At 39.1% G+C, this 288,358-nt stretch overlaps 7 protein-coding genes, 2 long non-coding RNA genes and 1 pseudogene across 25 annotated transcripts; 7 read left to right on the top strand and 3 right to left on the bottom strand.

Annotated features, from left to right (window-relative positions):
* Window positions 1-42,167: 42,167 nt before the first annotated feature.
* Window positions 42,168-42,565, top strand: LOC119876898 (annotated as a pseudogene).
* Window positions 42,566-62,039: 19,474 nt separating this feature from the next.
* On the bottom strand, window positions 62,040-69,697 carry PRDM13 (PR/SET domain 13). The gene is made up of 4 exons (XM_038555053.1): window positions 69,554-69,697; window positions 67,909-68,040; window positions 67,491-67,611; window positions 62,040-63,790 (listed from the first exon to the last, which is right to left on the bottom strand). Exons 1-4 carry the CDS (start codon window positions 69,695-69,697, stop codon window positions 62,040-62,042), a joined length of 2,148 nt encoding a protein of 715 aa, XP_038410981.1.
* Window positions 69,698-110,040: 40,343 nt separating this feature from the next.
* CCNC (cyclin C) lies at window positions 110,041-136,740 on the top strand. 2 transcript variants are annotated; one of them, XM_038554801.1, is made up of 12 exons: window positions 110,041-110,336; window positions 115,664-115,770; window positions 116,874-116,958; window positions 117,126-117,195; window positions 120,369-120,420; window positions 128,078-128,133; window positions 129,028-129,063; window positions 129,738-129,829; window positions 130,474-130,541; window positions 132,682-132,761; window positions 133,936-134,054; window positions 134,854-135,315. In XM_038554801.1, exons 1-12 carry the CDS (start codon window positions 110,305-110,307, stop codon window positions 134,903-134,905), a joined length of 849 nt encoding a protein of 282 aa, XP_038410729.1. In that variant the 5' UTR covers window positions 110,041-110,304; the 3' UTR covers window positions 134,906-135,315. The 2 variants fall into 2 exon arrangements, with proteins under 2 accessions (XP_038410729.1, XP_038410728.1); XM_038554800.1 differs by lacking the exon at window positions 134,854-135,315 and adding an exon at window positions 135,488-136,740 and having other exon boundaries at window positions 110,047-110,336.
* Window positions 136,741-143,302: 6,562 nt separating this feature from the next.
* TSTD3 (thiosulfate sulfurtransferase like domain containing 3) lies at window positions 143,303-156,652 on the bottom strand. The gene is made up of 4 exons (XM_038554799.1): window positions 156,503-156,652; window positions 144,555-144,728; window positions 144,294-144,453; window positions 143,303-144,020 (listed from the first exon to the last, which is right to left on the bottom strand). The coding sequence occupies exons 1-4, from the start codon at window positions 156,573-156,575 to the stop codon at window positions 143,948-143,950; spliced, it is 480 nt and encodes a 159-aa protein (XP_038410727.1). The 5' UTR covers window positions 156,576-156,652; the 3' UTR covers window positions 143,303-143,947.
* On the top strand, window positions 148,833-156,620 carry LOC102153435. The gene is made up of 3 exons (XR_005368058.1): window positions 148,833-148,883; window positions 154,025-154,086; window positions 155,761-156,620. It is a non-coding gene; the product is annotated as an uncharacterized LOC102153435 (long non-coding RNA).
* A 5,609-nt stretch (window positions 156,653-162,261) lies between the features above and the next one.
* LOC119876897 (basic proline-rich protein-like) lies at window positions 162,262-164,649 on the top strand. Its single transcript, XM_038555052.1, has 2 exons — window positions 162,262-164,345; window positions 164,409-164,649. The coding sequence occupies exons 1-2, from the start codon at window positions 162,262-162,264 to the stop codon at window positions 164,647-164,649; spliced, it is 2,325 nt and encodes a 774-aa protein (XP_038410980.1).
* On the top strand, window positions 164,206-238,111 carry USP45 (ubiquitin specific peptidase 45). 6 transcript variants are annotated; one of them, XR_005368054.1, is made up of 18 exons: window positions 164,206-164,345; window positions 169,304-169,413; window positions 173,616-173,788; window positions 175,118-175,221; window positions 179,618-179,718; window positions 192,333-192,472; window positions 193,503-193,598; window positions 196,912-197,042; window positions 203,096-203,183; window positions 218,676-218,757; window positions 220,625-220,716; window positions 221,981-222,037; window positions 222,560-222,697; window positions 225,145-225,709; window positions 227,555-227,652; window positions 229,289-229,375; window positions 233,399-233,616; window positions 234,366-234,498. XR_005368054.1 is itself a non-coding variant. In XM_038554794.1 (18 exons), the coding sequence occupies exons 2-18, from the start codon at window positions 169,314-169,316 to the stop codon at window positions 234,494-234,496; spliced, it is 2,334 nt and encodes a 777-aa protein (XP_038410722.1). In that variant the 5' UTR covers window positions 164,206-164,345; window positions 169,304-169,313; the 3' UTR covers window positions 234,497-238,111. The 6 variants fall into 6 exon arrangements, 5 of the variants coding, with proteins under 5 accessions (XP_038410722.1, XP_038410721.1, XP_038410725.1 ...); XM_038554794.1 differs by having other exon boundaries at window positions 173,619-173,788; window positions 233,399-233,552; window positions 234,366-238,111; XM_038554793.1 differs by having other exon boundaries at window positions 233,399-233,552; window positions 234,366-238,111.
* Window positions 238,112-240,818: 2,707 nt separating this feature from the next.
* On the bottom strand, window positions 240,819-242,644 carry LOC106559554. 3 transcript variants are annotated; one of them, XR_005368056.1, is made up of 3 exons: window positions 242,008-242,644; window positions 241,572-241,917; window positions 240,819-241,408 (listed from the first exon to the last, which is right to left on the bottom strand). It is a non-coding gene; the product is annotated as an uncharacterized LOC106559554 (long non-coding RNA). The 3 variants fall into 3 exon arrangements; XR_005368057.1 differs by having other exon boundaries at window positions 241,572-241,908; XR_005368055.1 differs by having other exon boundaries at window positions 241,572-242,627.
* PNISR (PNN interacting serine and arginine rich protein) lies at window positions 242,215-268,905 on the top strand. Of its 9 annotated transcripts, XR_005368053.1 has the most exons (15): window positions 242,228-242,368; window positions 250,060-250,139; window positions 252,168-252,286; window positions 253,899-254,087; window positions 255,475-255,698; window positions 257,156-257,327; window positions 258,700-258,890; window positions 259,920-260,057; window positions 260,562-260,661; window positions 261,406-261,459; window positions 262,501-262,671; window positions 263,708-264,794; window positions 265,037-265,154; window positions 265,909-265,952; window positions 268,602-268,905. XR_005368053.1 is itself a non-coding variant. In XM_038554787.1 (13 exons), exons 3-13 carry the CDS (start codon window positions 252,199-252,201, stop codon window positions 265,065-265,067), a joined length of 2,445 nt encoding a protein of 814 aa, XP_038410715.1. In that variant the 5' UTR covers window positions 242,228-242,368; window positions 250,060-250,139; window positions 252,168-252,198; the 3' UTR covers window positions 265,068-267,307. The 9 variants fall into 9 exon arrangements, 6 of the variants coding, with proteins under 6 accessions (XP_038410716.1, XP_038410715.1, XP_038410718.1 ...); XR_005368052.1 differs by lacking the exon at window positions 265,909-265,952; XR_005368051.1 differs by lacking the exon at window positions 268,602-268,905 and having other exon boundaries at window positions 265,909-267,697.
* A 495-nt stretch (window positions 268,906-269,400) lies between these two features.
* COQ3 (coenzyme Q3, methyltransferase) lies at window positions 269,401-285,417 on the top strand. The gene is made up of 7 exons (XM_038554798.1): window positions 269,401-269,558; window positions 271,673-271,790; window positions 274,570-274,722; window positions 275,279-275,378; window positions 276,276-276,518; window positions 283,215-283,374; window positions 284,548-285,417. Exons 1-7 carry the CDS (start codon window positions 269,450-269,452, stop codon window positions 284,766-284,768), a joined length of 1,104 nt encoding a protein of 367 aa, XP_038410726.1. The 5' UTR covers window positions 269,401-269,449; the 3' UTR covers window positions 284,769-285,417.
* The last annotated feature ends 2,941 nt before the right edge of the window (window positions 285,418-288,358 follow it).

Here is a 288,358-nt window from a genome sequence, read left to right as displayed (position 1 = left end):
GGAGTTTGCGACCACTAAACCAGACCTACAGGAAATGTCAAAGGGGATTCTTTGAGTGGAAAGGAAAGATCATAAGTAAGAGTAAACAGTATGAAGCACAAAAGCAGTAAAAATAAGTATATCATAAAAATCAGTTAAGGGATTCACAAAATAAAAGGATGTAAAGTATAGCACCATATACCAGAAATGTAGAGGGGACAGGTGTAAAGAATGAACTCAAACTTAAGCAACTATCAATTTAATATAAGCTGCTATATGCAGCAGATATTATATACAAACCTAATGATAACCACAAGATCAAAAACCAGTAATAGATATGCAAAGAAATAAAGAGAAAAGAATCTAAGTATATCACTACAAAAGGCCAGCAAACCATAAAAGAGAATAAGAGAAGAGTCAGAGAAGAACTACAAATATCACAAAACAAGTAACAAAATGGCAATAAATACATACTTATCAATAATTACTTTTGAATGTAAATGGACTTAACACTCCAATCCAAAGACATAGGGTGATGGAGTAGATAAAAAGACAAGACCCATCTCTATATGCTGCCTACAAGAGACTCATTTCAGACCTAAAGATATACAGACTGAAAGTGCAGGGATGGGGGAGCACCAGGGTGGCTCAAACAGCAACTCCTCCTGATTTCAGCTCAGGTCATGATCTCAGGGTCCTAGGAATCAAACCCCACATTGGGCTTCAAGCTCAGCAGGGGAATCTGCTTGGGAATCCTCTCCTCTCTGTCTGCCCCTCTCACCACTTGTATGCTCTCCCTCTCTCTCAAATAAATAAATAAATCTTTTTTTAAAAAGTGAGGAGATGGAGAAACATTTATCATGCAAGTGTATGTCAACAGAAAGTCAGGGTAGCAATACTTATATTGCACAAAATAGACTTTAAACAAAGACTGGAATGAGAGACAAAAAGGACACCACATAACTGGAGCATTATTTACGATAACTAAACTATGGAAGCAGCCAAAATATTCATCCACAGATAAATGGATAAAAAAGATGTGAGATACACACACACGCGCGTGCACATGTGCTTATGCACATAATGGAATATTACTCAGCCATAAAAAAGAATGAAATCTTTTCATTTACAACAATATGGATGGAGCTAGAGAGTATAATGCTAAGCAAAATAAATCAGTCAGAGAAAGACAAATATCATATGTCACCTATATGTGGAATTTAAGAAACAAAACAGTGAATAAATGGGGGATTAAAGAGAAAGAGACAAATCAAAAAACAGACTCTTAACGATAGACAACAAATAGGTGGTAACCAGAGGGAAATGGGTGGGAGAATGTGTGAAATAAGTAAAGGAGATTAAGAGTACATTTACCTTAATAAGTATTGAGTAAGGGACCCTGGGTGGCTCAGCAGTTCAGCATCTGCCTTTGGCCCAGGGTGTTATCCTGGAGTTCTGGGATCAAGTCCTGCATCGGGCTGCCTGCATGGAGCCTGCTTCTCTCTCTGCCTGTGTCTCTACCTCTCTCTCTCTGTATCTCTCATGAATAAATAAATAAATAAAATCTTTTAAAAAAATAAGTAATGAGTAATACGTGGAACTGTTGAATCACTATGTTATGCACCTGAAACTAATATAACAATGTATGTTAATTACACTGGAAGTTTAAAAAATATAGACCAGCAAAAAAAAAAAAAAAAAAAGAAAGAAAGAAAGAAAGAAAAAAGAGTATGGTACTTGCACAAAAATAGACATATAGATTAATAGAATAGAAAGCTCAGAAATAAACCGACAATTATATGATCAATTAATCTATGACAAAGGAGGCAAGGATATACAATGTGAAAAAGTCTCTTCAACAAATGATGTGGGGAAAATTGGACAGGAACCACAAAAGAATGAAACTGAACCACTTTCTTACATCATACACAAAAATAAACTTAAAATAGATTAAAGACCTAAATGGGAAATGGGAAACCATAAAAATCCTAGAAGAGAGCACAGGCAATAATTTCTGACATTGGCCATAACATTTTTCTAGATATGTCTACCAAGGCAAAGGAAACAAAAGCAAAAATAAACTATTGGGACTACATAAAAATTAAAAGCTTCTGTGCAGCAAAGCAAACAACCAACAAAACTAAAAGACAACCTACTAAATGGGAGAAGATTTTCGCAAATGACATATCTGATAAAGGATTAATATCTAAAATATGTAAAGAACGCATACAACTCAAAACACAAATAATAGTAATCCAATTTAAAATGGGCAGAAGATATGAACATTTCTCCAAAGAAGACATCCAGATGGCCAACAGACAGAGGAAAAGATGCTCAACATCACTCATCATCAGGGAAATGCAAATCAAAACCACAGTGCAGTATCCCCTCACACCTGTCAGAATGGCTAAAGTCAAAAACTCAAGAAACAAGTGATGGAGAGGATGGAGAGAAAAAGGAACCAAAAAAAAAAAAAAAAGGAACCATTGAGCACTGTTGGTAGGAATGTAAACTGGTACAACCATGGTGGAAAAAAGGATGGAGTTTCCCCAAAATCTTAAAAATAGAACTATCCTGTGATCTAGTAATTACACTACTTTGGACTTACCCAAAGAATATAAAAACACTAATTCAAAAAGATATATGCACCCTTATGCTATTTCAGCATTATTTGCAATAGCTAAATTATGAAAGTAGCCCAAGTGTCTATCCATAGATGGATAATCATATACATATGATCATATATATTATATATTAAGATTATATATTATATATATTATATATTCTATTATATCTGTATTGTATTATATATAATGAAATACTACTCAGCCATAAAAAAACAAAATCTTGCCATTTGCAACAAAATAGGTATAGATCTAGAAAATATAATGCTAAATAAAATAAGTCAGAGAAAGACAAATACCATATGATTTCACTGATACATAGAATTTAAGAAACAAAGAAAAAAGAAAGGCAAACCGGAAACAGACACTTAACTATAGAGACCAAACTGATGGTTACCAGAAGGGAGGGGAATGGGAGGGTGGAGGAAATAATTGAAAGGGATTAAGAGTACACTTACCATGATGAACATTGAGTAATACGTGGAATTGTTGAATCACTATGTTATACACCTGAAACTAATATAACACCGTATGTTAACTATACTAAAATTAAAATTTAAGAAATTAAAAATAAAAAATAAAAACAAAAGAATAAAATCGTAAATATATGCCTATACCAAAAGGTGCCCACTTCCTTGAAGACATATGTAGTATCATAATTTTACCTTAGTGTAAAAATCACATAACTCTCAGCATAAACAAAATCATACCCTTTTATAATTTTATTGAGCTGTCGCAGGGTTACCAAGGCCATCACATACAGCTATGTCAGCTGTGTCCTGTTCAACAAAAGCATGCAGCCTAGGGGGTGCGGATGTGCTTTGAAATCTAGCCCTTACTCTGTAAAGCCTTGTGTCATCACTGATGGAGTAGGGGCATCTTTTTTCTGATGATCCTTCTAAATATAGGAACCTTATATAATTTGTGAGCTCAGAATGTGCACCTTTCAAACACATGTGAAAACACTGGGAACACTAAAAATGGCCCTAAGGACCATTAACCACTCTGAAAAACAAAAGAATCTCAGAATAACTACCCCTATTAGGAATGAAACACTCCAAGTTTTTCTTCATTCTTTCAAAATATCGTATATAGACTATCTCTGACAAATATAAGTAGAAGAGAACAATTTTGTATAAGAAATGATGGACTTGATCTTTAAATTTCCACCTTAATCTATATTATCCCATCATTAGCTGACAAACAAAAACCCCTCTACCTACATACAAAATTCACTCCTGCAGGGAAGCCTGATACAAGATTTTCCCATCTTCCCTTAAGTATGGCCAAATTTTCACTGCTCTCTCTGAGCTATGAAAAGCTGATCATCGGGCAGCCCCCGGAGCGCAGCGGTTTAGCACCGCCTGCGGCCCAGGGCGTGATCCTGGAGACCCTGGATGGAGTCCCACGTCAGGATCCCTGCAAGGAGCCTGCTTCTCCCTCTGCCTGTGTCTCTGCCTCTCTCTCTCTCTCTGTCTCTATGAATAAATAAATAAAATCTTAAAAAAAAAAAAAAGAAAAGCTGATCATCATGTATATATAGCAAAGAAATGTCTGAAAATTGTAGCAAAACAAGACTGTATAGAGAATTTGCAGTAGATTATAATTGACGGTAGATGGTAATTGGCAGTACATTTGACTTAGGGATATCAGATAAAAGTATTATCAGTGTATGCCACCACTCTCATCCTGCCTTCAGCAATCATAACAATAACTTCTAAAATCTTTTCTTCCTGATGCATCTACAAACAATTAGCACCTCTTTGTTAAACTCTAATTGCTCTTCTTTCACAGCTGTGCCACTGTACTGCTCAAGAAAGAGAGCCCAAGTATTAAGACAGTTAATAATAATGCCATAACGAACTGAAAGGGCCTGGGGAGTTCAAGACAAACAGGTCTCCCCCCACATCTTTTCAGAAAACCAAACCATAGACTATATGTTAAATCCTGAGTTTCCCCATCCTTTTCTCTTAAATACAAACCCTTTTCTCCTAAATATAAATCTTGACACTCAGTATTACATGACTTGATGCCTATAAAGCTCTAAGAAAAGTGCCTTGCATGTATTAAACCCTGTATTAGATTCACAACGTGTATTGTTTTTACTTACTGTTGTCTACCTTCCCTTTACCAGTTTGTTTGTTTTGGTTTGGTTTCCAAATTTTTACTTGCAATCTACCCACACCCTTCAGTGACTAGCAAAGCTGAGGAGTAGGGGACGCCTGGGTAGCTCAGCAGTTGAGCATCTGCCTTTGGCTCAGGGCGTGATCCCAGGGTCTGGGATCAAGTCCCACATCAGGTTCCTGCAGAGGGCCTGCTTCTCTCTCTGTCTCTGCGCCTCTCTTTCTCTCTCTCTCTCTCTCCAATAAATAAATAAATAAATAAATAAACAAACAGATAAATAAATAAATAAAATCTTTAAAAAAAAACAACTGAGGAGTAGTATTCAAGTCCACACGAACTACCCTATAGTAGCCATCAACATTACAATGGCTAAGGCAAAAGAAAAGTGTGTGGTTGGTTTTTCTTTTTTTCTGGGAAATAGTTGCAAAGTGCTGGCAATATTCACTGAAAATCCTAAGTCAGTTCTAAACTTTAGAGTTTTTTCACCCTTCAAAGTGATACAATATAGGGTGACAACATTCCTGTCCCTTTCTACTTGAGAAGCTCCAAAACTGTTTTTCCCAGAAATATCTTGACATATTGGAAGTTTTCAGCTTCAGGAAATGAAATGTTCTATAGTAGAGGATTGAGATATCTACAAATTTGACATAAAATCACTTGACTTAGTATAGAAGAGAAGTAATCTTCAAGAAGAAAAGCCTGAGATGAAATAGCCCCTATATAATTTTAGCAGTTTCTATCTGTATGTCCCACAATTATACAATTTATTTGACAAATCCAGAGACCAGCAATATAATTTCTACATTGAATCAGTTAAGCTACCTCTGTGTGCTAGTAACTGAATCCCTGATCAACAGTGGATTAACAATAAACATATTTCATTTTTCACACACAAAAATGCCGTAAGTAGGTGGCTCACTCCTTCCTCAGTTAAGGCCACATCCTCAGCAAACATTTCCACCCTCAGGCTTGTAGCCTCATGGCCACAAGATGGCTGCCTCAGCTCCAGATTGTGAACTCACATAGACTATTCCAAAGAAGGGAAGGGAAGGACCCTCTTTGGGCATTTCTCCATCTGTCTTTTCTAAAAAGCATCACTCACCATAGCCCAGTGAACTTGATCTTACATCTCATCAGCCAGAACTGGAACATGTGGCCACTCTTAGATGCAAGGAAATATGGGAAGGTAAGTATCTGATGTTCCCAGCCTTTTTCACAGGGGAAAGGAAGATGGGGAATGGTTATTGTGCAGACAACAGCAGCATCTGATCACACATGCTTATAACATCCTTTCCCTGACTTTCTTTCTGGAAAACTCTTAGTCATCCTGTAAGACACAAAGTATCTGTTACCCCCTTGGCAAATCTCCCTCCACCCAGTCCTAGGCAGCGTTGGGTATTCATTCCTTAGCAATCTGAGTTTCATGTACCTGTATATAGCAGTGTTTACTTTGCATTGTAATTGTCATTAATATTTGTTCCCCCATTACAGAGTGAACTTCTGGAATGGAAAGCATTTGTCTTAACCACTGTATTGCAAATGTCTATGGCAGTACGGTTGAAAAATAATTCGACCCAATTATTTAAGCCATTATGATGAAATTACTCCCAATAATCACACATATATTGTGCTACATAGGCAGCATACAAAATGACCAAATAATTATCTAAAAGAAATGAAAGAAATTTAAACATGAGGGTAAATTGATTATGTTGATGATCACCCAGATAACTAGCATCACTTTTTCTTTTTTTTTAAATATATTTTATTTATTTATTCATGAGAGAGAGAGAAAGAGAGAGAGGCAGAGGGAGAAGCAGGCTCCATGCAGGAAGCCCAGTGTGGGATTCGATCCTGAGACTCCAGGATCATACCCTGGGCCAAAGGCAGGCACTAAACTGCTGAGCCACCCAGGTATCCCTAGCATCATTTTTTCAATGGGATTTTGTCTAAAACAACAGACAAAAGAGAGAGTGCATCCATCAACCCAGGCTTTACCCGAAGAGCAGGGCTTTCAGAGCTTCAGAATATAGACTGCATGACCCGCATAATGCCTAGGTTCAAATACAGCTTCTGTTTCTGATGTCTTGGAGATGGAATATTAACCACTCTTAGAGCCTTAAGAATGATGGCCAACCCAGTACCACAAAGAATCCAAGACTCCTTCCAGGTCTAGGGCAGGAAATAAGATAAGCATGGAATCTCTAGTCCTCCCAGATAGAACAGAAGCTATTAGACTAATAGGGTCAGATGAATGGATAAAGAAGATGCAATACAAACACACACACACACACACACACACACACACACACACAGGAATATTACTCAGCCATCAAAAAGAATGAAATCTTGCCATTTGCAATGACATGGATGGAATTTGAAGGTATTATGCTCAGCGAAATAGCAGCCATCATGCCATATGATTTCTCTCATATGTGGAATTTAAGAAGTAAAAGAGATGAATATAGGAGAAGAGAGGAAAAATAAAATAAAATCAAAACAGAAAGGGAGACAAGCCATAAGAGACTCTTAACTCTAGGAAACAAACTAAGGCTTGCTGGAGGGCAGGTTGGTAGGGGGTAATTAAGTGATGGGCATTAAGGAGGGTGCTTGATGTCATGAGCACTGGGCATTATATGCAACTGATAAATCACTAAATTCTATCCCCTGAAACTAATAATACAGTATATATTCACTAAATTTAATTTAAACTAAAAAAACTTTTTAAAATATTAATAGAGTCATGTTAAGAGAACTCAGAACCCAACCTGAAATGACTCATTGGCCAAAAATAGGACAATTTGAACATCAATAAGGATAATGACTAATGGATTAAAACATATCAAATGTGTTTAGAATCACAAATTCCTAATGATGGTTTAAATCAGTCATCTTTAGAGGATATTAGGGATATCACTTTACTACTGGGAAAACTGATTGGAAAAAAATCAAACATTTACCCTGCCTTTCTTACACCAACTCCTTTACCACTGAGTACCAAATAGTAGATGAGGGGAAGTTCCTCTTTATAGAAACGTTCCAGTTAATTCATTAAAAAGGACTCATAGGATTAGAATGTCACCACTTTGCAATTCCAAATGAATTAATGTTCTAGGCATTAATCATCCACAGCTGTTAACATTACTAAAATACAGATAACCAAACATGTACATCCTAACAGAGGACAACTTCTATGAAGTAGTCTCGTCAAAAAGAAAAAGAATTGAAATGAAATCTGATCAAGTTACTAGGTTTCACTACAAAATTTACAAGAAACGCTGACGGAAAATAGCATCCTATTACACTTTAGAGACACAATCAGCAAAATATAGACCATGGGAAATTGTGCAGGACAAATATCCCAGATTCTTTAACCAATAAAGTACAGGAAGGAAACATGTAGATTAAAAATGACATAAGACAATATCCACTAATTGCAGTGTGCAAATCTTATTTGTATTCTGATTCAAAGAAATAAACTCTTCAAAAATGTTGTTATATTCATGAGACAATTGAAATACATTTTAAATACAAACTAGACGGTTATAATATTAACAAATTATTGGTTTAAAATTTAGATGTGGGTAGCCCGGGTGGCTCAGCAGTTTAGCACTGCCTTCAGCCCAGGGCGTGATCCTGGGGACCCAGGATCAAGTCCCACGTCAGCCTCCCTGCATGGAGCCTGCTTCTCCCTCTGCCTGTGTCTCTGCCTCTCTCTGTCTCTCATGAATAAATAAATAAAATCTTTTAAAAAATAAAAATAATTAAAAAAATAAAATTTAGATGCTAATAATGATATCAGGGTTTTTTTTTAAGTTCTTGTCTTTTGCAGATACATACTGAATATCTGCAGAAGAGGCCATGTTTGGGATATGCTTTAGTGTAAATCTGAGAAGGAAGAATGTGGTGGTGGAGGGAGCAGATTGGCTATGATTTGTCGTTTGTTGCGTCCGTGTAGGGAGTATATGGGAATTAATTATAATGTTCTATCTATTTCTGTATATGGAATTTTCTACAATAAAACTTTTTTTAATATTGTATTTAAAAAAAATTGTATTTATTTATTCATGAGAGACAGAGAGAGAGAGAGAGAGAGAGGCAGAGACACAGGCAGAGGGAGAAGCAGCCTCCATGCAGGGAGCCCGACGTGGGACTTGATCCTGGGTTTCTAGGATCACGCCCTGGACTGAAGGCGGCGCTAAACCTCTGAGCCACCCAGGCTGCCCAATAAAACCTTTTTAAATGCTTTCCTAATTCAAAATATTAGTAAACTAGAAAACAAATTAGCTGCTCTAGTTCACTGAGGTAATAGAAACAAGACAAGATTAGGTAACCCAAGTTATTAAATGGAATTTGGCCAGCAGCCTACGAGGATATGACTCCTTTTCAAAGGTGGGTAGAAATCAACATAGGCTGTTATAGTCCTTTGTTATGTCTGCCATAACAAAATACTACAGACTGGATGGCTTAAACAACAGAAATGTATTTCATTACAGTTCTAGAGGCAAGAAGACCAAGATCAAGGCATTGGTCAGTTTGGTTTCTCCTTAGGCCTCTCTCCCTGGCTTGCAGATGGCTGACTTCTGACTGTGCCTTCACATGGTCTTACCTCTGTGCATGGTGTATCCCTGGTGTCTCTTCCTGTGTCCAGATTTTCTCTTCTTATAATGACACCAGTCAGATTGGATTACAGCTCACCCTAGTGACCTCATTTTTAACTTAATCACCTCTTGAAAGGCCTTATCTCCAAACACTGTCACGTTCTGAAATACTGGGTGTTAGGGCTTCAACATATGGATTTGAAGGGGATACAATTCAGTTCATAAGAGCTGTCATACTTAGTAACCCTACATCATGAGCTAACATCCTGGGATTTTGACAAATCAAGCTTCCTCCACAGACCTGAAGAAAACCCAGGAATTAGGTCAAGGTTGGTGGAGTGCTTCGCTTCAATTAGCTCCCAACAGATTCTTCCCTCCAAGAAGTCAAATCGAGCCTAAAATTTATTCTGCCTAGAAGAAAATAAGGGTTTTCTATGGAGAAAGATTAAAAAGTAAAGTCTCACAAATTAGGGTGTATAGTTTCCCATCCAAACCCAATGAACTTGTCAAAGCTTGGATAACCAATGTCTTTCTGACTTTGCTTGAGGCACCTTATCCCATGCAGGGCAGAGATGTGTACAGAGAAAACATGTTTTTGCTTGCATACAAGGCTGCAAATAGACAACACAAACCCCTCTGTGTACCATCTGCATTAACAGGGAGAGAGATAGGAGACTTCTTGCCATGAGCAACAACAGAGCTTACCCTCTGGCGTCCCACAATCCCCCAAATGGCCCCCACACATGTTCTCTCTACCTGGATTCCCTGCCAACATCTTGTTCAAGGGTTTGGCCAGAACAAGCAGGGCATTCTGGTCACAGGTGGTTTGGTTTGTCCTGTTCCAAATATTCTAGGCACCTGAACAAATCACAGCACTCTTTCCTCCCTTTCTCACTTCCATCAGTTTGCCAAATAGATACAAAATTGTGGTGGTTTAATTGGGCATTGTTTTGCCACCTTAAATGAGGTTACATTTCCAGGGACATATACACACACCCCACACCTCCCCCCTTCCTTATCCTTTATGAAAGCTTACTTTACTCCAAGGTCTTATCTAATGAAATATATTGGCTAAGCTAGCCCCATCACCAGCTCTGAACCAACCACTGAAGTCTGTCAGGCCCACCTGCATTGTGCTTTACCTTCTTACATCAGCTGAAATACAGAAACTTTTTTTCCAAAACAGTTCTGCACAAATGTGTACATTTATATAAGGACGTGTGCAAGCTTGTACCACCTCTGCTTTCAGATACACAAATTCCTTGATTTCTCTTTATTATCATTTACTGATACAAAGGGGTCCTTGGTCCTTAATTCATCAGACTGACATAATAAATTACACGAGTTACATATTCTCCTTTCATAAGACCACTGGCATTCTTGCAGCCAACAAACACCCAAGCATTCTGTATTCACCATGTTGCCCCAAACTCCTAGCCCAAAATAATCCCACTAAGTAATATTTTGGAAAAGAATATATGTGATGGAAATACGCAAAATGCACTGGTTAAGGGATAAGGCAGGGCATAGCTGACAAAGCCACGGGTAAAGGGAAAAGACCTGAAGATTGCAGTATTGGAGAGAGCCATACCCCAGTAACATCGATGGAGGAAGCAGAGAAATGGTGTGCAGGAGAGAACCAGGGTGATGAGCCTGAGGATCCCCAACAGAGGCGTGGCAGCAGGTAACCTTGTCCCCAGTTTCCCCAGCCAGTCTCTGCTAGAGACTTTTTCTCCTTGTGCTGTCCAGATTGTGAGCCCACAGTCATGGAAATCAGGAATCTGGGCTTTGACTGGGGCACCCGCCAGCTTTGAGTAAAGGACACAGAATAACTGTTACCAAACTGCCTCCCAGGTCAACCTTTATTTTGGAGTCAAGCAAGCTTGGTTTCCAATCCAGACTCTTCTACCAGCAGTCTTTCTAGATTTGAGTGAATTACTTAGCTTCCCTGAACCTCCATGTTCTTATATGTAAAATAGGAATAATGCTACAAAAAGGTTATTTAGAAGGATTAAATAAGGTTCTACAGGTAAAGTGCTTCCCATGTTATATGGCTTAATAAATGTTTTCCCTTCCAGAAAAATTTCTGAGAGCCAAGACAAAAAGGAAATCATAATTGTGACATCACTGTCATCTTCTAATTAGAGGAACACAACAACACCTCAGGAAAAAAACAAACATTTCTTTAGTATTAAAACAATGTGTATTTGAAAGTTACTAAGAGAGGGAATCTTAAAAGTTCTCATCACAAGAAAGGTTTGGGGGAAATATAGCTATTTACCTTTTGCAGGCTTCATTAGGTTCTAAGTATCAACACCATCAGGGTATGTAATGCACAGGAGCTAAGATACAGCCTACTGTCCGATTTCTTGCAGTAAGGCCCTGTGTGACTCTCACAATAATCAACCACAGTTCTGAACTATGGCTGCACAGGCCACACCCCAGATCAAATAAATCAGAATCTCTGGGGGTGAGACCTAAGCATCAGTCTATTTTAAATCTCCGTAGATAATTCTAACACGCTGGTAGATCTGAGACCCTCTGGTCTACAATACCAGCAGGAAGGACCATGGAGGTCCCTGGGAGGCAAAGAAAAACATGCCATCTGACACTGGAACTGCCAGTTAAATGGGCTCTAAAACTGAAACCAAGTTCACAACAGAAAAAGTCTCAGAAGGACTTGAACGAAAGGAGAGATTTACTGAGAAGTTAACGAACTAATCTGCAAAAACACCTTTCTTTCTTTTTTTTTTTTTTTCAAAAACACCTTTCTAATGTAATAACATTCTGCTTACGGCTTTAAGAAAAGGCAAGATAATGTAGCTAATGACAAAATAGGAATAACCTAAATGCCTTTCAATAAAAAAACAGATAAATAAATTACAGTGCTTTATAGCAGTTAAAAAGCATGAATTAGGGACACCTGGGTGGCTCAGTTAGTTAAGCAACTGCCTTCCCCCGCCCCGTAAATAAAATCTTAAAAAAAAAAGAATGAATTAGACCTACATGTGTTAACATGGATAGATCTTGAAAACATATGTTGAGTTAAAAGAAAACTGCTGAATGATACATATGGTACAATACTTCTTAAGTAAAATTTTAAACACAAAGTAATATATTTTATTTTAAATCTATAACATACATAGCAAAAGTATGAAAATATAGACCTGACAGGTTAGAAAGGATCATGGTTACTTCTGGGGTGGAAAGGGACTGAAAAGATAAAACAATTAACTATAATGCATGCATTTTATTGGGATCCTTGTTCGGGGTGGAAGGCAGCAGGAATGGCCCTAAAAGTCATTCTTGGAATAACGGGTAATTTTAACATAGACTCGATACTATAATTTCATCAAATTACTGTTAATTTTTTTTAGAGATAATGTTATGATTTATGTTGAAAGTAAACCTTATTCTTAGGAGACATATAAAAGTCTAATAGTATCTACAACTTACTTTCAAATGGTATAGCAAAATATGTGTTGCATACACACACACACACACACACACACACACACACACACACCCTAAACAGATAAAATCACCATAGGGCTGGGTAAAGAGCAAGAGTTCCTAAGAGGCCACGTGAGATACTACCACAATGGTTGTTTCTGGGAGAATTGCTGATGAAGGTTGATGTTTCCAGGCCCAAAATCCCCAGTAGGAGAGTGAAGGCCAGAAACCACAGGCTTGTTTCTCTAGTCTAGCCTACGCATGGATGATTTCTACTACCTGCAGGACCAATCTGTCCTCTCAGCACACTCTGCTCTCTGCCATCATAACTCCAATTAACACACAAAGCAATTTTCTGTTTATTTGTCTCTATCTCCCACCAGCTTCATGAGGACAGGGACCATGTCTGTCTTTTTTGTCTTGTCCTCCCACCACTTAATACAATGCCTGGCACAAACTAAAGCACTTAATAAATATTTCCTTAATTAGAAATTACGGCTATCTTCCAGGAAGAGGATGGCCTATTTCCTCCCTCCATCTACCCATCCATGCCTCAAGACATAACAGACCCTATAAACACACCCCTTTGAGTTGTTTTCTGATCCGCAAACACTTGTTAAAGCACTGTGTACACTGGAGTCACAGTGGAAGCTAGCTACAATGATCCCTATGCCTGTCCAACAGTTACTTTAAGAAGTATCTATTTGCACCCATAGAAAATGTTTGAATGGTGTGAGTTGAATAATCGAAATATTCTTTACTTTCCTTCTCATCTAGAAGCATTTACACTCTCTCTGAAGCCCTAGAAACAGTGCTAAGCCAATTTTTTTAAAAAGCCCCTGCTCATTTACACATGTGAGATAACTAGATTCAGGAACTCTTCATTCCGTAAGTCTGTTAAAGTTTCAGTAACTAGAAGTCTCCCCTACGCTATGACATAATGCTTAGTGCTTGCATCCTCATTAAGTTTTCATACACTAAGCATAGACAAAATATAGACTTACTATATTTACACACAACTTAAATGCACGTATTTCATCTAAAACATTACCTGAAAGACTCACAGTTGCACAGTATTCTCATTCTCTGAACATGATTGAGAGAATGGCCAGAAAGATCAGTCTGGCTGCCCAGGAAGGTGTTAACTAGAGAAGAAATGGTGGCATGAGGTGAAATCTGAAAGAGGTTAATGAAATAGGTCAATAATGAAATTACCCTAAAAAACTAACAGGTGAAGAAACATAAAAGGTATTTGCAGCAATATGATTCTCAAGAAATACAGAAAGACAAAAGACAAAGAAAAGAAGCAAAAGAAAAAAGTAAAGAATAAAGAAGCAATAATAAGGTGCCTTAGTGGTTGAGCATCTGCCTTTGGCTCAGGGTGTGATCCCAGAATCTGGATGGCTGCTTCTCCCTCTGCCTGTTTCTGTCTCTCCTAAATAAATAAAAATAAAATATTTTTTTAAAAAAGAAGTAATAATAAATTCTGTGAAAGATATGTCAACAGGTACGGGTGGTTGATAGCCAGGTCTTCCTACCTCACTCAGACTTTCCTCCTAAACACAATCAATGTGTAAAAAGAATTCCTATTAATTGGGAAGAAGCAGGAAGCCTGCTTCTCCCTCTTCCACTCCTCCTGCTTGTGTACTCTTTCTCTCTCTCTCCCTCTCTCTTGCTCTCTGTCAAATAAATAAATAAAATCTCTTTAAAAAAAGAATTTCTATTAATTATTTTTGAATGTATGAGAGGGATTTACCACTTAAAGTAATCCTTTGGGTAAACTGTAGCTTTTTAAATGAAAAATCACTCAGTAATTTATCTTTTGTGCTAACACAGATTTTCATCAACTCATTTTGTTGGAAATCTGGGACACCTGTAATTTTACTATTCTTTCTAAATTTGTAACCAAAACTTCAAAATTCTTTTCCCAGAAATCTGAAAATGTCCTAAATTTTATTTTGGTCATTTAGCATAAGGAAACTGACACTATCTAATCCATTTCTTATACCACTAAATGGCAAACAAATCCTCTTAAAAGAAAGATGTAATGTTCTCATTTAAAAAATATAAATACTCTCTAGTTAATATAATACTGGATACAACCCATGATTTCCAATAAGTCTTCATGGAAATACTTCTCTAGTATATTTACTAGAAATACTTTAAATCTTTCATTTCAAATGTTTTTAATTGATATTATGTTCTCAGGCCCTTAGGAAATAATGTATGAAATAGAAAATTAATTACGTCACCTAGATTAAAACAAGAAAGCATTTATTTATTTTAAAAACAGGCTTTTGAATATAAGCTACAGCTGCAGTAATTTTTTGCACCCACCCCCCCCCAAAAAAACCTCCTCACAGATATCAGCCTTCAGGAAAGTTCCTCTGTAGCAACCTGTGGCCTGCCCACAAACCTTAATTAGTTTGAGAGATCATGACATAGACCCTCTTCAAACTGGGTAGGAGTGGTAGCTCTCTGTGGAGGAATAGAGCTAGCTTTTGTACCAGGTAATTTAAGGAGCAGCAACAGGCTAATATGTCGACAAGAGAGGGTGGAGCATGTGGTGTGGTTCTCAGCAGAGTGGCAGGCCTCTAATGAGGCCCGGTAGTGGATAGCAGCTGGTAAATTTGGGACTCAAAATAGGAGGCTCTGAAGGCCTTTATTTGCTAACAAAAGACTGCAAATTGCTCAAAGGCCTGAGTAGGCAATGAGAACATGTTCATATGGTGAGCCAGTATATAAAATTTTTCAAAACAAATATTACAATGTATGAATTTACATTGCAATAAGAATCAGAAGGGTTCCACGATTGTAGACATTTCGGTAAGAATAGGTACAAAAGTTGACAATTAAATTCTGTGTAAGAAAATCACCACCTGCTCTTGTCCATTCTGGAATACCCAGACTGAAATGCATGCAGTGCGTGTGATAACCATTTGTACAGCCATTCCATGCGCTCTGTCTGCAACCCCAAACGGCAGTGAAAGCATGATATGTTTTATAGAGTATTACAAATTAATGGAATTCAAGCATGATGGAATTAACTCCTAGATACCCAATAATAAATTAATAATATAACAGTTGTATAAAACAGAAGAAAAAGCTCAGGTCCCTTCTGAGCTAGGGACCAAGACTAAGCCAGATCTTAGGGATTGATCCTAAATAGGTTCTTATAGATCTTTTGCACTGTTTTTGAACAGCAAGCCTTAATTTCAGTAATTCTACTGGCTAGGAGGCACAACCAGGGGTTCCCAAAGGACAACCATCCATATGAATACTAAATATACTACTTGGTTAAATATTGAACTTGTTCATTTGTCGTTTCCTAGCACCACTCTGAAAAATCTCAGAGGTTTGTTTCTACAGTTCTGTGTCTCTTAAGGAAAAAAATTTCAATCATTAAAAAAAAAAAGCACTAGTTTAAGTAGTAATCATCCTGTGTGTGCTCTTATAAGTTAAAAAAGAGGTTCTTCGGGCAGCCCTGGTGGCTCGGCGGTTTAGTGCCACCTTCAGCCCAGGGCGTGATCCCAGGGACGCAAAATCGAGTCCCACATCGGGCTCCCTGCATGGAGCCTGCTTCTCCATCTACCTGTGTCTCTGCCTCTCTCTCTCTGCATCTCTCTGTGTCTCTATGAATAAATACATAAAATCTTTAAAAAAAAAAAAGAGAGAGAGAGAGAGAGAGAGATTCTTCTTGCATCCATCACAGATCCAATGTAAAAAAAAAAAAAGACTCAGACTTAAAAACATATATCACAGGCCATGCCTCTTCCATTCTCTTATGATATTCTGAGCCACTCATTAACTGCAGAGAAACCCCTTTAGCAATTCCTAACACAGGTCATAATTATAGGGCTTTGTTATTCTGTTGATTTTTATTTGGATCATTCCAACCGCAACTCCATGGTTTATAACTGGAGGTTATTTTTGACTCACAGTTTTCCCATCTGCCCCATACCTTCATCACCACATTCTTCTTATCCTTCATCTAAAACATGTCTCACTTTGTAGTCATACTTCAGTGCAGACCACACTATCTCAGCTCTGGATCATTGCTGAGAGGACAAGCTACAAACCTACCTGGAGTCCCTAACTTGTCAATGCTGTTCAGCCCTTGAATGCCTCAAACTCTATACTCTCTTGACCAAGAGCCTACAGTAGCTCCTTATTTCCTAAAGATCTGTCTACTGTTGAAAGCCATCCACCAATCATTCTCAAGTCCGCACTTGGTATTTCTTAGCAAGTGCTACTCCCCCCCAGCAATCCTCCACTTCCTTGTGGCAGCGCCTCATCCCTGCTCCATCTATCTCCATACCTTGACTCATGCCATCTCCCATGCTACTGTTTCCTCACTGTTGCACATGCATCTTGGTACTCAGACTAGACTGTAAGCAGGAAATTAATTTTCTGTTGGCACTCACATAATTTAACAAACACATATTGAGGGCACTGAATGAATTAAGTATGATGTTTTTAATCCCTGGCAATCCAGATATGCACCTTGGAAATGCAGGTTACAGCCCATGTCATATATCAGATATAATTTTTAAAGTTTTGTCCTCCATTTGAGGTGATTCATGCCACAGCCTCTGTCCATTACAGAAGATAACTATGTTATCCAAACAATGACAAATTCTCTCACCTCACCCAATACATATACATTCACTTAACCGTTCTCTCTCTCCCTTCCCCATCAACCATGCAATCCATTAAACCGTGTTCATTGTTCACAACATTGCCTGTAACAGCCTCACTAGAAATTATCTCATCAGCCACTGGTGAATACGGTAAATATTCAAACAGCAGAAAATGTGAGCAATAATTACCTTAGGGGAAGAGGGCAAAGACATGTAGGTTCACTTTTTCCTGTTCATACTCCTTACATACTGTGTACTCCCTACACCTCCTTACGCAGGCAGAGACTGACCTCCTTCCTGTTAAATCTTGGTGTCCATGACAAAGAGGAAGAATCCTGAGATCTAAAGAGATTTCACTTCTATAAAAAATACTTTTTTACACAAGCTGATCTTTCCAACTAGGATTTTTACACAGCAAGCTGATCTTTCCAACTAGGATTTTTTTCCCCCATTTTCATTCATCATTATTACTACAAACACAAATTTTTGTTTATAATTCATGCCACAGAAAACTGCTAAGACCCTTTGTTTCTACCTTGCTTCACCAAATGGCTGCAGAAGCAGAGCATACAAGCCAGCAAGTGTGTCCCTTGGCTGCCATTTCAAACCCAGCCCCCCACTACTCACTCTTCCTCTACACAGCCCTCTTCAAATCCTGATGAGCTGAGCCCATCAAAAGTCTCCAGTGTACAATGCTCATTCAATTACAAAGTCCATTCGATGTTATTATGGATTATAATGAAAATACCCGCCTCAGGCTAGAGGAGTGGTCTGGTCAGAAGTGAGAGAATAGGAGCCACTCGGCAGGGGCCAACCAGAGCACCAGGCAGCCAGGGTTGGTGGCCCTAGGGGTCAGTCATTTGTCATAACCTGCAGTCAGTGAGCTTCTGGCAACATTACCTAACCACCTACATGCCACACTACAGTTCCCCTACTGACAGATGGAGCCCTTGGTTAAAATATTCCTGGGCCTTTGGTAAAAAGAGTTATGCTTGGCTTTTATATTAGCAACTTGCTTTAACCCATAAAAATGATCATTTCTAAGATTGATTTTGCTCAGTGATAGTCTTCCTTTACATGCCAAATTTCACTAAGAAATCCTAAAACTAATGAGTATGACCACAGAGTTATTAGCTTTTACTTCAGTGATAAGGATAGCACTTTTTGCAGACATCTTCTCTTATGTGTATGAGTGCTCAGATGACCACTTATATTTGGAAATAAGATTGCTAAGCATACTTTTTTTTAGAATTTACTTATGTATTTGGGGGGCAGAGGGAGAAGAAGAAAGAGAATCTCAAGCGGACTCCCTGCTGAGTGTGGAGCCTGACATGAGGCTCTATCTCACAATCCTGAGAACCAGAGAACCATGAATGAGCCAAAATTGAGTCAGGCACTTAACCAACTCAGCCACCCAGGTACCCCTCTTAAACATACTCTTATTCACATGCTAGTTAGAATCCCCCATTGTGCATAACACAATTTTAGTTACTTTTTCAATTTCTTTCTTCCCAACTGGATAAGAAACTATGAAGAAGGGGACAAGAATCACCTCTGTTTTGTTCATCAATATATACCAGCCCCTAAGACAATGCCTGCCTCTGAAAAAGAATATTTGTTTAATAAATAGTTAGACTATGTAGGTGACATATTAACTTCGATCCTTATCACTTATCATCAAGACCATCTATATCCAGCACTTGGATATAAGACAATGACTTTCAGCTGCTGCTTAGCTTGGTATCTAGTAGGACCAATCATCACCAAAAACTATACCTTCTCCAAATATAGAGCAGATAAAAAAAAAAAAAAAAAAAAAAACAGGAAAATCCCAAGGGAATAAAGAAGCTCACCCATACCATTTTAGCATTCTGTACTGTGATCTTTCTAAATGATGGGATTGTTCTCCTCCTTGCAGCCTTTGGGTCTTAGCAAAGATAAATTGTTCCTACCATCCTTTAGGAAGCTATCCAGCCTGAGTTGAGTGTATGTATGAAAAGGATACAAAGATGTATCTCCGGCCTTCTTTGGCCTCAAAGTCTACACATAACAGCAATACGAAAGTATTTGTAGCTTATACCTTCACACCTTTGTCCATAATCTTTCCTCTGCCTGAAAAATCCATCATTAATACCATGCCCTTGCTCATTTGTTACTTTACTCTTGTCTTTCAAAGTCTCAGTTCAAGTCACGTCTTCCAGGAAGCCTTCCCTGACTGCCCTATGCTGGATATGGCAACCTCCCTTGTACCTCCCAAAGAACACTGTGCTACCTTTATCATCACATACCACATTATACTGAAATTACCCATTTATTTGCCTATGTCCCCCTAGATTATTAACTCTGAAAGTGCAAAGATTGTGTCTTATTCTTCTTTCCTCAGTTCCTAACAAAGAGTAAGTGCTCGATAAATGTGTAGTGAACTAATCAGACCAATAGCCCTTGCTCAGGAAGGGCAAAGATGGTAAACGGGCACATCCATGGACAGTACACTCACCTGGAGAAGCAGCTGGGCATGAGTAACAGTGAAACTGGTAAATCAGGGCAGGGCCAAGAAGGTTCTGAAGGCCCCCTAGGGGCCATGAGATTCTGACGTGAGCAAGGAAGAGGAATAGAAGACAATGGTCCTAACCCATTAATCCACTGAAGAGATGAGTTCAGTCCAGCACATTAAGAAATTAAACAGGCTAAAAATATAACCAATTCAGAAAAATTCATGAATAGTAATAAAAGGTTAGCATGGGACAAAATGGTCACTCAGATTACATAAATAAGTTGTCAAAAAGAATATATGTTCTTGCCAAGGAAGATCCCTGAGCTGGGTAGACAGTGATAAAGCACTGTGAGGCCTGAATCTTGAGGCACATTTTGCTGGCAACAGCACTTTCTGTTACTAACTGGGTGACTTTCCATTTGAAAGGTCTGGTTTATCAGGAGAGGTAAATTGTATCTCATTTTCAGCTTATCTACTACTACTTTACTAACTGCCAAAGTCACATTCTTGCTTCTGTATTAAAAGGGCACAATTAAGTTTCCAAAGTTCAAAGAACTGAGTATCAAGATCTCCATTAAGACAACCTAAATCAGAAATAACATAAAATTTACATTTCCCTAAACCTGCATGATCCTGAAGAACTTTTGCTGATTAATTAGTCTCCAGTAGAAGGACAAACATTATATGGTCTCATTCATTTGGGGAATATAAATAATAGTGAAAGGGAATAAAGGGGAAAGGAGAAAAAATAAGTGGGAAATATCAGAAAGGGAGACAGAACATGGAAGACTCCTAACTCTGGGAAACGAACTAGGGGTGATGGAAGGGTGGGGGGTGGGGGTGACTGGGTGGCGGGCACTGAGGTGGACACTTGACGGGATGAGCACTGGGTGTTATTCTGTATGTTGGCAAATTGAACACCAATAAAAAATAAATTTATTATTAAAAATAAATAAATAAATAAATAAATAAATAAATAAATAAATGCCACAATCCCTTTCAAGGTGAAAAAAAATAATAATATTAGTCTCTAGTACATGAGGCTCATCATAAAACAGAAAATCTGTTTCACAAAATATGTTTTAAATAAAGTTATTTTTATTTTTTAAAGATTTTACTTATTTATTTATTTGAGAGGGTGGGCAGGCACCCCTAAAGTCATTTTTAAATGTGATGAAAAGAAACAGCCTAAGCCAGAATTCCCAAAAAAGTATTCTTTTAAATACCAATTCCAGAAAATGTTAATAGATAAGGAGACTTTTAAGGTTCTGAGGCCAAATAACTTTCAGAAACACTGAATTAAATACAGAAAAACAGCCTTCTCTACTGTGGGACTTCTTGGGATCTTTAAGTTAATATGCATTATAAATCTCTAAGACAATAATGCCTTAGGCAGATTTTTATCAGCATATTTGAAAACCCTTTTTCATGGGACATACTTTGGGATGCCTACACTAAATCTCTTGAAAGGTGACTGGATATTCCTGAACCAGTTAGTCAGTAGCTACTGGTCCATGATAGAAATAGATACTAGTTCCTAAAGCTAGAAGCTAGCTTCACAGCTATCTGTCACCATACAATACATAATAACCCTGGGCAAAGTCTGCTCCCAGCTTCCCAGAAACCCCACAAAGAAGTAGCAGATGCCAAGATGAATCAGCTGTACTCAAGCAACCTGCATCCTTGGGCAGGAGGAACGGGAAATTTAGTAATGCAAGTCAAACACACTGGCGTGTCAAAAAGTCCCAAGGAAATCTTAGCAAATATCTATCATCTGGCCACCCATCTTTTGACCAGATTGAAATATCAAAGGAAAGCAAAACTCTACTAGAATTTAAAGTAATTTACCTAGTTTGTTCCAAATGGAATTAAATTGGAATTGTGTGTCAAAAGTGCCCTATGGGAAATTGAAAATTATGGGCATATGGATCAATTTGGAAGAAAAGAAGAACTAGGAAAAGCAGCAGCACTGGAAAAATCACAGCAAAATTGCACTGCAGTCTGGAAAGCTGGCCACCAGGAGCTGGAGGTAAACCCGGGAGACACGAATTGCAGTGGACAATCTGAGGTTTTCCGAGTCCTGCCTCAGAAAGAACCCCCTTATAAGAAAAGCAGCCACTGGTGACTGCACACAAACTGCCTCACATTATAGGGCACATGACACTACACACAGGCTACAGCTAATGGACTGGGATGGAGCTAACCCCAGAGATGCTCGTCTATAGGCCAGACACAGAGAAGGGAGGCTAGGGAAGAAAAGGCCTCCTCTCCTTTGCCTTCTCATCCTTCAGATGGGAAAGCCCATCTTCAAAGTATAGAAATTCTTGATCACATTTATTTCCTCCATTCAAAGTGTTGGTAAAACTCAGTTAATGCCATTTTCATAACTAAATTCCCAGTTTTCTCATTTTCCCTAATATAGGGTTGGTATCGTATCTTAAAAATGGGGGCTTTGTGGAAAGAGATATATTTAACAACTATTATCCAGAGGGGTGGAGGACAGTCTTGTATCATATGGTATCTCCTTTATTCTAAAACCAGATAAAATTTTTAAACTCGGTTTCCCAAAAGTTTCTGACTCAACCATTGATTTCAATCATCTATTCTTTATCCAAGTTTGAAAATGGAAAGATGCTCTGCATATTCCGTATTCGGGTAGAAGATAGATAGCCAAAAGAGACAGAAGCCATGGATAACCCAAAGCCATATATACGTTTCATTTTTCCTAAAACTTCAATTGTCCATAAAATTATTCTCCAGGGCCAATCTGGCCACTGATACACGAAGTAAAATTGTTACAACATCAGTGGAAGCCAAAACTCGATTCAGCAGAACTTAAAATGTGCTTTGTAAGACAATGTGTTGTTTTTCACATTCTATAAGGACCATGATAACGTGCAGCCTAATACTCACCTTTTAAGTACTTCCTCCAAATTTATTAGAACTATTCATCAATTTTCAAATCACATTACATTTTATACAGGCTCACATAAAAAAAGTCATTTTTTCCAATGAGGCTCTTGTTTAATGCCAATTCATTTCAAAAGACTATATAAAAATACCTATATTACTCAAAAAGTTACAAAACGTTGCCAATCTTCAGACAAGTGAAAGCACACACTTGTAGTTGTAATATGCCTTCTCCTATTCTGGCCATGAACCAGTTTCTACTGTTGGAAGTCAGTTCAGAGCAGCCTTTTGTTTGTTTGTTTGTATCTGCCAGAGGCAAGGCCAGAGGGCCCGGATGTATAAAAGTATCTCACATTCAGAAGGAAGCCCTCGGGCCTTTGTGCCAGTAGATGTGCAAAGAAGCTTAAGTAAGTGTGGGAAAACAGCAACTGTGGATCAGAATTTGCCATAAGGCAAGACCTAACACGGTTTTTTTCTGGTTTGCCACAGACAGATGGAATAACAGCATAATAGACTTGGGCAAAGGGTCTCCTGAGCTATTCTCTCCATTGTACATGTACAAGAGACAGTAAAGACACAAAGGGACTGTACTTAGGAAGGAAGTGTCTCCTTCACAGCAAAGCCCTCTACCATTCATTATTTTCATCAAAAAGTCTGAAAAGAGGACTGATGCAAAATGCTCCTATGCTTCATCCTTGAAGGTCAGTTCATTTGTTTCTGAGGGTCAAATGTGCCATATAGGTACCAGTCTTCACTCTCATTGCAGCTGGCAGCAGGGGAAAGAACAGCCAAGATTTTTATAAGGCTGTATCTTAGCTCAGCACCACCTTAGGACTTAAATATGCCCCTTGAAAAACCAGCTGGATTTCAGCTCCTGGATATCACCAGGCAAAAAACAACCAAAAAAGCCTCAGGAACTGAGAGGCAACCACACCCATCCAGCTGAACCATATCTTCACAAGGCATAAAATTGAAATGTCACTCAAAACAAATGGGAACAACAAGGGCAGAAAAATTCCTAAATGTCTTCTATCATTGTCTCACCAAAGACTTTATTTAATCAGTTAAATTGTGACTGTTGAACAACTGAAGAAAGAAAGGATAGCAGGAAAAAAAAAAAAAGGATAGCAGAAAAGAGATACTTTTCTCAAAATCACTTACACAGATGGAATAAGGTTGGCCATGAATTTATCATTGTTGAGAGGCTTAAGGGTGGTTGCCTAGGGCTTCATATTACAATTTTGTCTATTTTTTATATGTTTGAAATTTTCTATAAGAAAAGGTTTTTAATTAATTTGTATAATTTTTCAGGCTTTCAAATGAAACATGCATTGCTATAAAAAGTGTGAGCTCATTTCAAAGATTTTTTGTCTGAAGTTAAAAAAATATCCTGATGAAAATAAGAATCTGCTCCCAAACACGGATTATTTCATTATTCCCATAAAATAGTTGCCTGCAGACATCTAAGAGGGAATAATGTAAATATGTAATACTTTTAGAGAGGTTTGAAAGTGATTTGGGGACTTTTTCCAAGATTTTCTAAGTTTTTCTAAGAAATATGACCTTGAGTCAATATTCGGGATATGGAAAGAAACTAAAAATCACTATATTCCTACCCATAAGCTCTGTTCAAAACCAAGTGTCTCTAAGAAAGGCATCTTGCTGGGATGCCCAGGTGGCTCAGCAGTAGAGTGTCTGCCTTCAGCTCAGGGAGTGATCCCAGATCCCAGGATCAAGTCTCGCATCGGGCTCCCTGCAGGGAGCCTGCTTCTGCCTGTGCCTATGTCTCTCCCTTTCTGTGTATCTCTCTTGAATAAATAAATAAAATCTTAAAAAAAAAAAAAAAAAGGAAAGAAAGAGAAAGAAAGAAAGAAAGAAAAAGAAAGAAAGAAAGAAAGAAAGAAAGAAAGAAAGAAAGAAAGAAAGTCATCCTGCTCTCCAGTGTCCACTAAATTGACTGATATACACCAAACAATTTCAGCATAATTTCAGTCTGTTCTCAGCATATGTTTAAATTCAAAGAGCAGGGACACCTGGGTGGCTCAGTGGTTGAGCATCTGCCTTTGGCTCAGGTCATGATCTTGGGGTCCTGGGATCAAGTCCTGCATTGGGCTCCCCATAGGGAGTCTGCTTCTCCCTCTGCCTGTGTCCCTGCCTCCGTCTGTGTGTGTCTTTCATGAATAAATAAATAAAAAATCTTAAAAATAAATAAATAAATAAATAAATAAATAAATAAATAAATAAAGCAAAGCCTTCTCTTTTTTACCTACCTTGATATGTATGTACATACTGTGATTGTAATCACATATTAAATTGGGCTTTTTCCAGGGCACCTGGATGGGTCAGTAGGTTAAGCAACTGGTTCTAGGTTTTGGCTTGGGTCATGCTCTCAGGGTCCTGAGATGGAACTCCTGGGGAGGAGGGGAATCCCTGTTCAGTGGGGAGTCTAATTGGAATTCTCAAAAAAATAAAAATAAATAAATAAATAAATAAATAAATAAATAAATAAAAGGAATTCTCCTCCTTCTCTCTCTGCTCCTCCCCTACTCATGCATGCACACAATCTCTCTAAATAAAATAAATAAGTAAAATCTAAATAAATAAATTAGGCTTTTTCCCATCTTTATTGAGGTAAAACTAACAAAAATTGCAGGTATTTAAGGGGTACAACTTGATGTTTTGGTATACGTGTACATTGTAAAATAATCATCACAGTCAAAAGTAATTTTGAAGGTTATCCAGCAGTAATATTCATACACAAAAGATTTATTTTTTAAAGATTTTATTTTTATTCATTCATGAGAGACACAGAAAGAGGCAGAGACATAGGCAGAGGGAGAAGCAGGCTCCCTCTGGGGAGCCTGATATGGGCCTCAATCCCAGGACCTCAGGATCATGACCTGGGCCAAAGGCAGACACTCAATCACTGTGCCACCCAGGTGTCCCACAAAAGGTTTATTTTAAAGCCTTTGAATATTTTTTCAAGCAGGTCCCACTTATTTCATTCAGTTGAAGAAAACTTTTATGATTTAATGCTGCCAATATATAGTCTAACATCTTAGGAACAAGAATCAAAATAGCGTAGCTTTAAATAAAACTAATAAGACACGATTTCCAGTTAAGCCTAAAAGTGATATTTGGAAAGAAGTACATCATAGTTCAGAAAAATGGCTGGATTGGTTTAGCCTATGTAATTGCAAATAATGAAATAAATGAAATCTTTTCAAGAACAGGCTGTGGCAATTTCAATACATCAACTTAAAGCATAACAAAGAGAACAAAACCTAAACTTACACCTAATGGAACTTGAAAAAGAACAGCAGATAAAGCCCAAATCCAGCAGGAGAAGAGAAATAATAGAGTGGAGCAGAAATCAATGGTATAACAATCAAAAAAACAGGAGAACAGATCAACAAAACTAGGAGCTAGTTCTTTGAAACAATTAACAAGGTTGATAAACCTCTAGCCAGACTTATCGAAAAGAAAAGGACCCAAATAAATAAAATCATGAATCAAAAAGGAGAGATCACAATCAACACCAAAGAAATACAGTCAGTTGGGATCCCTGGGTGGCTCAGCGGTTTAGCACCTACCTTTGGCCCAGGGCGTGATCCTGGAGTCCTGTGATCGAGTCCCACGTCGGGCTCCTGGCATGGAGCCTACTTCTACCTCCTCCTGTGTCTCTGCCTCTCTCTCTCTTTCTCTCTATGTCTATCATAAATTAATTAATTAATTAATTAATATAAAAAAAGAAATACAGTCAATTCTAAGAGAACATTATGAGTGATTATATGCTAACAAATTAGGCAATCTGGAAGAAATGGATAAATTCCTAGAAACACATAAACTACCAAAGCTGAACCAAGAAAAGATAGAAAATCTGAAATAGAATTACCAGCAAAGAGACTGAATCAGTAATCAAAAATCTCCCAACAAACAAGAGTCCAGGATTGGATGGCTTCCCAGGGGAATTCTCCCAAACATTTAAAGAAGAATTAACACTATTCTTCTGAAACTTTTCCAAAAAATAGAAATGGGAGGAAAATTTCCAAAATCATTCTATGAGGCCATCATTATCTTGATCCCAAAATCAGACAAAGACAAAACTTATTAGTGTGCTTAAAAGGAGAATTACAGACTAATACCCCTGATGAACATGGATGCAAACATTTCAGCAAGATACTAGCTAACAGGATCCAGCAGTACATTAAAAAGATTATTCACCATGACCAAGTGGGATTTATTCCTGGGCTGCAGGGTTGGCTCAACATCCACAAACCAATCAACGTGATACATCACATTAATAAAAGAAAGGAAAAGTACCATATGATCCTCTCAATAAATACAGAAAAAGCATCTGACAAACTACAGCATCCCTTCTTGTTAAGAACCTTCCACACTGCAGGGATAGAAGGAACATACCTCACATTATAAAAGCCATAAACGAAAGACCCACAGTGAATATCAACCTCAATGGGCAAAAACTGAGAACTTTACCCTAAGGTCAGGAACATGACAGGGATGTCTACTCTCATCACTGTTGTTCAACATAGCACTGGAAGTCAGTCCTAGCCTCAGCAATCAGACAGCAAAAAGAAATAAAAGGCAACTAAATCAGCAGAGAAGAAGTCAAACTTTCTCTCTTCACAGATGACATAATATTCTATGTAGAAAATTTTAGAGACTCCACCAAAAAATTGCTAGAACTGATATAGGAATTCAGCCAAGTTGCAGGATATAAAATCAATACACAGAAGCCTGTTGCTTTCCTATATACTAACAATGAAGCAAAAGAAAGAGAAATCAAGGAATCAATCCCACTTATAATTGCACCAAAAACCATAAGACACCTAGGAATAAACCTAATCAAAGAGGTAAAGGATCTCTGGAAACTATAGAGAGCTTAGGAAAGAAACTGAAGAAGACACTAAGAAATGGAAAACATTCCATGCTCATGTATTGGAAGAACAAATACTGTTAAAATGCTTATGCTTGCCCAAAGCAATCTACACATTCAACGCAGTTTCTATCAAAATATTACCAGATTTTGTAACAGAGCTGGGACAAACAATTCTAAAATTTGTCTGGAACCTGAAAAGTTCCCAAATAACCAAAGGAATGTTGAAAAAGAAAACCAAAGCTAGAGGCATCATAATTCCAGACTTCAAGTTCCATTACAAAGCTGTAATCACAGGGGTGCCTGGGTGGCTCAGTCGGTTAAGTGTCTGCCTTTGGCTCGGGTCATGATCCCAGGGTCCTGGGATTGAGCCCCACATAGGGCTCCCTGCTCAGCAAGGAGGGAGCACCCTCCCCCATGCTCTCTCTCAAGATGAATAAATAAAATCTTTTTTAAAAAGCTATAATCATCAGGACAGTATGGTACTGGCACAAACAGAGACACATAGATCAATGGAACAGAATAGAGAACACAGAAATGGACCCTCAACTCTATGGTTAACTAATCTTCGACAAAGCAGGAAAGAATATTCAATGGGAAAAAGACAGTCTCTTTAACAAACGGTGTTGGGAAAATTAGACAGCCACATGCATAAGAATGAAACTGGACTACTCTCTTATTTCATATACAGAAATAAACTCAAAATGGATGAAAGACCTAGATGTGAGACAAGATTCCATCAAAATCCTGGAGAAGAGCACAGGCAGCTACCTTTTTGACCTTGGCCACAGCAACTTCTTGCTTAGATATGTCTCTAGAGGCAAGAGAAACAAAAGCAAAAAATTAACTACTGGGACTTCACCAAAATAAAAACCTTTTGTACACAAATGAAACAATCAACAAAACTAAAGGCAATCTATGGAATGGGAGGAGGTATTTGCAAATGTCTTATCAGATGAAGGGCTAATCTCCAAAATCTATAAAGAACTTACCAAACTCGACACCCAAGAAAACCAAAAAATGCAGTCAAGAAATGGACAGAAGACATGAACAGACATTTCTCCAAAGAAGACATGTAAGTGGCAAACAGACATGAAAAATAGTCAACATCACTCCACATCAGGGAAATCCAAATCGAAACCACAAATGAGATACCACCTCATGCCAGTCAGAATGGCTAAAATGAACAACTCAGGAAACAACAGATGTTGGGAAGGTTGTGGAGAAAGGGGAACCCTCTTACACCGTTGATAGAATTGCAAACTGGTGCAGCCACTCTGGAAAATAGTATGGAGGTTCTTCAAAAAGTTAAAAATAGAGCTACCCTACAACCCAGCAATTGTACTGGTAGGTATTTATCCAAAGGATACAAGCATAATGATTCAAAGGGGAATATACACCCCAGGGTTTATAATAGCAATGTCCGCGAGAGCCAAAATATGGAAAGAACCCAGATGTCCATCTATAGATGAATGGATAAAGAAGATGTATGGGATCCCTGGGTGGCGCAGCGGTTTGGCGCCTGCCTTTGGCCCAGGGCGCGATCCTGGAGACCCGGGATCGAATCCCACATCCTGGTGCATGGAGCCTGCTTCTCCATCTGCCTATGTCTCTGCCTCTCTGTGTGTGTGTGACTATCATGGAATAAATAAATCAAATCTTTAAAAAAAAAAAAACAATGAAATATTACTCAGCCATCGAAAAAATGAAATTTTGACATTTGCAAGGACATGGATGGAACAAGAGGGTATTATGCATGCTAAGTGAAATAAGTCAGTCAGAGAAAGATACCGTAAGATTTTGCTCATATGTGGAATTTAAGAAACAAAACAGAGCATCAAAGGGAAGGGAGAGAAAAATAAAATAAGATGAAATCAGTTAGGGAGACAAATCATAAGAGACTCTTAACTATAGAAAACAAACAGGGGGGCATCCCTGGTGGCGCAGCGGTTTAGCGCCGCCTACAGCCCAGGGCGTGATCCTGGAGACCTGGGATCGAGTCCCATGTCAGGCTCCCTGCATGGAGCCTGCTTCTCCCTCTGCCTGTGTCTCTGCCTCTCTCTCTAGCTGTGTCCCTATGAATAAATAAATAAAATATTTTTTAAAAATAAAAATAAAAAAATAAAACAAACAGGGTTACTTGGAGGGGAGGGGTGATAATTGGGCGATGGGCATTAAGGAGGGCACTTGATGTAATGAGCACTGGGTGTTATATGCAAATTCTACCCCTGAAACTAATAATATAGTATATGTTCACTAAACTGAATTTAAATTAAAATTTTTTAAATAAATGTTTAAAATAAAAACTAATCTTTGAAGAAAAAAATAACAGAGAATATCTTCTACTCTGTTAAGAGGAGATTTAAAAAAATTACCATTTGAAATCTTACCAGAAACATTACAAAAATCTTTGCTACAATGAACACATTGTGTCCAGGGCACTAGGTGCCAAGTGTACAGAAATCACAGAGATAAAAGCCATGTTTTCTAAGCAAGTGCATTTGGCAGTAAGACATCTGCCAAACTATTCATTAAAAATAAATTTTCATTAAAAATAAAAAATTGAAATGTAGTTTCCTTGATAAGCTCCTCATTTATTAATATGAAAATTTCTATTTTAAGGTTCTTATGCCAGAGTTCTATGATTAGTATCTAAATTCTAAGAGCTAATAGAATTTTAATAAGTGATAACATTTCTTATCTATTAATAACAATTCAAAATATATCATCTATTTTATTTCTTGATGTATTACCTATATTTTCTCATAAAACAAAACTGAAAAGTATACACATCTGTTTTCATTATAATCGACATCCCTTATTCATATTATACTGAAAACATCTACACCTGAGTATCATTCTCACTCTTCTTACATCCTGCAAAGAAGAAAGGAAGAAGAAGTGGTCAGTCTAGTAGCTCCCTGCAAACAACAATAACTCCCCTTGGATCCAGGGGGGGGTTTAGGGGAAACAGTAATAGATGTACCACTTAGCCACACAGCATTACAAAAGTGGTAATTACCTACAAAACCTGCTGCTTCCCTCTCTTTTCTCTGTTTTCCTCTCCTGACATTCCAAGTGGTGTGGATGGTGAAATAAATAAGCCTCATGTGAGACTCAGGGAGATTGAAACAGAGTTATATACTGCCATTTAAAAAAAAAAGAGAAGGGGATCCCTGGGTGGCGCAGCGGTTTGGCGCCTGCCTTTGGCCCAGGGCGCGATCCTGGAGACCCGGGATCGAATCCCACATCGGGCTCTCGGTGCATGGAGCCTGCTTCTCCCTCTGCCTGTGTCTCTGCCTCTCTCTCTCTCTCTCTGTGTGACTATCATAAATAAATAAAAAAAAATTAAAAAAAAAATAAAAAATAAAAAAAAAAAAATAATAAAAAAAAAAGAGAAAAACAAAGTAACCTGAGGGGAAGTATTTCTATTATTGTTATGGGAAATATAAAAATAGATATAAATAAGTATATGTTATTATTTAAGTTGAACATTAACTTCCGTTGGTATATAGTGTGTGCTTCACTATGTTGGCCATGCTTACCAGGTTACCTGCCACAGTCCCTCATCTAATGTAGTAGTCATTTATTGCCTGCCTGCTATGACCTCAGCACTATAAAAGGCACCAAAGGGGAATCAAAGCAAATGTATAGTTCCAGAAAGCTTAGAGTTCAATTAAAGGGGTGAATGTCTATGAAAGACAATTTATAGCCAAGCGCTAAATAGTCTCATCGTCATAAATTACGAAGAGGTGAAAACCTCATACATAAAAAGTAAACATAGAAGCCACAGATAGGTAGATATCTACTTATCTTCTGCTGATATGTCTAGTTTTATGGAAAAAATTAATATATTTCCCCCATATTCTATAACCCAGATTACAGGAATAGGAGAAATAAGAAAGAGGAACCAGTTTCTTTTAGTTTAGACTACAATTATTAGCTTAGCTAATATGTGAGCTAAGCCTTAGAGGAAGAACAGAAAACATTCCAGAGCATGGTATGCGTGAGAGACAGAGATGATATTCACAGCAGTTCCATTTGAAGGATTATAGAGACAGCAATAAATGAGACCAAATTAGGAAGAAGTGTTCATAGAAGAGTGGGGAGTTGGGAGTTGAGAGGCTGCACGATTATAAATTCTTAAAGATAAACTCACAGAATCTTTCAATCAGAGGACCACAAGGTTATAAAGGATCTCAGAAATCATCTAACACAATTTTCAACTCAGTGCAATAAGAATATCCACATGTGATCTATGGCCACTGCCAGAAAATCTGCAGTGAGGGAAAGAAAATTCACCACCTCTCGAGAGAAAGAGCTCAAAGTGTTAGCAATGTCTCCTTTATGAAGTTACCATTGTTTGCTGAAATTCACCAATATATTGAGATATATAAATGTTTTTAAATATGTCATCCCATTTCACATGCCGGGATGTAAGTGCCAAGAATAAGTTTGTGTTTGTAGGACTGCACAACAAAATATATGAGAAATGATAGTGCCTGTAAGTTCTGAGATCCCTGTCCACAACTCCAGACATCCACCTCAGTTCGAGATACTCCTAGAAATGTTCTATTCAAACAAACTCCTTACTTTCATAAAATATATTCACATCTGAACCTCTCTCCAACTTATTCTGAGTTAGACTGGGTTTGGAGTCATACAAGATTACACCATTAGGAGTTTCCCCAAATGGAGTCTAATCTCAGGAAGTGAAAAATACAAGAAAATACAATGACCAAAATATATGTGATTGTATTCGTGATTCCACCTAATTTCTCCCTGCTGGTGAAAGAATGTGGTTCTATTGGGGAATTTGTTGGTGACTCTGAAGTATGTCAGTTTAGCATATTGCCTCCATTACATTTCTGCAAAAGTAGAAAATAAACAAATTTCTACTTTAATTATAAGAGAGTGGGTTTTTTTCCATTTTTATTCTGTAGTTCTTATCCATAAGGAGTCCTCATGGCAGGCCATGGGAAATTCACTCTTTTTGCAATTCCAATTTTTCTACTGAATGAACTATTCCCCTAACCATATAAATAATCGGCTGTTGAGGAGGGAGAGGATCAAATATGCCACAGGGTTTCTCAATCTTGGCACTATTGACATTTTGAGCCAGACAATTCCTTATTGTGGAAGACTGTTCAACGCATTGTAGGATGTTTAACAGCACCCCTGACCTTGCCGATTAGATGCTAGTAGCATCTCCCTTCTGAAAGGGAGATCTGATCATGAAAATCACAAATGTCACCAGACATTGCCAAATATCCCCTAGAAGTCAAACCTGTCCTTTGTTGAGAACCACTAATATACAGATATGGTCTTGGTTAAAAGCTACTCTGGGCTCTGCATTCCAGGCACATTTTTAAAGTGATGGTGGCTGCCATTTCTGGCTTACATCCACGTAAAATCTGCTGTTTATTCCAATCTCTTCAGAGAAAAGTGTGAACACACTGTTTCTTGACAAATGAGTTTGATTATTAGATTGTACCACAATGTGCATCAAAGTACAAGGATAGAGCTTTAGCTCTGCTGTCAAGACAACCGCTGCCTCTTCAAGCAAAAGGAAAATCAAAGACTTGTAGGATGCCAGTTGAGTCAGAACCTGAAGCCAAAGGCAAATGCTGTGGCCACGAATGAGCACCTGGCACTTCCCTATGAGAGCTGAATACTCAAGAGAATTGAGACTTCAAATGCGCTTCCACCTAACAAGCTGCAATTTTGTTTCATTGGGGGGAGAGTAGGAGATGAGTTATGAGAAGAAACCAGAGGAAAATTCAACATGACAGTCCATTTGCTAATTCAGCGAGGAGGATTTCAGGACAATCTTCAGAATGCAGCAAGACAAAAGCATCATTATCCATAATTACTGCTTACCGGTAGCACGGATTGATAACAAGCTTCCTCCGCTAATCTTACCCCACCATTATGAGAAGAGGCGATTAAACTAATTAACAAATCAACTTTTCTGGGCAACATTGGATTCAGTAGCAAAAAATAATGAGAAAAAGCTAGTTTCTCGATGAAATAACTAGGGATGAAATGAGATAGAAATCTGAAGTTAACAACAATATGAATGGTGAGCTTGAATAATTGACAAATGCATACATTTGACATTAGAAAATCTAATGACACATTGGCAAATATTGGGCTATTTGTTTAAAGCCACAGTTTAAATGGAAAATATACAAATATAAAATATATACAAATATAAAAATATTTTATATTTATGCAAATATAAAATAATGCCTCACTATTGAGAAGTCAGACTCAATAGTCATCTTGGTCATGGATACTAACTCAAAAGGAAGTTTTAAAAACTCCTTTCAGCTGGGGTGCCTGGGTAGCAAAGTCAGTTAAGTGTCTGTCTTTGGCTCAGGTCATGATCCTAGGGTTCTGGGATCTTGCCCCAAGTCAGACTCCCTGCTGAGCTTCTCCTTCTTGCCCTGCCCCACCTCCCTGCCCATGTTCTCTCATGCACTCTCAAACAAATAAATAATACCTTTAAAAAACAAAAAGTTCTTTCAACCATTAAGTCACGTTACTCTATAGGAATAAGCAAAGAACTACTCTCAGATCATTACTGAATTTTGTACTCCTCTCAACTTCCCTACTCTTGAGGATGGGAAAGGGCACCACCATGTCTTGTAATCTGTCTCTAGCCTAAGGCCTTCATATACATCATAGGTGCTCAGTAAGCATCTTTAGCTATATTGACCAATGTGGTGGTCACAACCGCATGTGTCTACTGAACTCCTGAAATGTGACTAGTGCAATGGAGGAACAGAATTTTCAATTTTATTTAATTTTAATTTATTTTAATTTAAAATGGATACTCAGTTTGTTCACTGAGAAACTTTTAAATATATTTGGAACAACTTGGACATGTGAATCTACATTTTCAACTGTAGACTTTAAAATATCTAAGAATAAGTATCTAATAAAAATTTAGCACTAGAATTGAGATGTGCTGCAAGAGTAAGCTATATACCAGATTTCAAAGATTTAGTATGAAAAAAAAATGAGTGTAAAATACATTTGTACATTGATTACATTTTTGGAATGGTATCTTTATATATTGGGTTAAATAAAAGAAATCATTAAAGATCATTATACCAGACTCTTTATCTTGCTTGATGTGACTATTAGAAAAATTTAAATTATATATTTGGCTAACAGATAGGACAAGTCTTTAAAGTCAATGAATTATATGCAACATAGAGCAGCATATTGGAAGCAGCAAGAGAAAACTGACTGCAGCCAAAAATGATGTCTACAACCAGAAGGAGACCAAACCAAAAAAATCAACAAAGCATAATTATCTGGAGCCATTTAAAGTATAAGTATACATTCTTACCTATTTCAGAGATGCTTAAGACCATCGGGGTGATTTATGCATTATAACTCTTAACCACAAAAGAAGGGGAAAAACTTTTTTCTGCCTACTGCATTTAAAAAGATGTGACAATGAATCTCATAAATGTTTTAATGTTTAGCAACAACTTCCATTTGTCTCAATATTTCACTAATATTTAGCAACTCATTAATTCCCACAACTTTATGAGGTGGATAATATCATCATCTTTCCCATTTTGTAGGTAAGGAAACTGGGGCTGAGAGAGGTTCAGTAATTGGTCAAGGTTAGGTATATTTACTAGAGTACTCTAGTATCTCTCTCAAAATTATTTTCCAATATCCACATTTATATGTGCTTGACCAAAGTGCTGTTCTCTCTGTCTTTGAATACTGTCCTCTTTAATGGAGTCTTTGACCTGGAGAAGTTTAGCTAAATCCCACCCTGGGGATGAAAGGTCTGCCAGATGTCACATATAGACCTCCATAATTTGAGAAAATTACGAACATTTAAGAAACAGGCTGATAAAGTCTTCCTCTTCATTTCTGGCTAAGAGTAGCTATAATTTCTAAAATTCTCTGTGGTTCTTCTACATGGTGTACAATACCCTAGCAAGGACTTAACAGTAATACATGAAACCATGAACATGACAATACTTGCATTTCATTACTCATGATGATATACGAAAAGAAAATACAAATATTGTGATTTTTTTTTTTTTTTAGGTAAGTAGAAAGTATCCTTAATCTCTGTGGCTTCTTTCAATGTATAAAAGGTTTCACAAGATAAAAGGTTAGTGAGAAAAGTAAGATGTAAAAAAAAAAAAAAGAAAGAAAGAAAGAATAAAAAGAAAAGTAAGATGTGCTAGGACACCTAAAAAGATGAAAGGTTGATTGAGAGTAGAGGTAGAGGCTGAGAATTAAGAAGGTTAAATAATTAAGAAAACAGGTTGAATGAAGAGAATCAAGGGATCAAAAGGCAAAATGCTACGAAAAGATCAAAAGATTTAAACCCCATATGAAATAGAAGGGAAGTGAAACTGAGCAGCTTAATAGGGCATTTGTTTAGAGGAGGAATAGCAGCATACATCTGAGAAAATGGAGCACTTTTTAAGTGTAAGCATTAACTAACATAATAGCACAGAATACTTGATATGCTATGTGTTCAGCAGCTTAGTTTCTCCATTTTCCATCCATTGCCTTATTTTTTCCTCTATGATGGTTGTTTAAACAAAAACAAATTAATCCACTCTAAACCAAGGGATTATAATGTCAAGACTTGGAAAATTAAGCATATAGAATCAGATTCTTAGTTTTCTTAAAAGGAAAATCAGAGCATCTTCTCTTATTAAACCATTACCTCCCTTTAAACTATTTGGTTATGGGCAGCTCTGGTGGCACAGCGGTTTAGTGCCACCTGCAGCCCTGGGTGTGATGCTGGGGACCCGGGATGGAGACGCACGTTGGGCTCCCTGCATGGAGCCTGCTTCTCCCTCTGCCTGTGTCTCTGCCTCTGTGTGTGTGTGTGTGTGTGTGTCTATGAATAAATAAATAAAATCTTTTAAAAAGATAAACTATTTGGTTAATATGAGGAGTGAGAACACCTATTAAGAAAGCTGTGAACAGGGACACCTGGGTAGCTCAGTGGATGAGCGTCTGCCTTTGGCCCAGGGTGTGATCCTGGAGACCCAGGATCGAGTCCCACATCGGGCTCCCTGCATGGATCCTGCTTCTCCCTCTGCCTGTGTCTCTGCCTCTCTCTCTCTCTCTCTCTCTCTCTGTGTCTTCATGAATAAATAAATAAAATCTTTAAAAAAAAAAAAAAAGAAAGCTGTGAACAACAGAATGTCCAGGAGTTCGTAAATGGTGGCCACTGTTCTGCCTTTTTCTGTGAGTGCCTTGGAAAACATCAACCTATATACCTTTAATTTTCTTCTGGTACCTTCAGGATAACCTGCTCCTTGTCAGAATCCAGAAATCAAGTTTTTCTTTAATTTCATTAGGTCCCCAAAGTGCAGGCCAACTTTACCAGAAGCTGTTCAGTTATTTTTATTTGCTGCATTTTTTCCAAACAGGAAATGAAAAAGGAAGGAGCAGTGATGACCTGTCAATTCCAGACACTTTGCAAAAAGGTCTGGCTGTCATCACAAGGATTTACCCAGTTTGCTTTGCAGGGCACCTAACCTGACCAGAATCACTAGAGAACCAATACCTGAGAGCCTACCAAACAGTGGAGCAAGATTGAGCAAGATATGACCAACGGTGTGTGCTGTTACCAGAGACTTTGACACAAAAGGCTGGAGTCAAGAAAGAATGACTTCATGGAAACTTTAATACAGAGTCTTATCTTGAATGGTAACTTTCTCCAGGTTCTTTTTAATACATAACTTTTACAGATCTCCTTATGCTTTTTGTCCTTTAGAAAGCAACAAGATGTATCTTTAATATTACATCATTTTTTCAAATTAATTATGTTTAAATCCTAGCAAGTTATTAACGAGTCATGATAGCAATTGCAATTCCAAACAACCTCAACAAACAAAATCCACATGTAGAGATGTGTTTGCATATGACTTATTATTTTAGTGCTTATAAATATTCTAACTCTTTTTCATCTTGCTTCTTTTAAATAAGCCTTTGGACCTTCAAAAAGAATATACTTTTTTTTTTTTGCATTCATTTGAACATCTTTTCTGGTTTAGAACTTGTCTCAAGGGGAAACCTTGAAAGAAAATTAAAACTTCTTTTTTAAAGCCCACAGCAATTTATTAATATTTTACAGCTTTTCAATATAGTTGCATTCACAAATTGGATTTGCACTGTTTGATATAAAACAATTGTTTTATTCCCACTTCAAGTGCTCCACTGTTTTCAAGCTTGTTAATTAAATGTTTTATTTTTTTTAAATACCGCACAAGTTTCTCAAAACTTCATCTGCACCTGCTCCAGAAATGAAAAGATGTCCTTGGAACAACTCCAGTTTATTAAGTAGAAAGCCATTATTTTCACACAAGAATTCAGTCTTTTACCTGTAAGCTTTAACATGAGTTACTATGCATTGTATTCTCTCACTTTTTATCTGCTGTCAATTAATACAAGCATTTTTAGTCTGTAGAGGGGGGAAAAAAAGACATGTCGTTTGGAATGTCACTTCCATTGCCTGATGTTCCCATGTGCGTGCTCAACTGACATCTCTGTAAAGCTATTTGGTGGTTTTGTCTTTCAGCCTGGACCTTTTGGTCTTTCCCTATCATCCTTTTTCCTAACAAGATTGTGTAGTGTGATCTGATGAGATATACGGATTATATGGAGCAGTAAAACTACAACTTCTCAGAAATATCCATAGCAGGGCCCAAATTAGTAAAATGCTTCCTAGCATAGAAAAGAAATGAGGACACTGAATCCTATATGACCACAAAGACCATATTCATTCCTGCCAGAAATGTTTGAAATTTTTAAGATTACACACCACTAAAAACAAGATTTCAGTGAAAGAATTTGATCACAGATCAATTTAAGATGTCTGAATGGCACAATTACAGGGTCTATCTACTCTTGCTTAGGAAAGGAAGCTCAGGGTTCCTGCTAAAAGAACTGCCAGGACTCAAAAATAGCAATGATATTTTGTCAAGTGGAAAAAAAAAAAAAGGTAGTTTACAAAATCATGTAAGGTAAAGTTTCATTTATATGAAAACCACATATGTCCCTATATGTGACAGGGCAAAGTCTGGGAGGTAATAGGCCAAAGCTCTGATGTTGGTTTTCACCAGGTAAGTAATGTTATGGGCATTTTTAAAGTGTCTTCTTTTTGCTAATTTGAACTTTCTGATTTTTCTGCGATAAAGAAGTACTACAGGCAGCCCTGGTGGCTCAGCGGTTTAGCACTACCTTCAGCCCCAGGTGTGATCCTGGGGACCCGGGATGGAGTCCCACATCAGGCTCCCTGCAAGGAGCCTGCTTCTTCCTAGGCCTGTGTCTCTGCCTCTCTCTCTCTCTCTCTGTCTCTCATGAATAAATAAATAAAATATTTTTTTTAAAAAAGTACTTCTTTTCTGACTTAAAAGAGTAAACTTTTAAAAAATATTTCTAAAAGTTGTGTTGGATTGGATTATATCAAATATAAGGAGTGAACTGCAGAAAAACAGCTCTTTAATCAACTGAATGAAGAAATCAAGAAAATTCATTTTTGGAAGATATGCATATTATTTAGTAAATAGCTTTAAAGTTTTTTTAACAAATAAGAAATTATGTTACAAAGTTTTTAAGAATATGGGGCACCTGGGTGGCTCAGTGGGTTAAGCGTCTGACTTTGGCTCAGGTCATGATCTCAGGGTCCTAGGATCAGAGCCCCTGTGTCTCCTCAAGCAGGAATCACTGCTCAGTGGGGAGTCTGCTTTTCCTTTTCTCTGTCCCCCTACCTCTCCCCTATAACCCCCCTCATGCTCACATGCTTCCTTTCCTGTGCTCTCTCTCAAATAAATAAAATCTTTAAAAAAATAAAGGCTTTAAGAGTATGAAAATATCTATGTCCATATATTTTCTTTCTTGATGTCATAAACAACTAATGTTGCTTTACAACTGGCTTTTTTTTAACTTGCTAATCCAGACATCTGAACCCAGAATGGACTCCCTAATATTTCTCATTTCCTCTACTCCCATATAATTTAAAGAAAATTGGGTCTTACTTCTTTTTCAGTATTCTATCTCAAAGACAGATGCATCTTAAAAAAAAAATAAAAAGATGCATGTTTTCCATCGGTAAAGGGAGAAAAGATTTTTCTTAAAATTAAGAAAAACTAGGATGCTTAGGGGGCTCAGCAGTTGAGCCTCTGCCCTCGACTCAGGGCCTGATCCCAGATCAGGGATCAAGTCCCTCATCTAGTCTGCATTGGGGTCCTGTGGGGAGCCTGCTCCTCCCTCTGCCTATGTCTCTGCCTCTCTCTCTGTGTCTCTCGTGAATAAATAAAGAAAGCCTTAAAAAAAAAAAAAAAAACTACATGTGGTCCCCTTGAACTACAACTGATAATATAGTACACAAGGTGGTACTCTAAGTATAAGGTGGGTCCATGTCCCAAGAACATACTGCCTACAGAGAGACAGAGGTTTGTTCAGTTTTGTTTTCACATTTTAAAAATTTTTTATTGAAAAAAAGTTTTAAATAAAATCTGCTATATAACCAGTTTTTACTGAACTGTTCAGTAGGGTAAGTATTGCATCACTGGTATGCAATAGATCTTCCAGAACCTTTCCATCTTGCAAAGCAGAAATTGATACCCTTTAAACCACAGCTCTCTATTTTCCCTCCAGCCACTGGAAACCACCACTTGTTTTTCTATGAATTTGACTACTTTACATACCACATATGTAAAGAAAATACCTTTACATACCTCATTTCTTAATAATTTTATTTGGTTCTGTTATTATAATAATTCTTCATATATTCTGGATATCAACAGAGATATGTAATATCATCAGACATGTGATTTGCAACTATTTTCTCCCATTCTAGAGGTTATCTTTTCACGCTGCTAATTGCGTCCTCTGATGTCTAGCAGTTTTTACTTTTTTTTAAGATTTTATTTATTCATGAGAGACACAGAGAGAGAGAGAGAGGGACAGAGGCAGAGACACAGGCAGAGGGAGAAGCAGGCTCCATGCAGGGAGCCTGATGCAGGACTCGATCCCGGGACTCCAGCATCACGCTCTGGGCTGAAGGCAGGGGTTAAACCCCTGAGCCACCCAGGGATCCCCCAGTTTTTATGTTTGATGTAGTCTGACAGGTCTATTTTTGTTTTTGTTGCCTGTACTTTTTGTGTCACATCCAAGAAATCATTGCCAAATCCAAAGTCAAGATAATTTTCACCTATGTTTTCCTCTAGTTTTATAGTTTTGTGTCTTAAATGTAGGTCTTTAATACATTTTGGGTTAATTTTTTATATGCGGGCAGCCCTGTGGCTCAGCGGTTTAGTGCCGCCTTCAGCCCAGGGTGTGATCCTGGAGACCAGGGATCAAGTCCCAGGTCGGGCTCCCTGCTTGGAGCCTGCTTCTCCCTCTGCCTGTGTCTCTGCCTCTCTCTCTCTCTCTCTCTCTCTCTCTGTGTCTCATGAATAAATAAATAAAATCTTTAAAAAAAATTTGTATATGGTATAACATAAATGTCAAAGTTCTTTCTTTTATATATAGATATTCAATTGGCCCAACACTATCTACTGAAAGACATTTAAGCATTTAACACTGCTTGTTGAAGAGACAGTCCTTTCACCATTGAGAGGTCTTGGGTCCCTTGTTGAAAATCATTTGATCACATACACAATGGTTTATTTCTGGGCTCTCTATTCTTCTCCATTGATCTATATTTCTGTCTTCATGCCAGTATCACACTATTTTGATTAGTATAGCAATTTTTTGTATTAAGTTTGAAACCAGGAAGTCTAAAACCTCAAAGTTTATTTCTTTTCAAGATTGTTTTGAGAGTATTAAGGGTTTCCCTGAAATTCCTTATGAATTTTAGGATGCATTTTTCTATTTCTACAAAAAATGTCATTGGGATTTTGATATGGATTTAATTGAATCTGTACATAGCTTTGGGTAATATTGACATCTTAACAATATTAAGTCCTCCAATCCATGAATACAGTCTTCTTTAATGTTTTTCATTAATATTATCTAGTCTTTAGTGCACAGGTCTTTCACTCTTTTTTTTTTTTTTTATGATAGTCACAGAGAGAGAGAGAGAGAGAGGCAGAGACACAGGCAGAGGGAGGCAGGCTCCATGCACCGGGAGCCCGACATGGGATTCAATCCCGGGTCTCCAGGATCGCGCCCTGGGCCAAAGGCAGGCGCTAAACCGCTGCGCCACCCAGGGATCCCAGGTCTTTCACTTCTTTGGTTAAGTTTCATTCTCAGTATTTGGGGGTTTTGATGGTATTGTAAATGGAATTATTTTCTTAATCTCCTTAACAACTTGTTCATTTAACCTGAATTTTTCTTTAAAAAGGCTCATTCTTGGTTCTGACATCTGCCTATGCCCCAAACCCGGGATGCGGCCCCTGAAGCAGTGTAGAGAGCAGCCCCAGTAGCAAGCACTCCATGGCCAGGTGGAAATGCTGTATCAACAACCTCATGGGGCCTGTCAGGACAGCCATCATGAGCTATAAGGACTTCTTCTCTGTCTGGGGCACTGTCCTGGAGAAACATTTGTCAACATCATGTCAGCTGAGGCTGGTCTCCTCGTTGGCAAAGATGGGTCCAGGTTTTTCATGAGTGGGCTGACACCCAAGGGCCAGAAATGTTCTGTTATCCAGGACTCACCACTGCAGGACGAGAAATTCATCATGGATCTTCCTACCAGGAGCACCAGCAGTTCCCACTTTCAACATCATTGTCACCATGACCGCCAAGTCCTGCTGATGGGCAAAGGTGTCCACGGTGGTATTATCAACAAGAAATATTATGAAATGGGCACCCACCTGCAGCATTCCCAGTGACCTTGTCTCTCCCTTTCCTCCACCACTCCCCACTGCTTTTGCACCCCTCTCCTTTCCATACACACACATATATCATTTTTATTTGAAGAAGGGGGCATTATCCCACACCTCTCATTGCTGCCAAACTACATGGGCTAGGGCTAGGGCTGGATTTTTGTTTGGTTGTTTTTTTTTTTTTTTTCTAAATAAAAAAGATTCTACTAACAAAAAATACAATAAAATAAAAAATAAAATGCTTAATTATTTCATTAATTCATTTATTTTGGGGGGTGCACACTTTTTTATTTTTTAATTTAAATTCAATTAGCCTACACACAGTACATCATTAGTTTTAGATGTAGTTTTCAATAATTCATTAGTTACATCTACCATCCAGTGCTCATCCCATCATATGCCTGCCTTAATGCCCATCATAAAATGCATCCAGATTTCAGATCCTCCTATTTCGTAGATAGTTCTGGAGACTAGGAAGTCCTTGATCATGGCACCAGTATATTTGGTGTTTGAAAGGGCCCACTTCCTCATTCATAGATGATGCCATCTCACATGGTGGAAGAAGAGAGGTTTTGAGACACCTGTTTATAGCACTCCCACCTCCACTTTCTCCTTAGCCACAGCTTACAGCAGCTGCCTCTGGAACTGTCTCTCTTGAAGAGAAGAAACAAAGCATACATTTTGTGAATTAGTGATTGTTCCACTTTGCAAAGCTGGCAGAAAGTCCAGAGCCAGAATAATACATTCTATGGCCTTAATTCCACCATATTGTCTGTGGACTCCGACCCCAGAAATTCCATGCATGATAGAGATCTATGAAAGAAAAGAAAAAGGTCCATCTAAAGTTCTCTTTTTCCTCCTCAATGAAGGAAGCGCACAATTGATACTGATTTGAATAAATAATAAGGTATATGCTCCTCTATCTACACAACAGAGTCTATTTGGATGACTTCTCAGACGTAAAATAAGGCACATTATGTTATTAAGTGAATCATGATGATTGTTAATGATCTGGCAATAGACTTGCAATATCATACATTGATAATGCTTTATGATTTTAATATAATTCTTAAAATAGTTCTTATTTAAATGTCATTGATAATTTAATAATTATTTTTGTTTATTGTAATGTTGAAATATTTTTCACTTTGATCACATCTTAAAATACAGTCTGCAAATTTAAAGCATATGCTTTACCTGTCAGTTTAGATATTTACTTTCTGTCTCACTAAACATAAACAGATTTTAATATAGAGAAATAAAAAAATACAGGTATTACAGATATATAACCATTGCTGAATTATTTGAGAGTCAAAGGCATATGTAACAACAGACTATAACATGCATCTCCTAAGGGAAGGGACATTCTCCTTTATAACTTTAATACAATTAAAACATTTGGATAATTATTAATTCAACACTATTGTCTTATATATAACCCATATTCATATTTCTCTAGTCCTTTCAGAGTGAGCTTTGGGAATTTCTGCAGCATATATGTTTGTTTCCGATCCAGTATCCAATCAAGGATCATGCACTGCATTTAATTGTTATCTTTTTAATGTCCCTTAATTAAAACAGCTCAGTTTTTTACTCTTTTTTAGTCTTTCATGATACTGACATTGGGAAGAATCTAAGCCAATTATTTTGAAGAAAAGCCCCTCAGTTTAAATTGCCCTATTCAGGGTGCCTGTGTGGCTCATTGGTTAAGTGTCTGCCTTCAGGTCCCAGAGTCCTGGGATTAAATAAATAAATAAACAAACAAACAAACAAATAAATAAATAAAATTGACCTATTATTCATAACCTGATTTAGATTAAACATTTTGGGCAGGAGTACTATGAGGTTGCTGTTGGGTCATTCTAAGTGCATTTCATCAAGGGACACAAGTCAGTTTGTCCCATTACTGGAATGTTAAATTGGATATATCAGTTACAATGCCCCTGATAGATTGAAAAGTTACCTAACAAGCAATCTGTGGTGTGGAATTAGGATCTTAATACCACCAAGTTGTAACAAAGAAATTTGCCCCAAAATTTTATAGTTTCATGCAGAAATTGTATAGCTCTTATTACTACCCTCATTGCAAGTCTCTCTGGTAATCTATCTTTTCCCCATCTTGTTCTGAGCTCTTCCCCACTGCAGTCCTCTTCCCAGTCCCTCTACCCTTTAGCCCACAGCTTATTTTGCAACCCTCCTAAATCTCCTTTTTTTCTATTTTTCCCTTTGAGCCCTCATTCCTTCATCAGCAAGTCCTCCTGCACCCTGAACCTTTCAGAGTCACTCCTGTGCCTCCAGAGTTAACTAAAACCTAGACTTCCGACCTTACTAGGACCCAGCAGCCCTGTGGGCTCTCTCTAGTGAAGAACTCTCCCTTTCCTTTCCCAAGAAATCCATAGGGAACATTCTCCTATCTTGTTTTGCATCCAGACAACTCCATTTCTACACAAGTCTTTAAAAGCCATGCTATGCTTCTGTACACCTATCTGTCTCTTCATGAGTGTCATCTGCCAACCTCCAGATCTCTCCTCCCATGATCCTAGCACCTGATTACTTTTCTTTTTTTCTCTGTCTTGGTTATTTTCATCCTTCCTTGGGACTTCAATATCCTTTTTTTTTTTAATTTTTTTTTAATTTTTTTATTTATTTATGATAGTTACAGAGAGAGAGAGAGAGGCAGAGACACAGGCAGAGGGAGAAGCAGGCTCCATGCACCGGGAGCCCGACGTGGGACTCGATCCCGGGTCTCCAGGATCGCGCCCTGGGCCAAAGGCAGGCGCCAAACCGCTGCGCCACCCAGGGATCCCCTTTTTTTTTTTAAGTTTTCCAACAGTACCACATTTCTTTAACATTTTAAACCCCAAAAATTTTATCTCCATTCTTGACTTACCCACATCTATGATCACATCTTGGATCTTAACATCACCCAGAAAGATTTCACATCTAAAATCTCAAACTCCGGGATGCCTGGGTGGCTCAGCACCCAGTGTTTGAGCACCTACCTTTGGCTCAGGTTGTGACCCCGGGGTCCTGGGATCGAGAGCCGCATCAGGCTATCTGCAGGGAGCCTACTTCTCCCTTTGTCTATGTCTCTGCCTCTCCTGTGTCTCATAAAATCTTTAAAAAAAATAAAAATAAAATCTCAAATTCCAGTATCCCTTCATCCTTCAAGCTTCACCCCACCTGACATGCAATCTTTGACTGCATCATGCTGAGGCACCTCAAGTCTTTCTTCTTCTTCAAGTATGCAATCTAACAAACTCCTTCCCTGTGCAATTGCAAGGTTGTCACCTCCTTAACTCCCTTTATAATGACTAAACTAGCATGACCCACTCACATCCTCTTACTTGTACTGTTGCTAAACCCTTCAGGAAAAAGCATAATCGTGAAGTACTCCCGCTTCCCCATTTTCCCAGCTGCTCTTCCCTGAGCCCCATCTCAGCCACAGTATGACCAGACACACACAGTTTGCACATCTTAAATCTAAAAGTTAACAGTGATTCATCTCTTTCTTTAACCTCCAACATGAAACCCATCTGCAAGTGCTTTAGGCCCTGTCTCCAAAACATATGTCAGCATCCAATCACTTGTCATCACATTTGCTGGTAACACTGGAGTGAAGCCACCACCATCTCTCTCTCTTGAAGTGTTCCCATCACTACCCAGAGAACCTTTTTGATTTTACCCTTGCCTTACTCCACAACACCTCCCCCACCAGCAGCTAACATATTCTTTAAACATCACTGCCCTGCCTAAAACCTAATTTTTATGGATTCCTACTACAGTTAGAACTAAAGTCGCCTGACTGTCCTGGCTCCCAAGACCATCTACACAAGCACGCTGGATCTTTAGGATCCATTTGCCCTGCCATCTCATACAAATGAAACAAATGAAGGCCTCCCCCATCTAACCTAAGTGAACATCACCACTGAGTTGTTAATTGGTTAGTCACTCCTTTTGCACTCTGATGGGATATTTCAGAAATTCCTGGGTCCTCTCTGTATACTCTTTAATAGCTCCCAGATAACCACCCTTTCCTCATTCTACAATACCTTCTCTACTCAGCAGCTCATGTGATCTTTTGACCATTCGCCTTTATAGCTTTTACAATTGCACAGTGCCTGGCATTAACCAGACATTCAACAAACGTTTCAGGAATGAGTGAGTGACTAAATGAACAAAACAACCACAAAGGAATGAATGTAAGACTTTATATGTACACATACCGTTTATAATTATAAGTAATATTGTATACAGATATGCAAAATATTGTCATCTATATACTACACTACATATCAATATTATTTCATGTGAAATGTTTAAAAATATTAGAATTTAATAAAGATACTATGGTATATGATATCTGAATATACTAAATACAAAAATAAAATGTTAGCTAGCCATAGACAGATAATAAATCTATGAAAGGAGAACAAACTAAATGTTTATTTTTAAATAAAAGGAAAATTATTATTCTACTATTGCTCTTGTGACATATAGACAGTACACCTATAACCACTCAATGCTATCACTAAATGGGAAAGGAAGCTCTGTTTTATTTTGTTCTCTTCAATTTCCTGCCTTGTTTTTCAAAGGATGTTTCATAAAGGAGTAAATAACCACTAAAGCCAAAATTAATGGGGGAAAAATCATGCGTGTTTATGCATCATGTGTTATTATCTACCAATCAGAAGAGTTGCAGGTAATTAGAAATTGTTGGCTTAAAGTGACCACGTTTTTTGATCAAGGGCCACTTCTCCCTATACTGGCAGATTTCCACTTGTTTGCCTAAATTCTGTTTGCTTGCACTGGGTCTGACAGGCAAAGGACATGGCCAGCTGGTTTCCAGAGCAATTCACTCCCTGGTCTGAGGAAGGCCTGTGAGACATGTCATAAAACAGCTGCCTCTATCTCCCCAACCAGCCAGAAATAAGCTGAGCAGAACAAAACCTTGAATTAAAAAAAAAAAAAAAAAAAAAAAAAAAACCTCGACTTTTCATGCAAGGACAAAAGGTGGTTATTAGGCATACCAGGGAGGTTCTTTTATAGATGATAATTACATATAAATTCAGGACATATAATAAGAAAAAATCATTTCCCTCTTCATTTACTTAAAAATGTGATTTCTGCCATCATTATATAATTACTGGTATTTTTCAATAACATTATTAGGAATAAATGGGCTACTGTTTCTGAAATTACCATAAAGATAAAAAATACTGAACTTCCTTGTTAGAACTGGTTGTTGAGTAGGTGGAAAAGGGGAAATGATTTGTTTCTCTAAAATGCCAAACTGAACTCCCTGTATGGCAAAGGGATCAATCTGCCATGTTTCTTTCTTTTTTTTTTTTTAATCTGCCATATTTCACCTTTAAGAAAGTGATTCCTCTCACATGGTCCATGATGCCTTTCATCTTACTTGAATTCTGGCTTCAAACTTCTTTATTACTGCTGACCTGTAAGGAAAACTCTCCTAGAACCTAGAATCCCACTGTTTTTCATGCTTCCTGGCCAACACAGCGGTAAAGAAAAGAAGAGGAAGTAAACAGAGTCCTGTTTTTACTTTCTAAACTACTTTTAAGGCTTAAGCAGAGTCATCCTCAATAGAAGTCTAAAGTAGTAATTTCTCACATCTTTCAACATTTTTCTTCTTCTGCCTTCTATAGCCTCAACAGTCTTCATTCTTCAAACCCCACATAAAAGCCTGAACCAAGTCCCAAGTATGCACCTTCCCTGTACCAATGGAACCAAGTATGCACCCTACCTGTACCAATGAAACCAAGTATTCACCTTACCTGCACCAATGGAAACTTCCTTACCTCGGACAAGCTAAAAAGTTCCATTCCCAGCTACATGTTCCAGATCCTACTATGGACACAAGAGGTGGTAGCAGCTAACAACAAGGTAAACAAATTCCTACTAATATGATCATTCATGCGCTGGTCCTTGCTTCTCCCATTCTCATTCCCAGATAACGGCATACCCTAATCTGGTTACAATTCACAAGCCTGCACAAGGTCCTTAAGGGAGAACACCACTGTTGGGGGTGTCACACATGATAGCCAGGAAAGAGGAAAATATTTTTATCGGGCCAACCTTTCAGCTATTCTCAAATCATACCACACAAACATCAAAACTATGCCAGGGCATAAAACTGACACTGTTTATAGTTGTCATTACCTCAAAAGTTTACAGCTGAGGAAGGGACAAATCTCCCTCTGAAATCCTGGTTCCAGGCTATTTCTCAAAGCAGTGTCAGAATTAGAGCAGGCGAATCATACCTATGCCAAGAACTTAGCCATAGCCAGCTCCTAGGGAAAGTGTGGCAAACTGACTAATGCAACCAGCTACAGAGACCTAAAGTTTAAGAGGTAACAGAAGAAATAACAAAAGCAGAAGGAATGATAGAATTAGAAAACCACCATTTTGCACCCCTAATAAAAGGATGAATCTAAGCAAGTTTCGTCAATGGCTGCCCAAAGTCTTCATTGAAGAGATGATGACTATACCTGAATCCAATAACTAATTTTAGTATCACTAAAAATGGGACATGCACACCTTACACACCACCTAATGTGATCAATAAGATGTATGTAGTTTCATCTACGAAGTACTCTTGCCCCCTCCCCACACACACATACACAAAAACACTGAACCCTATTCTAATCAATCCTCTAGCTGTAACTACCAGTTTACAGAAAATAGAGGGGGTGGGGGAGTAGAGGAATGTGTTAAATAACACTATGGGGAAACAGTCAGGCAGAAGGCAGAGTCAGAATGTTGGAAATTATAAAGGACAAATGACCTAGTTTCTTCAACAAATAAAAGTGGTGGTGGGTAGAGATGGTGAAAGCAAGAGAACCATTATAAATGTGAAAGGACTTTAGAAACGTAAATCAATGCAATCAGTGGACCTTGTTTAGATCCCAATTCAAACAAATTCAACTATAAAAAGACATTTTTAACACAACTGGAGAAATTTCAACAGGGACTAGGTATTAGATGATATTAAGGAGTAGCTGTCAATTCTGTTACGTATTAAGAGAAGAACTGACAAAATGCTCGGAATTTAAAATACTTAAGCAAAAGCAAATGAAACAAGATTGGTTAAACATCAGGAGGTTCGTTTTAATATCCTCTCTACTTTGGTGAATTTTAGAAAAGTTCCATAGTAAAATGCTTTTGCTTGTTTTTCTTTGTTCATTTGTTTGGGGGGGTTTTGTTTAGTTTTATAAAAGTTGTGGGACAGCCTTGTTAACTTTATTAGGTAGTTATATCCTTCATCATCAAATTTTTTAAGGCCTGATTTAATTCAGAAGATCCAGATAATCAAAAGAAGAGGCAGTTCTTCACACAAACCATAAAGGAGGTAAATCGACATCTCGGCCAGGTGTCTGGAAGCTGGCAGCAACAAGCAGAGTAGGGGAGGCTTGTGTGAAATCTTGGGACCTTCCACAACTGGCTTGACAATGACAACGATCCAAAGTTCCTCACCCGAAGCACAGACCTGCTGGCTGCTTTCCCACTCCTCCTTGCCAGCTGGCTCCAAGGGTCTAAAAGCCTCTGCCCTCAGCTCCCAGGAGCAGAGGGCAGGAAAAAAAGAAACAGCTCTACTTGCAGATGGAGCTGACCTTCTCTGAGCCAGCTGTCCTCCCTCTAGGGCTCCATGCCGAGACACCCAGAGGGCTGAGACTGACTTACCACCATGACACCAGGAGCCTGGGATCCAGTCACTCTCAGCAGTGAACAATCCCCCTGCACTGGGCAGACTTACTGAGTTATTTCAGTTTCGAAAAGAAAATGGAAATTGGGAAATTTTGACTGTGGACAGGGTACTAGATATTAAGGATTGTTGACTTTGCTTGATTATATTATGGTTCTGGAAGACAGTGATGTTCTTGATGCATACGACTAATGTGTTGTGATAACTATAATGTGCTTTAAAATACGTAAGCAGTGAAAAATAACAAAATGTTAACTGGTACTAAAGAATATCACGAACTACACTTGCTCTTGTAAAATCAAAGACAACGTAGTGCACATGAAAATAGGTGTAAGCAACTGTACCACTACTTTCGTGTTCTGCATATTACTTTCCAGTCTTTAAACAAATAAATATTCTTCAGTAACTATAATGATGATGGGCATCACTTCTTTTTAGCTTCTCTCACTGAGTATTTTCACAAAGACTTTCCCACTGTTTTGTCTTAGTCATTATTTTTAACATTGCTTCATAATATTGATGTTCCCTAAATAACCATGCCTTAACTGTGAGTACTTAGGCTGCTCTCTTTTAATTTTCCTTTCTTTCTTTGCTATAAGGCTTAATGCTGCAGTGAAAAATCATGTGCATATAGCTTTATGCTTTTGTTAAATTGCTAATTTTTTTCTCTAGAAAAAATCCTCAGAAGTGTGAGCTCTGAGCACATTTGTATATCTATATAGCCCTGGCAAATTTTTTCCACATTGCTGGGCAAATGGTTTTAGTGACATCAGCAAAATGCACAAGCACCAATTTCAGCATATTACTGGCATCTATCTAAATTTTTATCTAATTTTTATATTTAAGGATATCTTAATGTGCCTATCTTTGATTTCTGTGAGAAAGAACATCTTTGCACCCCTGAACACTGTGTAACTATCCTGTCAGGAATACACTTGACTCCTTACTCCTTACACATTCCCCCACTCAGTTACAAAATCCTATGGACAATACCTGATATTTAACTCTATCCTCTCCTCTCCATCCCTACTACCACTGTCCCTCGCCATCTATCAACTAAAATGCTAAATAGGACTGCCTCGTAACTGGTCTCCAGGACTCCAAAACAGTCCTCTTACACTACAACTGCCTGTCAGCACCAGCTTAAACTTTCCAGGGGCTCTCTCTTTATGGCCCCTACACAACTGCCCAGTCTCTCAAAAGCAATTAGCTAACATGCTTTGAATGTTTATCCAGTGCTATGCACTTTGCAAACATAACTTCAATCCACCCTCACAAGAACCCTTTAAATATAATGCCCATTTTACAGATGAGTACATTGATGCATGTAGAGGTTAAGTAATTCAGCCAAGTTCCCATGGCTAGGAGGATGCAGAGCCAGGATGCAAACTTGGCTCTGCCTAATTCCCAAGCCCTTATAGTCTCTTAATCACTGCACCACACTTCCTCACAGATGTATCCTCGACTCTCAGCAATACTTTCTGCCTGCCACTCTTTCCTCCAGCAACACTGTACTGCCTAGAATTTCTCTCACATTCATGCTGCTTCTCTACCCAGTTTCTTCATTCATGCTACTCTGTCTCCTGGAAATGTCCTCCCATCTCCCTTTACCCTTGACCTAGATGATATCTACTCATCTTATAAAACAGTGCAGGTGTCGGGAATCCCTGGGTGGCTCAGTGGCTTAGTGCTGCCTTCGGCCCAGGGCGTGATCCTGGAGACGCGGAATCAAGTCCCACATTGGGCTCCCTGCATGGAGCCTGCTTCTCCCTTTCTCTCTCTGTGTCTCTCATGAATAAAACAATAAAACAATAAAACAATAAATAAAATAAAACAGTGCAGGTGTCACCTCCCTATTTAACTCACTCCCTATTCTCACCTTCCTCTCTCTGACAGACGAGGTGCCCTTCCTCTATGCTTATCTCCATCATCATATCCATGCTATCAGTTTCTGTTTCTGTGTTTTCCTCTTTCACTGGACCACGAGCAGCTTGAAACTATTATAATCATCTCGTATCTTGAGCCACTACAGTGCCTGGCACAGAGCAGGCTCTCAGTGCTTCATCATAGTTTTCAGAAGAATCAGAAATTCAGAGTGCTTAATCAATTAATTCATGAATATTTGGTGAATATCTGTGTAAATCATGCACATAGATTTGTATGTATGTATGTATTTACTTATTAATTTATTTATTAAATTAAATTATTAAATTTATTAAATTATTAAATACTATTTATTAAATTATTAAATAAATTAATTTATTTATTTACTTATTTACTTATTACCCAACAAGTATGTTGGGGAAGAAGTAGAGGAAGAGAGAAATAAGCAGATTCCATGCTGAACCCAGAGCCTGATGTGGGGCTTGATCTCACCACCCTGAGATCACGACCCTGAGATCATGATCTCAGCCAAAACCCTGAGTTGGATGCTCAATCAACTGTGCCACCCAGGGACCCTTGCTGGGGATATTTTTTAAAGCAAATGACATAATCTCATATATGTATTTGACAAAATAAGTGACTAATGAGTATCACAGATCACCTGCTATGGAAGTCCAGAAGAAGAAAAGATCACCTTGGGATGGGACAGTCAGGGAAGGCTACAGAGAAGAGGGGAGATTTTTAAAGGAAACTTAAAGATGAATCATCATCATGTCTAATGTGTAAGCAAATATCAAGGCTGGGACCTACAGCTATCAATGGAAGGCAAAGCTGAGACATTGATGCTCTTCCTCTTGATCTTAAGCTCTATCAGATCATCTATGCCCTTATCTGAGTGCAAGGTGCCAGAATCAAGTTTTATTCCAGAGCATTTAAGCTGTCAGTGATGAGCATCTCACCTTACCTCTGAGACCACTTCCTAGGCCAGAAAAATCATGGAAATGCTTCTAAGTAAAAGCCTAGAGATGGTTAGATCATGAGATACACTAATAATGATAAAATGTCAGAAACATGTGCAGCCCCATGTAATGAATTCAACAACTATCCCAAGGTCATGGAGGTCTCCCTGCAAAATGCATGTCATTCTGTTTACATCAAACACAGAAAACTCATTTACAAGTGAATGTCATTTTCATCTTTGTTCCATGGCCAAGTGCATCTCATTTGCATTCGTTTGTTTCCCTACTGGAGTGCTCGCCACTATTCTACAGCTGGTGTGGATTATGCTCTGTACCTACTGCTTACCACAGGCCCACATCCATTCATCCAGTTACAGGTCTGAATTATAATACCAAAGATGGTTTTACATAAAGTACTTTCAAATAATACACATCTCAGGGAAATCAAAATTTGGTGGTAATGTTCATAGGAGAACTTAAAAAGTTCAAATACACTTGCACACAAACATACATTTTCCATGTTAGCCTAACATCAGGATTTCCATGTTGTCTGACCTGGAGAGGTACAGTTCTATAGCTCAGGTCTCTCAAGGATTCTCTGTCAAATTCCCAAGAGAAGAAAAGAATGGATGGAGGCCCCCAGTGTTGCCTCCCGATTGCAGAATATGGTCAAGAGCTAAGGGAGCCTTGCAACCACTAAGAGAAGTAATCAGTTGAGCAGTCAGCCAATTATCCATTTCTTTGAGGTTGGTCTGGTTTGGATACTATGCTGGTCAGCTCAGTGTGTTCCCTGACTGCTTCCTCACATGCACTGCACCTACCAAATCACTTAGCACAAGCTCCTTTTTTTTTTTTTTTTAATCTATTCATGAGAGACATAGAGAGAGAGGCAGAGACATAGGCAGAGGGAGAAGCAGGCTCCCCACAGGGAGCCCGATATGGGACTCGATCCCAGGATCACAGGACCACAACCTGAGCCAAAGGCAGGTACTAAACCACTGAGTCATCCAGGTGCCCCTAGCATAAGCTGTTTATTGAAGCATTCTTTATAGAAAATAACCCAAGTGCCATCAAAAGGAGAATTGGTTAAATAACCTATATTTGTCTATACAATAGAATATTATGCAGCTGTAAAAGAAAAACAGAATGAGGAGGCTCTTTTGGAGCTGCTCTGGAAAGACTTTCAGAGTATATGATTTTTAATTTTTTTATTTTTTTAAGATTTTATTTATTTATTCATGAGAGACACAGAGAGAGAGAGGCAGAGATACAGGCAGAAGGAGAAGCAGGCTCCATGCAGGGAGCCCAACGTGGGACTCGATCCCAGGTCTCCAGGATCAGGCCCTGGGCTGAAGGTAGGTGCTAAACCGCTGAGCCACTGGGGCTGCCCTATGATTTTTTTAAAAATCAAGGCACAAGATACAGGAAAAAAATCTTCGGCTTATGTATATCCATTCTTGAGTGTTTATTCCTAACAAAAAGAAACTAAAATAACTGGCTACAAAGTACAGATCCAGATTTTGTAGGTTCTGAAACTCTTAGAATTGGGGGAAAATGGGGCAGCCCAGGTGGCTCAGTTGTTTAGCGCCACCTTCAGGCCAGGGCGTGATCCTGGAGACCCTGAATCAAGTCCCGTCTGGCTCCCAGAATGGAGCCATGGAGCCTGCTTCTCCCTCTGCCTGTGTCTCTGCCTCTCTCTCTCTCTCTCTCTCTGTCGTGAATAAATAAATAAAATCTTTAAAAAAAAAAAGAATTGTGGAAAATCACTTTAAGAAAAACAAGACAAAATTAGGTCCAGGTCTTGGAAGGAACTCATGTCAATGAGCTTTGCAATTAATCTACCCCTAGCAATTATCTCCTGGTGGACAGGACGGTACAGAAATGAGACGTGAAGACTCCTAAATATAAACTTATTTATACAGTTACTACCTTTGAACATATGAGCATATTACCTATTTTAAAAAACAAAATTAACTTATTACAAAATTCCCATCCCCAGGCTCCAGGTGTTGACAGTTTCATTCTTTCTCTATCTCCTTCATTCTATCCCAACCTTCCTGTTTTAGTTTGATTTCACTCCTGCCACCTTGTAACTACTGGGATTCTGGCCCCAGCCTGGCTCCTTCCGGATAACAAAGTGCCTAGCATTCAATTTTGATTTGAGGTATTTTTCCTCTCTTCCTGCTCATCCTCAGGTCCACCATCAGCAGACAGCTTCAGGAGAACCCAGCCCCACCCCCCGGGTGGCCTAGACTCTCAGGAATCCAGCCTGCCACATGAGAAAAGAGTTTGAAAACTGATTGAACTATATACCACCGGTGTCAGTCCCAAGGGGTGCTAAGAGTCTGGGAAATTTTTTGATCCTAACTTGGGAATAGGGCCCAATTAGTCCTGAAGTTCTCAACAGACTCCAACTACCATACCTTTCCTCCTAGTGTCAGCAGGACCACAGGTGGACCACTCTACACTCACCCCCAGGCACCCAACTTTGTGTTTAATAAGACTGAGTCAGGCTAGACTGAACTGAACCCAGCCTTACAGGAATTCAAATAATAATAATTTCAAGTCTGTAACAAGCCAATTTAACTCTAGCTCCAGCTGGAAAAGTCTGGGAAGCCAATAATCTTTCAACTCACCTCATCTTTTGTCCTGTGAAACATTCACTGAATCCAGTTACTAAATTTCTGGGCACTTCCTATGTCAGATGATAGGGCTTTAAAGAGGACATACAGCATATTGAGAGTTAGGCTGTGGAGTCAAGAGGCCTAGGGATGAATCCTGGGAGTATTTCTAGCTAGCTGTGCAACACAAATCTCATTTCCCTTATCTGGAAAATAGATTGTTACAAAGATTAAGTGAGATAATGAAGGTTTAATGCAATGAATGCTCTCCAGGAAACTTCAAGGCAAAGCTATTTTTTTCTCACTTTATGAGGAAAATATTGGCCAGTATGAATTTCATGAAGTCCCAAACACCCAATTGAAGCCAGTGATACACAAATTTATTTGGGAAACAAACGAGAGGCACAATATATGTAAAACACCTATAGCCAGCAAAAGTGGTACCTAAGACCACATTTCAGCAATTTGGGCTGTAAATAAAATAGTTCAGAGGCCTATCCTATAAACCCCCTAATGTATTTTCTTTTCTCTGTCTTCTTGGTTACTAAGGCATTTCTTCCTCCAGCTTGCTGAAAATCACAAAGCTTATAAAATGTGACATCATACATGGACTCATTTCTCATTGGATTGACTTTTAGCATACCTGAAAGCATTTTGTTGCTCATAGATGCATTCTGCTATGGTCCAACGCACTCAAGTGAGCTTAAGACCTGACCTGGTCATGTCTCCATTTACCTTAAGGTGATAATTCAGGAATGAATGGCTCAGTGTTGAGTACAGAATCTTATCTTTCTGCCTATTGTCAGGGATCTTTAAAAAGAAAGAAAGAAAAAAAAGAAAAAGAAAAAAGAAAAAATTGTCTTTGACCTTCACTATGCTCTTGTGTAAAGCCATCTGCTATTGCATTTCTCTTCACTATATTTCCTGTCATATGAGACATTTCCACCTAAGGCTTTCTACACAAATTGCTGGAACTGAGTGTCTCCCATTCAAATACAACTTGCCATGGAACGTTGGATTTTAAATCATTCTCTACTTAAATTAATTTAAGTATGACAGTATTACCATACTGACAACATTAAGAATAGGAAATGTGTATTTGCAGCCATTTCCTACAATACCAAAGTATGCAAAAGCATATGTGGATAGAGGGGAAAAAAGGTAGACAATACTCATGATATTTGGATACCTAATATATTTCACTTTTAATAAAGTTTCCTCGTTCTACCTGAAAATGTCCCTCAATCTGTTCAATTCTGATTGCAAACATCTGTCTCTTATGCTAACACGCTCATCTTTTTAATAAATTGTGCTTTCTTTTTTATCTATTTACATGAAATGCTAAAATTTAAACAATGAAAACATATTGCACTTGAAATAAAATGAGTGTCCTTAAAGGATTTACACGCAGGCATACAGTCCACACAAGCTCGGCCCCCTTTTTTAAGGGCGCCGGGCCGGTTCCCAAGCCAAAGGCTTTAACAAGTTGTCCGTCGTACAACTGGTTACACCTAATTTGAATTAAACTACAGTCGCAGATGACAGAAGCGCTCCTTTTCATCTTTTGTAGGAAGGTCACCCAGCCCAGAGCGAGCGCCACGCTCCTTCTGGAACTAAACACGTAGGCCCCGCCGTCTGTTGAGTCCTCCCCTTCACAACTCACACCTGGGTGGCCAAGGGTCGAGTGTGACCTCCCGACGGCGCCAGAACCTCTGCCCCTTCCCCCGGGGAGGCAGCAGCAGATGGCGAGGGCGCCGCAGCGCTGGTGCCGCAGCTCCCCGCCGCGACGGGGCAGGAGCACTTCCACAGGGGCTGGTTAGTGCCAGGAACTCCCTCGGCCTCCTGCTGGGCGCTGCTGCCGCGGGAGGGGGCGGGCCCCGCGTTTCCCTCCCCTCCAGGCTCCCAGACCCCACACCTAAAGCGGCGAGGCTCCCACACCCCTGCCCCAGCCCAGAACCCGAACCCCCCGCCCCCCCCGCCCCGTTCCCGGAGGGAGAGCGAAGCCGGGAGCCGCTGGAGGGCCACGCTCACACCTGACCCTGCGGCACCCACGCAGGCGGCCACCCCGCCAGCGGGTCCGGGGGTTCCTGGGGGTGGGGGGACAGCACCCGCCACCAGGAGCATCCCTGGCTCCAAGGAATGAGCCAATGGGAGCGCTCGGAGCAAAGGGAAGCCGCCAATCACTGCCCTCTGGTCCCCGGCCCTCCAGCACCACGCAGCGGACAGCTCCTTCCGCTCCCCCACCCGCGGCCCTAAGCTAGAACCCCGCCGCCGCCCACCTGCTTCCCTCCGAGTCCAGACAGGAGGCGGACTTTCCCCAGGGAAGAACCTCGAGGGGTCGCAGCTCTCGCCGCGTGTTCCGCTCCCTGCCCCACTCCTGAGGGGAGACGTCCGCGCGCTCCCCTCCACCCCGGGCTTCTGCACAGCCGTGCATTTCAAAAATGAGTGAAAACAGATGAAAAACGTTCTTCCCGTGCGCTGAACGGCTATGAGGCCCTTGAACAGGTGGATGTCTGAGCTTAAGATGGAAAGACGACTTGATAAGGGGCGTGACGGACGGACGAAGTTCCTCTTTGGCAAAAGTGTGAAAGGCCTTTATTTACTGTAGCTGGGGCCAGTTTGTCCGGGGACAGAAGTGAACCAAGGGGAGAAGGAGTGCTAATGACTGTAAAAGGGGTAAAAGGGCGTCCGCCCTTATCTTCCTGGTTGATGTCCTCAAAATGAAACCGCAGAATTGTTAGGTTTATTTTAATATTGTGTGAGAGCTCACTATGCATCAAGCTTTATTCTAAATTGTTTACCTGCGTTAACTCATTCCATCCTCACAACCTGCCTATTGCTTATCTCAACTTGTTTTACAGATGAGGAAATTGGGGCAGTAAAGAGACTGGCCCAAGATACCAAGTAAGTGGTAGAGGCAAGCCTAGAACCCATGTCTGATTTATTTAGGTTAGGAAAACATTTTAATGTCCAAATTAGGGCCCAAACAATCTAGATACTTTTACTTCTAAAAGACATAAATGCTCTCACGTTTTTTTTTTAAATCTCTTGATACAAGACATTTAGTTAAAATCTTAGAAACTTCCAGTGGAATGAGCATAACCTTCAAAGTAGCTATGGTCATCAGGATGAGAAGGATCAAGGTTTGGAGGGTGGGAATGGAGACAAAGGGATTGGAGACTAAAGGAAGTCTGATTCAACTGAGCCGTTTAAATAAGTAGTATTTATGTTACTGGTTGTACATCACTGATTGGACTTCGTCATTAAAATAAATAATCACATTAATTATATATGATAGTGTACACATCCATGGACAAATATACAGGTTATCTGAGGCAACCTATGGAGAATTACAAATGACTTGCTGTTAAGAAACTCTTAAGTCTGTATTCAACTTTCATTTTTTATATTGAAATTTGTTTTAATAACCTAGTCAGTATCAATTTACAAAGGGGAAAAGAAAGCTGCGGGTTTGTTGTTTCATTAAATCTTTATCAATTTTAGGGCAGCCCGGGTGGCTCAGCAGTTTAGTGCCGCCTTCAGCCCAGGGTGTGATCCTGGAGACCTGGGATGGAGTCCCACGTCAGGCTCCCTGCATGGAGCCTGCTTCTCCCTCCACCTGTGTCTCTGCCTCTATGTCTCTCATAAATAAATAAAATCTTTAGAAATAAACAAATAAATCTTTATCAATTTTAAATGTATTTCCTTTGACCAAACTCTTTTTATTTCTTTAAACCACTAAGAAAAAAATAATAAACCACTAAGAGTTATAGGACTTAGTAGGGAGTCAAGTAATGAAAGAAAGAAAAAAGACTTTTACAGCAGATAAAACTTTTCATGTTTTAAATCTGGGCAGCCTTTCTCACTCTCCCTGAGGATTTACACAATCTGATTTCCAAAAGTTTTCCAATATTTCTCCATGAGGGTGGATTTTGTTTCAAGCAGTAACTGCTTTGAAGGGCAGGACTGTGATACTAAGTAGGCAATGAGAAGCCCTGGGTGTCTAGAGCAAGCTGAACGGGCAGATGCTTGGGTTCACTTCCAGTTCTGAGTGTCAGGGAATCACTGAACCTAGTGGGTCAAGCCCATGGTCATCTTCTACAGAGAGGAAAGAATTGCAAAGAGCATAAGGATTTGGCATAAGGAAAAAAAAAAAGGATTTGGCATAAGGTAGACCCTCAATAAATGGTAGTATCATTGTCACTGTATACATGTGTTAATCCACATGTATTTTTTTTTCTTTTTTGGGCTTTCTTTTACAAAGCAAAACATTTTCTGGTCAGCTGATGCTAAAAACCTAAAATCCCTTCGTAAGTTATAAAAAGTCTTTTTTTGCAGATCAGCCCCTATAGAAGTCAGATGTCCTCTTCCTCCCCCCACCCATGCCTCTTGCTAGGACGGGTTAGAAAAAGTCCCTGCCAGCCACCCAGTGACTGAGGCCATGTTTCCACCTGGGAGACAGCTGGATGGAGACCGCTGCAGTACTCAGGATTCAGAAAATAAAAGTCATTATTTAACTGAATTAAATCATCAGGATCACATCCATACCCTTTGGTGACCTACAAGAATCTTCCCACCAACCTCTGGGAAGAGCACTACAGACCTGGTCTTAGGGTACCTGCCCTTAGTTGAGGGAACAGCTAATCCTCCACTTCTATGTAACTTCAGTGAAATCCTCCCCTGCGTATGGGGTTGAGGGATGACATAGGAAGGGGAGAGGGTGCTTTCCAATTTTAGCCCACAGAAATATATTATTTATGATAGTCTTCCATTAGCTAGCATTAATTTTTTACACCCATAAACAAAGTCATTGTTTCTAACTTTGGCCTTCTCCTTATGGGCCTCCCAGTGTCCTTGAAGTGTATATTTTCTCTTCTGTAAAATGGGATACATACCAAAAGCACAAGATTATTGGAAAGAGTGCATGGAGAAAAGAAACCTACACAGACCGGTAGATCTGTACCTTCAATAATATCCATCCTCCCTTAGCATTTGTTGAATGAATAGTAAAGTATAGGAGTCATAAAAAGCACTGAGCAAGTTTCCCTTGTATGCTTCCCAAGAAAAATCCTGTCAAAAAGATACAGAACAAGAAATAGTGATTCCACAGTTCTATAATTCTTTTTCGATGAGGAAAATGCATTTTTTTTCTTGAAGGTCATTAGTTTTTTCTAAACACAAAACCTCCTAGCATAATTAACAACGGTTTCAGAAAACAATTGCTTTGCCTGCTATCCGGGAGCCTGTGAAGTGCACATATTGAAATGGTATATTTCCCTATTAAAACACTACTTAACATTTATTTTGTGAGTAATCAAAGTCTTTGAGTGTCCTGATTCATTTTATTATGGAGTCTCCTCATCAATTGTTTTCAAATTAAGCTCTTTTTCTTTTTTTTGTTTTTGTTTTTGTTTTTGTTTTGAAGGATCTGCTGAAATCGCAGTGAAGAAACTGTCGCTTGTATCTTTATTTTTATTAAAGATTGCACAAACTGGAACCAAGACCAAAATACTGAATCCACTGTACATCATTCATTATAAGACAACATATATCACATTTGTACTCTACCAAGTAAGACATGTTTTTTTAAAATTATATATTGCGTGCTTTTAGATTCATGCTTTAGGTATTTTACATTTGCCATTACTCTCTTATAAATAGTTGCAACTTGACCAACGTGTACACCTGCTACCCCTATGTAGTCAATGCGAGAAGGCGTAGTAGTCTTTGACACGAGAACCGATGCAATGGAAACAAATGTATGGACGTCACGTCTACCGAACTGTGACTACTGTTTTGCCTATTGAGTGAATCGCTAATGTAAAACACACACACACACACACACACACAAAACATCGTTTCAAAAGGCACAATTCCCTCCACAGAAAAGAACAATTTAAAAAAATACACGGCAGTTAAAACCGGCGCCCTCAAGGGCGCTGCGAAGTTCACGTTAATGCGATCCTAAACCTTGAGAGCGGACCTCCTGGGCGTTTGGGGGGGGGGGGCACCCGCCAGTCCGAGAAACCCCGCGCAGGAGGCCAGGCTTCTCGGAGGCGCTTCCAAACCTTTGCTGGGAGTTTGCGCATCGGACCAGGGACCTCTCTCGGTTCCCAATCTGGAGCCCGGCCAAAACAAAAAAACAAAAAACAAAACAAAACCAAAGAAAGGGGGGGGGGTGTCAACCGGATCCTTCACATCTGCAGGAGCTCCTCTTCCCCCAGAACAGAGCTACCCCCTCCCCTTGTCCTCTGTCCCTGCGCTCCAAACCCACCCCGTCCCCAGCAGGCGCGTTACGCGTGGCGCTGGCCGCCGCCCCCAGCCTCGGGGTCGCTCTGGTCGTCCGTGAAGCAGACGTCCACGTCGCTGTCGTTGTCGCTCTTGGGCTCCCCGGGCTCCGGGAGGTAGTCGGGCCCCGCGCCCGGGCCGTCGGCCGCCTTGGCGAGCAGGTTCTGTCCGGGGTGGCGGGACTTGACATGCCGCTCCAGGTCCCGGCGGCGCACCAGCACCTTGCCGCAGAACTCGCAGCGGTAGGGCGTGTTGCCCTCGGCGTGCAGCCGGATGTGCTTGTTCAGGTTGCTGGGGTCGCCGAAGGGCCGCAGGCACACTTTGCACTTGAGCGGCTTGTAGCCGGTGTGCGTCCGCATGTGAATCTTGAGCCCGTACTTGCGCGAGTACAACTTGCCGCAGTAGAGGCACAGGTGGCCGGTCTTGGGCTTGCCCGCACCGCCTCCCGCGCCGCCGCCGCCCCCCGCGCCGCCCGCAGCCACCACGGCCGGCGCCAGCGCCCCCGGGTCCAGGCGGCCGCGGCTCTTCCCCGCCGCCAGCCCCGACAGCTGCTGCGCGTGCATGGCGAGCTCCCGGTCGATGCCGGCCAGGGAGCCCAGCTCCGCGGGGCTTAGAGCGGCCGCCGCCGCCGCCGCCGCCGCCGCCGCCGCCGCGGCAGGTGCGCTGAAGTACGAGATGGAGTCCGGGTACTTGAGCAGCCCGCCGAAGTGCAGCTTGAGCGGGTAATACGCGGCGGCGGCCGGCGAGCCGTACAGAAGCTCCCCGTTGTAGACGGTGAAGGCCGGCATGACGGCGGGCAGGGGGCCGCACTCGCCAGCCGGGTAGGCCTTGAGGCCGCCCGCGTCGAGGCCGGGCAGCGCGGCGGCGGGGGCCAGCGGGGCGAAACGCGCTCCGGGCAGCGCGGCGGCGGCGGGCTGGGCGCGCTCCACCTGCGTGAAGGCCGACGCCTCGTCCGGGGGCCCGGGGAGCAGAGGGAAGCCGCGCAGGGCCCCCGCGCAGGGCAGGCCGGGCGGCGGCGGCGGCGGCGGCGGCGGCGGCGGCGGCGGGTCCCCCGCGAGCAGGCACTTGGGGTGGTGATGGTGGTGGTGCGCGTGGTGGTGATGGTGGTGGCCCGCGCCGCCCGCCGCCGGGCTGTCCCCGCTGCCCGGCCGCCCGCCCGCCCGCCCGCCGCCCAGCAGCCTGCCCGCGGCCAGGCCGGGCCCGGGTTTGCCGCCGCCCTCCTCCCGGCAGGGGTCGCCGTGTGCGGCCGCGGCCGCCCGGGCCGAGCCGGCGGGCTTGAAAGCGGAGCGCGCCCCGGGGTGGAAGGCCAGGCCGCCGCCCGCGGGGGAGCCGCCCACGACGCCGACCAGGTGGCCGTGTCCCCGGGCGGCCCCGCTCACGTCCGCGGCGCGGTCCGGCTGCTCCCTGGCCTTCCGCGACGGCCCCCACTTGGCGGGCGGCGGCGAGGCGGCGGGGGGCGCCGCGGGGGCCTCGCGCTTGATGCCCTCCCGCGCCCCGCAGGCCTGGAGGGGCGGCGGGGCGTGCGGGGGGGGCCGCAGCGTGCCCGCGGGCGCGGCCGCGGCGAAGTCGGGCGCCGGGGGTCTCGGAGAGAAGGGAAGGCCATCGGCGGCGCCCTGGCGAGCCGCGTGCTCGGGGTGCAGGTAGGCTCGGCCCCCGCCGCCGCTGCTGAGCCCGCAGTGGAAGCGCAGGTGGGCCTTAAGGCTGTTGGGGTATCTAAACGTCCTCCAGCAGTACCAGCAAATGTAGCGCTCCTCCCCTGGGCGAGAAAGAGGGGGAAAGCGACCTCGTGAGAGGCGAGCCAGCCGGAGGGGAAAGAAAGCGCACCCGAGGCCCAGCCTAGGTTTGGACCAGCGGGAGGAGGGGGCACAGGGGTATTCTCGGGGCCAGCGAGTGAGTGAGTTAGGTGGGTGGCGCCCCTGGGGCAAGGAGCCCGAGGAGCTCCCAGTGGTCGACTCTGTCACCACCTCCATCCTCTGGGATCACTCAGGGGCCAAAGGGGTGACCGGTGCCTTTCCAACGAAGACTTCCTCCGGGCCATCCGAGCAAACCTTCGTTGGGAGGGCAGCGCTCAGGCAGACTGGCCCGGGAAGAGACCAGACCAGAGAGCAGCTGTTGCTTTAAATCAAGTGTTGAAGCTGTGCTGTGCCCGGGCCCATCTGTTGGCGTTTGCAGAATAGGTGGCGTATGTCAAGGAGTTTGGATAAACTGAACAAAGACCAATCTAATGGTCGTGAGCGCCTCATTACCAGACTAGACAATATCTTGTATGTATGGGCCATATGTAATCATTCCTTTTCATAGAACAATGCCTTTTATGTCCACTACCCACCCTTCCCACCCCCTCCCAGCCTTAAACATTTTGCCTGAGGTTTTCCTGGAGCGTGACCAACTGAAGGACCACATAGGGACTATGATCTGCTATTCTTCAACATTATTTGTATCTTTATTTCCTCTTTAACCCCATTTAATTTGATGAGAGAAAAGAAAAAGCCCTATGTCCTGATATTCTAAAAACTGAAGGATGATGTTGCATTATCTTGTCAGTTGTTCCACCTGGAGTAATTAATTAACTCCTAGATAGCTGCATGAATCAGACTTAATAATTAAATCCTTGGAAAAGATAGTTTATTTTTTTATGAAATGAATGGATATATAGAGAGAATATATATATATATAAGGTATAGGTAGTCAGCTTTTAATAAGTGTACAATTCTCTACCAAGAACTGTATCAAGTCTGTTCTCATGTTTACTATTATTAACATTAGTTTGTTTGTTTGTTTTTAATTTTGCCAGGATCTGGGAATACAATCAAGAGACACATGTATGAAACAGATTTTGATCACATGGTGGAGGTTAATTTTTTCTTAATAAGGTCTTGTTACATCTGGACACAGAACAGCAGATCTTGCAGTTGGGTTTCTTTTTTAATGTTGTGGCTGATTGGCAATACTGAAGGATGTCTGTGAGAAAGAAGTTAGTTGAGCCACAAGGAAGTACCCGAAATATGTCTGTCTCATTAAATTTAGTGGAAAAGTTAAATTCCCTGTCCCCTTGCACACAAGCATCTCAAACTTCTAAAGCATCACTACAAAAACAACCAAAAGAAATTCCAGATCTTCCTCCCTCTTCCTGTGTTTTACTTTTGGCTCTCCATAAAGCAAGTAGTGCCCCTAGATAACTAAGATGGAAGTTCAAGTAAAGCCCGGCTGCAGGAGAGCCTCCCCCCCCCCCCCCACCGACTCGTTTCAGCTGTTTATGCCAGCTGAAGCCAAGGTAGAACAGAAAGCAAAAGGGGAGAAAGAGGATCTACCTCTGAGAACCTACCCTAATTGTATATGGAAGACTTAGATAAAATCATTCCAATATTTCTATTACCTTGTATTGAATAGCTTCGAAAATAAATCTTGAAGGAAAAAAACAAAAGACTTCCTGGGTTCTCTTGATCGGTATGCTGATTTAATATCTTAAATATAACCTCCCTTCTCAGAACCTTCCTCTCATTACCCCTTTTTAAAGAAGGAGTTTTCAGAGGGCTGCTGCCCCAGAATGACTCTACGATTGCAAAGCCAAGTACGCTTTATCCCTAAAACAAAGGGTCCGTACTCTCCTTAAACTTACCACGGAATTTAAACCCACTGGAGTTAGTCAGTATTGAAAGAATAGCAGCCATCCCTACTTACTTCTTTCTCAAGAGTTAAACAAATGCATTCTCTGTTCCCGTATGTCCCTTTTTTCAGTTTATCCTGACCAACTGACATATTCTTTGGACTCTGATTACCAGCCTATGCCAAAAGTATCAAACACACTTCATAAAGTGACTTTGGGTCCTCTCCTAAGTGTGACCCTGAGATTGCCAAGATTTCAAGCATATCAAAGGTGGGGGAGTCAGGGTTCAAAATAGCCCACACATTCCCAAAAGGAAAATGGTGTCTATTCTGACATCTGTTTATAAGCTCAATTGGCTGAAATGAAAACACAAGAGCCACCACTCAAACAAGTTGCTTTTGTACTACTTGAGAGTGCCTAAGGACGGGTGTTCTGTGAAGAAATGTATGGCCCCTAAAGGTCAGCAGCTGTTAGAATAGTCCTGTAGTGGCAGACTTGAGAGTTCTCCACCACGGGGCTTTTATCATGTTTCTCTTTTACCGGAAAAGGTTGACAAGAGAATTTAATATAGTGTGATACAAGGAACAAACTACTTTAGGATAATGTTCTATGGATACCATACACACAAATCTACCCATGAGACAGTGATACTTTGAAGTGATTCATAGTTCTGAATAAGCCTCATTCTGTCTTATTCATTAAGTGTTTCTTAATTCTCACTTTTGTATTAATTTCCTTAACCCAATTTCTAAAGGGATGAGAGTTAACCAGGCAATTCAGGAGGAGAGCATGTTAAGATATTTCACAGCATTCATTGTGTTGACTTTAAATATAACTGTGTCTTTAGGAGAAATTGCAAACTAAAACAATTGTCAAGGAAAGAAAGGAAGTCAGAGAAGCTTTGTGAATTAAAAGGGAGGTCTCAAGATCTTAACTATTTTACACCTCCCAGCTTTCTTTCACAGAAAGTAGTCTTCAGTGTTCTAGGGAAGGTTTGAAAATGTTCTTCTCTTTAGTTACTGCCCCTTAATTTGCATAAATCCACTCTTGGCTTTGGAAGGGATCAAATAAATCTGAGAAGAAACTGGGATACATCCCAGATTCAATTTAAGTAGGGAGGGGAAATGAATAAATACCATTTAAATGGAAGGGCCTCGGTACCTGCCAACTGACCAGCTGTAAGTACCGTAATGTTTCTAAAATGCTGTAGAAATCCTTAACTCTCCTTCAAACCAGTGAAGAGATGCCCCTCCACCTTCTAAAAGCATTTCAGGTTTGAGTTCTGCGTTTTGGAATTCATGATGTGATTAATAATAATATGTAAGGCTTCTTCCTTGATTCTTTTTTTCTTTCATTGATTCTTAACTGAGTAAATAATTGTCTCTGGGTATGCAATAGGAAAAGATGACCCCCATGAAGTTCATAAAGAATATCTTTAGGGGCACCTGGGTGGTTCAGTAAGTTAAGCCACAGACTCTTGGTTGTGGCCCAGGTCAAGATCTCAGGGTCAGGAGGTGAAGCTCTATGTCAGGCTCCACAGTCAGCAGGGAATTTGCTTGAGATTCTCTCTCTCTCCCTCTGCCCTTCCCCTCCCTCAATAAATACATCTTTTTTAAAGATAGAATGTTCTTTTCTCTGCCATCACAAGGCAGATTATTGTCGCTGTTATCATTTACAGTACATTTTAAGGAGGTAGTGGTGACATCGCCTCTCCGCCTACACAGACAGGGAGGGTGAATTCAGTTTTACATGGCTCAAGAGAAAGGCCCTGGGGTCGCCTCCAAAGACAGGAGAAGGGCTGGACTCTCACCCACCCCCCGCTGGCCTGGGGCGCTCTTGGACGCGGTACCTTTTTCGTCGTGCGTGGGAGTCGCAATCGTAGGGATGTCGAACCATTGAGCTAAGGAGTTGGAATACCACACGGTCAGCTCCTCCCCTGGCTGGACGTCTCGCAGTGCTCGGTAGAAGATCTGGGACACAAGGAACAGGACAGCTTGTTGTCATTTCCTGGGTAATCGGTCTAAAAACGACTAAGAGCAACGGTTTGATCCTCGTTCTGACGCTGTGTGACCCTGGAAAATCTATTGGACCTCTCTGAACCTCATTTCCCTCATTCTTCAAACGGGGAAAATAATAGTATCTACCTTACAGGGCCGTCGGGACGTGTAAAGGAGACCTCCAGCTAAAGCGCTTTGCTCTTAATTTTGGTGGCCACCTCAGTAACGGTTAGGTAGGTAGAATTGGCAGTGGGGGGACGCCCACAGTACCTGTCCTCCGGGTAAGTCTGCAATAGCTTCCAGAGTCTGTTCCTGGGGGTTCCTGGCTGCCCGGATTAACCCTATCCATTCGAGAGGAGAGCCCCCCGACTCGTCCACCAGCTCCCCTCTCACCATGCGCACCTGCAACACAAGCAGTGGTCGTTCTTCCCCGCGCCTCGGCCAGGCCCACGACCCAGAGGGAAAGTTCATCCAACACCCCCGCCCTACTAGGAAAATGGTTGTGTTCACTTTGGCCAGACTGCTGTGGGCTGCTGGGAGGAAGGTAATGCCTAGGACCCTTGCTTGGGGGGTGGGGGGGAGAGGCTGGCCAGCCTAACAGTTCCCCCTCTCGCCCCACCTGGGCACCATCGAGGGCGGGCGAGAGCATCCCCCCTGAGCGACTTGGGGTGGGGGGCGTCTGGCACCTAGACGTTCCCACCCCCGGCCCAGTTCTCGATCCTGCGGTTCTGAGAGCAGCGGGGACACCAGGGGAGAGACGTTTCGAAGTCGGCACCGAAACCCAGAGTTTCCTCCCACGTCCCGGTCGCACCCCGCGTGCCCGCTGCACGGCCCCGAGGTGCGGAGGTGCCGGCGAGCCCGGCAGCGAAAGTGTGTGAACAAAGCGGCCGCGGGACCGCCGGCCGTTTAAAAGCAATTAAAGCGCGTTTAAAGAAGAAAAGCCTTAGACCGATTGTGTGAGGAGCCAGATGCGGGTCCCGCTGGCTGCGCGCCGGAGGAATTTCTTTCGAGAAAGCTCTCGGCAGCGAGCCGGCAAAGCGAAGATGCTCCCCGCCCCCGCTCCCTGCACCGGGACCCCTGCCTCCGTTTCCTGGGCCCGGTTGGCCGACCCTCGCCTGCCGGGACGCCTCCGGGCGGGCGGGGGCCTTGGAAAGCCCGCTGCGGGCTGGGGTCCGTTCGCCGCTGCGGGAGCCAGAGCTGCCGGGGCGACCCGCCGCCTCCCGGCTGCGACCCCGGACTCTCGGAGCCCGGCTGCAGGGGCGCGGACCCGGTGCCCCGCGCGGGTGGGCGCTGCTCGCCCTGGGAGCCCCAGTCGGAGCCGCCCCCTGGCTCACCCTCTCTCCATTTACCGCAACTGCCCAGCAGACATCCGCGGGGGCTGGGGGCGAACCCGGGGAGGGGGGTGGCTAGGAACTGAGAGTTTCCCAAGGATCATTTTTTTCCCCCCGCAACACACGAGATTAAGTGATTGAAAGGTCGATGGAAGCCTTAAATTAGCGCGTTGAAGGGAAGGGGGTAAGAAAAGTCTTCAACGCCCTGCGCGTTGTGTAACAGAGAAAAGGCGCGTCTGCAGAGAGGCCGGGGCCGCCCCGCCTCTGGAACGAGACCCCAGAGCTCCAGGGAAACCGCGGGCTCCGAGGGTCCCGGCGCGTAAGGAGTCCCATGCACCCCCACCCCCACCCCGGGAGCTGTCCCCGTCAGCCACGTCCTTTCCCCTCAGTTCGGCCCACGTCCAGCTCGCTCGCTCTCGCTTAATGCGACTTGCAGGGAATGACCGGAGTCCCCCAGGCCACCTGGCCGAGCTGGCAGGTGACGACTCCATCACCCCTTTCCTCCACTTGCCCCATCTACCCCCTGCCGGGGCCAGGGCAAAGGGAGGCGGAAGGCTGGGGGCGGAGGTCGGAATGGCTAATACCTTTTTCTTGGGCCCGGGTTCCCTGCGGTCTGACAGGTACTTGCCCAGCTTGAAGGTTCCGGGCACGGGCCCGAGGCGCAGGCCCGCCGGGATGCAGCAGTCGGCACTCACGCTGGTGGCCGGAGCGCGGGCCGCTCCGTGCATCGCTGCCGCCGCCGCCAGGCAGGCGCTGGGGCGCGCCGGGTCCTCCGCAGGGCGCGAGGGACGAGAGCCCGAGCGGCGCGCGAGCCCGGGAGCCGCACCCCGACGTGCGTCCTCCGCCCGCGGAGTGACGCGGCCGGGCATGCACTGCGCCTTTTCAATCGGGGCGGGCGCCTTTTGGCACCGCGAGCGCAAGGGCGCGGAGTTTGGTGAGAGAGTTGCTCTGCGGAGCAGCTGCAGAGTCCCACCCGAGAGGGTCACATGGAGTGGTTCCCTCAGCCCTCTGCATAATCGAGGCCTCTGAATGGCTGGCGCACAATGGTCCAGGCGACCTTCCCATTCCTAAAAATCCAATTTGTCAAGGGCGAAGAAAAGGCGCTGGTGAATCAAAGGTCCGGCGGGACCATTAATCCTCAGCATGGGGTATTGTCCTCGAGACAGTTACGATATTTTAAGTGACAAATCCACTGTATAATTTCTCCATAAATTTTACTTCCTTTTATTGTTCGCCGACAAACCAGTTTTGGGAAATAAGTGACTACTTTAAGTCTACTTGGCTGATTCCTTTGAGCCTTGGTCTACTTCAAAGATTTTTAATTCTCTCCCCTTGGCTTTATTGTAAAGGAGATTAAACAAAGAGATGGGGACTGTTTGGAGGACTTGTTAACTTCTATTGATTTCTGGCGTGTGCCATACAGAAATTAGGCAGGTACTTGATGGGAAAACACCAGAAAATACCTACACTTTTTAAATAACGGCCATATTACCATTTCAGGGGATTGGGTCCAGGCCAGTCGTCTATTCAGAACCGCCTTTTCGTTCCTTCTGTCCGGTTTCGCCCCAAAATATGAAGCGTCCGGACCAGTTTTAGTAGACGTGGACTCGGTGGTGTACCCCAGGCCGGCACTTTCTCTGGGAATGGGAAGCGGTCTCAGGGCTGCGACTTTGCAGGGGCACCTGCGCCCTGTCCTCACCAGAGGTTGAAGAGGGGTGCTGCCCACTGGGTCTTTTTTTTTTTTTTTTTTTTTTAATCAGGTGTCCAGCCCTGATTTCCTTTTAGGTTTTGAATCGAGAGGAAATCCTTGGGGCTAACTTTTTCAAAAGGTACTCACTATCAAAGGTTACGAAAAAGAGGGTGGGGTGGGCATTGGCAACCCCTACTTTTAGCCGAGTTCCTGAACTGCGACAAGGTGCGTACTTGGGGAGTTGAAACCAGAGGACAGGAGTGCTCCTCGTTTTAAGGAAGCCTCGGGTTTGTGCAGAGACATTTCTTTCCATAAGGTAACTAAGTCATTGAGTCCCTCATATCTGTGACAGCTCCGCGCGTACCTGCCCCGCGATGCGCAGCCTGGGCGCCGCTCCCCAAATCCTACGCACCAGGATGCGGTATCCCCTCCCCCAAGGGGCCAGAGAGGCTGTGGGTTTCCGGCCTGTGTGGGAGGCCCAAGCACCGTACCCCTGGGCGGAGGACTGCCAGCAGCCACTACACGGAATTGTCCGCGGAAGGCCTGGTTCTTGGGGCCGAATGTGATTAACGACAGCGGCGGGACGCAAGGTGGCGACACCTGTAACTCAGCTGTGGTTGGTCCGACAAGGCCCTCAAGGAAGCTCCGTGGCACCCCTCGGTGGAGACCTGCTTTGGGGCCTTACTGGACACTGTCAGGAGACTCAGGGCCATTCAGTCTCTGCTCTGGTCATTCAAACCTCGGGGATATGTCAGTGAGTTGCTGCAGAGCCTCATCCTCCGAATCCGTAAAATGGGAATGATGTAAATTTAGCTTCCGCTCCGCGGTTCACTCGGGTTGGTTGCGAAGGTCTATAGCAATGATCTGTGCGGACAGTGGATGGCGCTCCAAAACACGAGGGGTGAGGAATGGGGGAGTCCGGGTCAGGTCAAGGGGCTCGGGTCTAAGCATCTCCAGTCAAATGGCGCGGTGACGCATGGATGGCGGGTCTCAGTGCTCGCTCAAGGCCTGTATAGACGCGGCCGCTGAGGCGCGGAAGGGACACTTGGCGGGCCCGGGCTGCCCCCCGCTGCGGCCCCTCTGACCCTGCAGTCACACCGTGCCCAGGGCCACTTTCTGAGGGAGCTGCCTCTGATTTTTTCCTCCTAATCCTCCAATTGCACCTCTTCGGGCTGCGAAGGCTGCTGGCGACGGAGAGGAGGGAGCCTTTGATCCGGCGGCCCATGAATGGCAAAAGCCGGGGGAGGGGGGCAGGAGAGGAAGCCGCTCCGAAGAGTCGAGGGCAATAAATTTAAGCCATGAACATGTCCCTCTAACCTCTGGCCTGGCGACTCCAGGATGACACCCAGTTTAAATTACCAGCACTGCGAGCGGGAAGGGGCAAGCGCGGGGCCTGGGTTCGGGGCTCCTCCCCGGCCCTCCTTAATGAGTGAAAAAGCGTGAACGACACGCGAACAATTTTATCAATAGGACCATGTAAAGGCCGACTGTGAGGAAAGTTATTTATTAATATAGCCAATTGTGGCTGGTTCCCAGCCCCTCGAGAAGAAAGGGACTGCGCCAGAGGCATTCACACCAGCTCGCCGAGTTTTATTCTGTCCTGTGGCTCAGAGTTGAAGTTCCCCAAGTGAAATAAATTGTCCACAAAGGAGGAAAGGAACACATTTTCTTTTATTTTTTCTCCCCTAAAAAGCAAGGGTGAAACCAATCTAATGTGCCCAGTGGAGCAAGATGGGCCGTGAAAGGCTGGGTGTTAAAAGTAAAAGCGGGCTGTGCAGCAAATGGGATGGAAAATTAAATGAAATTAAATAGCTTGAACGGCCGTATTGTCCCTTATTAAAAAGACACATTAATTACATGGTCTCAGCCTTATTCAAAGACAATGTCGAGACTCAATCAAAACATTCCACTCGGCTTTTTTATGGACTTAAAATGGGCGTCCAGAGGCCCCGTTAAAGCGAAATCCCCTCCGTACGGAGGTGCGGGGCGAGGCGGGTCCGGGGGCGGCCTGCGCGGGCGCGCCTCGCTAACAGGTCGCCCCCGCGGAGGCCCGAGGCCGAGCGCCGCCGCCCCCCCGCCCCGCCCCGCGGGGAGGGCCGGGCCGCCCGGAGCCCGCTGCCCCCGCCGCCGCTCGCCGCCCGCGCCGCGTTAGGGGGGCGGTGCCCGCCCGGGAGCCGGGCTGCCAACGCCGCCGGCGCCGAGCACGTGTGACCCGGCTGGGCCCCGCCTCGAAGGAGGCCCCCGGGACGTCGGTGCCGAGTTCAGCGGCTGCCTGCCCAACGCCCTTCTGCAGACCTGGGGGTGCCCGGGGAACGGGGCGGGGCGCGCAATGTCCTTGGGCTTCGGGTCCCCGGCGTGGGGGGTGGGAAGGATGGGGGGCGACCTGAGCCCCTCTGCTTTGAGGACCCGGGTGTCTGGGGAGTCCCCAACACCCCCCACCCCCGCCTCGCCCCACCCCCGGCCGGCTCGCAGAGTCTCGAACACCGGGATGGAGGGAGCTGCGCCGGGCCAGGGTCCGATGGCGAGGACGCGGGGGAGACTGAGCCCCCGGGACTCGGCGGAGTTGGGGCCCCGCGGTGCCCCGGGCCGCGCCCCCCGAGGGGGTCCGCCCCGGCCGGGCCGGCGGGTCAGCGCGGACCAGCTGCGCGGCCCCCGAGGCGCGGGTGGGACATTAAGGCCGGGTCTGAATAGGGCGGCGGCGACGGGCTCTGGGAACGCCACCAGATGACACGCAGGCGACCGGGCCATTTCCCCCTTAATTGCGAGGCCGGTGGGTGCGCGGCGGCCGGTAGGCTCGGGACGCACCGCCGGGACGCAGCCCGGGCGCCGCTGGTGGGGTTCGTGGTGCCTTTTTTGTTGTTGTTGTTATTGTTGTTGTTTTTTTAAGTTCTCCATTGGAAGCGGCTCAATAAAAGTATTCAGAGTGCCTCTCAAGTTGCCTTTTAACCGGAGTTCCCCAACTTATTTCTTGGTCCTTTCGGTTGACATGGTGCAAAGAAAAAGTCAGCGAGCGTGTTGCTGAATTGCAATGTCTCGGGGCACCTCCACATTCAACGCTCCTCTGCCGGCCGCCGCCGAATGCGCCCGCACTCAATTCGATTTTCCTTGCTGTTGGGCACATTTAGGAGCGCCTCTATTTGTGAAGTTCATTTCTAGGCAAATGTATTCAAGAGCTGATGGGAATGAATAGGACCGTGTGTCAGCCGCCCCTAATTGGGATTAAAGCACTTAGGAGCATATGCAGAGAGTGACAGAAATTCTCAGGTTGCATTGTGTTCAGACTTCCACCCGCTTGGACGCTCCTCCTCCAAGGGAGATTTATAAAGCTTGCGGGGGAGAAACTGAGGAAAGAAAAGCGAAACGGAACAGAACCGGGCTAATGGCTCACGACGCGGCTGCGGTTCAGCAAGTGGTGGTGACAGCTTCTGAGAAAAGATGCTGGGGGATAATTGAACGCGGGCGGGGTGGGGGGGGGGGAGCGGGTCTGAACTCTTTAATCAGAAAGGCGGAGTGTTAAAAGGCGAAATAAAGATGTTCTTGAGATTCCCAGACGGTTTTTCACCCCCCTTTCCTTTTTTTTTTTTTTTTTTCTTCTTCCCCTTGAAGAGCTTGGCTTTCTTTCTTTTTATCTCTGCCTCCTATCCCCACCCCCTAAGAACATACCATCTCTTGGGGCAATAGCAAGAACAATTTGGTATTTGCATTGGGGGGGGGGGGAGTCAAAAGAAACAAAAGTATGGGAGGTTTTTTTGTATGTTAAAGAGAATGTCACACTCAAATATTTCCTGATGTGTGGAAAGGTGTTCAAAATATACACACACTGCGTTAAAACACAAGCAGAATGATAAGTATCTATATAAATTCAGACTGTGTATGTAGCTACATAGTCTCTTGTAAATGTTCACGGTGAAGTGGCTGCTGGCTTTCCCAGCTGAAGGTGACAAGGCCTTACAGAAGCTAAAAAATCAGCCTGGAGCTGAGGCTGAGACAGTTGTCTAAGCAGAGAGCAGTGACTGCCCCTTTTAGTCCCTGAAAGTAGAGAAGCCAGAAATGACAGATGACCCCTGAACAAAAGAATGGTGAGAGAGAGAGCAGATATTTCTAAAATTATTTAGATTTCCGTGTTTGTTTCTTAATTTGTTTAAATCAACCTGGAAATATTGTTTCCCTGGAGGGGTGGGAGACTCTAGGTGTCTAAGCTTGAGGACGGGGGGAGACTTCTCACTGTATCCCTTTTGGTGTCGTTTTAGATTTGGTGCCATAAGAATGTGTTTCCAATTAAAAGTTACTTTTGAGACTTAATCTCTCAAAAAACAATATGCATGAGGCAAAGGAAAAAAGAGGGGGAAAAAAGAAAAGGAAGGTGATGTGTGGGTCTAAAGAAAGGATAATAGGCAGTAGTATTTATAATAAATCTCTACTCAGAGTTGAGTTCCCAAACCTAGCATTTCTAGAGACACCTGTTGCCACCCAATCCAGGGCCCCGCCCCACTGCCTGAGCCCTGGTGGGAGGATGGGTTCTCCAACTTCTACAAAGAGGATTCTGGGCAGACAAGATAATCATGTGAAGGGCACAGTGATGGGCCAAACATTTTTCTCTTTCAATTTCTCAGAAGATCTAAAAACCTTCCTCTTCAAGCTGCTCCACTTCATGAAGAAATATATTTTTTTAAAGATTGTACTTATTTATTCATGAGAGACACACAGAGAGAGGCAGAGACACAGGCAGAGGGAGAAGCAGGAAGCCTGTGGGAAGCCTGATGCAGGACTCAATCCCAGGACCCTGGGATCACACCCTGAGCCAAAGGCTAATGCTCAACCACTGAGCCACCCAGGCGCCTCATAAAGACAGAATTTTAAAATCTGTGTTAGGAGTCGCAGAATTTTCCTTTAACCCATGACCCGAGTTTTCAACTCTTTGGGAAGTTCTGCGTAATGGGAAGAATCTGTCCTGGCAGGTAGCTCTATGACCCCTAAGGCAACCTGTGAGTGAAGGAAGTTCATTATATGGTTATTATGTTAACAATAGGAAACAATAAAAATATCCAGTTATGTCACAACTAAAACCAAATTCAGGTTCATAACCAGCATCTCTGAATAACAGTTAAGTTCACTAGTATATCCTGTCTATTCACTTAATGTCACCACTAATTATGTATTTGTCTGATTTAAAAAGCAATGTTATCACTCGTGTTATTCATGATCATGTCATTCATGTCCATGACCAAATGATGATACATTTTAGTTTCCTGAAAGTATGTTTGAATTTTATGTATCCTTATTTCATAGTAGGGGTTCACACTCAGATAGCTTTTCGGATACATACATAATCACAAGATTAAAAATAGGTAATATTACAAAAGATGAATTTTTATGCACACTATTTTTCTTTGTTAAATAACTTTATTGAAATATAGTTCATATATTATACAATTCACCATTTAAAATGTACAGGGGTACCTGGGTGGCTCAGTCAGTTAAGTGTCGACTCTTGAGCTCAGCTACTTAAAATGAGAGATAGATAGATAAAATGTACAATACAACTTCTTAAAGTATATTCACAGGGTTGTACAACCATCACCGCAATCTAATCTTGGAACATGTTTATCCCTTCTCTCTGAGAGAAAGCCCACACTTATTAGCTATCATTCCCCATTTGTTTCCAAACTTCCTGATTTTAGGCAACTACCAATGTATTTTCTGTCTGCAAAGATTTGCTTTCTTGGGTGGGGAGGCAGGTGGACGAACAGTGGGAGAGTGTCAAAGATAACCTTAAGCAGACTACACAGCCAATATGGAGCCAGCATGGGGTTCACTCTCACAACCCTGAGATCATGACCTGAGCCTAAATCAAGGGTCCAATGCTTAACCGGCTGAGCCACTGAGGAGCCCCAAGATTTGCTTATTTTGCACATTCCATATAAATGGAATCACAGAATATGTTGTCTTTGGTGACTGGATTCTTTCTTAGCATAATTTTTCAAGATTCATCCATGTTATAGCATGCATCAGTATGTTGTTCCTTTTCAGGGATGTATAATAGTCCATTGAACAAATATATCACATTTTACTTATCTGTTCATCAGTGGATAGGCCTTTGGGTTGTTTCTAATTCTTTGCTAAAATATATAATACTGATATGAACACTTGCATACAAATTTTTACATGTATATGTTTTAGCTTTTTTGGATATATACCCATAAATGGAATTGCTTGGTCATATCATAGGTCCTTGTTTAATTTTTTAAGTAATCATCAAACCGTTTCAAATTTTACAGTCCTACCAGCAATGCATGGGTGCTCTAGTTTCCCCATATCCTCCAACATATTTTATTATCTGCCTTTTTAAATTATACCCAGCCTGGTACGGGTGAAGTGGTACTTCATTGTAGTTCTGATTTGCATTTCCCAATGACTAACTGACTAGGGCTCAAGCATCATTTTATGTGCTTCTTGCCATTTGTATATCTTCAACAGAGAAATATTTATTCAAATTCCTTGCCCACTTTTTAATTGGGCAATTTGTCTTTTTATTATTGAGTACCATACATTTTTTAAATCATTTTTTTAAATGACCAACACAAAAATATTGTTAGGTTTAACCATCATAATGACACTAATAAGTAGATTTTATTATTTATCTTTTACCAATGAGAAAAGTTCAGAGAGGTTAAGAAGCTTCCTTAGGGTCACATGGTAAATAATAGATACAGAATTCTTCTCACATCCTTCTGAGTTCAAAGCCTAAGCCATTTTCACTTGATCACACTGCATTCAGAAGATTTAATTGACTTCATACATCTGCCATCCTCTATGAGGATCATTAAATTATCATGGAATGTCTCAGTGGTTGAAAGAGTAGGCCCCGGAGTCAGACTGCCTGGATTCAAGTCCTGCCTCTGAGACTTATTAGCCATATGACCCTGACCAAGCGTAACCTTTCTATTCTTCAATATCTTCATCTGTAAAAATGAGTAATAAGAAGACCTACTTCAGGGGATCCCTGGGTGGCACAGCGGTTTGGCGCCTGCCTTTAGCCCAGGGCGCGATCCTGGAGACCCGGGATCGAATCCCACGTCAGGCTCCCGGTGCATGGAGCCTGCTTCTCCCTCTGCCTGTGTCTCTGCCTCTCTCTGCCTCTCTCTCTCTCTCTCTGATTATCATAAATAAATAAAAATTAAAAAAAAAAAAAGAAGACCTACTTCAGAGTACTTGGGTGGCTCAGGCTTCAAGAATGGGACTCTTGATTTTGGCTCAGGGCATGGTCTCAAGATTGTGAGATTGAGCCCCAAATAGCTCCATGCTGAATGTGGAGCCTGCTTAAGTTTCTCTCTCTCCCTCTCCCTCCATCCCTTTCTCCCATCCCTCAAAAAAAAAAAAAAGAACTACTTCACAGAGTTGTTGAGAAAATCATGAAATGTTGATACAAAGTACTTGACACAGCATTCAGGACATGGGATATACTCAAAAATGTACTCAGTAATAATGTTAGTTATTAATGTTTTTATGATAATACTTATGCTTACCACTCTCTGAGTCCTATAAGGCATTGTACTCTTAGGCTGGAAATTGTACATCATAAATCAAATGCAGCAGGACTTCTTGACACCAGAAGGCACTTAGGCAATTACGTAAGATACAGTTTTGTGTACCTCAGGGCAGCAAATAATTGATTAGACAAGCCTTGCTTTACAGACATAATCTGGCTAATAAATGAAGATCAAAAATGCAAACATTATTGCTCTACAACACTTTGTAAAATAATGTAGAAGATAATGATTATCAATGATAACTAGCATCACAAATAGCAAGTCAACTACATATTATGTGCCTCTGAGTGGAAGTATGCAAAACACAGCTTATGAAATAGTTATGCCAAAACAAGCAAGCAAGTAAACAAAAAGAATTTTTTTATTTTTTTTTATTTTTTTTTATTTATTTTTTATTGGTGTTCAATTTACTAACATACAGAATAACCCCCAGTGCCCGTCACCCATTCACTCCCACCCCCCCGCCCTCCTCCCCTTCTACCACCCCTAGTTCGTTTCCCAGAGTTAGCAGTCCAAAAAGAATTTTTTAAAAGATTTATTTATTCATGAGAGACACAGAAAGAGAGGCAGACACATAGGCAGAGGGAGAAGCAGGCTCTGTGCAGGGAACCCTGATGTGGGACTCGATGGGGGGACTCCAGGATCACGCCGGAGCCAAAGGCAGACGCTCAACCACTGAGCCACACAGGCGTCCCAAGCAAACAAAATTAAACCTGAATATGATTGTTCTAATAATACGAAATAGAGAGGCAGATGAACTTGATAAACAAATCTATAGGCATATGATCAGAAACAAATAATAAATAACAGACTGTGGAGGGTGCCTGGGTGGCTCAGTGGGTTAAGCATCTGCCTTCTGCTTGGGTAATGGTCCCAGGGTCCTGGGTTCAGGCCCCATATCAGGCTCCTCTCTCAGCAAGGAGCTTGTTTCTCCCTCTCCCTCTTCCTACCATTCCCCAACTTGTGTTCTCTCTCTGTCAAATAAATAAACAAACAAACAAATAAATAAATAACAGACTGTGGAACCCTTACTGAACAAATGACCTGTTTTTATACTTAACAAATAGGTTGCAGCGGGGAGTAGGGGTGGAGAAGGAGAGGAATCAAAAGATTTAAAGACACATAAAGGATGTGGTGGTTTTAAAATATGTCCACAGATTCTTTAACAATCCTCTCTTCCAAAGGCGGATCCTGGGTGTGGGTCAGATTTCAGGATTTGTCTGTAACAAATAGGATATAGCAGAAATGACAGTGTATGATTTTTGAGACTAGGCTGTAAAAGGCATTGCAGATCCCTCCTTGGTAGTTTTAGAACTGACTAGATATTTAATGATATTAGGAATTAATATTAATTTTTAGTAGAATAATTATAGTATGTTTATCTTTATCCTTATTTTTCAAAGATGCATGCTAAAATATTAACAGATTAAATGTAATGTCTAGGATTTGCTTCAAATAATTCTAAGGTGGAGGGCTGTGGGTACAGTTATAGATCAGGATTTTTTAACCTTAGCACTACCGACATTTGGGCTGAAGGATTCTTTGTTGTGGGAGGTGTCCTGTTGCAAGATTTTTAGCAGCATCCCTGGCTGGGGTCTATCCACTAGATGCCAGTAGTATCCCTCCTCTAATTAGGACAGCAGACATGGCCAAATGTTTCAGGGGGGGCAAAATCACTCCCTGTTGAGAACAACTGGATATAGATGAAACAAAATTGGCCATAAGTTGATATCTGTTTAATTTAAGTGATGAGTACATGGAGGTTCATTATACTCTTCTCTCTACTTTTGTATGTGTTGGAAATTTTCCAAAATACAATGTCATTTAAAAATTAGATTTATTTTAGAAATCCAGTTGGAGAGAAGAGTTCTGGAGCAGATGGTGAGTATGTATACAGTGTCAATATTTCCCACTGAAATCTGTGGGAAAAAAAATAAGTCCTTCAGTTCTGTGATCTTTTAAGAAGCTATAGCAAAAATGAGCCAGAGAGAATGTAGAGTCTTCAATCTAAAAGACCATCTGGAATTCACAGCTACAGGGGTGCCCCACTAGGCCTAAGGAACCCACAGGCACAGTGTCCAAAGCTGTCACAATCAAAAATGTTAATCCTATGGCATTGAATAAAACTCCTCTTCCTCTTCTTAATTGGAATAGAACCCACCAAATGTGGTCTGTGCTTAACTCAATTATAAATGGACTAAATTCATTTTATTTATACAAATACCTTCCTTTGGAAAAAAAATCAGTGAAGCTATCCCACATTCATCCTTGACCTTTGCAGTCTTGCATTTCTGTTTTTGAAACTAATAGGAAGGATGGAAGGCAGTGGAGAGAGGGTGAGTCCTCTGTATTACTAAAGAGTTTGAGGATACAGTGCTCCTAATTTGATTGCCCTAAGACATATGTGCATCATTGGGAATTCTTATGATGGGTAAAACTGTGCCGCCTCAAATTCATGTGTCAAAATCCTAACACCTTAGAATGTGACATTTGGAGACTTCAAAGAGGAAGAGGAAGTAGGAAGAGACTTCCCTATTACAGAGGTGATCAAGTTAAAATGAGGTCATTAGGATGGGCCCTAACCCAATATGACTGGTGTCCTTACAGGAAGGGGAATTTAGACATAGCTATGAATGTAGGGAGAACATATGAAATGAGGATGGCTATCTACAAGCCAAAGAGAGTCAGAGAATGGCTCTTTCCTTAGATCCAAGGTTGTTCAGAAGAAACCGACTCTGTCAACACTTTGACTTTGGCCTCCAGAACTGAGAGACAATACATGTCTGTTGCTTAAGCCATCCAGTTTGTGGTACTTTATTATGGCACCCTAGCAAACTAATCCAGGTTCAAACATCAGAAACCCTCTTTTAAAGGTTCAATCAGAAAAAGATATTAGGTGGTTCTGATTCTAAGCACATGGCAGAAAGACGGACTTGGAGGCTACCACCCCACTCCCCAGGAAAATTGCCAAAATTAGACTACAGGTGGCTCCACTGGAAATAGCAACTGTACAGGACACAGACCCCACAAATTGCATTGCCAACTCTGAGCACGGGCCTCTGCCACTGCTGCCACAGGGAGTTTGGTATCACTGCTACTACCCTCATAAAAATGGATTCCACACAAGCATTTGCTTTTTCACTTCACATTACTTGATTCCAAATCAAAGTCCTAGATAGTAGCATCTGACTTACAGCATAAGCCACATTGCTGTGCCCTAGATGTTAAAAGAAACATGAGAAAGTGAGCTTCTGACCTACAAACAGAGGACAGATGAAGCCACAAGGTAGATAGTCAATAGTTGAAGGTACAAGGCAATTATAGTTGAAGGGTCTTCATAGGTGGCCAAAAAGAAAAAAAAAAACATGCTATGATTTCTCCATATTGCCTTAGTCACCTATCAGTCTTTTGTTTGCTTCCTATGTATCTAACAGGAATGTAATGTATCTGCCTACATTACATTACTGGTTACATTGCTGTCTGGAACAAAACTGTGTGTTCCAGACTCTTTGGGTTGGGTAAATTCCGGTTAATGTGATGTAAGCAAAATGTTTTCTGAGGCAAAGGAGACAATTTAGCCCTTTTTTGCCTTTTCTCATGTGTGAGAGCAGACACAACAGCTGGTGCTAAAGAAGCCATCTTGGTCCATGAAAACACTTCCCAGGTATGGAAGTCATGTGCCAAGGATGCACAAACAGAAAGATACAAGGAAGCAAGATAGCAGATGACTTAACGGAATCACTACACCAATTACCTATGTCTGGACTTCTTTTAGGTGAAAATAAACCTGGTGTCTTTGGACCACTACTTTGGGTATGTGGGGAGAATGAAGAGGAAGGCAGAAGGTCTTATTACTCACAGCTAAAAGCAATTCCTTTTTTTTTTTTTTAAGATTTTATTTATTCATGAGAGATACACACAGAGAGAGAGAGAGAGAGAGAGAGACAGGCAGAGGGAGAAGCAGGCTCCATGCAGGGGGCCTGATGTGGGACTCAGTCCTGGGTCTCCAGGATCACGCCCTGGGCCAAAGGCAAGCACTAAACTGCTGAGCCACCCAGGGATCCCTAAAAGCAATTCCTAAGTGGTACTACTAACATATGGAACATGTTGATTTGTTTCCTTTTGGGCTTTGGCCTTACTTGTGTGTTATCAATAAATTGACGTTAGATTTCCTTGTAATTTTTAAATTTTTATATTTGGGAGGTTTATAAATAAACTTTTGAAATTGAGATACCACTGATTTTATTTTACCCCAAATACCTGGAGAATTAAAACAAAATTATGAGTTATTACTAAAACAGGAAACATTCTCTTGAAAACTGCTATTTAATTTTTTTAAAAATAAGGACATCCTGGGATCCCTGGGTGGCGCAGCGGTTTAGCGCCTGCCCTTGGCCCAGGGCGCGATTCTGGAGACCCTTGATCGAATCCCACGTCGGGCTGGTGCATAGAGCCTGCTTCTCCCTCTGCCTGTGTCTCTGCCTCTCTCTCTCACTGTGTGCCTATCATAAATAAAAATAAAAAAAATAAATAAAGACATCCTGCAGCACCTGGATGGCTCAGTTGGTTAAGCGTCTGCTTTTAGCTCAGGTCATGATCCCAGGGCCCTGGGATCGTCCCCTGCATCAGGCTCCTTGCTTGGTGGGGAGCTTGCTTCTCCCTCTCCCTCTCCCTCTGCCTGCCACTCCCTTTGCTTATATTCTCTCTCTCTCTCTCTCTCTCTCTGTTAAATACATAAATAAAATATTTTTAAAATAAAATAAAGACATCCTTTGAATCCAGAACAGCACTGTTGTGCATCTGTGGATTTTCTGTGTTCTAAATTGTAGACATTATCAGTTGCCCCAAGGTTTAAGTGTATTTAATAAAGTAGCTCTTAATAAAAGACATTAAGCTATTTGCATGGCATCTATCTTCTTCAGTTTCTTATTTTTCGCAACTGATTAATTTAGTCATTTGTATTAGTAAACAGCTATGTGACATATTTTATTCTTCTCAGGGAAAAGTAATAAATGCAAAACCGTGTTAAGCGCAGGAAGAAAAAGTGGGTTCCCATCACTGACCATGAAGGAGGTACTCTTACTGGTTTCCAAGATCAAACTAAAGATCATAACAATATGGTCTTTAATTTTAGTACTGGTGGTGACAACAGAAGACTTTAATTTCAGCTGCTTAAATTTATTTTGATGTTTTTTTCAGCTGCTTAAATTTTAAGTCATGTGAAGAGTTGAGTTGATTTGAGATAAAGGAATAAAAAAAAAAGAACTAGGGAGAGAGGAGGAAGTGATAGAAGGGCAGGACAGAGGAAAAGGAAAGAAGGAAGGAAAAGTAAGAAGCTGTTAGAATTCTTTACAATTGAACCACAGAGAAAGATGGGATGATTTCTGGATTAGTACGATTGCAAGCATGGGGCGAAATGGATTCTGCTGGGACAGCATCTGGATTCAAGACTTTGTAAGGAAAAATATGATTCAGCAAAATATTTTCTCTTCTCTGACGACTTAACAGACATTGAAGTGCCTACTAGCCACAAAAAGAGTGGTATAACAGAAAAGCAGCTATCAGAAGCTACTTACTCCATTCGCACCCCAGAGCAGGAAGGGCATGTGTTTTTAGGATAGGCAGGCAAGCTATTAAGTTGACAGTCTGAAGATAAGTTTCTGGTTCTTTTTAAATAACTTGACTTTTGTTTTTATAACCCAATGATGCTGAATAAAATAAGACCAATAGAGAGAAAATAAATCAGGACAGAGCTTTGTTGCTTTGTACAAGAAAAAGATTTAGGGGCACCTGGGTGGCTCAGTCATTTGAGCATCTGATTCATGGTTTCAGCTCAGGTCATGACCTCAGGGTTCTGAGATGGATCCTGACATTGCATTTGCACTCAGTAGGGAGTCTGCCTAAGATTCCTCTTGAGAGGGCACCTGGGTGGTTCAGTTTTTGAGCATCTGCCTTTGGCTCAGGCTGTGATCCCGGGGTCCTGGGATCAAGTCCCACATCAGACTCCTTGATGGGAGCTTGCTTCTCCCTCTGCCTATGTCTCTGCCTCTCTCATGAATAAATAAATAAAATCTTAATTTAAAAAAGAAAAAAAGAAAAAGAAGATTCTGCTTGAGATTCCCTCTGTCCCTCCCTATCCCACAGGCTCATACATGGACTCTCTCTCAAATAAATAAACTATCTTTTTTAAAAATAAAATTTATTAATTAATTAAAGAAAGAAAGAAGGAAAGAAAAGAATTGGGGCACCTGGGGGGCACAGTTAAGCACCTGACTCTTGATTCTGGTTCAGGTCATGATCTCAGGAGCTTGGGATTGAGGCATGAGTTTGGCTCCATGCTCAATGAAGAGTCTGCTCGAGATTCTCTCTCCTTCCACCTCTGCCCCTCCTCCTCCTGCTGTCTCTCTCTCTCAAATAAATAAATAAATCTTTAAAAAAAGAAATAAATAAAGAAAAAATATTTAGGAAGATGCTTCATTTTTATCCTGTACCTGATTCTATTACCTTCATCCTTACTTGAATTCATTTTTAGATAGTTACTTTTAAAATACATAATAAGTTGTACACAGTAAAAGTTTTACTCTGCATACTTGGTAGTCTCATTATTTGTATCTGAGTCACATCTTAGAGAAGTTGTATAGAATTCCAAAAATAATGGCTCTTTGATTTTTACAATTCTTCCAGTAATTTTTCCTTTCTTTTCAATAGTTTTCTACTGTGGTAAACTGTTACATAATCATCCCCAGGAAATCAAACCCCCTGGTATCCATGCTCACGTGTAGTATATCCTCCCATATAGACTCTGGACTTGGCCATGTGACTTTCTCTGCTCAATGGGACATCAGCATATGTGACACCAGCAGAAATTTGATAAGTATTTGCACTTTGGGGCTTTCCCTTTTTTTTTTTTTAAGATTTTATTCATGAGAGACATATATATATATATATATATATATATATATATAGAGAGAGAGAGAGAGAGAGAGAGAGAGAGAGAGAGAGAGGGGGCAGAGACACAGGCAGAGGGAGAACCAGGCTCCACTCAGGGAGCCCGACATGGGACTCGATCCTGGGACCCCCAGGATCATGCCCTGAGTCGAAGGCAGGCACTAAACCGCTGAGCCACCCAGGGATCCCCAGGGCTTGCCCTTTTTGATACACTATTGATTACCCCTGTGAAGAAGCCTGATCTCATCTCCACAAAAGTAAAAGATCACAAGGAGAGAAAGGCCCAGCCACCAAATGCCTACCAAAGGATTACAGCCACTTGAATGAGCCTAGGTGATGCCTGCAAACACATCCATCCAGGTAAGCCCAGATCAAATTTCAGAATACTGAGCAAATAAATAGTTGTTTTCTGCCTCTACTTTTCAAAGTCGTTCACTATTTGGCAACAGATAATAATTATACTTCCTATGAGTGAACAGAATTAAATACAACAGATATAAATCATTGATTCAAATATCTGCTCCATAGAAATGTGAGAGCAACCAATTTAGAGAAAAGATGGCCAACAAAACAGGAGTTTTGATTGTTCACAAGTGTAGAAAATACTGTTAAGATGTCCACCCAATAGCTATTGTCTGTACTTCTTTCTTGCTAAGAGAACCCAGATTTTATTGGTTAAGTGCTTTAGGGAATGCTAAGATGCTCTAAATCTCAGGAAGCAACTCTTGATTAGTTTACCCCAATCATAGCAGTTCTTTGCCTCTTGTTTGTGACTGCTTTAGGAATGGGTATGTGAGGGCAGTCCCGGTGGCACAGCGGTTTAACACTGCCTACAGCCCGGGGGGTGATCCTAGAGACTTGGGATCGATTCCCATGTCAGGCTCCCTGCATGGAGCCTGCTTCTCCCTCTGCCTCTCTCTCTGTCGCTTAGGAATAAATAAATAAAATCTTACCAAATAAAGGAATGGGTATATGAGATAATACTGGCCAAAAAGACATGAGGGCAAATTTTCTGGAGATACATGGATAAGGCTTAGCCTGATCTTAAAAAAGAGGAGTCCAAAAGGAAAGAGTCCCCACTATTTCTGTCTTGGAATGTTGTGTGATGATGAGATGCTTAGAATAGCAATAATCAATCATGAAGGAACAAACCTGAGGACAGAAATCAACATTCAAAGGAGGCCAAAGGCTTATTCTTTAATTAACCAACCTTAGAACAGTTCTTCCTTTAGATAAACATCTGAAATGATAAATGCTATTTAAAAAAGAAAAAGATAAAAGCAAGTTAATGGCAAGATGATGGAGGAAGATGCTATTTTATATGGATGGCTAAGAAAGGTTTCTCTGATAAGATGATGTTTAGACTCAATGGGCATGAAGGAGAGACCATATAAGATAGCTGGGACAGGTATAAAGGCCCTGAGGTAGAAACATGCCTAGTAAATTCCAGGTTGTGTAGGTCCGAGAAAAATTAAGGCCATCCCACCTAAAGTTTAGCATTAGCACAAGTACAGCCATCTTAGGCCCCTGTGAATAAGAGCTGAACTTTACAGGAAAAACTGCAGAAATGTCCTCAGCAGGGAATCCCATATCAGAAAGACAACAGAGCCCACGGACGATAGTAGAAAGTCCCATATTAGAATGAGAACAGAGCTCAATGCTCTTGAAATGTAAACAGAACTTGAGAAATTTCTCCACCCCTTCTGAAAATCCCCTAGACCAGCCTATAAAAAACCCAGCTGTAACCCACTTCAGGGTCCAAGTCCCTGCTCTGCTGTGTCGGGTATACTTGGACCCAAGCTCGAGCTTGCTAATAAACCGTCGTGCGTTTGCATTGGTGTCGGCTCCTTGGTGGTTTCTCGGATTTGCGATCTTGGGCACAACACAGGTATAGCAAAAAGGCCAATATGACTAGCTAAGACTGTGTGAGAGAAAGAGTAGTAGATGAGATTAGAGAGAGAATAACTGGGCCTGTTCACATGGGGCCTTCTGAGTCATGTTAACTGTGGATTTTACTTTAGCGATACAAGAAATTATTACTGAGTTTTGAACATGCGTGCAATACAATTAGAATTGACTTTAAAAGAATCACAATGGCTATAATATTGACAATAAGCTAAAAGGGACAAACGTAGAAGCAAAGACTGATTAGGAGACTACAACACTATACAGGAGAGAGATGATGGTGGTTTTGGGGGGTGGTGGTGTTGATGAGAAGAGACAAACTTCTGGAGATGTTTCTAAGGCAGAGCCACCAATATTTCCTAATGGACTGAGTTGGACTATGAAAGAAAGAGGAATCAATGATGATGCTTAGTTTTTTGGAATAAGCAAATTGTTAGTATCGATTTGTCATTTGGTAAGATGAAAAACACAGAAGGAGCAGCAAATCTGGGGAGGAACACAAGAATCACATTAAATTTGAGCTGTCGGGATCCCTGGGTGGCACAGCGGTTTGGCGCCTGCCTTTGGCCCAGGACGTGATCCTGGAGACCCGGGATCGAATCCTACGTCGGGCTCCCGGTGCATGGAGCCTGCTTCTCCCTCTGCCTGTGTCTCTGCCTCTCTCTCTCTCACTGTGTGCCTATCATAAATAAATTTAAAAAAATTATAAAAAAAATAAATAAATTTGAGCTGTCTATTAGACTTTTAGGTAAAGAAAAATTCAGTGGGAAGTTGGAATGTATAAATTTTGGCTAGAGGAGCAGTCAGGCTGGAGATATAAATTGGGAAGTCATCAGCATAAAGTATGTACTCAAAGTCATGATAATGGATAAGATTGTTGAAGGAGTGAGTGCAGATAGAGATGAAAAAAAATATCCAAGGACTGAACCTTGAGGCAATTTAATTTTTAGAAGTCAGAGAGGAACCAGCAGAGAGGACGGAAGGAGCAACCAGTAAAGTAGGAGAACTAGGTGATCCCTTGGTGGCTCAGCGGTTTGGTGGAACCTGCCTTTGGCCCAGGGAGTGATCCTGGAGTCCCGGGATCGAGTCCCACATCAGGCTTCCTACATGGAGCCTGCTTCTCCCTCTGCCTGTGTCTCTGCCTCTCTCTCTCTGTCTGTCTCTCATGGATAAATAAGTAAAATATTTTTTAAAAAGTAGGAGAACTAAAGGAGTCAAGTGAGGTTTCTAGAAAAAAAAAAAAAGGAATGACAATCTCTGTCAAATGCTGCTGTAAGGTCAAGTAACATGAGGATTTAAGAGCTGATCATTAGAGATGGTAACATAGTGGTCAATGTTAACTTTGGCAGAAGTTTCCATTGGACTAATAGGAATGAAAATCTGATAAGTGGGTTTCAAAAGACAATGGGAGAAGAGGAAGTAGAGACAGTGACCGTAAGCTACTTTTTAAATGAGTTTTGCTATAAAAGGAACCAGATAATATAGGGTGGTAACTTTAGGGGGATATGAGATCAAAGTGTTTTCAAAAGTTGGTTCCTATTACAGTAGGCTTGTCTGATGATGGCAATTCACACAAGAGGAAAATATTGATGGCTCAAAGGAGAAGAAGGGACAATTGCTGAATTACTTGAGGGTTAAATCAGTATGGTTGATAGCAACATAGCCCAGAAAACATTTGGCATATTGGGAGACAGGCTCAGCAATTCAATCCTTAATCCTATCCCTCCTCATCTCTCAACTCACAAAACTGAGAAGGCCTTAATGGCCATCTAATCCAACCCTCTCCATTTTAAAAATATTTTATTTTGTTCTATTTTATTTTATTAACAAAAATTATTAGTGTATTATTAGTTTCAGAGGTAGAGTTTAGTGATTCATCAGTTGCATATAACACCCAGTGCTCATTATTAGCACATGACTTCCTTAATGCCTATCACCCAGTTACCCCATTCCCCCCTCCCCCCCCTCCAGCAACCTTGTTTGTTTTCTAGAGTTAAGAGTCTCTTATGGTTTGTTTCCCTCTCTGTTTTCATCTTATTTTATTTTTCCCTCCCTTCCCCTATGATCCTCTGTTTTGTTTCTTAAATTCCACGTATAAGTGAAATCATATGCTAATTGGCTTTCTCTGATTGACTTATTTTGCCTAGCATAATACTCTCTAGTTTCATACACATTGTTGCAAATGGTAAGATTTCAAATTTTTGATGGCTGAGGAATATTCCACTGTATATATATACCACATCTTCTTTATCCATTCATCTGTTGATGGACATCTGGGCTCTTTCCACGTTGCTGCTAGAAGCATTGGGGTGCAGATACCCCTTCAGACCACTATGTTTGTTCTTTTGCAACCCTCTCAATTTGATAAGAGGAAACTGAGGCATGGAAGGTAGCTACACTTGCCAAAGGTATACAAACAGTGAGAGATGCAGTGGGCTTTTCCACCTCACCGTGTTTCCTCTAGAGTAGTTTAAAAGGGAGGTGAGAGAAGCAATATCTTCTTCTCATCTTGGCCTTCTAATGCCTCTTCTTGGAAGTCAGAAGGATTGGCACTGTCACTAACACTCCTCAATTCCAGGCAGGAAGACTGTCCTGCAAGTGTCACCCTCAACATGGCCACCAGTTCTCGGGCAAGCAGCTCAGTCAGTTTGAGTGAACAGGATCTAAATGAGGTTTTTTAGGTGAATTTATCTAAAGAGCTTTGATCCTGGGGTCTAAAACCAAGATAGTTTATAGTCTAATTTGAATTGATCACTTCCTCTGGGCAACTATGTTTTCTCCCAAGCCTGGCTCAACTCCTACCTTTTAACACAGCCCTACCAAATACCACCATAACCTAGTTACTAGACAACTCCAAACACTCATTTGCATTGCATCTCATGAAGCCATGTATCTCAGAACCAAAGGGACATCACGAGGCTCCAGGTCCTAAACTACACATATTTTTTAAAAATATAAATGTATATAGGTAAGATGTAAGTCAAATGAAATAAATATGACTCTTCTAAGTTGCTCAATTAAAATAAATTCCACAGGACATCTTAACTTGATACTTACGGATACCGGAACAGGTGAACATCTGAGAGATAAAGATTCTTATTTCAGGACCCATCTTTATTCCTCTACTCTAGTCATATTTGAACTTCCTTGGCCTCAATGTTTTATGGTCCAATAAAGGAGAGATACTTCCTCTCTCATAGCAAATAAATTATACCCCAAAATGGGGGAAATCTCACCAAATCACTTTAAAGTCATCAAAAAACAGGCATATATTCAGGGCAAGTTATTGTTTTCAATAATAGCTCTCTGTAGATATAGCTTGTGTGTAAACTCTCAAAATTTTTGGTGTGTTTAAGAACAAAACAGTTTTTTAAAGATTGATTTTATTTATTTATTAATGAGTGATACAGAGAGAGGCAGAGACATAGGCAGAGGGAGAAGCAGGCTCCCTACAGGGAGCCTGATGGGATCCAAGGACCCTGGGATCACAACCTGAGCCAAAGGCAAATGTTCAACCACTAAGCCACCCAGGTGACCCAAGGACAAAACCATAAAAAGGCAACTGAGGGGTGCCTGGGTGGCACAGTCAGTTAACCGCCTGACTCTTGGTTTCAGCTCAGGTTGTGATCTCAGGGCCCTGATCTCAGGGTCATGAGATAGAGCCTCCCTGTCAGACTCCACACAGCACAGATTATGCTTGAGATTCTCTCTCCCTCTCTCTCTGCCCCATCAGCTTGTTCTCTCGCCCCCCCCCAAATAAATAAATAAATCTTAAAGGCAACTGAAATATTTTGAAAGTTATAAAAAGCAGGATGCCTGGATGGCTCAGTGGTTGAGCTCTGCTTTCAGCTGGGGTTCAGGGAACAATTCCCACGTCAGGCTCCCTGAGGGGAGCCTGCTTCTCCCTCTGCCTATGTCTTTGCCTCTCTCTCTCTATGTCTCTCATGAATAAGTAAATAAAATCTTTAAAAAGAAAAAGAAAGTTGTAAAAAGTGACAAAATGTTTATATAATAATGAGAATACTAAAAACACAGGCTGTACTTTATTGGAATCTATTCCATTTTAAGAAATCACAGCTATTCAGTAAAGGCTAAAGCTCTCAACCAGTAAAGCAATTTAAAAAATTATTGATAGTGTTTAAATGCTGGATAGCATTACTGACAAAATTCTAACTTTGATTATTTTATATGATTAAGATGAGAACAGTGGAGAATTAACTAGACTCCATCCAATATTTACAAGGAAAATAAGGTAAATGTGTGTGTTAGCCATGAAAACCACTCCTACTTATTTTCATATTATCTATATAATGAAAACTAATTCTCAAGCCTTCCTGTTATTAGAATGGAAGGTTGGGGGATAACACATGGGAAAGAAAAGTAAATATTGCTTGATCTCAGGAAGAAAGTTACTATTCTCTTCCAAGTTGGAAAGAATTTGTGAACTAAGGATGGTTGTAATATCTTCAAAGCCCTAACATATGGCATTTCATTCTTGGCACCCAAGGCAATAAACATGGGATAAAGTGAACATTAAGAATCTGTCCCTTTTTCATATTACCAAATAAATCTAAGATTAAGGATACTGAGATCTGGTAAGCTGAAATATTCATTTTAAAACAAGATATTTGTATAAAAATGGTATTAAGTGGAAGAGAAAAGAAGACCTTTTGCTCTCAGCAAACTTATTTCTTCCCAAACATACTCCAAATTCCTTAATACTTTCTACTTTGGTAGAATTTTTCCACCTGAGAAGATCAAGGAAGGTTTAGCTTGGATGTACAAATTGAAAGGAACTAGTACTTCAACTATTGGAAAGTCCTGTCCTAAAGAGAGTTCCTGCCTGCCCAACTTGTTCAGTTCTACCCAACTTGCTAGGTAGTTAGATCTCCACATTAAAGAACAGAGAAACTTTGGGTGCTCATTTGAATAATTTGACAACAATATCTGTAATCTAAGTATCAGATGTGGGTATTTTACTTTGCTTTTTCCTGTTGCAAAATTGGGGATTGAAGGAGGAGGAAGACAGTTGCTGGGAGAGAATTAAAAAAGAGGAACTAGTTTTTAATAGTTGTTTTCATTAATTTTTGTAACTAATATTTGCCCTCCCGTACTTACAGCTAATTTACTTTTCAGCATTGTTTGGCCTTTTAAAAACTGGTTAGAAATTTGTAACAGCATTACAACTCTACTTCCTCTTTGGAAAAATAATTTCCAACAAATTATTCTACATTCTAGAAATACCAAATGTTACAGTGAATGCTGGGATTTCAAAAAGATTCCTCTTTCTGGGGCAATGCAATTAGCGGAGTTTTACAATGATTAAATGGGCCATCTCCAAAAAAATGATTTGCTCAGGGCATCAGATTATATACTTCCTTCCATCACAGTGACGATCCGGTGCAGAAAGTTCCATGCAAAGCTCTCTTTGACAGACACAGAAGTGAGAAAGGGATGAAGTGTGGCTCCATCAGTTCCCTCATCTGCTTCTGCAAAGTTACGCGACCTGGGGGACGTCGGCAGCAACACAAGCGGATGCTGAGCAAGCAGGGACATAGAGAGAAACGCTGGGGATCTTCGCCTAGCCCATCCCTGGGCTACCTGGGGAGGCACCGCTCCCGGCGCGGGGAAGCCCGCTTCGGTGACCACGGAGGCTCCATCCGACAGCTGGACCCAGCGCGAGGCCCCTTAGCCCGACGCGCAGGGTGGAGGAGCACCCCGGCCTCCTCCGGGTGCAGGGGACCCCTCTCCCTTCCTTCCAGGCCTGGACCCCTGCGGCGATCAGGCTGTTTTCCTAAGGAAGCAAAGATAAAAATGCTCGCTCCAGACCGATCAAGACGCAAGACCTTTGCCACTTCGCTGGGGACGGTTCACGCAGCTCCAATTCCTTCTTAGAGGTCGGCTTGTGTCGGGGTGACCTTGGCCTTCGGGCTCGCAGTGAGCCGCGCGCAGCCACAGGAGCCCTCGCTGAAGTGCGTGCACCCACGCGCCTCCCGGCGGCTTCCAGAACTTGCTGGCAGGAGGCGGGCGCCGGGGGGCGGCTCCTCTGTGGGCCCTGTCCGTCCCCTGCCCGGCGCTGCTAACCCGATTGCCCCATGGCGGAAATCAGAGCGAGGCAGGTGCCGTCACCACGGTACAAGGCTGGTGTCAGGTTCTCAAGGCAGGAAGCATTTTGGTGACAAAGGCATAAATGATCATAAAAGGGAAGCAGGAATTCATCATCATCTGTTAAAGTTTGAGTAACAGACCTCTAAGTGTGAGCACCCCATACGAATTCATGCATCATTCACGCTTCCCATGAACACGTAATGAGCGCTTATTATAGAGCAGCTGGGACAAGCATCATTCTAGGCCCTTCACACATGATCTTGCCCCATGTTTTCAGGAGCGCTGCAAGGTGACTGCACACAGTTTTCAAAAGGTCTGCGGAGCTCGGCGATGATTGCAAAGAAAGTCGGGATCACGTTCAGGAAAAGATTGTCCAGTTCACTTTTGTGCTCCCAGGCACATGTTTGGAATTAAACTCCGGTTTTGATGTTTGAGAGAAAATAGACCAAAGTCAGGGATTTGGCGCCCAGTCAGTTCCTGGAGCAAGACCAGGAAGTTTACAAAGACTATTATCATCATAATTATCTAGTCCTTTTGTTAAAAAAAAAAAAAAAAAAAAAGGTTTGAACGTGTAAAATTAATTCTCCTTAGTCACAGAGTTAAAACCACAGCTGGGAAAAAAAAAAAAAAACCTGCAGTCAATTTAATTACTCCATCCTAAGGATAGATACAGAAAATCCATGACTGTGACTGTAAAAGATAGTGATCGGTTTCCTGTGTCCGTGGTGCACAATATTATTCTGTCTGTTATGAAACACAAACAAGAACTCATGCTTATCAAGAAGGAGGGCTTTTTTTCTTTAGGAAACTTTTGTTGAAATGTTGAAATTGTCAAGTTGACATAGCTGGTAAAGTCTAACACTATCCTTAGGTAAAACACGAGTGACAGAGACACAAGTGCAGAGGCAATAAACCTAGTGAGAAATTACTTTTTCCTTCGCTTGCCCTAATTTCTCCTTGGCTAATCCCATCTCCACCCCCCCCCCCCCCAGTCCCACCCCCGAATTCGCCACACAGTCACGTTAGCGTTGGTCGTGTTTGGAGACGTCAGACATGGGTAATGGGGCTTCAGAACCCTTAAGTAAAAGATAGTAGGTTCCCTGGGCTTCTGAGCCCCGGCAGGTCTGCAAAAGCTGGCTCAGAAAGGAGACTCACGCACCGCCTCCCCTGCCAGCCCCGCGCCCTCCTGGGGTCTCCCCTAGCATTCACCGGGTAAGATCCAAGAACTTCAAGTTCTCTGGAATTTCGCCGTGACGCTGGGCCTCTGGACAGGCGGGTTTCTCTGGCTCCAGCTAAAATCTGAGGCTTTGAGCACCTGGGTGGCTCAGCGCTTGACCATCTGCCTTCCGCTCGTGTCGCGATCCCCGGGTCCTGGAATCGAGTCCTGCATCAAGCTCCCTGTGGGGAGTCTGCTTCTCCTTCGGCCTGTGTCTCTGCCCCTTTCTGTGTGTCTCTCATGTATAAATAAGTGAGAGCGAGAGCGAGAGCGTGAGAGAGAGAGAGAGAGAGAGAGAGAGAGAGAGAGGCAGAGACACAGGCAGAGGGAGGAGCAGGCTCCATGCAGGGAGTCCGACGTGGAACTCGATCCCGGGACTCCAGGATCACATCCTGGGCGAAGGCGGTGCTAAACCGCTGAGCCACCCGGGCTGCTCTAAATAAATAAAGTCTTAAAAATAAAATAAAATAAATAAATCCTGAGGCTTGGAGAGGAAGCGCCACAGCCTCGGTTCTCCCCTCCGGAGGGAAGCTGCAGCACCTCCCGAAGGTCACTGCAGCACCCAGCGAGGGGACCTGCAGGAAGCAGCGCAGGACCGCGCAGGGCCCCGGCCGCCCCCGACGCTGCGCTTCAGGCCCTGCCTCCGGCTTCAAAGCCGAGTCCTCGCCCCATCCGCAGAGCGAAGTGGGTGAGGTCGCGGGGAAGAACTTAGGGGTGCATTTGCCGGTTTCGGTTAGTTTTTCTTGGAGGCCCCGCTGCTGATCTGGTCCGCAGCCTGGTGGAGGCGGGGGAGGGCACCGCTCCCCGGAGTCCTTGCGGGACTGAGCCGCAGCTGGGCCCACGCGGTCGACAGGTGTGTGCCGCCGAACCCCGGAGCACCGGGAGGCGTCTGGAAGCCAGAGCGCAACGCCCCGGGCGAGCCGGTCCGGAGGAATCATCTGGCGGGTAAGCCTCTCCCGAGCCTGCTGCCGGCGCTGCGGATCGGTGGGCGCTGCGGGAGCCGGAGGAGCGTGAACGCCACGGAGCCGGCAGACGCGCAGGCCACCCAGCGCCGCCCCGCCCGTTTCCGCCGGGAGGGGGTTCCCTCTGCTGGGCAGAGTACTACGCGACTGCTTTTGTTCCCCAGGGCCAGCCTCCCAAGGAAGCGCAGCGTAGGGTTTACTTCCCTCTTGTCAGCTCTTGGAGCTGTAACCAGCGCACAGAAACTCGCAGTAAGATAATGGCTCATTCATTTAACGAGTGTTGGTGGAGTGCTCATTGCGTGCCCGGCACCCATACCGACTGGAACCACACTGGCCAGGCATCTGACCTCACGCGCTTCCATTTACAGTTAGTTGAGGGAATGCAGAATCATGTATCAAGAACAGCTGTAGGAGGGATCCCTGGGTGGCGCAGCGGTTTGGCGCCTGCCTTTGGCCCAGGGCGCGATCCTGGAGACCCGGGATCGAATCCCACATCGGGCTCCCGGTGCATGGAGCCTGCTTCTCCCTCTGCCTGTGTCTCTGCCTCTCTCTCTCTCTCTGTGACTATCATGAATAAATAAATAAAATCTTTAAAAAAAAAAAGAAAAAGAACAGCTGTAGGAAAGATGATGGCACCACTTGGCCACCTTTCCACAGGTCACCTCAAAAAGGATAAGAAAGGAAAACAGGGTCAGGGGGATAGAACTAGAACCATCACCTCCCTCTTTCTTGTGTCTGCAGGGGGAAGGGAATAAAGTAAGAGATGACAGGAGGGATCTCCTGCAGTGATCAGCTCTGTGTTCTGTGGGCAGATTACCTATTTTCTTATGGTATCAAATCCCCTGGTCTGGGTGCCTGGGTGGTTGAGATGGTTAAGCTGTCTGCCTTCAGCTCAGGTCAAGATCTCTGGTCAAGGATGGGGTACCACATAGGGTTCTTGGCTCAGGGGGGGAGTCTGCTTCTCCCTCTCCCCCTCCTCCCCACTCATGCTCTCTGTCTCAAATGAAAAATAAAATCTCTAAAAAAATTTTTTTAAAAGATGCTTTGGTCTGAATGTTTGTGTTCTCCCAAAATTAATATGTTGAAACCTACTGCCCAGGGACGCCTGGGTGGCTCAGCAGTTAAGCTCCTGCCCAGGGAGTGATCCTAGAGTCCCAGGATCAAGTCCCACATCAAGCTCCCTGCATGGAGCCTGTTTCTCCCTCTGCCTCTGTCTCTGTGTCTCTCATGAATAAATAAATAATCTTTTAAAAAAAGTAATGCTCAGTGTGATGGTATTAGAAGGTGAGATCTTAAGGAGGTGCTTAGGTCATGAGAATGGCCCCCTCATCGATGGGATTAATGGTCTTCTAAGAGTCCCTAGAAAGATCCCTTCCCCTTCTGCCATGTGAGGATTCAAGGAAAAGACAAGCTGCCCTCTGTGAACCAAGGAAGTAGGGTCTCACCAGATATCCATCTGGGTCATGATCTTGGACTTCTCAGCCTCTAGAACTGTGAGAAATAAATGTTTACTGTTATTAGGCCACCCTAGTGCATGATATTTTGTTATAACATTCTGAATGGAATAAAATGGTCAGGATATTATATATACTAGAGAAATAAGTCTGTCTTTAAGGTCTAAATGTAATCTACCATTCTGGGATCCCTGGGTGCCTCAGCGGTTTAGCACCTGCCTTTCGGTCCAGGGCATGATCCTGGAGTCCCGGGATCGAGTCCCACATCGGGCTTCCTACATGGAGACTGCTTCTCCCTCTGCCTGTGTCTCTGCCTCTCTCTCTCTCTCTCTCTCTGTGTGTGTGTGTCTGTCTCCCATGAATAAATAAATAAAATCTTAAAAAAATAATCTGCCATTCTGCTCTCATGACATTAAGACAAAGACAATAAATAAGGTGAAGAAAGGGAATGAGAAGAGTTCAGTGCAAGGACTGAAAACAAAAAGAACAGGGGTTGGGTTGGTTAACACTATGTCCCGTGTTCCCTTCTTACAAAGAAACTGTATTTAAGCATATGAATTCTTTACTATTTTAACCTAGATCAAGGACTGATCATTAAGGGAATTAGAATCATGAAGTAAGTACGCCCTCACCCTGGAATCTGACCGTGAAGTGGAAGTCTTGGTAATACTAGTAACTCCACTTCCTTTTTAAGCTACCTTAGCTTCTGGCTTTGAAAAGATCTGCTGGGCCTGTGTTCTGTGCCTAGATCTTATTGTAAAGGTGACTAATGACACAGAGGTCAATGCCATTGAAAGAAAATTAATGTTACTCAAAGTTCCGCTGCAAACAAGAGGCATAGCTCACCACACAAGCCCACAAGAGGAACACCTGGTTTGGGTCAGGAAGCAAAGGCAGGAGCAATCAGTATGTTTAGGAAGATTCTCTATTTGGGGTCCTCTGGGAAAGGTAAGACAGGGCAGGGTGAACAGTTTAAGACTGAGTAGTTTGAATAATTTCCTTGGGTTTGGGGCTATATTGGTGGTTCCTAGTTGCCTGGCTCTTGGCCCTGGGATGATGGACAGAGGAATATTACCTCCTGGGGTATAAGGGCAAGGTCATGAAGGTATGGCTCTGGATTTGTTAGTTTGCATGTCACAGGCATGCTCTGAGCTAGACCCTTTGTAATCTCTACAAATTGGCTAGCCCTGATAAGGGCAGTCTGTCCCCAGCCAGAAGGATTTTTTGAGATGTTAAAATATGATAGAGAAAATATGAAATATGATTAATGACAGCCTGAGGTAAGAAAAAAAAAGAAATTTCTTGTCCAACTCCTAACTCTGGGAAACGAACTATAGGGGTGGTGGAAGGGGAGGAGGGCGGGAGGTGGGGGTGAATGGGTGACAGGCACTGAGGGGGGCACTTGACGGGATGAGCACTGGGTGTTATTCTGTATGTTGGTAAATTGAACACCAATAAAAAATAAATTTATTAAAAAAAAAAAGAAATTTCTTGTCCAGAATTCCTCTGAGAGTCTAACCTCTGGACACATACTTCCTTTTCTTCAGCTCCAGAAAAGGACTTTGAAAAAGAAGTTTATTAGTTTGGATGGAGGGGTGATGGAATCAAGTGAAAAAGATAGAAAAACGGGTTCAGGGAAGTAGGATCCAGTGAAAGAATGAAACATTAGCCAGACTTGTGGTGGGATGTTGAGGTAGGTTTATACCATAATCAAGCCTATGTAGCTGGGCTGAGCTGTTTTTTCCAAAAGAGTGGTTCCCTACCTAATGGGATTCTTTGAATTTGAGACTACAAAACCTTTCAGTTATTGAACAAATCACATTTTCCAAAGAACTTCCCAGTAAATGGTCCCAATATTGCAAAGTAGGCCCAGCAGGTATTGTCATTCTGAATTTAAAACTGAGTCTCAGATAAATTAAGTAATTTGCCCAAAGCTCTGTGATTGGTTCACTGAAGAGCTCTTGTTGGTCTCTTGGCCTGATGCTTAACTCTTCATGCCATTAAGTGCATTTTTAAAAAGTGTAATCAATACATATTCATTAAGGGGTTGCTAGTAATTAAATGCCTACTTAAAGTGCAAGGGCCTTTGGGAATGTGATATTTGCTGGCCCCTAATATGTTCAGTGTTGACACATAACTAGTTTATTCCTTCTTAGCAGTATCAATATGACACAGAAGTCATACACACTCCAGATACACAGATTGGTTTTCATCCTGGCTCCACCATACTATATATGTAGACCTGGCTCCTCACTTAATCTTTCAGGTCAAGCTTTGTCATCCATAAAAAGAGCATAATATCTACTTAATAGGTTTGCCAAGAGGACTAAATAAAATATGTACGTGTAAAAATTTTAAATATGGTGATGTTTCAGGTGGCTGAATTCGATTTCACATAGATAGAAGATCAAGAATTGATCACCCAACAACTGAATAAGGATTTCTGTAATCAACAATGTGAATTTAAAAGAAAACTCATAATAAAAGTGTTTCCAATCATTATTATATTTATCATTTGTAAGGAGAGATAGCATTAGAGCAATAACTCACCAAAGTCAAGTATTTTCTATTGCAGCTTGACTGAACCATGGCTTCCAAATTAAACTTTTAAGTCAGCTTATCCGAGGCAATTACCTTACTGACCATGGGTACCTGATTCTTTTGCCTCCAGTGTTGCCACTAATCACCTCTAGTTAAATAAATAGTCCCATATGACCATTTGAAGGCTTTCATTATGTGCTATATTTCTTGATATCCCTCCTCCTATCACACCAGAAAGAGAGAAAAGAAGAAAAGAAAATATGATAATGTTTTTCAACCTTGGCACTATTGGGGCTGCATAAGTCACTGATGTGGGGAGGATGTCCTGAACATGCTAAACATTGTAGAATGTTTAGCAACATCCCTGGCCTCTACCCAATAGATGCCTAGGGTGCCCTACCCACAGTTGTGACAAGGAAAAATGTCTTCAGACAATCCCAAATGGCCCACAAAGGTCAGAATAACCCCCAGTTAAGAACCACCAACATACAGAAAATAATAATCAGCAGCAGCAGAAAAGAGACTGATTTTTTTCCCCTTCCAAATACTACAGTTTAAGACCTTGTCCAGGAGCTCTCAGTAGATTTTTCCTCTACTGCATTGGCCAGGATCACCACATGCTCATGCCTCAACCAACCACATGCAAGGCAAATGGGAGCTGGCACTGCTCTTAGTCAAGGGAAATATTGCTCTAGCCCATGCTTCAGGGCCCTGTAATTTAGAGTATATATAGTTTTTACAATAAATCTTTTTAGAATAATTTTAATTTACAGAAAAATTGCAAAGATAGTACAAAAAGTTTCTGTATATCCTTTACCCAGTTCTCTCTCCCTAATATTAGCAACTCATGTAACTATGGTACATTTGTCAAAATTAAGAGGTTAATATTGGTACATTATTATTAACTAAATTCCACACTTTATTCAGATTTTTCCCACTAATACTCTTTTTCTATTCCAGGATCCCACCCAGAATATCACATTATTTTTAGTCATAGAGCCTCCCTAGTTCTCTCTGGTCAGTGATAATTTATCAGTCTTTCCTTGTTTTTGAAGACTCTGACATCTTGAAGAATACTAGCCAGGCATTCCATAGAAAGGTTCTCAATTTGGGTCTGATGCTTTTCTCATGACCAATTTGGGGTTATGGGCCTTTGGAAGGAAAACCACAGAGGCAAAGTGCTCTTCTCATAATGTTATGTCAGGAATATATACTATCAACATGATTTATCACTGCTGTTGTCACTTTTAATCATTTAGTTAAAGTAGTGTTTGCTGGGTATCTCCATTATAAAGTCACTATTTTTCTCTTTCCATAATCCATTCTTTGGAAGCAAGACAAAGTTCAGCTCATACTGAAGGGGAGAGGAATTAAGTTCCATCTCATGGTGGGAATGATATTTACATATGTTGTTTGGAATTCTTCATTAAAAAAGTCTTACCTCTTTTTATCTATTTATTCAATTATATATCAGTATTGATTCAAGTGTTTGTATTTTGTTACTTGGGTTATAATCTCACATTATTTTGTTGTTTTTGCTCACATTGTTTCAGTTTAGGCTATTGGGGTCTCTTTCAGGTTGACTCCTGTGTTCTTCTGACATAATCCCAATTTTTTGTTTTGGGAGTACTTTCCTTCCTCGCTGGTATTATGTGTCAGAACCACCTTGTATTTTCTCTACTCAGTCTTAAAATTACCCATTTCTTCAAGGATCCTGGGTTCCTTTTATTGGAGAGTGGTATTTACAAGCCAAGATTTGGGTGTGAGTATGCTCATTACAATTGGGTATAAGTGCTTCCAACTCCTCTCAGCACATAATATGTTTTATAAACATATATGTTTTAATATATACATTTTAGCATATATATACTAATACACGTATACAAACTTATGTATACCTACTCCATACCTATCTGTGTATATACATGAGCAGAGCTAATTCTGTAATCTCTGATTCTAATTCGTTACCAGAGAGTTCATTCTATCTTTCTTCACTTGATGATTTGTAACTTCTTTCTCTGACAGTGAGAAACCTGGTTCCCATTATGTACTATCCATTTACTTATGCATTCAACCTCAGCATGCATGTAAAACAAGTCCAAAATTGTTAATCTATACTCCTGTGAGAAACAGATGTACAAACAAGAGTACAGTGATTTTTTTTAATATTTTATTTATTTATTCATGAGAGACAGAGAGAGAGAGAGAGAGAGAGGCAGAGACACAGCAGAGGGAGAAGCAGGTTCCATGCAGGGAGTCTGATGTGGGATTCGATCCCGGGGCTCCAGGATCATGCCCTGGGTCGAAGGCAGGCACTAAACCGCTGAGCCACCCAGGGATCCCCAGAGTACAGTGTTTACATACAGTTCTTTTTGTTTTTAGCCTTATAGGTTCCAGTGGAGTACGTTTTTTAATCAGAACGTTTATACAGAGAGAACCCCACAAAATTTTTTGCCTAAACCCCACACCCTAGCAGTGGCCCTGTTCTCTTTCCCATTAATCCCATTATCATTTTAATGCCTTGATGTATATTCCCATTTTTCTCCTTGCTCAAACATAAATAAGCACACAGGAATATGAATACTATATAGGTGTGTTTGCTCATTTGGTCTGGGGTTAGAGTTTGAGAAATGGAATGTTGTAGAAGCAACCCAAGCAATTCTAAGGTATAGTCATGGTTAAGAATCACCACTCTAAGCCAATCATGGTCAATCTAATCAAGGCTATATCTTGCTTGTGTGTATGACCTTTATCTATGTAAACAAACAGGCAAACAGAAGAAATAAGTAGAAAATGAAGTAAAGTGGAACTGATGTTGAAAGTTTATGATGTAGGGCCTGGGTTGCTCAGTGGTTGAGCATCTGCCTTTGGCTCAGGTCGTGATCCTGGGGTCCTGGGATTAAGTCCCACATCAGGCTCCCCACAAGGAGCCTGCTTCTTCCTCTGCCTATGTCTCTGCCTCTCTCATGAATAAATAAATAATCTTTAAAAAAAGAAAGTTTATGATGTAGACAAAAGCTGAAGAACATACAAACTAAAGTTATAATGAACAGAAACGATGAAGCAGACACATAGTGGGGAGACTATATAGGCCAGTTGGGAACAAGAAAACAAAACAGAAATACGCCTCAATTTTCAACAGTTTTCTAGATACAATTCTAGTGTCAATCATATCTTTAGAGTGAACTGTAAATTTCTGGAAGTAACCTTAGTAACCAAGAGTCTAATTAAAATATATAGATGTGAAATAAAAGTGAATGAAAGAGGGAAGGGAATTGGCCAGTGTTGCAGGGATTAAGGATGTAATAGAAGAGAGCATCCAGTCCATAGCCAGATGATAAGATCCATTCTGCATTTGGGTTTGAAGAGAAAGAGTATATTAAAGTCATATTTGATCATTTGGGAAGGCCACTAAGGCATTTGGACTTCCACAGGGTTTGGGAATCTGTCTTTCATTCGTGCAGACTCAGAAACCTGAGCTGCCAGCTAGGTTTAGATCATCTAGATCATCTCTTAGGTGTGAACACACAATAATCATCCCCAGTGAAGTTCATATATTAAAAACCCAGTATAAATGTATTGGTTTATGTGGACAATAGTTGCCAAATTTATCAGGTATTTTTGTTTACTTCTAAGAGCATTGTATTTCTATAGGCAAATCCATGTGAAAAGCCAAATTACTATTGGAAGATTTCTTGATAGGTATACAATTTAGATCAAAAGAAGCTGGAACACCTGGCTGGCCCAGTGGTTGAGCGTCTGCGTTTGACTCAGGGTGTGGTCCCAGGGTCCCGGGATTGAGTCCCACATCAGGCTCCCTGTGAGGAGCCTGATTCTCCCTCTGCCTATGTCTCTGCCTCAGTCCATCTCTGTCTGTCATGAATAAATAAATAAAATCTTTAGATCAAGAGGAGCTAGCTGCAGTTAGTGCTAGCAAGTTACAACACTCAGATGTATCCACTTCTAAGAATTTACCTGCTGAAGAGCTTAGATACTTAAGTCTGTGAGCCAGAGCCACCGAAGGTGCTGAAGTCAGAATAATACACCCACCCCCATCCAAAGATGTCCAAATCTTAATACCCAGAACCTGTGAATATGTTAAATGGCAAAAGGGAGTTAAGTCTGCAGATGGAGTTAAGGTTGCTAATTGGTTGAATTTAAAGGGACTATTCTAGATTATTCAGGTGGGTCCAATATAATAAGCACAAGCTTTAAGTATAGAAAAGAGAGGCGATCTCTCTCTCTCTCTCTCTGTGACTATCATAAATAAATAAAAATTAAAAAAAAAAAGAGAGGTGAATGTGAGAGTTCTGGTTCGTGAGAATTAGTTGGCATTATTAGCTTTGCAAATGAAAGGGAGGGATCCTGGGTGGTTTAGCGCCTGCCTTTGGCCCAGGGCTTGATCCTGGAGTCCCAGGACCGAGTTCAGGTTCCCTGCATGGAGTCTGCTTCTCCGTCTGCCTGTGTGTGTGTGTGTGTCTCTCATGAATAAATAAATAAAATCTTAAAAAAAAAAAAAAAAAAAAGAAAGGGGCCATGAACCAAGGACTGTGGGCAGCCCCGGAAGTTGGAAAAGGCAAGAAAACAGATTCTCCTCTAGATTTTAGAAAGGAACACAGCCCTGCTGACATCCTGATTTTCGCTCAGTGAGACCGATTCATTTAGGACCTTAGAATTATAAGATGAAAAAAAAATGTGTTGTTTTAAGCCACTGTTTATAGTAATTTGTTATAGCAGCAATGAGAAACTCATAGAGACACTCTGTCAATTTAACCATTCTGACTTCCATTTATATATTCCACAAATTTTCCTTTTTTTTTTTCTTGTTTAAACAAAATGACATAATTACTTGTTAACTTTTAGTTGCAATCATAATCCTGATAGGCTTCCCCAAATGAATCCCCTTGCCTGGACTGAAGGCCAATCACCAATTATTTGGACTTTTTTCTGTTCTGGGGAATCTTCTTAAAAATGGGCCATTCAGGGCACCTAGGTGGCTAAGTTGGTTAAGCATCTGCCTTTGGCTCAGGTCACAATCCCAGAGTCCTGGGATGGAGCCCCATGTCAGGCTCTCTGCTCAGTAAGAAGTCTCCTCCCTCTCCCCACACCTGCTCTCTTCTCTCTCTCAAATAAATAAAATCCTTTTTCGGGGGGCCCATTTTTTTGGTCCTGGGAATCTTCATACAATAAGGATACTAGCCTCTGGCTCTCAGGTTTCTTAAGATACACATTGTCTTCTCTCAAAGGCCATCCTAGAGACCTGAAACCAGAGTGAATTCTGGAATCCCTAAAAAATTTGGAGATTCCAAACCTAGAGGTATACAGGGCAAAACAAACACCTAATGGCATAAATAAACTGGCACATTATAAATCAACATATTTTATTATTATTCTCTGTGGAGTGCAGTTGTTAAAAGTGTCAAGGACTAGTATTAAGAGGCAGAGTACATCTTTGTACCAAGATAGCACTATTTTCCTTACCTCTGAAAAGAGTTCTTTATAGTCCAGATTGTAGAATCTAAACTTGTTTTATACAATGGAAGCTAAAAGTAAAAATAAGTAAAATGTAAGAATTATCGAGCTCTTACATTTTCTAGGCACTATTCCAATTTAAGATTCATTTATAGCTCACCAGAACTCTGTGAGTTGGGAACTATGATTATCCCTATTTTACAGATGAAGAAACTGAGGTTCAGAGTGATTAAGTAGTTTGACAAAGGTTATTCACCTAGACTGAATGTGAATTCATATGTGGAAGTTCTGATACCCACAGGGGTATTTAGAGGGGGAGCCTTTGGGAGTTAATTAGGTTTAGATGAAATCATAAAGGTGAGGCCCTGATGATAGGATTAGTATCCTTATTCTCTGTCTCTCTCTGCCCCATGAAGATACCCAACGGCAATCCAGGAAGACAGTTCTCTCCAGGAATCAAATCTGCTGGCACCTTGATCTTGGACTTTGCAGCCTCCAGAACTGAGAAATAAATGTATGTTGTTGAAGCCACCCAGTGTGTGGTATTCTGTTACAGCAGTCTGAGCTAAGTTATACAACTAGTAAGTGGCAGAGCTATTACCTGACCTTGATCAGTCTAACTTAGAGACTGAGTTATTAACTGTATGTGTTTTACCATAAGTTAGAGGTTTACTCATCTTCCACAAATCTGTTTCCAGGAATTAAAATAAAGGGAAGCACAGTGAATGACTAAATAGAGGAAAGGATATTTTCATAATAAAGCCTATTAGTACCAAAGCAAATTACAATAATAATTTAATTAAAAGTAATGAGTGGTCACCAATACAAGTGCTTAGGAAGAGAAACCTGAAATAATGTGTTTACAGTACCTTAGTCATTATAGTTTTATTTATCTTATTTTTAAAATATTTTATTATTCACTCATGAGAGACACACAGAAAGAGGCAGAGGGAGAAGCAGGCACCCTGGAGGGAGCCCCATGTGGGACTCCGTCCAGGAACTCCAGTATTGTGCCCTGAGCCGAAGGCAGACACCCAGGCATCCCAGTCATTATAGTTTTATTAAAACTGTATTGTTGGGTGAAAAGCTCATTGTTTTGGGAATCTGAAGAACTAGACTCTTGCTGTTTTGCCATTAGCCAGCTAAGTGAGCTTGATAAAGCCACTATATTTATAGGCTCTAGTTTTTGAGAAATAGCATTCATACTTCTGGAGAAGGCACTGTAGGAAAAAGGATAAATATGTTTTTTAAATCACAGGAGAATCAATACTAGCATCAAGAATTTATTGATTGTGGGACGCCTGGGTGGCTCAGCGGTTTAGTGCCTGCCTTCAGCCCAGGGTGTGATCCCTGGGTCCTGGGATCGAGTCCCACATCGGTCTCCCTGCATGGAGCCTGCTTCTCCCTCTGCCTATGTCTCTGCCTCTCTGTGTGTATCTCATGAATAAGTAAATACAAATCTGTAAAAAAAAAAAAAAAAAAAAAAAAGAATTTATTGATTGTATCTCTATTTGAAATGTATAAGTCAAAAATTAGAAGGGACAGGACTGATTGATTTCCTTAAGTAATTAAGTAGGTGATAAAGTGAGTAGTGAGGACTGAGAAACAATACTAAAATTATAAAGAAAAGTTTAAAAAAACTATCAGTAAAACTAAGCAAATCTATATGGCTCATTATCTCTTGCATCCAGGTAAACTGGGATTTCCGGGCATTTTAAGAGCTTTGATAAATTGCTCTATCCCACCACAGAAATCCTTAAATTAAGTTAGCTTTTGGTTCAAGTCAGTTCAATTCAACCTACATTCACAGGGTACCCTCAGAGATGATTTGCCCTGAAGCTAACGAAGACTGAGCTTCATTCAGGTCCCTGACTTACACAGCCACAGGGAGCATTGGAGCTGCTGGCTATGTGGAGTTCTGGTTGGGTAGCAGAAACCAGGTTGCAGAAATGTGGAAAGAATTTCTATGTGACATTTGTGGTAAATTGCCTAAAAGAGTTCACAGAAGAAAGGGACCTGAATCTCCAAGGCCTCAGCCACTTGTTTTATCTCTATTTTACATTCTACATGTTCCTTTTACACCTAACTCTGTGTTTATAACACTACATATTTTCTCTTTAAGCACCTTGCCCATTTATACCTCAGTTTCAAATACCAGTGTCTTCTGTGCCTACCATGTGTTATGCCTTGAACAAAAAGAGGTACACAGATGAAGGAGTTCAGTTTGGTAGGGAAGAAGAGTGGAGACTTAGACATGAAACAATGCTACCCTAGTAGTAGAAACAAAGTATAATAGGGGCACATAGAACAAAACATTTAACAATATTAATTTGTTGCAGTGTCCTTGTCTTCTTAAAGATACTGAACTGCTAAAAACCTCAGAGTTGAAGTAACTCTGAGCCTCTGTGAAGTAGCCTATAGCCTGTTTGGTTTTTTTTGTTTTTTAAGATTTTATTCATTTTGGGTTCCCTGGGTGGCTCAGTGGTTTAGCGCCTGCCTTCTGCCCAGGGTGTGTTCCTGGAGCCCCGGGACTGAGTCCTGCATTGGGCTCCCTGCGTGGAGCCTGCCTCTCTCTCTTTCTCTCTCTGTGTCTCTCATGAATAAATAAATAAAATCTGAAAAAAAAAAAAAAAGATTTTATTCATTTATTTGAGAAAAAGAGAGAGAGAACCTGCACAAGCATGGGGAACAGCAAGCAGAGGGAGAAACAGGCTCCTCGCTGAACATGGCTCCAGTCATGGTCCCGGGGTCCTGTAATCCAGGCCCATGTTGGGCTCCCTGTCCAACCCAACCCCATTGTTGGTCCTGGATTACCCCAGGACCCCGGGACCATGACTGGAGCCAAAGGCACAAGCTTAAGTGAGACACCCAGGTGCCCTGGCCTAGTATTTTTTAAGTTACCACTTCTCAAACTTTTTTTTTATTGCTATCTGCAGGGTAGCAGACAATACTGTTCAAACATACTACATGTTCCCCTACATTTCTCAGCCTCCCTTGTAGTGAGGTTGGGAGTCATGGGCCTATTCTGGTCAATAGGTATGAGAGGAAGTGATTGTAATGTTTCTGGTTCAAGCCTAGAGGCCCAGAGCCAAGATGTAATAGCTGAAAGATATAAGTATGCTAGATCCTTGAAATTCTGAATAAACCACCATGGAGGTGATTGTGATCCAAGTCAGACTTTATGGTAATTACATGTGCACATTATATGTGCATATACATAGGCATATATGTGAATCAAAATTTTAAGATAATACTGTTATAATACTTGCTGTTTCTGACATACCTGGTATTTTAGTTCCTTCAGGGAAAATGCTTATCAGACTCACAATGTCACTACATCCTAATTGGTCTCCACCCACAAAGTGAAAAATAAAGTCTTTTTATTAAAAAATTTTTTCTAATTTTATCTTTTTAATTTTTTGATTCCAGTATAATTAACATATAGGGTTATATTCGTTTCAGATGTACAATAGACGGATTCAGTAATTCTCTACGTTGCTTGTGGGTAAGCTGCCGCGGAGCTTACCTGAGCCCTGCATCTAGTTACCCTCAGCACACCGCGGTTAGGGGAGGCCCTAAGCCAGCACGCTGGCTCCTGACCACATTGTTCTCCAGAGACAGCTTTTCCACTTGCTCCTCCAGGAGTTAGTTAATAGCCTCCTTACACCTCATATGGCAGGACTGCAAAAAAGCATTGTGAGGGACAATTCATTCACCCTTTGAAGTGAACGTGTTTTTCTGTTTCCCAAGGTTAATCATTCCTATAGCTAATCTGCTAGCTCTCTCAATAAAAGCTGGATGAGACAAAGCCTCCCCTCCAGTGGAGGGTTCTCGGGCCTTGGAACCCCACACTGAAATTCAGTGAGCCTCCGAGTTTTTTTGTTTTTTGTTTTTTTTTTTTTTAAGATTTCATTTATTTATTCATGAGAATACACAGAGAGAGAGAGAGAGAGAGAGGCAGAGGGAGAAGCAGGCTCCATGCAGAGAGCCTGACGTGGGATTCGATCCCGGGTCTCCAGGGTCACGCCCTGGGCCAAAGGCGGCGCTAAACCGCTGAGCCACCCGGGCTGCCCGCTCTGAGTCTGTCTTCGTATATCCTTGCCTCGGAACCATCCTGGCTCCTGGCTCCTGGCTCCTGGCTCCGTGGCAATTACTCAACGCTGATCACGGGTACGTGTACTCTTGCTCCTCTTCATCTTTTTCACTCCCACCCGCCTCCTCTCTGGCAACCACCAGTTTGTTCTCTGTATTTAAGATTATGGGTTTTGTTTTTTTTTTGTTTTTTTGCCTCTTTCTTCTTTCTCCATTTGTTTAGTTTCTTAAATTGCGCATGAATAAAAATCACATGCTATTTGTCTTTCTCTTATTTCACTTAGCTGTAACGTAGGCCGCTCAGCACACTGGCCTGCTAGGGACAGCTTTCAGGCGTACCCGATTATTTAGAAGGGTAACTTTTACAATAAATACAATGTCACAGTGATAATAAAAGTGGGAAATACAGGTGATTTTACCTTGTAAAATTAAATTATTGTGGGCAGCCCCGGGGGGGCTCCGCGGTTCAGGGCCTGCCTTCAGCCCAGGGCGTGACCCCGGGGTCCCGGGGTCGAGTCCCACGTCGGGCTCCCTGCGTGGAGCCTGCTTCTCCCTCTGCCTGTGTCTCTGCCTCTCTCTGTGTGTGTCTCTCATGAGTAAATAAAATCTTTTAAGAAAATTAAATCATTGCATTTTTGGCTGTTTCTATTTGGTACTTAGAGGTGAATACACATACATACGTATGGAATGAAGGAAAAATGTTTTCCACAGTTCTGCAAACCGGGCCGTCTCTGGCAACCGCAAAGCACCGCCTCCCTAAAAGTTTGCATTCCGGCCCAAAAGGACCCGGTTGAGGACGTATTCAGGCTGCGGCAGGCAGGTTCTGACAGGTCCTTGAGGACAAAATGATCTTCATCCGTCTTCTCAATAGCAGGAGAAAGAAGCGAAGCCAGGAAATCTTACACTTTCACGAGGCGCCACAGGGGAGGCCTGTAAGATGAAGGAACAAAAACCCCAACGCGGCCCACGCGTCCGCCTCCCTCAGCGACCGGACGTGGCTTGCGGACAACAGCCCCCGAGCTCCAGGCCGGAACCGGGACGCAAGTCTCGCGAGAGCCCCCGGCCGCCGGGAGCCTTCCGTGAACTCGAGTTCCCGCCCCACCCCCACCCCCACCCCCACCCCGTGCGCCCACAGGCTGGCTGCTCCCCGCCGGCTTCCTCCGCTACCGCGGGGCGGGCCGGAACTTTTATCCGTAGGAACGGGTTTACTGTGTAGAGTGTTGCCGGCCGGCGTCAAGGAGAATAGAGTGCCATCCTCTTCCTCTCCCCGTAGCCGCCGCGGAGCGGAGCCGAGCAGATCAGATCCAGGAGCGCGGTTACCGGGCGGGCTGGGTCTATGGTCGCTCCGCGGGCCGCTCCGCCGGCTGGTGCTTTTTTATCAGGGCAAGCTGTGTCCCATGGCAGGGAACTTTTGGCAGAGCTCCCATTAGTAAGTGATCTTCCGTCTTCTCTCCCGGGGTTTGTGGTTGGGAGTCGGTGAGGACCGGGCCTGCGACTCCCCTTGGCCTGGATCCCGGCCCCTGTCCCGAGCGCCGCGGGGTCTCCCGGGAGGCGGCAGCGGCCGGAAGCGGGATGCGCTTTTCTCTGGCGACTCCCCTCTCCCCGCCCCCTGGCAGCGTTTCGGGGGGTAGGTGTGGGTGGGAGGGGGGGGGGCGGGGGGATGTGTGAGCGGGAAAGGGCGGGGGCCAAGGAGGTTCGGTCTTTCTGGAAGGAAGGAGTTTAACTTGGGACTGTTGGATAAGCTAGGCCGGGAAGCGGGGCGGGATGGGGTGGGATGGGGTGGGATGGATGGGGTGTGGTGGGATGGGGTGAGATGGGGTGGGATGGGGCGAGATGGGGCGGGATGGGGCGAGGTGGGGTGGGATGGGGCGAGATGGGGTGGGGTGAGATGGGGTGAGATGACTGGGATGGGGTGAGATGGGGTGAGATGGGGTGGGGTGAGATGGGGTGAGATGACTGGGATGGGGTGAGATGGGGTGAGATGGGGTGGGGTGAGATGGGGTGGGGTGGGCGCAGGTATGGCCAGTGGGGCACAGCTCCGGACTGTGAGGCCGGCTCGAGGACAGCTGCGGTTCGCTTTTGCCGGGGCTTTCTCCCGGAGTCGGCCTTGTGGTCTTTTGTCATTGACCTTCCAGCCTGAGCGGATCTGATAGCGCTCCGAGGAGACGGTGGAGACTCAGTCTTGTTTCTGCTCTCTAACCGCCTCCCGCCGTTACCTTACGCCCAGGTGGAGGTGTATGTTGGTAAGGTACAGGGCAAGCGCTCTCAAAATTTATCCATTTCATTAGTCTGTGCCTTACATTTATTTTCCAGTGACTTTTCCGTTTCATCAGTTTCTGTTTTTGTTAGTGACCACGAAAGAACTAGAATAATGTTAAAAACAAAAAAACAAAAAAAAAATTTTCCCGCAAATACATTTGTTTAGGGCGAAAGGTGAGTGATGGGACTCCTTGAACTTTGACTAGGCTTTTTCCACTGTACGGTTGGAAGACGAGCAGAAGCCGCTGCTAGAATATTTTAGCGTAAATATATCTTAATGCCAACAGAGCATTAGTCCTTGTGATTGAAGGGGTGGTTCTGTGAAGAAGATGGATTCCTATTCATTCTGTTTTCTAGTCCTTCGTAAGAGAAGAAAAAATAAACAGTGAGTTTGGAAACCTGTTTTCAGAAAAGCGGATTTTCCTCTTGCTGTAAAGTGGTGCTGCGGAGTTGGGATTCTGTAGTAACGTTACTTCTGATCATATTCTTATTTTGCACTGTTTTTGCTCACTGTAATAACGGCTTGGGCAAAATTAAAGTACAGAGGATTTAAAGAAGAGGGAGCATTTTGATAAACTTTGAAAAAAAAGTGGAAGAATTGATAGGTAGCTAGCTGTTGATTATCAGAAGTTACAGACATTTTTCGACTTAAAAAAAAAAGACTCTGCCTGCCTTTCGATAAGTATTTTCATTATACTTTCATTTCTTGTTGGCATAGTAAGAACATTTAGCAAACGAGGGGCAAGAACTATAACATTTGTTCTTTTCACTCTTGAAATATAAAATTGTTATAATGTTAAATGTGCTTTTTTCAAAGTGTCCTTGCCTCCCAATTCAAATAGTCCTGGAGGAAGGGGCCACTGAGATCTCTTAAGAATCATGATCTACAAAAGGTTACAAGTGAAAAAGACAAGGCGATTAATTCTGGAAAAACCAACCAACAAGAAGATTACCAAAAAAAAAAAAAAAAGATTTGGGTAAAAGAGGAAAACTGACACGTAATATGCTGTGTGTCATGTCTTGAAGATGAACATTTTAACATTTCTGAAGTGGGCATGACAGTTTGTTTCTCAGTAGCACATGAAATAATGGTGAATCTTACAAATGTAATCTTAAATTTCAGGAGATTTGGTATTTATAAGTGTTCTTGGCTTTAACCTCCATTCTATGTGCTGTGAGAAAAAACTTAAATATTTGTGAAATTTATCTTTTTAAAAACATTGAGTGGCTGTGAGGATGAAGTTAACAATAATTCCAGAACAGAGTGAATCAATATTTTCTGGAAAGTTGAAATAAAGCAGAACACATTCTTTGACCTTACTGCAGTAAAAGTAGAAGGACACTAAATACTAGCTGGCTCACTGAATGAACTAATGAAGAGGTAAAAGAAATAAAGTACAAAATCCGTCCTGGATACTTTATTGTATCAAAGAGGAAACTGAAAATAAAGTTACATAATATCAGGTAAATAACATGATGAGATCAATGTATATCCACTTATGGGATGTAGCCAAAGCCAAAGTTATAAACTAAAATCCAGAATAACAGAAAGAATAAAAGTAAATCAAAATAGTCTACTTAAGAATATAAAGAAGAAAATAGTGAAATAAATCCTAGGGAGAAAAAAAGGAAAGACTTATCAGAGGTAACTGACAGTAACAAATTAAAAGAAAAAATAGAAAATATCAGAGCTAGTTCTTTGGGAGGGAAAATCAAAACAGTAGACTAAACTGCAGCTACTTGAATCAAGGAAAAGAGGGATGACACGAAAGATACAAAATTAGGAATGAGAAAAATAAATAAACCCAAATGTACCTTTGGGTTATCTCCATGGTAATAAAGTTGAAAGCTAAAACATTTAAAAAGCTCCATACCCACGTTATTTCATGGTTATATGTTTTCCCATTTTCAAGAGGATCTGCTACTGAAATCACTTCACACAGAAAAAAAGCTTTCCAGTTCTCTTTATGAAGCTACAATAACATTGATAAAATCTAGCAAAGGTAGCACTAAGAACAGTCTCCGTTTTGAATATTGATGTAAACATCATAAAGTATTAACAAGTAGAGCCTAACATCATACTAGTAATTTAAAAAAGGCAGTGATTTTGTAGAAATATAGTCGATATTAGGAAATATGTTAATAGACAGTGAAGGCATCAGAAGACGTCTATTAAAATTCAACATCTCTTCTTGACTAAAATAGGATGCTTTCTTAACATGGTAAGAGCATCAAAGCATGAATGATAAGAGATATTTAATGGTGAAACATTAGGAAAATTAGAGTGCCTGCTTAACATTGTTCTGAATTGCTACTCAATATAATTAATAGAATGAGATATAAAAAATGACAAAATTGTCATCCTATACAGATAAAATTAACCAGAAAATTCAGTTAATTGACAAATTATTATAAATAATATTTAATAAAGTGACCAGGGATCCCTGGGTGGCGCAGTGGTTTGGTGCCTGCCTTTGGCCCGGGGCGCGATCCTGGAGACCCGGGATCGAATCCCACGTCAGGCTCCCTGTCAGGCTCCCGGTGCATGGAGCCTGCTTCTCCCTCTGCCTGTGTCTCTGCCTCTCTCTCTCTCACTGTGTGCCTATCATAAGTAAATAAAAAAAATTAAAAAATAAAAAATAAAATGACCAGTTACAAAATGTAAAAAGTGGAAAGCTTTCTTTTAAATGAATGATGGAAACATAAAATACAATAACAGTGGGAAATATGAAATACACAATAAACTAAAGAAATGTGCGGGATCTATAGGAAGAAAATTTTTAAATTATGTAGTAGAAAATTTTTAAATTATGTAGTAGTAAAGATTTTAATAAATGGAGTTTGAATTCTAGTGTTGTAAAGATAGCATTTCTCCCTATATTGATGTGTAAATTTAATGCAATCCCAAACAATTTTGAATGAGTTTCCTTTTTTGGGACTTAACATACTTCTAAAGTTCAAGCCTTAGAATAATAAATGTAATAGAATATGTAGAAATTTTCTAAAGAATAGTAAGCAGCAAGGAGGGTATTTTCCATACCAGATTTCATTAATTTAATTTTTTTTCAATAATTTAATTTTATGTTTTAAAATAGCGTGGCATAGAAATAAGAAAAATTGAAAGAAAAAAGCCTTAAGTGATTGGAAAATGTAGGTGATTTTTTTTTTTTTTTAAGTCATTTTGTGTCAGGGAAGGCCTTCCCATTTGTGACAAGCATAACATCAAAGTACAATATGGGTTGGTGTTAAGTGTTCATATTTCTGTATTACAAATTAAATATTAAGAGATCATGAACTTGGGAAATGTTTTCAGTGTATTTGACAAATGATTTACTAACCATAATTTGCAAATTACATGAGAAGAATCTTTTAATCATGAAAAAGACCATCCCATTAGAAAAACTGTTGTTAGAATTACAGTGTACAAAAGAAGAACTGTATTTAGCCAATAAGGCCTGGAAAAATGTTTAACCTCAGAAGTAAACTAAAAAACAAAATCCCCTAAAACAGTAAGATACTACTTTGCCTTTAAGTTGTACAGTATTTAGAAGATTAACCGTAACCCATAGGGGGTTTAAGTATTTTAAAACACTCTCATGTACTGTTAATAGGAATGGAAATTGGTATGATGTATGGAATACAAACTGAATATGTAAAAGTTATCAGCAAAACCAACCAATCAGTTCTATTTCTAGGAAATTATTTTAAATATATTATTAACCAAATGTACAAGGGTGAAGTACAAAGATATTCATTAAAGTCTTATTTTTAATTATAAAAGATTATAAGCTACATATCTATTAATAGGAATTAACTAAATAAATAATCCATCCATAATGATGTGCAGCGATTTAAAGAGATGCTGAATAACAAATTTGTTGACATGGAAAGACTTCCAGTACATACTGAGTGACAAAGGCAAGTTGCAGAGTGGTTTTTTGGGTCATTTCAATTTCATATCTGGTTAAAAATAGTAGACTTAACTAGGCAAGTGGAGGCTATTAGTGTAATAAATTATGAAGCAGCTTTTAACATGATTGGAATTTGTGAAGTCGAAAAATTAAATACTGTAGTTACTCATGAACAACTAAGAAAAGATACTTCAAATCTAAGGTATCCTCATTTAGTGCCAAATAACTATACTATTATTTTATGTATCACTAGGAAAAAAATAAACGTGCTGCCAATTAAAAGCCTAAGGCATCACTGACTGTAAGATCTTTCTTGATATCAGAGTCTTAAAACCAATGCAAAAACAGTGTAAGGTAGTGAGAAAGAGAATGAAAAAGGCAAAATTAGAGTGGAATTTTTTCAGAGCATATTTACATTCATTAGTGAGATGATTCTCAGTTTCAAGAAATGTAGAAAATCCTGTCTTCAGAGTTTACTTCTGGCATTTTGTATTTCTTAGAATGTTCACAACTTGTTCAGTCTTAGAATGTTTTTTGTGACTTAGTTGATTTTCTGTAACGTGTCTTAACATCTTTGTTCTTGTAGTTTGCAATGGATTTTGGATAAACAAGATCTGTTGAAGGAACGCCAGAAGGATTTAAAGTTTCTCTCAGAAGAAGAGTATTGGAAATTACAAATATTTTTTACAAATGGTAAAAAAAATAAATAACTGAAATGGTATAGTTGTTTACCTCTGAATTAAAACTTTTGTATAGTGGGATCCCTGGGTGGCGCAGCGGTTTGGTGCCTGCCTTTGGCCCAGGGCGCGATCCTGGAGACCCGGGATTGAATCCCACATCCGGCTCCCGGAGCCTGGAGCCTGCTTCTCCCTCTGCCTGTGTCTCTGCCTCTCTCTCTCTCTCTCTCTCTCTCTGTGTGACTTATCATGAATAAATAAACAAAATCTTTAAAAAAAAAAAAAAAACTTTTGTATAGTAATCTATGGTGAGCTGTTTTAGTCCCTACTTAACATTTTTATTTATACATGTATTCTTTTCATAACTTATATTTATCTTTCTAAGTGATATAAAGTCTGTTGTGAATCTTACATGTCAGGGACACTCAAGACAGTTTGAAAGTGTCATTAATCTCTCTAAACCTTTATAATATGTTATTAAGTCTAATTTAAGATTGGCTAAAGCAAGTATTTTGAGGATAAATGGATTCTTTGGGTTGACCTCCTATGTTGGTCATTTTTATCTTACAAGTTTGCTTTGGAGGGAAGGGGGTTTAGACTCAGAAGATCCTTGCTCTGCCATGTAGCTTTGTTACCTGATCTTTCTAAAACCAGTTCACTTTTCTGCATACCCGCCTTTCTATTATTTTGAGAATTCATTATGGACTTTTTAATAAACTTTATAAAGTGGTAGTTGAGGTGAATTTGATAGCTGTCTAACATTTTACTTTTGCTTTTATTCTAAAGATAATATGAAAAAAAAAAAAAGAAAAACACTGAAAATACTTAGAAGATAGAGGGAAATACCTATCATTCAATCTTCTTAATATAAGAATAGTGTTTGCTTTGGGGACAGTTTCTATTTTTTATTGTTGTTTATGCATACTTATATTCTTTTAACAGATTTGCAAATCCTAGTCCTAACCCAGTGTGATCCAAGTAGAGCTTTAAACCATATGTAGGTTTTTCTCTTTGTTAAAAATTAATATAGTTATGATTTACCACATGAAAGTTATTGTTCAATGTTAATATCATAATGATAACAAAAGAACATTTAAAACTTTATTATTTTTCTTTTAGTTATTCAGGCATTAGGTGAACATCTTAAATTAAGACAACAAGTTATTGCCACTGCTACGGTCTATTTCAAGAGATTCTATGCCAGGTAGGACTTTTATTTTGAGATTATGTTACGCCTGTTTGAAACACTTAACGTAATGTTGATGAACCTTAGTATAAATAAATGAATCATGTGCTTGCATTGAGTTATCTTGGTTTTTCCGAATGTCTTCTATATGAATGACATTTAACTTTGTTTTCATCATATTTTAGGTATTCTCTGAAAAGTATAGATCCTGTATTAATGGCTCCTACATGTGTGTTTTTGGCATCCAAAGTAGAGGTATGAAATAGTTTTCTGTTCTTCATTGAAGTATACACAATGCACATTGGTTAATCTGCCCTAGTTTTCATATTACCTGTATAAAAATAATGACAGATGGAGATTTTTTTTATGCAAAGTATTGAAATTCATACAAAATCAAAGATATACGTCTTTATACATTCATTTAACAAACACTTATGTAGCATTTACTTAGTAAATTTGTAAATACTACTTATGTAAATGTAAGTGCTATTCTAAGTCCTTTTAAACTATAACTGACTCATAATATCCTTATAACAAACAATGGGGTGTATGCTAGTAATATCTTCATTCCATAAAGGAGGAAACTGAGTTACATAGAGAGTAAGAAACTTGCCTAAATTCATAGAGCTGGTAAGTGGCAGAGCCAGTATTTTGAACCCTGGGAGTCTGGCTACTAATTGCATGCTTTTAACTGCTTTGTTCTAGGTTCTCTAAGACATTTACTGTTTGGCACTAAGTAGTATTCCATAAGTGCCACAGCTTCTTTACTATAACCTGTATTATAGTACCTCCTCCCATGTGCCTCCTTCTCACCATATGCTTCCTATGTCTTACTGTCTTCCCTCCCTGCCACCTGATAATGGCTGCCTTCCAAACCATAGAGAAAGCAGGAGGGAAAGCAAGGATGAGTGTGGCTCTAGTCATATAGATTCCAATGAGGAATTATTAGGGCAGTGAGGGTAGAGAAATTAAGTGAGGGAAAGGGAAGAGAGATGGGAACTTGGAGCTGAGACCCAATCTCTGCTCACCTTATTTTCTTTTTCGGTAATTTTGAGAGAGCACAGCTAAAATCCAGACAGTAATAGGATATATAGACTGATTTTCATCATAATATTTGCATTCTTAATGTTATGAAACCTTTGTATTATGTTTCTTAGATGTCTTTAGAATCATAATTGTATTCTTGAAAAATAAATGTAATTTAGACCTAGTAGGTTTATAATTCCTTTTGGCACTCAATTTTTATTTAGTTTTGCTCTAGTCATTATTTAGGATTATTTAAGGCATGTTTTCCAAATATTACCTAAAGTAATGAGAGTTGACTCTATTAGGAAATAATATTAAGACAGACTTTCTAGAGGTTTATGATTTTCTAATTACAAGTGGTATTTTAAAGGGAGAGAACCAGCCCTGTTGTTGTTACTAAGTTCTTTAGTGGGAAAAGAAAGTGTTTATAAAAGGTCATATTATGGGGTGGTTTTTCCAAATATTACCATGTCATTTGATGTATTATGAAGCACAACCAGTATGGAAAATCTAGACAAAATCTTTTATTATTATTTTTTAGACAAAATCTTTTAATAAATTTCTACTCTAGAAAATTAACTTGGGTATTTTAATTTGTTTAGTTTGTTAAATATCTTTTGTTATATGATTTAGTGAGTGAAAGTTTTCACTTTAAGAATTTTGGATAAAGGGAAGCCCGGGTGGCTCAGCGGTTTAGCGCCACCTTCTGCCCAGGGCATGATCTTGGAGTCCCAGGATTGGGATCAAGTCCCACTTCAGGCTCCCTGAATGGAACCTGCTTCTCCTTCTGCCTGTGTCTCTACCTCTGTCTTTCTGTGTGTCTCTCATGAATAAATAAAATCTTAAAAAAAAAAAAGAATTTTGGATAAAGAATAATTCCTGGGGGTGTATGCTAGTAATATCTTCATTTCTATTTATTTCAATAAATAAATGATATCTTTTTTTAAAAAAAAGAATAATTCCTGGATCTGGTTGCCTGGCTGGCTCAGTTGGTAAAGCATATGACTCTTGATCTCGGGGTCATGAATTTGAGCCCCACATTGGGTGTCCAGATTACTTTAAAAGAAAGAATTATTCCTGGAAAAAAGAGTATCCCTTCATATTTGGTTATAGCGTTATTTTTAAAATTTTAACTGTGACCAAATCTTTCTGTGTTTTGTCAAGTTGTATGGGAATTATGTAGAAATGACTTTTAAGATGTCTGAGGCATCTACTTTTTAGTTTCAGTTACTGTGGTTTCAGGTTTATTTATTTATTTTAAAAGATTTTATTTATTTATTCATGAGAGACAGAGAGAGGGGCAGAGACATAGGAGCCCCGCAAGGAGCCCGATGCCAGACTTGATCCTGGGACCTGGGGATCATGCCCTGAAGGCATGATGCTCAACGACTGAGCCACCCAGGCGTCCTGGTTAGTTAATCATATTAAATGAGACAATGTATATGAGGAAATGGGACCTGACAGAAGTCCTGGGACACCTGGGTGGCTCAGTTGGTTAAGTGTTGAACTCCTGATTTCGGCTCAGGTCAGGATCTCAGAGTTGTGGTATAGAGCCCTGCGTTGGGCTCACACTCATCACAGAGTCTGCTTAAGATTCTGTCCCTCTTCTTCGGCCCTTCCCCCCCACCCTCTATCCCCACTCACACTCTCAAAAAAGGAAAAAAAAAAACCTTGCTTTATGATAAGGCTGAAATTATTTTAAAAAAAAAATTGTATTATGGAGTGCCAGGGTGGCTCAGTCAGTTAAGCATTGGACTCTTGATCTCCGCTTAGGTCTTGGTCTCAGCATTGAGTTTAAGCCCCATGTTCAGCTGGGTGTACATGGAGCCTACTTTAAAAAAAAAAAAAAAAAAAGAGAGAAAAGTCTTATACTGTATCATTCTATTATTCTATCATTCTTGTCTTCTTCTTTCAAATAGAATAATAGATTCTGTGGTCTTTGGAATTCTTTTGGTGATAGTATAAGTTTATCTTTTGAGATTTAACTGCTTTATTACTAAATAGCATAAAGTACCTATTTGTTAGTCGAGGTTCAGTTGAATAGGAAGCATACTTAATATTTTTCTTGCCATTAAGTGTAGAATCTAAAAAACTTTTAGGAAACTAATTGGAGTGCAGGAAACTGGCACTGTTACTTTAGGGCTTGGTTTCTAATTTGGTACCTCTCAATGTTAAATGACAAAACTATTTAAATATTTGTCCTATTGCAGCAATTATAAGGGAAAAAAAAGTAACATGTTTAGAGAGTTAAGTACCTTATGCCTCAAATAGGTAGACGATGAATAACAGACTACAAACATGGTGGGGGGCAAAGGAAATACTTTGTTTTGAATAGATCCCAGATACCTCTAGGTTCATTGGCTTACCATGTACCTGAATCTCATTCACTTTTATTTCTCTAGGAATTTGGAGTAGTCTCAAATACAAGATTGATTTCTGCTGCTACTTCTGTATGTAAGTGTAAAAGGATACTACTTTAAGGATATAATTCTTTAAAAAAGTGCCACAGGACCTTAATGCTTTTCAGTTTATGAGACCTGTGAAAGATTGGTTGGGTTTATTAAATCTCTTGTGGTCATATTTATGGCTAGTGTATTTGGCTAAAAATAAAGTTAAAATACAAAAATTTAAAAGACCACTTAGAGAATTATGTCCAGGACATTATTTTTAATACTAAAAATGGATAGTAACTATTGTCCAAAAACATCAGCTCAGTGGCTCTTAATTTTAACTAATAAAAGTAAAGAAAAAACTTATTTCCCAGTTTTATTTATATTTTATTGCTTCATAATGACTAAGCCATTGTGTCATTCTTTTGGGTAAACTGTTTCTTTAGTAATTGTGTATGTATTTGATGGTAATTATGTATTTTGCCTTCATATTGAAAAACATGGTACAGGAAAAAAAAATGCTGACTATAGTAGTGAGCCACAGTTCTAAGCAGCAGCCGTATAGCCTTGAGCAAATAGCTTTACCTCTTGGCTTTAGTTTTTTTTTCTAAAAAGGTGGGGTTTAGTTGTCTCTGAGTCATGTCATTAAAGGAAATAACAATATAGACTAGTGATTATAAAATATTGTATACAAGGTATTAACATTATGCTATGCTCCATCTTCATGAGTTAAGAACAAAGGTAGCACCTAACAAAAGATGAAAAATAATGTAGTTTTTGTTTTGTTTTGTTTTGTTTTTTTAATTTATGTGATCTTACATAGAAGAGGCAGAAGGATTTTTGGTTTTAGGTTTGTGCAGCAGACTAAATTTTCATATTTTGGGGTCATTCCATTTTCTGAAAAGAGTGTAGTCTTTTCCATGCCATATTTTACTCTTTTAAGGATAGCAGAGTAGTAATCACTTTTGCCATAGAATTTTATATAGCAGATGTATCACATTGATAAGTATTGAATTGCCCTCTGTAAAATTGAGTTATTAAAAATTCAAAAACAACTGGAAGGAAATCCAGAATGTTAGCAGTGCTTATCTGTAAGTAATGGATTTTAGGTGCCTTATTTTCTTCTTAATGGCATTTTTTTGTTTTCCAGATTTTTTAGAAGTTGTATATTTTTTAAAATGTAAAATACTGGGGTGCCTGGGTGGCTCGGTTAAGCATCTACCTCGATTACAGCTCAGGTCATGATCTTGGGGTCCTGAGATCAAGCCTTGCATCACTCTGCACTAAGTGTGTAGCCTGCTCAAGATTCTCTCTTTCTCTCCATCTACTCCTCCCCACAATTCATGCATGTGCACTCTCTCTCCCTGCCTTTCTCAAAAAAAAAAATATATATATATAGATAGATAGATAGATAGATAGATAGATAGATAGATACCTGTTCCTAAGGTTTATTTCTCATGCAGAACTGTAAAGGTATATTTGTAACAGTATTTGGTTACTAATGAATAGGAAATTATCATAGTAGAATATTTTTGTTTATTTGATAAATTTTAGTTTATTATATAGGCCCATATACCTTAGATTTCAAATTTCAGCCCTCTTGCTTTCTGTGTGGCAAATTGAGCAAAATACAACCTCTCTGTGTCTCACTTTCCTCATCTGCAAGACGAGGATTGATAATATCTATTTCAAGGCTTGTTTTGAGGATCAAAGGAGTTAATATCAGTAAAACTCTGAACAATATTTTGCTTGGCATTTTAGTTTGCTAGGCCTGCCATACAAAGTGTTAAGAGACTGAGTGATTTAAACTACAATTATTTTCTCACAGTCTGGAAGCTGAAGTCCCGGATCAAGGTGTTAATAAATTAGTTTCTCCTGAGCCCTCTCTTCCTGGTTTGCAGATGGCCACCTTTTTTGCTGTGTTCTTACATGGCCCTTTCTCTATGGGTGTGCACCCTTAACGTTTCTTACTCTTTTAAGGACACCAGTCCTATAGAATTTGTGCCCACCCCTATGACCACATTTAACCATAAGTATCTCTTAATCACCTATCTCCCAATCAGTCACATTGGCGTTAGGTCTTCAACATCGGAATTTGGCAGGGGCAGAGAGCACAATTCAGTCCATAATACTCAGTAGACTTCAGTGCCTACTCATTAGCATCAATAACAGTGTTATTTTATCATCACTAGAAACACCACATTGGTTGCAGTGGTAGATACAAGATAAATACAAGGAATCTAAGGACAAGAACATAAGACATGCATATACAAAATTAATACAAAAGAAAAAATAAGAGGCATAGAGAATTAGAGACTGCAGCGAATATTTGAGTGGTAAAAGATTATGTTAGATGAATCTGGAAAGGCTTAAATAGAATTTGGTAAAGAAAGATAGACATTGACCCTGGGGAAATGTAAGGGAAAGAAAGATAGTCTAGGAATATCAAATAGTGTGGTCAAAAATAGAGAAAACTAATGAGTTACATTCAGTGAATGGTCAGTAAAGAAATTGCTGGGAAAAGCTCTACCTGACTAAGGCCAGGTAATAGGGGGCCTTCAGTGAAGAACATGAAATTTGTTCTGTTAACAATCATGGTACCTTTGAAGGCTTTATTTCTTAACATGAGGATGATGCCAGAATTGTGCATTAGGAAGGTAAGTCTGGCAGAATAATGTAAGCTAAATTGGAGGAGAATGTGAGTTGAAGGTAGACAGATTTTCAAGTTTTTCACATGCTACAGCACTGATGAACCTTGGGACACCTGGCTTGCAGTTGGTAGAGTATATGACTCTTGATCTCAAGGTTGTAAGTTCGAACCCCATTTAGAGTGCAGAGATTACTTAAAAATGAAATCTCAAAAAACAAAACAAAACATGGATGAACCTTGAGTACATTTGGGTAAGTAAAATAGGCTAGTCACAAAAAGAAGTACTATATGATTCCATTTAATAGTGTGAATAATCAAATTAATAGAATAGAGGCTGTTAGGGGCTGGAGGGAGGGGGGAAATGGGGAATTATTGAATGAGTACAGAGTTTCAGTTTTGCAAGATGAAAGTTCAGGGGATTGATTGTGGTGATGGTTGCACAACTGTGAAGGTACTTAATACTGAACTGCATACTTAAAAATGGGTAAAGATGATAAAGTTTATATAATGTGTATTTTACCACAATTTAAAAACTACCCAAAAGAATCCTTCTGAAATACTTAAAAAACTGCAAACTGTAGTCAGTGCCATCACCACGGGGTGCTGTGAGAAATTAAAACCTAACAAGTTTAAAGTAGAAAAATACTATTTTGAAGTTACTGAAGTGACCCAGGTGAGTACTATTGAAGGCTTAAGATGATGTTTTTGGCCCCCGGCAAGGAGAACAAGCAAGCTAGATTTGCATTATAGAGTCAGCAGGACTTTTGAAAAGCAAAGATTTAAGAAAGTCAGAAATGGTTTTTGAGGTGTTTTGCCTGGGTATTGGGAAGGTGAAGGTGGTACAGAAGAGATAAGTGGGTTTTCAGAAAGAGTTGAATTTAGTCTTGGACGTTCTAAGTGTAGAACCTCTTAGAAATGTGAGACCAATGACAGAAATTTGAACTTGATAAATTTTAAGAGAAAGAGTTGCCTGGTGTCTTTGTGCTGCTTTGAAGATAAGTACCAAAGGAAAAAAACCAGACCTTTGGGTTTGTGATCTTTGAGAGAGAATGTCGCCGTCATTAGACATTATGGGGTAGGAGTTGAAGCGAGATGGCCAAGAACTAAGAAATGAGTAGGTGCTGAGAAAAGGAGAATTTAACTATATTACAAATATATGAAATAATTTCAGTAAAGTCGGTAAGGGGAGTTGCTGACCTAAGTAACTTTGGGAAGAGGTACATTTGTAAGACTAAAGGCAAAAGGAACTGGATGTAAGCACTATACTCTAGTTGAGAGATTTGATACTTAATGTGGGTACAAGTTAACAATTCGGGTACTGTTTATACTTGTATCTGAAATTGAATAATTCCAGTAAATAGATACATCCAAGGTAAATGGATGGCAGATGTTGAGAGCCAGGTTTCTCACAGTTGGAATGGAATATACAAATAAGAGGAGACCAGAAAGATCCATGCAATGATTGATTAGATTTAGAGGGAGTCTATAATGACATCCCAGTAGTAATGAATTCTCTTAGGGCCTAGATCTTTGTTTCTAATACCATTCTCCAATTAAAAGCGAAACAAAACAAAACTAGGTCTCCTTGGAGAAATGACTGGGACAGGAACTATACAAGACAGACCTGGAGCATTAATGCCAATAAATAAGGAAGTGCTCAAAAAAAAAAAAATCCACAAAACAAAACACCTACCTTAATGGGGATATGTCAAAGGGACAAATAATTCAACTGAAAGGGCTCAATGACTAAAGATAGAAGAATTTGTATAATAACAATAACAAAAAGTAATAATGGATTGTAACCCAAAGTATAAAAAAAAAAAATCCATGAGTCTATACTGATGTAAATAATTTATTGAATTAATGGGGGGAGAAGAGATAAGTCTCTAATACATAAGAATTTAATATAATTTGGGGATCCCTGGGTGGCACAGCGGTTTAGCGCCTGCCTTTGGCCCAGGGCGCGATCCTGGAGACCTGGGATCGAGTCCCACGTCGGGCTCCCGGTGCATGGAGCCTGCTTCTCCCTCTGCCTGTGTCTCTACCTCTCTCTCTCTCTCTCTGTGACTATCATAAATAAAAATAAAAATAAAATTAAAAAAAAGAATTTAATATAATTTATGTAGCTAACTACACCTTCAAAGAGGAAAAGCATAAATTTCCACTTCTTAGGTGTTGGTTGTGCATAATGACTTCCTTCTAATGTGTATTTTATGAAAAGGGAAGGGGAAAATAACCTCAGAGTAGAGAAACCCAACAAACACTACCTCAACCAAGTGATTGAGGTCATTTTCAACAGTAATAAATCACTAGTAGCGTGTAGCTCTCATCCGATATGATGAGATGACACTTTACTTCTCTCATCCTTCCTTCCAAAATCCCACAGCCCCAATCTAAACATTAAATAAACATCAAACAAATTCCAGTAGAGGGTCAAACAACAAAATTTTACTTGAAAAAGAAAGTAACAGTACTCTCAAACTGCCAAGGTCATCAAAACATGGAAAGTCTGGAAAAATGTCACAGCCAAGTAGAATCTAAAGGAGACATGACAAGTAAATGTAGAGTGGTCTCCTGGATGAGAGCCTGAAACAGAGAAAGGACATTAGGAAAAAACTAAGGAGATAGTCCATAGTTTATGGATTATGGACTTTAATTAATGATAATGTATTTATATTGGTTCGTTAATTAAACAATGTACCATACTAATATCAGATGTTAATAACAAAGGAAATCAGATGGGAGGTTATTTCAGTCTCTCCCAGCTGCTCTAACAAAATACCTTAGACTAAGTGGCTTAAATAATAGGCATTTATTTCTCACAGTTCTGGAAGCTGGGAAGTCCAAGATCAAACAAAGTGTCTGCCTTGATCAGTTCCATGATTGGCCATTTGTTTCCTGGCAAGCTTGCCTTCTCATTGTACTCTCATGGCAGAGAGAGATTGTTCTTCCTCTTATAAAGACACTAATCCTGTCATGGGGACCCCACCCTCATGACCCCATCTAAACCTAATTAACTCCATAAATCTGGAGGTGGCTCAAAATTCTATCACAGGGTGATTACAGCTTCAATATATGAATTTGGGGGGACACAAAATTCAGCCCATAACAGGAGTATATAGGAGCTCTCTGTATTACCTTTTCAGTTCTATAAATTTAAAAATGTTCTAAAAAATAGTCTACTTTTAAAAAGCAGAGGAATATAATTTGGTAGAAGTTTTATGTGTTTTTGTTTTTAAGAGAAATTTGAGCATTTAATAAGTGATGGGACAGATTTATTGGAGGAGGAATGGTTAAGGGTACAAAAAGAAAAGTACAGGCTGTCAGTTGAGCAGATGAAAAACAAATACACACGTGGTAGAGGTAGCAATAGAGAATGAGAATATACAAATAAGAAAGAAGCAATCTCATTCTAATTTTCCTCACAAATTAGAAAAGAATTAGAAGATGATAGAAAATCAAAATGCAGAGCAATTTTATCATGGAATAGAAGAAAGGCTAACAGTATCAGGTAAATCTTAACGTTAGGTGTCAAGGTCTCAGTTGGATGTAGATTTGTTTTATGTACAGAGATGTTACTTTGTTGATTAATCATTTAAGTACCTATTTTGCTTGTATACTTTTTTTAAATTTTTAAAAATATTTTATTTACTTATTCATAAGAGACACACAGAGAGAGGTAGAGACATAGTCAGAGGGAGAAGCAGGCCCCATGCAGGGAGCCCAATGTGGGACTTGAGCCCAGAACCAGGGGATCATGCCCTGAGCTGGAGAGAGACACCCAACCACTGAGCCACCCAGGCGTTCCTACTTGTATACTTTATATCTTGTTTACATCAGAAGGATGTGTAAAACTCAGAAACCTTAATATTAGGTATGTTTTCAAATAAAGAAGAGGAAAGCTTAAGTATAAGTTTTCTAAGTCAACTTGAAATGGCTCAGGTTTCAAATCTTGGCAGATGTTACCTATCTAAATTAGTTGTTAGATTCCTCAGTTTACAAAATAAAACTTTTTTTTTTTTTAAGATTTTATTTATTTATTCATGAGAGACACAGAGAGAGAGAGAGAGAGGCAGAGACACAGGCAGAGGGAGAAGCAGGCTCCATGCAAGGAGCCTGACATGGGACTCGATCCTGGGTCTCCAGAATCAGGCCCCTGGCTGAAGGTGGTGCTAAACCGCTGAGCCACCCAGGCTGCCCCAAAGTAAAACTTTTTGAAAATAAAGTATGTAAACTAAATGAAAAAAAATTTAAATCCTTGTGAGGTCTTAGTTTTTATAAAAATGAAAGAAACCACAGAACAGATCCTCTAGAGACTATCTGTAGTCAGTCGCTTGATGAAATGTGGCATCATAGTGATTTGAATACAGTTTTCTCAAGTAGTACTTAAATGTGTATACTTATCATTTTGAGGACATAGAGGATTGATAATCAACAGTTTTTTTCATTTGTACTTAGTGACAAAAAAGAGTAATAATTATATGTTTGTGCGTGGTGTGGAAAAGTGCTGGAGAATTTTGGATGTATGTTTATACTTTTATTAAAATGTATCTTTTGATAAGAAAGTATCTATTATAGAAAGTACAGATTAGTTAAAATCCTTAAATCTCAGATGACCACTATTAACATTCTTTGGTTGTATTATCTTTTCAATTCATATATACGTATGTATGAATACATATATAATTGGTGTTCCTTCCAAGCTAAATTACTGAAAAATAAAACCAATATCATTCTAGAGCTGGAAAGATTTTAGAGATGAAAAAAATCCAAGTGATTTTTTTTTTTTATCCAACCCCTTTATTTTTTAAGCAGCAGAACCCTTTCTTAAGACATGAAGTATATAATTAAAGCTCTCTCTTAATTGTAATATAGTTAGGGCTTCCTGCCACTTAGTTCTTTCTACTTGCCTGAAGACAAAAAACAAAATCTGGGTCCCTAAGCATCTCTAAGAGCTCTTACTAAAAGTGATTTAGCCCTTCCTCTAATATTCTACACGGTGTTAAAGAAATTTTGGTTTAATTTACTTTTTCATTTTCTTAGTTTAAGTCATTTTTTTTGTTTTCTGCAGTAAAAACTAGATTTTCATATGCCTTTCCAAAGGAATTTCCTTATAGGATGAACCATGTAAGTATGTGTTATAAAAAAAAAAACAAACCTGTTTTCAAAGCTGTATAAGCTAGCTCCATTTTATGTTAGAATAAATTGAACAGTTTCCTATAAATGGCAGTTTTAAATACTACAAAAATATAAATTTTAATTCTAAATTAAAGCTAAATTCTAACTTTTTTTAAAAAAAAAAAGTACTTAATAGCAGTGGTTATCAAACCTGGATGCCCATCAAATCACTTTGGGAACTTTTTAATAATGTTAATACCAGAGGCTCTCCAGACCAACTAAAACAGAATTTTTAGGCTTGAGGCCTGGGGACTGGTATTTTCTAAAAGCTCCCAATACTAGTGTGCAGCTAGGACTGAGAACTACTATAATGGAACAATATGAAAACCATATTTGAAACTTTACATTAATTTAGAAGGTGAGTTTCTATTAACATTTTTAATAGACATCTCCTTTTTCTAACTTGTAAGAGATTTCTTCATCTCTGTAAATTGTATATTTTTGTTTTGTATTCAGTATTCTTTCCTTTTATTGATTTGTAATATAAGAGTAACACATAAATAGAGATAATTGCATTTTTTGCATTTGTTGAGTGGAAGGTGTATTGGAAAATCTGAAGTTTACACAGAATATTTTAAATTAAAGTAGTAATGCTTACATGAGGCTGACTTTTCTATAAGGATTAAAATCCTTTATAATAATAATTTCATGCATTGTATGGTAGTAAAAAAGTAATTTTTATTGGGCATGTTCATTCTGATATAAACTACTGTGTATATTTTCTTGATTTAAAAATTTTTGGTAAAAATCTATGTTACATTAATGTATGAATTGTTATGTTAGACTAAGTAGACTCATCTAATTTGTTTCATGTTGACATTTGTAATCTTTTTTTTAAAACAGATATTAGAATGTGAATTCTATCTTTTAGAACTAATGGTAAGTATATTACTTCCTTATGATTAATAGAGTAAAACTTTCAACTACAGTGAAGTCAGAAATATTTAAAGAAATGATTTGTAGGGAGGTGCATTTTAAAACCATCCAAGTTATACATGATGGTGAAATCACAGTATCTAGTAGTATCATCACCTATATCCTCTCACAAGCCTGTAAAATAATTATATATCCCACTTAGGATGGGAAAATTTTTCTGTTCTATAGTAACTATGGTAAAAGGATTACAAGCAAACCAGTCAGGACATTAAGCCACTGTAAATTATTTGCACAATTTGTGTATGTGTGTGGTGTTATTTAAAGATAGATTATGTCTTTGGCAGAATTCTGCTCCTCCAGTTGGGAATTATGGATTTATAGGCTAATAAGAGGTTTCAGTGTGTTGCAGATGTGACACTTTGAGTCTCTAAGGGAATGGATGCTGACTGACTGCCAACCGATTTACCAAGGTATATTCCAGAGAGAGCACTGCCTTCACTATTATAGTAGAGTTTAGGGCTGCCATACTGCTTGCTTAAGAGAATAAGAGGGAAGCAAGCATGACTTAGAGAAATACATTTTGAAATACACAATTATAAATCAGTTGGGTAATGATAAGTTTTTGTGTTGTAATAAATCTGTTTTTATACAATACACATTTTTTAAACTGTTTCTAGGATTGTTGCTTGATAGTGTATCATCCTTATAGACCTTTGCTCCAGTATGTGCAGGACATGGGCCAAGAAGACATGTTGCTTCCCCTTGCATGGTAATTAGAACAGAAGTTATTCATAGTGTAACATATTATTAGCTAGGAAGGTTGACAACTGAATATCAAGTTTAGTATTTTTAAAGTAATTAAACTAGTGCCCCAAGATATTGTATGTTGAGCGAAATATCTGCTCGTTGAATTTTAATTAACTATATTTATAAATGCTAAATTGGTAAGGATTCTTATTTAGTATTTCCATTAAAATTTGATTCTTATAAAAAACATTGTTTACATAAAAATTAAGACAGGTTTTCAAATAGAATGCTTTGTATTGGTATTTAATATACATATTGTATAATTTCTGGTTTCCTCTGATTTTCTAATTTTTGAAAAATTGGAAAAATCATTATATTGTAATTTACTGTAAGGTTTTAAGTTTTAAAATCTATTTAGCAAAAAAATAAAAAATTAAATTAAAATCTATTTAGCTGTAATTTTATCCATTAAAAAATGCTTATTCATTGTCATTTTCATGTATCCATCTTTTTTTCTTGATGTTTTCACCTTTATATCTATGCTTCAATAATATTAAAAGAAATAAATATGTACAAAGATGGGAACTCTGGCCCTCTCTGGAGGGAGATGTACAATCATATAAGGTGGTTCTGATTTCAGTAATAATATGATTTACATTTCTATAGGAGGATAGTGAATGATACCTACAGAACGGATCTTTGCCTACTGTATCCTCCTTTCATGATAGCTTTAGGTAGGTAAGCATGGTATTTCTTTATTAGTTAAATTGTTATAAGCTTATTTAGGTCATCCCAAAAGAAATTTCACCCTATTATACTCTATGTTCTTACATTTCATGAAATAATAGACTAATCCTTGCATGTGAACTTTTAATAATATGCAACTTTCAGAGGTCAGAGTTATTGCCCCTTTCACTCCCCTCTCTTGTTAAGTTTGTGTTTTAAATCATTTAAAATCATTTTGACCAGTGTTTGAATAGAACATTTTTGTTTAGGAGAAAAAGTTCAGAATTAAGCCTGTTAATATTACTTGTAAATTATATAGAATAACTGGGCCTGTCATTTATTTCCTGAGCCCATTTCAGTCCTCAGAGGTTCAGTAAAGGAGTCTCTGTAGTCAGTGCCTTGCTGGAGGGAGAAGTTAGCTCCCAATTTATTTATCTGTGGAAGGCAGTGTAATGGGTTAGTTAGAACATAGTCTTTGGAGTCAGATAATCCTAGGTTTAAACTTTGCTTTCTTTACAGTTATGGGAAAAGTATTTAACCTTTCTGAGTTTGTTTCCTTAATTGCAAAATGTTAGGGATACTACATACAGAACTGTTGCAAATATTAAATGAGATATCTTCTAGAACACCAGTAATGCCTGCCATATATTAAGCACTTACTAGTTTCTTTTTTCTTTTTCCTATTGATTTCCAAGATTTTGTCATCTTGATTTTCCCTCTATTCTTTTACCATTCAGTTTCTGGATAAAATACACAACTTCTTTTAACCTGTACATACCATTCTCTGCTTACATTCTCACCTTTTTTTAAGACTTGTATCAGATATCACCTCTTTAGTAATAACCCTCCCTGTGCCCAAACTTCCTATATCACCTCAGTCTGGGTTTAGGATGTCTTTTTTTGTTTCTAATTTACTCTGTGTTTTCCTTGTTATGACATTTCCCACTGTATTTTAATTACCTGTTAATTTCAGTTCTTTGGCTTTTCAGTCCCATCAGGGCCTACACCCTACTTTACAGCTTCATTTAACTTGGGGCAACTAGTATGTCAGTTCACATTTGAGTCACTGTTTGCTTAGAATGTCATCCTCAACAAAATCGTATGGTTAACTAAACCAGGGTAATATAACTTACGAAGCTGGTGTGAGTTCAGGGTAGCCAAGCTGCTTATTGGAGTTATATCAGGCAAAATTATGATGTAGATTGTTTTCTTTGGGCTCCTTTAATGTTAGTTTATAGTGTGTGTAATGTGTATATAGTTGACCCTTGAACAACATGGATTTGAATTGTGCAGGCCTTGTACTTACAGCCAGGTTTTTTTTTATAGTATTGTACATGTATTTTCTCTTCCTTATGCTTGTCTTAATAACATTTTTCCTCTAGCTTCCTTTATTATAAGAGTAAGGAATATAATAGATACTCAAAATATGTGTTAATCTGCTATTTAGTCAGGCTTCCAGTCAAGAGTAGATTATTAGTAAAGTTTTTGGAGAGTCAAGTTACCTGCAGATTTTTTTTAACTGCAGAGGGGTTGGCACCCCTAAGATTCATATTGTTCAGAGGTCAACTGTAATTATATTGTCTATAGGGCATTACATTTTTTTCTAAGCTCCATTTGATTGTAACACTGAATTCATTACTGGGGTGCCCAGTATTTGCCTGACTTGCTCATGTGCTGGTAACTTTAAATAGGCACACACTGCTTATAATTGAAATATCAAAATATAATCAGTTGTTGAAATTTATCAGAATATTATGGCGCTGTGTGTGTGTGTGTGTGTGTGTGTGTGTGTCAGACTGACTCCTGGATGTATTCTGACCACTCCTTTGTTCAGGGATCATTTCCCTGCTCTAGTTTCCTTATTGAATTTTTTCCTAACATGCCCTGAATCTCAGAGCAACTGTACTATCACTGGTACACAGTGAGCAGCTGGAGATGTCAAGAACCTTAATATAGTCTAGTAATTTTTTCTGTATTACATTAAATTGATGGGATAGTTATTGGTAACCATTAACTAAATCTATGTAATTTTTAAAAAGAATATTGGAAAATGCACGTGAAAATTTTAAGTGAATATCTTTAGTTCTAAGTCCCTGCATTCCATATTTGTGGTTAAACATGGGCCTTTTTCTCTCATTTTCTTTCTAGCTTGTCTACATGTAGCTTGTGTTGTTCAGCAGAAAGATGCCAGACAGTGGTTTGCTGAGCTTTCTGTGGATATGGAGAAGGTATTCTTTAAAATTCTCTTAGTTGAGGGGCGCCTGGGTGGCTCATTTGGTTAAGTGTCTCACTCTTGATTTTGGCTCCAGTCATGATCTCAAGGTTGTGAGATCGAGCCCTATTTCAGGCTCTGCACTGCGTGTGGAGCCTGCTTAAGATTCTCTCTCCCTCTTCCCCTTCCCTTTCTTGCGCTTTGTCTCTAAAACAAAAATTAAAACATTTAAAAAATAAATTAATAAAATAAAAATAAAATTCCCTTGGTTGAATATAAACTTTGACATTTTAAAGTTAATATGATATTTACTTAACATGAGTCTAAAATCCTATGATGTTCACCAGGCTAAGATTTTTGGTAAAAAATACTAAGAAACAAGTTTGGTAAGAAGAGTTGATGTTGACTATTTAGGTGATATTTCTCTTTTGGGTTTAGGTTTAAACAGAATGGTAAACTTGGTTTGCTTAATTGCAAAGCTGCCTCTAATTTCCAGGATTATTTTAAAAGCTACTTAGAGACCATTAAATACTACTCTAAATTGTTGTAACACAGCCTGTCTCCTGACAAAATGGGTTTTGCCCTTTTTTCTACCTTTTCTCCTGAAATGTTGATAGCATTAGAATCAATCCAGTGTGAGGTCTACTCAGATGAGAAAGAGGGCTAATTTATAAACTGGATCTGACAGATTTATAGCTGCCAATTTTTGAGCACCTTAACTTGTGTAGAGCAGTTAACAGAGAAATAAAACAATGTCTTTCATGTACCAACTCCCATTGAATTGTCTGACCCAATCGGTATTAGAAGAGTGTACTCTGAAAAAAAAAAAAAAAAAAAGAGTGTACTCTGTAGTGGCATACATACATGAAGGAATATCTTCATGATTTAGACCTCTGTTCCCAGTATCTCACATTTTTTGGTTCAAGATATCAGCAGATAGAAGAAAACTAACTGCAGAGATGGATAAGGATGGACAAGGTATACCTATTAAAAGATGAGAGGGTAGAAGGAGAAGCCTACAGAGCAGTGCGGTAAAAATACTGCTTTCAAGTTTAACAAGATTGCCTAATTTAACTTGAATACTTAAGGACAGAGACTATCTTTTCACTCTTTTCTGAGGATGTCTGTTTTTTACATACTAAATGTTGCTTGATATTGCCATTGAGAACTTTTCAAATATTTACTTCTAGATTTTGGAAATAATCAGGGTTATTTTAAAACTGTATGAGCAGTGGAAGAATTTTGATGAGCGAAAAGAGATGGCAACTATTCTTAGTAAGATGCCGAAACCAAAACCTCCTCCAAACAGGTACTTTGTAGATTTTAATTATTGATTACATTTAATTATATCTTTCATGTACATTATATTTTATCATAGATTATTTTGTATTATTTTCATGACATTTCTTCCAAACTTCATGATTTATGTGACTTTTTAAAAAAATCTGACATGATAGATTGACAGTGTCTCTTTTTAAAAAAATACATTAATTTGATCATTTGTTAACTTTTCCTGATGTAATGGCAGGTCTCTTACAGGTATCCCTCAACATATGGCTATATACTGTACATTAATTTAAACAGAACAGAATTAGGCTAGTTCATCTGAAATTCAAAGATAAAGAATTGTGTAGTATCTCCTGTCCATTTGACTCTGTGATCCCTGCCCCCCAATGGCTATTATCCTGTTTTATACATTTCAATAGCAGGTTTCAAAAACTTAGGTGATCAATCTGATATTATAAATAAGGAAATTCTGGCTTTTAAATGACCTGAAGATCCATGGCACATAGTAACATAATTTTGCTAACTATGAATCACTTGTGCTAAAAGGGTTTTCTTTGGTAGTTTTTTATAGGATCTTTTCATTTAGTTCAGTGGTTTTCAGCTCTCACTATATCGGATCATTTGGAGTAGGAAAAACTGTCAGAAGGGAAACAAAGAAATGCTATCCATCTTAATGATAAAAAAAACTAAGTTATATAATATTAGGATAGATTTGTAGTCTAGTAAGTTCTTGCTGTTTGGAAAGAATTAATATTTGACTTCTACAAGGAGCTGTTTAAGGCAGTCATTCAAACAGCTACCTTTGGATGCATTTTTTGCAGAAATTCCCTGAGTGATTCTCCACTAGTGGCAGGGCCTGAAGCTGCAAGATGATGATGGACAAGATAAGGCAATAATCCTATTGCCACAGTTACTGGTATTTTCAGTTTTAGTTAATTTTATTTTAAGTATTCGGCATTTTTCAGGAAATTGCCATTTTTCTTTCTGACTTATAGTTTGTTGTATTTATGTGTGATTTTATTATGTCTTTGGACAGTAATTTTTTGGAAAGAACACTTCTTGATTATCACATTTAGTAGATATAAGATTTTATATGTAAGATTTAATTTTACAGGAAATTTGTTCAAAAGAAGTTCTTATCTCTATGTTGAGTGATACCTGTAATGACAATGAAATCCCATACCCTTATTTAAATTTTTTGAGTGTATATGGACACTAACTTCCAGAATGCTTGTTATGTGTGAGGGCACCAAGTTACATAAGAATAAAAATATAAAACCAAATGTTAGTCTTCTGTATTTTAATTTTCCATATCTGTGTCTTACAATCAGGAATGCTTTTGTTTTGTAGAGTTGTACCACAGAGTAACTAACTTTAAAAATTAGTTGGCTTATCAGGGTGTTAAAAATGAGTCTTTTAATTGGTATAAAATCTCTTTCTTCCCCACTTGAACAGTGAAGGAGAGCAGGGTCCAAATGGAAGTCAGAACTCTAGCTACAGCCAATCTTAAAACATTCCGAAGAATTCCATAGTGGACCAGTTGGAAATAAACCATTGGACAGATTTCAGTTATGTCTTCAATGGAACACAAATGAAAATGAATAGCTTGTTTCTGTCAAGCATATTGGGAAGTGATTTTATTTTTGCAAAATAAGTTTTTCTTTACCTAATTTGATTCTAGTACATAATTGATTAAAATTGATTATAATTGATTATAAAAGCTTGGAAAGGTTCTAAGGGGACCTACAGACAGACTTACATAGACATTTCAAAATTAATAGCTTTTGATTAGTATACTTTTTCTTAATTTGGATAATAGAAATTGTAGCTTTTTATTAAGCCAAGAAACATGAAGCATAATTTGTTTAAAATTCTCTTTGGTCATTGAAGGACCAAAAAAGGACATAAAAAGTCAAATATATGAGGGTTTTTTTCCCTCCTTAAGTTAAACTTTAAAACTGTATTTAAGGAATCAAATCTTACAAAATCCTGGAAGATTTTGGTAATGATGTTGATAATTTCAGGGAAATTAATCAAGTACCTATTGATTTAAAAGTGTATTTTATTCAATAGTTTTAGTATCTTGCCATGGAAGATACTAGCCCAGCCTAGCAGAAAAGTGCAATATGTATAGCATACTTTGACATTTTAAAAGTTATATTAATTCCGTAACCATTTTGAAGTGCTGGGCAAACTTTAAAAAAAAAAAAATCCTACATGATGTTCTTTGCATTTGATTCACAGTTAATCAGGCATTTTGAAAGCTAATTGGATAAAATACCATAATATGGTTGAAATTTGGTAACATTTTAATGTTAATTTTTACTCTACTGTGAAAAGTTTTTTATATGACATCACACCCTAGTTTATTTTTGTGTCTTAGTGTGGATTTACAAATTTACTACAGGTATCCTGAGCCAGGAACACAATCAGGTTTCAGGCCAGTTTGATACTGGCTATTCTTAATTCTCATGAGTGTAGGACTTTGAACTAAATGTTATGTCAGTGGGACTGTGCTGTCTGTGGAACTTAAAATAATCATTTTCTTCAGATTTGAAGGAGAGTGATAAAATTTGGAGTCATAGGATATTGATGTACAACTTAAGGATTAAATTTTTTTATAAATCAATTGTGAACAATGGATTATTAAATTAAATGTTGACTTCCTAGTATAAAACTTCAAGAATAAAAGTAAAGTTCTCCAGCTATATTGACTAGTGTCTTGAATTTATCTTTTTGAATCTGCCTTTTGATTTCTGAGTCCTTCCTCCTTTGGATCAGTATTAATGTCTTCTATAGTTTGTCAAGTTGGGTAATTTCAAATGGCTTATAAACAGACTTTAGAGTTCTCCTTCCTTGTGGAAAGGATTAGATAAATTGAGAGATTATGTGTAAAGTCAATACCAATGATAAATATAGGTTTTGTAGGCTTATGGGCAGGATAAGAAATGAGGAAAAAAGCTCTCCTCGGGTCTGAAAGGATTAAGGTTCGGTTTGGGTTGGAAGAGCAGACTGATTATATATCACAATCATTGACTTGACCCTAATTTTTCATTTGAGCCCTCTTTTATTCTTTTAAAATTTTTATTTTGAAAAGCAATACATATGACTTGGTGTTTTGTTTTCAAATTTTTATTATAGAAAAATTTAAAACAACATATACAAGAGTAAATAAAATAGTGTAATGAACTCCATGTTTCGTTACCCAGTTTCAACAATGATTAATTCGTGGCCAATTTCATTTCATTAAACTCACATTTGCTTCCCATAAAATGGATATTTTGAAACAAATCCAAGATACCATCTTTCATCTCTATTTCAGTATATATTCCTAAAGACAATGGCTCTTTAAAAACCAGAAGTATTATACCTAAAGAATTAGTCAAAATAACGTTGTACTATCAAATATTCATTGTTGAAATTCTCAGTTATATTTATCAGGAGAAATTGTTAAATAATTCTAGTCAGATCTAAATAAGGACCAAACATTGCAATTAATTGATAAATCCTTTAAATCTTTTTAAATTCATGGTTCCTCTTCCATTTACTTTTTAAATTTCCCTTTGTGGTTTGATTATCTACTAAGAGTCTCCCACCAATATGGATCTTGCTAATTGTATCCTTGAGGTGCCATTTAACATGTTCCTTTTTCAGTATTTTCTGTAAGTCTTGATCAAGTTCAGATTCAAAAAAAATTTTTTTTGAAAAGGTAGACTACTGTATAAGGTATCTTCTATTAGAGGGCATATCATAGTTGATTGTCTCTTTCTGTAATTTGTCAGCCATTTATGACATGTATTGTTTTTAAAAATCAAATCGTGTAGGCTGCACTACCCAGTGTGAGAGCCACTAGCTGGCTACATGGGGCTATTGAACACTGAAAATGTGGCTAGTCAAAACTGAGATGTGCAATAAATGTAAAAATACATGTTAGATTTCAGTACTTAGGACAAAAACCAAAGGAAGTAAATATCTAATTTGTTTATAATGCTACACATTTTAAATGATGATAGGACCAAATAAGACACTATTAAAATTAATTTCACCTCTTTTTAAAATGTAAGACAACTAAATCACCTAAACAGCTTGCATTATAGTTGTTGGACTGTGCTGCTGTAAGGCAAGGAAAATGTTAGACCCCTGACCCATTTTCCCTACTGCTCATTCCTGCTCCCCAGAGCAACTTTTGGTTATTTCTTTGCTGTTGTGTTACTTCCACATTTCCAATTAACAAGCATATAATTATAGCATTTATTGAGCGCTTAGATGACAAGAATTTTCTCAGCTTCCTATATTATGAAGTACTTTAATCCTCAGAACAATTATTGTAGAGAGGAGGAAACTCAGGAACAGAAAGTTAACTTACCAATCACAGGTCAAGTAAGTGACAAGAGCTTGGATTAGGTTCTAATTCTTAAAACCTGGGCAGCTGGCCTCCAGGGCCATGCTCTTAATTACTTCACCTTACTGCCTCCTCTGTTTACCCTCCAGTGTTTTATTTTAATTCTTTTTTCAGTAGTAAAATTATCTAGTAACTTCCTACTCTGGAAGATGAAGATTTCACTTTTTTCTCACACACCTCCATCTATTCTCCTGCTTCCCCACCAAACCGGTTATATAATAGTAAGACTTCTGTTCCATTGTCTTCTCAATTTAAGTGTACACTTTTTGTTAAATTAATAATATATATTAAGTATATATAGATAACATTGTGTTGTGTAATATACTGTGGTATATTTCCTTTCTTGGAGAATATTTTTGTCTTTCTGAAAGGAGTGTAATTTCCTTGGTTGTAAGTTGCTCAGTTCACTTTGTATCTTTTATTTATCACCAGAATCACTTATTATTCCCTTACTCCCTAGGTTTCTCACAAGGAAACATTTTTCCCCAAGCCCTTCATCTTTGTTTAGGTAGCCAAGATAGGGGGAATCCTATCTTTTTCTTTGCCTTTGTTTTAATGGACTACACCTCTAGCTGCTTCAGAAAAGGTGCTTTTTAAGTAGCACCTTGTTCTTGTTTGAGAATGCAGTGTGTTATCATTCTACAGATATTAATTCGGGCTTTTCAGTCATTTTAAAATTTTTGTTTCCTTCATTAACACTTCTTCCTTGACGTTCCTTTTCTCTGGTCATAATTTTTCAAGTTAGAATCTTGCTTTAATTGTCTCAGGATCCTTGATATTTGAAAGGCCCAAGATGATAAGTGAGAGGTCTATGTGCATGGGTAGGACTTTACAGTGGTGGGCCTCATTATAGGTTCAGGGAACAACAAAATGTTTTCGTTATTATCCCTCCCACCCCCAACAAAATATTCCTAAAGCTTTTTCTTTGCCAGGGAGTCAGCTTTCCTAGAAAGGAAGCTTTTGGCTTTATGTGTGGTGGTAGTGAGCTGGACCATTCAGAGTTCTTGGAGACAAGTGAGGTCAGGGACCTAGGTATCTCATTGTACAGCATTCACTTTCATTTTATCTTCCCACCTGCAGTAAGGGATCTCACTGCCATTCTTGCCCACACATGTTTAGCTGGAAGTTTCACCTCTCTACCCATTAATGTCAAATGAATGCAACCTAAAATATCAGCTGCCTATGTAAACAAGTACCATATTGTACGGATCCACATAGTAACAGTATACTAGGCATACATTATCTTATGTAAGCTTCAAAACAATACTATTATCCCCCATGTGAATATACTTGAGCCAGATTCTACTATTATGATACTTTTATTAAAATTTCCTTTTTCCTTTCTGTCCTTGCTCCTGGCGACACTTGCAGCACTGAAAAAAGGTGACAAAATTAGACTTTTCTGTTATTTAATTGCTGTCCTTTTAGACACTGAGAAATAACTTTTACTGACTGATGGTAGAAGCATTCAGTTTTCCATTTGTTAATAGTACCAATTTCTCACAGGTTAGCTCCTGATCCTACCTCTATCTAGTATTTCCATGGCATATACATAGTAGATAGCAAAGGAATGCATTATCAGAATGCAAGAGACCTCAGTGGGATCATAAGGCAAGTAAGAGAATGTAAATGAAGGAAAACTGACACACTTTATTCTTATTTATTTATTCATGAGAGACACAGAGAGAGAAAGAGAGGTGCAGAGACACAGGCAGGGGGAGAAGCAGGCTCCATGCAGGGAGCCCGACGTGGGACTAGATCCTCGGTCTCCAGGATCATGCCCTGGGCCAAAGGCAGTGCTAAACCGCTGAGCCACCCAGGCTGCCCCAACTGACACACTTTAACTCAGAACTCTGAGCCTGTCCACTGTTGCCACTTTTTCTAGGACAGCTTCCTTTTATCCCATTATGAGAACTATGAGCAGTACATACAGCATTTTATTTTATTTTTTTTAAAGATTTTATCTATTCATGAGAAACACAGAGAGGGGTGGTGGAGGGGGAGACACAGGCAGAGGGAGAGAAGAGGGGGAGACACAGGCAGAGGGAGCCCAATGTGGGACTTGATCCCGGGACTCCAGGATCACGCCCTGGGCCAACGGCAGGCGCTAAACCACTGAGCCACCCAGGTGTCCCCATACAGCATTTTAAAAAGTAATCTGGCCATTCTACATTTCTGAAACATGATGTAGCCACTTGTTAAATGATGTATTAAATCATGTTATATATTTTGAGGCATCCAATACCATAGAAGTTAGTAATGATTTTACTCTTAAGACTTTTAGTATAAAGGTCAGTGCAGCTTCAGATACATTTGTTAAATTTTTATTTCAGAATAACTGACAATGAGGCTTGTCTTTATAAATTTGAATATAGAATATAAAATATATTATCTTCAAAAAGATACAAGTACAATTATATTTGGGTAAATAGGAAACATTATCATAAGTTTTCTTTTAAAAAGCACCAGGAATCCAAAGTATTATAATTATAAAAATCTGGTTTAGTTGCCTGCCTCCAAGTTAGAGATACTAAGTTCCTATCCCATATATTCAAAATGTAAAATATTTGTTTAACCAACAAACATGCTAAAAAGTCTCCTGTGCCCTCTCTCCAAAGGAAATTATTCTGAATTTGCTATTTATTATTCTCAGAATTTATACTTATGTACATATACTTATAAATAACAGTACTTTGCATGGTTTCAAACTATATTGTACATGTTTCTGTAATTTATTTCTCTAAATATTCACTGAGTCATCACGTTAATATGTACCTCATTTTTTTCATTTTTATTAATCCTTACCTGTGTCTGTTAAGCCCATCCACCATCTACTGGGTTTTTAATTTCAGTTACTGTATTCTTAAAATTTAGAATTTCTATTTGATACTTTTTGTAGTTTCCATTACTTTAATAATTTTTCTCATCTAGTTATTGAATATATAAAATCAGTTATTTTTTTAAAATTTTTATTTATTTATTCATAGAGACACACAGAGAGAGGCAGAGACACAGGCAGAGGGAGAAGCAGGCTCCATGCAGGGAGCCAGACATGGGACTTGATCCCGGGCCTCCAGGATCACACCCCAGGCTGCAGGTGGTGCTAAACTGCTGCGCCACAGGGGCTGCCCTAAAATCAGTTATTTTCTGACATGTATCTTTAGATTTGTTTCTATTGTGTCTTTTTTTCCTTCTTTTTCTACCTTGTTTAGTTGTTTTTCTTCTTTTTCAGTCATGAGGTCTTATTTACTGCTATTTCTGATAAGTTTTATAGAATTCTGAACATTGAATATAAAGAACTGTAGGGAATATTTGTGGTTCATGGCTATGCCCCATGGGTCAAAGCCTACCTGCCATCTAGCTTTGCCTGGCCTTTGAGCTAAGAATGTTTGCCATATTTTTAAATGGCTGAAAAATAAAAGAAGATTATTTGGAACACATGAAATATAAAATTCAAACCAAAGTGGCCATAGTTTAGTGGAGATACAGCCACACTCACTCATTTGTGTATTGTCTCTCGTTGCTTTGTGCTACAGTAGCAGAGTTGACTAGTTGCAGTAGAGACCTTAAGGCCCATAAACCTAAAATACTTATTGTTGCCAACCCCTTGCTCCAGCTAATGATATCTTTCTTACAAGAAGATTTACTGCTGGTAGGTCCTTAGGGTATCAGGAAGATCACCTCAATTCATTCAGGGATTTAGTGGATTCAAAGCTGGTCTTACATTTTCTGAGAGTTGGTCAATTTCTGGGTCACCTTTACTCCTAGGGTATAGTTTCCCAGGGTTTCCAACTAAAATGGTTGGTGTATTTACCCAGGTTCTTATTTCTTGATGGGCCCACTACTTCAACCACAACTTCCCTTCTCTCTCAGATTGTGGCTCTTCAAATCCCACCTTAGCATATTACTAGCATGTTACTAGCATAGCACTTCCTAGTAACGTTTGTTTATATAGGTATATCAATAAGATCAGTTTAAAGCCATGAAGGAATTACTAAGGCAGCGAGGATTTGAAGAGCTATTTGATCCAGAGAAAGGAAAGCTGTAGAGGATGAACCAACATCGAAGAGCCTGCATTCATGCATATGTGCAGGTGTTTTTTTTTTTTTTTTCCAGCTTTTCTAGTTCTTGTAGGGAATTTGCTCTGCTAGAAACTAGACTGACATTATCAGAAATAGAAGTTCAAGGTGGCCACATCACATCTCTACCCCAGATTCCCCATGGCTTTATAATATCATTTAGGACAAACCAAGTTCTTATAGTTACTTCCTAGGCCTACGTGGTCTGAATGACTACATAAAAGAGACCAAACACATTTGGGTCTGGAAAGGCACAGATGGAAGGAAGCACCAGGTGCACTAGGGCATTGATAAATATAGGGCTTGACATTCCAAAGGCATATACTCATGCTAGTGAGAGTCTTTTACATTTAAACTTTTTCCCTCCTATTTTCATTATTTTTAATTGAGATATAATTACAGAAAATGTATGTTTTCAAGTGTCCAGTGAATTTTGATGAATGTATTACTATGTACCAACACCTCAATCAAGATCTAAAGCATTTCTATCACCCTAGAAATCTCCCTCCTTGCTTTTTCCAGTTAATCTTCCCTCTACAGAAGCAATCACTGTTTATTTCTATCTTTATAGATCATATTAATTTTTTTAAGTTGCAGATCATATCACTATCACGCTGGTTACAACACTGCCATAAGTCTTTGGGTGGTGTTAATGTATTTTCATTGTTCATATCTCACCTACTATTCTGGATCTCAGATTCTTGGTGTTTTAAGACTAAGTCTGCTTTTTTAAATTTAATTTTTATAAGTTGATAAAGTTTTATAAGTTTCTGCTAGAAATCAAACATATTCAGAGAAGAATCACATCTTTTTTATTATCTTTTTAGCATTTGGAATATTTAGCATAGGATCTAAACTAAGAAAAGATGTTCAAGAAATGCTTACTAGCTGTTTTATATTATTCAACATTCAGTAAATACTCATTATGGGTGAAAAGTAGATCCACAAAAATATTTGTACTGTATATCATAATAGGAAAATAACTTTTATGAATTTTCTAAAATGGGGAAATTTACAAAGGAAAAAAGCATTTTAATCATTTAAAAAAATAACTTGTCTAGCTCATAGCCTCTTCAATGAATAGACGCTATGCTAACACAAATGGTCATACAATATGATTAGGTATTATAAGTAACCCAGGCTTCAGGAAAACTATTGTACTATACTAAACTATTTAAAAATTCGAGAATCCCAACCTTATATTTCCATGGCAAGTCATATACATTATTTTAATTATCAGTAGCTTTTGGAAATAGCTAAGGGCAAGTAGTATTCTCAATTTATAGTTAAGGGAAAGATTCAACAAATAATTGAATTACGCAAAATCCCCTTCCCATTAGCCAGTGATGCCAGGGCTAGATTGTTATTCTTTTGTTCATTTCACTATCCTAGGCTGCATGTACACAAGAAAAGAGCCAACTTGTGTTCCAGAATTCAATTTCCATGTTTCTTCTCTGAAAATTCATAGGTTGCCCATTCGTTCCATCCTCCAGCATAGTGTTGAGCACTGAAAACATATAGCAAGGTTAGTGCTGTAAACATTTCCTCCTGCTTTATAACACAAGGTTGATAGAAACTTTAGTGATTTAGAGATACAATGACTACTCTAGACCTCAAGCCTATTTATAAGAGTTACTTTTGAGTAGGATGAAAATATAAGAGCCTATAATTACTAACACAGTAATTATAAGAAATTTTTCAGTAGACCAGTAAAAATGTAATACATATGAAACATTGCTATGCACATTCTTGAATACATTTTTATACTTTATCTATGCACCTGTTAAAGCCCAGGGATATTGCTGTGTCCAATGCCTTCTTGCTTCTCACTCCGGCTAAACAAGAAAACACTAGACTGTCAGATTTGGATGGCTTTACTTCATTGTACTTCTCTTTGAAGTCTTTTGGGTTCATCTGTAGAGCTTCACCTACCTCACCCACTGAAAAAAAAAGTTAAGAATTTGAATTAAATTTTAGATACAGTAAATTACTCAATATATACTTTTGTGGGATGAATCAGTTCGAGATACATGTCACTTACGTGGTATATTGACAGACCCAGGGATTTTTCCATACTTGACAATTTCCCATGTCTCTCTAACATCAATTAACATAATTTTTTTGGAATTCAAGAGGTTTTTAAGTTCCTTATAAGTGACATCTTTAAAAATAGCAGTACAAAAATTGTGGCAGCTTCCTTTTATTGACTTCAAACCTGGAAAGAATAAAATAATTTAGGCACCTTCAAAATAACATTGCTATTAATATCTGGAAAGCAGGTCAAAGGAGTTTCCCTCTGGCTCCAGTCAGCTAACTATAGTTGATCTTTTGACTTCACTGTACTGTGTATTTTGCACACACCCTGTAAGAGCCTACCGTCTCACTCTCCATGCATAATGGCTGGCCTTGGCCAACTCATATTCTACTCTCCAAGTCCTTAATTCTGTGGAGCTTGTATGTACACATTCACTATTTGGTAACTGAATCTTGCAAATAATTTGTAAGTCTTACCATGATCCAAGTTATAATATTAAGAAAATTTTAATTTCCCCTTGCAAGCGAAGATAATAAGCCATATGTTAGATGTGGGAACCTTACATTTGAGACTACACTTGTAAGTACTTACAGGCACTGTTACTATCTGTTAAATAATTGGTGAGGCGCCTGGTTGGCTCCGAAGAGCATGTGACCCTTGATCTTGGGGTTGTCAGCTCAAGCCCTACATTGGGTGTAGAGATTACTTAAATAAAAACTTAAAAAAAAATTGGTAACATAATATGGTACTGGGTAATAACCCATAAAATAAATCCATGGGTCCATATTGATATAAGGATATAATTGAGTAAATGGGGAGAAGGGATTATTTCAATTTATAAATGTAGAATGAATGATGAAGAGAAAATCACCATTAGGTTGACAATCCAATAATAATTATTTCAGCAAGAGATGTTGGTGGATGCTAGAGTTAGTGGGTGAAATTATGATGAGAAATAGGAGAGTATCTCCCTAGGAGATACCTACTAATTACAAAAGGAAACAGCTGAAAGATACTACATTAACCAATTATTCAAAGATCACTAGTAAGAAATGTTGACATCACGTACTTTCTGACATGCTCAAAGAAGATTACATCACTTCCTTAGTATTTTTGCCAAAATGTATACTCTGAATCAAATCAGAAGAAAATCTCAGATAAACTCAATCTACAAAGAACCAGTACTCTTAAAAGGTGTCAAAGTTATGAAAGACACAGACTATGGAACTATCACAGATTAAAGCAGACTAAGGAGTCATACAGTGTAATACAACATAGGATCCTGGATTGGATCTAGGACTATAGGAGACATCAGTGGGAAAATTGGTGAAATTTAAATAAGGTCTGTGGATTAGTTCACAGTATTATGTCAATATTTCCTGATTTCAAGAACTGTACTATGTAAGATGCTTATATTAGGGGAAGTTGAGTAAGAATAAAGGGAACTCTTTTTTACCTTTGCAACTTTTCTGTAGGTCCAAATTGTTTTTTTTAAAAGATTTATTTATTATTTTTATTTATTTATTTATTTATTTATTTATTTATTTATTTATTTATTTATTTATTTATTTATTTATTTATTTATTTATTTATTCAGAGAGAGAGAAAGACAGGCAGACACACAGGCAGAGGGAGAAGCAGGCTCCCTGCAGGGAGCCCTACACAGGACTCGATCCCGGGTCTCCAGGATCACGCCCTGGGCTGCAGGCGGCGCCAAACCACTGCGCCACGGGGGCTGCCCCCCAATTTTTTTTTTAAAGATTTTATTTATTTATTCATAGACACACAGAGAGAGGCAGAGACATAGGCAGAGGGAGAAGCAGGCTCCACGCAGGGAACCCAATGTGGGACTCGATCCCGGGTTCCCAGGATCACACCCCAGGCTGCAGGCAGCGCCAAACCGCTGCGTCACCGGGGCTGCCCCCAAATTGTTTTTTTAAACATGAAAGAAAACCCAAAAGATTTTTAAAAATAGGATAAAAATAAAACATACTAATATTTTACAACAAAATGACCACTGTAAAAAAAGGTAACTAATAATGCTCCAAATGCTGCTTAAAATATTAAAGATCTTATAAAGTGAAATTGGTTTAAATAGTATAAACTGGCACAGGAAAAGGTTTAAATGTCTAAGTCCAGAAACACACAATATACTATCTATGAGAATTAGGTATTTGGTAACAGTCAGACCAATGGGGAAATTTCGTTCAATAAATATGTAGCTAGGCATCAGGAAGAAACTTTAAGCAGGCTATGGCCTCATTCCTTACATGTAAATAAATTAAAATTTCAACCTAAAAACTAGGATCTTAGAAGTACTAATAGAAAACATGAGCAGATAATTTAAATCTTGGGATAAGAAAGCCATTCTAAACATGGCAAAATCAAAAGTCATAAAGAATTGATCTCATAAAAGTGCTATAATAAGACAAGTGGCAGGCAGGAACAAAATATTTGTGACATAGAAAAGACAAAACATTAGTATTAATAGAGCCCGTACAAATAGGAAAAGGACAAAATTCTCACTAGGAAAACAGTCAAAACAAGAACAGGGGACTTGACTTGAAAAATACAGATGGTTAATAAAATGTAAAAAAATGCCCTGTCTCACTACTTATGAAGGAAATGCAAGATGTAAACAAAAGTTTTCAAATTTTGTCAGGTTTGTAAATAAAGATTTGATAACACCAAATATTAGTGAGGGTATGAGGAAATTAGTATTCTTGTACATTGTTGGGAATGTGTAATGTTAAAACCTTTTGAAAGGAAAATTTAGCCCTAATGACATTTTATGTACGTATATCTTTTTTACCTCACAATTTTACTTTTAGGAATCTATCTTAATACAGAAGTATTAGCGTGAATACATACAAATGTGTATATGTATAAATATATATGTTGGCAGCATTCTCTACAATACTGAAAAATGGAAAGAAGCTGGAAGTCTATCCATAAGGGAATGGTTATAAGTGGTACATTTATACAATGGAATATTATTTAATGTAAGTAGTCCAAAATAGAGCATTAAATGTAAAGAACTAGTTGGAAACACCACGTATAAACCAGAGGTTCCCATTCTTCCTTGGTTCATCCTTTTACGTCTCAGTAAATTTCCTGCAGTGCACATAGGCCAAAAGAGATCTTTTATGGTTCTATTTATTAAGTAGTTAAGAAAAGCCAAAAGTGAGTTCTGAAGCACCATATTTTCTTATAAAAACCAAACACTGTTCTACTTTCATTTGCCTTTCTCACTGATAGCAAAAGATGGGGAAATGGACAAATACAATAATTTAGAAATACAGGTTTCCCAGCAATTCCACTCCAAGGTATGTACCCAAAAGATTTGAAAACAGGGACTCAAACAAAGACATCAATGTTCATAACAGCATTATTCACAATTACTCACAAAGGCCAAAAGGTGGAAACAACCCGAGCTCATTCAGCAGATGAACGGGTAAATAAAATGTAGGATACACGCACAATGGAATATCATTCTGCCAGAAAAAGGAATGAAATTCTAACACATAACTACAGCACGAAACTGCAACATTGAAAACATGCTAAGTGAAGTAAGCCAAACACAAAATGACAAATATTTTATGATTCCACTTATTTGAAATATCTAGAACAGGTAAATTCATAGAAAGTAGGTTAAAGGTAACCAGGAGTTGGAGGGAAAGGTGCTATTCCCCAGTGGGCTTGAGTTTCTGTTTGGAGTGATGAAAATTTTTGGAAATACAGTGGTGATGACTGCGCGATGTTGTGAATATAATTAATGCCACTGAATTGTACATTCAACAATGGTTAAAATGACATATTTTTTGTTATGTATATTTCTATCACAGTAAACAAAATAAAAAAAATACAAATACAAACTTCCCCATCCTCTTCAGATTTTGAAAAGTCAGCTCGTGTTATCTACAAGATTAGATCTTTAAAATGCCTGGGATAAAACTATTTCTCACTCAACATGCTGTTTTGTGAATTCCCAGATATAAAAAGTCAGCAGGCTGAGTTCACACTTGTTACTGAGTTCCTCATTGTTAGGAACTGGAGAAGTATGGTAATTTAAAAAACTGTTAAACTCAAGACTGTGGTACTTCACACTGGGAAGCAAACATCATCTCAGCATGTAACCTCTGCCACTGAATCAGAGATGGTTACGTATTTTTCTTTTCTTTTTTAAGATTTTATCTATTTATTCATGAGAGACACAGAGAAAGAGGCAGAGGGAGGAGCAGGCTCCCTGCCGAAAGCCTGATGCAGGACTCTATCCCAGAATCCCAGGATCATGACTGGAGCCAAAGGCAGATGCTCAACCACTGAGCCACCCAGGTACCCCTAGTTATGTTTTTCTTATATTGTAGAATCAAATTGACCTTGAACTTTCTCTAATTCAGCTATACTGTTTGGGGGGGGGGGCATTGGAAAACAGGTTTATAATCAGTGAGGAATAGTTTTCCTAGCTTTCCACTCTGAGCCAAAGTACAAATATTCCCCTAATAAGTCTCAGCTCCCCCACAAGCCTCTCACGGTATGAGCCTCCAGTCCACACTAATTCTTTAGGTAAAGCTATAGTGTATCTTTTTGTACAAGGGGGCTTCTACTTGTAAATCAACCACTTCATCCTTTGCTTGATCAAAGAAACAGCCATCAGTTCCTACACTGAAGGAAAACTGTCTGGGATTTATTGGGATGATGTAGGGTTTTCTTGAGGGATTCCCGAGAGTAACACAAGCTGTACCTGATTTTTCACATTTTTGAGCCTAATTTTTAAATAAACTCCAGTTTGGCTGTTGGCACAGTGGTAAATCTAGCCTCACCTGGCTATTACCTACAGCCTACATTATAGGACACAGTCCATACTCGTTAGTACGTTCTATTATGTCCTTCAACCTACTTTACCAGCATAATTTACCACACCTTCTCTTCTTCCTCATTCCTCCTCTACCTCAATAACCCTTCCCTCCAGCTACGTTAAAAGTATACATGTGCTCTCACTATATTTTTACAATGGAAAGAGCAGGGATTCTAGAGTCAGATAAACCAGGTTCAAATCTTGGCTTGTCCATTTAGCTCTGTAATCCTGGGCAGATTACATAAACTCTCTGGGACTTAGTTTCTTATTTGTAAAACAGGAATACTATTATTTAACCTTTCTGAGTTGCTGTGAAATTTAGATAATCTATACAGTGCAATCTTTAAGTATATTTTTTCGCCTTCCTTCATGATTTATGCACACTTCTTTTTTTTTAAAGATTTAAAAAAATTTTTTTTATTTATTCATTCATGAGAGAGACAGAGAGAGAGAGAGAGAAAGAGCGAGCTCAAGCAGAGACATAGGCAGAGGGAGAAGCAGGCTCCATGCAGGGAGCCCGACATTGGACTCCACCCTGGGTCTCCAGGATCACACCCTGGGCGGAAGGCAGGGGCTAAACCTCTGAGCCACCGAGGGATCCCTGCACACTTCTTTCTGAAGGGAATACCTCCCTTCCTCATCTCTACCTGACACACTCTTACTCTCCTTGAAGACTGTTAAATGCCACTTGTCCCCAGCCCAATTAGTTTCATTTCTAGGTATCTATTCTAGTAAAATACTTGTGCATATACACAAAGAGGTATGTACAATGATAATTATTGGAAAAAAATTTTTAACAGCAAAAAATAGAAACCAAAATGTCGGGGATCCCTGGGTGGCGCAGCGGTTTAGCGCCTGCCTTTGGCCCAGGGCGCGATCCTGGAGACCCGGGATCGAATCCCACGTCGGGCTCCCGGTGCATGGAGCCTGCTTCTCCCTCTGCCTGTGCCTCTGCCTCTCTCTCTCTCTCTCTCTCACTGTGTGCCTATCATAAATAAATAAAATAAAATAATTAAAAAAAAAAAAAGAAACCAAAATGTCCATCAGTAGGAGACTGGTTAAATAAACTGGCAATCCATACTATGGAATACATGCAGTGGTTAAGAGAGTTATGTGTACTGCCATGGAAACTTCTAAATACCTAAGTGAGAAAAAATGCAGAAAAGTGTGCACAATAGATCACATTATACATATATATATATATATGATTTCTGCTACAGATCTATATATGATATACAAAAGCATAATGAGTGGAAAATCTGAACAGACATTTTTCCAAAGACATACAGATGGAATGCCTGGGTGGCTCTGTTGTTAAACATCTGCCTTCAGCTCAGGTCATGATCTTAGGGTCCTGGGATCGAGCCCTGCATCAGGCTCCCTGCTCAGCAGGGAGACTGCTTCTCTTTCTACCTCTCTTTCTGTGATCTCTCTCACTCTCACTCTCTTTCAAATAAATAAACAAAATCTTAAAAAAAAAAAAAACATATTGATGGCCAAAAGACAAATGAAAAGATGTTCAACATCATTAATCATCAGGGAAATGCAAATTGAAACCAGAATGAGATATCTCTTCACTCCAGCTAGAATGGCCATTATCCATAGATAAGACATAATAAATGTTGGTGAGGATGTGGAGGAAAGGGAACCCTCATGCATTATTGGTGGGAATGTAAATTGGTGCAGCCACTGTGGAAAACAGTATGGAGGTTCCTCAAAAAATTAAAAATAGGGGGATGACTGGTGGCTCAGCGGTTGAGCATCTGCCTTCGGCTCAGGGCATGATCCTGGGGTCTCGGGATGGAGTCCCACATCGGGCTCCCTGCAGGGAGCCTGCTTCTCCCTCTGCCTATGTCTCTGCTTCTCTCTGTGTCTCTCATGAATTAATAAATAAAATCTTTTAAAAAATTTAAAATAGAACTACAATATGATCAAACATTTCCACCCCTGGTATTTATCTGAAGAAAATGAAGATGCTATCTTGAAAAGCTATATGCACTCCCATGTTCACTGAAGCATTATTAATAACAGCTAAGATATGGGGCACCTGGGTGGCTCAGTCTGTTAAGCATCTGCCTTCTGCTCAAGTCCTGATCCCAGAGTCCTGGGACGGAGCCCCACGCTGGCTCCCTGCTAAGTGGGGAGCCTGCTTCTCTGTCTCCCCCTGCTTGTACTCTCGCTCTCTCTCTTTCAAATAAATAAATAAATAAACAAACAAACAAACAAACAAATCCATCCTTAAAAAAATAAAATAACAGCCAAGATATGGAAACAATCTAAGTGTCAATGGATAAAGAAATTGTAGTACACACACACACACACACACACACACACGAATATTATTCAGCCGTAAAAAAGAATGAACTCTTGTCATTTGAGACATGGGTATTATTACACTAAGTCAGAGAAAAGCAAATAATGTGTGATCTCATATGTGGAACCTAAAACAAACAAAAAAATAAACTCTCAAAGCCCAAGCTTATAGACACAGAACAGATTAGTGGTTGCCAGAGGCAGGGAATATGGGGTGGGAGAAATGGATGAAGGTAGAAAAGGTAAAAATTTTAAAATATATATTTTTTAGATAAAAAAAATTAGAATTCTCATCCTTTTTTTTTTTTTTTGATTTTATTTATTTATTCATGAGAGACACACAGAGAGAGAGGCAGAGCCACAGGCAGAGAGAGAAGCAGGTCCCATACTGGAAGACCGATGTGGGCCTCGATCCCAGGCCCTCTGGGATCACGACCTGAGCCAAAGGCAGACACTTAACTACTGAGCCACCCAGGCGCCCCTAGAATTCTCATCTTTAACAGGGAAAATGGAGAAGGGTCTTAGGCTATTTAGAGGAGAGTAAATGATGTTTAGGAAGGATGAATAGGCCCTAAGAGGAACAGAGATGGAAGGTTTGACAGTTTGTGACAAAATCTGGGTGTGGTGTTGAGTTCTGATCTCCTTTCCTATGATGAGTTAATCTTCCCTGGTTGATGAAATTCTGGGGGAGGGAATTTATGACAGTTGAGATCCTTTTTTGGAGGATCTGTCTTTAGATGGGTAAGAGGAGTTCAGAAAACGCCTGTCTCTGCATTTGCTGTTTTTCAAATAACTACAGTTCAAAAAAAATTTTTTAAATCAACCTACCAACCCAAATTTCAGTTTGAAATAAGTACGATGACCTAAAAATATTTAAAATCACATCATATTAGACTATGCAAATTGAAGATCTAGTATAATTCAGAATGCTCTGATCCATACTGTTTACATGTTTAGAAGTTTGCTTTTCTACTACAATTATCAGGTCTTTTTAGTAAGGAGACCTGAAGAAATAAGCACTTTTTCCAAACAAAAAGCTTAAGAAATTTAGGATTACTTCAACATTATTTCTAAATTCTAGATTCAATTATTCTTTGAATTTTTTTTAAGTTTATTTATTTATTTATTTATTTATTTATTTATTTAGATAACTTCTACACCCATCTGGGGCTCGAACTCATGACCAATATCAAGAGTCACTGTGCTCTTCCAACTGAGCCATCCTGGCACCCCTATCCTTTAAATTATTTAATTTCAATTAGCCTAATGCGATTTAATTAATTGTATGTTTAAGGAAACTAAATATAGAAACCATTTACATGACTTGGGTTCTGAATTTATTTTTTCATAAACTTAGCTTCTTTTCTATATTATTGTATAGCATAGTCTTATACTATATGTTGTACTTTAAAATACTAAACTAGGGGATCCCTGGGCGGCTCAGCGGCTCAGTGCCTGCCTTTGGCCCAGGGCATGATCCTGGACTCCCGGGATCGAGTCCCACGTCAGGCTCCCAGCATGGAGCCTGCTTCTTGCTCTGCCTGTGTCTCTGCCTCACTCTCTCTCTCTCTCTCTCTATGTCTATCATGAATAAATAAATAAAATCTTAAAAAAAATACTAAACTAAATTTCTTAGAAATAACCTACCAGGAGCCTGGGTGGCTCAGTGGTTGAGCATCTACCTTTGGCTCAGGTCATGTTCTGGGGTCTTGGGACCGAGTTCTGCACTGGGCTCCCCGCGGGGAGCCTGCTTCTCCCTCTGCCTGTTTCTGCCTCTCTGTCTCTCATGAATAAATACATATAATCTTAAAAAAAAAAAAAGAAATAGTCTACCATTATTTCCTACCAATTCATTTTGGTATACTTTTTATAGTTTCAAATAAATAAAGTTTTGATGAGAAAAATGTACTTATTTGACATAACAGTTTTTGTTTAATAATAACAACAATCATAATAATAGCAACTCACTCTTGCCACAGTTATAAAATAAATTCTCTGAAAAAAAAATAAATTCTCTGGTTCATCCCTCCTCTTCTTTGGGATGTTGACACTTTAGAAAACCCATGTCTGTATCTGTTGAATATTGAAAACTATACTAGGGACCATGTAATGGTCAATATAAACAACACATAACCTAGAAAGAATATAGTAGAAATAATGATTGTTCCTTCGGAGAGAAAATATTAGGAAAAACATTTGCTGTGCTTCTTTCTCAAATGGGTATTTGGGTTTAGGGTGAACATTTTATAACTTCTGATATAATCACTTTAATAAATATTTTGATTTTTTTGGCAACCACTTACAGCAAAACATGAAAAGCAGGTGAACAACCATCCTAGTGAATGAAGGTTAAGATGGAAGTTTTAGGTAAGGCAATGCGTTTACTTCATGAAATGGTGAGTTTAACACCAGATGGGACCACCTTACACTATCTTTCAACTTCTCAAAGTCACTTGTCTTCTCCATTTCCATTTACTATTCTTATCACAGTACTTTCCCTTAAAGAGCCCAACAAGTCCCCAGGTCCCACCTTCCCCAACCTCCCTCCTTATTTAAAGCATCCTCTACTCTGGCAGTTGATTCATGTTGACAAGGGTACCTCTGTGTTCTCCACTGTTATTCGTAGCCCCAGGACAAGGATCAAGTAAAAGCCTGTAAAAGCCTGTATACAACCTGGCTACCTCCCAGAAAGCTACTTATTATCTTACAGAGGTCAGAACTCAGGGCAAAGATAGGGCAGGATGGGGTACGTCAGAGTTCACTCACTTCCTGCCACCACAAAGGTGTGTTAGGAAGGTACTCAGCTATAGTGCACATGACTTAGTAGGTCAGATTTGGGATCCTGCTTCTGCCTAAGTCTAAACTGAAGCTAAAAGGAAGATAAGAACAACAAAACTAGCAGAAAAAGATTTGAGAGGATAGCTTCAGAGAATAAAGGTAGACAGCAAGCTTTTGTCTTCATGGGAATGCAGGAGACAAAGGCCATTTTCAGTGTTACAGGGGTCACTGATTAAGTAACTAGCTCGCTTGTTAGCAGCCTCAAGTCATGAAGAAGACAAGGATTGACTGCATTCTCTTTGGAAAGTCTTGGTTGAAAGATCAGAAACCCATCCTGGCAATTGGAAGCAACCTAAATGTTCATACAGGAAATGGTTAAAGTAATGATGAAGCATACCACGGAGCATTTACAAGGAAAGAGGCAGACCTACATTTAGTGATTTGGAGAGATGTCCATATTGCTAAATGAAAAAGCTTCCCCTTTGAGATCTATATGCACATAAGACACAATAATACTTAGGTTTCGTAAATGTCCAGAAAAACATCTGGAAGGAAATGTGAAACTATTCCTGGGGAGTACGACTGCAGGGACAGGAATTCTGGGGCATAAATTCTAAACCATAGAGAAGTGTTTAGAAGGACGGGTACCAAACCACATCTGGAGAGGAGGGTGGAATGTGGGAGGGTATATAAAGGGGAACGCAGGCTGTGCTTTATTGTCTATTTGAATATAATGGGAACATAATAATATATCACTAGTAGAATTTTTTTGAAAAATTTAGGTAATCTCTACACCCAATCTGGGGATCGAACTTACAACTCTGAGATCAAGGGTTGCATGCTCTACCAATGGAGCCAGCCAGGCACCACACTAGTAAAATTTTTTAAATGAAAATGCACCTTTTCTCTACCACTTTCTCCAACTCCCGTACAATCGTAGCTTTTTCCATAGCCGTCTCATGAGGCCATGTGTGGGGACTGTTTCCTTGTGACATGAATTGCAGAGGCTGCATCTCCAGCAGGAGGCCTGCATTACTAGGTGCTCAACAAACAAGTTTGCAGAGAAAAAGCACATTTTAGGGACGCTTGGGTGACTAAGCGGTTGAGCATCTGCCTTCAGCTCAGGGCGTGATCCTGGGACCCTGGGGTCCTGGGATCGAGTCCCCGTGAGCCGGCTTCTCCCTCTCCTATGTCTCTGCCTCTCTCTCTCTGTGTCTCTTAGAAATAAATAAATAAAATCTTTTTTTTTTTTTTTTTTTTAAGCACATTTTAAACTACAGAGGAGGTACCAACAGTTCAAGTGGAAGAACTGGGAGGGAGAGCTGGGGGCACAGTGTTACGCCAGTCTCTGCAGCTGCATCCACAAATAAAAATTGTGCTAAAGAGAGGCAGCATGGCAAGCAAAAAGAAGGGACTGGAAGGAAGCCTGCTCCGAGTACTGCACCCGAGGCCTCCGCTAACACCCTTGTTTCTCTGGCTTGTTCTGCCGCCTGTAAAGCCAGCATGGGACTTCAATAGCTGTAACGTGTTATAATCCCAGGCGACTGTTGCCATCAAGCCCCGAGCGCGGCCCCCCAGTGGGTCCCAGGGGTGGCTCGCGAAGCTGGCGCCCTGGGCACCCTGGCTCCCCGGGCACCCTGGCTCCCCGGGCACCCTGGCTCCCCCGGCACCCTGGCTCCCCGGGCACCCTGGCTCCCCCAGCACCCTGGCTCCCCCGGCACCCTGGCTCCCGGCGTCCCGAGCCCACCTTCGCCGCCCGGTGGAGCACCAGCCTCTTCCCGCGCGCCTGCCCCGAGCAGCAGCGCTGACCTCTCCCTGCGGCCCCCGGGGGCACCCCCAGACCCAAGCAGCCCGGGACCCGAAGGAACGAGAACTGAGAGTGGGTGCTGTCTTCCCAGGGGCCCAGAATCATGGGTCTCATGTCTGACCGGTAGCCTCAAGGAGCGAGAGCACCGCCATCCGGGCCACTTCCTTCCCCGGGGACCCCCGGGGACCCCGAGCTCACCCCAGAGCGCAGCCTCCGCCGACCTGAGGACCGCCCGGCGCGCACCCCCGAGCAGCGGCCCCGAGAGCGCCATCCGCCGCACCCCGACGCCGGCCCGCGGCGCACCCGGACCCCGCTTCCCTGCTCCGGCCGCACCGGGCTCTCGGCCGCCCTGCCCGCCGCCGCCGGCCCGCCGCGCACCCGGCGCCCGCGTCCCCGCTCTCGGCCGCCCCGCCTCCCGCCCCCCGCCTCCCTCCGCCGGCTCCTCCTCCCCGCCCTCCGCCGCCCCGCCCCCCGCGCCGCGCCCTCGCGCGCCCCCAGCCCCGCGCCGGCCGAAACCGGGGGCGCCACCGGTCACCGCAGAGCCCACCGCGCCTCGCCTCTCAAACTTGACTTTGGAAAGAAACGGAGAGTTGGGCTTGCTCTTTTGGTCTGGATTATTATTATTATTATCATTTTTGGATTATCATTTTCGAAAGAGAGACAAGTGTAAGGGTGGGAAGTAGAAGTTTAGCCGAAGGGCAGCCGGGTGGCTCAGCGGTTTAGCGCCGCCTTCGGCCCAGGGCGTGATCCTGGAGACCCGGGGTCGAGTCCCACATCAGGCAACCTGCATGGAGCCTGCTTCTCCCTCTCCCTGTGTCTCTGCCCCTCTCTCTCTCTCTCTCTCTGCCTCTCATGAATAAATAAATACAAACTTTAAAAAAAAAAGAGAGAGATGAAATTTCTAGATTTAAAGTAAGTTTTTTTCCTACTTTATAGTAGGATTCTTTTTTGTTTTTTAAAGATTTTATTTGTTTATTCCACATTTTCCTACTTTATAGCGGGATTCTTTTTTGTTTTTTTAAGATTTTATCTATTTATTCCACATTTTCCTACTTTATAGTAGGATTCTTTTTTTGTTTTTTTTTTTTAAAGATTTTATTTATTTATTTATTTTTTAGCTTTTTATTTTATTTTTATTTTTTTTAATTGGTGTTCAATTTACTAACATACAGAATAACACCCAGTGCCCGTCACCCATTCACTCCCACCCCCCGCCCTCCTCCCCTTCCACCACCCCTAGTTCGTTTCCCAGAGTTAGCAGTCTTTACGTTCTGTCTCCCTTTCTGATATTTCCCACACATTTCTTCCCCCTTCCCTTATATTCCCTTTCACTATTATTTATATTCCCCAAATGAATGAGAACATATAATGTTTGTCCTTCTCCGACTGACTTACTTCACTCAGCATAATACCCTCCAGTTCCATCCACGTTGAAGCAAATGGTGGGTATTTGTCATTTCTAATAGCTGAGTAATATTCCATTGTATACATAAACCACATCTTCTTTATCCATCATCTTTCGTTGGACACCGAGGCTCCTTCCACAGTTTGGCTATCGTGGCCATTGCTGCTATAAACATCGGGGTGCAGGTGTCCCGGCGTTTCATTGCATTTGTATCTTTGGGGTAAATCCCCAACAGTGCAATTGCTGGGTCGTAGGGCAGGTATATTTTTAACTGTTTGAGGAACCTCCACACAGTTTTCCAGAGTGGCTGCACCAGTTCACATTCCCACCAACAGTGTATGAGGGTTCCCTTTTCTCCACATCCTCTCCAACATTTGTTGTTTCCTGCCTTGTTAATTTTCCCCATTCTCACTGGTGTGAGGTGGTATCTCATCGTGGTTTTGATTTGTATTTCCCTGATGGCCAGTGATGCAGAGCATTTTCTCATGTGCATGTTGGCCATGTCTATGTCTTCCTCTGTGAGATTTCTCTTCATGTCTTTTGCCCATTTCATGATTGGATTGTTTGTTTCTTTGGTGTTGAGTTTAAGAAGTTCTTTATAGATGTTGGAAACTAGCCCTTTATCTGATATGTCATTTGCAAATATCTTCTCCCATTCTGTAGGTTGTCTTTGAGTTTTGTTGACTGTATCCTTTGCTGTGCAAAAGCTTCTTATCTTGATGAAGTCCCAATAGTTCATTTTTGCTTTTGTTTCTTTTGCCTTCGTGGATGTATCTTGCAAGAAGTTACTATGGCCGAGTTCAAAAAGGGTGTTGCCTGTGTTCTTCTCTAGGATTTTGATGGAATCTTGTCTCACATTTAGATCTTTCATCCATTTTGAGTTTATCTTTGTGTATGGTGAAAGAGAGTGGTCTAGTTTCATTCTTCTGCATGTGGATGTCCAATTTTCCCAGCACCATTTAAGATTTTATTTATTTATTCATGAGAGACACAGAGAGACAGAGAGAGAGAGAGGCAGAGACATAGGCAGAGGGAGAAGCAGGCTCCCTGCAGCTTGCCTGATGCAGGACTCGATCCCAGGACTCCAGGATCACCCCTAAGCCAAAGGCAGACGTTCAACTGCTGAGCCACCCAGGCGTCCCCATAATAGGGTTCTTGTAGATTATTTATTTATTCATTCATTCATTCATGAGAGACATACAGAGAGAGAGAGAGACGTAGGCAGAGGGAGAAGCATACTCCCCGCGGGGAGCCCCATGCAGGACTTGATCCGGTGCCCCACATCCCTACCCAAGCGGAAGGCAGACGCTCAACCACTGAGCCGCCCCCGCATTCCCTTGTAGATTAATTTAAAGCAAACTGCAAATTGAACACCAATAAAAAATAAATTTATTATTAAAAAAATAAAATAAAGCAAACTGCATGGACGGTTTTCTAAGAATTGCTCTTAACACTAATAGCTGGTTCAACTGATGTCGGTATTAAGGTAATCTCATGCTGTCATCTTTCCCCCACAACTTTGATATTTGACTATAATGGACCATAACTTGTCAGAGTTAGGTGCAACTATTTTACAAAATGTGTCAGTTTGCAATTGCTGCTGTAGCAAATTGCCATAAATGTACTGGATTCAAGCAAAATTTATGTACAGTTCTGTAGGTCAGATTACTCGGCTTAAATTGGGGTGTCAGCAAGCCTGTGTTCTTCTGAAGGCTCTGGGGGAGAATTTCTTTTCTTGCCTTTTATATCCACTAGAAGTTGCTTGCATTCCTTGGCTAGTGGTCCCCTTCCCCATCTTCAAAGCCAGCAGTTTAGCATCTTCAAATCTCTACCTCTGACTTCTGCTTCTGTTGTTGCATCCCTTATTCTTCCTCTGACCCTCCCTCCTGCCCCCCTTTTCTAAAGACCTTTGTGATAACTCTAGGGCTACTTGAATGATCCAGGATAATTTCCCTCTCTTAAGATCCTTAATTTAAATCATATATGCAAAGTCCTTTTGCCATGTAAGGTAAAGTGACCATGAGTTCCAGGAATTAGAACACCTTTGAGGGCGGGGAGTGTTATTCCGTGCACCACATAAGAGTTTATAATTGCTGAGTTTCATTACCTTATTTTAAATTTATTCTCAATTTTGTCCCCCAACATAATAGAAGCTATATTTGACTGTAAATTAATTCACAATGGAAAATTTAAAAATTAATTTCTAAATGGCATTAAAGTATGTGTCCAAGGAATAATTTCATTAAGCACTTTAAGATTATTTAATTTTCAATGATTTAATAGTAGCACCATTTCAAATTTCTATGCCAGTGTCATCACTTACAATTATCTTTTTCCAAATTATTTAAAATTTAGCTATAGTCTCTATATAACCTATTTTGTGAATTAGCCCTGAACTAAAATGTCATTATATATTGTAAATTCATGTACTCTCCATGGCATCCTCATGCTCTCCTGAATACATTAAAACCATAGGTAGTATGAACACAGATATGGAAACAATGAAACAATGTGCTTGGTCTCAATAAATCGCATTCAATTTGATTTAGGCTTTTGCAAGAACACATATTACGAAAGAATTCTTTTTCCAATGTTCATGACTAATTATTTGAGAAATATTTTTCTGCAGGATTTTTTCTCTCAAAAGATGAATAGCTCTTTCCGTACGTAACACAGTGCCAGACGTAGTTTATTTAAGAGTTCTTATAGTAAAAAGTCTTGTCAAAAGAGAGTCTTAATCATTGTTCCTTGGACAAGTGTCCAAGTTCTTCTCTTCAGAGAGAGTCAGGAAGGCTGAAAGTGGGATGAAAGGGAGAAAAATAGTTTAATTCTCCTGGGAAAGGTCTACTAGTGCTGAGATGATATGAATCATTGATTCTCAAACAACTTGTTTATTTCTTGGCATGACATAAGTGAAAGGCAACTGGGAAGGAGGAGATTTTCCCCATTGCTTTCTAAATTCACAAGTCTCCAGATATTTGACAAATCAAATGAATAATTAGGAAATGTATTGTTTTTCATGAAGCTTTTTTGGGGGAAGAGTTTCTATCAAAACTTAAAATGAATATATCTGTTGACTCAGCATTTCCACTGCTATCTCTCTGATGGTATTTGCACAAGTGGGCCAAGATAAAGGTACATCAACAGAAAACTGATTGGGAAAAAAAAAATGATACATCCATTCACTGGAGTTTAAAGCACCTAGTCAAAAGAATGAGGCTAATATAAAGTTATGTCCAAGATATACTGTCTAGTGAAAAAAATCAAGTTGTAAAATAATATGTAAACCTCTAGAAATCAAGGTAGCTTTGGAACTTTGTCATTTCCAAGAAAAATTGTACGGTGTTTGCATAATTCCTAACTTTCTTTTTTCCAAAAAAGATTTATTTATTTGAGAGAGAGAGCACACGAGCAGGAGCAGGGAGAGGAGCAGAGGGAGAGGGAGCAGCAGACTCCTGGCTGACCTGGACTCCATCCCAGCACCCTGGAATCCTGACTTGAGCTGAAGGCAGAGGATTACTGAGCCACTGGGCAGCCCCTAATTCCTAAATTTCTATGTTCTAATTCAGTCCCCCCCCCTTTTTTTTACTGTAAATTGGGAGTCCAGTATATGATACATTTTTAAAAATCCTGCTTACAGCAATGTAATTTAGTATGGAAATTATTTAGGTTTGTTCAAGTTTGCATATCTTTTTTTCCTCCATGTGCTATTTCAAATTTGATGTTACAATAAATGAAAACTTTGGTAATATAGACAGTTTTGACTTCACAATTACATCACAATACAACCTATTCTTATTTGGGGAATTTTTTTCCCTATAGAAGAAAATAGGGAAAAGATATTTCTCCCTAAAGAAAAAAATTCTCAAAAAAAAAAAAAAAAGAAAAAAGAAAAAAATTCTCCTACTTCAAAACGTTATTCTTTATCCCTATACCGGGTACAATAACTGGCATATTTGTACTTAGTTACATTTATTGAAGGAGTGGTTTCCATAAATACAATGTTGACACCTAGTAACTTCCTTTGCCAGTTCCGTACATAGAAATAATGGTATTTCGTAAGAAATGAATTAGAAATTTTAAGGGAAAGTCAGAGTTTTTTGGTTCATCTCTGGTATCTTATTAGACTCCCAATCCAAGATTCTATCCATAAGGCCACACTTGTCTCCTTGCTGAAGAGTTGTGAAAGATTACAAAGCTCGTAGGACTTAACCACAACTAGTGTTGATATTTGCAGAATCATTAAAATATAGTATTTTCTGGGCGCCTGGGTGGCTCAATGGTGGAGCATCTCCCCTTCTCAGATCGTGTCCTCGGGGTCCTGGGATCGAGTCCCGCATGGGGCTACCTGCAGAGAGCCTGCTTCTCCCTCTGCCTATGTCTCTGCCTCTCTGTGTCTCTCGTGAATAAACTCTTTAAAAATAAAATATTTTCAAACCAACTATTTTTACTAAACATATGCAGACCACTTTGACGGATAATGGAACTTCGAAGTGTACAGGTGTAGGACAAGAAATTAAGCCAGCAATAATGGGGGGAAATGCAAGATAACATGCCAAATGTCAGATGTCACTATTGTACAGAAAGGTGTGACGGAGGGAAGTCGGAGGCTACTCCTTCAGGCTCTCAGCAACGAGTGCGTCTTAAGCCCGACTCCGGAAAGACCAGAGCTGCGCGCTCCGGACACTGTTTGGGGGGCAGCCTGGAGTGCTCTGCCGTCGTTCTGCGATTAGCCTGGCCTCGGGGGCTCTGCAGACGTCGAGAACGCAGGCGCCCCGCGAGCCGGCCCGCCCCTGCCCCGCCCCGGGTGCACCACCTCCAGGCCACGGCCGCCTCTGTGGGGCGGGCACACGAGGCCCCCCATGCCCCGCCCACCCCAGGTGCTGCACCCCAAGGGCACGGCCCCTCCGCCGCTCCCGTGGGGCGGGCACACGAGGCCCCCCATGCCCCGCCCACCCCGGGTGCTGCACCCCCAGGGCACGGCCCCTCCGCCGCTCCCGTGGGGAGGTCACACGAGGCGCCCCATGCCCCGCCCACCCCGGGTGCTGCACCCCCAGGGCACGGCCCCTCCGCCGCTCCCGTGGGGAGGTCACACGAGGCCCCCCATGCCCCGCCCACCCCGGGTGCTGCACCCCCAGGGCACGGCCCCTCCGCCGCTCCCGTGGGGAGGTCACACGAGGCGCCCCATGCCCCGCCCACCCCGGGTGCTGCACCCCCAGGGCACGGCCCCTCCGCCGCTCCCGTGGGGCGGGCACACGAGGCCCCCCATGCCCCGCCCACCCCCGGTGCTGCACCCCCAGGGCACGGCCCCTCCGCCGCTCCCGTGGGGAGGTCACACGAGGCGCCCCATGCCCCGCCCACCCCGGGTGCTGCACCCCCAGGGCACGGCCCCTCCGCCGCTCCCGTGGGGCGGGCACACGAGGCCCCCCATGCCCCGCCCACCCCCGGTGCTGCACCCCCAGGGCACGGCCCCTCCGCCGCTCCCGTGGGGCGGGCACACGAGGCCCCCCATGCCCCGCCCACCCCAGGTGCTGCACCCCAAGGGCACGGCCCCTCCGCCGCTCCCGTGGGGCGGGCACACGAGGCCCCCCATGCCCCGCCCACCCCGGGTGCTGCACCCCCAGGGCACGGCCCCTCCGCCGCTCCCGTGGGGAGGTCACACGAGGCGCCCCATGCCCCGCCCACCCCGGGTGCTGCACCCCCAGGGCACGGCCCCTCCGCCGCTCCCGTGGGGAGGTCACACGAGGCCCCCCATGCCCCGCCCACCCCGGGTGCTGCACCCCCAGGGCACGGCCCCTCCGCCGCTCCCGTGGGGAGGTCACACGAGGCGCCCCATGCCCCGCCCACCCCGGGTGCTGCACCCCCAGGGCACGGCCCCTCCGCCGCTCCCGTGGGGCGGGCACACGAGGCCCCCCATGCCCCGCCCACCCCCGGTGCTGCACCCCCAGGGCACGGCCCCTCCGCCGCTCCCGTGGGGAGGTCACACGAGGCGCCCCATGCCCCGCCCACCCCGGGTGCTGCACCCCCAGGGCACGGCCCCTCCGCCGCTCCCGTGGGGCGGGCACACGAGGCCCCCCATGCCCCGCCCACCCCCGGTGCTGCACCCCCAGGGCACGGCCCCTCCGCCGCTCCCGTGGGGCGGGCACACGAGGCCCCCCATGCCCCGCCCACCCCCGGTGCTGCACCCCCAGGGCACGGCCCCTCCGCCGCTCCCGTGGGGAGGTCACACGAGGCCCCCCATGCCCCGCCCACCCCCGGTGCTGCACCCCCAGGGCACGGCCCCTCCGCCGCTCCCGTGGGGAGGTCACACGAGGCCCCCCATGCCCCGCCCACCCCCGGTGCTGCACCCCCAGGGCACGGCCCCTCCGCCGCTCCCGTGGGGAGGTCACACGAGGCCCCCCATGCCCCGCCCACCCCCGGTGCTGCACCCCCAGGGCACGGCCCCTCCGCCGCTCCCGTGGGGAGGTCACACGAGCCCCCCCATGCCCCGCCCACCCCCTGTGCGGCTCCCCCAGGGCACGGCCCCTCCGCCGCTCCCGTGGGGCGCGCACACACGAGGCCCCGCCCTGCCGGCCCGAGGTCGGCCGCGCAGGCGCAGTGCCTCCCGGTTGTAGTCGCGGCGGCCCGGCCGGCGTGGTGAGTCCGGGTTGCGGTGCTGGGGTCGCTGCAGCGTCTGGGTCTCCGCCGGTTCTGCCCCAGCGCCTGGTGGCAGGACGGGCCTGGGCGAGCCCCCTCGGCGCTCCCGCCTCCGCGAGGCCGGGGGGCTCCAGGCGGTCGCCGGGGGCCGCGCGCGTGCGGCGGGGCTGGGCGGCGGCCGAGGGTGTTTGGGCGGGAGGGGCCCGCGGGAGGGGCCGGGCCTCCGCCTGCTCGGACCCCGGCGCCGCCGACTGCCTTCCCGCCTCCCTCCCGCGCGCCCTCCTCGCCGCCCATTTTCTCTTGAGGAACTTGGGGTGCTGGCAGTAGGCGCCTTGGAGACGGGCTGCCGGGGTCCTGCCGGGGTCTCGATCCCCGTGCACCGCCCACGGGCTCGGCGACCTCTGCAAGCCCCTTGCCCTCTGTGTGTCTGTTTCCAGTGTGTACGGGGGGGGGGGGGCAGTAATAGTGACCTGCCTTGTAAGGTGGTTGTGGGACAGTGTCTTTGAGGTGCGTGGAGCCGAGCGTGATGCACAGCAGAAGTATGTAAGTGCTGTTCATCTTTCTGAGCCTGGTACCGAACGGAGAGTCGTGTCCTCCCCGCGCTGAAGATGGTTACCCAACAGTCCAAGGGTGGGGGAAAAGTTGTTTTATTTGTTTGAGACTATGGGCTTCTGTTTGTATAGCATGCTTTTGAATTTTAATTTATTTAATTTATTTTTTTTTAAAGATTTTATTTAGTTGAGAGAGAGAGAGCATGAGTAGGGTGGAGAGGAAAAGCAGACCCCCCGCTGAGCAGGGAGCCTGAGGTGGGGCTGGATCCCAGGACACTGGGATCATGACCTGAGTGGAAGGCAGAGAGGCTTAAGGCCTAGAGCCACTCAGGCACCCCAGCATGGTTTTTTTTTTTTTTTTTTTTTTTTTTTTTAAATCAAACATTTCTAAACAACTCAGTTGCACATCTTACAGCAGAGAAAAGACATGTTAGAGAAATACTGAAGTTGAAAGCTGGAAAGATTTGTTTGGGAAACCGCATGAAAGAAAGGGCCAGAACTTATTTGTCCTGGAAAGAATAAACCTACCAGGCCTGAGAAGGCTATCCTTAGAAAGATCCTCTTGCAAGGCTACACCTTGTTTGGCGTCTGGGAACAATATAGTTTATGCCTTGCACTACTGTTTGTGTCGAAGTCACCAGCCCCCAGAAAAAACCCTGGCCTGTGAGTCTGTAATGGGCTTCCCTGGGCAGAAACATTGCACAGACATTGCTGGAGTTTCCTCACTGAGGAGAAAGAATGCGCTCTGTTTGACCCTTTCTGGGAGGAAGAGAACATAAGGAAGCCTGCACATGGATTCCTGCAAACTTCACCAGTGTCTTTTTCCATTATGCTCAGGTTGCATGTCCATACTGCCTTGCTGTAATAAAAGTTAGCCATGAGTACAACTACATGCCGAGTCCTGTGAGTCCTTCCAGTGAATCTTCAAATGTGAGGGTGGTCTTGGAACTCCCCAGATGCAATATTGGTGATAGAAGTACTTGAAGATCTAAATAATTGGATTTTAATTTTGTCTCTTTCTGCCTAAAAAGGAAAGAAAAAGAGAGCTATACAGATACGTGCTGAATAGTGGGTTACCGTCCAAAGTTATATCTATGTTTAGACATACTGCAAGTGTCAGAAAAATCACTAGAAATTGACTATGTGGCCAAGTTAAGTCACTGTCTTTTACAGACCTTTTATAGAATGTAGGTCAAATACCTGGTTCTTTTTGTTATTCTGCAAGCACTATCTATGTGTCGCTGCCTGTCTTTATCAAGAGGTGATTTGAGAAGCTGGGGAAAGGTATGAGCAGTTTCCAGGAGCCATTTTTTTCCCCTGGATTCTTTTAGTTACACCTATATTTTCAGGACATCAAGTTGAAATAGTTGGAGGGAAGTCTGTAAGTTTGGCGGTGGAAAGATGACATTTGCCATCTGATTATATCTTTTTTCCCTCAGTAAAGCAGAAGACTAGATACTCTCTTGAGAAGTAGGGAGATGGAGATTTATTTATTTATTCATTTTTAAAGGTTTGGGAGAATGAGGAAGGTTTCAGATGGCTGTGTGAGGAGTAAGTAAGTAGGTTTGCCAGGAAGTGTAGTATATAATGGCATGTCTTGATCCATTTGAGATTGAGATTGAGATTATGAATTTGGTGGACCCAATCTGCTTTCTTACAAGATTTTCTCCAGCCTGTTTGGATGCAGACATGGTGAAAGTGTTTAATTGGGTTCATTTAGGTTTGGGGTTGTTTTTTTTTAATATTTATTTATTAAAAAAAGATTTTATTTATTTATTCATGAAAGACACAGAGAGAGGCAGAGACCTAGGCAGAGGGAGAAGCAGGCTCCCTGCAGGGAGCCCGATGTGGGACTCGATCCCAGTACCCTGGCATCACCATCTGTTACCATACAACATTATTACAATATTTTTGAGTATATTCCCTATACGATACTTTTCATCTCCATGACTTATTTATTTTATAACTGGAAGTTTGTAACTCTTAATCTTATCTATTATAAAATCTATAAGATTTTATTTATTTATTCATGAGAGACACACAGAGAGAGGCAGAGACCTAGGCAGAGGGAGACGCAGGCTCCCTGCTGGGAGCCTGATGCAGGACTCTATTCTAGGACCCCAGGATCACCACCGGAGCTGAAGGCAGATGCTCAACTACTGAGCCACCCAGGGGCCCCTAGGTTTGGAGTTCTGTTAGAGGAGTGATGTGGTAGTCTTTAAGGCTGTGCACACGTGTTTTGTCCTTCTGTGTACATAGTAAGGTTGCATTCTTTGTACACAGCCCACATCCTACCCCCTACTCATGTCCACTTGAAGTTAAATGTGCCATATGACTTGCTTGGACTGCTAAAATGTGAGGAGACGTGACATACATCATGTCCGAGTGAAACTTTAAGACCCAGCACTCCATTTGCTACTTCCCCATCTCCCTGCCTTGCTATAGTGATCATGGAAGCACGTGGTGAGATGCAACCTCTTGTCAGGCTGGGCACTAAAGGTGAATAGGATTGGCTGAACAGGCAAAGCTGGAAGAACTCGAATTTGTGATTAGAGAATGGAATACTTGAATTAGTGATTTTGCAAGGTAGGACGGTAAGAGTGAGTGGATGAGGAAGTTTGGAGGGAAAAGGCAGTCAGAAATGAAGTGGTCAAGGAACTCAGAGTCCTTGTGCATCTCTAACCCTGAAGGCCATAATTTGTTGCAGCTCAGTTCAAGAGTGATGACCTCTGGAGTTAAAGAAATGGCTCTTAAAAATGGTAAACGAGAAAGCTCCTTATGTGGAATAGAAGGCCTCTGCCTCTCTCTCTGTCTCTCATGAATATTCTGAATCAAGATTCAGAATTTAGGGCAACTGCTCAGTGGTTGAGCGTCTGCCTTTGGCTCAGGTTGTGATCCTGGGGTTCTAGGATTGAGTTCCTCATCAGGCTCCTTGTGGGGAGCTTGCTTTTCTCTCTCTGTCTCTGCCTCTCTCTAAATAAAATCTTAAAGGAAAAAAAATTCAGGATTTATTTCTGTATTCATTTTTAAAGATTTATTTATTTTAGAGAGAGAGCATGTGCACAAACACACGGAGAGACAGAGGAAGAGGGAGAGGATATCAAACAGACTTCCCACTGAGTGGAGCCTGGCATGGGGCCGAATCCCATGACCCTGAGATCATGACCTGAACCAAAATCAAGAATCGGACGCTTAACTTACTGAGCCACCCAGGCACCCCAAGATTCAGAATTTATTATTGAGTTGAAAGTTTCTTGATCAATAGAAAGCAAATAAACAAATAGCCATGAAAATTGCAGTGTAGCTTAGCTATAGAACAGATGATATTAGGTAGGATTTAGGCAGAGACTCCAAATACAGTGGTTTGAAAAGATGCTTAATCTTTAATCTAAAATCTTAACAATTGGGCAGCCCGGGTAGCTCAGTGATTTAGCGTTGCCTTCAGCCCAGGGCGAGGTCCTGGAGACCCGGGTTCGAGTCCCATATTGGGCTCCCTGCATGGAGTCTGGCTGTGTCTCTCCCTCTCTCTGTGTCTCTCATGAATAAATAAATAAAATCTTTAAAAATAAATAAATAAAATCTTAACAATTAATTTTGGGTTTTTAAGAAACAGAAAGGACAGAGGTAAGTAACACCATGAAGAAAGAAACAAATTAAGTGTGGGGCGTTATACAACCTTGCTATTGAAAGTATGGTCTATGGAGGCACAAAGATACATGCTCTTTGCAACTTACTTTGAAGTAGTTCAGCAAAAACAAGTAAATATATTCACATATTCAGTATCTGTACATACTGATATTTAGATAAAACAAATAGGGCAAAATGTTCTAGATGTGGATTCTAGGTAATAAGCATATGGGTGTTTATTATATTCTATTAACTTTTCTGGATGTTTAAGTGTTTTCATAATAAAAATGTGGGGGAAAGCCTCACCCCCCCCCCAAAAAAAATGCTGCAGCTTAAAACAATTTATTTCTCTCTCAGTAGTTCAGTGCTGGGTCATATAGTGCAGATAGGCTGGCTCTGCTGTGCTGGGCACCTGGCTTCCTTCCCTGCCCCATTGTGGCTTTTCCAATTTCTACTAATTTCCTAGCTAGTGGGGTGGGAGAAAGGGCAAGGGGAGCACAAGACCCAGAAGCAGCATTTATTCCCTTGGTCAAAACTTTAGTTTTGTCATTCACCTGGACATCATCTAGGGAGTAGTTGGCAAAAGTCAAATATGTGCATTTGTATTTTGGTTTAATAAAGATTTCTTTGGTTACATCTAATGTTCTCTTCTTCTGTTAATGTACCAAGCCAACTAAAATTGAAGTCATTTCCATTTTAATATACATGAAGTAAAATACCTAAAATTTTAGTTTTGAGGATTAAAATGTATTCATTTCACCCTACCCCCAACCTTTTCAGTAAATAACAGATGCGGGTGAAAGAGCCTTCCAAAGCTTTGCCTGAGAAAGCCAAAAGAAATAAAAGGCCTGCTATACCTCGTGATGAAGACTCTTCAGACGACATTCCTGGTAAATTGTCATATCTGGCATCCTAAATAGCACTGGGGGAAATAACCATCTATGTTTTTCATCAATAAATCCTTTATTCTTTATTTTTACTCTTTTCTATATGAACTTTTATCTATTTTTTATTTTTAAGATTTTAAAAAAGATTTTATTTATTTATTTGACAGAGAGAGAGAGAGCACAAGTAGGGGGAGCAGCAGGTAGCAAAGAGCACGACGACATGGGGCTCAATCCCAGGACATTGGGATCATGACCTGAGCTGAAAGCAGACACTTAACCACCCAGGAGTCCCCTGCATGAAATTTTAAATCACCTTGTCTAGTTCCAAAATCCTGTTGATGTTTTTATTGAGATTTTGTCTAGTTTCTAAAATAACTTAAAATTAGCATCTTTTTGTTTTCACATTTCTCATGGCCTGTTAAAGCCAGGCCTTTCAAGCCTGGGAGAAGATTCTGGGGAGCTGCTGGCTTCAGGCCTGCTTTTTTCTTGAGCTTCGTGCCTTCCATTTCAGCCTCCAAGGATTCTCCCATTCTTTCTCACCAGTTCAGCTCTCCATTTAAAAAGGTGTTTTAAATTTTTATTTCCATTTTTAAGTGTTTTTAACTTGGACAGTGTTTCAGGATAGCTACATTGTTGAGGGAAGTCTGAATTATATCTTTAAACATTTGTTTTATTCTGTGAATATGATTTCTTTCAGGGATCCTGAAAAAAAATGTTCAGGGATGATTCCTATGTTAGATCTTCCTTGCCTGTCATTATTATTTTATTATTTTATTATAATATTATTATAATAAAATATATTTTATTATTTTATTATTTTTTATTATATTATTATTATTATTATTTTTTCTCAAATCCTCTAAAACTCCTGCTTCCTTTTCATTTTGTTTGCTCTTTTCATTTTTATCTTTTACAATGTCTTCTGCAGTATTTTTCACTTTCTGCCCTTTTTATTTGTCATCCTTTTTGTGGTTTCATTTATTTTTTCTTTCATTTTTTTCCCTGAGCTCTGCTACTGCTCTTCCTACTGTTTTGCCACCTCGTGCTGGTGCATTTGCTTCTGTTTTGTATTTTTATTTCATGACAGTGATTTCTGTGTCATACGCTTTTCAGTTTTCTTCTATTGCCATAGAGTTTGTGGCTTAGATTTTTCCTTGATTTCTCATTGTAAGTCACCTTTCTTGGGCCAGTTAGTTTTAGAATATTTGTGTGAGGAGGGCCAGGGCACTGTCAGGACCACTGGAGTTTTGAGTGTGAGCTCAGTTAGCTTTTACTCCTTTCCAACTCAACAGGATTACGCAGCCCTGGGTTTTTTGAGAATCCAAAGTATCTCTTCTTCCCGACTGACTTAGAGATGAGACTGTTCCCTGTGAATTTGGCTTTTTGTTTGTTTGTTTGTTTGTTTGTCACTTAGTGAATTAGTAATTGCCTTTTTTGGCTTCTTAAAACAAAACTGGATATAGGGGAGCTCCTGCCAGTGTTGTTGCAGCACAGAGATTTAGGTTTCTGTGCTGTGTTTGCAAAGCATGCAGCGTTCTCTGTGAAATCTGTAGCTGCAGTATGCTCTCTGCTTCCTTCTGTATGCACTCCTCTTTGATCTCTGCTGCGTTGAGGTGGGACCCTTCCACTTAATTTATGACGGGGTCTTGTGGTTTTTCTGAAAAGGAACTCGTTGTTTTTGTTTTCTATTCTTGTTGACCTTAGTTTCTGGAGAATGGGGAAGTGTTGATTTTAGACCATCATTTGCAAACTAGAAGACCTCCCTGTAAAGTTTTTATTAATATTTAAAGTGAAAAACGTGGACATCTTAATTATTGTTTTTGACTTGTTATTGCAAAACAACTATAGGCTTTAATGCATTGTATGTTTTATTCGGGAATCCCTAGAGGACTTATTTGACAGATGAAATTTAGACAATTGTACGTTTTTTTTTAATTTAGACAATTATATGACTAAACAAGTTACAGAAAACTGAGCACAAAAAAATAAATATTTTTTTACATTTCCCTGCTCTTCCCCACAAAAGATTGTGGATGCTATTTAAACGCTGGTTAGCTCTTGTAGGAAGCATCAAACTTTCAAATTTACTTAATAATAAGTATATATGGTTGAAGCATTTAAATGGTAATAGATTTAATTTAGAGGCCTGAAACCTTTTATCATGAATTCAGTTATCTCTGAATTCATTAACAATTTCAGTTTTATAAGTCTGAATTGCAGAATCAGAGAATAGTTAAGTTGTACCCTGGCCAGATCCCACCCCAGGGATAATACAGAAGATGTATGGAATGATTTTTCCCCTTAGAAATTTAAAATATAAAAACTCAAAGCAATGACATTTAGTAAAGCACTTCTAGGTCCTGTACTGGTATGGTCATCTATCAGCCTTCCCCAGAATCCCCGTTTCTTTAATGGCATGTGTCCTTGCTTTTCAAATATAGGACTTCAGAATTACCCCTTTTATGTCTATTCTTTCAACTTGCTCTTGGTATGAAATTAGAAGTCCTAATCTTTCACCAGATTTACACATAATTTTTATTGAAATTATGTTTCACAAGTCACTTGTCAGGAGTCATATTCTTAGGCTTCAGGATGAAATGGAACTAATGCTTAGCCTCTCTCTAGTTCACTAATTGGTGAAAAGGAGTGCTGCACACTTAGGAAGGGAAGTGGAGGAAGTCAAAATGTACATACTCCTGTTCCCCTCTTCAAGTTAGTCTTTCCCTTTGTTTTTTAATTTTGGCAGAGAGTTGTGGTTTTGGTGTTTGAGATAGTTGAGGTAGAGAAATGGAAATGTTCAGGTATTTGGGAGAAGTGGAAGTGTTATTGTGTCCTTGGGAGAAGAATACAGTTATCTGAAGAAATAAAAACATATTAACTTATTTTGGCCACTTGTCTACACATAGTGGAGTCCCAGTGGGACTCTGTTATAAGGGGTAACTAAGGACCATGCAAAGTCATTTTTTTAAATAATAAATTTATTTTTTATTGGTGTTCAATTTGCCAACATACAGAATAACACCCAGTGCTTGTCCTGTCAAGTGCCCCCCTCAGTGCCCATCACTCATTCACCCCCCACCCCCCACCTTCCTCCCCTTCCACCACCCCTAGTTTGTTTCCCAGAGTTAGGAGTCTTTATGTTCTGTCTCCCTTTCTGATATTTCCTACCCATTGCTTCTCCCTTCCCTTCTATTTCCTTTCACTATTATTTATATTCCCCAAATGAATGAGAACATATAATGTTTGTCCTTCTCCAATTGACTCATTTCACTCAGCACAATACCCTCCAGTTCCATCCACGTTGAAGCAAATGGTGGGTATTTGTCATTTCTAATGGCTGAGTAATATTCCATTGTATACATAAACCACATCTTCTTTATCCATTCATCACAAAGTCATTTGTTATTTGGTAGTATTCATTAAGGAGAGTTCTTGTTCCTGTAAATTATGCCATTGTTTGTTCCTCTCTCCTTTCTCCCTATAGTGATGAAAATAGCTTGAGAGCAGAGGTAGGCTCTGTGGAATGATTTTATGTATGTATCTTAATGAGAAGAAAATGTATTAAAAAATGCTTGGCATAGTAGCTGCTCAGTAAATAATCTATTTGTTAAACTTTTTATTTTTGAACTAATTAACAGGAAGCTTCAAAAAGATATACAAGGGGGTCCCATTCATTCTTCACCCAGCCTCTCCTGATTTAACATCTTGTATTTCTATAGTACACTATCAAAACCAGGGAAATGACATCAGTACAATCCTTAAAGCTTATTCTGATTCCACCAGATATGCAAGGCCTCGTGTGTGTGCGTTTGTGTGTGTGTGTGTGTGTGTGTGTGTGTGCCTGTCTGCGTGGGTATAATTCTGTGCACTTTTATTACATGTATAGTTTTGTATAATCATCACAATTGAGATACCTGACTGTACCATCACCATTTCAAGGGTTACCTGTTTATAGTCACACTCCCTGCTCTCCATCCATAGTCCATAGCAGCCACAGATTTGTTCTTCAACTCTGTAATTATGTTATTTCAAGAATGCCTTATAAATGGAACCATGCAGTAGTATCCTTTTGAGTTACTTTTTTTTTTTTTTTAAATCTCTTTCCTTTTTAGTTACAGCATTTTAATGCTATTGACTTTTGCTTACTGATGATAGCACTTTGGTTTAGTAAAGAAAATGTTCAAATTTTGTTTTGTCTTATTCAGTAGGTTTTACTTGCCAGCATATAAGTCATGCTATCAGTGTGAATCATGTGAAGAAAGCAATAGCTGAGAATGTGTGGTCAGTTTGCTCAGAATGTTTAAAAGAAAGAAGATTCTGTGATGGGCAGCCAGTACTTCCCTCTGACGTTTGGTTGTGCCTCAAGTGTGGATTTCAGGTTAGAAAAGTGATTTTTATCTGTGAGTTTGTCTTAGATATTTTTCTTCTATGCTTATTGTGAGTTGGACTGTTGGTAATGTTTAGAACTTAAGATAAATTTATTCCATGTTTAGATAGAACTCTCCAAGGCTGAACTTAGAAACATTTGTTAAGCAGAGTAAAATGTATGTTATTTTTAGAAAGTAATCATGTGTGGTATAGAGAAATACTTTGAAAGGGAATCCAACCTACCTGCAGTAGTTCTCATGTCTTACTTGCCTTTACCTATTTGTGTTTACTTAAGAAATGGATCCAAGTTTTTTTACATCTTACTAGATTAATTTTTTTAAAGATTTTATTTATTTATTCATGAGAGATAGAGAGAGAGAGAGAGAGGCAGAGACACAGGCAGAAGGAAGAGCAGGCTCCATGCAGGGAGCCCGACATGGGACTCGATCCTGGGTGTCCAGGATCACAACCTTGGCTGAAGGCAGCACTAAACCACTGAGCCACCCGGGCTCATTAGATTAATTTTTTTTTCTATGAAAAGATTTTTTTCAAAACAAATTTTCTGAACAGCTTAGAAGGTATTACTATCTGTAATATCCTTTGAATAACATTTAAGATGTGTATAATTTTTCTAAAATAAGAGGAATCCTTATTATCTCACATGGTTCATAAGTAGGACCACTTCAAGGCTAGTTAATTCAATGAAAAGGACATTGAAAACTGACGTTTCTTCCATTTTTCTCTTGTGCCACTCTCACTTTCATGGCTTTTTATGGCCAAAGATGTTTCATGCATTATTTATCATACAGCAATCCCCAAAGACCAGAAAGAGGGCAAAAAGTACATCCTTTCCCTGTTTTTGTTTTTAAATGTACGAAACTTTCCATGAAACATCTAATAGACTGCCCCTTGAGTCGCATTGGCCAGAACTGGAACTCATTTCTTTACTTACCTGGTGAGGGAAATTACTGGATTGGTCTGAGTCTCAGTAGTTGCCAGTGGGTTTGGGTGGAGATGCGGACAATAGTAGAAAATGTATGTATAGGAGAAGGGGTCTGCGAGGATGCTCAGTGCCCCACTGAGTGTACACATTTTTAAATAATAGCAAAATGAACTTGACTCGTAATTGTTTTAGGTAAATACCGTATAACAAAAAGCGAATTAGCCTCTTTGCAAGAAATTAAGTTTAATGAAAATCTGTATTACTTTCTGAAACTTTCCCCTTCATGCTTGAAATTAAAAACCAAAACTCAGTATAAGTTTGTATATGATTTAAGTTTTGATTAATTTGAACAAATCTATATGTAGATCATAAAAATAACATTCTGTTCCTCTTTAGGGTTGTGGTAGAAACTCAGAGAACCATCATTCACTGAGGCACTACAAGAGTCGGAGAACAGAATCTCACTGTATTACAATTAGTCTGAGCACGTGGGTTATATGGTAAGTTAGATGTTGTTACAACTTGTGTCCACTACAAAAAATACCATTTTCTTTGAGCTTTCCAAGGTAAGATATTTTGAGATGTTATACCAACATATGCCTTTTAGCCTGAACATAACCTGTGGAATGCTTTAAGAAAACTAATATTACCCATAGATATAAAATTTAAATAAGGAAAAATTGAGTCACCCTCTACATTTTTAAAACCTTTTCTTCATAGGATAAAGAAAACATTCTTCCTAGTTGATTTTTTGTAATGAATTTGCTAATACAGGATTCCAGAGTTCTAGAGAAGGAAGGTGCTTTAAGCAGTCAAGTGGTTTGGTGATTCCCTACAGGGGCAGGGGTAAGCCTGGGCATTTGTAGTTTTGTAAAAACCTCTCAGGTGATTCTACTACTTAATCCTGGCTGGGAACCAGGTCCAGTGTCTTCATTTTAAATATAAAGACAAGGAGTATCATTTACTCTTTTATGGTTACAAAGTAGAAGTCCAGGCACCAAATCAAGTCTTTTGATTTGCTAGTTTCTTACCAGCATACCACACTGGCTTCAGTGGTATAAGTGGATACTGTATCAAAAAGCTTCGCATATATTTTACAATAAACTTTTCTTTTTTATATATGTATTTATCCAACAGAAATTTTCTAAATGGAATCTATAGATTCCTGTAGATTCCTTGAATGAATTTGCAAAAGTTTTCAAGTTTTACTTGAACAGAGATTTTCAAGTTTTTTTTTTTAAGATTTTATTTATTTATTCATGAGAGACACAGAGAAAGAGGCAGAGACATAGACAGAGGGAGAAGCAGGCAGGGGCCCGACGTGGGACTCCAGGATCATGCCCTGAGCCAAAGGCAGATGCTCAACCACTGAGCCACCCAGGCGTCCCAAGAGATTTTCAATTTTAAGACAAAAATATTTTAACTCTGTGTTTTCACTTCTGGGTTCTAAAATTTATATAACAATATTTTGGCTTATAGAACAGATAATCATAATTTGTGGCACAGGTCACGTACTTGCTGCATATGTTTTTGTTTTGGTTGGCCCCAAGTAATAATACTGCGGAGGAGGAGGAAAGCTTGGAGATAGCTTACTCTGTGCATGATACACTGGAGCCTGAGGGAGAGGAGGATGATGCCATAGTGTGGCAGCTTAGGAAATATTTCTCTGTAGTCTGAATAGAGCAGTGGTCTCAAACAATGGGGCACATCACAATCACCAGGAAGGCTTGTTAAAATAGATTGCTGGGCCTCAGCCTGGAGATTCTGATTTAGTAGTTCCTGGGTAGGGCCTAAGTATCTGCATTTCTAACAAGTTCCTAGGTGTTGCCAATGCTGCTGGTCTGGGGACCACAGTTTGAGGACCACAGGAATAGAGGAAGGTAGAGGGAGAATTGAGTCACACCTGTTAGAATAGGCTGATTTCAAGTGAGCCTGTATCAGAACTTCTATTGTGGCTCATAGGACCACATCATGGTATGAATGATGATATAATTTCAGCAAAAACAAAACCAAAAAAACCCCCTTACCTAGCACAATAGTGTTGTTAATTTTAACACTATTGATTTTATAATTTTGTTTTTATGCTTAATTGTATAATTTTGCTTTCATAGGTACATAGAGTTATAAGGATGACCGATTTATTGATCATTTTGTGAGAATGAGATTTCTATGATAATGAAAATAATTTAAGTCACATTTGGGGGTCTGTAAAATTATTTTCCATTCTAAGGAAGAAATTCAAGTTGGTCACTTGTATTTACAGAAATTTAAAGTTTGGGACTTTTCTTTTTCCCATCTAATTCTTGAACCTTAAAAAGTTTAACAGTTATATTGTTATATAGAACTCTTTAATTTTTTTAAAAAGATTTTTATTCATTTATTCATGAGAGACATAGAGAGAAAGGCAGAGACAGAGTCAGAGGGAGAAGCAGGTGCCCCACAAGGAGCCTGATGCGGGATTTGATCCTAGGACCCAGGATCACAACCTGAGCCAAAGGAGGACGCTTAACCCCTGAGCTACCCAGGCATCCCTAGAGCTGTTTAATTTTTTTTAAGATGTTATTTATTTATTCATGAGAGACACACAGACAGAAAGAGGCAGAGACATAGGCAGAGGGAGAAGCAGGCTCTATGCAGGGAGCCTGACATGGGACTCGATCCTGGGGCTCTGGGATCACTCCCTGGGCCGAAGGCAGGCGCTAACCTACTGAGCCACCCAGGGATCCCTGAGCTGTTTAATTTTAAGATGATAATATTCTTTTGGTTGTTGTGAGGAATTAAACCAGAAAATGCATGTAAGGCATTTATAGCAAGTAGATGCTCAATTACATTTTTTTTTGTTATTTCTAATGGAAACAAAATTAATTTATGTTGTGCTGTCCTCTTTTCTTCAAATTCACTGCTATTGTGTTTTTTTAATTTACATTTTCTTTTTGTACTCTTCAAAGTTACAATATATTTTATACTGAATAAAAATTAGATTGCAATGTCAATAAAAATTTCTTGACATTTCAATATTTTGCAAATGAGCAATTTTTGCTAGTTTTGGCAATAATTACATTAGTAAATTTTGAGCATTTATTATAGTGTAAGCCTGGTAATTCTAATTACATTATTTGAATTCCATCATGGTCTGTTAGAAAAGGTGTTTTAGGAATGTTTTCCGTGACTTGTTTCCTTCACAGATTTATCTATATGAATCTATGTATTTCTGTGTGCAAGTGATAGAGTAATACTTGTATTTTGAGTAAGAATAAATATTTGAATTTTGAGTGCTGTTTAGAAAAGAACCCCCCCCAAAAAAGAAAAGAAACTCAAATCTAATTTATAGATTTCTAATCTATAGGTTCTAATCTCAGAACCACTAGTAATTATAAGATTGTGACTATGTAAGGTGATGCTGCTATAACACATATTTTAAAACACTTTTAATACATTCAAATATATGTTTTTATTTGACCATTGGATCTTATGAAGATAAAGGAAACAGGTAATAAGAATACATAGAAAAAATTTTTATTAATACTAAATGCACTAATGAGTAAACTTATGGAGGGCAGTTTTCTAAAAAGGAATGTGCTTTTAAAAATCTCTTTGGGGGCAGCCCCGGTAGCACAACGGTTTGGAGCCGCCTGTAGCCTGGGGTGTGATCCTGGAGACCCGGGATCGAGTCCCGCATTGGGCTCCCTGCATAGAGCCTGCTTCTCCCTCTGTGTCTCTGCCCCTCTCTCTCTGTGTCTATGAATAAATAAATAAAATCTTTAAAAAAATAAAAATAAAAATCTCTTTGGGAACTTTCTCTTCCCACCTAAGCCCCAAAGAAAATAAAACGCTTACCCAGTCTTCCCCATCTCTACAAGTGGCATCTCCATCACTTAAGTATTCAAGCCAGAAGCCTAGCAGTTACTTTATTTCCCTTTTTATCTTGTTTTATTTTTTAATCCTTGAACAAAAGTGAACAAAATGATATAATGAAATCCTCTATACCCACCACCCAGCTTTAAACATTCCCAACTCACAGCAAGTCTTCTTTCTTCTAGACCAGAATTTCTCAATCTCAGTGCTGTCGTCATTTGAGGTGATAATTCTTTGCTGTGAGAGGACCATCCTGTACATCAAAGGATGTTTAGCACGGTCTACCTTGTGGATACCAGTAGCAGCTTCCCCAGTTCTAACAACCAAAATGTCTCAAAACATTCCCACATGTTCCCTAGGGAGCAAAATTGCTCCTGTTTGAGAATCATGGACTTACCCCACATCCACTTCCCCCTTTCCATGGCAATTATTTTATACTTCCCCGTTTCTACCTGAAATATGTGTAAAGTAGATCTGTTCATTTTTCTCCAGATCTACTGCTTTTACCCTGATCTACCTGCTTCTGTTCCTGATTTCCTCCATCTGACATTAGTCAGAGTGATGTTTTTAAAATATAGATTGGGGGCACCTGGGTGGCTTAGTGATTGAGCAGCTGTCTTCAGTTCAGGGCATGATCCCGGGGGCTTGGGATCGAGTCCTGAATCAGCTCCCTGCAGGAAGCCTGCTTCTCCCTCTGCTTATATCTCTGCCTCTCTCTGTGTCTCTCATGAAAAAATTAATTAAAAATATTTTTTAAAAAATAAAATAAAATATAAATTGGATCACATCACTTCCCTGCTTAAAGATTTCCTCATGGCTTTCCATTACACTTGGGATAAAGTATCAAAACTTTATTTTGAATGATAGGCTCTGTATGAACTGTCTTCTCTAGAATTACCTGATGCCTCACTCTAAATATACTCTCCCCTGCCATTTCAAGACAAGATTGGATAATTATCAACTTTATTACTTTATTACCTGGTGTACAACATTAATGAACATGCTTTCATAATATTTGCTTACATATTTATATTTTTTCAGGTGTTATGAATGTGATGAAAAACTATCAACACATTGTAATAAGAAGGTTTTGGCTCAAACAGTTGATTTTCTCCAGAAACATGTTTCTAAAACACAAACAAGTAAGTTAAGCAGTTGCTAAAGAAATTTGTATTAAAAAAAATTAAGAAAAAAAGAAATTTGTATTAAAGTATGATATTCTGTATTCATTATAGAGTTTATAAGTTCATAAATAATGCCTTAAATTTTTGCTGTGACCTCTCCACACAAGTGCCATGCATTCCTAAGTAGCAATCTTGTGATGTTATCTTGTGTTGTATTTACATAACTAAAATGGGAAGCTAGAGAGGGTGGTGACTGGATCATGGACTTCGGAGTCACACAGTGCTGAGTTTGAATTTGGGCTCCACTTAAATTACTTAGTTTACTTTAAAAATTAGGATGATATTTCTATTGTGTGGGCTTATTGTGAGGCTTACAGAAAGTGTTTTCTAAAAATTGAGAAATAATGTATTTAAAAATACTTATATAATGCCCAGGACATATTTCTGAAATGATATCCGTTATTTGTTACATAATCATAGTGCAGTTCTGACACTAATCTTACAGATTAAGCTCTATTTTCTACAGCCCAATATACAGTTGTTTTTGTTAGCTATTGCTCTGAGACAGTAATGGCAAACAAATACCAAAGGAATTGGAGAAGGTAAGCACAGGTTCGGACAGCTGAAGAAATGATGAATTTTATTCACTCATTTATTCAACAAACATTTATTGAAACCTTAGTCTGTCTCAGGCATACAAGTCAGAGCTCCAATTCTACTCAAATAAAGAACCAAGAAAATATGGTGATAATAGACATTTACCACTTCAGGAAAGGGTCGCCTGAGTGGCTCAGTGGTTGAGCATGTGCCTTCGGTTCAGGGCCTGATCCCAGGGTCCTGGGATCGAGTCCCGCATCAGGCTCCCTGCAGGGAGCCTGCTTCTCCCTCTGCCTGTGTCTCTGCCTTTCACTGTGTCTCTCATGAATAAATAAATAAAATCTTAAAAAAAAAAAAAAACCGAAAGCAAAAACCCACTTCAGGAACAGATGTTGGTCTTAATGCTGCCTCCTGAAAACCGCACATTTAATGTGGGTTTTTTTTCCCCCCACAATAAGATATGTAGGGATATGATGGCACGGTGGCAAAAGTCCAGTTGTAGGAAATGTTTTATCTGGATTTTTTTTTTTCACCTTAGATGTTTCTTGAAGAATAAAGCCAGTCTGATTTCATTCCAGTTTTACAGATTTCTTGAATATTTATTATCATAATGTATATAAGGTTGGGAGCATGGAATGATATGGTACAAAGACCATGGGCCTTGTCAGAGTGTGGGGTCTGGCATTCATATTGGACTCTTTTAGTCACTGGCTATGTGACCTGGGGTGGGTTACAGTTCATCTGAGCCTCATTTTCCTCAGTAGTTCCTCCGTCTTTTTCATGGTGCTTCAGGGAATAGAGATTGATAAGACAGTTCCTGTCCTAAAGAATAATGATAAGCAGAATGGAGTTATATTTTGAGTGATGTTCAGATATTCTAAAAGGGTTGTAATATTCAATTGAAAGGAAGTGAGAAAGAATTGTGAATGAGTTGGCTTTCAGGCTGAAGAATTTTGGGTAGGTAGAGGTTAGAAAAGCAATCATTTCGAGTAGTGGGAAGCACCGGTGCAACCCTTAACTGTAACCATGGATGGAACCATGGGTAGCACCTGGAATGGTGGGAAACAGGTTCTTGAGGGAGCTTGAGAGTGTGTCGAGCCTTCAAAGTTAGGGAGATATCTAGTTCTGAATTCAGGGTTTCCAGAAGTTCCAGGTCAAAATGTCATTTTGTTTGTGTTCCATGCTACAATATCTCTCAGGCAAGTTTGATTTAAAATAAGATCTGTTGGCATTTGAGAAGTAAGGTTTTTGGGATAGTAGATCAGTAATATTCTTTCTGGTCTGAGGCTTTATTTTTATAAAATACATTAAAAATCAGATATGAAAGTTTTTATTGAGGTTTGTAGGAATGCTGGATTATGATTATGCAGCTATTTTATTTTTTATTTTTAAGATTTTATTTTTTTTATTCATGAGAGACACAGGGAGAGAGGCAGAGAGAGACATAGAGGGAGAAGCAGGCTGTCTGCAGGGAGCCCAGTGCAGGACTCGTTGCCCGGACTCCAGGATCACGACCTGAGCCAAAGGCAGATGTTCAACCACTGAGCCACTCAGGTGCCCCTATGCAACTATTTTTAAATGACAGTTGTAGAGACTGTAGAAATATAATAATGTCTGAATATGGTAATTAAAAAAGATTATGAAACTATACTGTATTTTAGGTGGGAGGATAAGAATGGTTTTAAAGGATTCTTTTTATATTTTGCTCTAAGAAAAATAACTGCTGAGAAAAGCCTCTATCTGTACTTGACACATGTTAAGTTATGCAAATCCTGAACAATTTCATGTCTAATAATGTCTATTACATCTAATTTAGCTACTCTGCACAGAGAAATCTAGGCCAGTGCCCCATCCTTTTGTAAATACCACCAGCTCAGTGAATCTCAGCTTTTGGTCTCAATAGCCCGTTAAGAGTCCTAAAATTTGGGCAGCCCCCATGGCGCGGTGGTTTAGCGCCGCCTGCAGCCTAGGGTGTGATCCTGGAGACCCGGGATCAAGTCCCACGTCGGGCTCCCTGCATGGTGCCTGTTTCTCCCTCTGCCTGTGTCTCTGCCTCTCTCTCTAGCTGTGTCTCTATGAATAAATAAATTAAAAAAAAAAAAAGAGTCCTAAAATTTTAGTGAAGACTTAAAGAGCTTTGCTTAGGTAGGTTATATCTATCAATATTTAATGTATTAGAAATTTAAAAATAACAATATTTATGAAATCACTGAAAAACAGCAATAATTTCCATGATATGTTAACACAAATAATATGTTTTTAGGAAAGATAACTATTTTGTAAAACAACACAAACTTCATAAGTGGCACTGTTTTACATTGTTTACCTATAGCTTAATAAAAACCGTTGGATTCTCCTATCTACTTCGTATTCAGTCTATGATATGGTGCGTAGTCTCTGGAAAACTGCATTATGTAACTGAGAATGAGTGAAAGTGTAAAAAAAAAAAGCAAATAATATAGGGTTATTGTGAAAATACTTTTGACCTTATGGACGGGGAAAGGAGGAGGGTGTCTTCAGATCCACTTTTAGAACTGCTGAACTAGCACATTTCTGTCTGTACTTTCTGTTTTCACCCTCATTTGTCCTAAGTTGCGGTTCTGTTCTCTTTGATTCTCAATGTGGCTAAGCAGTAAATACTTGCTGATTTGAACGGAGCTTTCATGTGACTAGTTTTTACTGAGAAGTAGAATAGGCTTTGCATTTTCACCAAAAAAGTCCTGACTACTAATCTCAAAATTATCTTATCCATTCAGCTTTTGATATACCTGAGCTACTACCTCGTGCTAAATGCTGTGCTAGGTATTGGAGATACAATAGTGAATGAAAGAGATCTATTTCTGTTTCTGCTATTTAATAGATCTTCTGGTCAGATGAGGAATATTGACAATTCATACTTAATTGCTTAATAATTGCTTAGGTAGTGCTGTGATGCAGCAAATGCAGGGGACTATGAGGACCCTTTGGAGTAGTATCTAATGTAGACCAGCTATTTTTATTTAGAGCAAGAACCTCCTCCTTCTTCTTCTTTTTTAAGATTTTATTTATTTAAGAGGGAGAGCGCTTCAGAGTGCATGGGATCAGCAGGGGGAGGAGGAGGGCCAGAGGAAGGCCAGAGGGAAAGGGAGAAGCAGACTCCCGCTGAGTGGGAGTTCCCTCCCAGGACCCCAAGATCATGACCTGAGCCGAAGTCAGACGCTTCTTTTTTTTTTTAAGATTTTATTTATTTATTCATGAGAAACACACAGAGAGAGGCAGAGACATAGGCAGAGGGAGAAGCAGGCTCCTTGCAGGGAGCCTGATGTGGCACTTGAAACCAGGACCCCGGGATCACGACCTGAGCCGGAGGCAGATGCTCAACCACTGAGCCACGCAGGCACCCCAAAGTCAGACACTTAACCGACTTAGCCACCCAGGCACCCCTAGAGCAAGAGCCTTCGAAGCCAAGAGCTGAAGGGTATGTAGAAATTAGGTGCACAAGGAGGAAAGGAGTATGTGTTCCAGGCAGAGGAACTAGCTCATTGATGAGGGAGCCTGATAATGTTCAGGTAATTCTATAGGGCTGCAGGTTGAGTTTTGTGATGTTGGGGGGTGGTGAGAGGGTGAGACTAGAGGTAAGTAGGAACAGATATTGTAGGGCCTTGTAAGTTTAGAGTTTATCCTATAGGCAGTTAGGAACCACTAATGGATTTTTAAGTAGAGAAGTGGATAATCAGTTTTGTATTTTAGAAAAACCACTTAACTGTAATAGATAGAAATGCCTTTGTATGTATACCTACTCATTCATGTGCAGTATCAATTTATTATATGACTAAAGATTTTTTTTTAAGGCTGATGGTTAGGAGTTAGTGGAATTTTGAAAATAGACAAGTGAAGTAATCATTTGGTTCCAAGGTACAGGAGTAGTGGGGCAGGCAAGTGCTGTCTTTTTACTCTTTAAAGATTAAACTTTTCAGCTGTAGAAATGGGCAAATTACATTAATACTACATGACTGGCTTAGGTAATTGCATTAAGCAATTGAGGAAATCCCAGTGCAGGTTCCCATAAGAATGCTTACAGCTGTGTAGATTTCACATCTGATGCTAGGATTTGCTTAAAAAAAGAAATGTCCATACCTCCCCCTCAAACACATACCAGAAAACTAAAAACAATAAGCATAATAAGAAGGTCACATATAACAGAAGATTAAAAAAAAAGGCAAGAAAACTTGATTGTGAAAACAGAGAAATATGTATTATTAAAAATGGGCCATTGTTCTCTGAGGGCTCAAGAGATTTGTCACTTTGATAGTCTTGTAAATGTCCTGTAAATATTCTACAAACACTTCCTGAATATAGGTTTTCCTGGTGAAATAATATCATTCAATATTGGTTTGCTTTTTGTAAACTAGACAGATGATAGACAATCCCACATTCTTTTCTGAATAAATTTTAATACTGGTGGGATGCCACTTTCATAGAGCTTAAAGAGGGCATAAAATATATTCTGTTAAATTCATTAACCTTAAAAAAATTCATTAAGCATATGCTTTTGGTAAAAAAGACATGAGTTATGTTAGTTCTTCTGGCTTTATTAGGAATAAGTGTGCTGTATATTTTTTGAAATAAAGTAAATGGCATGTTTGGGATCAAATAAAATGAGGATAAATAATATTGTGCCCTTTCATAGTAACAATTTTAATATAATGTAATGCTTTATAACTCTTAAAAAAAGGAATACATTTTCTTTTGCTATAAAGTGACAGTCATACACCTAATAAATTTATTTGCATTTTCAGAAATAAGTACTAAACATAATTATTTCCGTGGGTAAAAGGGGCTAGGGACAAAAAGATATTCGGCATTTAAAAAGTAACTTGTTAATCATAGGGATATAAATCCACAGTTCTCCATCCAAACTTCAGAACACGGGAAATTATTTGAGTGATTATTTTCTCAGTTCTCGAAAAGATGGCACTAACTAGTACCTTTGCAAAATATATAGGGAGCAGTTAATTGCATATGGTGGGTGCTTAGGGCGTTAGGGCTGAATTCTTTTCAGGAACCTTTTGAGAAGGGCAGCTATAAACTTTATTTATTTATTTTTATAAACTTTAATAAAGGTATAAATTCACACCAAGGACATCCAGCCATTGATTATATCCAGCTTTCGCTAAAGAGTAGTGGCCTTTTCTTTCATATAACCACTAGCATTTCATTAGTCTCTTAAATTCTCACACTTATTAACCTTATCCACTGTTACCCAGACAGATAGTCGATCATAATGGTTAAGTTTGTGGAATCTGAAGCCAGACTGCCTGAATGTGAATCTCCTCTCCATCACTAACTGGGTGCCTCAATTTCATGATCTACAGTGGGGACAATTTTCAGAAGAAATAATACTCTCAATCTTCTTCTTTAAGCAAACTGCAAAATAAGTTTACTTTCCCTGTACCCGTGAGAAACTTGAGAATCACTAGTGTTCCTCTTTTAGTTTAACCAAGGTAATAACAAATATTTATAATTTTAAGGTAGACATTTAATACTGCTTGGCAATGAATTTACTTAGTCACTGTTTTCAGTTTTCTCCCATGAAAGCTGCATCTCTTTGTACTTGCTCTTTATTACTATAGATTATTACTGGGTTTTTTTTGTTTTTTTTTTGGAAATTTTTGGCCAGTTTAGAAATACACCTTAAATTTTGATTCCTGTTGTTAAATTGCCTTCCAGAAAGATTATACAAAGGGTATAGTGACAAAAATACCTCTTTTTCCATATTTAGCTTTGTTTATCTTTTTAGGAGTTTTATTTTTTGGCAATAATGAAGTTTTTAATGTTCTCATTACCAGATCCATCAATGTTTTCTGTAAAAGTTTTTTTCATTTTGGGGGCTATGCCTTGAAAAGACTTTTGTACTCCACTATTATGAAAATATTCACCTACAATTTCTTGTATATTACTCTTTTATATATGATATGATATTTTTAGATTTGGTTTTAAAAAATATAACCATAGGATCTTTATATTGGAGTCATTTTTATGGTAGAAAAATTTGAGGTACTTAAGGTACTTAAGATTACTTTTTAAATAGTCTAGTCTTAGCTAAGTTACTGAAAAAAAATTTTTTTTCTTTGATGGTGCTTCACCCAGTTTTCTATTTTGCAAGATCTGAGGTATGTATAGAACTTATCAGGTCTACTTGGTTAACCAGCAACTCTTTCAGTATTCATATTATAGGCTTTAAGGGTAACTACAGAGCTTTAAACATTTTTTTATCTGGAATGCCTAAAGCTTTCTCTCAATGTTCTTTGCATTCTGGGTCTTTGTTTATTTCATTACCTAAGTGCAACATCTGATGACAGTGTTGGTAATATAAAAGAGATAAGTGAGGTGAGATAGAGTATGTTCTTTTTGATATAGTAACTTTGTAACCCTGAACATCTTTGATTATTCTTTTAAATTATGGGCATTTCATGGCTTCAGATAAAAGTTGAGAACTAAATAAATAATTGGTAATCAAATTTTATTTAGTTTGTCTTTTTTGTTATTGCCGTAACAGCCATATCCTTTTAATTATCCCATACTTCCAAACATCTTGAAGTTCGGTCCTTAGTGCATTTGGTTCTGTGTTTATAAAGGAAGTGTTCTTAAAGTGAACGTGATCTAAAAGTCAATGCCAAAAAAATAAATAAATAAATAAAAAATAAAAGTCAATGCCAGATTGAGAAAGGCTTGTTGTCTCTAAAGACAAAATGATCTATAGTCATTTTGTTAGAAGTAATACATTGCTTTTTATTAAAACACACACACGTTTGTATGTCAAATTCTTGAGAGACTGATTCAGATACCCATTTATTTATTTATTTATTTATTTATTTAAGATTTATTTGATGGGGCAGAGGGGCTAGAAAGAGAGGGTGAAAGAGAATCTCCATCAGGCTCCAAGCTGAGTGCAGAACCTGACGTGGGGGCTCTATCCCACAAGCTTGAGATCATGACCTGAGCCAAAATCAAGAGTTAGATGGTTAACCTACTGAGCCACCCGGCGCCCCTGGATACCCTTGTTTTAAACCAGAATCTTTTTTTTTTTTTTTTTTTTTTTTTTTTTTTTTTTTTTAATTAAACCAGAATCTTAAATTCTCAGCTGACAGTTTCTTAATAAGCAAATGTGCATGTCTACTTGGTTTCTAAAAGTTTTGCTAAGACATTATCATGAATATGAGGTTTAATATCTCTATGCTGTTCCCTGTGTATCAGTCTTTATATTTATAAATCCTAATCAACTAAGTATGAAGTTACAGCTAGTAGTTCATATAGTACCTGACACACAGTGGAAATTTAATAAATCAATTGAATTTGAATTGTTACATAAGTGGACTACTTAGTGAAACAAAAGACTTGCACTTTAAAACATATTTGGAGTGCCTGGATGGCTCAGTCAGTGAAGTGTCCAACTCTTGATTTCAGCTCAGGTCATGATCTCAGGGGTGTGAGATGGAGCCCTGTGTGTTGGCAACTGTACTCAGCAGGGACTCTGATTGAGATTCTCTTTCTCCCTCTACCCCTTTCCCTCCAGTGCTTGCCTGCTCGCTCTCTAAAGTGAGTAAATCTTCAAAGAATTTTTTGAAAACACGTTTAAATAGTTCTTAGAGAATGTCATTTTATTTTAAATTATCTCATCTATTTAAGTCTAATAGCATAATTAATTTTGAATATGTTCTCACAGACTTACATGTAAAAGTCAATAAACAGACCCTTGCCACTTGTGTGAAGTGGCTATTTAACCATGAAATAAACTATTTTTATTGCTGTTGCCCTGTGGATATGTTCTTTCTGGCAGTGCTATCCATATTTGGTGGCTCTGCATGGAGAGCCAGGTGGTGCTGAAAAGCATCGCACAGTGAAGCGTGGATATATCTAGGTTCGACATTTGTCATCCCTTACTGCTGAAGGGAAGGGTAAAATCTGTTTTTCCATATGTTTATGCTTTTTTTTTTTTTGCCCGTAGTTTTGTCCAGATGGTCTTATGAACATTGTTTACTTTAGGTTGCTATCCCAGATGTTTTGAAAACTGATGGGTAAATGTGGTACACAGATACATAATCATTTGTGTGTTACAGTTTTAAAAAATGTTATTTGTTCTTGTAAGAATAAAATATAATTTATTTCTGGAAGTATTTATCCAGCGAATGAAAAATATTAAAATACAAAAATACGTATTTTATATATGGTTACTATAATCTATATAGTTTATTTTCCCCAACATTTTTTCATGTTAATAAGCAAAAAAAAAAAATATAATATAATATATATATATATATTATGGCAAAGTGAACTAAACAAAATACTTTTGAGGAGTCATTTGTCAGGGCTGTGTATATCTAGATATGTAAGACTCTTGCCTTCCTATCTTTTATAATTCTTCTTATTGTGCATAAATCACTGGAGAGAAATTAGGTGATAAAATGGCAATAGATTTGTATTGAAAAGACTGTCATTGTGATTTTGGGCAAATCACTTAACCTGTTGGAGACTGAGCTTTGTAAACATAAAGCCAGAGGAACAACCTTGCCAAAAAGATGGGCTAATGCTTGGATGTAATTATTCTGTCGTTTTAACGATCTTAAAAATCACTAGGAAGCCATCTAGTGGCAACAACTGTAACGAGAGCTGAACGCAGCCAATTCTAGGCTCTAGTTGGGATCTCAGTTATAATGAAGAGGTGGACTCATTTGCAAACCCAGCCAGGACCCATATGGGGCCTCTTCTTGTTTGTGTAGTGCTTCTTAACCCCTGACTGGCTGTTTTCATTTGCATTTACATCCACTTGCAGGTTTGAGTACTGTCTTGCTTTTTCCTGCTTTTGCTTTCCTCCATGCCTTGCCCCTGCACTTCAGTGACCTCTCCATTGATTGTACCAGCCTTTTCCCCCATGCTGTAATATGGAGCTTAATTCTTATCACTTGTTTTAATATATGGAAGCAGGAGAAGAGATCTATCTTGCTAATTTTTCTTGGTGTTAACTCAGAACTCTAGCTTTGGGAGTCAAAAACAACTCATAAGTACCTAGACAACAGACATCCAGGAACAATGGCTAATGTTTAAAGAATAAGCCAACAGGGGCCCTTGGGTGACTCGGTCAGCTAAGCAGTTGACTCTTAATTTTGGCTCTGGTCATGATCTCTGGGTCCTGGGATCCAGCCCCACTTTGGGCTCTGTGCTCAGCAGGGAGTCTGCTTGAGGGTTCTCTCTCCATCTGCCCCTACCTCTGCTTGCGTGCCCCCCCCCACTTCAAATAAATAAGTCTTAAAAAAAAAGAAGGAATAAAGGAATAAAATGGGTGATAAATTCTATGGGAAAATGTTATGTCACAGATAAAAGTTGCTAAGACTTGAAAGAAAAATATTTTCCCTGCAGTAGATTTACTTAATGAAAAAAAAAACCTTAGAAACCACCAGTTCATTTTTCTCAATGAGGTCACATGTTTCCATATGTTTAAAAGAAAAGCCAAGAAGCTATGAAAACCACAAAGTCGATATAAAAGGCAAAGTTTATATTAGCAATTCAGAAAATCAATTAGAAATAAGAGATAAGCTTGAGGACAAAACCCCAGGAAGTTACAGGAAATGATTAAAGAGCAGAAAAAAGTGAGGACAGATAAATGATGGGCATGAAGAATAGCTTATGAAGGTATGGATTTTGGCACAAACAACAATTAGGGGGAGAGCCTCCCCCTTGATTGATGCCTTTTGTCTGACAAAAGTCGCAGATGCCAAGCCTTATTTGACCAAAAGGTTGGTCACACACAACCAATAGGTTGTGAATGATATCAGTCTGCCCATACCTGAGATTCAAGTTTCTCTTTATGGTGTTTACTCCCTGTTTCTGTCCCAGAAAACAGAGCCACCTCCAGCTTGTTCATATCCCTTAATGCTGTTGCATAAAAGGGCAGGAAGGGAGGGGATGTCTTAACTCATTTACTCTTAAGAATTCATCAGAAGCATGGAGGGCCAAGATGCTACTGAATCTGCTGTTTAATCTGATATGTTTTCATTTATATTGAATTTTTATTATGTGTGTTCTCCTCAACATTACAAAACCCCTGTAAAGAAAGAGCAGTAGAGGGCACCCTGGGTGGTTCAGTGGTTTAGCGCCGCCTTCAGTCCAGAGTGTGATCCTGGAGACCAGGGATCCAGTCCCACATCAGGCTCCCTGCATAGAGCCTGCTTCTCCCTCTGCCTGTGTCTCTACCCCTCTCTCTGTGTCTCTCATGAATAAGTAAATAAATAAATCTTAAAAAAAAAACAAAACAATGAGCAGTAGGTAAGACATTTTCTGATCTCCATCAGTCTGGTTGGGGAGACAGCCAAATATTTAAAAATTAATTAACAAGGCAAGGCAGTATGTCAGTATTAGATGAATAAAGCATATATTTGCAAAGAACTACAAAATCTGAGGGTTGAAAGGAATTTAAAAGAGTATTTCAGTTAAAACCAAAAGACTTGAGAACTTGGGAATTTTTTGTCAAACTCCAAATTATATGTTTATATTTTTAATAGATTTTTTTATTTGAGAAGGCAAAAACATGAGTGAGGGCAAAGGGGAGCACAGAGGGAGAAGCAGAGAATCTCAAGTGGATTTGTGCTGAGCACGGAGCCCACCTTGGGGCTCAATCTCACCACTCTGATGTCATGACCTGAGTTGAAATCACGAGTCAGATACTTAACTGACTGAGCCCAAGAGCCCAAATTATATTTTGATTCAGCAAGTTATGTGCTGTTGAAATAGATATGATCAATCATGTCAGTTTGTAAATGTTAGAAGTTGTTCTTCATTTTCATATTGTTTTGAAAAATGAGTTGATATTATAATTTTCAAATTTTCATAAATTATGTAAGCCAGTGAGCCCAAAAGATGCACATATGTATCGTACATATAGGCATTTTACTTTTTATATTATGATATAGTTCCGTAATTTTAAAAACATTTTGACAGTTTCAAACTTACAGAAAAGTTGCAAGAACGATACCAAAAAATTGCCTCTGTATGGTGATTTTACAATTCCAATATTTCTTCTGTGTGTTCATTGGCATTTTCTTGTTAGTTTTTTTTTTTTAAAGATTTATTTATTTATTTATGATAGAGAGAGAGAGAGAGGCAGAGACACAGGTACAGGGAGAAGCAGGCTCCATGCCAGGAGCCCGACGTGGGACTCAATCCTGGAACTCCAGGATTGCGCCCTGCGCCAAAGGCAGGCATCAAACCGCTGAGCCACCCAGGGATCCCCAGGTTTTTTTTTTTTTTAAGATTTTATTTATTCATTCATGAGAGACACAGGAACCCCGCTGGGGGCCCTATGTGGGACTCAGTCCCAGGACCCTGGGATCACGACCTGAGCCAGAGGTAGACCTCTACCACTGAGCCACCCAGGTGTCCCTGTTGGCATTTTCTTGTATGGAAGAGTTTTTCCCTTTTCTTCCCATTTAGAAAACATATTATTGATTCTGACTCATTCTCATTTTGTTCAGTGAATAATAAACTATTACTACCCTTCTTTATTTTGATATTCACGTTGGACCAGTGGGAGCCTATTCGGAGTGGTCCATGAGTATTTCAACCTAGTCATCACTTTCTTTGAACACTTCCTTATTTTCTGCGCACAATAAAAATGTTTTAGGCTTACTTTGTTTCTTTGCCACCCTAGGTTGAGAATCAGCCTTTTCTTCAAGAAGTCACCATTTCTTTTAGTGGGAAATGATATTTAGGTACCAAGATCTGGATGTTTCCTTCTTGATTTTTTTCAACTTTATTCTTTTATGCTTGACTATTTAATTCATGTGGAATTTATTCTTCAGTGTGGTATGTGGTATAAATGTGTAGCAGTTAAGATACAAGCCAGAGACATTTATTTGTGTTTGTGTTCTTGCCTTTCAGGGACAGCGATTCAGGGGAAAATCTTAATTTTAATTAATGTATTTAAATTATTTCAGATGATTTATGTATAGATGTATACGTTTAATTTACATCTTATGTTAGTTATGTGTTCTGTAACTTAGGTGCATTTTCTAGAATCCTGAAACTTTGTGAAGAAAAATGTGAAACAGGTGAAAAGAAGGGAAGAAAAGGAAGCAGTGTAACAGCTGTGAAAGGAATTTCAAATTTAGGAAATACTTGCTTTTTTAATGCAGTCATGCAGGTAAGAGCCATCAGGAATCTTTGTAAAATATAAAAGATAACTTTAATTTATATTTATTGACGTATCTATAAACTAGCTAATGACTGCTAAACGTTCCCCTAGAAATTTCTCTGTTTTCTTGTGTTTTAGGATATCTTTAACTGTTGCTACTTACATACATACACCACCTTTTCACACATTGCTTCCAAAGGCCTTCTCTCTGTGTTTTATTGTGGTTCTGTCTGTCATACTGACATTTATTATTATTTATTTATTTATTTATTTATTTATTTATTTATTTATTTATTTTTAAAGATTTTATTCATTCATTCACAAGAGACACACACACACACACACACACACAGAGACAGAGAGGCAGAGACACAGGCAGAGGTTAGAAGCAGGCTCCATGCAGGGAGCCTGACATGGGACTCGATCCTAGGACCCTGGGATCATGCCCTGGGCTGAAGGCAGGCGCTAAACTGGTGAGCCACACGGCTGCGCCAATACTGACATTTATTAAATGTGAAATGTGGGGGCACCTGGGTGGCTCAGTGGTTGAGTGTCTGCCTTTGGCTCAGGTCATGGTCCAGGGTCCTGGGATCGAGTCCCTCATTGGGCTCCCCACGGAGAGCCTGCTTCTCCCTCTGCCTGTGTCTCTGCCTCTCATAGATAAATAAAATCTTAAGAAATAATAAATAAGGGATCCCTGGGTGGCGCAGCGGTTTGGCGCCTGCCTTTGGCCCAGGGCGCGATCCTGGAGACCCGGGATCGAATCCCACATCGGGCTTCCGGTGCATGGAGCCTGCTTCTCCCTCTGCCTATGTCTCTGCCTCTCTCTCTTTCTCTCTCTGTGACTATCATAAATAAATAAAAATTAAAAAAAAAGAAATAATAAATAAATGTGAAATTTGCTCAGTAAAGTTTTTTAAAACTTAAGAAAAATATTTTTTGCGATGCTAGATGACATGTGAGAGTCTAAGAGACTATTCCATAGAATCAGAGGCATATTACAACCAAATCCCAAGACTTTACGTTTGTTTTCTTTTAGAACTTGGCCCAGTCTTACATTCTTATGGAACTGATGAATGAGAACAAAGAAAATGGTACAAAACTCAAGATTTTTCCTCCCTCAGACTCTCAGCTGGTAAGAAGTATGAATACCTGGATATTAGCTCATTTTAGATGAACCACTGATGGTGCCAAAATCTCTTTTATATTTCTCAGCACTGTTAACTGAGATGACGTTTTGAAAAAAATTTTTGAAAAAATAATTCAAAAGCAGTTTGAAATTTTTAGATTTAAAAATTCTAAAGTTATATCTTCAAGATAGAGGTCTAACAATACAAACATTTAAGGCAGCTTTCAAATAAAAGGGGTTTGGATTTTGTTGAGCAAAATGTCTGGGACTCCTGTTTTGTAGTTATTGGTAACATTTGCTTAAATACAGCATTTTAGTTCTTTAGAGGTAGATTTAATTTTAATAGTGAGCATCAAAAGGTTTTTTGGAGCCTAGTCTGAAAATAGGCTTTTAAGCTAGTGAGAACAGAAGAAAAAAGAAAAACAAAAACAAAAACAAAACAAAAAAAAACAGCCCTTAACATTGAGAAGCTGTCCTGGCACCCAGTTAGGCCATATTGTTCAAACAATCTCAGAGAAAGCCAACCTCAGGCTAGGTTGCTCAGAGACTGATAAAATAAGACAAAGCAAGTCCCCTTCATAATTTTTTCTAAACACAGACAAAAACAGGGTTAGTCTACCACTTAGAAAGATCCCAAGCACCCTCTTTTGACCAAGGTGAGAGACTGCTACTTCTTTACTAGTTACAGCTTTAGCCTCATTCTTATCTCCCAAAGGAACTGGAATTTCGGTTATCCTAACTCAGAGATAAAATTTATCAAGATACCCAGTTACCCAGTCAAGAATTGCTTCCCCCTGACAGCACTCAATTGAGAGCAAACTTTTGCTTCCTTATACTCTTCCCCAGCTTACTCAGCCAAAGCCCAAATCCTATCTCCGTTCTTTCCAGTACCCTCTTATTGAGACATGCCGTGCTTTCCCATGGTGTGTGTTCTCCCTAAATGCAGCAAGTAATACATCCCTCTTCAACTACCAGTGTGTTCCTGGTAGTCTTTGGCCGGAGAGCACTGACACTAGTAATAACGTTTTTAGTTAGAAATGGATTCATATGTCTGTGTGTGTTTTAGAGGAAGAGAATGTATATATAGTTCATGGCTTTTGAAAACACTTAAGAAAGGGGAGTTCTAAAAATTCTTAGCCCAATGGAGTAATCTTGGATTTTTTCTTCCAAGGAGGCATTTTGAAAGACAGTATTGTTGTTTTGCTTTATTGAAAAGGTAGCCTGTAAGCTTATTGCCTGTTCAACCCCTTAAAATTTTTATGGCAGATCCCAATGCCCTCTTCTGAAGTGTAGTGAGGCAATTTGAGATAGCTGACCCTTTGGGTGTGTGTTATTCTAAGAGGAGAGTTTCAATCTTAGAACTTAAGTCTTTGGGACCTAGAGTTGACCTGAGCTGGAGGGCTACAGTGTAGATCACTACTCCTTGAATCACGAGTTTTACTTTGTCCCAGGGCCCTGGGATCAAGTCCCAAATTACATATATAATTTGTAAATTATATATGCCGTTTGTTTCTTGTCCTTACCTTATTGTACCTTGAACCTCTAGTAACATATTGCATAGAAATGATGAGAGCAGAACTCCTTGCCTAAAATCCCCAGAGTAAGGGAATATTTAGTCTTTAACTTCATTCCTGATGTTAGTGAACTGTAGGTTTTTCATAGGTGTTTTTTTTTTTCTTTTAATATCTGGAAGTTTGTAACTTTTAACCTCAATCGCCCATCTTACTCATCCCCTCACCCCCTGCCTCTGGCAACCACCAATCTGTTCTCTATGCCTATGAGCTGGTTTTGGGGTTTTTGTTTTATTTTAAATTCCACATGTAAGATCCTATGGTATTTGTCTTTCTCTGTTTGACTTATTTCACTTAGCATAATGCTGACAGGGTCCATCCATGTTCTTGCAAATGGCAAGGTTTCATTCTTTTTTATGGCTGAGTAATATTCCACTGTATGTACAGCACATCTTTACCCATTCTTCAACTAATGGACACTTGGGCTGCTTCTATAATTTGACTATGGTAAATAATGCTGCAATAAACAGGGATTTATATATCCCTTTGAATTAGTGGTTTTGTATTCTTTAGGTAGAGTGATTACCAGATCATACCGTAGTTCTATTTTTAATTTTTTGAGGAATCTCCATACTGTCTCCACAGTGACTATACCAGTTTGCATTGACACCAATAGTGCATGAGGGTTCCTTTTTTCCCACATCCTGGCCCAACATTTGTTGTTTCTTGTGTTTCTGATTTTAGCCATTCTGACAGGTGTGAAGTGCTATCTCATTGTGGTTTTGATTTGCACTTCCCTGATGATGAGTGATGCTGAGCATCTTTTCATGTGTCTGTTGGCCATCTGGATGTGTTCTTTGGAGAAATGTCTGTTCATGTCTTCAGCATGGCAGAGAGCACTTTTGATATTCAGAAGCTATGGGAAATTATAGCTTGTCTGTTCTGAGGTTTTAGTTAGAAGGTAGATCTTTAAGGATAGTTGGTAGAAAATATCCATGTAACATGTATTTCATTGATACATGAATGAGACAATGTATTTGACAGTTGTCTTAGAAGATAACATTCTGTAGTGTCCTAAGATTATATTTGGGATATGCTTTTTATTCATTGTAAGAAGAGAGGGTTATTGGTGAAGATAACATTTTAGAAAGCAAAACCTGGAGGGGAAAAAATTCTAGAATAGAATGGGTTTCTTCTTTACACAATTTTAGCTGCTCTTGTCAAGCTTGATGACTCTTGTAAAAGAGGGAGAGTGACATACCAATTTTGTGACCTATTTTCCAATTCCTTATTTTATTAGTATAATTTTTGGGGAAAAGAAGGGTATGGAGTTTTGGTAATAAATGTAATTTGTGATGACAAATAAAGATGTACAAATATCAAGTAGATAAGTAATTTTACTTTTAGGAGAGCACATTTTTTTAAGATTTTGTTTTTTTTAAGTGACCTCTGCTCCCATTGTGGAGCTCGAACTCACAACCCTGAGATGAAGCTGCATGACGGAGCCCATCGGGCACCCCTAGGAGAGCACATTAAGTTATAAGCAACTAAAGATTGGTGATTTCACTCTTAGCTAATAGTTTTATTAAGTAAGGGGCAGAGGATATGAGTATACTTGTGTTCAAGGTAAGGCATTTAATTCCATTTTCTATTTTCTAATATTCATTTTACATACATAGGAATAAAGTTAATTCACTTAAGGCAATTTAGTTGTCATCATGTAAGCGAAGTATAACTCTTAGATTTTTAAATAATATTTAATTTTAAAATTGCATATTTCTGACATAGAGTTGATCATGTTTTTAAAGGACCCATTAATAGTGGAACTTTCAAGCCCTGGACCATTGACCTCAGCCTTGTTCCTGTTTCTTCACAGCATGAAGGAGACTGAAAAAGGACTACTTTCTCCTAAAGTTCTTTTTAATCAGCTATGTCAGAAGTGGGTGCATCTAATTTCTTGATACAAATAATTACGAGTTATGAAATTCTGTTGTATCACATAATATGATGCTTCTTACTGAAGCATCGCTATTGTCTAGACTCTCAAAACAAAGAACTAGTATTTATTTAGTTGCAGCTCTGTGCTTTATGTAAATTATGTTTTATAGTACTCTAAAGAAGTGCTTGTTTATCCTCGTTTTATAAATAAGGAAACTGAGATTCACAGAAGTTGAGTACCTTACGTCGCTTTATAGTGACAAAGCCAGGATTCAAATAGAGCTTTGTCCTGATTCAGAAGCCCAAGATGTAATAACAAAGAGTAAGAACATTATAGAATTATAAAATCTAAAAGGTGTGATAATAGGTCATCTAAATTTGGTTTTCTTATTTTTACTTTTATTTTATTATTTTTTTAAGTACACTCTACCCACAATGTAGGGCTCAAACTCACAACCCACGATCAAGAGTTGCATGCTCTACTGACTAAGCCAGCCAGGTACCGTCTTTATTTTTAAAGCTGAGCATTGAGGCAAACAGAATTTCAGTGGATTTCTCAAGATAGTACTCTGTGTTCAAAAACAAAATCCTGTGTGCTTAGGAATAAATATATACCATAAAGGAGCTGACTTAACTTTAATTCTTTCATTTTTTTCTTTCATCTAAAAAATGGAGAGCTTATTTGTGTCAGATACTTGTTAGAATCTAAGGGTACACAATGTATAATATATTAAAAATAGACCTTGTCATGGAGCTCATGAGCTAGGTCCCAGTCCACAATTACTAAAATAGTTAGAAATAAAATTCTTTAAATGGAAACTTGCATTTTTGTGTATCTTTGTGTAAAGGCTTTAAGATTTCAATTTAAGCTAGTTATTTGTGCCATGGTATATATAAAATATATTGTACTTTATCTCATAGAACTGTACCAATGTTAATTTTTTTAAAAAAATTTAATTGTGGAAAGAACACTTAGCATGAGCTCTGCCTTCTTAAAATTTTTTAAGTGGACAATGTATTATTGTTGACTTAGGTACAATGCTCAGCAGCAGATCTCTAGAGCTTATCCATCTTGCTTGAGTGAAAGTTTATGCCCACTGATTATGCCTGCATGTTCGTTTTCCCTTTCACTCCAGCCCCTGGTAGACACTGTTGCACTCTGATCTATGAATTTGACTATAAATGGAATCACACTGTCTTTCTGTGACTGGCTCGTATCACTTAGCATCATGTGCCATGATATTTTAAATGTAGTACAAAATATAGAGGGTTTATTATATGTTTCATTTGGTTGGCAAATGCTGTTTTTTCAAAGCCTGAAGAATAAAAAATTCTGTAAAAGTGTCAGACATTGATACTCACAGAGTTAAAAAGTTTTTAGGATTCTATGTGCATAAATTTGTTTTGGCTCTGTCAAAAATAACTTTGTTTGTATCTTTTTTTGTTTTTTATAAAGATTGTATTTTTTATTTATTCATGAGAGACACAGGGAGGCAGAGACATAGGCAGAGGGAGAAGCAGGCTCCATGCAGGGAGCCTGCTGCAGGACCTGAGCTGAAGGCAGACGCTCAACCACTGAGCCACCCAGCTTTCCCAAAGATTTATAGATTTTTTTTAATTGTTAAAATAAAAGATGCTCATGGATAAAAGTTCGAAGTGCTATTATTTGTACCTTTTTTATTTTTTCAAAAGTGATTCCATGCACAGATATATATACAAATTGTTTGCAACTTGCTTGTTTTGCTTAATATGTTTTTTACATTTTTCCATATTAGCACATGCGGGTGTGACTTATTTAATGTGTGTGTATTGCACTTGGGAGAGTACATCTGTGGGATAAATAGAATTATTGGATCAAACACTATTTGAAAAAATTTAAAAATTGCATTTGCTTTGTTCTGTTTACTTTAAAAATATATATATTTAAAAAATCTGGTGAAGATTAAAGCCATATATGTTGAGTCTGTGTTTTGGACTCTTCTGTTCCATTGATCTGCATGTCTGTCTGTACCCTAGTTCTGCACGGTCTCCATTGCTGTAGCTTCATAGTCTTTTTTTTTTTTTTTAAGACTTTATTTATTCATGAGAGACAGAGAGAATGGCAGAGACACAGGTAGAGGGAGAAGCAAGCTCCCCGGAGGGAGGCTGATGTGGAACTCGATCCCTGAGCCAAAGGCAGATGCTCAACCGCTGAGCCACCCATCTCCATAGTCAGTCTTAGAATTGGATAGTGTGAGTGCTCAAACTGTTTTTTTTTTAACTACTCCAGGTCCTTTCCTTTTCTGTATGAATTTTAGAATCAGTTTGTTTTAATTGAGATTGCATTTGGTGATCAGTTTGGAGAGGACATCTTAACAATATTGAGTCTTCCAATGTATGATTATGAGATATCTTTTCCCTTATTTAGGTATTTGATTTTTCTCATCAGATTTTGTGGTTTCCAGCTTACAAATTCTGCACTATCTTGTTAGATTTACCTTAAGAATTTCACATTCTTAAACACTATTTATTGTAAATTGGTACTTTAAAAAAATTTTAGTTTCTAGTGTACATTCCTAATATGCAGAAGTACACTTGATTTTTGTATATTGGTCTTGTTTCTTGCTCCCTTGCTCAATTCACTTACTGGTTATAATAGGTTTATGTAGATTCCTTGGGATTTCCTATGACAATAATGTCATTGGTAAATAAAGACCATTTTATTTCTTTCCACTCTGTATCCTTTTATACATTTTTCTTACCTTATATAACTGGCAAGGACCTCCAGTACAATGTTGGAGTGGTAAAGTAGGCATCTTTGCTTTGTTTCTGATCTTAGGGGCAGAGCATTCAGTCTTTTACACACACACACACACACACACACACACACACATCTGTATCATTATCTATAATATATATTCTCAGTTCTGTGATATTCTGTGGTATGTGCCTTACGGAGTGCCAACAAATTCTTAAGATAGAGTGAAAGTATAGTATATTATATCTTTAATTTACAAATTGACCCTTCCACTGTGTATAGTTTAGAGTTTATCCCATCTTTTGTATTTTTATACTTGTGGTTTTATTTTCCTATTTCTAATATTTTCATTTGGCTAATGTATCAGTATCTATTTGTCCTTTTAAAATTTTTCCCCTACTTTTCCTAATATATAGGCCTTTGACAGTTATGTCTTTAGATTTTTGTACACTCTTAACATATTGTAACATCTTTGGGACAGTTCTATAAAATATTTTGGAGTAAAGAAAATTCACCTCAGTTACTGATTTTTCTTTAGTATATGTGCTGCCAAAGTGAACACAGTTGTTGAGTAGAATGTTTTGCCTTTTCCCCATTTTTGCCCCCTTTGCTTTCTTCCATGTCCTCTACCCTTCCTTGCTTCCCTGCCATTTTCTTTACCTCCTCTCCCTTCCATGGCCTCCCTCCCTCATATCCCTCTCCTCTATGCATAAAAATTTCAAATACAAACTAACCTCTGCACTCTGGGCTGGCCTTGGAGATCCAGGTCTCATACTGGCTCACAGTTACCCTGCTGCCTGCCACTTTGGGGGATGTGAGGAGAGTCTGTAGAAGGTCTGGCCTAGTTTCAAGTCCCTAGGCTATGTCTGTGTTCTGTTGTAGCTTTAGACGTTTGCCTGAGGGCTTCCTTTGAAGCTCTTAGCAAGGTCAGCCAACCTTAAATAGTGCGCCCAGTTCTGGTTCCTTTCTGAGGTGGAGTATTTTTCATTTCCTTTACTCTTCAGAGCTGAGCTCTTTCAGGCCTTTAACCCATAAAGTCTGTTTTTACCTCTGCTATTTTGTTCTATTTTTGCTCTGTGGGATTTATTTTGTATTTAATTCAGGTTATGCCTTTGTTTTTTGTTTTGTTTAACTTTTTTTTTTTATATTTTGTCAATATGCTTTGACTAGAGAGAGGTTTTTGATTATCAACAGATTGATTCATCTTCATCCACAAGACATCTCCACAAATTCTCTCTTGTTCTAAATCTCTTTTTTTCTTTTTCTTTCTTTCTTTCTTCTTTCTTTCTTTCTTTCTTTCTTTCTTTCTTTCTTTCTTTCTTTCTTTCTTTCGTTTTTTTTTTTTAAGATTTTGTTTATTTATTCATGAGAGACACAAAGAGAGAGGCAGAGACGTAGGCAGAGGGAGAAGCAGGTTCCCCAAAGGAAGCCTAATTTGGGACTCAATCCCAGGACCCCAGGATCATGACCTGAGCCAAAGGCAGACGCTCAACCACTGAGTCACTCAGGTGCTCCTAACTTTCTTTTTCTTGATAATCTGTTCCTGTTTCATGAGTATGTATACATTTTCTTCTTACAACTTGAGATTTTTTTTTTAAGTTTTCTCCTCTTTCCCACAATAACACTTTTACTAAGGTACATTTCCTGTGTATGTTTCATGTTCCCTTCATTTTGAATAGGATGAATCTTTTCATGTTTGGTGATTTTTCTTTTAGGTTTGAAGATCTCTTTGGTATTAGTAGTTCAGATAAGCTCCATTAGAGATTCTATAAGTCATCATAGAATTTTTTACCCAGTCCTAGGTAGAAGAAGAAAAAAAATCTAGCTTTGTTAAATTTTCTTGAGTGGTTTAGAAGGTGGTAATTGCTCTGTGCATAGTTGAGATGGAGCTATAGGCAGAGACATGGTGGAAACAGTTTCTCCTTTGTTCAGGGATAATTTCTATCCTGTGCATCTGTTTTGAAAGCAATAGACTGTTCTTCCTATCTGCCGCCAGGCAGATAAGAATCTCTGAAGGATTCCCTGGTTTCCTCTTGCACTCTTCTTCTAAATCACTGGCCTTCCTTGATGCCTACAGCACAAATGTCATGTCATGCAATTTCAGCCTTTCATGGACTCCAGCCATGGAATCCAAATAGGGTTGGGATGTGTGTCCATCTTGGTTTCTGTCCTCAACTCTGATCTAGAAGGTGAGCAATACCACCACATGCAAAAGGAGAAGCCCACAAGGGGAGTAAGTCAAAGTCTTTTCAAGATCATGCTGTTTTTGCTACTTAAGAGTAACTGAACTTACGGCTCCTGTTACAGGCTAGACTCACTACCATTTCGGATAGCTTTTTGGCACCAGGGACTCCCATTAATGCATTATTGGAGTGAATATTAATTATGAGATAAGGAATAATACTTAAAGTATTGGACTTAAGAATCAGAAGACCTGGATTTATGTCAGGCACTCAGCTTGTTCTTCAGTTTTCTCAAGTGTAAAACAGAGTTTATATTAATTATGAATTTTGTAACAGCACTGCTGTGCATATCAAATGAGATATGTTACACATATCCTAAGGAGACCATTGTAAACTTATACTGCCATAATATATTCTTACTGTTTTATATTATTTGGACAAAATTCTTTCTCCAGCTTAGAGCACTATCTAAATTTAGTACTTATTTTCATTTAAGGCAAAATGCTTATTTTAGTATTAGAGTTTATTGCAGAAAATACTACTTTTTAAAGTGACTGAAATCAGCTAAATATTTGTTTGTTATGATGTCTCCAGAAATAACACCTGATCCTTTACTTAATACAATGATATCTAATTGCTAAATCCTTAAAATCAATATATTCACAGAGATACCAGTTTATAGTTCTTTATTTTAATCTAAATAACCTCTTTTTTTTTTCTTTTGGTTTTTCAGGATAGGAAGAAAATAGATCATGGGGGGTTGGGTTTGAATACTGTTTTTTTGCTTGTTTTGTGACTTTATAAATTATGTAAATAATCCCTCTAAGCCCTGGTATTTAAAGTGGAGAAAATAGTGCCTCCCAAGCTTGTTTGAGAATTTTATGACTTGACATTCATATATAAAGCTTAACACGTATGTACTATGCTTGCATGTAGTGGTTGCTTGATAAATGATAGCCATATTAATCTCTGTGTACCTAAGATCTCATCTTAATTGGAGCAGTGTTTAGTTAGTAGAAAAAGACTAACTTGAATCTTTGACTATGTGTTATTTAAAAATGATTTTAGATGGTAGTAATATATTGTTGATGAAATGACCTTTTTTTTCTTTTCTGTTTTGTTTTTAAATCATAGGGCCCCTCGATTTAAAAGTTTCCAGCAACAGGATAGTCAGGAACTTCTGCATTATCTGCTGGATGCAGTGAGGACAGAAGAAACAAAGGTCAGGTTTTGTTAAGTTTATCACATATACTCTTTAAAAAGAGGGTACAAAACTGAAGGAATTAATTTCTGCCATCATTTTAATGTAGGTTAAGAAGTAATTTGATTTTTTTTCTTTCTACTTGTTCCCTTGTATACATATTTCTTTCCTCTTCTTCTAAAATAATATTTTCTTTTACCCTTTTGCAACCCTATTATCCTTTATTAGTTAATATCCTTTGGCTATAAATAAAAATCAGTGTGAGCTAACTTAAATAAAGAAAAGAGAATCTAAGAATCTAGGTGAAGGGAGGTACAGGTTGGGGATACAGGGACAGGAAGGTTCTCAGGAATCCAGAAGATATTCTCCTTATTTCCCTAGTTTCTCTGGCTCTGGATTTTCTTTGTTCATCTCCTCACAGAATGAGTAGTTTCTCTGCTTCTCTCTCTGAATGGTAGCACATTATCTTCGTATTTTACATACATTGCAGTTCTGCGTATATAAAACCAAAACCGACTATGAATCCCAGTTCTGAATTCTTAAGAGAGAAACTTTGTTACCCCATGTTGGATTAGGACACACCCAGGGATCAGTCACTTGTTACTAGGGGCATGGGATCCCAGCCTCCTGGATCAGGGATTGTTTCTGAAAAAAGAAAGAATGGCTTATGGCCTGGGTAGATTTCCCCAAACAGTGTTCATTATAATCTTATCTCTTGATTGATTGATGGTAGTTGACTTTAATATTAAATGAGTTAAATTCATCTTTTTTGTGGGATCCTGCAAATAGGATACAATTTTTTCAGAGAAAATGCAAGATATTAAAGACGTTAAGTACATAGCATATATCTTCCATTCCCCTGCCCGCTGCCCCATTTTTACTCATAGCAGACATTATTAATCATTCATAACAGTTCTGCTGAGTCTGGATTCAGCCTCAGAATCATTCTCAACCTAGCACTGCAGGCAGACCCTGTCAATCATAATTGTCATAGTAGGTGAAATCCTGTTTTCCATTCAAAGTAAACAGATTTCCTAATCTCTATTAATATGTAGGAAAGCAAACATTTGAAAATGAAGTACTTATGCTTGTGGTCGTTGTTACTATGTTGCTAGGCAAGGTGGACCTTCCTTTTTTTTTTTCTTTTTTCTTTTCTTTTTTTAACTCTTCCTTCAATTGTAATATTCCAGCTTTCAGTGAAGACAGAGGTAGGGCTCTCATATTTTCTTGTAAATTATCTTAAAGACAATTTAGTTAATTTCTAAAGTTAATCACTCCCTCCTGCTACCAAACAATGTTTATTACAATCCTATTCTTTTTTTTTTTTTAATTTTTATTTATTTATGATAGTCAGAGAGAGAGAGGCAGAGACACAGGCAGAGGGAGAAGCAGGCTCCATGCACCGGGAGCCCGACGTGGGATTCGATCCCGGATCTCCAGGATCGCGCCCTGGGCCAAAGGCAGGCGCCAAACCGCTGCGCCACCCAGGGATCCCTACAATCCTATTCTTAATTGTCTATTTATTGGCTTTCATATTAAATTAGTTGAATTCAACTTTTGAAGGTGTCACTCCTTTCAGCCATCTCTCACTTTACATGTGTGTGTATATTTAAGTTTTATATATACATTTTATATATGTATATATTTTTAAGTTTTTATTTTAGTTCCAGTTAACACAGTGTTCTATTAGTTTCAGATGTACAATGCAGTGATTCAGCACTTCCATTCATCACCTGGTGTCCATTACAACAAATACTTCCTTAATCCCCATCACCTGTTTTATCTATTTCCTCCCACCCCCACCTCCCCTCTGGTAACCATCAGTTTGTTCTCTATAGTTAAGAGTCTGTTTTTTAATTTATCTCTCTCTGTCTTTTTTTCTCCTCTGCTCATTTGTTTTGTTTCTTCAATTCACATATAAGTAAAATCATATTATTTGTCTTTGGACTAACTTACTTCATTTGGCATTATACTCTCTAGTTCCACCCATGTTGTTGCAAATGGCAAGATTTTGTTTTATTTTATGGCTGAATAATATTCTGCGTGTGTGTGTGTGTGCGTGTGTGTGTGTGTGTGTATAAATATATATCCTCTTCCATTCTGTACACTGCCTTTTAGTTTTGATTATTTCTTTTGCTGTGCAAAAAGCTTTTTATTTTAATGTGTCCCAATAGTTTATTTTTACTTTTGTTTCTCTTGCCTCAGAAAACATATTTAGAAAGAAGTTACTGTGGTCGATGTCAAGTTGTTACCGCCTGTGTTCTCTGCTAGGATTCTTATGGTTTCAGGTTTCACATTTAAAAGTCTTTAATCCATTTGAGTTTATTTTTGTGTATGGTGTAAGGAAGTGGTCCAATTTCATTCTTTTGTATGTACCTGTCCAGTTTTCCCACCACCATTTATTGAAGAGACAATATTTTCCTATTGGATATTATTTCCTGCTTTGTCAAAGTTTAATTGACCATATAATTGTGGGTTCAGGAGTGCCTGGGTACTCAGTTGGTTAAGCATCTCAGGGTCTTGGAATGGAGCCCTGCATCTGGCTCCTTGCTCAGTGGAGAATCTGTTTCTCTCTCCCCTTCCTTTTGCCTGTCCCACCTGCTCATCCTCACTTTCTATCTCAAATAAAGAAATAAAACTTTAAAAATCGTGGATTTATTTCTGAGTTTCCTATTCTGTTCCACTGATCTATGTGTTGATTTTTGTGCAAGTTTCATACTGTTTTGATTATGCAGCTTTGTAATATAACTTGAAGTCCAGAATTGTGATGCCTCCAGATTTCCTTTTTTTTTTTTTTTTTTTTTTTTTTTTTTAAGATTGCTTTGACTACTTGGAGTCTTCTGTGATTTCATACAAATTTTAGGATTTTTTACTCTGGTTCCATGAAAAGGCTGTTGGTATTTTGATAGAGATATGATAGAGATTGCTTTAAATGTTAAATTGCTTTGGGTAGTATAGACATTTTAGCAATATTTATTCTTCCAATCCATGAGCATGGAATGTCTTTCCATTTCTTTGTGTCATCTTCAATTTCTGTCATCAGTGTTTATTATAGTTTTTGGAGTATAGGTCTTTCACCTCTTTGATTTGGTGTATTCCTAGCTATCTTGGTTTTGGTGTAATTGTAAATGGGATTTTTTTTTTTTAAGATTTATTTATTTGAGAGAGAGAGAGAGAGGACACAAGCATGCATGGTGGAGGAAGGGCAGAGAAAAAGGGAGAGGGAGAGAAGCAGACTCTTTGCTGAGCTGTGAGCCTGACACAGGGCTTGATCTCCCAGGTTGAGATCATGACCTGAGCCAAAATTGAGTCAGTCGCTCAACTGACTGAGCCACCCACGCTCCCTGGGATTGTTTTATTTCTCTTTCTGCTGCTGCATTATTGGTGTATGGAAATAGAAATGCAACAAATTTCTGTATATTATTTAAAAAGATTCAATTTATTTATTTGACAGAGAGCAAGCGCAAGCAGGAGTGGCAGATAGAGGCAGAGGGAGGCAGAGGGGGAGGGAGTACCAGGCTCCTCTCTGAGCAGGGAGCCTGATGTGGGGCTCAATTCCAGGACCCCAGGACCATGACCTGAGCCGAAGGCAGATGCTTAACCAACTGAGCCACACAAGCACCCTAGATTTCTGTATATTGATTTTGTATCCTGCAACTTTACTGAATTCATGTATCAGTTCTTGCAGTTTTTTGGTGGGATCTTTCAGGTTTTCTATATATCGTATTACGTTGGCTGCAAATAGTGAAAGTTTGACTTCTTCCTTACCAATTTGGATTCCTTTTATATCTTTTTCTTGTCTGATTGCTGTGGTTAGGACTTCCAGTACTATAATAAAAAATGGTGAAAGTAGACATCCTTGTTTTGTTCCTGACCTTAGGGGAAAAGCTCTCAGTTTTTCCTCATTAAGGATGATATTGGCTGTGGGTTTTTCATATTATGACCTTCATTATGTTGAGGTATATTCCCTCTAAACCTACTTTTTGAGGGTTTTTATCATGAATGGATGGTGTACTTTGTCAAATGCTTTTTCTGCATCTATTGAAATGATCATATGGTTTTTATCCTATGTTTGTGGATGTGATGTATCATGTTGCTTGATTTGTGAATATTGAACCACTATTGCAACCCAGGAATAAATCCCATTTGATCATGATGAATGATTTTTTTTTTAATGTGTTGATTTGGTTTGCTAGTATTTTGTTGAGGTTCTTTTCTTACATCTATGTTCATCAGAGATGTTAGCCTATAGTTCTCTTTTTTTAGTGGTGTCTTTATCTGGTTTTGGTATCAGGGTAATGCTGGCCTCATAGAATGAATTTGGAGATTTCCCTTTCTTTTCTATTTTTTGGAATAGTTTGGGAAGAATAGATATTAATACTTCTTTAAATGTTTGATATAATTAACTTCTGAAGGTATCTGGTCCTGGACTTTTGTTTGTTGGGTTTTTTTGATTACTGGTTCAGTTTTTTTGCTGGTAATCCATTTAAATTTTCTATTTCTTCCTGTTTCACTTTTGGTAGTTTATATGTTTCTAGGAATTTAGTTTTCTAGGATGTCCAGTTTGTTGGCATAGTTTGACATACTATTCTTTTATAATTTTTGTAATTCTGTGGTGTTGGTTGTTATTTCTCCTCTCTCATTTGTGATTTTATTTAAGACCTTTCCCTTTTTTTCTTGATAAATCTGGCTAGAGGTTTATCAATTTTATAGATTTTCCCCCCCAAAGAACCAGCTCCTAGTTTCACTGAGGTGTTCTATTGTTTTGTTTCATTTTCTTAGCTTCTATATCATTTATTTCTGCTCTGATCTCTTTTATTGCCTTCCTTCTGGTGGTTTTAGGTTTTGTTTGTTTTTCTTTTTCTACCTCCTTTAGTTGTAAGGTCAGGTTGTTTATTTGAGAGTTTTTTGGCTTCTTGAGGTACGCCTGTACATACATCCTTCTTAGAATTTGTCTAGGAAACTTTTTCTCTCCTTCTATTCCAAATGATAGCCTTGTTGGATAGAGTATTCTTGGCTGCAGACTTTTCCCATTCAGCACTTTGAATAGATCATGTCATTCCCTTTTGACTTGGAAAGTGTCTGCTGAAAAATCCCCTGATGACCTTATGGGGTTTCCCTCCTATGTAACTGTCTTCTTTTATCATGCTGCTTTTAAATTTTTTTTATCACTGCATTTTGCCCATTTAATTACAATATGTCTTGGTGTGGATATGCTTTTGTTGATTTTCTTGGGGGCTTTTCTGTGCCTTTTGGATCTGTTTATCTGTTTCCATTCCAGATTAGGAAAGTTTTCAGCTATTATTTCTTCAAATAAATATTCTGTCCCCCTTTCACTATCTTCTTCTTCTGGGACCCTATAATACAAGTGTTATTATGTTAGATGGAATCACTGAGTTCCCTAAGTCTGTTCTTAATGTTGTGTAATTCTTTTCTCTCTCTCTTTTTTTTTTCAGCTTGATTAGTTTCCATTATTTTATCTTCTAGGTCATTAATTCATTTCTCTGCTTTTTCCAGCATACTGTTTGTTATATCATCAGATGTGTTTCTAATCTCATTTATTGTTCTCTTCATCTCTGATTGGTTCTTTTTAATCTCTGTGTTAAGGGTCTCACTGATGTCTTCCACTCCTTACTCAAATCCAGTGAATATCCTTATGATCATTGCTTTAAATACTCCAGCAGGCATGTTCCTTATGTCTGTTTCACTTAGATCTCTGGCCATGGCTTTGTCCTGTTCTTTCATTTGGGACAAATTTCTCTGTCTTCTCATTTTGTCTAAGTCCCTATGCTTGTTTCTATGGGTTAAGAAAGTCAGCTATGTATCCTATTCTTGAGAGTATTATTATCCACAAATGGCTTTGTGGAGAGATCATATAATGCCTTATTATATAATGTCCCCTATTATCTAGGGCTGGCACTTCAGGGAGTATGTCCAGCATGTGCTGCATGCAATCTATTGTTGTGTCCTGGCTACTTTATCCTTGAGGTCAGTCATCTGCAGATGCCCTCTGTGTCTGTTGTGGCAGTGTTTGGTCCCTGGTCTGAATGTGTCAAGTGTTTGGTTTTTTGTTTTGTTTTGTTTTTTTAATAATCTCTACACCTAATGTGGAGCTCAAACTCACAACCCCAAGGTCAGGAGTCACATGTCCTTCCAACTGAGCTAGCCGGATGTGTCTCAGATGTGTCAGGTCTTAACTAGGTGTGCTCTGGTTGGTTTGTGCTGAGACCTGTTACCGCTGCTGGCAGAATTGAGGCCCGGCAAAATTTCAACATGGGGAGATAAGGTGTGGGCAAGGGACTGGACTGGTTTTCTGGGGGGAGGGGGCCCACTGCCCTGGGACTAAGGTAAATGTGAATTAAAGGGGCTGTTCCATGGGCGGGGGTGGAGAAGTATTGGTGTAAGCAAGTTAGCTAGTGAGCGGCTCCCACAGGTGGCCCTGTGCTTATGTTAAGGAGTGGGGGAGGAAAATGGTGCCTGCCAGTTCCTTTGTTCCCAGAGGGGTCTCTCTTCAAATGCTGTCTCTCTGGGATGCACTCCAAGATAAGCAAATAACTTCCCTACTGTGTGCCCCAGGTACTCTTCAGATCACTGTTTCCGCACTATATGTCCATGTGCTATTTGCCTGCCTTCTCTTCAACAGCAGCACAGTGACTTCTGGGTTCTATCCCAGCCAAGCCCTCTGACCTTTAAAAACTCTAGATTTTAAGTCCCACTGGTTGCCAGAGCTCACAAAATCCAGGCCCTCTTGCTTTCCCAGCCAGTTGCTATGAGGATTTATTTTCTCTGTGTGTGCCACTGTGCAGTAGTCTCTCACCCTTCTCCAAGGCGATGGATGCCTCCCCATTTCAGCGGCCATGATCTGTTTCTCCCAAGCCAGGTCTCTGCACCTCCTACCTTCTCCATTGTGGTGTCTTCTCTCACTTTAGTTGTGGAGTTTGTTCTGCCAGTCTTCAGGTTGATTTCTGGGGTATTTAGGATGATTTGATAGTTACCTAGTTGTATTCATGGGACAAGGTGAGCTTAGGGTTCTCCTACTCCACCGCCATTTACCCTCCTGGATATACTCTATATATTTCAATTATGTACCTTATCATCTTCTATTTAGAGTTATGTCTTTTTTTAAGATTTACTTATTTACTCATGAGAGACAGACACACACACACACAGAGGCAGAGACAGAGGGAGAAGCAGGCTCCATGCAGGGAGTCTGATGCGGGATTTGATCCCGGATTCCGGGATCACGCCGTCAACCAAAGGCGGATGCTTAACCACTGAGCCACCCAGGTGTTCCTAGAGTTATGTTTTCATCACCTCTCTTAGATTGTGATCTCCTCATGGAATGACACTGTGTATTATCTCTGTATCCCACGTACCTTGCACATAGTAGGTGGTTGGTGAATGTTGAATAAGTTGTCTGTACTTAACCTTTAAATGGACAATTTCTGGGCAGCCTGGGTGGCTCAGCAGTTTGGCGCTGCCTTGGCCCAGGGCATGCTCCTGGAGATCCAGGATCGAGTCCCACATCGGGCTCCCTGCATGCAGCCTGCTTCTCCCTCTGTCTGTGTCTCTGCCTCTCTCTTTGTGTGTCTCATGAATAAATAAATAAAATCTTAAAATAAATAAATAATTAAATTAAATACATGGACAATTTCTGTTGAGAATTTGAATTGGAAAAAAGTAAGCAGTTTCTTAAATCATTGTTTCTTGAGGATTTGCAGTTATTTTGAGTATTATAAACTGATAAACTGATAGGATAATATACATTACCTCTTATCTGTAATTTGTTTTGAAAAATCCATTCAAGGATTTACAATTAAGTTTTGAAAACATTAGCACAATCCTCCTGAGCTAATATTTGATCTTATTTTCTTTGATATAGAAATTGATACCTAGAATGGGAGATTTGAACTGTCTTTCTGATTACCAAATGAATTTAATTCTATACAATACTGCTTATTAAAGTTTAGTTTTAACACTTGGTCATCAGTGACTAGTATAAATAATACATTTTTAATTTGCTATTTATAATTTAACCATAATTATTTCACTATTTGAAGTAGTATTAAATCTGATTCAGTGACTTTGGTATATTGATATTCTTTTTGAGGGAGTTGATATAAGGTAGCAAGGTGGGGAGAGATACAAACAGAAACTTCTATCTTAATTGATAAATATATTGATGCTTCTGAGCCTACAGAAGATGCAGGTGTTACTTTAAATTAATTAAGATTATCCATTTCTAGAATGATTGCTTTTCTACTATGATTTTGTAAGAATATGTTTACCACATGGTCTTGTATCATAAATGGAATTAAAAATTACCTACATTGTTTTTCTCTGTCCATATTAAAATAAAACTTAAAATCTATCCCTGTCTTTTTTTTTTTTTTTTTTTTGGCTCTCTTCTATTACTTGATGACATTCTTTGTTACAATTAAATTATTGTTTTGTCATAATGGATTAGGATTAGGATTCACAGCATTTTAAAAACTCAGTTCAGTGGGAAACATTGCTTTCTTAAAAGCTCTTATCTTCCTCTATTTGAGGGTTTTACATGGTGTGGCAAAATTAAAATGTCAAGTCTGTGGATTTATTCAGTCTCGGAAGCAAGGACAGTCGTGCCAGTCAGTTACAGTGAGTACCCAAGCAGGAGCTGCATTGTCTGGCCTGGGAACTCCACAGCTGTTAATCGTGCTGCTGTTGTAGTTTGTCACTGCCATGTGGTTTTTGATTGAAGAAAGGCTACAGTGTTATGTCTGCCACCAGAATCTTTTAGTAATGATTAAAAACTACTGACCTCCTTTCATACTGTTTCATTAAAGTTTTTTTTTTCTTATGACTATAGAGTTGATGGATACAACATGCTCTTGCCAAATAGAGTGCTAAAGGGGATCATTTGTGCAAAAATAGTAAATTTTTCATGGACAAAAATAAAATCAAATTGACTATAAGAACTTCTTTTATAGGCGATCTGTTCAACTTACAAATATGCGCTTCTTCACTATCTTGCTTTTAATTTTGAGCTATCACCAATTAATGATACTACATTTTTATTTTCAAAGATGTATCACTATATATTATTGGTGAGAGTTATTTTATTGATGAGACTGTTAAAGTCTCAGCTAACTTTTAAACTATAAGTGTTATACATTTTTATTTTTGAAAGAAGTTTATGGTTGAGATTTGAAATAGTCGGACCTTGACATTGCTAATTGATTAATGTGCTGCAGTTGTTAGCAGTTCCCTGGCCAAAGTGTGTGTGTGTGTGTGTGTGTGTGTGTCTAGCGCTTTTTTTTTTGTTTTAACTTAAATGGTTCAAAGCAGGATTCTTAACAATGAGAGGCTGTACAGGGACCTAAACTTACTTATTTTATTCAACTTGATGGATTACCTATTAATTAACTCCTCTAATAGTTTAGAGAATATAAATTTGTGACTAAGATACAGTAAGACAAATGTTTAATAGTTTAAAAGTTAATAATTTAAACAACTCCATTGATTTCCTTTTTTATTTTATTTTTTAAAGATTTTATTTATTTATTTGAGAGAGAGAGAGAGAGAGAGGCAGAGACACACAGGTAGAGGGAGAAGCAGGCCCCCTGCAAGGAGCCCGATGCGGGACTTGATCCTGGGACTCCAGGATCATGCTCTGGGCCAAAGGCAGGCGCTAAACCGCTGATCCACCCAGGGATTCCCCTGATTTCCTTTTCTAAAGAGTTTGACATTATAGCTTACATTTCAGCTATAATGGCAAAGGCTCATTAAGTCATATTGAAAGTTGTGTTTGAATTAGTAGAATATTCAAATTGTAAAGTAAGTTTATAGATTTATGACCTGGGTTAAAGTTCTTATCTGTACTAGATGGAGAGGCTTTTTATAGTTATATTAAATATTTACAGGTGAACATGATATTTATTGGAATCTTTATGTAGTTCCGTTCTGCATGGAATTCATACCATTCTAATTTGCTTATTTTCATTCAACAAATTTCTTTTCTGAAGGTATAAAAGTCAACTTTAGCTCAGACAGTATCTGAATTAGATTTTCAAATTTATTGCATCTGAATGGAAATGATTTAATATATAATAGCTTTTGGGATAGATTGTATGAGTTTGATTTTCTTCATATATATTTCAAGACAGTATTTCATGGCGTGGATTGCTGTATGTTTACTTTTATATCCTTTATATATATTTAAGTTTTCAAATCTTGCATCAACTTTCAAAATATGCTTGAAGAGAACAGTGAGCAGTTCTAGGAAATATAATGTGCTGATCATAGGCCAGCTAATAAATGAAACTCAGTTTTACAATTTTGGGGAGAAGGTATTAAATAAAAACTTACCATGAAATGTGTTCTACATGCAAAAGAATGTATACAGATGTATACATCAGTTTAAAGCATAATGTAAAGTCATTTACCACCAGGACCCTTCCTCACTATCACACCCAGAGTTTAAAAAAATAGGATATTTTTAGTGCCATAGAAGCCACCTGTTCTTTCTTTTCAAACATGTCATCCTCATCAGAGGAAACCACTTTTTTTTTTTTTTTTTTTTTACTTTTACAGTAATCATTTCATTGCCCTTTCTTACAGTTTTGAGAGCTACCTATTTATGCTTAAACAATAGATTGTTTAGTTTTGCACAACTGGTTAGCAAGCACAAACCTATTGCCATTATTGGATGAAGGAGGATTGAGAGAATCTTTGGAACATAGTCTGGCTTTGGCTTCCCAGAGTTTCTAAGACTTCTTTCTGGAGAAGTCAGTGGGCAAGATCGTGAATGTGTTCTGAGCCATGCTTGTCAGCATCAAAGCAACTGACAGAGTTACAGTTACAGGAGTGACCAGGTGTTAGCTCTCTAAAAGGGTTAGAGGCTGCTCTGTATTTTCTGCTCCTGAGTTCAGGACCCACCTCTTTGCTCTCAGGAATAGGTCAAAGCAGAACAGCATTGGGTAGTAATGTGTATCCTCTGCTGATCTATAGCAGAGCGTGGGGAGAAGAATAAGGACATTAGCAGCTCATTCCCCATATATTCTGTTCTCAGGTTTTGTTTTTTTTTTTTAAGATTTTACTTATTTATTCATGAGAGACAGAGAGAGAGAGAGAGAGAGAGAGAGAAAGAGGCAGAGACACAGGCAGAGGGAGAAGCAGGCTCCATGCAGGGAGGCTGATGTGGGTCTTGATCCCAGGACTCCAAGATCACACCCTGGGCTGAAGGCAGGCGCTAAGCTATTGAGCCACCCAGGGATCCCAGTTCTCAGATTTAAAACATAGCACAGGGATGCCTGGGTGGCTCAGAGGTTGAGTGTCTGCCTTTGGCCCAGGGTGTGATCCCAGGGTCCAGAGATCATGTCCTGCATTGGGCTCCCTGCGAGGACCCTGCTTCTCCCTCTGCCTCTCTTTCTGTGTCTCATGAAAAAATAAAATCTTTTTTTTTTTTTTTTTTTTTTTTAATAAAACATAGTACAGGGATCCCTGGGTGGCGCAGCGGTTTAGCGCCTGCCTTTGGCCCAGGGCGCGATCCTGGAGACCCGGGATCGAATCCCACGTCGGGCTCCCAGTGCATGGAGCCTGCTTCTCCCTCTGCCTTTGTCTCTGCCTCTCCTTCTGCCTGTGTCTCTGCCTCTCTCTCTCTGTGTGACTATCATAAATAAATAAAAATAAAAAAAATAAAAAAATAAAACATAGTACAGTAGCAAAAAGGAATTTTGGTGTTGACATTATGTCTGTCTCCTGGTCTCACTGCTTCAGTTTGGGTTGGTTGTCTCCCACATTTAATGTACAAGCATCATTCTGGAATTCCTTCTGTGCTCCTGGGAATTCCTTGCTTCTCTTATGTGTTGGCCCTCCTGTTTGCCTGTAAACTATGCTGTCTTTCTGGTTTATGCTCTCATTTGGTGTGTGGGTGTGTGTGTATTTTTCTCCTTTCTTTATTCATAAGGTGGCATATACTATACGTGCACTTTCTGCAGTTTTGTAGTTTTCTCTTTTTTTTACTTAATAAATTGTAGCAATCTTTCCATATCAGAAAGTAGGAAGGCCTCTCTCTCTCTCTTTTTTTTTTTACCTGAACATATCAAACCAGTATCTTACTGATTCTCCCTTATGTGTATGTTTCCATTATTTTTGCTTTTATGTATTCATAAAAGCGGTGATGAATAAGGTATTTGTGTTATTTTGCATGTGTGTAAGTATATCTGTATACATATAGAAGTGAGATAGCTGGACCCAATGATATATGAATTTGTAATTTTGTTTTTTTTTTAATTTTTATTTATTTATGATAGTCACAGAGAGAGAGAGAGAGAGGCAGAGACACAGGCAGAGGGAGAAGCAGGCTCCATGCACCGGGAGCCCGACGTGGGATTCGATCCCGGGTCTCCAGGATCGCGCCCTGGGCCAAAGACAGGTGCCAAACCGCTGCGCCACCCAGGGATCCCTGAATTTGTAATTTTGATACCCTCCATAGACATACAGTATTCACGTCTGTCAGCTACATGCCATGTAAGGCTGTTTCCCCACAGCCTCACCAAAAGAGTGTTTTGTCAAACTTTCTAATTTTTACCAATCTGCTAGGTAGGAAAATGCCTCTCAGGGTGGTTTTCTCTTACTTTCATGCATCAGTGCATGACTTTAGACCATGCATAGACTTTCAACCTTCTCTATATATGGAATCTCTTCATTAATGGCTGGTGGGACCTGCTTCTTGATACACTTTCTTCCCTTTGAAAAGGACTAAACAGAAATCTTAAGTTGTCATCATTATTATCTTACTCCACTCTATCCTTTCCAAAGGCAAGGAGTCTATAGAGAGCACTTCAGAATTGCATCTCCCTCTTTTTCTTTTTTTATGCTGCAGTATATTTATTCATTTCATTTTTTCTCAATTTTTAATATTTTGAAGTGTAATTGACATAATAGTTTCAGATGTTCATTGGTTTGGCAGTGATATATATTCCTCAGTGCTCACTACAGTAAGTATAGTCACCATGTGTTACCATACAGCATTATTGCAATATTATTGACTATATTCCCTATACGATACTTTTCATCTCCATGACTTATTTTTTTATAACTGGAAGTTTTTAATTCTTAATCTTCTTTATCTATTATAAAATCTATAAGATTTTATTTATTTATTCATGAGAGACTGAAGAGAGAGGCATTGACATAGGCAGAGGGAGAAGTAGGCTCCCTGCAAGGAGCCTGATAAGGAACTGATCCTAGGACCCTGGGATCATAACCTGAGCCAAAGGCAGATGCTCAACCACTGAGCCATCAGGTGCCCCTTTTCCATTGCTTCCAACTGGTTTTTGTTTGTGTGTGTAAAGGCTATTGACTTCATTATATTTATGTATCGTATATTAAATTCTTTTATTATTTATAGTAGTTTTTCATTTCAGTTTATCCTTTGGGCTTTTCCAAGTAAAAAGTTTCATCATCTGCAAATGATTTTTATCTCCTTTATAATTTTTATACCTCTGAGATTTAATTTTCTATCAAATGCATTGACTAGAACATTAATACAGTGCTAAATGATAGTAATAAATCAAGGGATTTAATCTTACAATGTTTTTCTTCTTATATCTGTTAATATGCCTTGTATGAATAGATTTCCTAATATCCCTGCATTAGTAGAACAAAAATCTTTAAAAAATTTTTTAATTTAAATTCAGTTAATTAACATATAATATATTATTGGTTTCAGAGGCAGAGGTCAGTGATTCATCAGTCTTATATAATACCCAGTGCTCATTATATCATATACCCTCCTTAATGTCCAACACCCAGTTACCCCATCCTCACCACTCCTTCCCCTCCAGGGCCCCTCAGTTTGTTTCCTGTGATTAAGAGTCTCTTATGGGTTTTTTCCTTCTCTGATTTCATCTTGTTTTATTTTTTCCTCTCTTTCCCTATGATCCTCTGTTTTGTTTCTTAAATTTCACATAAGAGTGAGATCATATGAAAATTGTCTTTCTCAGATTGATTTTTTAGAACAAAAGTCTTCATCATACTATAAATACTGTTCTTTTAACGTGCTTCTGTATTTTGAATTTTTTTCATACGTGATATGGTGTGTGTTGTATATATTCTCTGTCAGCTTTGGTACCGATATTATGCTTCATGAACATAATTTGAAAGTTTCCCCTTTTTATGTTCTGGAACATATGTTTAGTGGCATTTTTCTGTGAAATTGTTAGGGCTTGGAGCTTTTTGTAAGGAGTACTGTGTAACACCATTCTTCTCTCTCTGCCCATTCCCTGATCCCATGAAAGCTGGAAGATACTCTATCTCTTCTGGGCCTCATTTCCTGGAAAATTATCTAATTTTTTCTGAATTTTTCAAATGTAATTACATGAAAGTGGAGCAAAGTAGTCTCTTTCATGATTACTTAAAATGTCTTTGACTTTGTTAGTGGTTTCCTTCTTCTGAGGTACAATGTTAATGCTTTTCATCCTTACTTTGATTAAGATTGGCTAGTAGGTTTATCTGTCCCCCACCCAAAGAATCAGCTTTTGATTCATTGATTAATCTCTTCAATTTGTATGCTTTTATCTTCATTAACTCTTTTGTTGAATTTTGTTATTTACTTTCATTCAACTTTGATCTCCTTTTTCTAAATTTATGACTTGGCTACTTAACTCATTTGTTTTCATGCTTTTTAATTGATTTAAATATTTAAGGCTGTGAATTTTCTTCTGAACAGTGGAAAGTATCTGGATTCTGATATGTAGAATCTTTATTATTCTCTGGTAAGTCTGCAGTTTGAGTTTCCTATCTCTTTGATATGATTTTTTTCTTTAATAACAGAATTAGGTATCATTTTCACACCAGAGACTCCAGGTCAAACAGCGGTCTCACATACGAAAATCTGTGATTAAGACTTTACTTAAAAACTTTTGGAGGATAATTCACAAGCATTCTTGTCACTGCACTGCCAAAATGTGAATTAGGATTAAATTAATCCACTAAGTAGGGACATTATTAGTATAAAAGGTGATAATTTATTAGCTCAAATGTCTTTATTCTTGGAATATGATTTTATTTCATTCTGAAAGTTTTCTGGGATATTAGATCTTTCCTGAAACATACACAAGAGCTATGGAAACATAAATCTTGTCATTTCCTAAGAGCTGCTAAAGACATTAATAATTATTATTGACAACTGAATTCAAATAAATGATAACTAATCAAGATTTGGGGTATTCTTCTTGCTGTGGAAATTATTTGATGTTCTGGACTTTACTGATGTATGTGTATAAATAAAATAATCTACACGAAGGTCATAGTGACCAGTTTAATAGCTTTTTATATGTTAAGATTTTCTTCAATAGATAAGAAATTCCACATGGTGTCTTTGTTACTTTTTGTCCTGATTAAAATGATACATCATTTTAGGGACAGTGGCGGAGTGAGGGAGGGGAGGGAAAAGAGGGAGAACTTACTCTAAACCTGTAAGAATACATTCAACTATAGATTCTTACTAAATTCTTATTTGTTTTATAGAGAATACAAGCTAGCATTCTAAAAGCATTTAACAACCCAACTACTAAAACTGCTGATGAGGACACTAGAAAAAAAGTCAAAGGTATGTCGCTTCTTTCACTGTTAAAACTGTTCTCCCAAGGGGAAAAGAACTGAGCATTATGTGAACCAATTCTGTAAAATAGTGGCCTTAAATGGGGAATGTACATACTCCAGGGGCTATAAGATAGTCTAGTGAGTCATAGAAAATGTGAGAATGGGTCCATGTGAACTTTAAAAACCGAAACAAGTATCAGATATACGGATTGACACTGATACACTAATGTGGGGTTGAAAGTAGTACCCTCACTTGGAAGTTCAGTTTCATCATATTGTATCATTTTGCAGTTGGTATGTGCTTGGATAAGTGGATTTATGGATATTATATAGTTTTGACTAGTCAAAATGCTTAAGTCCAAAGATTCCTACAAGGCAACCATTTATTGGAGAAAGTACTAAATCAAGCATACATATCTACTTTACTCCTAGTGTCAGCTCTTCATCAGCCAAAGTATGAGGCAAAGCCAGTGATTATCTAATCAAAGCTGATCATTTATAATGATCAATATTTAAGTGTGGGCTTCTATGTCATAGTATGAGTGCTTTACCGTGTCCTAACTGTATATTCTGTCTTCAGATATTAACGGTAGTACAAAGGCATCATTTTTAGAAGATGATTTTTAGAAATATTATTTGCATTTTATTTATTTTCTTTTCTAACTTGTTTTTTGTAGTATTATATATACATAGTACATGTCTATAATTCATAAACAAATATACACGTTTTGATTGTACATGCCCAAACAGTATGCAGTTAAGGGTTCAAGGCTTTTTTTTTTAATTAAAGTATAGTTGACACACAATGCTATATTAGTTTCATGTGAAGGGTTCAAGATTTTTTAAAATGTGGATTCTCAAGTATGCTTTGGGGTTTTTTTTTTTGCCTGTTTGTTTTGAGATAGTGCCATCTAGTGCATGTTTAGAATAACTGCCCAGTTTTTCTTTCTGGTTTCCACTTTTGTATAATCTTTTCTATTTTCAATCCTTGTACAGTTTTCTTAATGAAACATATTAGTCACCTTAACTTCTAAATAGTTACTGTTATATTAAAAATGTTTATTGATATATCTAGCTATAAGCCGACTGTGTCATTAAGTGCTTCAAATAATGTTTTAAGCTGATTTTAAATGTTGTTTGTATGAAATTTGAAGTTAGAGATCCAAAAAAGATAGAAGCTTGAAAGAGGAGTGATGTTTGTTAATATATTTTCTTCTCATGATTTGCTGCAGAAAAAAAAGTTTTAAATGTCTATTAAAATAGAATAGTATGATGAAGCCTCGTGTACTCATCAGCCATTTCAAACTATATTGAATTCATGGTGTATTAATGTCCTATTTGGGCATAATTTTCTTTGATTTATAAATATTTCCCAAACAATAATTTTACCATTTTTATATCAAACTTACACACAAATAAATGAGTTCTTAATTGCCCAAATTAATTCTTTACACTATGCTGTGTTTACTTGTCTTCTACTCTGCTGTTTCCATAGTTATGGTTCAGGCATCTGTAGCCCTAAAAGTATTATCTTCTTTCTCATTCCTCTGCCTACCTCCACATTAGGCACAGAGACCTTAAAGCGTTTAATGGGAACAGTTGAGGTACGGTATGAACAGTGGTAATTGGTCTACTTATTTTGCCTCAAGTTTAAGAACAGTTCATTATTTCTTGAAGACTACTATAGTTGATAATCAAATTTTGCCTACAGAATTTTTAAGGAGAAAGACATTATAACATCATATAATAAAATATATTAATGTGGTACTGGACATCTGTCTCAGATTTCTTTTGAGTCAACAGAGAAAAAGCATGTTACATTGTTAGGCTGATGGCTGACGTATTTTTTGCATTAAAAAGTATTATTTTTACAGCGTATGGAAGAGAAGGTGTGAAAATGAACTTCATAGATCGGATCTTTATTGGTGAATTAACTAGCACAGTCATGTGTGAAGAATGTGCAAATGTAGGTGCTTTGGAATTCACTTCAACACGGAATAGATTACAGTCATATCATTTTTATTGTTTTCTTTCACATATAATCATCAGCATTTGTTTTTATTTGTGACAGATAACTACATAATAGTTTTTGAAAGTCGTTAGAGTATATCTTTACTCTCAGAGAAGAAACATAATTTATAACTTTTTTAAATGTTATTTTTCCTCTTAACAAACCTGTGAAGTTCTGCTGGAGGAATGTGTTAGCTACTTGTTTGGATTGAAATGCAAGAGAAACTTCTGGGAAGGGAGTAACTATGTTATATAATTATGCATTGCCCTAAAATGTGATTCTGATAGAAATAACTTAATGTGGTAACATAACTTAGGGTGATCTACCACATTTTATTTAAAGCTTACACTTATATAACTTGATGTAGGTTCTGTAAAACTAGAAGTTTTTTGAAAGTACACACACCTTTGAATTAAATGATCATTTTTATTTTGAATGACATCCGTACTTTAACAACTTAAAATATATAAACATTTTTATAGGTTTTCAATTACTTGGCAAAGAATATTTCTGAAATTATATGGCTTAGAGTATGATAGGCGTCAACTTTTGTTAGATTTTGATCATAAAATGAATAGTCTTTATGTGCATTTTCCTGTCCCAGATTATAGAGTACCTTTCTTTTCTCTCTAGTCTTATAAAATGAGGATCATATGTTACATTTTCTTCTAGCTTGTCATGTTAAAGCACAGCACTTGTCAACATGATATTACTTAAGTTTCTAGTATATTCAACATAGAAGTTGATTTCTCTCTCACAAGCTAGAGAGAATCTTTTTAAACAGAATTAACCTGAAAGAATCTACAAAACACAGTCAAGCTCTCTGGCTTTTTTCTTCACGGCTTTTTAAAAAAATTGTTTTTAATGTTTCTATTTGATTTATGTTCTGACACAATTTCACCAAAAATAGGTTTATATTTTTAGTTAATCATTTTTATTAAACATAGTTTATTTTTAAGTTACTTTAAATATTATAAGTTAGTCATATTGGCAATATTATGAAATTCAACTGGGTTGCATATGTTGAGGTTTTGAGATATCTTGTTTTGATTAACAATATGTGCTGCTGTACCAAGTTAAAATCACTGTTTGTTCCAGGGATGTTTTTTAACTTGAAATTCTAAGTTGCCTGGGAAGTTTGATTTCTTTAAGATTTTACAGGACTACTTTGTATATATTAGAATTCTAACTGATTTTCTCAATATGTTTTCTTTTTAAGATCTCTTCAGTGAATGATCCTTTTATTGATATTTCACTTCCTATAATAGAAGAAAGGGTAAGGAGAAAAAAAGCTTAATAATGAGTCTTTTGTGAAGAGCATTTATTCATTCATATATTTAGACATTTGTTGAGCATATTACCGCATTATCTGAGAGTCATTTTTATATATAATACTGGCGTTCATATAGTATTTTTTTTAATTTTTATTTATTTATGATAGTCACAGAGAGAGAAATAGAGAGAGGCAGAGACATAGGCAGAGGGAGAAGCAGGCTCCATGCACAGGGGGCCCGATGTGGGATTCGATCCCGGGTCTCCAGGATCGCGCCCTGGGCCAAAGGCAGGCGCCAAACCGCTGCGCCACCCAGGGATCCCCATATAGTATATTTGATACTGGGGTTTGTGTATATGTGCATGAGTTATGATATGGTTCTTACTCTCAGGGATTTCAAACCATTATGTTTTATAGCTTGAGAATTAATGTTAAGGAAAATGAGTTAGAAATTTTAAAAAGTAGATGATATCCAGAATTTATTTCCTAAAGAAGTTTTGTGTTATATGCATGGCATCTACATAGGTTTCAAAACCTGTACTTTTGGGAAGAATGAGTAAATGTAGAAGTTTGCAAGTGACAGATGATGGTCAGTACGGTGACACTGTTACCATAGAAACTACTCATCAACCCAGAGCCACCCAGTCTTCATCTAAAGATAAGGTAAGATTTATATGCATTTGTGAGACATCTGTTTTCTTAAACTTTTTAATAAAAGTTTCAAAAATATACAAAAATAGAGAAGACAGTATATAATAACCTCTCATGTACCTTTTTCTCAGATTCACAGTTATCAGATCATGACTAATCATATTTTGTCTATATCTATCCCACATTCTCCTTCTCTCCATCTCAGATTATTTTGAAATGATTCTAATATAAAAGATAAATAGTATTTTTAAATATATAACCATAGAACATTATCATACCTAAAAATATTAATGACTTTTTAATAGTGCCAACATCCAGTAATTAAATTTCTATAGTTGTCTCATAAACACCTTTTTTGTTTTTGCTTTTTAAGGTGTACTTGAATTTAGGATCTAAAAAAGATCCATAGATGGCAGTTGATTGCCATCTCTTAATAGCATGTTTCTTAGATCTCTTTCAATCTACAGATTTCCCCTTCCCTTTCTTCCTTGTAATGTATTTGTTGAAGAAATCAGGTCATTTTTTTTTTTCAGTAATTTTTCACTTTCCCACATTCAACAGTAGTTTATTTTGCTATTGCATTTCCATGGTATTTACAGGTTTCTTTGTTTCCTTTATTTCCTCTCTAAGGCAGTTCTGTCTAAAAGCAATTTTAATTAGGTTCAAGTTCTATTATTTATTTGACTTTTGGAAAGAAAACATTTATTTAAAACTTTATTTATATATTTTTTAGGGTAGGGGTGGGACAGAGGGAAAAGAAGAGAATCTTAAGCAGGCTGGATGCCCAGTGTGAAGCCTGACAATAGGGCTCCATCTCTAACCCTGAGATCATGACCTGAGCTACAATCAAGAATCAGCACCCTGGGGATCCCTGAATGGCTCAGGGGTTTAGTGCCTGCCTTCAGCTGAGGGTGTGGTCCTGGAGACCCGGGATGAGTCCCACATGGGGCTCCCTGCATGGAGCCTGCTTCTCTCTCTACCTGTGTCTCTGCCTCTCTCTCTGTGTGTGTCTCTCATGAATAAATAAATAAAATCTTAAAAAAAAAAATTCTTAGGGATGCCTGAGTGGCTCAGTGGTTGAGCATCTGCCTTTGGCTCAGGGCCTGATCCCAGGATCCTGGGATCAAGTCCCACATCCGGCTCCCTGCATGGAGCCTGCTTCTCCCTCTGCCTGTGTCTCTGCCTCTCTCTCCGTGTCTCTCATGAATAAATAAATAAAACCTTTAAAAACAATTCTTAAGAAAGAATCAGTGCCTTATGGCAAGAAAACTCTTTTTTTTTTTTTTTTTTTATGGCAAGAAAACTTTTAACTGGCTGTGTATACTGCCATCAAGGAGATGCATATAAGTTTGATGTCTAATCTTTGATGTCACCAGTCACTGATGACCATTGTCTAGACCCATTGATTCACTAAGGACACAACTGGTTGTTGAATTATCTCATAAAAACTTAAAGAAACCAATCTAAATTTGCGCTTTGCTTTTTAAAAACTTTTTTTTATGTGATTTGTAGGCAACTTGATACATAATCAGAATTAGCTTTTTTTTTTTAGTTTTTATTTATTTATGATAGTCACACAGAGAGAGAGAGAGAGGCAGAGACACAGGCAGAGGGAGAAGCAGGCTCCATGCACCGGGAGCCTGACGTGGGACTCGATCCCGGGTCTCCAGGATCGCGCCCTGGGCCAAAGGCAGGCGCTAAACCGCTGCTCCACCCAGGGATCCCAGATTTAGCTTTTTCTTTTTAGCTTTTTCTGTTAGCATGCTCAGTTTTCTTTCTTTCTTTCTTTTCTTTCTTTCAGATTTTATTTATTCATGAGAGAGAGAGAGAGACAGAGGCAGAGACACAGGCAGAGGGAGAAGCAGGCTCCATGCAGGGAGCCCGACGTGGGACTCGATCCTGGGTCTCCAGGATCGCGCCCTGGGCCAAAGGCGGGCGCTAAACCGCTGCTCCACCCAGGGATCCTAGATTTAGCTTTTTCTTTTTAGCTTTTTCTGTTAGCATGCTCAGTTTTCTTTCTTTCTTTCTTTCTTTCTTTCTTTCTTTCTTTCTTTCTTTCTTTCTTTCTTTCTTTCTTTCTTTCTTTCTTTCTTTCTTTCTTTCTTTCTTTTTTTTTTTTTAAGATTTTATTTATTCAAGAGAGAGAGAGAGAGGCAGAGACACAGGCAGAGGGAGAAGCAGGCCCCATGCAGGGAGCCCAAGGTGGGACTCGATCCCGGGTCTCCAGGATCACGCCCGGGGCCAAAGGCAGATAGATGCTCAACCTCTGAGCCACCCAAGCGTCCCTAAAGATTAATTTTTAAATTAGAACTATTTGTTACTCTATGTCTTAATGATCGTAGTTTAGGATTTCAGAGGCACTGGAGAAAACAGTTGTGGGACGTGTAAATGAGCCTTCCTGGCATTCATTTCCAGTAAGGCCACGAGATCCTCTTCTCTGAAAACACTGTCACTTGCAGGGTCAACTCGCCCGGGGCAGGCCCGGAGCCGCTGTCACGGGCGGGAAGCCCGAGGGCGCCGAGAGCCCCGAGGCCAGCGGCGGAGAGGCCGGCGGAGAGGCCGGCGCCTCGGAGGGCAGCGCGGACGCGGACAGCGAGGCCTCGGAGCCGAGCTCGAGCCCCGAGCGCGCCGGGCTGCTGCCGGGCCGCGGACCCCGCGGGAGCACCAGCGCGGGAGGGCGCCCCACCGCGCCCCGGACCAGCCAGGCTGCGCGCGCGGCCGAGGCCCTCTCCGAGCTTCACTTGAGCGGCACGGTCACCGGACCTAGAGCGGCCCAGAGGGACGACCAGCCCCCGGATGCTCCAGACCTTTCGTGTTCGGAGGAGACGCACCTGTTGGCTCCCGGCCCCCAGGATGCTTTCCAGACCCTTTCTCACAGCTACGTGACCGCCTCCAGAGAATGCTCCGTGCAGTCCTGCCTCTACCAGTTTACCTCTATGGAACTGCTGATGGGGAATAACAAGCTTCTGTGTGAGAATTGCACTGCAAAGAAACAGAGGCACCGCAAGGCAACCAGTTGTGCAGGTGAGAATGTTTAGGGTTTTTTTTTTTTTTTTTTTTTTAAGATTTTTATTTATTTATCCATGAGAGACACAGAGAGAGAGAGAGGCAGAAGGAGAAGCAGGCCCCACGCAGGGAGCTTGACACGGGACTCCATCCTGGGACTCCAGGATCGCGCCCTGGGCCAAAGGTGGCGCTAAACCGCTGAGCCACCCAGGCTGCTCAGTATTTAGGTTTTTAGTATTTGTGGGGTGTCCGATAGTCAGTGACCAGTGGGTTGTAGATCCCAAAGAGGGGAACCCAAGAACCTTGTCTCCACCCTTTAGCTGTTGGGAGGCAGGGATTATCTTTTTCATAGTTGCACCTCAGCCCTGAAGACAGTACCTGGACTTCTTAAATAGATGTTTGGTGAAGTAAATTGAACAGGAAGTCCCCACCTCGGCCTTGAAAACTGCAAATCCACAGAATCGTATTTCAGGGGGACTAGCTATCTGAAATCTTTTTTTCCAGAAGAAATTTCCCTACTGCATCTCTAGCCTTGATATGGAGAGAATGCTCCGATTCTTAGTGACTGGCTGTTTCAAAAGGCGGGCTTTATGATTATTCAGTTATGGTGAGGCCAACAGACCAGGAGACAGTTGCTCCCGATAAGATAGTTTGTTACGTACAGCTCAGAAGAAGAGGGAGCACCCCAAGCCATGCCATGCAGGGCCACATGGGGAAGCACCAGGGTTGGTCAGGAGGCAGAAGAGCGAGGAGACATGGACAAGAGCCTTTGTTGTGGTTTCAGGGGAAGGAATTGGAATCAACAAGTTTTAGGATTGATTGACTGGTGTTGAATAAATTCAGGCTCTGGGGCATTGTGGGTGGTCTCAGTTGTGTGTTCCAGGCCCTATTGGGATTTGGGCAGGTGGATGGTGGTCTAGAGTATCAGAACCCAATAATGGGGACCCCTGGGTGGCGCAGCGGTTTGGTGCCTGCCTTTGGCCCAGGGCACGATCCTGGAGACCTGGGATCGAATCCCACATTGGGCTCCCGGTGCATGGAGCCTGCTTCTCTCTCTGCACCTCTCTCTCTCTCTCTCTCTCTCTCTCTCTGTGACTATAATAAATAAAAAAAAAAAAAAAAAAAAAAGAACCCAATAATGGAGGGCATTGAGTATGGACTTTGGATTGGTTGGTTTGCATATGAAAGGTACATTTATATCGTTTATTATATCTAGGAGTTTGCTAGTTCTGCCAGAAGCCTTCCCTATAATATTAGCAAGGCCTCAGGTGTCAAAGTATCAGAATAAAGACGTGTTTAATACACTATGCTTAATACACTAGTAGTTAAAGAACTATCTAGATGAGAGAAGGAAGAAATACCACCTTACATTGATCCAAATTAAATACGCTGTTGACCATATTCAAATCCCATCCCAAGTACTTTCTAACAGCCTCTTACTGAAATGCCCTGCAGTTCCCATGCATGATACGTGATCTCCTTTCACTACGATGAGTAATGACCCAATTTTTTCAACTCCAGCGGTGTTTTTGGTGGTCTCTAGCTAGAGGGCATTGACATAAGTCACGATAGTCCATCTGCTTCCCAGCTCCCAAAATTTTGTTGCAAGTGTCACCTCCCCTATTCTTTGTCCTTGTGTGTGCTTTAAAAAAAAAAAAAAAAAAAACTATTCCATTTCAGTGGAGTTTTGGAATGGAGTATAGAGGCACCCCTGTAACCAGAGTCTAATTTCTTTTTTAATATTTTCAATGTTAAAATTTATTCAATACTATGGTATGATGGTTCTTTATAAATGGTAACTATATTATGTGGTATATAATGTATAAAATGAAATTTTAAAATAAATTATTATATTTTATTCAGAAAAGAAAGCTGAATCCATTTATACTAATGCCAGGAAGCAACTGCTCATTTCTGCTGTTCCAGCTATCCTAATTCTCCATCTTAAAAGATTCCATCAGGTAAAAAGTCCCTTTAGTAGCACTATAGTAATGTAATCATATGTTTTGCAGAGCCCTACATCTTGTAAAATGCCGTCAAGGATTAGACAGTAATTTTTTTATTTTTTTTATTTTTATTTTTTTTTGACAGTAATTTTTTTAATGTAAAAAATTGTCATATGGGATTTACTGCTTTTTCAGCCATAATAGTTTACTTTTCTAATTAATATCGCTTAATTCATAATACTCTATTTGATGATTTAGGTGGTAGGAACCTAAGTTGTGTGTGTGTGTGTGTGTGTGTGTGTGTATGGGAGAATGAAAAATAAAATTTATTAAGAATCCTTAGAAGCAGGTAAATAGCAAAGTGCACATAGGTTTCTGAGCTCTCATGATCCCAGTGGGTAGGGCTAAGTGGGCTGGGCATGGCTGGCTTGGACGAATACAAAAAGGGCTGCACAATGCAAATATAGGGTCTATGGTGAGAAGGGAACCTAAATGTTTTTCATGCGTCAGGTTTTCCCTCTATTTTTAGTGTTAATCCAATGCCTTGCCTTTTTTTTTTTTCTTCAAATTTGATGTAATGATTTTATAGTTTCTCTGAAAGAATAAAGAAGTAAAATACTAAAACATTTTGGAAAAAGTTAGAATGGGTGATTTTCTTTGACACCAGTTTAAAAATAAAATCATAGTAGTTAAAACAGTATGGTCAAGATTGTCAAAAAATAAAACATGCGTATTATTTAAAGCTCTTTTGTTATGATAAAGGAAGAATCTCAAATCAGTTGGGAAGGGGTAGATTAATTGGTTTTTAGTTTAAGTAATCTCCACACCCAATGTGGGGCTCAAACTCACAATTCCAGGATCGACCCCAAGAGCAAGAGTCCCTTGCTCTTCTAACTGAGCCAGCCAGGTGCCCCAAGGGGTAGATCATTCATTAAAGAATTTAGGAAAAAGAACTGAAATAAAAAATGTAAAGCTTCTTTCTATACCATGTATCAATAGTATTTCCAGATAAATATTTTAATCATATAAAACAAATCATCAAAAGACTAGAAGAAAACTTAAATGAATATTAATATTAACCTGACCTCTGGGAGGAAGGTTGCCTACATATAAAACCCATGAACTCTCAAGGGAAAAGATTAGGAGCTTTGATTATATATCTGCAACATTTCAGGTGGGCCACAGGAGGGAAGAGATTTTTCTCTACATACCTCCTTCCATATCCACAGAAAAATTAAACTAAATTCTTGATTTTTCTCTAGCCAAGAATGTGGAAACTCAGTGGAAGTGAAATGGCCGTGGAGGGCAGAAGCAGATATATCGTGTCTCATTACCTAAGAATGCCTAGTGAAGGGTGTACATGTTGTGTGAACAAGACAGGGTTGTGTCACATCTGAGAAGCTAATTTCATGATGTGCCACAGTTATTTTATATTTGGCACTTGCATCTCAATTTAGGAACTTACAGAAAGAATTCATTCACAGACTAATGAATAGTCTCGAGCTTATATATCAGTTTTGGATTATTCATTAGTCATTTTTTTATAGCTATTTAAAAAACCACTGAGATTCCTCTTTTGGATTTATTAACAAACACAATGCTTTAGATGAATAGTTTGTTGCATTAAAAATTGTTTTTTGGTCTTTTTAAGGCTGGCTTGAGTCTTCGAAAAGTAAACAGACATGTAGATTTTCCACTTATCCTTGATTTAGCACCGTTCTGTTCTGCTACTTGTAAGGTTAGTACGTTATTAAGATGTTTAATTGACTTGTAAATAATATGCTTAAAAAGTATTAGGCCTTTCCTTCCTTTTTTTCCTTTTATTTTCCTTCCTTCCTCCCTTCCTTCCTTCCTTCTTCCTTCCTTCCTTCCTTCCTTCCTTCCTTCCTTCCTTCCTTCCTTCCTTCCTTCCTTCCTTCCTTCCTTCCATTAAGCTTCTCTGAAAGGGAATTTTTTTTTAAATAATTTATTTATTCATGAGAGACACAGAGAGGCAGAGACACAGGCAGAGGGAGAAGCAGGCTCCATGCAGGAGCCCAATGTGGGACTCAATCCTGGGACCCCAGGATTACGCCCTGAACCGAAGGCAGGCTCTAAACCGCTGAGCCACCCAGGTGTCCCTGAAAGGGAATTTTATAGTTAGTGAAGTTAAATCTGTAACATGGAACTTAACACAGTGAATATGACTTTTGTCCTTTGAGAGACAGAATGAGGGAAAGTTGAACAGATGTGTAAACCATGAGGCACGGTGGTCAGGAAGATAATGCTGCTTGTCAGTGCTACTGGTAGCAGAGAGTTGCTGAGGGAAGTAAGCAGATTTTGTGCCCTCTCTGTTCCTTGTGAATGACGTGGCTTAATGGACAACAGTTTTAGCATTTGTGGAGTTCATTCTCTTTTGTGAGTCAATATATACTCATGCATTGTTTTTCTTTTTTTTTTTAATTTTTATTTATTTATGATAGCCACAGAGAGAGAGAGAGAGAGAGGCGCAGAGACACAGGCAGAGGGAGAAGAGGCTCCACGCACCGGGAGCCCGATGTGGGATTTGATCCCGGGTCTCCAGGATTGCGCCCTGGGCCAAAGGCAGGCGCCAAACCGCTGCAACCGCTGCACCACCTAGGGATCCCATGCATTGTTTTTCATTACATTTCATGTATACTGCTGAAAATAGCATACTTGTGAGCTGAGTATGATACTTTTTTTTTTTTTTTAAAGATTTTATTTATTTATTCATAGAGACACAAAGAGAAAGAGAGAGGCAGAGACACAGGCAGAGGGAGAAGCAGGCTCCTTGCAGGGAGCCCAACATTGGACTCCATCCCGGGTCTCCAGGATCACGCCCTTGACTGAAGGTGGCGCTAAACCGCTGAGCCATCCCGGCTGCTCTGAGTATGATACTTTAAAATTGGTAATACTTTATGGAATGCCTGGGTGGCTCAGTGGTTGAACGTTGCCTTCCGCTCAGGGCGTGATCCTGGAGACCTGGGATCGAGTCCCACATCAGGCTCCCTGCAAGGAGCCTGCTTCTCCCTCTGCCTCTGTGCTTCTCTCTCTCTCTGTGTCTCTCATGAATGAATAGTCTTTTAAAAAAAATAAAACTTATAATACTTTGATAATTAGGTATAGAAAGCAGGCTGGTTTATAATTGCTGTATTTACATGGAAGAACTGTGTAGGTGAGAGCAATGACTTTGCCTTCCTTGAGGGAACCAAATGTTATGAATGGGGTCACATATTGTTCTGTTCATGATTATTGGTTAGCAGTCTAGGTTGTGGTATGTAATGGAATGCTTACTGACCTTAATATTTTCAATACATTGATTCATCAAAACAGACATATCTTAAAAGCAATTATTTGGTGAATCCAATTTATCTGCTGTAGAGTACCAGCACCATCTATCAATTAACACTCAGTATTCATAGAACGTGATAATGTGGTAAACAAAATGAAATTTAACAAGCTGAAATTAAATTGAAATTTAACAAGTTTTTAAATTTATAAAAACACATTTTTAAAAGGTACTATTTATGGAGAATTACCAACATACACAAAAGTAGACAGAACAGTGCAGTGAACCTATATAGCATCCATCACCTAGCTCTAAAACCTTAGACACATGGCCAGTCCTACTGTATCCATACACCTACTACTTTCCCATATTATTTTCCTTACTATTTTCCCATATCAGGCATTGTTTCATTCATAAATATTTTACTATGTATCTATAAAAGATAAAAATCACTCCCTCCTCCTTTGTAAGAACATAACCACAATACCACTTTCACACTAAAAAAAAAAAAAAGTTAACACTAATTCCTTCATATCATCTGATGTATATATTTCTAGTTGTCTTATGAAATTTTAAAAATAGTATCCAAGCAAGGGTTACACATGATTGGATAATGTATTTTAGTCTTTTTTAATGTATAGTTCCCCTCTCCCATCGCTCACCCCTTCTCTCTCTTGCAAGTTATTTTTTTAAGAAATGGAGTCCTCTTTCTGGTAGTTTCCATGGTTTAGATTTTGATTATTCCTCCCCTGTCCTCTTTATCCTACAACTAGATAGTTGGCTCTTAAGACGCTTGAACAGATTCAGGTTTGATGCTCTTTTTTCCCTTTTGCTAAGGCTATTTATAGGGCATGTTCTGTTTTTTTTTATCAGGTAGTACTTATGCCACTTATCTTTCTACGATACCAGCAACCAGTGCTGTTCAAATGCTAGATCCATGAGTTCATTAAGAATTATAGAATGGTGATATTTTAATTGTTACTCCTTCATTTATTAGCTGGAGCATTTCTATAAAGAGAAATTCCTTTAATCTATTCAGTTATCTTATAGTTTTTATAGAAAAGGCAAGATAAATATTCGATTCTTTCCCTGCCCCCCTTTAAACCAGTTTCAGAATAATGAATTAATTCATTAGCATTCTTAAACTATGATCAATTAATTTAGCATTACTAATTCATGGATTGGAATACATTAAATATGTTTCAACTTACTGTACTTTTTATTTATGGTCTAATATATTAGTATAATGTGGATCCATGTTTGGCTACTGAAAGCCACTTCCAGCTGGCTTCTGGGTTCTTTTGATGTGACCATAGTGGTTTCTCTCTGAACAATTATGCTACCAACTAGAATATATTAGTCACCTGTTTTAATTTTTAAATTTTCATTTTAGGGTTTGCTTTTTAAATTTAAACTTAAATTTTTCAAATTTTACAAAATACATAAAATATTTACATAGTTCCAAAATCAAATGTATAAAACAAGGTAAATTTAAATAAGGATAGCTTTTCTCCATGTCCATTCCACCTGTTTCTTCCTTCTCTTTATATATAACTATCTAAAAATTGTTTTATTCCTCTGTAATTTTTAAAAATATAAGCACATATATTTGTGTGTGTGTGTATATATATATGTGTGTGTGTGTGTGTGTGTGTGTATGTGCATCTTCACTCTTAAATAATCACAGCTTACAATATATATCTTTTTTTCTACCTTACTCTTAACATTATAGCATGGAGATTATTTCATAACAGTATTTTGAGATAGTCTGGCACTCTCTTTTTCAAGTACATAACTCAGTGCATCATAATTTATTCAACCAGTCCCCAATTTAATGACCAATTTATCTGGGTTTATTCCAGTTTATTTTTAATTAAAGTGTAGTTGACATACAATATATTCTTCTCAGGTATACAATATACAATATATGATCTAATATTTATATACCTTACAAAGTGATCACAATAAAGCTAGCTACCATCTGTCACCATGCAAAGTTGTTACAGTATTTTTTTTGTTACAGTATTATTAAATGTATTCCCTGTACTATACATTACGTTCCCATGTTGCCAGTTTTTAATATTACAAATATTCCTGCATTTAGTAGCCAAAATAATAAATAGTATGTCTTTTTACAGTTTGCTCATATGCCTGTAAGATAGATCCTACAAATAGGATTGATAAATCCAAGAGTAATACCTGTGTAATTTAGCTAGATAACATGAAATACCTCTGCATAGGGGCTGTACGTTCCCACATGCAATGTGTGTGAGTACTTTTTTCCCTATAGCCCAGCCAACAGAAAATGCTGTCAGGCTTTTGCATTTTGCCCATCTAATACATGTGCAAACACATCTCAGGGTAGTTTTAACAATGCGTTTTTCTTAGTTTAAGCAGGACATAAGATTTGACTTAATTTTCCTTTTTATTTCACTATATATTACTAATTTCATTTTTTTCTTTGTCTAAAAGAATGTAAGTGTGGGAGATAAAGTTCTCTATGGTCTCTACGGCGTAGTGGAACATAGTGGCTCAATGAGAGGAGGTCACTACACGGCTTATGTGAAAGTGAGAACACCCTCCAGGAAATTATTGGAACATATCACTGGCGAGAAAAATGTACCTGGTATGGCATCCTAAGTTTATGTTCTTCTTAAAAAAACGAATGTATCCTTCCTTTTCTGGAAGAGGTAAGCTGTTTCATGGATACTGCAAGTGGATTCACTTTGTTAAAGTTAAGTGAAAAACACTTTTAGGAGTACTTAAATAATTGTAGAGAACCTTAAATATCATAAGACTGTACCCTTCTAGATGATGTGAAGTGACACTCTGTTTTTCAGGGTGTTAAGTCATTGAGTATTGCAGCGGAGTAGTAGCATTTTATTTAACAACAAAAGATTTTGAAGACCTAGCAGATCCTCAGAATAGAGTTGGGGTCGAAAATTTACAATCTTTGCCTATGGATCAGCAAGCTGACTTTGTTTTCCTTTTTCTAGTTCAGTGAAAATGATTATTTTCCTTGAGCAAATAAGTATTTACAAGTATATCTAATGTTTCACTAGGTTTTTAGAGTGAAATGATAACTGGGATGCCTGGATGGCTTAGTGGTTGAGCATCTGCCTTCGGCTCAGGATGTGTTCCTGGGGTCCGGGGATCGAGTCCCACATCGGGCTACCTATGGGGAGACTGCTTCTCCCTCTGCCTATGTTTCTGCCTGTGTGTGTGTCATGAATAAATAAAATCTTTTAAAAAATGAAATGATATTAATATTAATGCTTTGAAAGAGTTAGTTGATTTTGGAAGATTTTTAACACAAGAAGAAATACACACAATAAGATCTAGCATTAGATAAATATAGCTTGTGATGAATATATTGTTGTTTATAATGTGGAAAAAGAATATATTTATTGTAAAATTATCCTTCTTTTTGCCTTGTTAGGTTTGAAAGAACCTGATGGTGAATCAGCAGACCAGTGGGTCCATGTTAGTGACACTTACGTGCAGGTGGTTCCAGAATCAAGAGCACTTAGTGCACAAGCATACCTTCTTTTTTATGAAAGGATATTATAATTATCTGTTAATAATTAGTGGCAATGATTATTTAGGTCACTTTTGTTTAAATGCTGCAATGATAACCATAATGCATAATGTGCCTTTGTAGTCTTTTCTGTAGAAATAGCATGTAGATGCTCCTGAAGATTTTTACCATTTTGGTGTTTTTTTAAAGCAAATTAAATTTACTCAATGCTTTCAAATGTATATTCTTAAAATATATGTGAACACATGTTTTTAAGGAATATTTGTCCTGGACAAACAGCCCAGATTTTGAGCAGTAAAGGAAACCTCCTTATAATGTGGCTTATTACTCCAAACATCCAGAAATGATGCTGGCTAATCAAATTGTTCTTTAAAACAGTGTTTACTAAATGTGAGTCACATACCACCATTCTCATGTCCTATATATGTGTGTATATTATCTCCTATGCCATTGTTTACTTATTTTTAATCTTCTTTTTTAGCCTTACATTTTTAAACATAGCCTTGTTTTGAGTATCCACATTTTATGTGCTAGTCACATTATTTTTAATAAACATTAACATAAATATGTAACTATTGAAGAAAAATTGTTCACCCATGTACCACTCCACTTAAAATCATCTCAGGGCTGTCCAGTGGTGTATGTATACCACTGTGTGGGAAACACTGGTATAACATATACAGTAGGCACAGTGACCTCATCATATTTTGTGTGATTCAGCCATATAAAATGATACCACTGTAGCTTCAATCATAGGGGTATACAAGTAATTTATTGATTAGCTTATTGCTTTCAGGTTTTGAGAACTAGAAAAAATATTGAAACATATCAACATATTGTTTGCAGCCTATTCATGATGAAGTTGAAGATAATTTGCATGTAATTAGCCAAAGTCATAATATAATTATTGATAATTGTAACATGCAGAATTGGTAAATAGACCATTGGATACCTTTGAAATATAAATTACCAAATTATATTTGTAAAGGACAGAGAATTATGTTCTTATTATACTTGACAGGGAAATATGCATTTTCTAGTTCTGTAGGTCAGTAAATATTAAACATGGTTTTGAGGTTTGAGATCACTTTTCCTTGTCATTTACAAGCATCAATAAGTTCAAGTGGGTCTAGCTTATATTTTAATGGGGTGTAAAAGTTGGCATTTCAGATTTTAAGTAATTAAATAATAGCAAAAATATGATAGTTTACCCCCCCCAAATACAAATTATTAAACTGTCAAAACTTGACATGAAAATATTACTATTACTTAGGCTTAAAATTTTTTAAAACATATGGCTACTTGGGTCTGACATTACTGAATCAAAACACATAACTGCATGGTTCAAACATCCTAATCATTAGTGCCAACACATCATATACAGGCAGCTACTTACTGGATAAGTGCCTAGCTCCAGTTCATTCTCCTCTTAGGAAGGAAGGATAAGAATAGTGGCTGTAGAAAATTTTAACCAAATCTCTGAGCCTTCGTAACATTTAAGGTTGTATAACATTGTCAGGTTTGCTAGTGCTGTCTTTTAATATGTGAATGAGTGTTGAAGATTAGTGTGATTAGTGTTCAAGATGGCAATAATATACAAAACTCAGAGCTTAAAAATATCAGTGCACAAAATCTATTTTTAAGGTATTGAAATTTCAGTAAGAGTGTTTTCTTGATTTTTAACTTGAAATATGGAGAGATATATCTTTATAAATTAAAATCTGCAAACTCAGGTTGTGTCCTGGAAAAAGTAGCTTAAGCTGTTTAAATTAAAGTGTTTTATGTTGGTTTTTTTTTTTTTTTTTTTGGAGGTAAATAAGTGTTTTATGTTTAGTTGTAATCCACTAAAATTGAAGTTTTCAGTACCAGAGCAGTCAACTTTTTGGAAAAATAGTAGTTAAATCTCTGTATTCAAGTTAGGCAAGGCATATTGGTAATGGCAATTACCATCCTTTCCCCCAAATGTAAATATTAAGTCACCTCATTTTTCTCCTAAAAAAAGATACCATTTTGAGGCATATATTTTTCATTGGGTGGTCACCTGTTTTCATTGATAGATGGATAGACAAAAGAAAAAGTGAGAGGGGAGAGAAGGAAAGACAGGGAAAAGAAGAAAACAGGATAGGAAAGAAACAAGAACATTCTTTTCTGTTGCCTCTTGGCTTTATCCTTCCTTACACAGCTAAAGTCAGCGATGGTGAGATAGGCGAGGGCAGGAATCAGGTCAAGTCTCTTTTCATTAATAGGATGCCAGGAAATGGACCAGTACTGTATTTATCAAAGAGGAGACCTTTTGACCTTTATTCTGAGTACCAGTTAACAGTGATTGTTCATTGAGTGATACATTGTAGCTTCAGAACATTACTTCCATACTCAAGTAATGCAATAGTTTTTATGCTTAATCTCACATTTATTCATGAAATATGTATTTTTGAATACCTACTATGGATCAGGGGCTGTGCTGACACTATTTTAACATGTTTTAATATGGAGAGGCCTATATATATTTTAGACATTATTCCAGAAGTAAAATGCAAAGAAGAAAGTTTATTTTCATTTCATGGTAAAAAAAAAAAAAAAAAAAGCAGAATCTGAAGTCTATTTTTTTTTTTAATGGCCTAGAGTTTATGAATATTTTTCAGGGTCTGCTGGTAATGGAATAAATTTGATTTTGATATCTAAGAATTTCCTAAAGATTTGTAATAGGGAAGGTATGTCAAGTGACACATGGGCCTACATTTAAATTTTTGCTTTTATTCTGAACATTTTGAAAGTACATATGCAGGGGTATAAAATTGTGGAGCTTCTATAATGATAGTTTCTAGATAACCTCAGGAAACCATACAAATAAGTGAGAAATGTTTACAGGTTCTTGAAACAACTACAGTAGTGCTTGGCCAATCAGAAGTTTCACTAACTGTATATAGAAACTATTTTACAGGGTATGTCTAGTCCCAGTTTCCTCTAGTTTTTCCTATTTAAGATGATGAAATTTTGATTGTGTCAATTATGTGAATATTTTTTGGCATAGCCAAATATGTCTGTATTTAAGATTCTGTTATTTAATGTTCTTAAAACAGATGTGAAAACCACCTTTTTGGGTGGCAAGGAGACTGGTAGTTGGTGTCAGTTCCATGAGTTGATTCCTGTTTTCTTATTTTAAATGCTCCAACAGCTATTTTACTATATATAATAGCTCCTAGTTCGCATGTACGGTGCGTTTAGTCAGTGATTTTACACAATAGCTGAATAAAATTTCCTGAAGATTAAGCTGTGAAATGTATCACTTTCATCCAATTTTTATAGTACAAAATAACATTCTACTTTTCCTAAAATCATATTCATAATCTGCATGTTACCTGATCAAATAAACTTAAACCAAATATGTTATGTGCAATAAAATTATATAATGCATTTAGAAAGATGATTTTTAGATATATAAAATGTTTTGGTTCATGTAGAAGTCATCAATTCAAATGTTTAAAAGATAAATGACTATATTTTAAATTTTGAGTAATGCTGGTTATATAGCATTCCCACTATTTTATCTTTACTTTTTTGCAGTGTTTTTAGAAAATCACTATGTAACTTATTGAGCATTATTTTGATGTTACTGTATAAAAATGGATAATAAACATTAAATTATTTCACAATTGGTCCTGGAGTTTTTGCAATTCACATTATTGATATTTATCAACACTATTTCCTTATCTAGCTGTACATTCAAAATATCCTTTGCATTTTAGAAATTATTTCAGAGCAAAATATCTTATTATAGTCATTTTCACTCAAATTTCAGTATCTACCATGGCTGAGTCTTCATCCTTTCAGATGTTTCTCAAAATGTTTGGATTATTTAGACAGGATAATTTATTAGAAAATGTTTCATCTACCTGTTTGGATTTAAACTCTTTGGGTCATGAAGCTCTTTGAGATTAGAATTAAAGTTATAGACCATCTTTCATTTGCACAATAATTTAATAAGTATTTATCAAAGCTATGAGTTGGGGAAAGGAGGAGGGTTTTAATTTGGAGGCCCTCTCTTCACTTTTGTTCATGACAATGTAGAGGTTGGGTAGGGACATTTTGTCAGTTATATAGTCTCAGAAAAACATATAACCCAGATTTTTGTATGTAATTTCAGAGGTTTCATGGACCCTACTCCCCAAAGCCATTTTCATACATTTATAAAGTTGCACTCAAGCAGAAATAGCCAAAATGTTTGCATTCCAATATATATTAAGACAGCCTAGTTTTTGCTATGGTAACAAGTTAACTCCACACTTCCCATTATTTCTTCCTCATCCAAAGTACCCCCTGTGAATCTGGTCTGTACAACCAACTGTTTTCCAGTTGATGATTTTGTAATCCAGGGTTTTATATTGTGCTTCTATCATTTTAACACCAGGTCTCCCTACTCTAGCAGGGGAAAAGAGCATTAAACAGTCATCAGCAATTAAATTCATCTTGGATGTCGCACAACCCATTGGCCAGAAAGTCACATGGCCCTGTCTAGTTGCAAAGAGGGATGGGTAGGATGAGTAAAAAAGGGTTAGTCTCCCAGGGAGGCCTGGGTGGCTCAGCAGTTGAGCATCTGCCTTCTGCCCAGGGCATGATCCTGGGGTCCCAGAATCGAGTCCCGCACTGGGCTCCCTGCATGGAGCCCGATTCTCCCTCTGCCTATGTGTCTGCCTCTCAATTTCTGTGTCTCTCATTATTAAATAAATAGTCTTAAAAAAAAAAAAAAGTCTCCCATGGCTGTCTTGTTTCACTTAGCATAATCTTTTCAGAGTTCATCCACAGGGTAGTATGTATCAGAATTTGTCTTGAAGGCTAAATAACATTCCATTGTATGTACGTATATACCACAGCTTTAAATACTTTTATTCTTAAATGTTAAGATGAATGTTATGTGGAATTTAGCACTAAAGATTCATGTCTTGAATGATAGGGATACTTCCAAATTCTGCATCTTTTCCACATCTTAATTTTTTTCCCATTTAATTTTGAGGCTAACTCGATTCCACAATCATGCAAAGTACTAACTTGAACATACCCTCCCTTTGAATTTTCTAGTTCAAACAATGCAAACAGGGGAAGTTCATGAAAATTTAATTTACGAAGTTGGCTAACCTATTAGTTCTAAACAGCATATTGCCAAGACTGGCAAGGTGGTGGCTGCTTCAGCACTTTCGATCAAGGTGTGAAATGACCAGACTGCAGTAGAAAACGTACACAATTGCTATTCAAACAGACATTTTAATACAGAAACATTCTGAAAGTTTGTGGTGTTGCAATACGTATATGTGTGTGATGTTTCCTTCAGATCCTAGCATTACCCAGCAATCCTAGATGACAGTGGTGAGGCAAGGGAAAGTGGGACTATAAAATTCATTTCCCAACTTGTTAACGAGGGATTGCTTAAGTGTCTTGAGTTGGCACCAGGAACAAACCATGAGGTATTTAATAATTATCTCCATTTGACAATGGGTCTCCAAAATGATTGGGATTGTTCAATATTCAGCCCTTTGACAAATGGAAAAATTCTTATATGGGGGCACCTGGGTCTGTTAATCATCTGCCATCTGCTCACACCATGATTCCTGCCCAGGAGTCTGCTTCTCCCTCTCCCCCTGCCAGTCCCCCCTGCTTGTGCTCCCTCTTCCTAATATAAAATTAAAAAAAAAAACTTCTATGATAAGCAGTATGCTAACTGGTTGGAGAGCAAAGATGGGGGCAGGGTAACAGTACCAGAAAATTTCTTTAACTAGGGAAACAGGCAATTACAACATGATTATAGGATGTAGGAAAGTGTGATAGTTTCAGTAGGGGAATCAGGTTTCGCAGAGCACTTTTTCTGATTAGAATGTTTCTCAGAGGGGTCCTGGGGGCCTTCAGTGTCTGACTTTAGCTCAGATGATCTTGGGGTCCTGGGGTGGTGCCCCTAGTAGAGCTCTGTGCTCACTGGGGAGTCTGCTTGAGATTCTCTCTTGCCCTCAGCCCCTCCCCCACTCATGCACATGCACACACACACACACTCTCTCTCTCTCAATCATTTAAAAAAAGAATTTCTGGGCAGCCCGGGTGGCTCAGCGGTTCAGCACTGCCTTCAGCCCAGGGCATGACCCTGGAGACCCCGGATCGGGTCCCACATCAGGCTCCCTGCATGGAGCCTCTGCCTGTGTCTCTGCCTCTCTCTTTCTCTCTGTGTCTCATGAAAAAAATCTTTTTTTTTTAAATAATAAAAACAAAAAAATAATTTCTCAGAGAAACAAATTTGAAAATCAGGCCCTGTGCAAAAAATCTGGAAGACAAAGTCACAGAGCAAAAATCAGAGAGAACCACTTGATAAAATGTGGTATATGTCTTTTTTTTCCCCACAATTTTGGTTTTAAAAATCTATTAGACTACTTGGGTAGTCTTTTTCTGTGCTAAGTGAAAATTAGGGAAAAGGGCTAAAAGAATGAGTCTTTTTTTGCTTCCCGTAGTAATAATATTCATGCACTCCCATCATGGTGTTGCCAGGTGTGTGATCTCTAAGAGTCTCTCCCAAGATAAATTTTTATTGCAAAGGCCACTTGGGTTTGAGGACCGGCACGTCTTTTCAGCTAGGACTTTCTTCTCATGCTCATCCAGGGCTATCTCGGTTTCAAGGGTTTTATTAAGGAAGACGGAATTTCATGCAAGTGGCGTCTATATCCTCACATCCATATCTATCTAGATGCACTTCATTTTATTCTGCTGTAATTTGCCTTTTTTTTCCCCCTCCACACTTCCCCAGTGAAATAACCCTGTTTACTCTTGAGTTCCGCAAAAGTTTCACGTTCCTCTCCAGGAAGGCACTTTCCAAGATTTTGTTGAGAAATATACACTGTATCTCCGTGATGATCTTGTTTTCTTGTATGACTTGTAGCTCCTGGCCCGGAAACAGATCCTTTCGAGACCTTAAAAGTCGTTCATATTAAAAAAATTAAAAACGCGGTGCAACCGCAGCAATCAGGGAGGCCATCTTGCAGGCGAGAGAAAGGAGGCAAAAGGACAGAAACGGATTTCCCCACTCCCCCCCGCCCAAGGGTCACGGGTAAAGAACGACATGTCGGGACTAACCGGGTGACGTAGAGCCGAGTAAATGTCGCCAGGAGGGGGCGCGATGTCCCGAGGTTAACAAAGAGCAATCGCCGCGGGTCCAGGGAAGGTCTACGGCAGTCGCTCCCGTCCGGTCTCCCCGAGGCGGAGCCCGTCAGCAACGCTCCCTGACACCCCAGCGCTCCACGAGTCCCGACCAGAAACGCGCCGCTGTGGGCTTTACGTAGCAACTCGCCCGAGTTGGTTAGGTTTGACCCTGACGCCCCTCCGTAGTCTGAAAGTAGCGCCGCGACTTCAGCCCCCTTTTCCGAAGCGAAAATGCTCCTGGCGGGGAACTTAACTTCCCCTATGAAGGAGGCTCACGTTGCTGAAGTAAAAATAAATAAATAAATAAATAAATAAATAAATAAATAAATAAATAAATAAATAAATAAATTTGAGGGCGTTCTGTACTGACCGCTTAAGCTCCTGGCCTTCTGACCATTGTAAAACTGAAAATGGGTTTCAGCATGATTCGATTAAGAGGTGTCCTACAGGAATGTTCAGACACTTGCATGATGGGGACTACTTAGTCCCGGCGGTTTTGCCCAAAACAAAGATGGCATCGAGGCAAGTAAATGGGGGAATAGTCACGTGCTCAAAGACCAGGATGGGGGGCAATATGGCTTCAGATGACAAGCGGATGTTATTATTATTCACTTCCGGGTGCAACCAATCGGGCGCCATCTTGTCTTGTTCGTGAAGAAGTAGAAGCATCGAAAGGTTTGGAGAGGTATTACCGGAACGGTGGCGACAACGGTGTTCCGGAACCAGAGTGGGTAAGTGGTGGAGAACAATTACGCGTGGGGACTTGGCAGGCCATTACAGCCTTCTTAGTTTCTGTGGCGAAGGTAGCATAACTTAAACACGTAGGCTGCGTACGCTTCTTGGCGCGACCGCTGGAACCTCATCTCCTTAAAGCGGCGGTGTCCGCCCGACTTGGTGAGTCAGAGCCGTGCTCTTAGTGAAAAGGAAACGTGGTTATTAGAGAGATTGCTCATGACCCCTTTCTCTAACTATGGGAGTTTTCTCTCGGATGAGAAGGGACTAATTGTTGGGCTCCTGACCGGCCGTTAAGCACTGCGCGTGCGCAGTGGGAACCCCCCCCCCCCCCGTTATGGGCAGGGGGTGCTGGGGGGCGGAGGAGGCGGGGGCCCGGACCTGGACCTTTTGCGCTGTTGAGTTCTGACTACGCAGGCGCAGCCAAGGGCAAACGCTCCGGTTAACTACAATTAGGCTCCTTAGTTGGAATTTTTGCTGTTTTTTTATCCAGCGATGGGCATTATGTGTTAAGCTTCACAAGGGAAAGAGGAGTATCCAATACTTCAGTTGTGTTATCTTGTGGTGAATGTTATTATCTGAACTTGATGGGGCACGCGACGGATTTTGATTGTTGGTGGTTAATTCATAGAAGAGCAGAATTAACTTGGAATTTGTGACAAGTGCAGCCAAGCAAAAGTAAAAAACAAAACTTGAACGCTAAAGATTCACCCGTGGGACTGTCGTGGGGCTATAGGGATAGTAACGGTAAACTGGTTATTGGAAGATGTTCACGAGACTGTATTTTTAAAAAAATTATTAACACACTGTATTTTTTAAGAAGTTTTTGAAAAAAACAAAAAAAAATAAAGTTTTTGATCTACAGAAAAATTGAGCAGATGGTACAGAGTTCCCATATAAACATCCCTGCCTTACACACAGTTTCTTTATTATTAACATAGGTCAGTGTGATACATTTGTTACAACTAATGAACTAATATTGACACATTATTAACAACTGAAGTCTTTATTCATATTTCCTGAGTTTTAACTTAATGTGTTTTTTCTGTCCCAGGCTTCCATTTAGAATACTATATGATGTTTAGTTGTCATGTGTCCTTAGCTTTCTTTTGGTTGAGACAGTTTTCAGGCTTTCTTAGTTTTTGATGAGTGTTTCAGGCTGAATTGTGTCCCTCCAAAATGAATGTGTTCATCCCGCCAAGTGCCCCCCTCAGTGCCCATCACCCAGTTACCCCAACCCCCCATCCACCTCCCTTGGCGGGATGAGCACTGGGTGTTATGCTATATGTTGGCAAATTGAACTCCAAAAAAACAAACAAAAGAAAAAATGTGTTGAAGTCAGTACCTCAAAAGTAGCCGTATGTTGAGATAGGGTCTTTAAAGAACTAGAATGAAGTCATTAGAGTAGGTTTTAATCTCTCATGACTCGTGTCTTTATAAGTAGAGATCATATAAAACAGCGGACTATACGCCAAAGAGATGGGGCCTTCAAATGAAACCAACCCTTCTGATATTTTGATCTTGGACTTCTAGCCTCCAGAAGTATGGGAAAATAAATTCCTGTTCTTTAAGCTACATAGTGTGTGGTACTTTGTTATGACAGCCCTAGCAAAATAATAGTGACCTTGACAGTTTTTAGGATCACTAGTCAGATATGTTGTGGGTTGCCCTCCTACTGGAATTTGATGTTTTTCTCATAGTAAGACTGGCATTAGGAGTTTTTGAGAGGAAGATCGCAGAGGAGCAGTGCTTTTTTCAGGACATCCTATCAAGGGTATGTAATATGAATGTGATTTATCACATTGATATTGACCTTGATCACCTGCTTAAAGTAGTGTTTGTCAAGTTTCTACACTCTAGTTACTCTTTCCTATTCACCTCCTCTTTTCCATACTGTACTCATTGGAAGGAAGTCCTTTTGCACAGTTTACATTTGAGGATTAGAGGGTTATGTTTTCCCTTTAGGGTGGAGTATCTACACAATTTATTTGGAATTCTTCTGCATGGAAAATTTGTCCCTGCCAATTTACTTAATCATTTATTTACATCAGTATTTAGATATTTATGTCCTAATTTGTGTTGTAATGCAGTGTTAACCTTATTTTGTTGCTCAAATTTTAACAGCTTTGGACATTGGGAGCTCTTTCAGTTGTCTACTGTGACATGCCCCCATCCTTTAAATTTTAAAATTTTTTTATTGAAAGAAATTTTTTTTAGCGGTTTTCTTCTTGGCACTACAAGATGCTCCAGGATCATACTGTATGTTTTTTCCTCACTCTGAAGAATCAGTTATTTCTCTAAGGGTTCTGATTCTCTTTATTGGGGAGTGGTATTAGAACCAAGATATGTATGCTTTCTGCTCCTGGGATGTCATTTCCTTTAGACTTGCTCTCTCTCTTTACATTTATTTTTCAATTATCACTTTTTTTGTATTTATTACCAAACTATCCAATTTTCCAATATTTTTGAGTGCCTCTTTTGATCTGCAAGCTGCAAAGTATTTCAATATGTACTAGAACATATGTCCCATCAAGTAGCAAAAGTTTTACTGCATTTTAAATGATTACAAGGTTAGTCTCTATTGGGGCCATTTCCACCTAACCTGAATTGAACAAATGAATTCTTTTTGGCTTTGAGGTCAGTCACCTGGTGTTGTAGGCCTGAAATGGCAGAAAAGAGGACTGTTGAATTTTGTGGTTTCTAAACTTTGTGTGTGTGTTGTGAGAAACGTTTCACCATATGCATTAAAGGATAGATGTGTTTCTTTGTCTCTGATTTTGCAATTGATGTTTAAGTGCTTTAAAACAAACACTGAAAAAAAAAACAAACACTGCATTTTCATCCTCACTCATCTCTGTTAGTCTATGAGAGGACTTTTGCAAATATTAATGATTGTCATTTAAATAAGTAAATTTAAGAACCTCAGAGCAATAAATGTTCTAATATAGTCATTTAAGAAATAGATAAATGATGATCATTTCTGGTTGTATTAATTTCTTAGGGATACTGTAACAAATTACCGTAAACTGAGGGCCTAAAACAACAGAAATTTATTCTTCACAGTTCTCTGGGCTAGTGGTCCAAAATAAAGGTTTTTGCAGGGCCATACTTGCTTGCTCCACTCCCAGCTCCCCACCCTTGTTTTAGGTGAAGATCGTTTCTTGTCTCTTCCTAGCTTCTGGTGGTTCCCAGCAATTCTTGGTTTTCCTTAGCCGTAGACACATCACTCCAGTCATAATGGTGTTCTCCCTATGTGGGTCTGTGTCTCTAATAAAAACACCAATTATTAGATTAGGACCTACATTAATCCAGTATGACCTCACATCTTGAAAATACATATGCAGAGACGCTATTTTCAGATAAGGTCACACTCAAAGTTTATGGGAGTGTGGATAGGACTTAAACGTATCTCTCTAAGAGGACACAGTTCGTTCCATAACAGTGATCATTGTCATGAGCTAGATTTTTCTAGCCATATGTGATAACTTGGATGATCTGAACCAGACCATGGTTATCTGTCCTTTTGTTTTTCCTAAATCCCAATTGTTTCCAAGGAGATGGCAGTTAATTTAATCCCATAAAGGAAAGGGCTTGCAGCCTGGCTAATCTGTAATCAAATTTCCCTAACTTGAGAAGTTGTGCCTAAGGATCTTTAATATTAAGACTGAAGGAAGGACAGATAAATTGGAATTGACTTTTGATGCTATAAAATCAGAGTAGCAGTATTAGGATGTTATTTTCTTCATTGAATACTAGTGTATTTACTTGATAATAAATTTCAGTGAAGAATAAAATATTTTACCACTCAATATGGGCAAAGCACCATGGAGAATCCAAATAATTATAAGATTGTCCTCAAGAAGATCTTGTTTGAGGAAAGAAAAAAAAAAGAATTTAATGTAAGTCTCTGTAACTGTACACTGAATCATCTTTAACTTACCATTATGGAAATTTTCAAACAGTGCAAAAGTAGAATGTAACGAACCATAATGTACTTATCACTCATCTTTAACAGTTAGCAATATTTTCTAAGTTATTATTAAACCAATGTGTAAATGTCGTTTTTAATGATACAGTGCTATGTTATTTCATTGAAAAATACTGGAATTAGAAGATTAATTTTTTTTTTTTTAAGATTTTATTTAGGGCAGCCCAGGTGGCGCAGCGGTTTAGCGCCACCTGCAGCCCAGGGTGTGATCCTGGAGACCCTGGATCGACTCCGCGTCAGGCTCTCTGTATGATGTCTGCTTCTTCCTCTGCCTGTGTCTCTGCCTCTCTCTCTTTAAAATCTTTTAAAAAAAAGATTTTATTTATTCATAGAGACAGAGAGAAAGAGAGCCAGAGACACAGGCAGAGGGAGAAGCGGGCCCTACGCAGGGAGCCCGACGCGGGACCCGAAGCGGGACCCGATACCGGGTCCCCAGGATCATGCCCCGGGCGCAGGCGGCGCTAAACCCCTGTGCCACTGGGGCTGCCCACAAGATAAATTTTTTTATTATTGTCGTATGTGACTTCATAGTCTTGTTTTCCAGATTTTGCAGTTGCTATGTTTATTAGTAAAAAAGATTATATGGTGAAGAAGAAAGTGTGGGGTTTCTAAATCCTTGCTTTCAAATCACTTGTAATCAGTCCTTTTCTTTCATCAGGAAATAATTAATGAAGCCCTTTATCAAGCATTGTGATAGATGCTGAAACATACATAAAAGTTTATATTAAATATCTGAGTATACTATACTAAGTCTTTTCTTAAAATCTATCCCTTTACAAAATTCAGCATATCTCTACATTTTATTCTCATGACCAGAGATAACCCTTTTTAACTAGATTATAGAAATTTACTCTAAATCCTTCATAAGAAAATGAGACAGAGGTTAGGTAATTTAACCAAAGTCTCATAGTTACATTGTATGTTGTTTATTATCTGTATCAGCTACTATGGGCTATGCTGATCAGCTGCTGCTTTGACTTTTAAAAATCTGTAGATTTACTTTTAAAAAATACACACTCGTGGTTTAGTCCGTTAAGCATCCAACTCTTGGGTTTCAGCTCAGGTCATAGGTCTCAGGGGTTGTGGGATTGAGCCCCACCCACATTAGGCTCAGTGCTTAGTGCAGAGTCTGCTTGTCTCTCCCCCTCTGCTCTTCCCCCCTGTTTGCTGGTGCTCTCTCTCTCTCAAATAAAATCTTAAATATATACACTTATGGTAAAATAATTCAAAGAAGAGAAAAATACAAAATAATCAACATTTCCTGGTCTCTTTTTGCTTCCCAGAGCTCACTAGTTTTTAAGAGTTTTTGTAATGTGGGAATTTTCTATGCCAAATTGCATTCATTAAAAAAAAAAAAAAAGGTTTATTTGAGAGAGAGATAGTGTGTGTGTCTTGTGTGTGTGTGGTGGGGAGGGGCAGATGGAGAGAGAACCTTAAGCAGACTCCGCACTGAGCGTGAAGCCTGATGTGGGGCTGTCTCATGACCCTGAGATCACAAACTGAGGCAAAACCAAAAGTCGGACACTTAACTGCGCCATTCACGCACCACTAAATTGCATCCTTAATAAGAAAAAAACCCTCAAGTGGCAGAATTATTCATGCTGTATCATAAGTTATTTATTTTTTTACTTCTTAAGGCAATTTATATATCAATATATGTCAGCATATAAAAGTCTTATCTTACTCATTTTAGTGGCTGAATAACAATTCACCGTATGGTTCACTTTTATCTCTGCCTCTGAGTGACCCTAAAAGCAGATGTTCCATGTTATAAACATGCTTCAGGTTTTTGAGGAACATGGGGAGTATACTCGGTTTAAAGTTCTTATGTGGAATTGCTGGGTCAGAGAAATGTGCATTTACAATGTTGAGAAAATACTGTAATGCTAAATTGTTTCCCAAAAAGACTAGCCATTTGGTATTTTACCTATTTCCTCATTTAACACACATCTTCTGTAGACAAGTCAAGTTTTTCAACTGCAGACTGAATTGAAGCGTTCTATTAAATACCTAACTTCTTACTTCCTTGACTTCTACTGTTGCCTTCTTTGTTGTATTTTTTTTCTGTTCTGCTTCTCACAATTTCACCTCACCTCTCTTCTTGTATTTTTCTCAGCCTAAGTGTATTAAACACTGTATATGAATAGTAGCTTCCATAAAAGCTTGGGGCAAGAAGCATTGAAAAACATAGTAAAAGTAGAAGTGACTGGTCAACAAACAAAAATGGCTACAAGTAATACAAATTAAACTCCTGAAAATATGCAAATAAAAATTTTTTGTGCATAAGGAAACTTCTGAAGTTTCTTCTTTTTTTAAGTAATAAAAGCTTCAATTTATGATATTGTGAGAGGTAGGGACAGGCAGAGATTTTTTCCAAAATACGAAATGAAATCTGGTTAAGTCTCAGATTGCTTTTAAAGAAGAAAAACGAGTTGAGTAGAATTGGCATGGCTTGATTACCAACTCTACAGTCCCCCATGCTCCCAGCCCAGTTGTAAACTTGAGGAGTGCTATCTAAAGTGATACTGAGACCATCTTTATGGTGAATTAAACTCTACCTTTTTGAAGGCGCTTCTGCTGAGTTTTCATGTGTTTCTCATTTAATCCTCACAAGAGCTCTATGAGGTAGACACATATCTTCCGTTTTATAGATGAGATAACTAAGAGAATAATTTGCCCATGTTCAGACAGCTAGTGAATGGTTTAGGTAGCATGATGAACCAGACAGAGCTTGTGCTCTGAAGGTCAAGTTACAAGTGATGTTCAGAAAACTAAAAAGGAGAATAGAAAAAGTTGTTCATTACAACCAGTAAACATGAATAGGTAAAAGCAACTTCATTTAGAGTTATTTTTAGAGAAGTAAATATGTGTATTGGAAATGATGGTAGCGAGTGAGTGCACATCTGTTTGCAACTCTAGTAAGCACTGTATATATAGCTAGTTATAATGCCTATGCTGTATGAGTTTATAACCTATGACAGAAAAATCTATGCATTGAGTTCTGATATACCATTAGAGCTTTGGAAATACAGCAAACCATGCTTCCACTAGCTTTTTGGTTCTCATAAATACAAAATTTTTTTATCATTAACCTTTAAAAGTAAATGGAGCCAGAGACCGTTCCATTTTTTCAGTTGGTATTTAATGACTGCTGTGTGCGAGAAGCTGGAAGATAAAAAGGTGAATAGATTTGTCTATTCACAAATAGACAACTTCTATCTACTTTTAAAAGCTGTTGATTTAATGGGAATAAAATGCAAACGTTTGAGGGACAAACTTTTCACCTTACTGGTGTTAATTTTTAAACTTAGTATTCTATAGAAAAATCTAAATTAATGCATTGTATTACTTCTTTGTGCCATTTCAGTTAATACCAGGTGGATGAGATCTTTTCAAATGTTTGTTTCTCAGCATATATGACAGTACATAAATTATTATTTTGTATTAATTATTTCAGTAAATAGATATTTTGAGAGGAAAAAAATGTTAAAAAGTTTTCTCATTTGTAATGTATCTATTTCCCTTAACTTTATAATGGTAAATAGTTTCTCATTATAAAGTTAAATAGAAGAAAAAGCTCCAAATTAATTTGGAGATGATCGCACTTTTATGTTGCAACTCTAGACTTTATTTTTATTAATTTTAATAACTTCATAATCTAAGAGTAAACATATACTCTTTTTCTCCCCCCCCCCCCCCCAGGGCATAAGTAATCTTGCTGCTATGCTTCCAAGCTGTAGTCTGAATCAACCTAAATTTTAAACAGAAGGTGAACCTCTGAGGTCAGTCAAAATAGCAGTTGGTATTTCTTCTGGGTGTTTCCATTTTATTTACTGTTATCTCTTCATTAAAGTTGTAAAGAGTTCTAGTAAGTTGTATAGCTTTTAAAGTGTTTAAAGGTAGAGTTGCAAAAGAGGAGAGGGGAAAAAGGAAAGAAGAAAGAAAATCTGAAGAGAGATTAGAAAAAGAAGCATATGTAGCTTGCAACTGATACCCAGTCTGTTGTTGGTCTCAGGTGTGGTGCTATTAAGTTTTTATTTTGCCAAAGTCCAGTGAAGTCATTATAATAGACTATTAGTGTAACTAGAAGTCAAGTGCACTTGACTATAAGTAAGTCAAGGTAACAAAGGAATGCATCTTTCCTAATTTACGGTGTTCTTCAGTTGAAAGGTCAGAATCTGCCTTTGATAGAACTCTAACATTCTATGAATGCTGCAAGGACTAGAGCTGCATACTCTTAAGAGACTGAATTGTAACAGTCAGTTGTCCTATTTTAGTGGGTGTTTCTTACTGCTTATTAATCTGACGTATTTTTTGTGATCCTGCAATGATAAGGCTTGCTTTTGTCTTGTTTTTTAGAATAGAGGAAAGGGTCAGTCTAAAAAGATTCATTTAATAAACATCTATTTATTTAAGATTTTGTTTATTTAATTCATGAGAGAGGCAGAGACACAGGCAGAGTGAGAAGCAGGCTGCATGCAGGGAGCCTGATGTAGGACTCGATCCCGGTACTCTGGGATCACACCCTGAGCCAAAGGCAGATGCTCACCGCTGAGCCACCCAGGTGTTCCAGTAAAAATTTATTTAATCCCTGCTCTCTGCCTTAGGGTACAAAAATAAAGAAACATACCCTACTTACCATGTATGTCATTGGTTGTATATCAGTATTGGGTAAAGCACAAATACTAGATTTGTATGAATTCTAAACTTTTTATTTTATTTTATTTATTTTTGAATTCTAAACTTTTTAATATGAAAGTTTTCAAAGTAGTTTAGAGAACAGTAGACTATGTGATGAAACCCCTTCCTCATACCCATCAGCTAGATTTAATAGTTACTAACATATATTCTCTCTCCTTCTGTTTTCCATGCTATTTACATTTTAAGAAACTTGGTCTTGTAGGCTATCTCACCTTCTGGATTTGTCGGATTGTTTCTTTTGATACTGTTTATGTCATTCTTTTGTTCCTTGCAACTTCTTTATCCTGAAAGTGAGATCCAAAAGCTCAAATGGGGACACCTGGGTGACTCAGTGGTTAAGCGTGTGCCTTCGGCTCAGGATGTGATCCTGGAGTCCCGGGATTGAGTCCCATATTGGGCTATCTGCATGGAGCCTGCTTCTCCCTCTGCCTATGTCTGTGCCTCTCTTTCTCTGTATCTCTCATGAATAAATAAAATAAAAAATATTAAAAAAAACTCCAGTGGATTCAGTTAAACACTTTTGGCGAAAATATTCATAGTGATTCTGGGGGCATAATGCTGTACCTCTTGAGGGAGGCTCCTTGTAGGGTTCAGCACCCTTTGATTTTGTGATTTCCTATCAACTTTTAAGATTTCCTGAATCAGTTGTTTCATTAGGTTTGGTAATATGGTGATTTTCTAAGTCTATTCTACTTCTGCATTCATTAGCTGTAATTATTTATAAGGAAGAGTTTTCCTTCATCAGCTAGAGCTGTTTCGTTACCCTTTTTAGTGAGTCTTGGTTGGGGAGAGATTAAAATCACTTTTTTCCCTATAATCTTTAAAATAACTCCATTTCCAGAGATCTGTATTGGAAAAAAATAGATTTTTTCCATCTTTTTGAGCTAAATTGATTAAAGTTATGCTTGCCATCAAGTTCTGATACCATCATTAACATGAGATTTTATACTCTTGCTTGCCAACCTAAAAATTCCAGTTGCCTCTGGCAACCTGTTGACCAGAATTTTAGAGCTCTGATCACATAAATGTATCATCCTATAATTTTGATGTATGAGCTTTTAAAATTAAAGAACTCTCATTCTCATTTTAAACTATTTATTTTGTTAAAGGTAGAAAATCAGATCTATTTTAAAAGTCAGCATGTGGGATCAAGGAGGACAGCCTTGGCAGCAATGGCCCTTGAACCAGCAACAGTGGATGCAGTCATTCCAGCACCAGCAGGATCCAAGTAAGGAAACAAATTGAATTGGAAGTTGGGGAAGGAGAGATAGAGATGAGTAGGAGATAGGCCATGGGATTAAGGGAAGTGGAATTGGTTTATTGGAAATACTATTACATAGCGTACATATTAGGGAATGGATTTCTCTTTAGGGGACTTCCCCAAAGAGTAAAAGGATTCACAAATATTTTTCATTTTAAGACTGATTTAGTTCTTGCTTTTCACAAGAAAGGGGAAACTCTTCCTTAAATGTGTTGCTTAAGTAAAAGCATACTTCTGTTGTTAATGCCAGGTCTTACAATTCTATGTAACTCATAGTCGACTGATGGTATGTTATAGATATTATTTAAAAATTTCTTATTATTATGGAGTATTTTGATCATGTATGGATATAGAGAAGAATATAGGGAGCCCCCATGTATTACTTAGTTTTAACAGTTATTCACCATAATTTTATTTCATTAATGTGACCCCTTCCACTGCCCTTTTATTGGGTTAATCTGATACTATTTCTATTCTTAATAGCTACATAGCATTCTGTTACAGGACTATAGTTTAATACATCACTTTTGGATGATTGGGTGTAGCTTTTTACTTTTTGAAATAATAACCATAATTTTGTATACATGTTTTTGCATTGTACTTGTCCATTTATTTGCTGAGGGGAAAAAAACATCCAAGAACTAGGTTTGTTACATCAATGTTGCACATGTGAAAAGTTTTAGATATATCAGATACACGTTGCCCAGGTTCAGCTCCACCTGGGTTATGCCAGTCTGTTTCCACCAAAATATATGAGAATACTTATTTGATCTTTATTGAGATGTTAAAAAAACATTGTATTCTATTTTGTCTTCTTTATTAAAAATATAAGATCTTAAAATATTATGTATATATATTGGAGAAGGAAGAGGACCTTTAATGTAGCAAGGGAATACATTTTGAGTAAAGAATGACTAGGAAATTGTTAAGGGAGATGTATTTGACTAGAGAAGGGAGCTATATGTAAAGAAGGGTGACTGTGAGGAGGAATAGGAATAGGTAACTATACTCCTCTGAAGTCTGAGGCTCCAGTATAGGCCTCAGTGAGGCCTCAATAGGACCTGTTGGAAGAAGAATTGAGTTTGATCATTTTTTTAAAAGAATTTATTTATTTATTTGAGAGAGAAAGAGAGAGACAGAAATAGCGAGAGATAGATGAGCAGGGAAGAGAGGGAGAAGCAGGCTCCCTGCTGTGTAGGGACACTCCCCCCGCCCCCCCCAAAAGGTGCGGCTGGATCCCAGGACCCTGGGATCGTGACCTGAGCTGAAGGCAGACGCCCAACTGACTGAACCACCTAGGTGCCCCTGATCATTGGTTTTTATAGTAAACTAAGATACAGGGGGTAAATTTCTTTTGAGTTAGTGTCAGAAATCAGTTAAGAGTGTTTTCTGAAAGTTTTATGGTTACATTATTATGTAGCCCGAATATGGGTTATTTTCTAAGCATCCTTTCAGCCATAATATTCTGTAATATTTAAAATCTCTAGTAAGGCATAGCTGAGATGATTGTTTTACGTTGAGGCACTATTCTTTTAGCTCTTAAATTCTGACTGTTAAATTCTGCTATGGTAAATTACAGGCCAGATTGACTGGGCTGCGTTGGCTCAAGCTTGGATTGCCCAAAGAGAAGCCTCAGGGCAGCAGAGTATGGTAGAACAGCCACCAGGAATGATGCCAAATGGACAGGACATGTCTACAATGGAATCTGGTCCAAACAATCATGGGAATTTCCAAGGGGATTCAAACTTTAACAGAATGTGGCAACCAGGTTTGTTATTTCATGTTATCCAGATTTTAGGACTATTTTAAAAATAAAATGTGGATTAAATGAAACTTTAATTTGCTTAGTTTTATGACTTCTTGAAATTAATGCTCCTTAAAGAATAGGCAGTTTCATTTAGATTTGACCTTGAAATTTTATGGTTAAATTTATTCTGTACTCAGTCTGCTAGCATTGTGGCACTCAGTTTGATTCTTTTCTCGGTTCTTCATTCCTAGGCTGACAGGGGCTGGGAACACTGGAAACCTCACTTGGCATCTAGGGAAGAGAGCATTCTATGTCTCTCTGTTGCAACCTCTGGCCTTTTCAGAAGCAGCACTGGCAGAGCAAAACATGTCTAGCCTCTAATTAAAGAAATACTGTGTCACTATGTGACAAATTAGTCTGTCAAATATTTTCTGCCCCTACCATCCACCCATCTTTTTCTTCCTGTTTTTTTCAGATAGTGAAGATCTTCCATAAGTTTTTATGTTTTATTTTTTTGTTTGTTTGCTTGCTTTTTTACTTCACAGTATGATTTAGATTTCTTGATGCTAGTTCAGTTTTCCATGTCTTGTGATGCTATTTTTAACTTTTTAATAGTCACTTTAAAATATTTATAGAGGAATCTTACATTTGAGTATGCTGATGGTGAAGTTTTTATCTCCCTTTCCCTATTGACACTTACTGTTCCTCAATGTAAGAGTGGAAAACTTACGAGGTAATACTCTAACCTCACTTTTAAAAGAATAATGAGTATTCTAATCTTTGATACTGTGAGGTAGTTTATTTCTAGTTTCCTCGAAGCTACCCCAAATTTCCCCAGGTTTGAAAATGTTTTGGTTCCCAAGTTCAAGTTCATAAATGATTCACCCTGGCATTCCCACTCCCCAATTTATTCTACTGGCTTTCTTTGTGACCTGGGCAAGTGATTTAACCTCTGTGTGCCTCAGTTTCCCCTCCTGAAATTGGCAAAAATAATACCTGATTTCTCCCTACCTCACAGGGATGTTGTGAGGATAAATGTGTTCATGCGAGAAAGAAATTATATATAAAATCTCAAGGTGTTATTTTTTATGGTATTGTTACTGAACAGAAATAGAAAAATTGAACAAAAAAATTGCTTTGGATTCTGTTACGTTTATTAAAAAAAACAATATGAGGCATTTGATTTCCGTATGTTTAGGATATGAATTAGAGTGGAGTTAGCTCATTTGAATTATTTATTAGTTTAATTAATTGCTTATTTTAAAGATATACTAGAGGAATTTGACCAAGAAGTCATAAATTTTTAAATCTGTTTCTTTGCTGAAAAATCTTTCTTGAGATCTTAAAAATTTGTGTTGATTTTGTTATAACCCCCTGTTGAATGTTTTTATGCCTAAATCCTAAATAGAATGGGGAATGCATCAGCAGCCCCCACACCCCCCTCCAGATCAGCCATGGATGCCACCAACACCAGGCCCAATGGACATTGTTCCTCCTTCCGAAGACAGCAACAGTCAGGACAGTGGGGAATTTGCCCCTGACAACAGGCATATATTTAACCAGAACAATCACAACTTTGGTGGACCACCCGATAATTTTGCAGTGGGGCCAGTGAACCAGTTTGACTATCAGGTGAAAGATATTTTGTTGCTTTAATATTGTAGATGTGCACGTAATCCATTCTTTGGAAGTGTCTCATCAAGAGTACCTAAGATCTGTGTTTCACTTTTCAGTCTTGTACAGATAAACACATAATATTATGTCTCAGAAAAGTTACCAATTTTTGAGTATTAAAATCATTAGATGCTTATTTTCTGGTTTTTGATTTGCTTAGGAGAATGATATAAAGGATCATTAGGAAAGATTTGGATAAAATGAAAAATGTGTAAGTTCAATAGCTATATGATGTTTTGTTTTCTAATAATTTCAAAATGGTATATTTAAATGTTGAATAAAGTTTAGAAAATGTGCAGTAGTTGAATACATTATTTGTCAATAATAGATTATGGATAAGACATGAATAAAATACATGAAGAACAGATCATCTTCCTAAATGCAGTTCCTTCTGCTATGTAGAATTATGACTTTTTCTAGTGATGTCATTTTTTTTTTCCATTCTGACATGACATGTTAATGGAATTGTACATAATTTCCTTTGTAGCATCTAATTCATTTCTAGGGACATAGAACTCTATGGGGAATAGTATTATTATGTGGGGCTTTATTTTCTCTAACTACTCTGCCAAGGGTCCACCCTTAAATTATGGTACTAGGCGTCATTTTGAAATAACTGATGGCAGTTGTTACCTTATAAACTGAGCTAGTATAATTTAAAATTTTGAAAAAAATCCATATGTTGTTTCACTAACTAGATTAATAATGGACATAAATGTAAATATTCACCTTAAGAATAATCTTTATTCATACATATTCACATAATTGTGGTATACTCATACTTGGTATACAGATATGACTGTTTGGTTTGGTTTTGAAGAAATGTAGTAGTAGGAGCTTCTACTTACACCCTATTATCTTGATAGATCCCTATGTTAACAAGACAGCTCCGTTGGCAATGGGCTTAGAAAAGCCTCTGAAAATCGCAAAATTGCAAAAAATATTTAATGATAGTAAGCTTTATTTTGTTAAAATAGATACTTCTTGCTAGATTATAGAAACAGTTTAAGTTCCCATAAGAAATAAGTTGGAATTGATTAAAAAAATTTTTTTCCTGTATTTTCTAGTTCCAGAAAAATTCACATTTGATTTCTTGGTAGTGGAAGGATTAGTTTATAAATGGATTCAGAATGAAAAAGGGCATACATATATCCTTTTCTATACTTCTTGAAAATAGTGTATTAGCTGAATTTTAGATGGCTCTTTGCATTTACATAGGTAGAAAATCTTTACCTTTCTTAAGAAAAAGTAAGCCTAGGTCTTGGGGCTACAGAAATATCGGTGGATATTAGAACCATGGAATTCTTGGATTTGCTGCACACATGGATTTCTACTGTCCCAGTTCATAACACACGTGTGTCCCAGAGAGTATATTGTATTAATGTGAAGAAAAATAAACTGCAATACTCTTTCAGCATGGGGCTGCTTTTGGTCCACCGCAAGGTGGATTTCATCCTCCTTATTGGCAACCAGGACCTCCAGGACCTCCAGCACCTCCCCAGAATCGAAGAGAAAGGCCATCATCATTCAGGGATCGGCAGCGATCACCTATTGCACTTCCTGTGAAGCAGGAGCCTCCACAAATTGGTAGCTATTTAAGTTTAGTGAACCACAATTGACATGATTTCTTAATCATGTAAAGAGAATGTTTTGTTTTCTTAAGTTTTGTTATACTTTTGATATGTTAGGAATTGATAGTTTAAAACCCTATGATTTTATAGGCATAACCTTTAAAATTAAAAAAAGATAATGGTCTAAAAGATAAAAAATTCTGAATAATTTTAAGATAAATTGTTACCTTAAACTCCAGATTTTGTTATGAATTTTAAATTTATCATGGCCATAGCATTTTTTTTTTTTGGTCTTATTTATGCTTTTAAAGATTTTACTAATTTTTTGAGAGAGATTGAGAGAGCACGAGCAGTGGAGAGGGGCAGAGGAAGATGGAGAAGCAGGCTCTTGGCTGAGCAGGGAACCCAGTGCAGAGCTCCATCCCAGAAGCCTGGGATCAATACCTGAGCTAAAGGCATTCGCTTAATCAAATGAGCGACTAGGCGCCCTATGGCCATAGCATCTTGATATTTTTTTCATTGTTGACAGTTTGATACATTATGCCAGTATATGAAGTTTCCCCTTTAAAAACTTCTTAGTTGTTCTCTGTCTCTGGTCTCTTTCCATTCCCAGTTCATCTGACACACTAATGTCAGATTAATTTTCCTTTTATTATTTCACTTTCCAGAAATATTTTGGCAGAAGATTTAAATTTTCATCATTTTATTACAACTAATTTAGGTCTAATGACAAGTTACAAACTTACACTACTTTAGATCTAGAAATCCAAATCAAACACTTAATAGAGCAGAACGTTTAAGTCTTAACTTTTTATTACAAAGTAGATATTTTAGGAAGATTCTAATTTCTTTTTTAACTTATGGAATCATATTTGTTCAGATGAATTCTCATTGTGAAAATAGACTTATACTTTTGTTTGACTCTGTTCTATTTTCATATTTTAAGAAGCAATGTAGTGTAAGTTTGGCTTGGAATTAGCCCACATCTCTGCTACTGTCTTTTTAATTTTGAGCACATCACTTAATCTTTTTGAGTGTCAGTTTTCTTATTTGAAAAAGAGATGGAATAATAGTGATTTTTTTATTTTTTTTATTATTTTTTTTAGAATTAAGCAAGATAATTTAATGTGCTTTCATATTGCCTGGCTCATTATAAGCATTAACACAATATTCACTGCTATCATTAAAAATGATCTTAAAGAGAAGCATAATGGTTAATGGGTTGCTTTACCACTGTCTTAGTAGAGAATGATAGTTATAAGCACTCTTTATTTACTCAGAATTCTTTAATTTACTCACAAAGTTTGTAGAAATTCAAGAATAAGGAACTCCTGCATTTATGATTTTTACTTAACTAGCTTACAGGTACTTTTTTCCATGTGAAACAGATGCAGTAAAACGCAGGACTCTTCCAGCTTGGATTCGAGAAGGTCTTGAAAAAATGGAACGTGAAAAGCAAAAGAAGTTGGAGAAAGAAAGAATGGAGCAACAACGTTCACAGTTGTCCAAAAAAGAAAAGAAGGCCACAGAAGATGCTGAAGGAGGAGATGGCCCTCGTTTACCTCAGAGAAGTAAATTTGTGAGTATTAGAATCACTTAACATGGAAGTCTGTGTCATTTATGTGTGAAAATTATTGAAAGAAAAAACTAATGGAGCCTATAGAAAAGTATTAGTATAATGTTCTTGAGATTACTTTTAGTAAGTATTTTGAGAATTATGATTGTGTATGTTGTTATTGAGGGTGAATAAGGAGGAAAGGAGCAGTAAGCTTATAAAATGTTCTTTTTTTTTTTTTTTTCATTGGAGTTCAATTTGAAAATGTTCTTTTCAGCTTTTCAGAGAGGAATTATTCTGTGGGATGCTAGATAGATCTCACCTTGAGAAACAAATCTGTATTTTCTTGTTGGAGTATTACAATGATCACCTTTTACTTAGGATTTTTAAGGGTAACTGTAGGACAGTTTGCCTAAAGAAGAGTTCTCTTTTTAAGGTGTGCTATTTGGGTACTGAAAACTGATAGCTAGAAACAGACTGCTGGCATTCCCTATCTGAAGTAGACCTCATTTCTTACCTGTCCGTTTTACAGTGAAAAGGGGCAAATTTCACTAAGTTTCAGAGCCAGCTAAGATCTAGAAACTACAGAATTTTAAGTCACATGATTTTAGGTAAATAGCTTAAATTTATAGTTAAGGTTATACTGAATAACATGAATGTGGTCCATTTATCCAAAGTTTTACAAGCCACTCATTTCAGTACCATCATATATAATCGATATTAAATCAGTCTTGGCGTGATATATTCCTAGTTACTTACTGGTAAAATAAAGTCAAAATTGACTAAGGAAAAAAAGTTGGAAAGTAATTAAAATAATTGATTCTTATAAGCTATCTCATAATCTTACATTTCCTCTCAGGTAACAACTTTATACTACTAACTTAAGTTACATACTATAACTTCTAAATTATATCCAAAATATAATTTAGAAATTTCATTTTTATATATTTGTTTCATAGACTTTTTAATTTGGGGTTTTAAAAAAATGTGTAAGAGAATGATTTTATATTATAAGCCTGAAGTTGGGCTACCCATACTATTACTTTTTTTTAGGATAGTGATGAGGAAGATGAAGACACTGAAAATGTTGAAGCTGCTAGTAGTGGAAAAGTCACCAGAAGTCCATCTCCAGTTCCTCAAGAAGAGCAGAGTGAACCAGAGATGACTGAAGAAGAGAAAGAGTATCAAATGGTAGAATGTTAAATTTCTTACCATGTATAGGATTTTTAAATTTTTGTTTTTTTATTGTTTATTTTTTGGAGAGGGGAAGGTGGGGGTGCAGAGGGAGAGAGGGGTCCACACCCAGCATGAAGCCCAACATGGGGCTCCATCTCACAACCCTGAGATCATGACCTGAGCTGAAATCAGGAGTCAGGTGCTTAACTGACTGAGCCACCCAGGTTGCCCCAGTTTTTGTATTTTAGAATAATTTTCAAGATACTTGCTTTCCGGGACGCCTGGGTGGCTCAGCGGTTTAGTGGTCTGCCTTTGGCTCAGGGCGTGATCCTGGAGACCTGGGAATAGAGTCCCACGTTGGGCTTCCTGCATGGAGCCTGCTTCTGCCTCTGCCTCTGCCTCTGCCTCTTTCTCTCTCTCTCTCTCTCTCTCTCATTAATAAATAAATCTTTAAAAAAATGTTTATAAAATGGCTTTGGCTATTAATTTTTTATAAACACATAAAATACCCTTTCATAGATGTTGCTGACAAAAATGCTTCTGACCGAAATTCTACTGGATGTCACAGATGAAGAAATTTATTATGTAGCCAAAGATGCACACCGGAAAGCAACGAAAGGTATATTGTGGGTGTTCTTAGTTTTGTTTTTCTGGGAGTATTTTGGTTTTGGTGGCTCTTTTGGACTTTTTTTTTTGTTGTCCTTGCTGAATTCTAGCAGATACTTGAATATTTCTTCTTGCATGTTTTAACTCTCTGGGAAAGGTTAGATTTGTAGATACCATATTAAAACTATACAAGTATACAAATATTTTTCTTTTACCCAACTTGCCTGAGCACAAATGAGCAGTTATGCTATTGTTCCATAAAAAGCGTAGTGGAAAAATTCTTGATGTTCAATTTATTTCAGAGTTTTTTTTTTTATAGATATTGTGGTATTGGTGTATAACTTCTAATACAGTTTAGTTTCATTAATGGATTATGAACCTTTAGTTTTCACAATTTACCACTTGTAGTTCTTACAGAAGCAAGAAATTTACCTCCCCACCTCCCATATTTTTAGTAACACTTAGAAAATATATCAAAAGCAGATTTTAAATTATGGGCCATAACCTCAAAAATAAAATACTGATGTGTACTGGTCAACATTTTTCTTCGTTATAAACCAATTTCAGCTCACTTCAGAATTAAAATTTCAAGGCCAGACATGCTACTGGTTTAAAGTGAATGTTATGTTTTTAATGTTTCTTCTCTCCCCAAAAAGCAGCAATAGTAGTAGATTTAACAATACCATAGACTCTCATGACTATGAAATCGTGGCTATTTGTGTTAACATGTTGTTCCTGTTGTTGATGTGATACAAAGCTCCTGCAAAACAGCTGGCACAGTCCAGTGCACTGGCTTCCCTCACTGGACTCGGTAAGTGTTTTCCTTATTTGTGAGAGGGCCTTAAAGGGAAAATCACACTTACCTTGTCTCTCTACATGTTCTGTTTTGAAACTGTACTATTCCTATTCAGTTTATAAAATCTAGGTCTTAGGGTTATATCAGTCTCTCAAAGGTTTGTCTATCTTTTTTTTACTAAAGCATTCACAGAGGGATTATAAATGTGACTAATTCATAGTTTATTGGGGCAAGTTGTAATAGTTCATAATTAAGCTGTGATAATATTTAAGCTCACCTTCAAAATTATTGCATCCATGCTTTAGGGAAGAACCTATCCACTAATGCTTTTAAGCACCTTTATTTAGATTGTGTTGTAGCAAGTTGAGTTTTAACATAGAGGAAAGGAGTTTATTTTATCATAGTATAATAGTAGTGATGTGTTCATAATTTGCTCTTTGCATGATATATTCTCAAGTATATAAAAGCTTGAATGTGCCTTTTCCGCATCATTTCAAATTAATCTTTGTGGGGATCAACAGAAATGGGTAGAACCAAATGCCCATGTGATTTTGTTATGATTACTATTTAGGTCACTTCAGGGTGGGGAGTAGTTTTAGCACTATACCATTTCTGTACCTTTGAGAATTGTATTACCTGGGATTTTTGAGGTTTGAACAATGAAAGGATTAATTTTAGAAGTATTTTTAGGATCATTGGTAGTTGAATTGACTGGTTCTAGTGAGGCTTTGTTATTGCCCTGTTAAATGGTTTTGTTGATTAGTATGGACAGTAAAACAAAACCATTATCCTTTCTTTATACCATTATACCTTACACCATTCCTTCATGGTGAGAAATATATGAAATATTCCAGGAAGAATGAGATTCTATTAATTTTCAGGAGGGCTTATGAACTCCTTAAGAATTAGAATTTATACTTCTCCCCACCCCGAATAAGCATATCCTTCCAAGATAAGGCAATGAAAAAAGAAATTAGCTTTCTTCTCAGACCTTAAAATTTTTTTTAGTGTATAGAATAATTTTTCTATATGATAGACTGTGCTTTATACACACAGGTGGACTGGGTGGTTATGGATCGGGAGACAGTGAAGATGAGAGGAGTGACAGAGGCTCTGAGTCATCTGACACTGATGATGAGGAATTACGGCACCGAATCCGGCAAAAACAGGAAGCTTTTTGGAGAAAAGAAAAAGAACAGCAGCTGTTACATGATAAACAGATGGAAGGTATACCTTTTAGATTCTCTTAATTTTTGTCCAGTTTTATTTGTATTTTTATTTTTTAACCAACCTAACAATAACAAGGATAGAATTAACGATAGAATATAGACATTATGTGATACAACCGAAACCAAGGTTTTGGCTTATTTGGAGTCTCAAAATTAGTATTCAAAATATGTAGTTTATAAAAGGTAAACTTTGTCTAATTTTGTAAGATATTAATTTCAGTAGCTGTAAGTTAAGCTATTTAGGGTATTTTTATTTCTTTCTAAAGTTCTCAAAAATGAAAAAGAAAGCTTTTGAGATGGCAGAAATCTATTGGTAAAACTATTGAAAAATAACTTGTAGCTAGGATATTTAACATGCAGCTAGTAATATTTTGAAAATAGAGGGCTTTTTTTTAATAGAGGGCTTTTTATAGAAGTTTTTAAATGCAAAATACTACATATGACTAGTTTTTTATAGTCTATATAATACTAGGAATACTGCAGGAATAGTTTGAAGTTTTTGAAAAAGTCATACTTGGACAATTGGAAAGGTAATTATTGAGCTAGCAGTTGAAAATTCCTTATAAATTACCTAACTTATTTAAGTTGCCTTATTGGACAAAAGAGAAATCTTTTCTCATTGCTTCAAATGTACCTTTACACTTTGGTACTCTAGTTGGTGTACTGAGCATTTGAAATGTAGCTGACCCTAAATTGAAATATGCCATAGGTATAAAATACACAGTAGATTTGAAAGATTTTCTGTGCCCCCCCCCCCATAGCAGAATATCTTAGTATGCTTTTAAATTTATTACATGTTGAAATGGTGTAATATTTTTGATATATTGGGTTAATAAACTATTGAAATTAAGTTCATCTCCTTTTATTTTTTTAAAGTAGTCACTAGATAATTTTGAATTGCTTATGGCTTGTATCCTATTTCTGTTGAACAATGCTGTTCTGTTATTATCTGATAGTTTGAAATTCGGTAGTTTGGGAGTTATTTTCATTATACAATTGACTTTTCATAGTATTTTTGTCTTTTTCTGTTTCAGAAGAAAAGCAGCAAACAGAAAGGGTTACAAAAGAGATGAATGAATTTATCCATAAAGAGCAAAATAGTTTATCACTACTAGAAGCAAGAGAAGCAGATGGTGATGTGGTTAATGAAAAGAAAAGAACTCCAAATGAAACTACGTCAGTTTTAGAACCAAAAAAAGAGCATAAAGAGAAAGAGAAACAAGGAAGGAGTAGATCAGGAAGTTCTAGTAGTGGTAGTTCCAGTAGCAATAGCAGAACTAGTAGTACTAGTAGTACTGTCTCTAGCTCTTCATATAGTTCTAGCTCAGGTAGTAGTCGCACTTCTTCTCGATCTTCTTCTCCTAAAAGGAAAAAAAGACATAGTAGGAGTAGATCTCCAACAATTAAAGCTAGACGGAGTAGAAGTAGAAGTTACTCACGCAGAATAAAAATAGAGAGCAATAGGGCTAGAGTAAAGATTAGAGATAGGAGGAGATCTAATAGAAATAGCATTGAAAGGGAAAGACGAAGAAATCGGAGTCCTTCTCGAGAGAGACGTAGAAGTAGAAGTCGCTCAAGGGATAGGCGAACCAATCGGTCCAGTCGCAGTAGGAGTCGAGATAGGCGTAAAATTGATGATCAACGTGGAAATCTTAGTGGGAGCAGTCATAAGCATAAAGGTGAGGCTAAAGAACAAGAGAGAAAAAAGGAGAGGAGCCGAAGTATAGATAAAGATAGGAAAAAGAAAGACAAAGAAAGGGAACGAGAACAGGATAAAAGAAAAGAGAAACAAAAAAGGGAAGAAAAAGATTTTAAGTTCAGTAGTCAGGATGATAGGTTAAAAAGGAAACGAGAAAGTGAAAGAACATTCTCTAGGAGTGGTTCTATATCTGTTAAAATTATCAGACATGATTCTAGACAGGATAGTAAGAAAAGTACTACCAAAGATAGCAAAAAACATTCAGGCTCTGATTCTAGTGGAAGGAGCAGTTCTGAATCTCCAGGAAGTAGCAAAGAAAAGAAGGCTAAGAAGCCTAAACATAGTCGATCGCGATCCATGGAGAAATCTCAAAGGTCTGGTAAGAAGGCAAGCCGCAAACACAAGTCTAAGTCCCGATCAAGGTAGTATACTTTTTAAAGTATTTTGTCTGATTTTTAAAAAAAAATTTGACTGAATTTATTCAAAGTTGAAAGTGTCCTTTCTCTCTCTCTCTTTAATAAACTCAGTTTGGTACTTGATAAATGATCATAGTCTTAAGTAATTTTAGAAATCCTATATAATAATATTTATTTAAAAATTGCAGATTCTTTAGTTTAAAATACATTTTTATTTTTAAATTTGTCTTTTCCCTTTTTTTTTTCAGATCAACAACCCCTCCCCGTCGTAAACGCTGAGGAATGATGTGGCAAGAATGCCATGATGTTTAAAAAATTCCATGAGTTTTAAGGGCTTGTCTCATTATAGAGGCACATTGTGGCTGTGTAGGTGAAACCAGAATCTTTTTTTTTTTTTTTTTTAATCTGTAAATAGGTGTACTTTTTCCAAATGCTGCTCCAAGTTACTTAATAGGATTTCTTTGTATTACATTTTTTTCAAAAAAAAATAGTGCTTAATAAGACTATAAACATGCCATTCTCTTTCAGCTGTAATGTTCTTAAAATTATTCTTGAATGTACTGTGATGTCAATAAAGCTCTTCAGTTCATTTTTGTTAACCTCTTGCACCTTAATTTTATGATTTTAATCTAAGGAACGTACTTTTATAAAAAGGCAGCTGGAATTTTGTATAACAGGTTTTAAAGGTACTTCCTCTCATCTTCCCCAAAGAAAATGGTTTTAACTTAGTAGTTTGTCAAAGTTTGTAAATTGTACCCATGGATTTTTGTCAAATTCCAACTTTAAGGGTGTAGAAGAGGGCCAAAAATAGATCTTTACTTTTCATTTGGAAACATTTGAAAGCTTTCTAAACTTTTCTTCCTATTTTGAGGATTTTCAAGTAATATATTTTCTGTGTATAAAGTATGGTTTACTTCTTCTGTACAATGAAATTGCTGGAATCAATCAAGCCAGTGCATCATTAGAGTTATTTATAAGGAACAATTGTGTTTGACACTAATAGTCAAGTCTGGAACTGTATTCTGCAGTTATCCACTTCTGTTTTAGAAGCGTATTTTAAACACTGGGGTATGACAGAAATAAGACTCACAATTCAGTATATTTATTTATATTTTTAAAGTGTAATATGACCTCAGCTCAGTGGAGGAATGCTGTATTATGCAGGTTTGTGTCAATTTCATGACCTTAAAATGATTTGGTTTTGTCACTTTCTTACAATTATGATCAGTGAGTGGTCTAGCTATTTAAGGCAGTCATAACTTACAAGTAAAATGAGGCTCTGCAGGCATTTAAATGCTCAACTGCTTTCAGGGTCTGTTTTTATGTGATTATTCACTTATGCCACAATAGATACATCTCTGAAAACAAACGCTTTTACATTTTAGTTTAAAAAGGAAAAGAACAAGTTCAGGTCACGGAAAAGTTTTAAAGTAATGCCTTCTTACCAGCAATAGTTCATTTTAAAATAAGCCAGATTTTTGCCAAGATCAGTGTTTCTTCAAAATGAAGGTAGAAATAGATTTGTAAGTGTGCTCTTGTACCTCTACATAGGTTCTTAAATTTTGAGCAGTTATGCATTTATCTAGAGGAAATAAATCAACTGTGAATAAATGCATGTTTACCAAAATGGTTGTTTTACAGTGCATTTAGTTCTGATATTTATAAAGTTGATATTTCACAGAATAACTTTTAAATAGTTTGGAATTCTATATAGTTTAGACATCAGTCACGTGGAGACAAAATGAAAATGTGCAATATTTTTTATGTAGGTGAGCTAACACAATGTACCTAATTGCAGAATTATCAGATTAATTTGTAATAGATAAGTTGTATAACATTTTCATATCTTAAAATGTTTTTTAGATCAATCTTCAGGTGAAATAATATTTTCAAAATAAAATTCTACAGAAAAGTTCTGTTGGCTATGATATGCACATTTTTGGGCAAGACAAATGACTAGAGCCAAAAATAGTATTTGACAGTTTTATTTACTCTGCCATAATATGCAAGCTTCTTATTTAAATCTGTAGATATTTTTTAAAACACAGTCATGATATATGTGATTATTAGTAGATACATCAGTGTTATAATTAGATATTTGGGTTTTTCGGGTTTTATGGATAATTTAGAGAAATCATCATTTCACTGACATGTAATGAAGTATGTTTACCTTAGTGGTAAGATTTTCTGAAATAGGGCTTCCATGATTTGGGATGTGAATGCTAACACACATAAGTTGACTAGATACTTAATTTGGTTATGAAATCTTCTAAAATGACACCACCAGAAAATCAGTAGATTCGATTTTTGAGACAATCATGGGTCTGAATTGATTAATAAAACTGTCTTGGGTTTCTCTTTTAAAGTATTTCTAGTGTATTAATCATACTTGTTTTTGTGCAATGGGGGTTATACCACACCATTAAGAGAATAAAATGTAATTTGAAAGAGGGAATTACAAGATTTGTTTAATGAAGGCCCCAAAATATAAATAAAGACTGGTGTGGAATCTCAGTGTATGTTTTCTGCCATTGTAAAATGTCTTTTTTTAGCATCTGTTTCTAATGGTATAATACACAATAGGTGAATTTCCCAAATATTCATTTTTTTTTTCAATGTCTAAGTTACTGTTTCTTCAAAGAAACACATGAAGTATAAGTAGTAGGTGAGACTTTTTGTTTTATGTGGGAATTTTTACATAGGAATTGTATAAGGTCCAAAATTCCTGTAATACTGTCTTATGGAAACGTTTACATTTAAATGGAGTTTTTCTTCTCTTATATACATTAAAGTCTATTTTCATTTATTGACGTTTCTAAAATGTACTAATCATGGTTTGATAGAAATACTATTAGATCCGTTGGATTGTCCTGACTGCTGCTTAATATATTTTGAGCAAATCCTGTAAATACTGTGAGCCTCAATTTCTTCAACTATAGAAGGGTGGAATTTGATTATTTCTAAGGTGTTGATTGAGTACTTCTAGCTCTTAAGTTTTTCGGTTTTCAGTTGGATTTGACTGTAATGTCTAACACTGAATGGGAAAATAGGCTTTTTATTAGCCCTTAACATAACTCGTGTGATGAGCTACATTATATACCCTAAAGGTTTGTCATGTATAGTATTTTCCTCTACACAAAGATCAAATCTGCCACAATTCTGATTATGATAGTGTCAACTAAGATGAAATTATGCTGTGTTACCAGTTTATGTGGAATTCTGTAAATATGAAAATACAGCAGTTAAACTCTTGAGTAGGCATACATCATTTCAAAAGGGTTAAAACTTAGCTGTAAAGGGAGCACTTTACACTTAATTTGAATGAAAAAAGTTTTTATAAATATTAAGTTTCAAAATACTAAATAGTTTTTTATAGTAAAATAAATTGTAGACTCTGTTTTACAACATTTGGGTAAGGCCATAGCATTGGTCTAGGAAATATCTCCCAACAATGGCCATCATACTACAACTGCTAGTCTTTCCAACACAACTCAGGTTTAAGCATCATTGAAAAAGCCTTTGTTGATTTTTATAGAGAAAAGTATAATGAGCTAGTTTGGCTTATGAGGGCCAAACTAGTGGATATTCAAGAGGCTTTTGTTTCCTGTCAGTATTAAGGCAAATAATTATAAATTGCCTTTGTTGTTGCCTTTGTTGTTGAAAAGGTAATGGGAAGACCCTGAAGCCTAGGGAAGTGGTACAAAGTACATTTAAATAAAGCTTTTAAAACTTTAATCATACTTGTACTTTGCTTTTTCCTTGGATTTGTCATTCCAACAAATATAACACGTGCTAAATGTTCTTTTGTGCCAGAGTTTTGTGCCTTCATTTGGAGAGATGGTCATGTGTCCTGAGGAACTCTGAAGAGGACATAACAAAAATCTGCAGCCACTCTTAGGAGGAGGTCAATTAAGAAGCCATATGTGAAAGACTATTACTGAGCAGTAAATTTCATTCAAAGAACCCTTTACCAATTTGACCCTGCCTGTTGAAAATGTACAATGATTTTTTGCCTCTTAATCTTGGAAATGTATCATTGCTCTTCTTACTCAAGGAAGGGCTTTTTGTACATTTAGAAGTAAAGTGATACTGATCACCGTTTTTAGTTTTCAATGAAGTTTGCCTAGCTTGAGTGATTAACAGACCTACTACATAATGTATTCCCTGCCCAGAATATTCCCAGGTTACTTGGAGAAACTGAAGTTTCAGTTTAGACTCCTCCCCTTCTATGTGACATTTGAGTGCCTTGAAAGGGGAAGCGATTCTACTCTTAGGAGGTGCTTCCATGCATCTGTGATTCTAAGGGTCAGTGGCCTACAGGAGTAGAAGTATCTTGGGGAGCTCTCTGCTGAATACAGAGCTACGCGAGAATAAAAGTGAACGTGGTACGAAGTAGCGGGATCCAGGACTACTTTGGCCGTGAGGCTTGAGGTGGTCGTATAGAAACAGGCATAACAGAGACTTCGGAAGTTCCTTTATGATCACAGAAACCCAGCTGCACGCGCGGTTTGAAGGACGTCGGGCCTGAGTGGAGTCCCGCGTCTCTAACCCCCACCACCGTGGTTAGGCTGGCCCCAGGCGGTGCGCGTGGATCTCGGAACCTTTGTGTTGGGGATCTTTTGCTGGAGGGACCGGAAAGGGGGCGGGTCCCTTCTGTCACGATGTGGGGAGGCCGCAAGCTCAGCTCCTGCGGGAATCGGCTCCTAGGAGTGCTTGGGCCGAGGTCCCGGGGCGCACGAGCTCAGGCTGCTCGCTTCACCGCTCGGGCAGGTGAGTGTCGCTTCCCCGCGTCCGCGGGGTGGCGGCCGCTGCTGTGCGCAGGCGCGGGCCGGAGGGGGCCGGAGTTGAGCTGCGCTCGGGCCGCGCGAGAGCGCCACGGGGCCCGCGTCCCTCGCCGCCGCCCCTCGGCCGTCCCTCGGCCCCTCGGCCCCTCGGCCCCTCGGCCCCTCGGCCCCGGCTTCCCGGGGGGCGGCGGGGGGGCGGGGTCCTGGCCGAGGAGCGCGCGGCCGCCCGGCTCCGCCGTCTGCCCCGCGGGGCCTGCCTGGGCCCGCCCGCGCCGTCGCCGCCTCTGCCCTCTCGGCGCAAGGCTTACCTTTTTTTTTTTTTTTCCAGAAAGAGTTTAACGCAGCCATACCGCTTTATTTTGTGGACTCCACAAACCCCATTGGGCAAATAAAAATCAAGAAAATAACTCTCTGACCCTGTTGCTTGTAGAAGACAGTTTGATTATTTAACTCCTAATACTAACCACAAAGTTAAGTTTGCCCTTTACGTGGAACTCCTGTAACGGGGGCTGGGTGTTAGGCCCTGGGATTTTTTTTTTTTTTTTTTTTATTCATTTATTTACGTTGAGAGAGAAAGCCAGAGCGAGTGTGCAAGCCCGGGGAGGGGCTGGACCCCTGGACCCGTAACCGGAGACCGAGCCCGGAGCCGGCCGCCGAGTGTCTGAGCCGCCGGGCCCAGGCGCCGGGGTTGTGAGTGCTGCCCCTGGGGTCTCTGAAAAAAATGTTAGAACTGAAATTAGGACAATGGATCCGACGGGAGACTCACAGGCCCACAAATAGAGTTGAGAATCGGTGCTGTAATAGAATGAAAACCAGTGCAGCCGACAGAAATGATCATTTAAACCCACGTGTGTCCACATGGAAAAATGATTCCATCTCCGAGATACCCCGATAGGTAGAAAAAAAAGCAAAGTAGGAGGGGAGCTTTGTGGCGTGCCCTTTTGTGTTTTTTAATTAAAAAAAAAATTAAATGATTTTTAATTTTGAAATGATTTAAGACTTGGGAGAAGTTGCAAAAATAGATCCATGGCCTTTTTTAAGTTCATTTCTGTACAAGATGTGAGACCTTGGTTTAAGGTTTCCTTTTTTGGCCTATGGTATCCAATTGTTTCAACAGCATTTATTGAAAAGACTATTTTTCCTGCATTGAACTGCTTTTGCACCAGTGTCAAAAAAATCAGCTGGGTGAACTTTATGTTTCTGGTAATTTTCTTTGCTGTAAGGTCCACTTTGTCTAAATGTTTGTTGAACGCTCGAATGTCCAGCAGAATAACCAGTTTATAGAGCAAGTCTCTAGTAAGTGTGAACATACAGACTGGTTGAGTGATAATCTTAGGATGATATGTATATATACACACACATACATACAGTTTTTTCTTCTGTGCAAAAGGGTTTGAGCGTATGTATAAATCCATTTCATGTAGCTAACGTGACAGAATTTGAACTAGTTCTGACTAATCTCAGAATTAGTGTTGTCCTAGTTTAAAAGTTTTATTTTGAGTATCATTTTTTTTTTGTAATTGTGCAGCATAATATTGGTATGGAAACGGAGGGTATGAAAAACTTTTACATATAATTATTTTTGAAGGGATCCCTGGGTGGCGCAGCGGTTTGGCGCCTGCCTTTGGCCCAGGGCGCGATCCTGGAGACCCGGGATCGAATCCCACGTCGGGCTCCCGGTGCATGGAGCCTGCTTCTCCCTCTGCCTGTGTCTCTGCCTCTCTCTCTCTCTCCCTGTGACTATCATAAATTAAAAAAAAAAAAAATATTTTTGAAAAATAAAATTGGAGAAATTCCTGATTAGAGTTAGATGGCAGACTGCAAGGCCTTTATTTTATATTTTAGAATAAAATCCAAAATTAAGGGGAAAACCCTTTTGTTTATCAATTGTAATATGAGATTGCCATGTAAAATAGTTTCTTCAATTACATGCATATCAGGAATTTATACTGTGCAGCGCTTTCTCTAGACATCTAATTTTTATTTTCGGAGGTGCCTGGCTGGCTCAGTTAGGTTATGACTTTGGATCTTGGGGCTGTGAGTTTGAGCCCCACATAGGATGTAGAGATTACTTAACAATTTTTTTTTCAATTTATTCAGAGATTCAGTTCAATTGGACTCCACAAACAAAACCATGGGTTTTCAGTGATTACAGAATCATGTGGTTCAAATCCTATAGAATGACTTTGGCCTGCTTGAGTAGAATGAAAATTCACAGGTAAGTTTATTCGTTACTGTGGCAAATATTTACAAAATCATGTACAAGAATAGTTTAGTATCGATTATGTTAATAAACGTTAGTATGAAATAGCTTATGTAGTTTTATTAAGGTATCTTTTATTTATCTAAATATTCTTCCAACAACTTCTACATTTAGAAAGTCAAACTTACAGAAAAGTTGTAACACAGCAAGCACCTAGTACATACCCTTTGAATATCTATATTCAAAGGTAGCTTTTATTTTTAATGTAAGACTATTACTTGGAGAAATACTTTTGACTTCCTCATTTGTGATAAGACACAGCCAATGCAGTGCTTAAAATCATAAATGATTTGAGTACAATAAATACTATAAGGTAGATAACTATACAATTCCAGTTGGTAAGATTGAATCAAAGTAATGTCTTTTTGGCTTTTTTGTTTTGTTTAAAGATTTTATTTATTTATTCATGAGAGACACCTGGAGAGAGCCAGAGACACAGGCAGAGGGACAGCTAGGCTCCTCGCAGGGAGCCCAGTGTGGGGACTTGATCCCTGGATCGGGATCACACCCTGAGCCAAAGGCAGGCGCTCAACTGCTGAGCCACCCAGGCGTTCCAAAGTAATGTCTTTTTGTATTTGTATTTTATAAACCAATTTCTAACCTTGTGAAAAATGCTTCATAGAGTTAAGGTATGAACTCTGTGCATGTGCTGCTTCTTGTAAATAAGCTAGCTCTTTTTAAAACTGGGTGTTGGGGTACCTGGGTGGCTCAGTGGTTACGAGTCTGCCTATGGCTGGGATAGGGATCCCAGGGTCCTGGGACCTGGATCGAGTCCCCCATTGGGCTACTCACAGGAAGCCTGCCTTTCCCTCTGCCTGTATCTCTGCCTCTCTCTCTCTCTCTCTCATGAATAAATGAAAATAAAATCTTAAAAATAAAATAAAATAAAAAATCAAATTGGGTGTATGTGAAATCATTTGTAGACAACCAAGCAACCACCTACTGTTACCTATGGTATGTTAGTCATTGATTATTGAGGCTTTGCATGAAGTATGAAAAAAGACGATAATATTCATAGGATAATATTAAAGAAACATATTTAAATCTCAAAAGGATAGTAAGTAATCAATGTAGAATGTACTCTGTGTAACTAAGAAAAACACAGTAAAAATTTGAATGGCAGGGACTCCTGGTTGGCTCAGTGCTTGAGCATCTGCCTTCGGCTCAGGACATGATCCCAGGTCCCGGGATTGAGTCCCTGCGAGAAGCCTACTTCTCCCTCTGCCTGTGTCTCTACCCCTCTCTCTCTGTCTCTCATGAATAAATAAATAAAATCTTAAAAAAAGAAAAGAAAAGAAAAGAAAACTTTAATGGCATTACGTATTCTAATGTAACAATCTTATCCTTTTTTACCCAAGAACTTCTGTAGGATTTTCCTGTCATATACTTTGACATGGAATTTGGCATAATATCTGATCTGTTTAGTCCCTGCTTGATCCCATTTGATTTTTTTTTTAATTTAGGTGAATTATATACTATCCTGGGCCTTCTTTATTAGATTATTCATTTGACAAATGTTTCCTGAGTACCAAGTGTGTTCCAGGAACTGTGCTAATCACTGGGAATAAAATGGTAAATGAAATAGTCCATACTTTGCCCTCATGGTGTTTAATGGGGAAACATGATCAAATTGTCACATAGCTCCATGAAGAAATACCAAGTTATATGGGAGTTAAAATAGGAGAATATAACCCAGGTTTTGAGAGTCTGGGAAGACTTCTTAGATGGCATTCCATTTAAACTAAGATCTAAAGGATGAAAAGGAATTAATTAGGTATGCCAGGAAGGAAGGGAATGTGAGAAGAATGATCCAGGTAGAGAGAACAACATATGCAAAGTATCTGAGGAATGAACAAGTGGGGTCAGTGCAAGGAAATGAAAGAAGGCCCATGGACTGGAAAGGGGAGGATGAGGAGAGTAGTAGAAAGTACATTTGGGGAGGGAGGAAAATGGGGAACAAATAATTTAGAGCACTATAGGCCATGCTAAGGATTTTGAGGTTTTTTTTCCCCTAATATCACTAGGAAACCATGGAAGTATTTTAAGTGGGAAAATAGCATGATCATATTTATATTTTAGAACCCTCTGGATCCATTGTAGGGAACAGACTGAAGGGGGATATGGTAGGAAGCAAGCAGATGAGGGCAACAAATAGTTCAAGTAAGAGATGATGGTATCTTAGACCATGATGATAATAGAAATGAAGAGAAGATGGGGGCACTTGGGTTCAAATCCTGGCTCTACCATTTACTTAATCTCTCTAAGCCTCACTTTTCTTACCTGTGTAATAGGGATAATGATAGTACCTACCTTATAGAGTTGCCAGAATGGTTAAATAAGGTAACATATGACATATATGGAGTTCTTAAATAGTACCCGCATATAGTAAGTGCAAAATAAATGGTTACTATTACTATTTCTACTTCTGCTACTGTTGCTGTTATTATTATCCTTACTATTAGATGTGACCCAGAAGGCCAAGTTTTGAAACATTCCATTTCTATTGTAATTTACTTTGAAAGCAAATTAACTTTGTTGATGGAACTTCATTCCATCTGTGAATATATTTATTTGCTGTGTGATTATATGAGAAAACCTGGTTTTAAAGCATCAAAAATGAGCAATACATGTAGTTAGAAGCTGATACATTGTTAATTAGAATATACATAATAGATCTTATGTGACATTTTTTAAAATGTCTGTTTTTGCCTGGCTCTTCACTTTGACCTCTTAGGTACCCTTGGACAAGACTATACAGTACTTCTCAAACTACTGTAGACAGCAACGAGATAAAAACATTCCTGGCCCTGGCTCATAGGTGGTGGGATGAACAAGGAGTATATGCACCTCTTCATTCTATGAATGACCTGAGGGTGCCATTTATTAGGTAACATTCTGGAAGCTCTAAGTCTTTTAAAATGCAATTCTTAGGGACGCCTGGGTGGCTCAGCTGTTTGGCGCCTGCCTTCAGCCCAGAGCATGATCCTGGAGACCCAGGATTGAATCTTGCGTCGGGCTCCTGCATGGAACCTGCTTCTCTCTCTCTCTGCCTCTCTCTCTCTCTGTGCCTTTCATGAATAAATAAATAAAATCTTAAAAAAATAATAAAATAAAATGCAAATCTTGGGGGTGCCTGGGTGGCTCAGTCAGTTAAGTGTCTGCCTTCAGCTCAGGTCATGATCTCAGGCTCCTGGGATCAAGCACCTGCCATCACCCACTACCCTGTGTAGGTCTCCCTGCCCAGGGGGGAGACTGCTTCTCCCCCTCCCTCTGCCTCTCCTTCTACTTGTGCATGCTCTCTTTCTCTCTCTCTCTCAAGTAATAAATAAAATCTTAAAAAAAATAAAATGAGAATTTAATATATCCTTGAAAACTGTACGCTTTTAAGATCTTATTAGCAAAATTAATAATTTGTTTTTATATGTTTTGGATTTTTAAAAAAGAGACAATCTTTTAAAAACAGTTGCTCATCACCAGCCAGGAAAACCTTTGTCTGGGATGAAGATACTTGACGTTGGCTGTGGTGGTGGATTGTTAACTGAAGTAAGTGGTTTACAATTTTTAGGTGGCTTACAATTTTTTTGCCATTTTTTAACTGGTAAAATAATTGAGAAATGTAGGCTTATGATTCATTTAACATTTTAACAAATAGTATTGTTTATTTTTAAAAAGAGAAATGCACAACGTTCTTAATGTTTTTACCATCATAAAACTAATATATGCTTTTTACTTTCTTAAAAAATATATAGAAATTTCAGAAAATCACAGGAAGGAGGATTTTTTTGGTGTTTTTTTGTTTTTTGTTTTTGCACAAAATTGAGCACTGATCTTTCAAATAGCTTTGGAAATTTTGTTGTCTGTTCTAAGAGATTAGTCAGTTTCCACTGGTTTAAATGCAATGATAAGCTATTCTTTTGTACTTGCTTTAGGTATCAAAACCTAACAGAGTATTGCCTGCTTGTGGTGCTCTCCCCTTCTTAGGTGCTTTGGACTGCTTGGAAGAATACTAATTCACCCCTATAAAAAGATACTTGCCTCAACTTGTATGAGGCAAACTTGTATTTAGGCCCTGCAGCTCTCTTTTGTAGTCTTCTATCAACACAATAACTTTTGTGCACTTTAAGTATGTTAATAATCTACTATGTGCATGTAAATGTACTATAGGATATAGAACTCTCCTCCCCCGCTGTTCTCAAATAGTTCTTCATAAGTTTTTTGTTGTTGTGACTATTGTTCACTCTTAAGCTTTTTATTATGGTAATTGTCAAATGTGTACAAACTATATAAAATGGTCTAATGAACTTCCATGTACTCATAAATAATCTCCAGTAATTAGTTCCTCACGATTGAGCTTGTTTCCTTTTTGATAAGTTCTTTATTGCTAGCATGTATTCTGTTTTCTTCTTGAAGATAATAGCTTTTTTTTTTTTATCCAATTAGCCTCTAGGGCGGCTTGGAGCTTCAGTTATTGGAATCGATCCTGTGGATGAGAACATTAAGACAGCACAGCACCATAAATCATTTGATCCAGTCCTAGATAAGAGAATAGAGTACAGAGCGTGTTCTCTGGAAGAGATTGTGCAAGAGACAGCAGAAACATTTGATGCCGTTGTAGCTTCCGAAGTTGTAGAACATGTGATTGATCTAGAAACATTTATACAGTGCTGCTGTGAAGTGTTAAAAGTAAGCCTTACTTGGTTTTACTTGTTTGTCTTTTCTTTTGAGTGTGTGTATGTATCCATAGAAATAAGTTTTATAATACTTGAAACCAGGAAGCTAGGATTAGGGGATAGCACCTCTGCTGGAGATTACATTTGCTTCTCAGCTTGCACTCAATACTGGGATTTTTCCAGATACAGTATCCTGATATCCCAGAATCTTGAAAAGTGTTGGTGCTGAACATAATTACAAACAATGGAATTAAACCTTTTTTTCATTGGTATACTCTGGATTAAGTTCCTAATAGATATTGAATGACAGTCACTAAGAAATTGATTTGGATTGATACTTAAAAAACAAAAAACATTTTTAATTTATATAAATTGATTTAGATAACATTTCTTAAGTAACTCTGTATGTGATATATATAACAGCTTTCAGCTTATAAAGGAATATTTCATATATATGATCTCATTGATTTTCTGTACCACCAGATAAGGAAGGTAAGCAGGTACTGTTGTGACCAACTTGGACCAAAAGAGATCAGAATTTGAGAGCTGTCAAAGGTCACTTAGCCAGTTTTTTTTTTTTTTTTAAGATTTTATTTATTTATTCATGAAAGACACAGAGAGAGAGAGGCAGAGACACAGAGAGAAGGAGAGCAGGCTCCATGCAGGGAGCCTGAAGTGGGACTCGATCCTGGACTCAGGAATCATGCCTTGAGCCCAACGCAGATGCTCTACTGCTGAGCCAGCCAGGCATCCCATGGCCTTTTTATTTGTTGGGTTGTTTTTCTTTTCTTTTCTTTTCTTTTCTTTTCTTTTCTTTTCTTTTCTTTTCTTTTCTTTTCTTTTCTTTTCTTTTCTTTTCTTTTCTTTTCTTTCTTTTCTTTTCTTTTCTTTTCTTTTCTTTTCTTTTCTTCTTTTCTTTTCTCTTCTCTTCTCCTTTCTTTCTTTCTTTCTTTCTTTCTTTCTTTCTTTCTTTCTTTTTTTTTTTTTTTAAGATTTATTGATTTATTTGAGAGAGAGAGGTGAGGGGACAGAGGCAGAGGGAGAGAAAGTCTTAAACAGAGACCTTGCTGAGTGGGGAGGGCCACACGAGGCTCAATCCCATGACCCTGAGATTGTAACCTGAGCTGAAACCAAGAGTTGGACTCTTAACTAACTGCACCATGTGGGCACCCCCTTTTTTGTTTTCTTTAATTGAAGTATAGTTGGCATACAATATTATATGAGTTTTAGGTGTACAACATGTGATTCGACAATTATAGACATTACAAAATGCTCATCACAATAAGTGTACTTACCATCTGTCACCCTAAAAAGGTATTACAATATTGCTAACCACATTCCCTATGCTGTATTTTTCATCTTCATGACTTACTTGTTCTATAACTGGAAATTTATACCTCATAGTCCCCTTTACCTATTTTGCCTATCTCCCCCCTCTCCTCTAGCAATCCCAGTTTGCTCTCTGTATTTATGAGTGTGTTTCTAGTTTTTGTTTGTTCACTTGTTTTGTTTTTTAGATTTCACATGTAAGTGAAATCATATAGTATTTGTCTTTCTATCTGATTTATTTCACTGAGCATAATACCTTCTAGGTCCATCCATGTTGTTGCAAAGGTCAAGATCTCATTCTTTTTTTTAAAGCTAAGTAATAATTCATTGTATATATCTACCGTATCTTCTTTATGTATTCATGTATTGATGGACATCTAGGTTGCTTCCATATCTTGGCTATTGTAGATAATGCTGCAGTAAACATAGAGGTGCATGTATCTTTTTTTTTTAACCCCCTCTCCCATCTGTGAGGTGCATACATCTTTTCGAATTAATGTTTGTTTTCTTCAAGTAAATACCCAGAAATGGAATTACTGGATTCTATGGTATTTCTATTTTAATTTTTTAAGGAGCATCCATATTGTTTTCCATAGTGGCTGCACCAGTTAACATTCTCACCAACAGTGCACAAGGGTTCCTTTTTCTCCACATCCTCACAAACACTGGTTATTTCTTATGTTTTTGATTTTAGCCATTCTGACATGTATGAGATGAAATTTCATTGTGATTCTGATTTACATTTCCCTGGTGATCAGCGATGTTCAGCATCTTTTCATATGTCTATTGTCCAACTTAGCTGCTTTCTACTACCCTGTCTTCCAGATTACTGGCTGACCTATTCTTCTGCATCTTCTAATTTGCTGTTGATTTCCTCTTGTGTATTTTTCATTTCAGTTATTGTATTCTTCATCTCTGATTGGTTCTTTTTTATGTTTTTTTCTCTCTTTCTTGATTTGAACTCTGAGTTCATCCACTCTTTTCTCAAATCTGATGCACATCTTTATTGCCATCACTTTGAGCTCCTTATCAGATAGATTGCTTATCTCCATTGTTTGTATTTTTCTGAAATTTTGGCTTGTTCTTTCATTTGGAACTTTTTTTTTTTTTTTTTTTTTTTAATTCATGAGAGACACACAAAGAAAGAGAGAGGCAGAGACATAGGCAGGGAGAGAAGCAGGCTCCATGCAGGGAGTCTGATGTGGGACTTGATCCTGGCACTCCAGGATCACACCCTGGGCTGGAGGCAGGCGCTTAACCTCTGAGCCACCCAGGCATCCCGGAACATATTTTTCTATCTCCTCACTTTCTGTGTTTGTTTCCATGTATTAGGTATGTCAGGTATGTATCCTGGTCTTGAAAGTAGTGGCCTTGTGTCAAAAAGGCATCATCTGGGCCCTGTAGTGCCTTCCTCCAATTACCAGAAGCAGACATTCTGGGGGTGTCCCCTGTATGGGCTATGTGCGGCCTCAGGTTGTGACTGGGCTATAACTCTGTGCAAGCACTGTAGGTAGAGCTGATCCTCAGCCCAGCTGTGCACAATGACCAGCTGTGACTTCTGCAGATCTACTGGGATGCAGAGCTGGTTTCCAGGCAGGCTGGCTTGAGTGGCTCAGCGGCAGTTGGTACCCACAAGCTGGTGTGTGGGGCTGCCCATCCTCTCTCCAGAGAAGGAATTTCTTTGGAGGGGCCCCAGTCCTGGCTGGGGATGCCACTAGATGTGGTGGGGCAGTAGTTGTTTTGGGAGAATACTGATCTGACCAAGGCTGCCTCCTGGGTGTGGCAGAGTGGGAGTTACTTTAGATCGGCACTCTCCAGGGCAGGGGGGTTCACGGGGGAATGCCAGAGTAGGGCGAGTAGTGCTAGCTAGATAGATGGAGAATGTCAGAACTAGTTCCATAAGAATCAGGCCAGCTAGGCTGAAGGAGGGCAAGAAAAATATGTCCCCCAGTATTTCCATTCCTGAAGAAAGCTTCTTGCAGATTCCTGCCTTTCCAACACATGCCCTAAAATTAGTCAGTAAATCTCCTTCATGTATAACCCTGGTGCTTTTCAAACTGCTGACTCTGTGCTGAATGTCAGCCTGAGTGAGGTATTGTGCTAGTCCTTTAAGAGTAGAGTCTTGGTTTCCATAGCCTTCTGGCCCCTCTGAATTTCAAAGCTGACATTATGGGAGCTCATCTTCCCAGTGCTGGTCCCTGGGACCAGGGGTACCCAAAGTGGGGCTTGAACCCCTGGCTCCTCAGGGTGGACCTCTGTGCCTGTGATATCCCTCCCAATTATAGGTTGCTGTGCCAGGGGTTTGGTTCCCTACCAAATCCCTGCCCCTTCTGCCTTTCTCAGTGTGGCTTTTGCTCTGTCTTTAGTCATGGAAGATATGTAGTTATTGCCTTGTGTGTCCATGGGAGGAGGTGAGCTCCAACTTTACCATCTTCTCCCAAGAATCCAGAGGTCACTTGGTCTTTATGTCAAAGTTCAGTGGACACTTAAGTGGGACTTAAGTTCAAATCTGTAGATTCCAAGTCTGATTCTTCCCATTATATGATTATGCTTACAAAATTTGCCACAAATGTAGTCCTCTGAAGGTGATTCCAATTTTTTTTTTTAATAAGTCCCTTAAAATGTTGTTGTTGTTGTTGTTACTATATTGACTCTGTTGTTAATGGAGGTAACACCCTAAGGTCAAGAGCTAAAAGGATGAAATGCTTAGCCCTTACCTAAATAGAATTTTTAGAAATACTTTTTTATGTAAGTTTAGTTTTAGAGAAGATTACAAAGATAGTACAGAATGTTCCCATCTATCCTTCCCCCAGTTTCTCCTACTGTTAACATTTCACACAATAAGGATAGGAGCTAGGGTGAGGCGAGTGAGGCACATTGGGCACAAAATGGAAGGAGACACTCAAGCTGAGGTGCCAGCCCTGCATTTGCACACTCCAGAAAGTGAGTGTATCCTTCCATATTGTTCCATAGGCACCTCACCTGCCTCACCAGAGTCCTAGACTTCTATGTAACCTAGACTTCTATGTAACCCATTGTACATTTCTCGAAATTGAGAAATTAACATTGACATCATACCTTTTTTTTTTAAAGATTTATTTATTCAGGGATCCCTGGGTGGCGCAGCGGTTTGGCACCTGCCTTTGGCCCAGGGCGCGATCCTGGAGACCCGAGATCGAATCCCACGTCGGGCTCCCAGTGCATGGAGCCTGCTTCTCCCTCTGCCTATGTCTCTGCCTCTCTCTCTTTCTCTCTCTGTGACTATCATAGATAAATAAAAATTAAAAAAAAAAAAAGATTTATTTATTCATTTGCCAGAGAAAGCACTAGCACAAGTAGGCAGAAGGAGAGGGAGAAGCAGGCCCTCTGCCAAGCAGAGATCCCAACATTGGGCTCGATCCTAGAACCCTAGGATCATGACCTGAGCCAAAGGCAGATGCCCAACTGACTGAGCCATCCAGGCGCCTTGACATCATACTATTAACTACACTACAGACCTTGTTAAATTTCATTAGTGTTTCTACTAATGTCATTTTTCTGGTCAGGATCCAGCCCTGGATTCTGTGTTGGATTTAGTTGCTGTGTCTTCTTAGTTTCCTTCAGTATGTAATAGTTTCTTGGTGTTTCCTCTTAAATGAGTTTTACTAGGCTTATCTTCTATTTTCCAAGCAAAACCCCTTAATCGTTACTTTTTGTGTTGTGTGTCAGTCAGTATGTATGAATGGAGGTTCTTTCACACATATTAGGAATGCTGGCATTGTGGAATTTAAAACTAATTTTGCATTTATGGAAAGCCTTTTAAGAAAATGACCATTGCTTATCACTGTTTCCATAGACTAAGATTCCATAGGCCATAGATTAGATATTCATTTTTTTTTAAAGATTTTATTTATTTATTCATGAGAGACACACAGAGAGAGGCAGAGACATAGGCAGAGGGAGAAGCAGGCTCCCCACAGGGAGCCCAATGCAGAACCAATCCCAGAACTCCGAGATCACTACCTGGGAGAAGGCAGACGCTCAACCACTGAGCCACCCAGGCATCCCTATATTTCAGTTTATTTATTTTTTACTTATTTTTTATTTTTTAAAAGATTTTCTTTATTTATTTATTCACGACAGACACACAGAGAGAGAGAGGCAGAGACACAGGCAGAGGTTAGAAGCAGGCTCCATGCAGGGAGCCTGATGTGGGACTCGATCTTGGGTCTCCAGGATCATACCCAGGGCTGAAGGCGGCGCTAAACTGCTGGACCACCGGGGCTGCCCTATATTTCAGTTTATAATTTAAGGGCACATTATAGCATTTCAGGGTCTCCTCTTTTTTTTTTCTTTGGTTTTGGGGTGATATTTGAGATATATTCTCTCTGTATATACACACATACACATATAGGTAATAATTAGAAGGAATTTTTGGCATTTTATCCCCATCAAGGTAATGAGAATATGTAGAAGAGGGAACAGACATTAATCTTTGTCATTTGTGGGAGTAAATATAGGAAACACCATAAATACAGCCACTAAAACCTGGCAGACTCAGAGTGCCTGAGTGGCTCAGTTGACTGAGCATCTGACTCTTAGTTTTGACTCGGGTCATGATCTCAGTCTTGAGATCTCAGTCTTGAGATTGAGCTCGGGAGACCCAGCTCTGCACTCAGTGGGGAGCTAGCCGGAAATTCTCTCTCTCTCCGACCCCTATACCTTTCCCTCCACTTGTGCTAGCACTCCCGAGTGCATATTCTCTCTCTCTCTCTCTCTCATATAATAAATAAATCTTAAAAAAAAAAAAAAGAGCCCAAAGAGTCCCATAAATGGTCTGTATTCATCTAAGGGTTTATCTTGATGTTTTCATATTCTTTATACTAATGAAATCAAAACAAAACAAAACAGTCCCACCTCAATCATTAATGTTTTTGTCAGAGAACACTTATTGGCATTACTCACCTATACAAGATGTGGCACTGTCTGCTGTACAGAACAAGTTAGACTCCGCATCCAAAGAGAAAACAGTGTTGACACATTAGACTGTAAATGTGGACATGTAACATGGAAGTGTGGCCTGATCTCATTCCTATATTTTTATTATAAAGTATTTGTTATGTACAAAAGAAAGTACATAATATGTCACAGCTTGATTTTAAGAGTTCTAAGCTCTGTTGAATAAACCCAGTGAATACATCTGTAGTAGACTACCTTTAATAATGCATTTCCCAAAAGAAAAAAGTATTTTGGTAAATTATACTTTATTTATATTTATGCATCTTAATTGCAGTTAAATTATTTGGAAGGAAGGAAGGGGGTGAGGGAAGCCAAGGCTTTACCTAACTGATACTCGTGACATCTAAAATGGTACTTCTCTCCATATATATATATTTTTTAGCCTGGTGGTTCTTTATTCATTACTACAATCAACAAAACACAGCTGTCTTACGCCTTGGGAATTGTTTTTGCAGAGCAAATTGCAGGTATTGTACCAAAAGGTACTCATACATGGGAGAAGTTTATTTCACCTGAAAAGCTAGAGAGCATTCTGGAATCAAGTAAGTATTAAGAATTTTTTCCGGTTTTCAAGGCTTTAGCAAACTTTTAATGTATCTATAATTATTAATCACACAACCTGGCACTGAATTAAATGGGCCTATTCTCTGGATGTTGGTTTCATCTCTCAAATAGATCACAAACTCCTTGAAGTTAGGATTAAGTATTAAATACCACATGTCTCTCACCTGTGGCACCTAACCTAGGGCCAAGCAAATCACAGATGATCAGTGAATACTTTTTGGCTGCTTAGTCCTCATCTGTTAGAGGATGAAGTACAAGTGTCTATTATTTACTCATCCTCAGTTTGTCCTGTTGATACCCTGCGGGTATCAGCTTATTATATATATATATTTTTCTGATTCCTCCATACTCAGGTATACTTTGAACTTCCTTGTCTCCTTTTATGTCTTTTGTGCTACTTATAGCATGCTTTATATTATGGTTCTTCTGGTGTTTTTAAGCCCCTTTCTGGCCTGTAAGCTCTTTGGAGGAAAACTGTACTCCCTGCAGTGCCTATCCCTGCTTTACACATTGTGAGCTCTTGATTTATATGTTGAATTCCTGTCAAGTAAAAACATTTAGTTGATTTTTGGTATTCCTGCTGAGTACTTAACTCTTGTATGTCTCAGGCTTTTTGTTCATATAACAGTATATCAGTAAACTTGATTTGGAATATTGGAGTATTGTCAATCATATCAATATAAGAAGTTCTAAAGATTTCTGCAAATAAATATTATTGAAAACAGAGTAGAAAAAAGTATTGTAAAGATGCTGTATAGGAACAATCACTTGCTGAAAGATATTTTCTAATAAAAGCTTATGTTTCTTAAGTACTTTAACCAAATTCCAAGCATTGTGCTACTTTATACACATATCTCATATAATTCTAACAACTCTAGGACTATATGTTCCTTACATGACAGAAAATTAAGACTCAGAAATGTTAAGTGACTTCCCTAGGGTCACCATCTAATAGGTGCCAGTCTGGAATTTGAACCCAAGCAGTTGGCTTTAGAGTTTATGTTCTGTGCTACAGTGAAGAATGATTTGTACTTGGTTACAAAGTATTTTTTCCCATTGAGTTTAGGGCTCCTTTTTAGAGTCACATTAGAATCTTGGCATTTGGAAGGCAATTACTTATTAAATCTACCCCTTCTGATTGCTTTTTTCAGATGGTCTATCAGTTCAAACTGTGACAGGAATGCTCTACAACCCCCTCTCAGGTTACTGGCATTGGAGTGAAAATACCAGCCTTAACTATGCAGCTCACGCTGTGAAATCCAAGGCACAGGAACACCCAGTACCTGCTGAGTTTGTTTTTAAGGGGGAAACAGAAGAGCTCAGAGACAAAGACTCCACCAACCCAGGTGTACAGGAAGAGTTGAAGAAATGAATTGTTTCCAAGGACTGCATAATACTGCTTGTCTGATGTTTACATATGTAAAAAATATACAATTTATCTTTTGCGAGTGGAGCGTGAAGAAAAGAAGTCCAACCAAAAGGGCTAAAACCTTGGGCAAAACTTTATTTCGTTTAATACCCACTTTCAAGGGATTATTCTATGGATAAAAAGTTTTGGCAAGGTATTGTGTAATCTAGGCATCTAAATTCCTCAGCCTTTGTTATATAAATAGGGAATGCATATTTGACTTCACTTTACAGATTATATATATTCATCCAGCATGTACGCACATACATTTATGCCGTAATGTGTTTTAATTTAAAGGAATCTGCATTATCTATGCTCTTTATCGAGTTTTAGCCAAAGGCAGTTATGCTTCTGGCTTATGAAAACCAAATATAATTTTATGCCACTTATATTTGGGAAGATAAAATGTATTTTTTCCTTTAAGTTTTAGTTTGTTGGAAAGCAAATGGATTGTTAAATATATGCTGCATTTGGATTCAAACATTAAAATCAAGAAGTTCGGATTATGTTGGACATATTTCTATACAGTTCCATAAATGTTTTATTGTGACTTTTTTTTTTAAGTAGAGAGGACTTTTTAAAACTCAATTAAAAATTCAGTTATGGGAATTTTCTTCTTTGGCTAACATTTTTATAATTGAAGGGACTGACTTGAAATGTATTTTTATGCTTCTTGAAGTATGTGGGTCTCTGGCTTTTTCTGAAAGTCCAGATGCTCTATATGAAGACATTCATAGAGGCTGTTGACCCAGTGTGACAAACATGGGTTGGATGCATATGACCCAGATAGAAGGTCAGCTTTTTACTTACTCTCGTTTTTCACTTTTTTTTTTTTTTTTTTAAAGATTTTATTTACTTATTCATGAGAGACACAGAGAGAGAGGCAGAGACACAGGCAGAGGGAGAAGCAGGCTCCATGCCGGGAGCCCGATGTGTGACTCGATCCCGGGACTCCAGGATCAGGTCCTGGGCTGAAGGCAGGTGCTAAACCGCTGAGCCACCCAGGGATCCCTCGTTTTTCACTTTTACGCTCACTTTTTCTATATTCCTTTGTCAGTATCTGTTAGATTTAGCTCCTCAGGCAAACACTTTCTAGCTACCTTAGCTTAATATTTGCTTGTTCTCAGCGGCATTTCAGGGAAGGAAACTGAAATTTAAAGAATAAAAATAATTTTAACTTCACTTGCTATTTTGTAACTAGGGTGTTAAAAATTAGGAGCTTCCATTGGCCTCCATTTAACAGTTCAATTCTTAGTCCAAATTCTAGTAGTTCTATCTATCAGGAAAAAAAAAGTATTGGTATACAAGATTAAGAACAATGTAATGGAATTGATTAAAAAGCAGTTCCCCAAACAAGTACATTTATTTTAGAGAAAAAACACTTTCAGTTATTAAAAATATATTCTTAAGTGCTGGAAATACAGGTAATTCAATAATAGCTATTTCTGTTTCACTTAACTTCCAATGGAAGGAAGAGATGAAAATTTCATGCTTCCATGTATAATCTAATTTGATCTTTCAGACCAATTTCAGGAGAAATAGGCACAAAAAGATACTACAGTTTTTTAAGTGGATATTTGTAGAGTAAGGATTGCCCAGCTGAAAATTTTGAATACGGAACTACTAACTTTTGAAAAGCAGTAATCTAGCATTTAGGGCTATGCTGGGGAGTTTAATCTGCACACCTTCCCTCAGTAACTCTGGGTTCATGAGTGTGCCCTGCAAGAAGTAATGAGGGAGACTTTATAACTAATGGTCCAGCAAAAGAGACTATAAACCTGTCTTAGAAAAAAAAAAGAACCAGTCTGAGAAAGCAAGAATATGACTTTGTAGACAATCTTAATTTGGTGTAAGGGGAACAACCACAGGAAGCTGGGCAATGACCTTGACCACCTTTTTGTGGTCATAAAGGAAGTCAGCATGCTCAGCGGAGCTGTAATTACAAATACTGCCAGACCATTTAGGTTGGCTCAAAGGGCTATGGGCACTAGGAGAGCAAAACTTTCAGCACTTAGAAGTAGCTAAAAATGATGGCAGGGAGAGTCACATGGCAAGGCAGGTGGTGACAAGAGCGATATCAAATGATGTAGCTTTTCCCAAAACTTCTGCAAACAGTGGGATCCAGCACCCAGCGCATACATGCCAAACCCTTTGGGAACCTGGAGGAGCCTCTGGAAACAGGATTCCAGAAACTAACCTGGTTAGGAGACTAGAATAAAAAGCAACTGCAATTACTACTAAAGCTTTGATTTTTCCCAAAGTTGCTCTGTTCTGGGGTAAATAAGCACTATGCAGGTATATAAAATGTTGCTGTATTTGTGTGTTCTATATTTTTCTTGAAGACCAAACATCACAAAAGAATTGTCTTTAAATCTTTTATATCTAGATGTTTGCTGAGGCACTAAAAATGCTACCACATTGTCTTTCCCCTGAAATCATGCCTGAGTGCTCTCAAATGAAAATGTCAGTATCGTTGCAACTTGTGATCTTAGGAAACTTTCTGGTTTTTGATGAACATGTTTGGATTTGGAAAACAGGGGTGCCATTTGGGCACTAAAGTTGAACATCCTGTATGATTGTGATTTGTTAACAAAGTCATTTTTTAGATAAGCCTCAGACTCCACGAAGAGCCATTCTTTGAACTTGCGTTGCTTTAGAAAATTTGCTAAAGGCATTCCCACTGTTCCAGTTGATTTCAAAATGGATAATTGGAAAGCTTGCAGATGGACTTGGTGTCCTAGGTTTCCTCTCCCCACCACAGTCAAACACATCAAAAGGATTGTCTCCATTTTGTCATTCTCTCACTTCCCCACTCACTCCAGTCGGCTTGCCTCCATCATTGTTTCATTGCGACAGTTCTCACCAAGTTACAGATTGGCCATATGACTATACCCAAAGACCATTTTTTCAGCTCATTTCTTGCTCCCTGCCATTGTTAATTACCTCCCTCTTTGAAATGTTCTCCTTCATTTCCATGACTTCACCCTCTTTGACAGCACTCCTTGTCAGCCAAAATTCTCTTTTCTTGCTCTACCCAACCACCTGTTGGCTTTAATTGGATGGTTCCCTATACCCATACTTTTATAGTCTCCTGCAGATAAATCTTCCTCAGATTTTCTTGTTTCAATGGGCCATCTGCTTCCCATTGGGGCCCTCACTGATAAACTGACCCACTCCCAACCTCCTCTTCTTCTTTTTTTTAAGACTTTATTTTATTTTTTATTTATTTATTTTTTTTTTGAGAGCAAGTACACAAGTAGGGTGAGGGCAGAGGGAGAAGGAGACTCCTCCATGAGCAGGGAGCCCATTGTGAGGCTCCATCCTGGGGCTCTGGGATCATGACCTGAGCTCAAGGCAGACTCTTAAGCTACTGAGCCACCCAGGCACTCCTCCTAACTTCTTAAAACTCTTTGGGCAGCCTGGGTGGCTCAGGGGTTTAGTGCTTGCCTTCAGCACAGGGTGTGATCCTGGGGATTGAGTCCCATGTTGGGCTCCCTGCATGGAGCCTGCTTCTCCCTCTGCCTGTGTCTCTGCCTCTCTCGCTCTGTGTGTCT

The sequence above is a fragment of the Canis lupus genome, chromosome 12 (assembly GCF_011100685.1).
Source record: "Canis lupus familiaris isolate Mischka breed German Shepherd chromosome 12, alternate assembly UU_Cfam_GSD_1.0, whole genome shotgun sequence".
In the NCBI taxonomy this organism is placed as follows: domain Eukaryota; kingdom Metazoa; phylum Chordata; class Mammalia; order Carnivora; family Canidae; genus Canis; species Canis lupus.
This window is presented reverse-complemented; position numbering and strand designations above follow the sequence as displayed.

What these genes read in the sequence shown, in the direction of transcription:
- PRDM13 (XM_038555053.1), bottom strand. Translation starts at nt 69,697, where the DNA reads ATGCACGGAGCGGCCCGCGCTCCGGCCACCAGCGTGAGTGCCGACTGC. An exon ending in CAGACTTACCCGGAGGACAG is followed by an intron (nt 67,612 to 67,908) that starts GTACTGTGGGCG and finishes CTTGTGTCCCAG; the next exon opens with ATCTTCTACCGAGCACTGCG. An exon ending in TCCCACGCACGACGAAAAAG is followed by an intron (nt 63,791 to 67,490) that starts GTACCGCGTCCA and finishes TTTCTCGCCCAG; the next exon opens with GGGAGGAGCGCTACATTTGC.
- CCNC (XM_038554800.1), top strand. Translation starts at nt 110,305, where the DNA reads ATGGCAGGGAACTTTTGGCAGAGCTCCCATTA. An exon ending in TCCTTTCATGATAGCTTTAG is followed by an intron (nt 130,542 to 132,681) that starts GTAGGTAAGCAT and finishes TTTTCTTTCTAG; the next exon opens with CTTGTCTACATGTAGCTTGT. An exon ending in CCAAAACCTCCTCCAAACAG is followed by an intron (nt 134,055 to 135,487) that starts GTACTTTGTAGA and finishes CCACTTGAACAG; the next exon opens with TGAAGGAGAGCAGGGTCCAA.
- TSTD3 (XM_038554799.1), bottom strand. Translation starts at nt 156,575, where the DNA reads ATGGCGCTCTCGGGGCCGCTGCTCGGGGGTGCGCGCCGGGCGGTCCTC. An exon ending in TGGGTCTGTCAATATACCAC is followed by an intron (nt 144,454 to 144,554) that starts GTAAGTGACATG and finishes TTTTTTTTTCAG; the next exon opens with TGGGTGAGGTAGGTGAAGCT. An exon ending in ATATCCCTGGGCTTTAACAG is followed by an intron (nt 144,021 to 144,293) that starts GTGCATAGATAA and finishes ATATGTTTTCAG; the next exon opens with TGCTCAACACTATGCTGGAG.
- LOC119876897 (XM_038555052.1), top strand. Translation starts at nt 162,262, where the DNA reads ATGCCAAATGTCAGATGTCACTATTGTACAGAAAGGTGTGACGGAGGG. An exon ending in GCGGCGGCCCGGCCGGCGTG is followed by an intron (nt 164,346 to 164,408) that starts GTGAGTCCGGGT and finishes GTTCTGCCCCAG; the next exon opens with CGCCTGGTGGCAGGACGGGC.
- USP45 (XM_038554793.1), top strand. Translation starts at nt 169,314, where the DNA reads ATGCGGGTGAAAGAGCCTTCCAAAGCTTTGCCTGAGAAAGCCAAAAGA. An exon ending in TTCCTATAATAGAAGAAAGG is followed by an intron (nt 222,038 to 222,559) that starts GTAAGGAGAAAA and finishes GCATCTACATAG; the next exon opens with GTTTCAAAACCTGTACTTTT. An exon ending in TCTGTTCTGCTACTTGTAAG is followed by an intron (nt 229,376 to 233,398) that starts GTTAGTACGTTA and finishes TTTGTCTAAAAG; the next exon opens with AATGTAAGTGTGGGAGATAA.
- PNISR (XM_038554788.1), top strand. Translation starts at nt 252,199, where the DNA reads ATGTGGGATCAAGGAGGACAGCCTTGGCAGCAATGGCCCTTGAACCAG. An exon ending in TAACAGAATGTGGCAACCAG is followed by an intron (nt 254,088 to 255,474) that starts GTTTGTTATTTC and finishes AATCCTAAATAG; the next exon opens with AATGGGGAATGCATCAGCAG. An exon ending in TACCTCAGAGAAGTAAATTT is followed by an intron (nt 258,891 to 259,919) that starts GTGAGTATTAGA and finishes ACTTTTTTTTAG; the next exon opens with GATAGTGATGAGGAAGATGA.
- COQ3 (XM_038554798.1), top strand. Translation starts at nt 269,450, where the DNA reads ATGTGGGGAGGCCGCAAGCTCAGCTCCTGCGGGAATCGGCTCCTAGGA. An exon ending in AGTAGAATGAAAATTCACAG is followed by an intron (nt 271,791 to 274,569) that starts GTAAGTTTATTC and finishes TTGACCTCTTAG; the next exon opens with GTACCCTTGGACAAGACTAT. An exon ending in CTGAGGGTGCCATTTATTAG is followed by an intron (nt 274,723 to 275,278) that starts GTAACATTCTGG and finishes TTTTTAAAAAAG; the next exon opens with AGACAATCTTTTAAAAACAG.